The sequence below is a fragment of the Euleptes europaea genome, chromosome 1 (genome assembly GCF_029931775.1).
Source record: "Euleptes europaea isolate rEulEur1 chromosome 1, rEulEur1.hap1, whole genome shotgun sequence".
Taxonomy (NCBI): domain Eukaryota; kingdom Metazoa; phylum Chordata; class Lepidosauria; order Squamata; family Sphaerodactylidae; genus Euleptes; species Euleptes europaea.
In genome coordinates this window covers 159,499,185-159,787,542 of record NC_079312.1, presented here as the reverse complement: position 1 = coordinate 159,787,542, position 288,358 = coordinate 159,499,185, and the positions used below count along the sequence as shown (strand labels likewise).

Sequence of the window (288,358 nt, the reverse complement as noted above, 5' to 3'; positions counted from 1 at the left end):
GCATTGCTGACAGATGGCCATCCAACCTCTTCTTAAAAACTTCCAGGGAAGGAGAGCTTACCACCTCCCGAGGAAGCCTGTTCCATGGAGGAACCGCTCTAACAGTTAGGAAATCCTTCCTAATGTCTACATGGAAACTCTTTTGATTTAATTTCAACCCATTGGTTCTGGTCCGACCATCTGGGGCAACAGAAAACAACTCAGCACCTTCCTCTATATGACAGCCCTTCAAGTACTTGAAGATGGTTATCATATCCCCTCTCAGTCCTCTTCTCTTCAGGCTAAACACACCCACCCAGCTCCTTCAACATTTCCTCAAAGGACTTGGGTCTCCAGACCCTCGCCATCTTTGTTGCCCTCCTCTGGACACATTCCAGCTTGTCTACATCTTTCTTAAATTGTGGTGCCCAATGGAGGGTAAGGTATCCTGACATTGTTGGATTTGGTTTTGTAAATGAGCCTATTTTATGATAAGCATCTGAATCTGAATGGATGCAAGTGGTGACCGGAATCTAACAGCAATGGGAGCAATTGTGCTCCCAATGAACATGAGTTGTCTGCATATTAAATAGACTTTCAAAAGCAGCTGCGGAAAAAATTAGTTCAGCTGTAGTTGGGATGGCTGTAGTTTTAGACAAGGACACCCAACCATGCCTAGAGCACCAAAAGGATTGCCAGTTCCAGGTTGGGAAATACCTGGATATTTTGGGGGTGGAGTCTGAGGAGGGCATGATTAGGAGAGGGGAGGGACTTCAATGCCATAGAGTCCAATTGCCAAAACAGCCATTTTCTCCAAGGGAACTGATTTCTATTGCCTGGAGACCAGTTGTAATAGCAGGAGATCTCCAGCCACCACCTGGAGGTTAGCAAAATTAAACAGTACTGTGTTGTTCAGAGAATGAGCAAAAATAGAAAAGCAATGATGTAGACCACCACAATTATTACATGCATCAAAGTATGTAACAGATTAACCTATACATTCCACATAAACGGCATTTGAACGGTTACAAACAACCAAAAGTTTTTATTTCACTGAAATGTATTATAACGTGGCCACAAGCACGATTTAACACTTTTCCTCTTAAGGAAACTGAAAAACTTTACATCGACTTTACGGTGTCACAGACTTATGTTTACCCGGTGGGGGACGAGAACTGTCTTTCTTAATTAGAACGTTCTGTTTCAGTTTCCTTAAGACATCAGTTCCCCTGGAGAAAATGGCCGCTTTGGCAATTGGACTCTATGGCATTGAACTCCCTCCCCTTCCCAAACCCCGCCCTCCTCAGGCTCTGCCCCCAAAACCTCCCGCTGGAGGCAAAGAGGGACCTGGCAACCCTACTCATTCTTCTGTCCTGGGGCCTTCCTCTTGGCCTGCCTTTTTCTCTGTGGCTTGCATCCCTCCTTCCTCTGGATTTCTCTAGGCTACCCCTTGTAAGGAACAGCCTGTGAGGACCAGACTGAATCAGCCATGGAGGCTGCTTCTACCTCTCTATAGCCCTACAGCAGCTGATGAGCTAAAATGCTTCTGGCCACTGCCAAGGTGGTAAATTTCATCTGAGTCTTTTGGCCAACCAGGCACTAGGTATAGAGCAGGAGTGGGGAACCTTTTTTCCACCAAGGGCCATTTGGATATTTATAACATCATTCGCAGGCCATAAAAAATTATCAGCTTAAAAAATAGCTGACCAAGTCCCAAACAGGCAGCTGCCCCAGATGACACCCCCACACGGGCAAGCAGGCAGGCATCTAACCAGTGGCACACTTGCCCACCTGGTGGCACAGGTTGGTCTGTTGCACCAGCTGGGCATAGCCGTCCAGCCGCAAATCGGAGTTGCTCCTGCTCCGTATGGTCGGGGCCAGATTCTACAGCCGGCTCCTGCTACCTCTGCCTGCAGGGATGAAATGAGGACACACTGGCTAAGAACTCCCCCCACCCACCCCACAGCACATTCTGGCCTTGCCTCCTTGAATCCCTCCATTGTTGCCACTTCCGCCACCAGCCCTCATATAGTACAGAGGGAATATATTTCTCCATGGCCCAGGTGGGAAAGGGTTAACACAGTTTCTTGGGCGGTCCTAGCAGCTCCATAGCTAACGACTCTTCTGCAAGTGGGGGGAAAGGTTCATTTTCTCAACAAAACAAACTCACATCTGCCTTGAATAGAGGCTATTCCTGTCCGTGGGAGGGGGCAGATCACCAGTCTTAGATCCTTCTGAGCTAGAGATCTGCCAGGACCCACAAAGGGCCAGACCAAATGATTTTGTGGGCCTTAAATGGCCCCCGGGCCTGATGTTCCCCACACCTGGTATAGAGTAATCCCAAATGTTCCTGCACCACAGGAAGACAAGTGAAGAGCCAAACAACTGCATACATAAGGCATGTTTTGAAAAATACTTTAAATTTTCAATCTCAGTTAAATCCTCATTGTCAAACAGCATATGACTTTATTCTCTCTTCTCTCTTCCTTCCCCTTCAAACTCCTCAATATGACACAAACCAGGACACTCAAAAGTGTCAAGGAGGAAAAATACATCAAGTTCTTATGTCTTATGATTTTCCTTGGAGGGAAGGAAGGAAGATATCAAGTCCATGTCTTGGAGGGGTTGCTGGAATGTCTGTCATTGAAGTCCACTCTTCAAAATAAAGTTATCTTAATCAGGTTTAATGAGTCCATGCAATGTTCATCATTCTAGAGAAGAAGAAAATATTATAAGCAGTACTGGAACAGAAATTCTTACCCTTTATATATATAAATATATTGCCAAAAAATCAAGAGGGTGAGTTATTTACTTGACACAGAGGGATGCCTTAGTTTCCCAAGCAATTTAGCAGTACGGCATACAGGTCGTACTTCAAAGCTCTGGATTTTGTAACACAGCTGCTATTGATACTACGAGGTTCTTTTTTATTCCACCCAGAGCCTGAGCCCATTGAGCTGGATCCTGTACAACACCACAATAAAGTACTGGACAAGGCAGATCTTTTCCATCCTTTCCCTTACCACAGCAGGTTCCCTGTGAGTGCCAAAAAGGCAAGACTGGAAGTTGGGAACCCCATGGGCAGCTGTGGTGAGGAGCGGGAAGATGAAGAAATACCCTTCCTGTCTCTTCTTTCAGCAGCGCTTTCCCTGGTACAGGAAGCTAGGAAGGGCAGTTTTGTCCATTTCTCCCATTTTGCTACAGCTGCCTGCATCACATGGCTTTTTATTTAAGCGCCAAAACACTCAGCACCACTTTTTTCACACTCACAGGTAGGATTGCCAGGTCCCTCTTCACTACCGGTGGGAGGTTTTTAGGGTAGAGCCTGAGGAGGGTGGAGTTTAGGGATAGGAAGGACTTCAATGCCATGGAGTCCAATTGCCAAAGTGGCCAATATCTCCAGGTGAACTGATCTCTATCAGCTGGAGATCAGTTGTAATAGCAGGACATCTCCAGCTAATACCTGGAGGTTGGCAACCCTACTCAAAGGGGGCTGCTAAGGGAAGCAGAAGCTAGGAAATATTCACCTCTGCCACTACCTTCTGCTGTCAGCACACAGAAATTACCCCAGTGTTTTTAACTTTAACCATAATTTTTAAATATATCTTCATAGTCCATTTAAATCCTCTGTAATGTTCTTACCACCTTTTCACGTGACCTGAAAGACAATTATTGTGGCTTCATTAGTGTCACCTACCTAAAATGAAAGCTTCTATTTACAAAGGGTAAATAAAGCAGTCCTATTTAGTTCAGAATTGTACAACAGGGCCAGAATTCCCCATAATCTTATGAACAGTTGTGTTGCTTTTGGTAGGACGCTGTGAATTACTGTTTGGAGAGGCCACAATAAAAAGGCTGCAGTTCCTCGTACTGTATCTTGCCCATGTTTTCACTATTGAAAGAGGGAGAAGGATCACTGAAAAGGCTATGCTGGGAATTGTGGAACCCCTACGGACCAAAACCAGATGGCTCCAGGGAGGGGAGGCATCAGAAGAGATCAAAAAGAAGAGCTAGTAGGATCCCACCCTATGTTGTTGCATTTCTGAACACTCAGGCACCCTTACAAGATGCTGTACTTTTAAGATGGCCCAGGCCCACCCTGTCTTTGGACTCCATGGGCTACAAGCTGGAATAAACCTCTGCTCCAAGGGTACCCAAGGAGTTTTCATGCCAGAATGGAGACTCAAACCTGTGTCTGCCAGATCTTAATGTGATATTCTAACCACTATACCATGCTGCTTCATCATGTGGGGAGGAGGGGAGTTATATCCGCAATAGAATTGATAATCTAAAGAGAAATCTTGTGATTCTATAAAGTGTTCTCACCTGGTTTGGCTAAAGTTTGCACATAGAATCTTTCACAAACAAATAGAATTGTAAATGCTACGATCTATTCCACATGTCTGCACCTGGCTTGTAGCAGGGATGCCTAGAAGTGTTCAGCTTTGAACACTTCTAGACAGAGAACAACTTGAAAATACAGTTTTATGCATGAGATCTGAGGCTTGACTAGATGCAGGGGTGTTGGTGAAGCTTCAGCACAAAGCATTCACTACTTTTCTTCCTTTTTTTCCACCCCTTTTTGTTTTATCTGCTATGTATCTATTTGCATGCTGCCAAACCATTCTGTTCAACAGTATTCCCATTTTTAAGGAGAAGGTCTTTGGTTCACTGCTCAGAACAGAACAATCTATTACTGTCTAAGACCAGCAATTAGACATGCTAACAAGGTTCACTGCTCAGAATAAATAATTCAGAGTAATAGAACTTGGCTTGAAGTATTTTGGAGGATTTTCTTTTATCTTTTTTTTTTTTTTTGACAACATGCGTGCATGTTTTATTGCCAACGGAAAGCAATGTGACACTTACTTGCTTTAACACCAAGGATGGATCAGCAATGGAACTGCTACAGCTAATACAAGCAGCAGAAACTTTGAAAGTAGAAGAGGCACAATGAACACAACCAAATCGCTCCTCTGTTCTGCAGATAGAAGGGGTATATATTTACCAGCATTAAGCATAGCAGCATTTCCTATTCAATGCGGTGTTCTGGTATTTAAATGTTAAAAGAACAACATCTTCTAATCAGAGATGTTCTGTACCATCATAGCAGTGTTACATCCTCCCAAGCCCATTGAAGCCAAGGGGCTTAGAAGGGTATACATAACTCTTCTTAGGATAGTACTAGTAATCAGAAAAGGTTTCAATGTGTATGTAATTTTTCTGAGTCGATATTTTGTTTCAGATTTTTTTGAAGTTAACAGTTCCTTCTGGGCTCCGTTGCTTTTGATGAAATTGATTTCCAGTTCTCCACACTTAAAAATAAAAATAGATGGCAAACTTTAAATATAGCTGATCCAACCGTAATTGTGAACCCCTATGTCAGATGTAATAATTAGTGGCCCCAGATGCAGATGACCCCATTTGCATCAAAAGATCCATCCAGTCATTTCTATAGGGCTCAGATACGTATCATGATGCATGTAGGAATGTACCAGTCTTACCCACAAAAGAATGGTGGTTGTAATATTGTAATTGAGTAATAGAACACATGCTTTGGGTGCAGAAGTTCTGAGTTTAAGTACTGGTATCTGCAATCAGAACTATCACGGCGATATTCTTCCACAGCCCTGATGTGACAAGACTCACTACCAGAGTATACTGGGCTGGATAGACAAGCGGTCTCACTCAGTGAAAGGCAACATCATATATTTAAAATATTGCCTAGTCATATGGATTTCCTTTGCTAGATTAGGAATCTGCCTTTAAAGTGTAATATCCCACATCATAGATAGGTCCAAAGTCTTGCAAACCATTAGCACTTCACTTTTCAGGGTGTTGTGTCAGATGGCATAATCATAGGGTTCCCAGGTGCCTGCTAATGGTGGGCAAGCTCCAGCCAATTCATGCCGCTGCATGCTACCACTTACCTGATTGGCAGGCGGAAACAGATTGACCAAAGGGGGGGAGCAATCGGCATGTGCACGCAATGTCATCACTTCTGGCATGATGCAGAAGCGCTGGCATTGCACCAGGGGGGACTCTCTATTACTCTCCCCAAAACTCTATGGAAACTATAGAGTTTGGGGGGCATGTGCTAGAGCAGTGGTTCCCAAAGTTGGCAGTACCACCCCCTGGGGGTCAGTGGGATTACCTAGGGGGGCACTAAGAGGCAAGGGGGCAGCAGGGGGCGCTAGAGGTGGGCCCCTTCAACTGTGTTGTTCACTAATTTACAACAGATCAAGCTATGGCACCATGATAGCAAATTTGGTGGAAACTCAGAATTTTTTTCCAGACTTTGAAGATACCACTGGATCAATTCCATCAGTTTTGTTGAATAAATTTCAACTAAAAAGTTTTCATTTAATTTTGAATAAATGTGCAATTAATTGTCACTGTTATGAAATTTTATTGTTCTTATCTTCTTTAGTGCGTCATGCAAACCCCTATTTTGAATAATGGTTTTTATAGGATAGGGTAGGGGGGCGCTGGAGTTGAGTTTGTGGAACCAAGGGGGCAGTGGCTCAAAAAGTTTGGGAACCTCGGTGCTGGAGTGTCCCCCTGGTGTTATGCTGGAAGTGATGTCATTGTGTACACATGCTGATAGCAGCCCCCTGTACCCGCCCCCACAGATCTCCCCCTGGTAGCCAGGAGGGACCTGGCCACCCCACACAATCATTACTTTTCAAAGTCAGACTCTGTAAGAGCCTGCCCCATTGAGAAGCAATTCCTCCAAGGAGCAGGAGTCCAGCCTGGCCTGGCTGCCGGAACAGGCAGGACCTGCCATCATGAAACAAGTGACCCCATCCTGTTTTAATGGATCATGCAAAAACAACAGACATGACCAGATTTAGGGGAAGGAGAGGAAGGCAGCTGCCCTGGGTGGCAGAAAGAGGGGGGAGCCACTGCCACAGCCAAGTCTGAGCCAGCTGCGGGCGAGGCTGTCTGCCCAGCTGCTGCATGTGCTGTATAATAGCTACGGGTGGGGGGGGCATCCTCAAAGTAGTCACCTTCCACAGCAGGGGATGGAACTGAAGCAAGTGGCCCCATCCTATTTTAATGGATCATTCCAAGACAACAGAGGCCAAGCTTCAACCACTCAGGATTGATTACAAGGAACTGTGGAACTAACTGGCAACAAGCATATCTCAGCATTCTGATCTCTGACCAGAAACTGCCTTTGCGGGTCCTTACTGACCAGATACAGTCGAGTTGTAGCATCCTCTCTTGGTCAGGATAACTGCATATTCCAACCCATTTAACAAGGCGTTCAAGAGGGGTGTGAAGCCAACCTCTCTTCTCTCTAGCTGTTGACAAAAAGTCCTGTGGCTGTTTGTGTCTCTGTCCACTTGTGTGGCGGACCCCCAACAGCCATGCTGGCCTCTCTCCACTGGGGTTGGTTACACCCTAAAACTGGAAATCTCTCTTGTTCCTGGAAATGACACACTTACTTCTCAGTGTGAAATTGAAACGGGGACTGTATTTGACTTCAGCAAACTTGCTCTCAGCTTTGCATCGATACTCTCCCAGATCACTTTTGGTGTTGACCGTGAAGTGAAACTCAGCTTCCTCTCCCTTCTTGTTCTTCCTTACAGGAGGTAGCGCTCTGTCTTTTCCTTTAATTAACATATACTTAATTGGCAGAGAACCGGTCCTTGAGAAGCACTTCAGTGTCACAGTCTCACCCATGGTGACTTCTGATGAAGGACTGTAGATTCTGGGATGAGATATAGGGTCTGAGGTTAAAAAAAAAAAAGTGGCATTATCAACAAGAATCTGCTATTAACTTTCTAACACCTCCTCCCGATATGCTGACTGCAGTTAAAAGGAACACAGTACTCTCTAAGTTTTAGTGCTCAAAGCTTTCCTACCTAGAGTATTCAAGCATCATTAGTGGGGGTTTGGTGTGGGGCATGCTCTCAAGGAGGTCACTTGCACTTTTCAGGATGCTGGCTAAACACGAATGCCGAAAATGCCGGCAAAATGCGTGGAAATGTGAGGGGAGAGCAAGGCGACTTCTGACGGTCAGAAAATGCATGCATAATCAAGGCAAAGTCCTGAAGTAGTCAGCAGGGTTACCGCAAGGAAACACCCATGCATAAATGGCCTAGAAGTCAAGGGAGTATCCCAGGCTGTGGATCCAGACAAGCTGGCATCTCATACAGGCCAGATAACCAGAGATCACCTCAAGGTGATCACCTTCCATAGCATAGGATAGAACTGAAGCAAGTGGCCCCATCCTGTTTTAATGGATCGTTCAAAGACAACAGAGGCCAAGCTTCAACCACTCAGGATTGATTACAAGCAACTGTGGAACTAACTGGCAACAAGCATAACTCCTCCTTAGCAATCTGACCTATGACCAAAAACTGCATTTGCAGGTCCTTCCTGAATAGATACAGTCAAGTCGCAGCATCCTCTGTTGGTTAAGATAACTATCTATTCCAACATATCTAACAAGGTTCTCAAGAGGGTTGTGGAGTCAACCCTCTTCCCTCTGGCTGTTGACAGAAAGTCCTGTGGTTGTTCATGTCTCTGACCATTTCTGTGCCAGCCTCTCTCCACAGGGGTTGGTTACACTCTAAAACTGGAAATCTCTCTTGTTCCTGGAAACGGCACACTTACCTCTCAGTGTGAAATTGAAATGGGGACTGTATTTGACATTCACAAATCTATTGTCAGCTTTGCATTGATAATCTCCCAGTTCACTTTTGGTGTTGATTGTGAAGTGAAACTCAGCTTCTTCTCCCCTTTTAAAAGTCCTTACAGGAGGTACCACTATGTCTTTTCCTTTATATAATGTGTACTTAATTGGCAGATAACTGTTTCTTGAGAAGCACTTCAGTGTCACATTCTCACCTATGGCAACTTCTGGTGAAGGATTGTAGATTATGGGATGAGATATAGTGTCTGAGTAAAAAAAAAAAGGGGCATATCAGCAAGAATCTGCTATTAACTTTCCAACACCTTCTTCCAATATGCTGAATGCAATTAAAAGGAACACAGTACTCTCTAAGTATTAGTACTCAAAGCTTTCCCACCCAGAGCGTTCAAGCATCATTAGTGGGGGTTTGGGGTAGGGCATGCCCTCAAGGAGGTCACTTGCAGTAGCCTGCAGTGAAACAGAAGCAAACACCCTTAAGGAAGATGTGTAATGGACAACAATTAAACTAAATCCTATGGGGGAGCGAGACAAAGATCCCAAGCCTAGTATGATGCCTATAACTGGAGATATAAACACTAAAGATTTGCGAGGAGTCACACATATGTGAGGAAACATTAACTCACAGGTAAGTACAGAGACGAAACACTCAGGGCACATAAACCATGAATTCCAATGTCTACACACTAATGCACAGAGTATGGGAAACAAGCAGGAGGAACTTGAAATCCTAATACTGGAAGGGGACTATGACCTAATAGGCATTACTGAAACCTGGTGGGATGACACTCACAATTGGAATATTAGGATTGGGGGTACAACCTTTTTAAAAGGGATAGATAAATAAGGAAGTGGGGAGGAGTAGCATTATATGTCAAGGATGCACAGTTCTAAATTCCCTGCATCACACTTTTAATTCTACAGCACTCTAGGAATTTTGCCAAATTTTGGAGGTTTGAGTGCTAAAGCAGCTGTAGCGATGCAGTGCTTCCGGGGGTAAACCCGGGGCTCCAGAGCGGCTGGGTGGATTGGCAGGCAATTGGCCGCCAATTGGCAGGCAATTGCCCACCTGGTAACCCTACTTGTTTTACTCCCTGTGCTCCAGTGCCTTTCTCCCTGTCTCCCTTTGCAAATTTGCCTTTCTCCCTCTCTCCCTTTGCAAATTTCAATATGTTGGCCTTCTTAACCCTACAATTGGGAAGGCAGGTAGGTTTGGGGCAGTGGGAATGAGGGCCAAACTTGACATGGCACCACCACCATGGGGGCAACCCATTTTAAAGTCATTTAAAAATACTGCAAGGGCCTGATCTGGCCTTCAGCACAATGGGCTGAAGCACTCTTGTTCTTTCCCCCCAGCACCTTATCACATGCCAAAATGGCTGCCCACACAAAAACCCCACAGCAGTTTTGGCTTTTGAAAAGGTATGGGGGAACATATAAACTTTGGCCATGATTTGGAAGAGAAAAAATGTGAATGGAGACAGGGTTAAGCACACATCGATCACTGCTTTTCTGCTTCAAATTCCTCTTTCCTGAAGCTGTTTTTCTTGAAAACAAAAAGATATGCCAAAAACCTCATCAGGACACATTTCTGTATAACATGCAATTGTTCCCAAACTCAGTTCAACTCCTGCAACACAGTCAAGAGAGGAGAAGGGGGAGACAGAAATACAAAATGAAAATCGCAGTTTGCCCAGTTCCTTTATAAGGCCCTAAGCAATACTTTAATTTAAGTTTGAACAGATAGCTCTATTCTTTCTGCAGCAATATATTATGCTCGCTATTGTGTGTGCAAGGAAATACTCTCTGTCTTGATCTTGGAATGGCTAATATAGCTCAACTGACTAGGGGTTGGGAATATACCATAAAAATAAGCAGTATATGAACACATGAAGCTGCCTTATACTGAATCAGACCTTTGGTACATTAAAGTCCGTATTGTCTACTCAGACTGGCAGCCATTCTCTGGGGTTTCAGGCAGATCCTTTCACATCCCCTACTACCTGATCCTTGTACCTGGATATGTCAGGGATTGAACATGGGACCTTCTACATCTCAAGCAGGTCCCTTACCACTCAGCCACAACCCCTCGCCTGTAAATATACTTTCTGCACATACATGTATTCTGCATATACTTTTTGCACAGATATTGATGTTTACAACTTGCTTATAACAGAAAGTGCCATTACTACATTTGGCAATATTAAAACTTTTTTTTTTTTTAAAGTAAGCCTCCTTTCATATTTTTCAAGAAAAGAAACACGGACAATGGATCGTGCAATATACTCTTGTATAATATTTTGAATCTCACTGTTAAATATGCAGGGAGAAACTTACAGTCATGGTGATCAGCACCATCCCCTGATAGAAATGGCTGAACTGAAAAAAGACAAAATGCATACTGAGTAAGGTTAGTCAAATGGAAACATTTTAGAAAGAGGCACCATTCATATGAGAGATAGAGAGAGAGAGAGTTCTTACCATGAGTTATCAGGATACATCCAATAACTATTAACTTAAGCATTTTAAACATAACTTGAGAGGTGGTTTCAGTAAGTGGCATATCCACAGTTTTGAAAAAAAGTTTGTCTTGAGAAAAGATCTTGCAAGAAATTGAGGAAGTGGATTTAATGGGAAATTGTTTCTGTTTCCTGTGTGTGATGTTTGCCCTGCATCTAGGCTAAATCCAGATGGTCTGCCCTTAGCAACACAAGAACCAAGAACTTGGAACATGGGCGCTGTGGTTTTCGCAGTGCCTTTGGAAGTGTTAAAAGGTCAGAATAAACCTCTGAGTTAGCCCTGTTCTTCTCTAGCTCCTTGCACTTTCTGTCCCTAAGAGTACAATCCTAAGCAGAGTTACCTGCTTTTAAATTCATCGAATCAATGGACTTATAAGGAATGGACTTTGCTTGGGATTGCACTGTAAATCAGGCCTCTGGAAAGCTGGGGGGGAAACAGAGAAAATATTAGAATTCCAAAGGCTAACTTCCATTTCAGCTGGATTCTGCATAACGACAGCGTGAACAAATCATGGCAATTCCAGACTAGCATGAAACTACTGTCAACCAGCTATTTTGTATGTGTTCAGGAAAAAGGAAGCTGAGCTGCAGAGGCAAGCTTGTAGGCGTGAGCAGGGCTGTTTCAAGGCATTTGGCGTGTCAAGCAAGATACAGTTTTGCTTCCCTCCCCAGTTAGTTCTTGAATAACTCGTTATGGGTTCCGAACATAGAAGCTATAGTTTCCTGGTATATAAAGTAAATGTATATTGTCCCTACACAGCACATGTAGATACTGGCTGGCCATCATTATATCATTGTTGCATCGTTACATGCTTCTCTTGCTTTAAATGTCTCCCCGCACCCTTCTAGCTAGTGCAGATGATTCGGTCTCTCCTTGCCTTAAGGAGGAATTGGGTAAGAGAATCATGCCCAGCCTGTTATTAGCAACTAAGGAGATAGAGGATGCTGAAGGTAAAATCTGAAAAGAAAAACCCATTTCCAAATGGTAAACCGTATGGGAAAAAATGGTGGGTGGAAAGCTAAACATATAGATTCCAACAATTCCTAAAGAAGGCAAAAAAATGTGCAAAGGCTGGAATGCAATTGTAAATCCACCTTCAAACATGACTACCAATTGGGTCCCCACCTTGGCAATCCTGAATTGGGTAGAAAGATGGCTTCCAAACAAATTTAAATAAATAAAATTTAAAAGTGTGATAAAGGGACATTTAGATCTGCATTTCTATCATGCATATGCAAAAGCAGACAAAGTGTTGGGAATACAATGCGAGTTCCATTTCTGTCAAGACAGTTAAAGAGTTAATTTGTTTGTGTCAACAGTTAAGTTAGTCTCAAGAAGATGCTGTAATAACAAATGTCAGTATTCTATTGGTTGGCAAATCGCCATTGCAAATGAGCCTTAAGTCACAATGTGGCAATTGTGTTTTATTGCCCTGTTCCTTTGTTAAGACAGAAAAAGTTTACTCACTGATGCTTTTGAACCTCAAACCAGAAAGATGCTTGTCAGAGCTCTCCTGAGCTGGGACACAATGGATTTTAAGCCTGTAGATACCTGTTAGTGCAAACTAACAAGTTTTGTAGGGAACTAGTCATGTAGAAAGGATTTATTGTGTTTGAACCCCAGTACCCCACCCTGTTAGATAAGTAAAGGATTTGTTTGATTAAGACAAAAGTCTTTGTCTCTGTTTTGTTGTGTGCAGAGAGGCTCAGATGAGCATACAGACTTCTGAAGATAGAGCCGAAAGGCACTTATCACATTCTGGTGCGATGCACATACAGTCTTCCCTGTGGGATCAAACTCAAGAGAATCAGATGCCACACCCCACCCCAAAATGAAGACACCAGATAAAATGCCTAGGTTAAACTAGGGTTTATTATTTGCAATATGAACTGCTCATTATACTCCCCCTCCCCCATTGTGCAAGGAACCCACCCTTGATCCAAGCATGACCTGGCCACAATCCATGTGGAGAGATGTTGCCCACCAACTCCATCCCCCCATTCCATCAGAGTGCACGTGTATTGCCAAAAGGCAAACGGTTATTTCCCCTTAAATATTTCAGAGACAGTGATTGCAACACTGCGAGAATTTAAGCAGTTTTATTGCATACAAGCAATAAAAAACAAACAGAATGACAGACAAGAGAATACCCACATCCCTTGCTGTGCACGGACCCCAAAATACAGCTGTAGGTAGACTCCAACACACACAGCTCAGTCTGTACAGTTCAGTCTGGAATAGAAAGCAAGAAGCCAGGCAAGCAGGCGGGGGGGGGGGGGAAGAAAGTAGCCTCCCCCTTCTGTGTGTGTGTGTGTGTGTGTGTCCTAATGCCTAGCAACTGAGGGGGGGGGGGCTTTTCAAGACTGGGAGATAAGGCCGGTTTGGCATACCAATGCCAAGTGCAAAATTACTCCCCCTTACCCTCCCCAAAAGTGCAAGTTGCTGGGAAAGAAGATGGAATATGTCGGCCCCCTTAACCCCTTTGCTGTCATAGGATGATCTAATATGAAAGTGAAGAAGCACGTGGTTCACCACTAACTCCTCGTTTTGCAAAAGTCTTCCGGGAGTTTTCCACTACAGCAGGTTCAAGCACTGATGCACAGCACCAAGTAATTAATCCCCTTCAGGATCAGAGGAGCATGTCTATTATATTAAGTGCTGTGGCACACAGGCAGAATGGTGCTGCTGCAGTCGTCTTGTTTGTGGGCTTCCTAGAGGCACCTGGTTGGCCACTGTGTGAACAGACTGCTGGACTTGATGGGCCTTGGTCTGATCCAGCAGGGCTTTTCTTATCTTCTTTCCTCTGGGACCATACAGCTCTCAGCTGGTTTGGGTGCTCCTATCTGGGTGCCACTGTCTGGGCAGTAACGTGCTTCTCCTGCTTTGCTGGGGTGAAATCAACCTCAGACCTGCTTTGTACCATTTTATTGCTGCCTTCTGCTAGATGGCACCACAACGCCACGTAGAGGGATTAAAATCAGAGTTTTAGCGTAATGAAACAACATGGTGATGTCCTGTTATGATTTTAATAAGGATGTTAAATTCTTACATTCATCAGTTTGAGTAGAAATGTGTTTTTTCAAGTGGGCTTTAAAAAAAACCACAGGACGAGTCTTCAATTGTCAAACACATTAAAATAGACACCTGCTTTTTCACTTACTTTATATTTAAAATGAAATGTTTATCTGGGCATTTGTTTTCCTCTTTTTTGTTGTTTGTTTCCACTCTGATAGCTGTTACTCTTTTTTTAAAAAAAAAATTTACACTACATCCCCTTGTGGCATTTTTGGTGGTAAAAAAAGTGGCATACTTATGATGAAGATGCCCATGTTTTAGTTAGTTTGTTTTTTTTGCCATGGCGTCACAGCTGACTTATGGTGGCCTTGTAGGGTTTGCCATTGTCTGCCTCACGACCCTGGTATTTTTGGGACGCCTCCCATCCAAATACTAGCCAAGATCGAGGCTGAGAGTCTGTGACTGGCCCAAGGTCACCCAGCAAGCTTCCATGGCAGAGTGGGAATTTAAACCTGGGTTTCCAAGATCCCAGTTTGACACCTTAACCACTACACCACAGTGGCTCTCTGATATTCTACAACCCTCTTATCCCTCATGAATAATAATGGTGAGGATCCACTCCTTCCCATGTGAGCTTGCAGAAGAAGTGCTGTGTTGCATCTTGGTGGGAATGATCACCATCCCCCATGCCCAGCCCAAATATTAAATGTATGTGTAGTCAGTTAAGGGTCTCAGTGTTCTCTTTTTGCCATCCCTCCAGAATAGCTTTTTGTACAATGGTCATTCCAAGCTGCCTCATTAGAGCAGTTCTTATTGGGTCACCACATTCCCACACACGGGATATTGCTTTAGCCTATGTACCTTTCTATTTTTTAAGGAATCCATCTATTCTAAGGAATCCATTAAAAGTTGCAGTATGGCTGATGAGAAACAGAGAACTGATTGCCAGGTTCTCCAGGTTCATTTTTCCTAGGTTGCTTGCATAGGTGATGGGAACGTAAATTAAGAAGTGATGACAACTATTTTTTCTATGGCGTAAACTCACATCCAACACTTCTTAAGCTTCATGTTTTGTGTTTTATTCCCTTTCTCATTCTGTGTCTCAGCTCTTTCCAGCAACAACCCAAAGCATTTTTGTGAGCTGGGTATCTTATTCTGGGAAGCATAATTTAATAATTCCCTCAGTATCTTTGTATAACAGGAAAGAACATGCAGGGCTCTCAAGAACTATCAGTCACCTACACAACTATTCCTACACACACACAAACACACACAAGAATATAAGAAAAGCCCTGCTGGATCAGACCAAGGCCCATCAAGTCCAGCAGACTGTTCAAACAGTGTCCAACCAAGTGCCTCTAGAAAGCCCACAAACAAGGCGACTGCAGCAGCACCATCCTGCCAGTGTTCCACAGCACCTAATATAATGGTCATGCTCCTCTGATACAAGAGAGAATAAGTGTGCATTATGACTACTAATCATTTTGACTAGTAGCCATGGAAAGCCCTCTCCTCCCTGAACATGTCCACTCTCCTCTTAAAGCCTTCCAAGTTGGCAGCCATCACCACATCCTGGGACAGGGAGCCATGGAAAGCCCTCTCCTCCCTGAACATGTCCACTCTCCTCTTAAAGCCTTCCAAGTTGGCAGCCATCACCACATCCTGGGACAGGGAGCCATGGAAAGCCCTCTCCTCCATGAACATGTCCACTCTTCTCTTAAAGCCTTCCAAGTTGGCAGCCATCACCACATCCTGGGACAGGGAATTCCACAATTCAACTATGAGTTGTGTAAAGAAATACTTCCTTTTATCAGTTTTGAATCTCTCACCAGCTTCAGCAGATGACCTCGCATTCTAGTATTATGAGTGATCACCATCCATGCATAATTTTATAGACCTCTATCATGTCTTCCCTTCATCGCCTTCTTTCCAAGCAAACAGCCATAAGCATTTTAACCACTCCTCATAGGGATGTGGCTCTAGTCCCCTCATCATTTTGGTCGCTCTTTTCTGCACCTTCTCAACCTCTGCAATATCCTTTTTAGGTGTGGTAACCTGAACTGGACACCGTATTCCAACTGTGGTCTCACCATAGATTTGAACAAGGGTAGTATGATAGCAGCAGTTTTATTCTCTGTTCACATGCACATACCACTCAGACCCAACTCAAGCATTATATGAAAACAAATCACATGACTTGCTGAAATGCAAGAGTGAACAGGACCCCAGAATTTATCTTCATAGCCTCCCATCAAGATCCTGAGAAGCTGTTCCGGAAAGCTCTGCTTTGTCCCATTTTAGAGACCTTCCACTAGATGGTGATCTTCTGCAATGCAGCAACTTTAAAAAGCAATGAGTTGTAAATTTTATTCCAGAGAGCCTTTAGTGAAGGATAAAGTGTTCTGGTGGATTTCAGCTATGTTGTTTTTAATTGTGTGTTTTCCAATATGTAATCTGTATGTTTTTTAAAATCTTGATAATAGATTGTTATGTTTTGTGTCCTTACTTTGTGTCTCAGGAGACAAGGTCGTCTATGATTTTTAAAAAGCATATAAAATTAATTAGAATTAGACAGCTAAAGACAAAATCCTCTTGCTAGTTCCTCCACTGTTACCTGGCACCTTGTTTATGAATAGAGGCTCTGGACCTTTAATGGTGATATGACAATCAAACAGCAACTCACAAAGTGTATCCCATAAATCTATCTTCATCTTACTTAACGGTCCCCAGAAAAGGAGAAGTCCTTGATAATTGGTTCCAATGTAGAGCCTCTGTTACCATTAGAAAGGTTCTCATGATGCTCCACTCAAATTATTCCCTCCTGCAACGGAAGCCTGTTAGATCTAGTCCTGCCCTCCACATATGCACAGAACATGTCTGTGGTCTTTTATGCATGGCTGTTTCCCTCGCCATCACCCCTCTGACGACTTCAGGTCTTTGTTTTGATTATGCATTTTGTTTCCAACCATCAGAGGTTGCCTCGCTCTCCCCCTTCTTTTCCCCGCATCTTCAAATTCGAGAAAAAACAGGTCATTGAAGATGCAAGCAAATTGCGGGGAAATCACGGAGAAATGCAGGGGGAGAGCAAGGTGATCTCTTCCAATTGACAGCCCTTCAGGTATTTAAAGAGTGTGATTGTGTCTCCCTTCAGTCTTCTGTTCTCCAGCTGAACATGCAATTGTCCCTTTCAATGTTTTCTCCTAGGTCTTGTTTCCCTGAACCCTGACCATCTTTGCTGCCTTCTTCTGATCCTACTCCAGTTTTCATGGATCTGTCTTTAAGCATAGCGTCCAGAAGCAAACCTCCTCCGGAGTCAGGGTTTCCAAACTATAGGTGGGGCCTGGAGATCTCCCAGAATTACAACTGATCACCAGACAGCAGACATCATTTCCTCTTGAGGAAATGGCTTCTTTGGGGGGTAGGGGTAGGAACTATGACATCACTTCCTCGCTGAGGTCCCTCCCCTCCCTAAACCTTGCCCTCCCCAGATTCCACCCCAAAATCTCCAGGAATTTCCCTACCCACCTTGCATCATTACCTGGAGTACTGTAAACAACTATCACCAATACTAATTGGTTATGTCCTGTCCTTGTTACTGTCTTTTCCTTCTATAATAGGCCCACCCCTGTGAAATTATATGATAATAGCCATGGAGCTAGATTCTATGAACTGTAAAGGAACTGATCTCTCTCTTTCATTGCCAGGACTTCCAAGAGCCACCATAGATAGGTTGGGAAATACCTGGATATTTTGGGGGTGGAGCCTGAAGAGGGTGGGGTTTGGGGTGGGGAGGGACTTCAATGGGGTATAATGCCATAGCGCCTACCTTCCAAAGCTGCCTTTTTTTCCAGGTGAACTGATTGCTGTTGCCTGGAGATCAGTTGTAATCCCAGGAGATCTCCAATTACCACTTGGAGATTGGCAACCCTAGTTGAGGCTGTTTCAGCACTTGCAGAGGCGGTGGAAACAAAAGAACCTCAGCCTGCCACAATGTTGACCTAATAATTTTTAAATCTCTTTAAAATGGCAGCATCCATAGGTAGGGCTGCCAACCTCCAGGTGGTGGCTGGAGATCTCCTGCTATTACAACTGCTTTGCAGGTGACAGAGATCAGTTCACCTGGAGAAAATGGCCACTTAACAAGGTGGACTCTATGGCATTATTGTCAGCTAGGGCTTTCTGTCGACCCTGGATAAACAAGATGGTTCCTCACCAGAACAAAATGGAGTTTGAGTTCACTCCGTCCTTCCCCGTTTGCATTCTGTCCCCCGTCCGACATCTGCACCACAATGGAGACCCGCCCGGGATAATCGCTAGTATGATACCAGGTCCCGCAGAACAATGCCGGGGAGCCTTGGAGATCGTCTAGCTAATTCATGCGTTAATTCCTTGTATGCGTTTTCAATGAGTAGTTACCGGCAGCTACCTTCTGTATTGTTTCCTTGAATCTGAACTATCAAGACAGCTCTGCCGCACCTCGTCCTTTTGTGTTATACCCTGAACATAATCAATCCTATTGTATGTACCCTATAAATGTACTGGTGTTTCCCCACGTCTGTATTCTAGCCTTATGTTTCTGTGGACTTACTGAACTCGCTGGCTTTCTTAATAAAACTTTCAAACTCGCGACTACGTCTGGAGTGAAGTTCCTTATGAGAGAAACGCAACGAGGTACTGCAGTCTGACAATTATACCCAATTGAAGCCCCTCCCCTCCACAAACCCCGCCCTCCTCAGGCTCCACCCCCCCAAATCCCCAGGTATTTCCCAGCTCGGAGCTGGCAACCCTATCCACAGGTCAGAATCATGGATGCCATTACTAGTTTAGCCCAGGGTTTTGGCTGACAAATGGGTAGAAATTTTACAGGTGCAAATCGACATGCATTCTGAACAATTACATATATATTCCTTTTCAATTAAAGGCTATTCAAAATGCCTAGAACGCTGACCTTTTGCCATGCCGCTTGTTCTGCCCCAGGGTCTCAGTTTTCACCCTTTCTTCTGCTTGACTTGGGAGAAGTGGGTTGGCAGCAGGCCCAGTCTTTCAAAGCCGTGTAATAAGTACATTTAAAGAACATCAGGATAAAGAACATAAACATCATGCTAACAAGCCTGCAAGTTACTTCCTGGCCATTTATTACTATGGCTACTGTGTTATTTTTTCCCCTTTGTAAAAGGGTGACTAGGATCCACGCTGAAGCTTGTTCCCCAGAATGTTTCCTTCCTGCTTCCTGTTGCAAAATGCCATTGAAATGTATGTAATATACCTGAAGTTATATAGGCTTGGGAAGAACACTTCCCGCTGAGGTCAATGGAAACAAAAGAGACTTTATGTAAATAGAGAAAACTTTGAGAACAAAACCACTCTTATCAGACTTCCTTGATTTATACTGCCAAGGCTTGATGTACATTGCAGCTTTAAGTACATAGGTTTTTCAAGGGAACTTGAGCGTCACAAAACTGAGGGTGTCCCTAGATTCTTCTTTTTGTGTGTGCGCATTTGGTGTGGCATACTGGATTTTGTTCCCTCTTACCAGAACAAACATCACAGAATAGAAAACGTCTCTTAAGTGAGAACGCTGCTTCCCCAGAGAACTTTATAGAGCAAACTTGACTGTTCCCCTTGTTCTTCAGATTTTTATCTGACCCTCCTCTTATTTCTCTTCCGTTCTTTGTATTTCTGTCATTCTCTTCTTAGTTCTTCAAGGGAGGGAACATCATGGATCAGAAGAGGCTGATTTGAAATATGTTGTACCCAGTCCGTTTTTACAAACTGACTTGGAATAGACAGTAGACAGACCTTGTTAGCAGAGCCTGAGGAAAAAATGACTTCAGCTAAAGTAAACATGCCCTGATCTGTGCTGGGTGTGGGAGACAGCGGACAAAAGATACTAGGATTTCACTTGCTTAAAGTTTTCCAAACCCTGCTAATACAAAACAAAATGTTGGCCTTTTTTTCCCATTAATCGGAATCCATGCTAAAATAAAATATTCTATGAGAGCTTTTCAGGCAAGCACTAGCATAGATCAACATCAAGGACAGAGCTGTAGGATTCTGCTGTAGCAACTGGTTCTGCTTGCACAATCCTGCTTCTTAGGGTTGCCAACCTCCAGGTTGATAACTACCCTTCGTGGGAACTAACATGCATCCAGCATTTTGAAATTTAATCTTTAAGATGTGCAATATTAGAGGAATCTATATGAAGGACTGATGAAGAATTCTACCCATAAGAATTTGAAACGGCCGTATCCTCCATCAAGTTACTCCTCTAAAATTGGTATTTCTGCTAGAATTGCACACTTACCTGCATGGGACTTATAGAAGAATGCAGCACCTTGCCAAAGACCTTGCATTTTTGTGAATTTTGTTAGTGTCTGTGTCACCTTCCATGTGGACTTGTTTGGTTGTGCTTGTTATTTTTGTATGCTTGTACATAACACTGTATGTTTATATGTATAGTTGTATTTAGACACCATAGGATAAACATTGGTTGCACTTAACAGTAATTGTTATTGTACATTTTTGTCGCCCCTGTACTGATTTCCTAATCTCCTGATAGTAGTACAGTGGTGTCTTTTTCTCCTACTAACCTCCAGGTAGTAGCTGGAGATCTCCTGCTAGTACAACTGACCTCCAGTTGATAGAGATCAGTTCACCTGGAGAAAATGGCTGCTTTGGCAATTGGACTCTATGGCACTGAAGACCCTCCCCTCCCCAAACCCCGCTCTCCTTAGGCTCTGCCCCAAAAACCTCCCGCCGGTGGCAAAGAGGGACCTGGCAACCCTACTGTTTCTACATATAAGATCAGGGACCCCCAAGCCCCAACATAGTGCCTATGGGCACCATGATGCCCACTGAAACCTTTCCTAGTGCACACCAAGTGTTTTAACCATTAGGTGGGGCTTTTGCCCAGCAGGGCTTCTGATAAGCAGCGTGTATGCAAGAGAATATTTTAAAACAATATGTTCATTTTAAAAGTAATATGTTGCTTTTAAACAGAGCATCTGCTTGAAATGTCAAAGAGTTACTTTATGCAGGAGGGCACTCCCTGACATTTTGTTCATGGCTCCGCCTCCTGCAGCAGCCATTTTGTAGTTGCGGCCACCACCCTGTGTCAGAATTCTAAAGGGACCTGATGGCTAGAAAAGGTTGTGGACTAGGGTTGCCAGGTCCCTCTTGGCCACCAGCAGGAGGGTTTTGGGGTGGAGCCTGAGAAGGGTGGGGTTTGGGGAGGGGAGGGACTTCAATGCCAATCGCCAAAGCAGCCATTTTTTCCAGGTGAACTGATCTCTATTGGCTAGAGATCAGTTGTCATAGCGGGAGATCTCCAGCTACTACTACCTGGAGGTTGGCAACCCAATTGTGGACCCCTGTGTTAGCTCACCAATGCTCAACTGGAAACAGCTACCTGAGGAAAACAGTACAGCTCCTAAATTGGTCGAATCGTCTGTACAACTATGGATTTGGAATGATGTATCCAGTATTGGAACCCTACTACTCAAACTCCACATAGTTGTGTTTTTATCCTCATGAGAGATTGAAATGAATTTTGGATGTTCATATGTGCATATATTGAAAACCTCAATTGAATGGAACTGAAGAATAAAATAGAAACGATCTTCTTCCTATCAACTGCTACATGAAGAAATCTCTTTTGCCCTTATTCCACAGTACTTTTGTACTTTTGTACCTTATGGACTATAGAAATAGTATTTATGAACAAGTGTACCTTTTGGACTATTGAAATGGTTTTGTATATAGTAGTGTTAGTCCTTTTCGTTGTTTATGTGTGCACTTAATACACTTTGTCACAGTTCTAGTATTGTCAGTTGTTATTGCCAGATTTCCCTGCACTACCTGGAGGTTGGCAACCCAATTGTGGACCCCTGTGTTAGCTCACCAATGCTCAACTGGAAACAGCTACCTGAGGAAAACAGTACAGCTCTTAACTTTGCAATCCTGAACAGAATTCCACCCTTCTAAGTCCATTCAAGTCAATGGGTTTTGCATGGTATAACTCTGCTTAGGACTGCACTGTAAATGCGCTTAGGTCACTTTCACAAGGGATAGTTAAACTCATTGTTTTATTGACAGCATCAGCAAGTATGATGCTCCACCCAGAGGTTTCAATGCTAACATTTCATGAGCCCTCAGAAATAACATACCTGTCATTTATAGCATGCAAAAAGCCAGACAGCAAGAAGAGAGTTGTGGTGTCCCATGGTGGCCTTTCCCAAAACATTCCCAACAACTTATAATAATATACATCATTAATATTGTGTCTGTCAACAGGAAATATAAACATACTGTGTAATTCAAATAATGTAGCTACATTTCTACATATTCAAATTTAAAAAGGCGGCCTCTTGCCTATGTAGATATCCTGTTTAGTATGATTTTAAAATGTCAGAAAAAAAGGTCTTCTTATAGTGTAATCCTGAACAGAGTTACACTCACCTAAGCCCACAGCATGGTGAAGTGGTTAAGAGCTGCGGACTATGATCTGGAAAATCGGGTTTGATTCCCCACTCCTCCACATGAGCAGTGGAGGCTAATCTGGTGAACTGGATTTGTTTCCCCACTCCTATACATGAAGCCAGCTGGGTGACCTTGGGCTAGTCACACTCTTTCAGCCTCACCTAACTCACATGGTGTCTGTTGTAGGGAAGGGAAGGGAAGGTGATTGTAAGCTGGTTTGATTCCTCCTTAAGTGGTAGAGAAAGTCAGCATATAAAAAAACCAACCAAAACCCAACCAACCAGTGGCCTTATAAAGGTGTAACTTTGCTTAGGATTGCACTGTTAGAATCTTAGTGAAGTCTCCCCCAGTTTCCTGCAACACTCAAAACGCCATATAAACTACAGAGCAGCCATATGAATGACAGTGTGTTTTTCTTTTGGCAAGTCATAGCAATCAAAGAATGAACATCACTAGTTTTTAAAACTGTATGAAGGGTAACTTTTTAAAATAACGACCACAGCCACTGGAAAAAAATGTCACCGGTACTTCTTGTTTTTAATATGCCTTAAGAAATTGAACAAAGCAAATGCGTCCACTGACTCTCTCAGGAAAGGCCAGTCACTTCCTGAGCAGCAATCTGCCTGTTTGCAGCAGATAGATCTTCATTGTTTGCCACTTCCAGTTTCCAGTAATGGGAATGATTACTTGACCAATATCTAGGCGGCTTGTACTAGGGTCCTGGAAAAACACACCAGCTCTGTCTTCTACGGTTTCCATCATACACTGCGCCTAATTCATTTGGAAAAAGAAACTGACTGTTCTTCATGAACGAAGGTCCTTAAAGGAGGGGAAAACTGGGACTAATGAACATCTCTTTGTTCTGGAATTTCATATTTGTTCTCCAATGACGAGATGTATTGTGTATTTCTCTTGATCCTCTTACACTGTAAGTTCCAGAGTGAACATCTCCGGGGGTTTTTTTTTTTTTAAATTACTAACATTTGTCCTCATATCAGCACCTTTAACAATGTTCACTTTGCTTTTCTAGGTTGCAAACTGAAAGCTCAAGAAAATGGTGAGTGGGCAATTTTTTAAAATTACCTTTTTGAGATCTGAAAATTTCTAGAATAAGTGGGATTGAATAGAAGAACATTGGTCTCTCCTAGATTTGCATGCAGATAACCAAGAGGAGAATTTGGACCAGGTAGAACTGGAAACACCATATTTCTATAACAGATATAAAGTGTATTATTCTTTCTTCCCATTAGTAAATTATATCCAGTGATTTAGGTTCCATACTGCAGTCCTAAGTGGCCTGTGTGATAGTCAGCTTGAATAATAATTCACATAAACGAAGGTGACAATCCTAAAAAAACTTTCCTGAGAGTAAATCCCACTGAATAAAATGGGATCTACTTCTGCACAAACATGTTTAGGACTGCTTTTGGAAGTACTTAGATGTATACCGATAGCCTTGTTTTGCTTTCAGTCTGACTGAAGTGTATTAAACTTACAAACTCTTCATGTTAAATTAATTATAGATTGGGCTACTCAATTACTATAAACAAATAACAAAGTTCTTTAGCTTACTCTAAACCAGGATAGGAGTGGCAAACTATGTAAACTGTTGCCAGCAGACTTTGTATCATGGGCAGGTTACAGATTATAATAGCGTTTATTGTTTGTATACAGAAGCAGTACACAACTCAGATCCTTTGGAGGCCATTTTTCATATTGACTAATTCAGAAGGAGCGCAAGGGAAACCAAGAGAAAATGTTTTGGTTACAATTATAACTCAGTCTTTTTACTAACCCATTTTCCCCCCCTTCCAACTGGATCAAAGTGGCCTGAGTTGGCCTTTTTTCAACAGGAAAATGCCGTAGGAAGAAATGGTTAAAAAGCCCAATCTCCCCATCAGAACTGCATCCCCAGCAGCTGCATTTGGAAAAGATGCAAGTCTTTTAACATGTAGTTCTCATTCTAAATTAGGGTTGCCAGGTCAGTCTTCGCCATCAGCTGGAGATTTTTGGGGCAGAGCCTGAGGAGGGTGGGGTTTTGGGAGGGGAGGGACTTCAATGCCATAGAGTCCAATTGCCAAAGCGGCCATTTTCTCCAGGTGAACTGATCTCTTTTGGCTGGAGATCAATTGTAACAGCGGGAGATCTCCAGCTAGTAAGTGGAGGTTGGCAACCCTACTCTAAATCTTAAGAAATGAGGCTTGCCGGAGACCTGTTTGTTTAAAAATTGGGTTTGCCATAATTGCATGTTAAACATAGGGTTGCCAACCTTCAAGTAATAGCTGATCTCCAACCTATAGAGATCAGTTCCCCTGGAGAAAATGGCCGCTTTGGCAACTGGGCTCTATGGCATTAAGTCCCTCCCCTCCCCAAACCCCTCCCTCCTCAGATTCCGCCCCAAAATCCTCCCACCGGTGGCTAACTGGTGCAGAACACCACAGTCCAGTTAGAGTTGGGAACCAGGTGGAGCATTTATATCAGTCCCATTCTGCGGACACTCCATTGGTTACCAATGAGTTAACAAGTTCAGTTCAAGGTTCTGGTTATCATCAGCAAAGCCCTTAACGGCCTTGGACCCAGACACCTGAAGGATTGCCTCTCCCACTATGTCCCATTGCGACTGATTCACTGATCTGAGCAAAGCCTTCTAAAGGTGTTACCGTGCCCATAGGTAAGACCAGCAGCTGTTCATTCACATGCATTCCCAGTGGTGGTTCCTGCACTGTGGACAGCCTACCTGAGAAGGACAGGAAAGGGTCCCACACATGTCATTCTGCAAAATGTGCAAAACAGTAATGTTCAAGAGAGCATTTTTTAAAAAGAGCTGAGAAGTGTAGTAGAATGAACAGCCTAGGAGGGCATCTTTATAATGGAACAAGATTGTTGCCCACTGCAAAGATCATGGCATTGTTTTGTGCCCTGTAATCCACTTTCTATACCATTTATAGTATAACTTGCCATGGGTCATTTGTTGTTTGCGTCATTTTCTAATCCTAGGCTTAGTGTATTGTTTGTTGGTTGATTTATAGGTTTTGCGTTGGATTTGCCACTCTCTAGATGCATATTTTTCCCATCTGAATTCTCAAAACTCAAAAATAAGCCCCCATGCAGAGTTTTGAGAATGCAGACTGGGAAAATGTGCATCTAGAGAGTGGCAAATCCAAGGCAAAACCTCCCATGAATAAATGACGCTTGCTAGATAAACCCAAGATAACTCTGAAGGTTAACTATTTAATGTTTTATGCGCTGTATTTTGATAAGATCCAGATGGTTAGAGAAACAAACCCATAAAACTTCTAATTTGTTGCTAAAATGTAACTTTTATTAACGATTGTCATTCAGTTTTCTGGTGTTTTATTTTTTGTAATGGACGTTTGCCATATGCAATAAAAACTGAACTGAGCTGATTAATTTCCTGTAATCCACCTTGAGTCAGTGAGAAAGGCAGACTACCATAAAGTAGAAAGATAAATACAAATTTCTCCTCACACCTTCACCCCAGGAGGGAATACATCGTATTAGATGGAAGATTTCCCTACTGGAAAATGTGTTTGTTTTTTTTTAAATGATTTTTTAAAAAATCCCATGAAACTCCCCCATTGAGTTTCATGGGGCTACGCCACCTATTTTGCAGGCATAACTCTACGCTGCAAAATGGCATGATCCTGGGGCGAACGGGCTTTGGAAGCTGCCTAAAGGCAGCTCCGCCCCCGGGAATGCCTCTCTGGATGCTGGCGTGAGCATTCACGCCAGAAAAACACCACTGGGGAGCCAGGGCTGGCGCATGAGGTTCACACTGCTGCGTCACTCCCTGGAGCTGGCGTAAGTCACCCTCCGCTGGCGTCCGTGCCACTTTGCATGGTGCAAGTGGCACAGACACCAGCAGTGGGGTCATGCCAGCTCCTGAGCGGCTCTGTCCCCCCTTCAGGATTGCACGGTTAATCAATTAAAATATATTATGTTGAATATCTAAGATTTCTTTAATTGGCTGACACAGCCCAAGCAATGATATGAATAGTATAGCTTTTTGATAATAAGCAGCCATTGTTGTTCAACTTGCCTTTTCTTAGATTATACCTGAAAGCAAATATCACTAATATTTCTCCTTTTTTCCAGTGTTCACATTAAACAGACTTGTACTCAGTGCCAATCCATCTGACGAAGTACAGAATGGCGAGTTAGTCACTCTCCGCTGTTCAGTGGAAACGATCAAAAGTGGCAATTTCGTGCTGAATTATACATTTAAAATTCTCAAATATGACAATCTTCTGGTCAATATCACATCAGAGCAAGAATGGGTGGAGTATACAATCTTCCCAGCTAGATTTTCTCATTCTGGAGATTATCAGTGTGAGGTCAATGTTAAAGGAAAATCAAAGACCAGCAATTCTTTGCCTCTTCAAGTAAAAGGTAGGCATTTCTTCATTACTGATTATTTTCTAGCTAAGAAAATGTGTGGATCTTAAATTAATAGCCTTCCTTAGAGACAGTGGAGAAAGTAGTCCAGCACGGGCCAGTATATGCTACTTGTAAGAAAGAGACCAAAGTAGTAGCTCTCATCTTCTCCTTTCCCCTCCCCTGAAGGCAATACCAGTTAGGAATTTCAGTTCTTTTTGCCCCTGCTTGGAGATCTAAGATTGATCACTATATTTTCTGTATGTAGTTATAGAATCTGGGTCCCCCCACATACACACACACACACACACGACGTTTTCCTTCTGTGTTTCCACTGTTGATTGGTGTCCCTAGGCAAATCTGTCTCTGGTTCTCCACTCCTTTGGTATCTTCCACTTAGCTTCAGCATCTGTTCTTTGCACTATTACGTGTTGTATTCCATCTGTCCAAAGATGGCTTTTAAACATTCGCAGTTTGTCATAAATCGTTACAAAACAGTAGGGGTTGGATCCTATGAACCATGGATGGAATGAATTCACAGAACAGATCTCTACCCCCTTCTCCCTGTAACACCCCCAAGCTGCCCCTGCAGGTCAGGGGGGGCATGATAATAGAGAGATGGAGTTCAAGGCTGCAGCTCAAATGTGCAGAAATCAATCCTTCCCCCCTTTAAGGCGTGCATATTTGGGGAAGAGGGGGTTCCGCCTATGTCACTGTTCTTGTTGCAGCCCCCCTTGCTGAATTACGCTGTCATTGACAATCTCCCAACATTCAGAAAGGGGAAGAGAGCTGCAGAACAAAGGGGGAGAAATCCATTCTATGAACTTGTTCCATTCATATTTCATAGGATCCAATCCTAGCAGATGAAATTCCTTTGAGCTAAGCTATTAAGAGCTTCCTTGATTAATTATAACTGTAATCAAACAGTTTCAGCAAGGAATAGATAAAGGAGATTAACTAGATTATCCCAAGAATAATGTTGAAGATTAACTATCTAGGCTGGACAGGTGACATCTGCTTCTGTCAGTTATATTATGGAAGTTTTTGCCCATTTAATTGGTGCCCCTACTCAAAGACCTCACACATTGTTAAATGCCATTGAAAATTATCTGACTCTTGACCCTCTTGGCCAGCCAATTTTTTCTGCAGCAGGGACTTGTACATTGCCAACTTCCAGGTAGTAGCTGGAGATCTCCTGCTATTACAACTGATCTTCAGCCGATAGAGATCAGTTCCCCTGGAGAAAATGGCCACTTTGGCAATAGGACTCTATGACATTGAAGTCCCTCCCCAGACCCTGCCCTTCTCAGGCTCCACCCCAAAAACCTCCTGCCTGTGGCAAAGAGGGACCTGGCAATCCTACTTGTACAACAGGTATTTAAAAAAAAAATGCTGTCTGTGATTGTCAGCCGGGAACTTGGAGAAGAATCATTCCCAACCCAGAGCTGGCAACCCTAACCATCAGTCTCATGGCTGGAAAAGTGTTTTCTGAACTGCAGGAAACAAGTTCATGGTAAAAGAATGCCCTTGGTCAAATAACGATGGGACACACACACCCTTGTCATGAATCTAGGTCCCTGTTCTAAAACTCATACACTGCCTACCCTCTCCTAGGCCCAAAGCTGCTCGGTGGAGAGGTCTGCAGGCCTCCCTACAGCCTCCCACTTGTCTCCCACTTGGAGGCCTAGAGCCTTGCTGAGATTTTCCCTATGGGCCTTGATTTCCCAGATGCCCTCCAAGCCTGATATATAGGGTCGCCAACCTCCAGGTACTAGCTGGAGATCTCCTGCTATTACAACTGATCTCCAGCCAATAGAGATCAGTTCACCTGGAGAAAATGGCCGCTTTAGCAATTGGACTCTATGGCATTGAAGTCCCTCTCCTCCCCTCAACCCTCCCCCCAGGAGCTGAGTAGCAGAGAAGCTGCTACGAGCAGAAGAGGATCTCTCACCTAAGGAGGGTGGGTTGGACCCTGGAATGGCCAGGTAGAGCAGAGACCAGTGAGGCAGCTGCATTGAGACCAGTGTAGAGTAGAGGCCAGTGAGGCAGCTTTGTGGTTTTCTTGCCAGCTCCTTCACGTGTTAATCTTGCCCTGTTTGTTGAAAACGAACCCCCTGTTAAAGTTTTTGCTGGCAAGTTGTTGTTGTTTTTGCCCCACCTGTTTGGTGATTACGCACCCTGTTCAATAAAGCAGTTTGTTTAATTTGCCCGGGTCCTCACATCTCAAGCTTGACCATTCATCTGGCAACACCCTTACCAATAGATGGCGCTGTTTGGAAGGGAAGAGGGATACTCTGAGTCCACCCTAGTTTGAACCCCCAAACCAGAGTGGTGCATATGATGTGTTATTTATACGCCATATTCTTTTGAATTTTGGGGATCATAACAATTACGCGCAGCCATATCATTCAGGATAAGACTGTTAAGTTTATATGGTACTTTGTAGTTGTTACTCTAGATTTTTGGAATACACAACAATTAATTTGGATGATACATTGATAATTTTTGTGGACAGCATAGTTTTCAGTAAAAAGCTTGTTAAATTGGCAAGTTAATTAACTTACATGTGCTTCTTTATTACACGGTGATTGTGCATTGCTATCCCGTTATCTGACTCCTGGTCCTCTTGGCCAGCCGATTTTTTTCTGCAGCAGGGACTTGTACATAAGGTTGCCAACCTCCAGGTACTAGCTGGAGGTCTCCTGCTATTACAACTGATTTCCAGCTAACACAGATTAGTTCCCTTGGAGAATTGGACTTTATGGCATTGAAGTCCCTCCCCTCCCCAATCCCTGCCCTTCTCAGGCTCTGCCCCAAAAATCTTTGGGTATTTCCCAACCCGGAGATGGCAACCCTGTTGAGGCTGTAGTCGTGACACCTGCCTTGGAGCAAGCGCCACAGATTGTTAGTATGGGATTTCCTTCTGAGTAGACCTGCTTTCCTCAGTCTCCCATCTTTCTAAATTTCTATTAACATATAAGCAGTGGGAACTAAACATTTATTTATTTGGGATGACAGTGCTGAAGGGGAGGGTTTTAACCCTCCCTTCCTGTCACTTTCCCAATGTAAATCTCACTCCTGGACCTGCTGTTCGCCTCAATATTAAAAGCATAGCCATATGTTTTTCCTCCTAGAGTAAATAGCAAGTTCAGACTTTGGGTATTCAATATGGGAAATGATACAGGGGGAAAGGCAAACTCTTACCCTTCCCCAACCCTAAGTTCATTTCATAGGCCCCTATGCCTACTATGAATAAAATTTTAAATGAAGAAGAGATTTGATCTCAGGCATTCATCAGCTTATTTGATTTGGGCCTAGCATAGCCATGAAGACAAGCATGTTCTGATTAATGGTCGGTGGTTGTTTTCTCTTCAAAAGGAATAATGAAGCCAAAACTGACTGTCCAGAAAACACAAGTGACAGAAGGAGAAAATGTATTGTTACGTTGCGAAGTAATAGGAGAAAATCCTCCTTTTTATTTCACATTTTATAAAATCCGACCTTCTCCAAGTATTTCCTCAGTCAGTAAGACTAAGCCTGAACCAACGGAAAACTTTGCAGAGGTGGAATTCCCAGTCGATGAGGGGGACACCGTTTTGTTTTTTGAATGTACCGTCACAGTAACTTTAATAAAGGGGTCTGAGACATCAGAGCCCAGTAACAGAACAACTGTTGGTGTTGCTGGTAAGTTAGTCTGCTTTTAATTTGCTTTATATTGTCATTCCTATATTTTAAATTCACCTCATAGTTATTTGTTCTTGTACCCATTACCTCTGTTGACTCCAAATATCTTTTCACCCTTTAGTATATTGTCATCCATGATGATTGAGTGTTCATAAATTGCAGCCATATGTCCTCTGTCTTTTTTTCTAGGCATGGGTAGTAATGACAACTGGAACCCCCTAAAATCTGATGTGCACAATGTCTTCCCCCTTGATGCTGGTCATCTAATTTCTTCTCTTTGTGAGCCCAGCTCATCCTACATGAACTATACACTACTAAATGCAGCAAAGTACTTACATACCACATTTTTATCCTGCCCGTCTTTTAAGGAGCTCTGGGCAGTGGGCATCGGTCTCCTCCATTTTACTTTTACAACCCCTCTGTGAGGTTGGTTAGGCTGAGAGAGTGAAACTAAGGCTGTCGGGCTTCCTGCAAGCAGCCCTGTTGTGTGTGTGTGTAAAGTGCTGTCAAGTCGCAGCCAACTTATAGCGACCCTTTTGGGGTTTTCATGGCAAGAGACTAACAGAGGTGGTTTGCCAGTGCCTTCCTCTGCACAGCAACCCTGGACTTCTTTGGTGGTCTCCCATCCAAATACTAACCAGGGCTGACCCTGCTTAGCTTCTGACGAGATCAGGCTAGCCTGGGCCATCCAGGTCAGGGCAGCAGCCCTGTTAGCCCACCATCTTTCCAAGCAGTACTGAGAGAATTGTCATCTGTCCTGCTTCATCACTTCTGGGAAACCTGGAAGTGAAACAGGGTAGCTCTAGGAATCACTGGAAACTCTACGGTTTTACCACAGAGTGTCTGTCTATTTCTAGAGCTACCTTATGTCACATCCAGGTTTTCCTCCAAAGTGATGTAGTGGCACACAGGACATCACCCCCTCCATGTCCCCACCCCCAGTCCTCCTGCTGGGTGTCAGACAAATGTCTCCCAGATCCTAATCCAACACTGTAATTACTACACCCAGATTAGCAGTGACATAGGAAAGTTTTGAGTTGCAAGATGAGCTCCTTATTACAGCCCCCTGGGCTGACCATGTTTGAATGGGTTTCTGAGAGAAATCCTAATTTAACAGTGTAACCTTTTACAAGACACTGAATAGACAGTAATTCCAGCAGGTTGGTCATATTAATCTTTAGCAGCATAAAAACAGGAATCCAGTGGCACCTTAAAGGCTAACCATATTTATTTTAACATAAACTTTTGTGAATCAAAGCTCAATTCATCAAGTGTACAGAAGCATTAATCCATCAGGCCAATTTATATTCACCACAGAAAGGTGTATAGGAGCCCCATGGCGCAGAGTGGTAAGCTGTAGTACTGCAGTCCAAGCTCTGCTCACAACCTGAGTTCGATCCCAAAGGAAGTCGGTTTCAGGTAGTCGGCTCAAGGTTGACTCAGCCTTCCATCCTTCTGAGGTCGGTGAAATGAGTACCCAGCTTGCTGGGGGTAAAGGGAAGATGACTGGGGAAGGCACTGGCAAACCACCCCGTAAAACAAAAGTTTGCCTAGTAAACCCCATGGGTCAGGGGACCTTTACCTTTTACCTTGCACAGGGGACCTTTACCTTTTACCTTTACAGAAAGGTGTGGGGTGGGTGAGTTACAAAAAGAAGCTGGGTCAAAACAAGTTCCTATCCAAAGAGAAAAATCAGTTCACTCAGAATGAGTGTGAGACATTCCCAACTGTTGTTAGTTACTGATGCTATGACGTAACATTGTAGAATTGTTAGTTGTTTTCATTTATTGCTGTTCCACCCCAAGCATTACAGAATTGTACGTTCTGGAAACAACAAAAAAATATGAATAAGGTTTTTGGGGGTTTTAGATTGCATATGGGGCAGTATCAAGCAGAAGCTGCGCATAACTCCGTGTGAGGAATCTCAGTCAAATTCACATCTCATTGCTCTGAAGACAGGCTGCTTGCTCATAATACATCACACAGTATTAAACCTCCATCTCTAAGGACTAGTATTAAATGCATGGGGATACAGGTCCGTCACCTGCCTGCAATTCACATTCGGTTTATAGGAACTTCCAACTTTGCATGCAGATCTAAAACTTGGGTCTACTGTGATCAGGGGGTACACTATCATATGGTAAAATTATAAGAATTAATGGGCTGGGAAGATGTGTGGGGTGGTAAGCCATGAGTGTCGGGGGAGGGGGTTGCATTCCTCAACCCTGTTCCATTTTGCTCCTTAAACTGATACCACTCCCTGATGTGTGCAACGGCTTCTACACTGGGAAACTTTTGCTGGACTCACAGTGCAATCCTAAATGCATTCTGCATTCATTGTAACTTTTGTGTGCAGTAACGTATTTCAGTGGAGCCCATGCAAGTCAACTGGCATTCCTGGCTCCCAGTATATCCAATAGGCATTCCAGCATGAGCCTCACTGCTCGCTTTAAATCTGCATGGCAGGGAGCTCTGAAACAGAGTCCCATGGCACGAGCCCTACCTTGTGAGTTGTGTGGCATCCTAGCTGAGATTTTTGCAGGGCTGGAGGTGCCGCAATTGGATGCTGGGGAGGCACCTATGCCTCTGCTGCACCAATGGGCAGCTGCTGTGGGGCTGTAATGGTGCCTGAGAGCGACGGAGTGGCGCTGGAGGCCTGCTCCACCATAACTGGCTCTCAGAGATACGCCAGCATAAAGGTCAGTTGGCTCCCTGAGAGCATTCGCCCCCTCCCTTAGGATTGCACTGTCAGTCATTGTATTCCACAATCAGCTGCAAGCAGACACAGCACTAAATATTGCATAAAAGTCCAGTAATTCCCATCTCCAAATTCCTACTGCATGTTTACTCAGAAGTAAGTCCCATTCAGCAAAGGTCCTGCATTTCTCTTTTAGTAATTTTATTTTAAATCATAATTGATTTATTCTTCTCTTAAGAGGCAGCAACAGTATTCATGAATCATTTATTAATTACCAGATCTTGTGGGGTTTTTGAGAAGTGGGGTCAAATACTGCTTTTCACTTTACGCTCAAAGCCTTTAAATTTTTTTTATTATTGTAAGTTAATAATAGTACTATAAAACAGTAAGAGATTATTTGAAAGGCAGTACTGATTATTTTCCCCTCTCCCCAACAAGAATTGATAGTTAACAATTAATATATGAATATGTCAAGCAGCCAGGGAAGAGAACAGAAATAATTAAATAGAACAAACATTTCTTAATACTGTGACCTTGAGAAATCTCAGTAGTATTTAGATTGTCATTACAGGACAACCTAGCACTAAAATTTCATTTTGCATTTTTAAAAAATCACCACACATCAATTTTTTAAAAGATAGGAGGACAACATGGAAAGCATTGGAAAGCAATGGGTTGCTATTGACATTAAAATATCAAAAATGTTTCTACCATTAGTGCAGAAATACCCTAAGTCTGGATTCTCCAATAAAACTGAGTGAACAAATAATGGCAACAGCCTAAATGGCTAGTGTGGAAGCAACCTATCTGATTAAAGGCCATCCATGTTTTAAATAGGGATCTTCTGCCCTTATGCCTAGTTGATCCCTAAATCCCTTTCTGGATTTTCAAAAGTATGTGATGATAACATTCTTGGAGAAAAGTCACAGACAGTAAAACAGTGGGATTATCTTTGAAACTCTTGCTTTTAAAAAAATATAAATTTCAAACAAAATAAATTCTTTATACATTACTTCTGCGTGTGTACTAGAGTCTCCAGTCGAAAGCAGCTGTAGAAATTTAAAACTTCAGAAACAAATCCTTTTAACTATAGTATTTCTTCTGTCTTGACTTATTCTTTTGCAGAGCCGTTTTCTGTTCCCAATATAACCGTCTATCCACAGAACATTGTAGAGGGAGACAATATTTTGGTTCAGTGTACTACTATCCTAAGTCATCAGCATGAAATTGAAATGATCCTCCAGAAGGACAAAAATATCCTTAATAATTCTAAGGGTGGAGAGTCTGTGACATACTCTGCAGTAGCTACATTGGCGAGCAGTGGCAATTACACATGCAAAGTGGAACTTGGGAGAGTGTCCAAAACCGTCACAGTGAATGTTGTAGTGGCAGGTAAGATCTCAATTGTGCTAGCTCAGAAGGCAGACACCTCGCTGTGTATGGCCTTAGCATAAATAGTTATTGTTCTAAATCTGTAATCTGAAATGTTGGGGAGTTCAGATCAGAGTTCTGATTTACGAATTTCTGAAGCCACTAATCTCTGGTGTGGGATCAGCTTGAACTGTGTACGATTTGTGATACTTGTATATGATTTGTGACACACCACTACAACCGGTTGGGACAAGGTAGGCCACAGTTTTAATTACTACAACCGCAGGAGCACTGGCACAGCATGGAGATGGATCCAGCATCGGGCAACCCACCTGAGAAACCCATCCACTCAGCCCATCTGCTGGGGGGATACCACGGAGTGGCAAACCCCCAGCATCCCACATGATCAGCATTACCCTGGGGAAATAAACCAGCAACGCAACCCTAATGACCAAGACTCAAGGGCACGTGGGTGGGAGCACCAGAGCCAAGTGAGGGGAAGGGTCCCCGCTGCAGCCCAGCTAAGTTAGGGATGGGCAGGGCAGCCTGTGTAGAAGGAGCACTCCCATGCCCTTCCCAGGCTGCCTTCTGCCAACTACAGGGAGCACGCCACCACCGCTGATCCGGAGGCACCAGCCTCCTCCCCTCAGCACTCCTGGCCTTGGGTTGCAAACATGGCCCTCACCTGCATCTGGGACTATTGCTTCTGCTTTTTTCTTTTTTTTTAAGGAACCAGAACAAAGTTTCTGTGTAGGACTTAAGTCACAATCCGCTAGTTAGATGCAATTCTTTAAGATACTATGTATGATACCTTCAGTGGCAGTTCTCTGAAGTGGCTAACAAGTAGGAACTACTAACCACTGTTGTAAGACAATTAGCGGTGTAAAATTTCCAGAAGTTTTGAAGCCACAGGAAAAAAAAATCCCTTCCCCGCTTCCCCCCCAAAACAGAATGTTTGGGAAAATATGAAATATATGCAATATTTAGTTTCCTATCAAACCTGAACTTCTTTTATTGATCAAGCAACATAAAACACATCATTTAGCATATAAAATCGTACTATTTGACATATTTCAGGGTTTTAAAGGATAAATATCTTCATTTTATATGAGAAAAATTGCAAATATACCCAAGATTTGAGAAAGGGTTACAAATTGCTGCACCCTGTATTACCTTAGCACATTTTTTTTCATTTTTGTCTTCTAAGAGAAAAAAAATAAAAGTTGAGATAGAAAACAAAATCTGTGGTACACAAAAAGACACCTTGTTTTATTTTGACTGAAACTCCCTCACAGGGTCACAGTAGTTAGCGTGGCCATCATGTCTGGATATTAAGCTAAACATTATAAAATTGAAAATTTGAACTGTTTATCATTTAACAATTACAGCATATTGTTACCAAAAATATTTACATTAAAACAAATTCTTGAACCTGTTGTATGCAGTAGAGGGTTGTTGTTGTTTTTTCAGAACTCCCTCAAATTTTCCAAGTTTTCCTAATTCCCACAGTTTTGTGTTGTACATTTGGAATGAGTGAAATGCTTTGTAAGACAAGGCTTTTCTCACTTAAGAGAAAATATTTCAAAAGAGGATTTTTTTTTCAGTACTCCTGGGCTGAGGTATCATAATAATTAAACTTTAAAAATAGGGTTGTGCAAAAAAAAAAAAAAAAGCCATAAAATTACTGAAACAGCTAATTTTGGGTTTATTTTCAGTTCGGGATGTTGACACAGGAGTTATCCCATGTGTACCCACGACACTTCCTTAGTCATGTTTCACAAACAGGGTGGGGGAAGAAATTAATTTCCCCCGCAACAAGTGTTGCAGCTTAAATTGGGGGAAAATGTAAAATAAGAGTATTTCCAGCTCACCATGGGAAAGACTGTATGTTAATGGTCCAGCTTGCTCTCTCTGTATGAACTTGAAGAAAGCTTTTATTAAATACTGATATTTGGCTCCTAACCAATTCCATGATTCATGTTGGAGAGGTTCTGAATTAAAAGCAGACTTCTTTCACATATGGTGGCGTTCTCCTGCCATTTGTAAATATTGCAGGGCGGGGGAATCACATTTGCAACTGAGGTTGTTTATGCATGGGTACTTTTGCCCTCGGTCTATCTCAGTTGTTTCTTGGAGTTATGCATGAGTTTCCCATCCATTAGAGATGACATCGCTGCCAGCCCTCACAAATCCCGGGAGTTCCCGTTCCTCTGTTAACCCAATTGTTCCCTCTCCTCTAAGCTCAGCATGGGTGAAATCCCTATGCATAAGGCAAAGCGTGGGACACACAAGCTTGGTTTCTCTCACAGCCAATTCCTGCTTTCTGGGAGCTCATTCTGAGCAGAAGAAAGGCTTTTGAAAACCGAGGGTTGGATTTCTCCCTCCCCTTTCAGATTGCTCTGTTTTTTGTTGTTTGTTCTTAAAACGCTTTTTTATGCAGCAATTGGGTTGGGGGGGATTTTCTCTCACAGTAAGCTCTACAAAGTAAAACTATTACAAAGCAGCATTTGAAGGGGCGGGGACTTGATTTGAGCTTGTAGACTGCTCTTGCATAGATTCCCAACAGGAAAGTATTGGACCAGTGATCAATGAACTTAAGGTAAAACTCCCATGCATAAATGACCTGAGATAACAACAGATCAGAAGCTTATATTGGAAACTGCTCAATATACCTTTAGAGCCCATTGGTAACTGACCTGAGAGCTGACTGATTTAGAATCTGATGATGACTGCCAGAATTTTAGTAGCCAAGTATTGGGATCAGTCTTGTATACTTTCTGTCTAAGGAAAGTCAGTTACATTTTGGGGTCTAAGTAGGGTTGCCAGGTCTGCCCTGGATACCAGCAGGGGATGGGGGTAGTGTTGCCAGCTCCAAATTGGGAAACTCCTGGAGATTTGGGGATGGAGCCTGGGGAGGACAGGGTCCTCTGTGGGGTACAATGCCATAGAGTCCACCCTCTAAAGCATCCATTTTCTCCAGGGAAACTGATCTCTGTAGTCTGAGATGAGCTGTAATTCAAGGGGATCCCCAGGCCCCACCTGGAAGCTGGCATCCCTAGGTCTAACTGAAACAGTAGAACTTACTGATTTCCTGAGCCAAGTCCTTGTACTAGTTACCAAAGAACACAAACTCATGCTGCAACCATGGAAAGCTAAGCAAAAACACAGCACCTGTGACCAAATGTAAATAGGTATAAGATAGTAACAATCCATACATAAACAACAATAAAAGAACAACTCCACGAATCGTCACTATTGTGTTCCACAATTTAATGTCGGCCTTGTACTAGCCAACTTCATGAAAATGCATTATAATCTAGCTACTGATTCACTGCTGGCATTTTCCATTGTGTGACTATTATTCACTGTGTTTTTGTACTGTAGTTGTTTTCTATTTTAGCAAATTTAAAAACATTACAAAGGAAAAACATTACATTTCCACATCAGAAATGCCATATTCATGAAAGATGACTAGATGCCCTGATATCATTGAATAATAACTGCACATCCATTGTATTACCGTATACATTAGCAATGTGGAAAGGCTGTAAATGCATTACCTTTGTGTTCCATTTATCTTTTTTGCAGAGCTGTTTTCCAAACCAGAACTACATGTTTCTAAAAAACACCTGGATGAAGGCACTATGTTACAAATGTCATGTCTAGTTAATAGCTCATTGCTGTTAAATGTCTCACTCCTGAAGGACAATGCATTATTGGCACACTCTACTTCCTATGCCTTTAAGGCCTACGTACCTAACAGCGGAGTCTATGATTGCAGGGCAGAGATGAAAGGAATCGTCAAAAAGAGCGACCCTGTACAGATATCTGTTTATTGTGAGTTGATTTATAGACCTCTAAGAACTTCTTATTTGATCAACAACGAGGAACTATTAGTTGCAGATTGTCTCATCATAGGGTTTTCAAGGTAAGGGAAAAGACAATCATACTAGGAAAAGTTAACAGCAGCAGGAAAAGAGGAAGACCCAACAAGAGATGGATTGACTCTATAAAGAAAGCCACAGCCCTCAGTTTGCAAGACCTGAGCAAGGCTGTTAAAGATAGGACATTTTGGAGGACATTGATGCATAGGGTCGCCATGAGTCGGAAGTGACTTGACGGCACTTAACACACACATTAGTTGCAGAATGAAGACCTTGCACATGTTGGGTGTTGCACTGATAGCCGTTCTTCAGTGTGTCTGCATCCCAATTGGCCCAGGGAGATACATGAACACAATCCAGGATGATGTGACACTGCGAATGTCTTGATGCAGGCGGTTGGGGTTATATAAGCTTCTCCAGGGCTAAGTAAGGGGAAGGCATATGGGGGAATGTGCTTGAAAGACCTGGCCAATGGCAAGATGAAAGGTAATGCATTCCCATCTACTTGGAATCCACTAATGAAGAAATGTTTCTGGTGCTGCCTAGCAGAGAGGAGCAAGCAGGCATTTGGACAGAGGGTGTTAACCCTTCAGAGCACACCAATCCTCTATACTCTCATAGTGCAATCCTAAAAAGAGTTACTCTAGTCCAGTGATGGCGAACCTTTTAGAGACCAAGTGCCCAAACTGCAACCCAAAACCCACTTAATTATCGCAAAGTGCCAACACGGCAATTTAACCTGAATATTGAGGTTTTAGTTTAGAAAAATCAACTCATACATTAACATCTTTTGTCTTAAAAGAAAAACAAAATAACAGAGCTTTCAATGAATCTAACAACTTTTTATTGAAAGGTAAAAGTTTGCATTTGGCATGCTTTTGAACAATTTATGTGATTTTTGCTATTGTATGCATGCTGATAATTTGTCTAACCTTGGCGCATACTTTGTAAGTTTGAGAGCAACACATGCAGCACTCAGGTCATCTGTTAGTCTGTTTCTGGTGTCAGATTTGATATAATTCAAAGGTGAAAACAGCTGCTCACAAGCATAAGATGATCCAAACAAATTAAGGAAAGCAATCCCAAGTGCTTTCATTGACTTAAAATTATTTGGCAGAGAATTCCACACTTTAAGGATTTCATTTTCAGAACTAACTGTGCTGTCCTTTGTCATCTTTCTGTCTTCTCAAGTGTTTCACGCAGGTCATAGAATTTATTTTTCCAGATAGAGCTTTCTTGAAATTCTAATAGCTCAATTTCCAGATTTCCTAAATCTAACCAGTGAAAGCAGGAAAGATCAAGTTCTTCAAATTTGGCTTTATCTGGAGAAGTAAGAAAACACAGGGTTGTCTCCATCTTACAGAACTGTAAAAATCTGTTACTAAAATTTACCTTTGCAGCTGCTACAATGCTAGAAAATTCCTTGTAGATTTCCTGATGCAGATTCCTTGTAGATTTCCTGCCGCATGTGACAGGGGAGGAAGGAAGCGCTCCCATTGGGCTGCTGGGCAGAGGGGCAGGTGATGTGAGAAATGCCCTCAGGTGCGCGCGGAGAGAGGGAGGGGAGCAGCCCGGCCCAGCATCCCTCTGGCTTTCTAGTAACGAGCTCAGGCGAACTCTGTGCTGGGGCGACGGCACTCATGCCCACAGAGAGGGCTCTGAGTGCTCCCTCTGGCACACGTGCCATAGGTTCGCCACCACTGTTCTAGTCTAATCTCATTCATTTCAATGGGTTTAGACTGGAGCCCAGTGGCGCAGAGTGGTAAACTGCAGTACTGCAGTCCAAGCTCTGCTCACAACCTGAGTTCGATCCCGATGGAAGTCAGTTTCAGGTAGCCGGCTCAAGGTTGACTCAGCCTTCCATCCTTCCGAGGTCTGTAAAATGAGTACCCAGCTTGCTGGGGGTAAAGGGAAGATGACTGGGGAAGGCAATGGCAAACCACCCCGTAAACAAAGTCTGCCTAGGAAACGGTGGGATGTGATATCACCCCATGGGTCAGGAATGACCCGGTGCTTGCACAGGGGACCTTTACCTTTACCTTTTAACTCTGCATAGGATTACACTAAAATTATTAGTAGAGATGAATGTGAAATCATAAAGAGTCACTCCAGTCTAATCCCATTCATTTCAATGGGTTTACACTGGGGTAACTGCATAGGATTGCACTGCAAAAGAGTTACTCCAGTCTAATCCTATTCATTGCAACGGGCTTAGTCTGAGGCAACTCTGCATAGGACTGCACTGTTAGTTATTAGTAGAGGTGAATGTGATTGTGATCAACTTGCTCCATATCATTTGTCCCACCTCAATGCCTCGTTTTTGTTAGGGGCCCTTATTGTTTTTGCTCCTGGTTTTTACTATGAGATTGTTGGATCTGGTTTGATATTAGACTTTTTCTTCCTGCCTTTATGATATGAAAGCTTTAAAAAAATTCTGCTGCTCAGATTGTTTAATCTGCTCCCCACCTGTCTCCTTTATTATTTTTATCGATCCGTTCTATTCTTGGTTATTTTGTTTGGAGCCCTTTGGTGTGTTCATAACACAGAAAACAGGCTATAAATATTTTAAATTACAAATACCTATCAAAAAAGGAGGCCGTATCTTTTGTATCCTGTGCTGTAGGGGGAAGTTTTTCCCCTCATATTTGGTTAAAAGGGAGTGCTGCTGAGCATGGAAAGTGTGCTTTTCCCTTATCGCTGCATAGGAGGGCACTAAGGTGGGATGAATAAGGTTGGGGTGGGTGGATCTTCAAGTGCAAAGCGTGGAGCTTTTTCACAGGCTTGAGTTCCTGCAGAATTACCCCATTCTGTCCACTGAAGTCAATAGGAAGAGTGCAACCCCTTACAATTGTGCCATAAATGAAATACAAGTTGGGGTATTAATAAATTCACTCATTAATAGATTCACTTTCTTCTTTTTCAGCTCCAGTTTCGAAGCCACATCTTTACAGGGCCACCCACTTCCCTGAAGGGGCGGTGTTGGGGCGCCCTTTTCTTTTGCGCTGCTATTCTAATGGAACTCTACCTATAACGTATACTCTCTACAGAGGAAACGTAACCGTTGGCAAAACTGAAGTAAAAAAAGATATACCGGCAGAGTTTAAGGACAATGCAACTAAGGAGCACGTTCAAGGAGAATACAAATGTGAAGCTAAAAATGGCCATTCTAAGAAATTCCAAAGCAATGGGCTCAATATCACAGTGATAAGTAAGTGTTTCCAATACATACATAGGAGAACAGAGTTTTTAAAGCAGCAACTGCTCTGTAGTAAGGCAGTATAAAGCCCAAGGCTGGTTCTCAAAAGCTTTTCATCTGGCCATTAGTTTCATGCCTGATCCAAATGGCCTGCCCAAGGATTATGTACTTTAATCATTTTCTCCCAAATTGAAACATGCCAGTTTATACATTACAGAATACACAAGCTGGATCTGGGGTCCATGCCCTATATCAGCTGTCTCAGTCTGATATGACTTGCTGAGTCTCCATAATATTTGTGTGTGCAGTGACCAAGTTGGACAGAGCCATGGCTAGGGTTGCCAACCTCCAGGTGGTGGCTGGAGGTCTCCTGCTATTATACCTGTTCTCCAGGTGACAGATCAATTCACCTGGAGAAAATGGCCACTTTGGAAGGTGGACTCTCTGGCATTGCACCCCATTGAAGTCCCTCCCCTCCCCAAACCCCATCCTCTCCAGGCTCTACCCCAAAAATCTCCATGTATTTCCCAACCCAGACCTGGCAACCCTAATTGTACCCCACTGAGGTTCCTGTCCTTCCCAGGCTCCATCACCCCCATCCCCCGCCGGTGCACAGGGGGACTTGGCAGCCCAAATTGGTGATAAAACCAACATTTGGTAAGGCAAGGACTTAAATGATCACCTATGAGCTAAATCCTGGTTTATAGTTAAAATAAACAATGATTTCATTTCATGACTGAACTGAGTTTTTGAAATTCCAGGAAAACTTTTCACCCTGATTCGGTTTAGGTGGTTTATATGCCACCTTTTAGCTCCATCTGAGGCTGCCAAGCCAGCTAACAACAATCATGAAAAACATGAAATCATCATAAAACTGTCCATTGGATACAATAACACAATAACACAGAGAATGAGGTAATGAATACAGTCACAGATCAAAACCTTCAAACACAGAAATGTAGAGTTTTCTCTGTAAGGCCTATAGTGATAATGCTAGCCGGGGGTGTTTCTACAATGCCAGGGGCATAATTGTTCCTCCAGTGGAAGTGTAACTTTGGTTGTTTATGCATGGTTGGTTTGTCTCTCAATTCTCCCGTGATTGTTTCTGTATCCGCGAGGGTTATACATGACGTTCTCTTCCCTGAGGGCTCAGCTCACTTCCGTCCCACAACTCCCCTGGGTTTTCCAATCCCTGTTTTATCCCGAAAGTAAGTTTTATTCCAAGCTTAACTCAGTTACAGGAAGGTGCATAGCCAAGTCGCGGGTTGATCTTCCCACATGCCGATACGCCCCTGCCTTCCAACTCCTCCTCCAGCCAGCCTTCAGCCATCCCCTCTGCAATGCCCTGGGAAGCCATATCGGAGATGGAGGCAGCTATGTGGCCGCTTCCTTCTCTGGGCTCCATTTTTTCCCTGATAGTCTGATGGCATATTGATGTCGCATTAAATCATCTAAAACACTAATCAAAATCACAGAGAGAGGCAGTGGAAGCTAGGGTTGTTTATTTTCTCACACACACACCGGGTAACTCATGACCCAAATGCAGGGGAGAGGCCAGTGAGCATCCGATCCTAGCCTCTGCCACCTCTCTCTGCAATTTTGATTAATGTTTTAGATGATTTAATGCTAGATTGATATGGAATCAGACTAGCAGGGGAGGAAAGGCGACGGGGAAAGGCTCCCAGAGAAGAACTTCCCCCCATAGCATCTTCTCCCGTCTGTTTGAACAGTGTTGTGTTCACAGAATCACACATGAGTGAAGAATCTCCCTCCCCACTTTTCGTTTTCTGAGTAGAGCTGCATTTTCAAGGTGTGGGGACAGACGCTTATGGGTTTTGGCTGGTGATTCTACAATCCTCCATTTTAAGAAATGGGTTGTGAAGAGGCCACTCACGGGTGGGGAAGGGGAGGGGGCAGGGTGACATTATCACAGTAAGCACTACAGCCAATTACAAAGCAGCGTTTTCAAGGGGCAGAGACTCACACGCTTCCTGATTCCTGCAACAAGCCACACCATGCATAAGGTTTTCTGATATTGGGATATAAAAGAGTGAGACAAGAGCCATGCATAAAAGACCTTAGTGTACAACAGGTTATGCACCTATTCCCTTATTTCTAGCCCTCAGCTCTTAGGTTTTCTCTGCTTTAAGGTTGTTTATTTACCCTCATCCAGTCGCTGGCTGCTTCTAAACTATGGGACACGACATCTACACTGTATTTACATGGAAAGGTGGGGGACAGCTGCATGTCATCTGCATGGTGATGCTGTGCTCCAAATGATTTGGCCCAGCAGTTTCATGTAAATGTTAAGGAGCATGGGGGAATAAGCTGGAACTTTTGGACGGAGGTGCTGAACTGCCAGTGGCTGAAAAGAAGGCCCTGTTCCTGTCCATCTGCCAAACGTCTTCAGGTGGAGAAGCAACTTATTCTTACTTAATTTCATAAAGTACCTGCAGCATCTATCACTCACAAATATGCATATAATGGTAATCATATATACTATATTGACAGCAATTACTTACATACTCACACTGGTTAAAAATTAATTCTCTGTCTGACTGCCATTTTCATGTCCTCCTGCTAGCACAGAAATAATTTGCCAGACACCGAATGCTTCTACTACATTAGTTCATAATCCGGTCCTAAGTTGTTTCTTTGCATTTGATCTATAGCTCCGGTTTATAACATAAGCTTGGAAAACCCTTCACATGGAGATGTGGAAGATGGCCAAGATCTTATCCTTTTTTGCAGTGTCGCCTCAGGATCTTTCCCTATTGAGTTCAACTTTTTTAAGGAAAACGAAGCACAACTTTTGCGTAAGGTAACAGAAAATAAAATGCACACAGCGACCTGGCACAAAACAGGACTAACAAGCCAAGATGCAGGGAAGTACTTCTGTGCAGCTGAAAACTCTGCAAAATCACTGTTATGGAGCAAGCCAGTAATCATCAAGGGTGAGTTTTGCTCATAGATTCACTGTGCAGAGCCACAGAGAGAGGGGACTCTGTGTCTATCAGTATGTTAGAAGGGCTTGCCCTTTAGGGCAGACAGGATTCCTGCATCTTCCAAACCATATGTACACTGACCTATACTGATTTAATGGTCATTCCCTTTTATCAGCAAACCCTCTCCAAACTACAGTTCTTGGGATTCTTTGGGTGAACCCTTGACCGCTAAATTGATCTGTTGATACAAGTTTAAATTCTGTGAAAATTTCAGCAGGTGCAGTTTGTCATGCATAGAAGAGAAAAAGGATGTCTGATGATGTTTGCTTTTCTATACAATTCTTAAAGCTACAGGAGCCCTGAGTTTTATACCATTTAATCACCCAGTTATACAGAAAGTCATATGCAATGTATGTGGAGGAAATGAGAAAGAGATGCCTCTTACTTCCCTATGGAACCTACTGTGTTCTTGTAGCCCCTCTATTCATGTGTCTTTTATTCTGCTGATCTTTGACCATGATATATGATAGAGTTCCCTGTGGTGGCAGTAGCCCTGAACTTGCAAAAAGAGTGTTCTTATTGTGCAAGCACATTAGAGGGGAGTTTCCATTGCACCAAGATCACAGCTAGTTTGTTTGTTTTTTTAAAGAGGGTGTGTATGCTTAATGATGGAGATAGTTGGGGGGGTCATTAACCTTTGAGGTGGGGTAGATTACAACAGGTAAAATGATACCTTTGCTGGGGGGTTGTAAAGAAACTTGCTCAGGGCTAAAATGGAAAAGTGCTCAGCTTTTACTGACAAAAAAATCCCTATTTAAAAAAAAACTTTTAAAAAATCACATCATTTTGAGGATGGGGAAATTGTTATTAGTGATGGCATGGGCACTATCCTATAGGAGCCATACCAGTCATGCAAATACATGGGCATCTCTATCAAAACGAATCTTGGACAAGCAATTTCTCAGATGTTAGCCGACACCTCCTAAGGTGTTGTAAAACTTCTGAAAACCAGTTTGACACAGAGAAGTGCAAAAGGAAAAGAAGAAATGTGTACATTAGAAGGAAAAGTGCTTCCACATTTCAGTAAATTATTTCTGGGGCAACATCAGGCTCCTCTATGCCATGTTGGTTTGCCCTCCAGGACAATTAGTTGGCTGCTGTGTGATGGATCACTCCTCTGATGCAGCAGGGCTCTTTCTGTGTTTATTCCCTGCACAGCCCCTCAGAATATGTTTGCTTCATATCCAATAGGTGCTGTGATGAACTTTATTCCAAATGTAAGGAGTAATATAGAATATTGCAACCTCCAAATGTGGATGGTGGGTGTCCAAGATCCATTAGATCTACTCTTATGTTCTTTTGAAGGCCATACCAGACAAGATATACTAAAGGATCCAGGATCAAATCTCCTGTAATTTTTTTAAAATAAATAGCAGCTGCTGGGGAACCAATTTGGATTGGGGCAGGAGGAAAGGGGTTTAAATTTTTTCCCATGCCATTTTTCTAAGTTCAAATGGCCCTTCCAGAGCTAATATTTACACTGGGGGGAAGCATACAGGCATCCTGAGCCAACCAGAAATGCAGGGACAGTTCCTATGTTACAAGAGTGGCATAGCTGCCCCTCCTTCATGGCTCTGTTTCATGCTTCTCTGTTAATGTAAGAATAAAGAAGAATGTTTTTGGAGGGGCTGGCATCAGGGAGGCTGGCCACTCCAGTATTAGAAAGGCAATGCTGGTCTGCAGTGTTATCAGCTCCATCCACATGGTCTTCCTTGCGTTAGACTTATCAGCATAGCATGAAATGGAACAATTAAATTGTGACCTTTATTGTTTTATTGTGTTTTGAAAATAATTGTTTAATTTATATTGTAAGCCGCCTTGAGTTCCGCAAGGGAGAAAGGCAGCTAATAAATGTTTTAAATAAATACATACATAAATAAACCACTGGAGAGCCGCAACTGTGCTATCAAAGTACCATAAGAACAGGTTCCTGGTGGTAACGATCTGTTGGCTGCCAACGATCTGTTGGCTGTTCGTTCTCATCAGTATAGTTTGGTCTCCCTGATTCTCTGAACAGCACAGAACTTACAGGGAGTGATTGGTGTTGTGGTTATGAAGAGATGCTTATGAACCCTGACCTGTTTTTCTCCTGACTTCTAGTCATTCTGGCTTCATGGAAGAAATGGCTTATTGCATTATTTGTTCTGCTAGTCCTCCTCAGCATGGGTGGTACTTTCTGGTGGTACTTCAAAAAGAAGGCAAAAGGTAAAAATATTATATTTTGCTTTCAATTGTTCAGTGAATAGAGCAGAAATCCTTCTTGCTATTGGAAGTAACTTTGCATCAGCCCTCCTCACTGGGAGTGGCCCTCAAGCTTCCTGTGTCCATCCCCTTCCCTTTTTAAGCCTAAACAGTGTTAGATCTGTGGTTAGCTGCAAGCCAAGTTTGCAAACCCGTTTCTAACTATAGTTGCAAACTGCAGTGTGAAACTCACCAGGACTGGTGATAATGTCAGCAAAGACATAATACAGCACCAGGGTTAGCTGCAAAGATGACTGGAAGGGGAAAATTCATTCCCAAGGGAAGAAAAGGGACAAGGAAGGAGCATGCCAACCTTTTGAGTTCACACAGTACTCTCTAACTGTAGTTAGAACAGGCAGCATCATAGTTTGGATCCTGCCTAAAATTTACACAGCTGTAAGGGAGACAATTTTTGCTAATTTCTTCCCTGCCACAGTAGACCTCCAACTCTCCACCAAGCTGTTCCTTGGGGTCCCCTGTCTCCCAAGATCAGAATTTTGAAGGGCATTTTTTGGTTGCAGTGGGAGTGGGGAGGCAGGAAGGTCATGGATGGAACACTTTCCATCTGCAGAAATTTTAGGCAGAATCCAAGCCTATGTCTGTACTGGGTTAGAATATAATCTTATTCAAGCTGCTATTCCATTTACAAAAGCTTTTGATGGTCCAAACATTTCAGATAACCTCTTTGCCAGTCACAGCTTTGTAAAGGGAGGGACGTTTTGTAAAGGGGGGGAGGTCTTCTATTTGTACAGAAAATAATGGATTGGCTACTGCTCCTCTACTCAGCTGAGTGCAGAGCCTTCCTCCATAGTTAACTGGATGAATTGGTAGAATGAATCCAATCCAGTATTCCAGATTAATCTGTTTTCATTCAAAAAAAGTAGAAGAAGAGTTGGTTTCTGTAAGTTTCAAAGCAGCTTACAATCTCTTCTTCACCCAACAACAGGCACCTAGTGAGGTAGGTGGGGCTGAGACAGTTCTGAGAGAACTGTGACTGGCACAAGGTCACCCAGCAGGCTGCATGTGGAGGAGTGGGGAAACAAACCCGGCTCTCCAGGTTAGAGTCTGCCGCTCTTAACCACTACGCCACACTGGCTCCCGCAGTTTCAGAATGCAAGCAATTTTTTTTGATTGATTTAATCTACCAGTTGATATTGGCCTTAACAGTTTGAATAGTGCTATCCAGATAAAAACGTCAATATTTTGCTCAAAACGATGTAGTTCTGGACTTTTTGATTTCTTAAAGTATGGAAATTTCATAAAGTGAAGTCAGTGAGAAAGGTTTGTGCTTATGATAACCTTGAGATGATTTCAGAGGTTTCTTAGTTTCATTTTTGTATGTATATTTGTGATCATAATTAAAATGCAATGTCGCCTTGCAAGATTTTTCCAGGATGTGTCTGTTCACTATTATGCACATTCATGATGCATAAACTCAGTGGACTAATAACCACAGACTTATTGTTAACAATCACAATCCAGTTCAAGCCATTGCCAGATTGGGCTAGGAATAGTGTGCACAGCACCCAGTTACTCATCCAGCATATACTTCTTGACTGGATTGGGTCAACAGCATTTCTGACATACATTTATTTACACAATTGTCTTTCCACCTGTGTAGGATAGTTATAGTACCTAAGTTTAATTAGTTTTAATTTCCTAATTTTAATTTCCTTCCTACTTTCAGCTAAAGGCAATTCTATGGAATTGGATGGGTAAGCTGCATTTCTTATTATTAATGGTGAGATGTTTATGGTGGATATATATTCCAGACACTGCCCTATGTAAGGATCATTTATGTGCACTAGTATACCCAATAGGACCTTAAAATTGAAGGCTAGAAAGCTGTAGTTCAGTGGTAGAGCATCTGCTTGGCATGCAGAAGGTCCCAGGTTCAATCCCCGGCATCTCCAGTTAGGGGGACTAGGCAACTAGGTGATGTCTGCCTGAGACCCTGGAGAGCCGCTGCCAGTCTGAGTAGACAATACTGACTTTGATGGACCAAGGGTCTGATTCAGTATAAGACAGCTTCATGTGTTCAAAAATGTCCCAATAATCCCAGCAGATACAAAAATGTCATATTAAAAATAGTAAACGTGTCAAGCAAAAGGACATGATCCTGTCCCTATTAATGGAAACAGCAAAATTCCAAGAATGGCTTCACACATCTGTGAAATAGCATATGTTGTCTTTAGTCCTCCAGGTCGGTTACAACTTTATGTGAAATCACAGAAAGTCTCAGAGCAGCAAACAATTTAAACATAAAAGGACTTCTTTAAATTTCACAAATACACTTGATTACACTTAGCTAGCACATGAAGGAGAAGGCTAGGTTTGAACTCTTCACCCTGATAGCATTGTTTACTGCAAGGGAAAGAGTCAGTTGTGCAGTTCCTCCTCCACATGCCATGGTCAGGGGCAGTCTTAGCCAATGGACAACCAGGGCAGCTGCCCTGGTCCCCATGATGGAGGGGCCCTGACTCCCCCACAGTGGAGGGAGGGAGAGTAAGGATTCCACCGCTGCTTCTACCCGCCTTATTTGGAGATCAGGCTGCCCTCTCACAGTGACAGCTGCTCATACTTCCCCCATTTGGGGCTCAGACCAACCCTTGCTTGGCCCCAGATGCGGGGAGGCAGTGATTCTTGGGCCCCATTCTGGACTTTTGCCCAGAGCCCCATAATTGCTAAGACCTCCCCTGTCTATGGTGGTACAGTTCCTTCATGGGGCCCACATTGTTCTAATGGAAAAGCTCACCACATGGAAAAAATAACTATTGAGATTCTTATGTGTTGGAAATCAATCGAATACATGAATCATAAACGCATGAAGACCTAAGATATGACCCAGCATTGGGGTTTCTTTTCAGTTCAACAGCGCATCGTCCAAAAGCAGAGCAAGGAGTACCTTTTTTTTTTTTTTTGGTAGCATCTGTAAATCCTCAGTGATTTTTTCAGATTCTTTGTTCTCCGTGTCAAGCCATAACTGTTATCTATATGGTCACAGGCAAGGTCAGCCTTTAAAGGGATTCCTAGTGCTAAAATACCAATGCTTTTCTTAATCTGCTTTGTTTCTAGCTCCATGCCAGCAACCAATTCAATGGGTGAGAAGATGACATCAGGATTCAATAGTGAAGGGGAATTGTATTATGGTAATAAATTCTGTTTTAAATGACTATTTCAGATTTTTTTAAAAGCAAATCTAAGAAAACAGTGCACTTACAGTCTCAGTGCCTTCACTTTTCAGTCAGATCAATATCCTGGACAGACCTAATACTTTTATTAATATATCCAAAATGTGTTTTGTTTTGTTATTTTAATGAAATAGGTATAGCATCTAGGATTATGAGAAATATTGCAATGAGGAGGTCCTCATAAGCATATTTGTTTATTTTAGTTACAAAATTTATACCCTGCGTTTCTGCTACGATCAGGGCCACCAAGGTGGCTAATAGAATAAAAAAACAATAAGAAAAACATGTCTTAAAAACCATTAAAACTACACAAAGACACAACATTAAAACATTTGCCTGTTGCCACCAACTGGCCATATTAGGAATTACCTGCCGAGAGGGCCATTGCTCCCAGCTTCATTTACCATATTGCCATTCTAAGGCTCTGCCTAGTGTCTGGTTTCCCATTACCCAGAGACTGGTTACCATACGGATGGGTTACTGCAGTTGTGCACTCCCACGGAAACAGGGATTCATGAACTGACTGACTGCCTTCCACAGCACTAGGGTTGCCAACCTCCAGGTACTAGCGGGAGATCTCCTGCTATTACAACTGATCTCCAGCCAATAGAGAACGGTTCCCCTGGAGAAAATGGCTGCTTTGGCAATTGGCATTGAAGTCCTTCCCCTCCCCAAACCCTGCCCTCCTCAGGCTCCGCCCCCAAAATATCCCACCAGTGGCAACCCTACAAAGCACCCATTTTGAATAGTGGTACAGAGAGCTAACTGTGTGTGTGTGTGTGTGTGTAAAGTGCCGTGAAGTCGCAGCTGACTTATGGCGACCCCTTTGGGGGTTTTCATGGCAAGAGACGAACAGAGGTGGTTTGCCAGTGCCTTCCTCTGCACAGCAACCCTGGTATTCCTTTGTGGTCTCCCATCCAAATACTAACCAGGGCTGACCCTGCTTAGCTTCTGAGATCTGACGAGATCAGGCTAGCCTGGGCCATCCAGGTCAGGGCCAGAGAGTTAACTACCAGCATTCAAAATAGTAACTCATTTTTTAAAAGTAAAAAGGCCACACACATACACTCTGCACAGCAAGGGATTGAGCAAGGAATATAAAACAAAGGTGTAAACCCTCAATACCCCTGTCCCTCACTCTGTATATGTCTTTTTCTGAGGCAGGCTCTTTGGCTTAGAAGTTACAGAAGTCTTAAAGCTTCTCATTGCCTTGGAGTCTTTATCTAAGCGGGCAGCTCTTTGTGTGCTCCATGTGGCAATGGTGGCCATCAAGATGGAGCTCTAGTGTGAGAGTTTCTTCCGCCAGACGTAATCAGCCAAGATGGACCTCCAAAATGGATCCCTCTCCCTCCATGCCAAGGAATTTTATCTGTTTCCCCACCCACTAGTGCATTAAACAATCTTTTTCTGAAATCTCCAGGAAGATATAGTCTAGCCCGTTGGTCTCCCAAGTCTCTGTTGTCCCTCCTAGTTGTCTGATTTCATTGTCTCTTGCCAGAATGTCCAATAGCATTTCCAGAGCTTTGATGATTGGTACTTGGGCAATAATTGAATGCATTTGATTTCTCCCTTCCTGCCTATCTTCAGGTAGGAAAGAGAAAAACTTTTAAAACTCAATGTGGAGATTTTATCAAGTATAAACCTTCAAATAAATTGCATTTATGTACACTACCTCACAGGATTGTTGTGAGATAAAATGGGTGAGAGGAGAATGATGTAACCCTATTTCGGTACCTACTTGGAAGAAAGGCAAGGTATAAAAGAAGTAAATAAATGTATGGCTAAGATGGGAGTGCCAAGTGTGGCCCACAATCTTACAACAGTTTCAGAAGGCCTTTGTTTTTAAGATCCTCTCACAAAGTCCAAGATTATTCCAGCTCCGGTCCCCAGGCCCACAAAGCGCTGGGCATCCCATCTATCTCCTGTGCACCCATTGTATAGAATGCACACAATATGTATGTCACTTCCTTTTTTAAAAGTCTTATCCTGGTGATAAGATCAGGCATCTATGCCTTCAGGTCCCTGGCCCGGTTTGGGGTGGGCAAATTCTAGGTGATATTAAGCATCAGAGTAGACTAACCTTCTCATTGACATTTAAATAAGAAAACACAGGAGGGCAGGCAGACTATTCCATGTATTTTGTTCCCTAAGGCCTAGTTCAGGAGCCCATGGCGCAGAGTGGTAAGCTGCAGTACTGCAGTCGAAAGCTCTGCTCACGACCTGAGTTCGATCCCAACGGAAGTCAGTTTCAGGTAGCTGGCTCAAGGTTGACTCAGCCTTCCATCCTTCTGAGGTCGGTGAAATGAGTACCCAGCTTGCTGGGGGTAAAGGGAAGATGACTGGGGAAGGCATTGGCAAACCACCCCGTAAACAAAGTCTGCCTAGGAAATGTCGAAATGTGATGTCACCCCATGGGTCAGGAATGACCCGGTGTTTGCACAGGGGACCTTTACCTTAGGGCCTAGTTCAGACAACATACCATACAGTTTTCAAAGTCTGATGTGATTGGCAGTGTCCTGTATTCTCCTTTTCTCTCCCAAACTCTGTGAGCGTCCCCTTCCCTCCCTAGTTAGCTTTAACAATGACATCTGAGCCAGAATTATAATAGCTACCTCTAATCATAGTTTTGCTCTCAAACTGTCAAAGGCAGGATTATAAACTGATTTCAATTTCTGGACTGAGAGAAAAACCCAATGTCAGAACAAGGGGGTGAATAGGAGGTGTATAGTGGCTAGGCTGCTAATCTGTACTTGCTTTATATGCTCCTCAATTGGTGTTTGGGCCTTTTAAAGTGTCACGTTTACCAAATGTTAATATATTATTGTTAAGATATGTCTTGGGGTTTTTTTAGGGTCAGACTATAAAGAAGAAGGTGAAAATCACATGAAATCAAAAGAAGACAATAATAAAGGTACATTCAGTTTTATTTGCATTTCCAAGTACATTGCTAACATTTGCCACAGATGACTTGTTCTTTGGCGATTAGAAACATCTGTTTGGAGCAATTTTATTCTCTCCATGGGTATTTTCCTGGGTTGTGTTTCAAATCATAACAAATTGTTTGGATTTTCTATACCTGCAGCAGAATGAGGTGGTGAAAATCTGAGATGGCAAAATGGGCTGTACTGTGGAAAGGGGCATCATGTTTGCAATGCTTCTCCATGGAAAAGCCCCCTGCAATTTTTTTAAAAGCACATCAAGCAGAAAGGTCCAAGCTTAGCCCTTCACATGCTATACTGGTTTGCCATATTTAGGGAATTATTAATACAGGAAAACTTCAAAAAAAATGTAGTCCCTCACTCACAGTTGGAAGTGGTACAATCTCATTCCAGGGCCTGTGTACAGCAAGCCAAAGACATTGATTGCCCATATTCTCAGGGAAAGACCAGTGTGGTGTAGAGGTTAGAGTGTCAGACCCAGTCTGGGAGACCCAGGTTCAAATCCCCATTCTGCTATAAAAGCTCACTGGGTGACCTGGGGCCAGTCATACACTCTCAGCTTAACCTACCTCACAGGGTTGTTGAGACAATAAAATAACAGAGAGGAGACCCATGTAAGCCTCTTTGGGTTCCCACTGGGAAGAAAGGCGAGGTATAAATGCAGTAAATAAATAATTTGTCAGCAGCCCCCAAGTCCTTAAAATGCAGTAGTACCTGATTTACTCTGTCATCGTGTTTACCTCGTTTATTGTGTAGAAGCACCTCATTTACTCTGTTTCCTGCAAGAAAAAGGTAGATTTTGCCAGAATGAGGAGGTCCAGTTTTGTTACGTCTGTTAACGGTCAGCCTGGGATGGGGCTTCCTCCTCCTCCTCCTCCTCCTCTTCCCATGCATCAGTAAACTGCCTTCAGCCATCTGGGACAGGTGTCGTGATTGTTGGTGGGGAGTCAGAGGTTCCAAAACAAGCAGTGTGTGTGTAAAGTGCCACCAGGTCATAGCTGACTGATGGCAACCGTGTAGGGTTTTCAAGGCAAGAGGCTAAAAGATATAGTTTGCCATTGCCTTCCTCTGCATAGCAACCCTGGACTTTCTTGGTGGTCTCCCATCCAAATACTAACCAGAGCCAACTCTGCTTAGCTTCCAAGATTTGACAAGACTAGGATAACCTGGGCCAGGCAGAGGGTAGCTCCAATCCATGCATTTCAGAAAAAGAAAACATCTTCTTGCTATTTTGGGGACAGGCATTGACCTTGAGAACACTGAAGTGGAATATACTGAAGTAGAAGTGGCAGATCCTCACCCTTACAAAGGTAATTAAATGGCTTCCTCGTGTAATTGTATAAAAGGAATAGAGGGACCTAGGGTTGCCAACCTCCAGGCAATAGCAGAAGATCTCCTGCTATTACAACTGAACTCCAGCCAATAGAGATCAGTTCACCTGGAGAAAATAGCCACTTTGGCGATTGGCCTCTACGGCATTGAAGTCCCTCCACTCCTCAAACCCCGCCCTCCTCAGGCTCCTCCCCCAAAATCTCACACTGATGGCGAAGAGGGACCTGGCAACCCTAGCAGGACGGGGCAGCGGAGGTATGTCGTGTGTTGAGTGAGGTCAAAGGTAATTCTGCAGTTCATTTCCAAAAGAGCAAGATTTAAGCCTGCAAACAGGAAGAAACAAAATCTTTGTTTCAAAGACTTAATATGTTTCTTCTAAATCTTTTATCCCTAAATGTTTTTTCCACAATTGCAAGTTGTGATAGCCACAAGCTTACAGAATCAAAAATCTAGAAGGGAAATTGAGGCCTTTGAAAAACATGTCATCACTGCCCAAATATGGACATAAGGGGGTGTGTGTGCGCGCGCGCGCTTATAATAAAATAACCAAATAAGGCTAAATGAAAGTGGACTTAGTAAAACATGTTCTTATGTTCTTATGTGATCCTTGTGTGAACATTGCAGAAAAGACCTGAGAGGGTAGGTGTGCATTGGAATTCAGGCATTTATAATCCTGACTTCACCTTTATTCAAATAAAGCATTTTTAAAAACCTTTTTCTCTATTTCTGGAGTCCAGACAGTTGTATAATTTGGGAATACACACGCCAGGCCAAGAGCCTAGCCTATTTGGGCTACACCATCCTGTCCAGTTCGCAGGCCCCAGCTGTGTTCATTGGAGATTCACCCCCATCCTCTACAGAACAGAGAGCAAGAGTATAGAAGGTGTCTTGCACCACACAGACAGTAAGGCCATTTTTGCATGGTAATTAGCAGCGCGTTCCAGGCTGAATTGCCCCGCATATTTTTTTGAATTTTGCACACTGAAGCGTCATTCCGGAAGTGACTGCGAAGCTGACACATACCTGCTTTGCATTATTAAAGAGCCCATTTAATGCGACCTTTGGTGTTTGCTGCGAAGAATCCCCCTCAAGGAACAATGCAAAACAACAGAGGCACGTTAGCTATGCATATGCTAATAACTATGCCAACAGGAACAAAGGAGCAGGCAAGTGAGGGGAGTGGAACTTCTCCTTTAGCGTTGGGAAGATGAAAAGGCATTTTTAAAGTCGCATTTTTAAAAAGAGCTTTGAGCAAACATCAAAATTGACCATGCAAATATGGCCTAAGTGTTACTTCAGAGGGGGGGGGGGAAATGACTTGATAAATAAGCCAAGCCACATGCTACAGTCAAAGTCAAAATCCCCCACTTAACCAATGAACAACACATAATAGTTTTCTGAGTATTTCCACATACATGTAGAAGAAGCTTTGGGCTTGGATAACCATGTATCATGTATGCAGTGCAGTCCTTAGCAGAATTACGCCTTTCTAGGCTAGTTTGGGTCCTAGTTTGGGTCCTCTTCTGGCTCTGTGATTGTTCACAATTTTCCCCTCAGGAATACTTTTTCCTCACCTTTAGCCTCCCTTGCCTATTCTTAGTTTAGACTTTCATTTAAGTATTTCAAATAGGCAGACTTTTGTCCTAGTTTTCTTCTTTTGGGTGCAATACAGCAGTCTGCTGCAGAGCGTATCATTTGAGGCCTGATGGCAAAGCCACTCGGTCCAAATGGCGGACACAGCACTTTACATGCCTGCTTCTTCTGAGTACAGTCCTGTCCGGTCTGTTGAAATAAGATTTTCAGCACATGTACTAATTTCATCACCTACCTGTAACCCAGCTCTATCACTGCTGTATGTTGTGTACCTCAGTGCATTGTTCTCTGATCTTTTAATGCTGCTTTACTGTCTGTATTAGTGTGTTCCCTAATTTTATTGGTTCTATGTATAGTACTATTCTTACTGCATTGCTTTTAGTTGTAATCTGCCTTGAGACTCAGGGAGAAAGCTGGATTATTAATGAAGTAACTAAAGCGAATCCGGCACAGGATAGCACGGTGTGAGTTAGGTTGGTTTTCAGACAATACACAGAGAATAATTGTGTTCCCTAATTTTATTGGTTCTGTGTATAGTACTATTCTTACTGCATTGCTTTTAGTTGTAATCTGCCTTGAGACTCAGGGAGAAAGCTGGATTATTAATGAAGTAACTAAAGCGAATCCGGCACAGGATAGCACGGTGTGAGTTAGGTTGGTTTTCAGACAATACACAGAGAGAATAATTGTTTCCATACTGATCCATTTTCCAGCTCCTGTAACAAGGAGGAACGACACAGTTTATACTGAAATCAGAAAATCTATGAATGGTAAGTGAACTCATGAAAAAAGTCAAATCATGTAGCTAGGGTTGCCAACTCTGGGTGAGGAAATTCCAAGAGATTTGGGGATGGAGTCTGGAGGAGGGGGTTTGGGGAGGGAGAACCTCAGTGGGGTATGATGCCATTGAGTCCACCCTCCAAAGCAGCCATTTCCTCCAGGGGAACTGATCTCTGTAGTCTGGATATGAGCTGGAATTCTGGGAGATCGCCAGGCCTCACCTGGAGGCTGGTGGCCCTGTGTGCAGATGGAGTTTTGTATGTATTTACTTTGGAGAAGGAAAAATAAAGGTTCTTAATGGGAAAGTTACTGAAGAGTGGTTAGAGTGTCGGACAAGAATCTAGAGATCAGGGTATGAATCCCCACCCTGCCATGATAACTTGCTGGGTACCTTGGACCAGTCACACATTCTCACCCTAAACTACTTCGCAGGGCTGTTGTAAGGATAAAATGGAAAAGAGGATAATCATGCACACTCTTTGGGTCCCCACTAAGAGACGGGGTATAAATGAAGTAAACAACAACAACAATAATAAGTAAATGTATCTTAATAAAATAAACATTTATTCCATTAAAGCATCATGCAAATTAAACCTGTCAGTGCAGTCGTAGAGAGGCTATCCCATCCTTACAGGTGCACCACTGTTTCACCAGCCTTTTATAAACCACCTTCATGATCAACAGAGCGATACTAAGCAGAGTTCTCCCCTTCTCATTGAAATAATGGTCTTAGAAGGCTGCAGCTCTGTTTAGGGTGGCCCTGTGAATTGACCTACGGCCTGAACTGAATGATCCATTCCTGGCTTACAGCCATACGCAAAGGTGGTGAGCAAGATCATGCCCCATCTCCCTGCCTAATGGGTGCACCTTCCTTTCCTCTGACATAACTGGAATATAGGAATATATTATTATTAATGGACACATGAGGAAAGGAAGGTGGCATGGTATAGCCCGATCTCGGAAGCTAAGCAGAGTCGGTACTTGACAGGGAGACCACCAAGGAAGACACTGCAGAGGAAAGCAATGGCAAACCACCTCTGGTTCTCACTTGCCTTGAAAGCCCTTGCTGGGGTCGCCATAAGTCAGCTGTGACTTAACGGTACTTTACACACACACAATGGGCACATGTGTGTTATACACACGTTCTTTATTCCATTTATAGCCTTCCTTTCTCATTGAGACTCAAGGCAGATTACAATTTTTTTTAAAATCAAAAAGCAACAACCTCCAATAAACAGTGCAGTAGGGTTAGGATTACAGAATCAGAAAATAATGCAAACAATAAAACAAAAAGCAAACAAGAAAGCTTTCTAAGGCATGACAATCCCATAATGTAGAAAGTGGGCTTCATAGGTAGAAGACAATGCAGTAAAAGGAAGGGGATACAATAGGAATTTCAATAGACTACAGTCCTATTCCTTTATTTTAAAAAGACCTCCTGAGTGTTCCCTTATACTATAGTTCTAATCCCTTTATCAAAAAGCCCTCCCGAACCCTTCTGTTTTGTACATTCTGTGATATGATAGTAGTGTGGGGGCCTTTTTTGAGCTCCTTGGGCAGGCTGTTGTACAAGGTAGGAGCCACCACAGAGAATGCTCCTGAGTGGTCAGCTTCCGATCTTACAACCCCAAGTGGAGTCTGATGACAGTGGGGTTGGGCTAGGTATACTGGCTAGGTGGGAAGGGAAGATGTGTGGTCCCACATGTATTGCTCATTCATACATTGGGTTGGATCCAAACTAAATTGGCCATTTCCACTACTACCCCCTTCCGGCTGTAGACTCCACTATCCCTCAGGAGCAGTACTGCATGGAGATCAGTGGGCTACACAGAGAGGAGGGAGGCAGGAAAGTTCTATTCTGGCATTCAAAAATTTATTCTGGATCCAGCCCTTTGTGTCCAAGTGTCATAAGAACATAAGAAAAGCCATGCTGGATCAGACCAAGGCCCATCAAGTCCAGCAGTCTGCTCACAGTGGCCAACCAGGTGCCTCTAGGAAGCCCACAAACAAAACTGCAGCAGCATCCGGCCTGTGTTCCACAGCACCTAACATAATAGGCATGCTTCTCTGATACTGGAGAGAATATGTATACATCATGACTAGTATCCCTTTTGACTAGTAGCCATGGATAGCCCTATCCTCCATGAACATGTCCACTCCTTTCTTACATCCTTCCAAGTTAACAGCCATCACCACATCATGGGGCAGGGAGTTCCACATTTCTCTGATTTTGAAATCACTAAACCATTTAAGAAATTCATGACAAGTGGAGATAGTAACAGAACGCTGCTGCCTCTGAAGCCAGTTAGTGATCCTTGCTAATAGTCTTTGACAGATTTATCTTCCATTTCTTAAAAGCAGAGTGGGTTATCACTTTGGCACTGCCTATAATGTATATCACAAACCTCATCTCTCTACCTTGTCCAGCAAAACTGCCTCATTCTTGAGTATACCCTCTTTTTTGTTTCTCTTCTTACTTTTCTGTGTTCTTTCTATAACAGCATTATTCTATAGAAATGCTTTTCATTAAGATGGGTGAGAGGTAGGCTTGCCATTTTCCCACTGGTTGCTGGCAATCTCCCACCTGCACACACAATCCTTCACCCCTGATAATCTGGGGAACAGGAGAAAAATGGGGGGAAATGATATTGATGGTAATGCTCTGGGAAATTCCCGTAGTCTCTATGTTCTTTACCATAGACACTATGGGCGCTTATGCATGGGCTTTTTACCTGGGGTTCGATTCTCGCTCGACCAACACTTTTCTGTTGCGAATTCAAAAAACACTATGCTCTAGCAAATTTACCTGCCCAAATCCGGAAGCATGAGTCCCCGCCCCTTGTAAACGCTGATTTGTAGAGCTTGCTGTGAGAAAAACACCCAGTTTCACTCTCCCCCTGGCGGAAACCTAAGTGCCGTGTTAAAAACCACAAACGGAGCTCTTTAAAAAGAACAGAATGGTGGGGGGAGAACGGAGCCTTGTTTACTTACGTGAGGGCTCCTTCTGTTCTGGGATCGAAGGCATCTTGCAACTGTGGGTTTTACCATCACGTGCCCAGGGAGGCAGGACTAAAAACTTCACCCAGTACTGAGGCAAATGTCTGCTCAGAAAGAACTCTGGGTGGGAGAAAAAAATCAGGGAGCATTTGAGTCCCCACCCCTTGAAACGTTGCTTTGTAATTGGCTGTAGTGCTTACTGTGAGCAAAACATCCCCCCCCCCCGCTTCCCTGTTCCACGTTTTAGCTTATGGAGGTCTAGATCTTAAGAAATTAAACTTAAGTCTGTTTTGTACCTGGTTGGTTATGTAGGAGTGGCTAGACTTTTCATGATGGATCTCCTCATGGGAAACATAGAGAAACGTCTGTTATCTATCTAGTTTATCAACTCAAATGTGCTTGAAAATGGCATGCATTATACAAATTCCTTCCAAAGCTATACTTTGTTGTAGGACAGGAAGTCCAGTGCAATGAAATACGATTACAAGTGAGGGCGGGATTAGACTGACAATACGCAAGCACCCCTTAATCTTGCCTTCCACCTTCTCTCTCACATATAGCAGGCTGCAGTTTCAGTTATTTTTGGAAACATAATAACTGTGTATTGTTCTAATTGCGTCTGCTTTTCCTGACAGCTACACAGGAAAAAGTGTTTCAAACAGATAAGCAGGACATCTCGCAACAGCAACACCACTTTGGAGGTTTTATTGCATTGCTTCTCGAAACAGAAAAATCTTGACTTTGTGTAGGCAGAGCATCCTTGAGAGCATGTACACAAAAGCATACGCCTATACACAGGGTTGTGTCAGCATACCCTGAGGTAGGGCAAGCTGCCAGGGCCTAGGGCTCCTGATAGGGCTCTAGGGTTGCCAGGTACCCCTGGCAACTGTTGGGATATAGGAAGGAGGACTTCCTAGCTGCAAAGGGAGGCTGGAGCTGACGTGACAATGTCACTTCTGGAAGTGATGTCAACATGTCACCGACAATTGCAGGGCTGCTCTGGTATTTGGGCAAAAACTATATGGTGGAAAGTTTTGCCCAAATACCAGAGCATCCCTGCAATTGTCAAGTGATGTGATGAAGTCACTTCCAGAAGTGATGCTGGCGCCTGCGGCCCTCTGGCCTCCCTTTACAGTAGGGTTACCAACCTCCAGGAAGTAGCTGGAGATCTCCTGCTATTACAACTGATCTCCAGCTGATAGAGATCAGTTCCCATGGAGAAAATGGCCACTTTGGCCATTGGACTCTATGGCATTGAAGTCCCTCCCCTCCCCAAACCCCGCCCTCCTCAGGCTCCGCCCCAAAAACCTTCTGCCAGTGGTGAAGAGGGACCTGGCAACCCTACTTTGCAGCTAGTAAGTCCCCACCTACCAGCCAAACAGCACCAGGGCTGGGGGCTTGGAGGGGGCTTGGAGTGGGAAATCCCCCACCCCCAGTGGGGAAATAGCAACCCTATGGGGCTCACTGCTGTTGTCCCCCACCCATGCACCTCCCCTGTCTGCATGCTTTTCCCCATCTTATTTCTTGATGAGCTCTGCCACCCATTCTCACAGCTGCCTGGTGTCACTGAGAAAAGTAATAAAGTGCACAGAAGTAATGCTGCTGTTGGCCATGGTAGCAGTACTCCCAGCTCCCTGAACCGGCCATCGGGGCCGTAGCTGGGAGGGGGCAGCGCTGAGGAGGGCAGCTGCCACCCCTGTGGCATGCAGAGAAGGTGGCAGAACTGCCTCTCCTACAAAAGGAGCAGACTGGTTAGGAGAGGAAGTCCTGCCCCCTCTCTGCATGCCGTAGGGCCTGTGGCTGCCCTCCTTGCCCCACCCCACCCCCAGCTACGGCCCTGCCAGCCAGAGCAGTTGGGGAAAGGGTGGCCCAGGCTAGCCTGATCTCATCAGGTCTTGGAACCTAAGCAGAGTCGGCCCCAGTTAGTATTTGGATGGGGGACTACCAAGGAATTCCAGGTTTGCTATGCAGAGGCAGGCAATGGCAAACCACCTCTGTTTGTCTCTTGCCTTGAAAACCCTACAGGGTTGCCTGATCCTCTGGAGTCATAATGATTCCTATAATGTATAATTTTTGTTAATATGTCTGTTTGCCCAATTTGTAGACATTCAGATCATTTGAAAAATAATATAAATCACACTTCTCCAAAAACCTTTAAACAGGTATGCATGCGTGTCATATATGATAACAAAATCTTCATCTTACAGTTCACATTGCCAACAATATAAAAAAAGACCAAAAACCGATTGTACCTGGCCCGTGTCATATACTACCTATATAATAATTTGTATTAGGGGGGATATACAGGTATCATACAAGCTGTTTACATTAAGAAATGACAAGGAGAGAAGTGTTAAGCATCCCACCCATAATCCATTTCCGTATCCTACTAATTCAGGATATTCTGTCATGATTTAGCATGCCCAAGAAATAACGTTCAAGATGACAGATAGGAATAGACTTAATTCTTACAGAATCATCAAGGCCTGGGAACAGACTTAGCCCCCACCCCCAGTAGTGTTCTCTGCACATATACTACTTAATTTTTTATCTTATATTCTAATAGCGAAGTATCTTTTGGATACTTAAATCTGGTGACAGGAACTGTGAATGGGGCAAGACAGATTTTTCTACAAGCCTGAAAAGGGGTCCAGCTTTGCAGAAAAATCTGACATATAAATGGGAGTAAAACGCAGGGGAAAGGGGCAGAGCCCTTTCCAGGCCCATTTTGGCCTTTGAGGGAGGACTCACTGGGGACAGGCCTAGGGTTGCCAGATCCAGGTTGGGAAATTCCTGGAGATTTTGTGGAGAAGTCGGAAAATGGCAGGGTTTGGGGAAAGAAGAGGCCTCAGAAGGGTATAATGCCATAGATTCCACCTTCAAAAGCAGCCATTTTCTCCAGGGGGACAGATCTCTGTCATCTGGAGTTCAGCTGTAATTCCAGGACATCTCCAGGTCCCGCCTGGAGGTTGGCAACCATAGGCCTGACAGCAACCTCTGGGTGACTTGATACCACCTGACTTGCATGACTCAACTAGGTCTGGCTGCTTGCTATTCTTCAACAGCAGCCACCCTATGAAAGCCAGGAAGCTCACTGGGTGATTTTGGACCAGTCACATACTTTCAGCCTAACCTACCTCACAGGGCTGTTGTGTGGGTAAAAAGGAAGAGAGGAAGCTAATGTAAGCTGCATTGGTCCCCAAGGTGGAAAAAGACTGTACTTTTCCAAGGCGGAGGGTGCAGGGGGAAGCTAATGAAAAACTTAAGACAGGGCAGATAACAGTAGGTTGGCTGTTGGGTGGGAAGGAGATAGCGTTGCCAACTCCGGGTTGGGAAATTCCTGGAGATTTGAGAGGTGGGGCCTCACGAGTGTGGGCTTTGCAGAGGAGAAAGGACCTCAGGTCATTTATGCATGGAAGTTTCATCTGGGGTTCGTTGCTGGCTGGACCCACAATTTCCTGTTGGGAATCTCTGCACCAGCAGCCTCCAAGCTCAAATAAAGTCCCACCCCTTTAAATGCTGCTTTGTAATTGCAGTGCTCACTGTGAGAAAAGATTCCCCCCCAAACCCAATTGCTGCATAAAAAAGCATTTTAAGAACAATAAACAAAAAACGGAGCAATCTGAAAGAAAGGGGGGGGAGAAATCCAAATCTCTGTTTTAAAACGCCTTTCTTTTGCTCAGAAAGAGCTCCGAGGAAGCAGGGAGTATTTGAATCTCCACCTCCTTACACGCTGCTTTGTGATCGGCTGTGAGAGAAGCCAATCTTTTTGTGGCCCGGTTTTGCCATCTGCACGGAGTTTTCAGCGGGCTGAACTCAGGTTAGAGGGGAAAGTCAGATAAACAGAGGAATGGGAAGACCCGGACATTGCGAGGGCTGGCAGTGAAGTCATTTCTAATGGATGGAGAACTCGTGCAGAGCTCCAAGGAACAACCGAGTCAGACCAGGCTAAACGTGAGTCCAAGTGCCCATGCATAAATGACCTCAGAAGGGTATAATGTGATAGACTCCACTCTCCAAAGCAGCCATTTCCTCCATGGGAACTAGGATTGCCAACCTCAAGGTGTGGTCTAGAAATCCCCTGGAATTATAACTGATCTCCAGGTGACAGAGATCAGTTTCCCTGGAGAAAAGGGCTGCTTTGGAGGGTGGTGTCTATGGCATTATAGTCTGCCGAGGTTTCTTCCCTCCCCAAACTTCATCCTCCCAAGGCTCCACCCCCCAATCGCCAGGAATTTCCCAACCTGGAGTTGGCAGTTCTAAGGGGAACTGATCTGTGTAAAGGGCAATCTAATCAACAAGTTGCTCAGTTGGTGTTATGCGCGGGGGGGGGGGGGGGGGACTGGTCATTTGTTGGGAGGCATTCTCAGCATTTAGACAGGAAATGGTAAGGATCCAGTTGCTACTCACAATGTGCTGTGGAAAAACTAATTTTCCCAAGCAGAAAATGGCATGAGAAATCCTTTCTGCTTGGCGGTGTTTGGAATAAGTTGCCAGACGTTTTTTCTGTGCCTCAGGAAACTGCTTTGCCAGGTTTTTGTTTTAGCTTCCACATAGAAAACAGCAACAGAGCTACTGTTGAGACATTTTTGCTTAATTTGAGTATTTTGCACAAATATGGTAGAATGAAAAGTTTGTTTTTATTTTACTTCGTTTAAACCCTACTTTCCACCCCCACCCCCAATTGGGGACCCAAAGCAGCTTACATCATTCTGCTCTCCTCCATTTTATCCTTACAACAACCCTGACAGGTAGGTTTGGCTGAGAGTATGACTGGTCCAAGGTCATCCAGCATGCTTCCATGGCAGAATGAGGGTTCAAACCTGGGTCTCCTAGATCTTAGTCTGACACTTTAATCACTAGGGTTGCCATCTCCGGGAGGAGATTCAGGGTTTGGGGACGGGAGGGACTTCAATGCCACAGAGTCCAGTTGCCAAAATGGCCATTTTCTCCAGGTGAACTGATCTCTATCGGCTGGAGATCGTTTGTAATAGTGGGAGATCTCCTGTTACTACCTGGAGGCTGGTGACCCTACTAATCACTATAGTATGCTGTCCATAGGAATATAGGTTTTCTATAAAAGGGGGCTGTCAAAATCCAACCAACTCCAAAGATCTTTTTACGTCCAAATTTTGTAACTATTTCTTGATTATACTTGCAAAATAGCTGGGCCTCATCAGCTTTATTTGTACTGGAACTCTAAATGATGAGACTTCCAGAATATTGTTCTACATCCCTGTTTCACTTGTCTAGGCTTCTCCCATGAAGGGGAAGAAAGTACAATTACAATCGCATTAATTTATGGAATAAATTATTTGACTCAGAATTAGGGTTACCAACAAGCATTGGGAAATTCCTGGAGATTTTGGGGTGGGGCCTGGGAAGGCTATGGTATAGGGAGGGGAGGAACCTCAGCTTGGCATCATGCCACAGAGTCCACCCTCCAAATCAGCCACACACAGAGAGGAGAGGGTCATAGGGCAGCTCCCAGGTTAAGACAAAGATAGGGACATCCCATTCAAAGAGATAACACTTATACACACTTAGGGGCATTTTTCACGGTAGATTTTGCTTCTCTTTTGCCACGGACCAATAAAAAAACCCGATTTAAATGTTTTTTTCATGGCAGTGATTTATCCCCGTCAATTATCTGTAGTTTTGGTTTTTCATGGGAACAAAGCACGCTGTATTTGACAACGGTTTGGTCTGTCCCTTTTGCAGGAGGCTTCCAACAGGCTCTTTGTTTATGCCTGCCCCCAGCTCCGCCCCAACTCCGCCCAACAGATTACCTCGGGCGGTTCACCAGCCCCAGCGCAAAAAACAAGCACCAGTCCCTCTGGTCTCCTGCATTTTTCTTCCACCCTCGCTCTGTTCTGCTTTTGGAACAGTCAGATTCCAAATTGGGGGGGGGGGGGGAGGCAGCGCTTTCCTCAAAGCTTCCCTCTATTTTCTATAGGTGTGGAACCCATTGCCCTTTAATGAAAGGCAGGATTGGGGGGGGCAGGAATTGCATCCATGTGCCAAGAGGTGTGCCTTGGATCCAAGGTGTGCCTTGGATTTGCCGCTCTCTAGATGCACATTTTCCCAATCCTAATTCTCAAAACTCTTCTTGGGGGCTGATTGTTGGGTTTTGAGAATTTGGATGGGGAAAGGGTGCATTTAGAGAGCAGCAAATCCAAGGAAAAACCTCCCGTGCATAAATGGCCACTGTAAACCTCTTGCATTAAAGCCAGTGCATCGTGAGAGAAGGAGGGCTCCTGGCTTGTGCGCCGGCCCCAATCCAGCCAGTGTGCATAGCGGGGGGGGGGAGAGGAAAGAAGGCCCCTGGCTTGTGTGCCGGCCCTGATCCGGCCCCAGTGCATCGTGAGAGAGAGGAGGGCTCCTGGCTTGTGCTCCGACCCCTATCCAGCCAGTGTGCATGGCGGGGGGGGGGGGGAGAGGGAAGAAGGCTCCTGGCTTGTGCACCGGCCCCGATCCAGCCAGTGTGCATGGCGGTGGGGGGGGAGGGAAGGAAGCCCCTGGCTTGCACGCTGGCCATGATCCAGTCACAGTGCATCGTGAGAGAGAGGAGGGAGTTTTGCCTTGGGTTTTCCGCTCTCAGGATGCACATTTTTCCCATCCGATTTCTCAAAAATCCCCCCTCCCCGCTGGGGTAGAGGGGCCAACAGACCCTTCCCTTGAACATCCCCCCCACGGGTCCAGCTGCCCTAGACCGAGCTGCCACCACCACCACCCCCAGCGCGCGAGGCGCACATGGCGTGCCCCCGCCGGTCTCCCTCTGGAGCCATCCGTCCGACGTCCCCCTGGGCTTGGAGGTGTGGGCCCAGCTCCAAGGCCCATCCCGAGCAAGGGGCGGGGAAGGCGTGCCGCCTGCCCGCCCGCCAGCCTCCGAGCGTGAAACTCCCCCAGCCAATCACCGTTCTTGGGGAAGGAGAAAGAAGATGTCCCGGGGAGCGAAGCAAACATTTTTTCATGGGCATCTGAACAACAAAACACGTGTCCACAGTAAAGATCGTCTCAAAAGTGGTTTGGATTGCCTCTCTTTTAACCCGGCTTATTTTGCTCAGTGGGGGAAAACACAGATCTGCAATGAATAACCAAAATTTGACTCCGACGCAAATCAGCGTCGAAACAGCAGCAAATCTCCGTGAAAAATACCCCACAGAGTGATGTAGTGTCCCCCAATGTCCAGGCATGCTGAGTCACTCACTCCCAACAGTTAACACATCACATGCACTGGACACATTGAACCATGATGACTCTATAAAGTGTGTCTTTTTAAAGCTGGATGTTAAATATTAATTGGAATATATTAATGTCTGATAATATCTACACTAAAGGATACGTTGCAGATGAAAAATCAGATTAGACTTAGCCATAAAATGTCGCTGGCCACATAGTCTTTAGATTTACAGTGACAGAGACATAGGATATCCATGGATTCCCCCATCTCCTCCCCTTGCTGCCCCTCCATTGATTAATTAACAGACATACCTTCATTTTAAGCTTTAGAAAGCTACAAAATTTATAATTTCCCTTTCCTGGTACTACAATACCTAGCATACTACGTGTTCTTTAAGGATTTGTTACATATTTGACTGGTTTAGGTTGCACTTTAAATGCTGTTGAAGGGAATTACTGTCTGGCGTTCAGACTACTTCAATAAATACTTTATGTGTTTTATCTTTCTTTTTGATCGTGGCACTCTAGATAAAAAATATTGGGGCTGATTCTCAAGCTTTATATTTCTGCAAGCTTGAGTCCTGAGTAATGTGATTTTGTTCCATTTCCTCCACTAATGCAGAGGTTTACACATGCCAGCATCATGATGATTAGGGTTGCCAGGTCCCTCTTCACCACCAGCGGGAGGTTTTTGGGGTGCAGCCTGAGGAGGTCGGGGTTTGGGGAGGGGAGGGACTTCAATGCCATAGAGTCCAATTGCCAAAGCGGCCATTTTCTCCAGGGGAACTGATCTCTATCGGCTGGAGATCAGTTGTAATAGCAGGAGATCTCCAGCTACTACTTGGAAGTTGGCAACCCTAATGATGGTTGCTCTGCCAACATATGCTCCCCTTTCTGCATTGTGCATACTTAACTCTATGCTTTCAGTGTGGGTGAGACTGGGATGGATCCAGCACAAAATTTGCACTCGTACCAGAGCTCTTGATCAAGTGGAAATGTGGGAAAAAGACTGCAACAGCTGATTGTGCTAAGTTGAACTTGTTGTGTCCCAACTTCCATTTCTCCTTGCACAGGATCTTGTGTGACCAATTTCTGGGCACTAGAACATACAAGAGGAAAGCATTAGGAACATACAAGAGGAAAGCCCAAGCTCTTGCACAAGTGGAACTGTGCTAAGTCCATTTATTGGCTGCTTCCCTCGCTATCACCCCTCTGATGACTTCAGGTCTTTGTTTTGATTGTGCATGCCGTTTCCGACCATCAGAGGTCACCTCGCTCTGCCCCTGCGTTTCCATGTTTTTTGCCCGGGTTTTCAGGGACCTGTTTAATCATAAACCTGAAAACAAAGACCCAAAGTTGTTGGAGGGGGGACCGTGAGGGAAACAGCCATGCATAAAAAGGCCTCTGCCTCTGCTTTTGCACCACTGGATCCAAGCAACTGCTAGCAACAGCTGAGGGAGGAAGGGTTCTTGAGAAAATATGTGGTGCGTACGCGTTGTGGAGAGGGGAGAAGTGTGAGGGTGAGGATCACCCTTCTTTGCTTACCTGTGTGGAATGCATTGTCCTTGCATTTGCAGTTGGAGTAAAGGATCCAGGTTGGTTTTTGTGCCCTGGGGCAGAGTACCTGTAAGGGTTGTGAGCAGAATTCAGATTCTCTAATCATGATTGTACTCATCCTGGGTCTAGTTGTTCAAAGTGTTCTTACTTCAGAGTTTCCATCACTGAAGCTCCGTGTGTGTTGTGCAAAGTGCTCCCTTTTTGTGCAAAGTGTCCTTCCTCTACAGAATGCATACACATGCACCATAGCTGCGTGTGTGTATTCTACAACATCATGGCTAGATATATGTAGCTGCATGCCCTGTAGGGTTGCCAACCTCCAGGTGGGGGCTGGAGATCTCCCAGAATTACAACTGATCTCCAGGCTACATAAATTGCTTATTTATTAATTATTGTTTATTATTTATTTTAAAACATGTATTCTGCTTCCCCTAGAGACAATGGCTGCTTTGGAAGGTGGCAGGCATGGCATTACACCCTACCAAGGTCCCTCCCCTCCATAAACTCCACTCTCCCAGGTTCCAGCCTCAAATCTCCAGGTGTATCTAAACCTGGAATTGGTAACCTTAATGCCCTGTCACCTACAAAATGGACATCTTGGCTGGAGTCTATAGTTGTTAGGATAGTTATGACTGGCTTCAGACTTAGGATTCTGAACTACATGGTGGTTGTGTAAGCATGATATTGGAAGCTGGCAGGGGAATGTTACTCTTCCGATTGAGTTCATTGGCAGTGTTTATGGTTATGCCAGCATTTTTGCAAGTGTAACCTTATGCCAGTGCCAGGACATATTTAGGATACTAAATCCCACTCCTCCCCTCCTTAGTGCTGCCTATTTCTGGCCCTTATGTTAATAGAGCTGCGCTGGCCCTGACTTTATACCAGCATGGCATCAGAGGATGCTATGCTGGCATATCTCTCAAGTTATTTCTGACATTTCTGATATTTCCACATTATACCAACAGGAGGCTTGGTTGCTCTCTTAAACAGCTTTCAGATTGGCTTTGAGACTGTATTTAAAACCTATGCATATTTTCAAAAACTATTCATGTTCACTTCAAAGCATGTCCCACGTTGTTGAAAGAGTCACTTCCTCATAAGTGCACACACCATTGCCCCCGATGACACTGAAATTTTCCCCGAAGTTAGGATGAATACCAAAGTATTCCTTCAACTATATAATCAATCAAAAGAGCTCAGCATGGTATAGTGGTTAAGAATGGTGGACTCTAATCTGGAGAACCAGGTTTAATTCCCCACTCCTCCACATGAAGCCGGCTGGGTGATCTTGGGCTAGTCACAGTTCTGTCAGAACTCTCTCATTCATACCTACCTCACAAGGTGCATGTTGTGTGTGTGGGGGGGGATTGTCAGCCGCTTTGAGACTTCTTCTGGTAGAGAAAAGCGGGGTATAAAAACCAACTTTTCTTCTCACCAAACATGAATGTGTAATACTTATTTCTTGTGTAACTAACAGGAATGCCAAAGAATTGTCAAAAGGCACTTAAAATTTCCCACTGTTATCACTGCAGAAATTAACAGGAAGAACTTGTTTGAACTACGGATGAGGAAATATCACATTGATCTTTGAAATCAATATATTGCATATATAATTGTGTGTCCTGAAATCAGCTCACATAAGATGGCTCACAGAGTTAGCCGTTACTTGTACATTGGTATACATATTTGTATATTAATCTGAACATTTTTCCTAATCTGTATTTTGCAATTTTCAGATGCTGGGGAAAATAGAAATTCTGTAAGTATGCTTTTTTTTTTTTTTTTTTTTTAGTCACGCAATATGGGGAGAGGAGGGAAGGCAGCATGGTATAGCCTGATCTTGTCAGATCTCAGAAACAGGGTCAGTACTTGGAAGGGAGACCACCAAGGAAGACTCTGCAGAGGAAGGCAATGGCAAACCACCTCTGCTACTCACTTGTATTGAAAGCCACATGCTAGAGGCGCCATAAGTTAGCTGCGACTTGACTACACACACACATTTTGGAGAGATAAGTGGTAGTCATATTTTGCTAGACACAGCAGAAGCCAAGATTCCTCACTCTTGTTAATAAGTGTGTGCAGATTGCATTGTAATAGATATTCTTGCAATGTATATCTTTCTATGGTATCTGACAAGTGAACTTTGACTCACGAAAGCATATACCCTGGAAAAATTTGTTGTCCTTTTGTCACTACTGAATTCAAATCTTGTTCTACTACTATAGAATAACCCGGCTACCCACTTGAGACTATTTTGCTATGGTAAACTTAATTTCAGTTATAAATAACAAGCGTAGGAGAGTTAATACATTGTAATTCCTTAAGGGATTTATCAAATTGCACATCCACCAGTAACAATCAGCTGACCAACAGAAATGACTTTAGGGGTGGTCAAGAGGCAAGACTGGATGAAGCATGTGTATGACAGCAATCTTGGTCTAGCGAGGCATTCCAAATTTTGCTGCTTAAGTTAGATGGATCTGGTAGAAGGGAGATGCCAGTGCAGTAACTGGTCTCCCAGTTTGCTTTGCTACTGGCAGCGAGGTCATCTCTAATGGACAGAAAACTCATGCATAACTCCAAGACTTGGGGAAAATGTGAGTGAAAGTACCCATGCATAAATGATCTTATACTGCAATGGTCAGACATAGCCCAAGCCCAGTCACAGGATCTGTTTAGTTTAGCAACAGATGACTTGAATGCCTGTTAAGGTATGCACCAGGGGTTTTTCAGAACTGGATGCATGAAAACGGTGCTGATCAAAACAGATCAAAAGCCTTTAATATCAGCAAGAACCACTTATACGAACATTGTACAGTTGTTTTTTTTTAACACACATCATGTGTAGGATAGATTTGTGTGTCTTGTGTCTTAACTGTCTATTTGAACCATTGCCTGCCAAGCCGAGTGGCTGTGCAACAAGGATAAAAGGCCACAAGGCCACACAGGAACAGAACTCAACCAGGGTGTGTGAGAATATGCATGAGTGAAAAGCTGATGGTGGTGTACTGAACTGTTAGGAAGGAACATAATGAAGTCATCTGCTAAACAGCCACGAACGGGTTGAAAAACAGTCCGTCCAAAAATCGGCTCCCTGTTTGCAGCTGGCAAACAGGACATGAGTCAAACTAGTGGGTGTTCGAGCATCCCTAGTTTTAATTCTGCAGCTTGTTTTGAACAAAGAAGAACACATTTGTAAATAATGTTTATAAAAGTTGTACTCTTTGTATAAGCTAGTGACAAACATGTGCACATGTACAAAGAGAGCATTCTTGTTAATCAACACTCATGTTCTCATGGGATTAGCAAGAAACTTTTTGTGTTGTTTACATCCTGATATACAGATGACTAAATGTCCCTGTTAGAATAAACAGACCTGTATTAATGGATGAGCAACAGTTACATCATTGCTAGCTTCATTTTTTTTAAAAAAATATTTGTTCAGTTTTCTTGCCTTACTCTTAGAGGGGTGGATCCCCAAAAGCTAGCCAAAGTATAGTCATTTTACACTTTTATTAGTTTTATTATTACATTTTATTACATCTTGCTTGGGTTTGGGACACTGGTCAGTTTCCAAGTGGAGGGAGTTCCATGCCAATGGGAAAGCCACCAAGAATAGCACTGCAGATTTTCATAGGCCATTGGCCAAGGAGGCTCCCTTAATTATCTTGGGGAAGGTAGAGCAATGGCTGATGAGGGACAGAAGGCGTGTGTGTGGCACTTGTTTCTTTTCGTGTAGAAACCGGCTCTTTTGAAGGGTAGATTTCCTGCCTGCAGTCTGGTTGGGCCCTGCCTTGACTCTCTTGCACGATTGCAGAGGACTGTGGGGACACACTCTAATTAAGTGAAAGACCTGGCCTAGATTGCAAGCAATTTATGCTGCCTTCAACTTGGCTGGACCTAATGCAAAATGGAAAGCACTTGTACTAGGCCTTGGGGAGGTTTCTTAAGGGCCGGATCTCCTTTTTTTTTAAAAGGGGCAAGGGGACAAAATGGTGCCCCCATATATTATATGCATATTTTTATTTATATATACATATATAATCAATGCATATACTATACATATATAATCAACAACTCTTTTCAACAGTGGAATAAATTGTGTTGACCTATGAATTGTTAATGGAATAATTACACTTTTACATTATCTTATCTATCAATTATCTATTAATTCCTTCTAGAATTCCTTTTGTTGTCAAGAGTCAAGGGAATTCATAGCCAGATATGTATGTTGGATGTTAAGAAGACAGACTTTAATGAACTCAGAGTCATGATGAGAGTCATTCCATGGAAAAAATATTGGAAGGGAGAGAAGCTGGTGAAGTGTGGGCTCTCCTAGAACAAGAGCTCTTGCAAGCTCAAGCTGTCAGTTTTCCAGTAAGACAGATTTGCTAGAGAATTCAATATGATGTGGGAAATTTAAGCTCCAGTGAAGAATGCCCAGAATTTCTGGTTTTTATCTGGGGTGCCCAAGGCAGATATCAAGGTGCATGAATAAACCACACCTTACCCCTATCTAGGGTTGCCAGGTCCCTCTTAGCCACCGGTGGGAGATTTTTGGGGCGGAGCCTGAGGAGGTGGGGTTTGGGGAGGGACTTCAATGCCATAGAGTCCAATTGCTAAAGTGGCCATTTTCTCCAGGTGAACTGATCTCTATTGGCTGGAGATCAGTTGTAATAGCAGGAGATCCCCAGCTAGTACCTGGAGGATGGCAACCGTTCCCCTATCCCCCCTTCCTCACTCAGACTCCATGACAAATCTGTGATAAAATCTAGTAGGTGAGATCTTCAGATAAGTTTACTTCTGAAATACCCTCTTACTGGAAAAGACAATAATCTAGGAAAAGTGGAAGGCAGCAGTCTTGGGATCTTTGTTTGTACAGCCTAGGGTTGCCAGGTCCCTCTTCACCGTTGGTGGGAGGTTTTTGGGGTGGAGCCTGAGGAAGGCAGGGTTTGTCATAGAGTCCAATTGCCAAAGCGGCCATTTTCTCCAGGTGAACTGATCTCTGTCGGCTGGAGAGCAGGTGTAATAGCAGGAGATCTCCAGCTAGTACCTGGAGGTTCGCAGCCCTAGTATAGCCTGAGGTTTATCATAATATTCTCTCCCAGAATCGATAATGATTTATTTAATGATATATAAGGAGAAAATCTATAATGGCAGCAGGCCCAGTTTGGGAATATTTTAATGAAGTTCCTCTACCTATGGGTAAGGCAGGCAGGCATGCAAAATGCAACACTGCAACACTGCAACAAAGAAATGCGAGGCCTAGCGGCTCGAACAATAATTTCATAATAATCTATCTAAGTATTTCTAATAGTATAACCAAATCAGTAATTTTTGATGTAACTGTATAACTACTCTGAAAAGTTGTTATTCTAAAAATAAAACCTTAATCTGGTTGTAAATATTAAGATTATACCAGTAAGAATGAGTCTTCGTGTAGAAAATCATGATTTAAATCTACTCTTACGGACTAGTGATTTAAATTGATTTGAACCACATCCACTCTGCTGTCTTCCTAGGGTTGCCAAGTCCCTTTACTCCCCAAATCCTGCCTCTTCAGGGCCCACTCCCAAATCTCCAGGAATTTCCTAACATGGAATTGGCAATCCTATAATCACAGCACATAAGGCTGTTACTTTCTGCATGGTTTTCTCCGTATAACTATAAAACCTCATCACTTATTGCTAGGGTTGCCAGGTCCCTCTTTGCCACCGGTGGGAGGTTTTTGGGGCGGAGCCTGAGAAGGGCAGGGTTTGTGGAGGGGAGGGACTTCAATGCCATAGAGTCCAATTGCCAAAGTGGCCATTTTCTCCAGATGAACTGATCTCCATCGGCTAGAGATCAACTGTAATAGCAGGAGATCTCCAGATAGTACCTGGAGGTTGGCAACCCTATGTCTTCCCCCTCCAACTTTAAATTCAAGTAGTGTTCAAATGATACTTTAAATAAATGCAATAAGTAGGGCTGCCAACCTCCAGGTACTAGCTGGAGATCTCCTGCTATTACAACTGATCTCCAGCTGATAGAGATCAGTTCACCTGGGGAAAATGGCCACTTTGGCAATTGGACTCTATGGCACTGAAGTCCCTCCTCTCCCCAAACCCTGCCCTCCTCAGGCTCCGCCCCAAAAACCTCCCGCTGGTAACAAAGAGGGACCTGGCAACCCTAGCAAAAAGTGATGAGGTTTACAGTTATACACAAATCTTTATAAATTGTGTATTTATTTTGTAATCACAACCATAAGAATCTGTTACCATTTTAGTTAAAAATAGCGGTACTATTTTAAAACAAACCTGGGTCAGATTCTGGTGGGGGGAAAAAACAAGGGATAGGTAGATTGAATAATAAAAAGCATAGAGTGTGACTGAAACAAAATTGTAGACTTTAAAGGCTCTTTAGTTTCTGTGAGAAAGTTAAAGCACATGATTATCTTTCTTCCACGCCATTCAGTGGACTTACAAGTGGTTAGCTTTGGCTGCATTGTACAATTGTTTCTTCCAGAATCTTAAATGTTTACTTTGGCACATCCGCCTCTGAAATAAATCAGGATCATGAGCTTGATTAATTTAAGACACGTACGCATGGAAGAAGTTGAAGGGCTGCTTCGTGTTTTGTAGGTTTACCCTGCAACATGCAAGGGTGATACACATTCTTATTTTACTGCTCTGTGTTTGTTATTTAGTACATTTTTATGCCGCCCTTCATTTGGGGAACTCAGAGTAGCGTCCATTGTTCCCTCCCCTTCTGTTGTATCCTCACAACATCCCTGTAAGAAAGGTTAGGCTGAGAAAGAGTGACCAGGCCAAGGTCGTCCAACATGCTTCTGTGGCAATGTAGGGATTTGAACCTGGTCTGCCACTCTGACCGCTACACCACACTAGCTCTTTTAGAACCATTATTGAACCAATTTAGAACCATGGTTGCCTCAAGTTCCCCACACTATATTTTTGGGGAAGACCCGGAATTCAATAAATGTATCTCCCTACTGTTGAATGGTGGGGGTACAAGCGGGCTTCTATTAAATCTTTAATATCTGCTCAGATTACATCATTGGAAGAGAACTTAGTAGGGACTGAAATCACAAGACCGATCAACATAGCTTGCATTATAATAGTCCAAGCTGAACTTGCACTCCTTAAAGTAAAATAAAATGGTTTTAAATCTAAACGGAACATAAGTAGCAATTTGATTCAAACAGGATTCATGGACAAAGACGAGCAATTGTCTGAGCACCCCAGGTCTGAACATATTTGACTTTGTAGATCACCCTGCCCTGTGGATGTCCTGAGTATCATACAGTGCTCTTGTCGGCAAATCCTCCTGCCAGCTCTCTTGCCCCACTCTGAATTCTGCCTCATTAGCCTGGACAAATTTTCATGGACAAATTTTGAATTGCTCAGAAAGGAACTAGGAGGGGGTTTCCTTCCTGAAATCAGAGTTGGCCATCTTTATATTCAATTTAATGGCTGCCTTCAGTTTCTGAAAACATATTAAAGGAAATATCATAACAATGAGGTAACTACTTTGCCAAATACTAATTTGGTATTGTGTCTGATTTGCTTCAGCAGTACAGCCTGATTACAATCGCCACTTTTTTCAAGCCCTTCCCTGACCATCTTGACATAGTTGAATGCTTTTTTGCTTTACTTTGGACTGATACAAAGGAACTCATAAGAACAGCCCTATTTGCTTAGAGCAGTGGTGCACCTAAGTACAACATGCTGTTTCACACAGTGACCAACCAGTTCCCCTGGAGTGCCAACAAACAGAACACAGAGGCCCTGATCTGCCACCAAGCACTGGTATTCAGCAATCTGTCACCTCTAAATATGGAGGTTTTCTTTAGGTGTTATGGCTATTAACCGTTGATAGAACTATTCTCCATGAATCTAATTCCCTCTTGAAGCCATCTGTGTTCATGGCCATCACAACATATATTTGCATTATATTCCACAATTTAATTACTTGTTGAGTAAAGAAGTATTTCCTTTTGTCTTCCCTAAACCTATTGCCCATCAGCTTCATTGAGTCTCATCGATTTTGTCAGTACACCCTGTACTTAAGGGTAGGGTTGCCAATAGGGGTGTGCATATCAATATGCCGAATTTTTAAAAACCCTGAAAAATACTTTTGGTATTTTTCAGGGGGGTTTTACCAGCAAAAAAAATAGCGACAATAAATAGGAGCTGAAAAAGCAGACCCGAATAATGCCAAATTTATGTGGCATTATTCAGGCCGCTTTGGCCCACCACCATTTCCCCCCTCTCTTTCTCCCCTCTTCCTTCTCCCCTCTCCCCTCCCTCTTACTTACCTTCTGGCTGCCTCACATCCATGCCGCCCACCTTCTCCAAAGTCTGAGACACATCCATGCCGCCTAACAGCATGGATAGGAAGGCAAGGGCATTCTCTTTGTCTCTACAGGTGAGTCGCTGGAACCCTGCATTTAGACTTCTGATTCTATTTCTGTCACCTTTTACTTTTGCTTCTCATCTGTCTTTAGCAATCTTAAGAGTTTCATCAGACATCCATCAAGGTTTTTCTTTTCTTTTGGCTACAGGAGTAGTCTTTGGCATTCTTCCTTGATAATATCGTTGGTTTCAACCCATAGTTCTTCTGGTTCTCATTCACTTGAACTTAGTAATGCAAATCTGTTCTTTGTATGGTTTTTAAACTCTTTAGGAATGTTGTTTAGATTGTATTTTGGCACTATGACTATTTTGCAGGGATAAATATGTCAAATTAGTTCTTACAATGTTTTAATCTCATTGCTTGCAGAGAATAGAAGATTCTCCTGATGGGACTTAAAGAAGTAAACGAGAAACATTACTGGAAACAAGATGGAGGGTGCTGTACCAGTCCTAAACAGTCAACGGCATTTAGATGCTTTCAGGAGTCACGTTTTGCTTGGGCTGTTGGTAACCCCTGTGGGGTGAACGTGACATGTATACAGTATTACTGCTGTCCTGCCACTTCCACTAGTTAAATAGTGATGTTCAGCTCAGCCGCCAATTATATGTTCTGTGTTTATTCATTGCCATTCTAATCAATGAATGTATGTACATTTGATGAATGTTTGCCACCTTTCTTGTTTTAATTTTCCAAGCAATTATGGATAAAGCTGTCAAAATATGAGACCATGTCTGGTTACTTTTCTATGGTCTAAATGAAAAACATTCTGGTCTCAGCAATGGATTTTTGGGCAGAAATGTTGTTGGAAGCAAAACAATTGAGCTATTACTGTCAGATTGACAGGACTTACTTCACTCATGATGTTTTTCCACATAAGAAAAAAATAACATGCGAAATGGCATTAACATCATCTACAATTTGGTGTCGTTTTGCACTATCTATGCTGCTTGGAGAGAGGTGTAAAAATGTTCATATACTTGCCCATCTTCTGCCTCCTGGGTTCATTACAAGTGTACAATAATGATGTCCTTAAAGATTTTCTTTTTAAAAGATAGAATCTTTAAAAAAAAAGTTAATTATTCCAGCTAAAGTGGTTACATCCTTGTTCTTATTCTGCAATGTCATACTGAAGCCAAAAAATATTATTTGCTGTTTTTTACTATAAAACTTGGAGTAGCTTTGCAAGGATTATGACTTTTACAAAATGCAATTTCAGTGCAGTCATACAACCCATTCCTGGGGTGGGAGGACTGTAGTAGCCGGCTTCCCGGCTGCCGCAGAGTGGGGGGAAAAGCCTTTTTCGAAAATAAAAGGCTTTTCCTCCCCATAGGGGAAAGCATGCCTATGCCTAAAAAGGTGGCACAGGACAGCTGGCATCCCAGGAGGCTTTCCCATGGCGAAAGGGGTTTGGAAGCTGCCTACTGGCAGCTCTGCCCCCCAGTTTGTCCCAGGAACAGCTTCCAGGAAGCCGGTGTGGGGACTTGTGCCAGGAGAATGCTGGCGGGAGGCCGTGCCAGCAACCGAGGGCTGTGCTGCTGCTGCCGCCACGGTCCAGAGGGGCTGACGTAAGTGGCACTACACCAGCATCCATGCCAGTTTTCATGGCGCAAGTGGCACAGATGCTGGCGTAGGGGTCATGCCACCACCAAAGGAGTCCCCCTCCCAGGAATGGGTTGTTAAGCATTCACTGTTCTTTGTCAAACAACTGATTGCATCTGAAATGTTTCATGGGTTGTTGAGCTTGGTTGTCTCCTGAAGCAAAACAGAGATTACCGACACACACCATCCTTGGCAGCACAGAGTGGGTTTATAAGATCCTGGATTCACATTGGCATATGATCCACAGTTTTCTGCTTTTTTCCCTTCTCATAAGGATATTAAACTGAACCTTTGAACTGAATTTTGAAGAGCAGAAATCAGTCTAGATTGTGGGAACAATTAGCAGCCTAAATATGATCATCCTGGTTCAAACATGTACTAAAATCTTTTAATTCATCGGGACCACAAAACGCAGCATACAAACAAGGATAAAAGAACATGAAAGATATTGCAGACTTGGCCAACCTGTGAAATCAGCAGTGGCCGAACATGGACTGACACAAACAGGACACAGGGTCTTATTCCAAGACACTGAAAGACTGGACAATTCTACCTACTATTTGTCAGATTGCACAGAGAAGCCATTGAAATTCATAAACATCAGCACAACTTAAACAGAAAAGAAGAGAGTTTAAGAATGAATAAGGCTTGGCTTCCTGTCCTGAAAACCTCCAGACTAACAAAGACTACAGTCCACAATAGCCATGCGGATTAGCTTTGGATTTCACACATTAACAGATCACTTCAGGATACAATGGTTCCATATTAACATACCACACCCTCATTAGCACTATCTTGATACTTACAGGACAATGATTAGCACATTACTTTTGATACTTTTTGCAGGACAATGATTCAGCTCAAACCCAACCCCTTTCTGACTATATATTACTCTTCCTACACACTGGACACTGAGAGACACTGTCCTTCAGTGTTACTCCTCTGAAGATGCCTGCCACAGCTGCTGGCGAAACGTCAGGAAAGAAAATACCAAGACCACGGTCACACAGCCCAGATAACCTACAAGAACCAATGAACTCTGACCGTGAAAGCCTTCGACAATATCTTTTAATTCAGTTTGTCTCTTTTTTTATGGATGCCATAAAAAAGCCAAGAAGAACGAAGAATGATACAGAATATAAAATACAGCATTTAATATGCACTGAATGGATTCAATAGTTGGATTATGGTCCTGAGTCAAGAAGTATGAATGTTATTGATACATTTAGCCCTCAAATCGTCAAGGTATATAAAAATGACAAAAAATTAACCCACACAAAATGTGGCTTAACTGCAATATACCTCACATTAAAATGTATTTATAAACTGAACCAATCTCATGGGAAGTATCGCCTCTGCTTATATAACAGCACATCAAACTGAAGGATTGATAGTCATTTTAAAGCAAGGTTTGTTGTGACTCACATAAATGGTAAGCTGTTCTGATTCACACTGACAAAATATTTGTTTTTTTTTATTTATTTCCTCCCCCTTCCAACGATCGCTGTATTTTGTCTGTAAAGAGTTAACTTTTTAAAACTAAAAGTTGGCAGCCTCTGTGCCACACATCTCTCTTGGCAAATGTACATAGGAAAACCCTGAGTATGCAACCTTTACCAAATGCTGTAACTCTGAAATTGATGCAGTATTTTATTAAAGAAATAATTGGAAAACAATTTGCATCAGAATTATCTTCTTTTGTACTAATAAAATACCACATGGGTATGAGACTGTTTATCAAGCATTGGTTCAGAGAGAAGGCTATGTTGGAAGCCTGGCAACCAAGGAACCATGGCTAGTTGACATAGGCCTTTTATGCAGGGACGTTTCCCCACCGTCACCCCAGCCAACTGCTTCGGGTCTTCCTTTTGATTATGCGTGTCTATTCTGCCTGTCAGAGGTCGCCTCACTCACCTGGCGCGTTTGGCCCGTGTTTTCCAGATGCTGTTTTAGCCAGAATCTGGAAAATGCGGGCAAAATGCACGGGGGAGTAAGGCGACCTCTGATGGGTGGGAAAGGCATGCATAATCAAAAGGAAGCCCCAAAGCAGTTGGCGGGGGTGACTGCAAGGAAACATCCCTGCATAAAAGGCCATATTTGGTCTCAAGCTGTGAATGCATTCGTTGGGAGCAATCATTCTGAAATTAAAAATGATCTGGCCAGTGCCTGGAGTTAAGAATTCTGAGACCTTCAGCAGTGCAATCTTGAACAGAGTTATGCCTTTCTAAGCCCATTGACTTCAATGGGCTTAGAAAGGTGTCACTCTTTTTAGGATTCCATTGTAAGATTCAATGGGCTTAGAAAGGTGACACTCTTTTTAGGATTCCATTGTAAGATTCTCAGTCACCCTTGTAGGTCTACCATTCCCAGGGTTCCTTGGAGAAAGAAAATTGCTATCATGAAACTCGTTTAAATCTGTGATTTTCATATGTCCAAACAGTGTGGGAAACCCATAATTTTTGTTATTACCCATCCTAAATGGCCCGTTCTTAAGTAAAAAGTATTCACTGATGCTGATGTCAGAGCCCTTTCATTCAGATAAACTCCCCAAATGACGTATGCCCATCTGGAAGGTGAACATTTTGGAAAGACCTTTGTGTCTTCTTAATTGAAGCTGGGCTCGGTTTCAACAACACCCAAAACAATGAGCCATTAAAACTCCTGACTGTTTAGTTCATGTTTCTTCTGTGTCACCAAGGCTGGATCAACAGCCATAAAACATAATGTGTTGTTGACCTTTCTCTCTCAGCAGCTCTGCTACTGAAAAGTATTATTTGGAATATGTTGGACAGGACAGCTTGTATTACAGGAAATTAATATAAATTGTTTTTATCTTGTATATATTTTGCTTCTCCTTAGAAATGTCATAGATCTAAATGCACATATGCCCTGTACGTTTCGTGGCTTTTTGCCTTATTTTTTATAATTTTTTTCTGAATCTGTAAGTATGTCCATCTGATGAAGTGGATTCTAGACCATGAAAGTTTGTGCCACAAGACATGTTGCTGTATTTACTCTGTAGTGTTTTGAATGGGGCGATAATGGGTGAACCTGTTCACAGAAGGCAGGGTCCTCTTGCCTTGAATGATCTGAGCAAGGTGGTTGAACTTCACACATTACAAGAAACATGTACTTGATTCCTTTGGTTCACTCTGAAATTTGTGGACAGGAGCAGGGCTCGTCCTATCAGCATCCAGAAAGAAACCGGCAGAAAGATAAGAAAGGTATGACACAATAGGTTCAGTATAAGGTGATATCTCACTCTGGTAAGGATATTCAAAAAGGACCAGTTTAAGTGCTCAAATCATTCTACTCCCTGTGTAATTATTTTTATTTATTTGTTTGTTTACTGGATTTTTATCCCACCTTCATCCCAAACCTCTGCTGGGCTCAAGGCAGCTACAAACAAGTGTCAATAAAACCATCAAACACGAAATCCAATAAATATACATTCAACAATTCTAAAAACAAAAATAATTGAACAATAGTTAAAAATTCCAGACATAGCGCTTGTCACTAGAGTGTAGCCACCCTTGCATTATATGGCATAACAAGGCAGGCAGCCCTCACCCCATAACAAGTTGGTTACCAACATTAAAAAGAGGGGAGAGGATAGCGAGGCCAGCACAGGTGAAAACCATAGCCGTCCTTGAGTACTACGAACTATCATTAGAATTATTATCAGTCCTGATCCATGGCTTGTTTTATTTATTTTTTCTTTATTTCTTTATTAAAACATTTATATCCTGCCTTTCCTCCTGGTTCCAGGCAGCTGTCAGACCTCTGTACAATTATTGACAAAAAAACCATTTAGTTGCTGCCGAGATTGCATGGGTCAGATATTGCTGGAGGAGCGCGGGAGATACCTATGCCTTCCACAGTGAGAGAACAGCAACGTGAAGCTTTGGATCGGACAGCAATTGTAGGCTGTCAAATTTGCAGTACACCGTTTCTTGAGGTGCAGCTGATGCTTAGCAGAAGAGCTGTGGGTGCCGTAGAAAGCAACAAGACGGCAAAATCTCTTGCCTTGTACTAATCCACACTTCTGCATCAGCAAATTAATTTTTGTTTGCTGATTTTGCTCTATTACAGTGCAGTCTTTCCTGAAAATTTAAGTAGTATTGTGCTGTTTATTTAACAGAAAAGAAATAGGGGCATGCCTCGTACATAAAAGTGAAAAGTACCCTGCCCCCTTCTAGGGGCCTAACTCCTGCCTTCCTTTGCCTGGAACTTCCATCCCATGTGGAAAGAAATGACCCCCCTGGTCTGTGTGACCCAAAGAGGGCTCTGACAGTGAAGAAGAAGAGTTGGTTTTTATACCCTGCTTTTTCTCTACCTTTAGGAGTCTCAAACTGGTTTACAATCTCCTTGCCTTCCCCTCCCCACAACAGACACCTTGTGAGGTAGGTGAGAACGTTCTGAGAGAACTGTGACTAGCCCAAGGTCACCCAGCTGGCTTCATGTGGAGGAGTGGGGAATCAAACCCAGTTCTCCAGATTAGAGTCCACCGCTATTAACCACCAGGCTTGGCTCTGATGTGATCTCTCTATGAACTCATCTCATTGCCTCAGACCAATAGGAAATGGTTTTGAGTGAGGTCACTTGAGACCCTTAGAGATCACTTGGGGTCACACAGGGAGTCATTGGGTAGACGTTCCAGGGCAAAGGGAGGCAAGGCTTAGGCCCCTAGAAGGGGCAAAAATCTTCACCACCGGCAGGAGATTTTTTGGGTGGAGCCTGAGGAGGGTGGGGTTTGGGGAGGGGAGGGACTTCAATGCCATAGAGTCCAATTGCCAAAGCGGCCATTTTTCTCCAGGCGATCTGATCTCTATCGGCTGGAGATCAGTTGAATTAGCAGGAGATCTCCTGCTACTACATGGCAGTGAAGGAGAAAAAAGACACCTCTGTACTATTATCAGGAGGATGAGAAAACCAGTACAGGAGCAATGCTGCTAACAATGCCAATATATTATAGCTACATATACACTTTACAGTATGTGGTAATGAAACCACCAACAACACATACATTCGGTACAAAAGTGGATGTACAAAATTTCCACAGCTCATTTGAATTCCATCTGGTAAGTATCAAATAAGTCATTTGAAGTAATTATCTTAGTCTTTTCTCAAAACAGATGCTGCAAGATGAACAGTCAAGGAGAATACGATCGTTTCGGAGCACAAGGGCTCAGTTCTTCATCAGTTCTTCCTGTACAACAAAATAAATACAATTTTTCTATTCTGCAGTCTCTTTAAAATCCAATAAATATCTTTCAATAAATAACAATAATTAAGTTACAATAAATAGTTCAAATACTTACAAAAGATGCAATGCATGCAATCCTATATCAACATCCATGATATCCGGTTTCAAAGAATAACCTTTTCCAGAATAAAGTGCATAATACTTCCCCAGAGGGGTAAGATGCTGAGTTCCTTCCACTCCTGGTAAGGACTCAAGTGGCGTTATTCACATAGTATATTCAGTAAACTAAATACCCATCAGGTGTGTATTACATGAGCCAGCTGATGCACCAGTGCCTGAGAACGATTCTTAAAGTGATATTACGCATTATCATCTTACAAAAACCAGGAAAGATCATTCTCCAAGTTCAAGCCATGGGGTGCCATGGTGTTCAAAATATGTATGAAGTAAGATTCCTTGCGTCTTAAAAGTCTTTCATTATCACTTCTGTTAAATCTATTGGGTTGTAGACGCCAAATTACAAAAAAAAACTCAATTCTGAAGTCCAGAATTAGGGCGGGCATAACTTCAGCTCCAGTCGTTGAACACTTCCTTCAGTGTAAACATAATGAGAACGATTTGAGGTTTATTGGCATTAGTAGTACAAACACCAACATAATGCATTGCCTAGCAGTATCTGCAGTGAAAGACCCATGTACACCATCTCTGCCGTTACCATATCCTGTTCTGAGGCTATGGACCACAGTGCTTGCTTATGGAGTTTGCAGATACATTCAGCTTTTTTGCAGACTGTAGGAGGTTTTCTTTGTTTATTGGTTTCAGCTTCCGTTTGATGAAATAGGCTGTATTTGCAGACTTTGGGTTCTATTTTCATGACTCTTTTGAATCCTGTTGAATTGTTAAGTCTACTGGGTTCTGTTTTCTGTTTTTATTGTACAATGCAAGAAAAGGGGCATATAACTGCCTTACAGGCCTTGCTCATATGTTACACATACGTGCACGTGCAACCTGCATGTACATGTGTTTACCTGTTTGTAAAAAAGCCAGTGCGCATTCACTAGACTAGACCAATGAAACCAGTAATTGGATAAATGTGGGGTTTCAATTGCACATTCAGCAGTACATGCGCTGAACTTAAAAGAATTACTCAACGTGTGTATAAAGAACAAGTGTACACTGTACACATGTTAATTATGTTCACTGTAACTTGTGAACAGGGCTACAGAATACAATAACTCACTGTACTTCAGCAACCTCATTTTTTAAAACTCAGTAGGACAACCAACCAGAAACAAACAGTCATGGAAGAAAAACTTTAACTAGTGTTTACACATAAGAACAAAATGCCTTATTTCTGAAAGTCAGTTTCCTTGGAGAAAATGTTGAGAACCCGAGGCTAACAATCCAGTTGACACATAGCTCTTCTTCCCATGATTGACTAGAACCCTTAGGCTTTGTTGTTTTTGTTGTAGTTAGGGTTGCCAACCTCCAGGTACTAGCTGGAGATCTCCTGCTATTACAACTGATCTCCAGCCGATAGAGATCAGCTCACCTGGAGAAAATGGCTGCTTTGGCAATTGGACTCTATGGCGTTGAAGTCCCTCCCCTCCCCAAACCCCACCCTCCTCAGGCTTCGCCCCAAAAACCTCCTGCCAGTTGCGAAGAGGGACCCTGGCAACCCTAGTTGTATTTGTGTGTGTGTGTGTGTGTGTGTGTGTGTGTGTAAAGTGCCTTCAAGTTGCAGCTGATTTATGGCGACCCCTTTTGGGGTTTTCATGGCAAGAGATTAAGAGTAGGTAGTTGTTGTAGTTGTTGTTAATCCTATTTTTTTAACCTACCCTACCTCCAAAGAGTTCAAGTCAGCATGCGATCGCTCCCCCCCCATTAACATTTTATCCTCACAACAACCCTGTGGGAGGAATTTGTGGGAGGGAAAATAATTAAACATTTCGTGTGTACTTCTGATTTAAACAAAAGATGGATGGGAAATCTGTATGAAGAAAATAATGTTGGAAAGTGCTAGTTTGGAGGCTGTGGTTACAAAATGTGGACACATCAACTCACCACACTGGGGTTATTTCCGTCTACAACTAGATGCTAAAATCCATGTTTTGTTTTGTTTTGTTTTATATCCAGACCTGAAAGAGAATGTCTCCATTTTATAAGATAACTCCTCATAGGAGTGCTAAGTCACTTCTGACCCCTGGTGGCTGAGGTTTTACAGAACACTTGTGAAGAAACATTTGAATTGAAAAGCAGGTAATTTGGTAGGTTTCTTCATTAAGCTTTTTAAAACCAAATGCAGACATCAAAGGTCACCACACAGGTACTGAGAGATGAGGGCACTTTCCGATGCCCCTTTACCAGTGGTTGTCAACAACTATGTTACAGGCAAATTTGGAGTTTCTGTGGATCTTATCATGATTCCTTGGTGAAAAGATTAGCAATGACAGCCAAGCTTACCTCAGAGACAGACCTGCCTGTTGTGATAAGGCTGGGAAATTCCTGGAGATTTGGGAGGTGGGAGCCTGGGGAAGGGGAGTTAGGGAGTGGAGCGGCCTCAGTGGGGTATAATGCCATACAGTCCACCCTCCAAAGCAGCCATCTTCTCCATGGGAACTGATCTCAGTTTTCTGGAGAACAGTTGCAATTCCAGAAGATCTCCAAGGGGATGTGGCTCAGTGGTAGAGCATCTGCTCGGCGTGCAGAAGGCCCCAGGTTCAATCCCTGGCATCTCCAGTTAAAGGGACTCGGCAAGTAGGAGATGTGAAAGACCTCTGTTTGAGACCCTGGAGAGCCACTGCTGGTCTGAGTAGACAAGACTGATTTTGATGGTCCAAGGGTCTGATTCAGTATAAGGCAGCTTCGTGTGTTCATGTCTTCATGTGAACCACCTGGAGGTTGATGACATTATAAACCAGCTTCATATCCAGGCCTGAGGTACCCAAACTAGCCATAGTATAGTGGTAAGGGTTTGGATGATTAAAGAACAAAATGTAGCTATATCTGAAACAACTGTGTTTTTTCTCTGTAAGCAATAATACTCTGTAAACTTGGAAGCAGAAACACCACATTATTTGTGGAAAGCCATTCAGTGAATCTCTGGCATCTCATCTGTTATTACAATTAACAGGGGAAGAGAGTTATTTCTGTAGCTGTGTCACGTAATAATAAGGTTTTGCATATGTACCGTAGTTGGTGGTGTGTGGCTGACTTCCCCCTTCAGTGTTGGCGGTGAGCTGTTCAGGAATGAACATCAGAGCAAGACTGAAGGCGACTGCAAGAAATGGAAAATGAAAAGCATGAAGCAGAATCCCGTTTTAAAGAAATGGAGACAATTAAATAGGATGGATGTGATGGATGAGTGGAACAATTTATGCACTATTTAAAAGTTAGCAAGCTTATTGGTATGTTAAGGAATAGCTGCGTAGGATGAACAAAGCTGAGGGGGATGAACAAACCCTCCCATAACTGTTATTTGAAAAAATAATAATGTGCAGGCAGTCATGTCTAAATTGAAAGAGAATGAATGGAGACTGTCTTCTTTGAGTTGCTCACTCAAGAGCTCTGTTGTCAAGAGACACCCACTGAGTCTAGCAGTCCTTAAGTTATTCATAAACACTTATGAAAATATGGCATTTTTGGAGAGTGCAGCTTTCAGTATGGACCCTTCGTAAATACAAAGTACATGTTAAAAAAATATTTTGCCACAAAAATATTGAGACACTTCTTTTGACAGCAACATAAAAAAGCAGCTACAATGTACACACCTAGCTCTGCATTTCAGCTCTGCAAGCGAAGTTGCTAGAAAGCCAGGCACAGCTTCCAAAGTATAAAACAGTGATGCAGAAGAAGTGGAAGAGCAAAAATTGGTGCAAATGTGCGACTACTTGCTCTATGACAGGTGAGAATGGGACTGAAAATGGCCTCTTTCTCTTTTGATCTCTCCCTAGCTTATATATAGTGACCAGCAGATACGGATTACAAAATTAATTAGTGATAATATGGATTACAAAGTTAATTAGTGATAATATTCCTACACTGACAGGTTGCAAGTCCAGAGAAAGTAACCCTTGTATGATTGCAATTAGTTGTAAACCAGCAGGGGACCTGCAAGAACTTGCTGGGGGTGGGGGGAATCTCATTTTCCTCTGTGTTCACTTCCCCACTATTTATTCTTTTCCTTCCCTGGCAGCTCCATACCTCCACTCTCCCTGGCTCCACCTTCAAATCTCCAGGTATTTCCAAACCTGGAGCTGACAACTGTAACTACCACCCTGTCTTCTCTGTGCCTCCACGGTGCATATGCCACATTCTGCCACCCTCATCCCAGGCCCTGGCTGTAACAGAAAGCATAACCATATATTCATATATTCTCTTCCTTTGTAGGCCTCTTCCAAAAGGGCTTTCACCAAGACATTCACTTATCAGAGACTGAAGTAGGATTGCCAACCTCCAGGTAGTAGCTGGAGATCTCCTGCTATTACAACTGATCTCCAGTGTAGTGCCCAAATATATAAGGACGAGTATAAAACTATACTATATGCACACATATATACACATGTAGATGTTTGGGAATGTTAGCATCCACAAATGTAAGATGCCAACAGCTTACAGTTGCTTGCCTGGTACGGCCTCTCACACTAATAAGAGGGAGGGGCTTGATTTAGAGCATCTGCAGGATCCGTTATCTATCCTTAGGAATTTAGTTTTGGTTCCTGGTTAGAGATCAGACACTTTCCTGTGTTACGCCTTCGGACTACGCTAATAGGCTATGCTAATTAACGAGTAGTAGAGACCTAATGTGTATTGGTTCTTTTGTAATACGAAATATTTCCTTGTAAGGCAAGTGCCTTCCCCCGATCCTAAGGTATAAAGGATCAGTCCTTTGCTTTGTTCTCTTGTGGGTTACCCTGCATTTTGACTTGTGGGCAGCCCACTCTGCTTATTTGGCTAAATAAAAGATATGTTACTCTTAACCTCCTTGTTATCTTTTATTGAATGCTATAAGATAACGGGGTTCTTCACCAGCCTATAGAGACTAGTTCACCAGGAGAAGATGGCCACGTTGGCAATTGGACTGTATGGCATTGAAGTCCCTCCCCAAACCCCGCCCTCCTCAGGCTCCACCCCAAAAACCTCCCACCAGTGGCAATGAGGGACCTGGCAACCCTTAGGCAGAAGGCATTGTTGGTGGAAGTGCCCAAAGTGCTTGTGAGGTTTGCCCTTCTGGCTGGACCAGTCTTGCTCGTGATAGCTAGGCTGGTTGCATGAATGAGCCTTTAGAAGAGCTGCTTTTAAATGAAAGGGACAGAAGATCCAAACAAGAAGACATCATTAGGAATAAGCACAGGGTTTTGGAGTGTGAAATGTTCCAATATCTATACCTGTTTTCTGGCAAGGACAGATTGTTCTGGAAGTTGTTTAAAAACCCTTTACTAAAAATAAAAAAAAAACCAAGGGAACATTTTCCTGCTAAATATGCCTTTCCATGTTGTTGCTTACTCCTACTTCCCTGTTATCGGCTAATTCTTATAATCATGCACAGCTGTCTTTGGGGTTCAGCAAAAGCAGACTTGATTAAATGTCCCCTGGAAAAAGAAGGCTATAATTTATTTTTCTTAATTATACATTTCCTACATTATGGTATTTTTTCAACTGTGCATCATTAACGCATAATTCCAGTCTGAACGCAACTGCTGTCCTTTTGTGCAATACAATACACGTTTAGCCCACACATTCACATTTGATTCTTATTATGTATGACATACTAATTAGCAGCTTGGTAATACATGACAAAGGTCATAGTTATTCCCCTTCCCATCACATACATATATTGTCCCAACTCTGCAAAGACCCTGAAGCATTTGCAAACATGACACTTAAAATGATTTTTTTTTATTTTTGCTTTCTGAATGTTTGTAATGAAATGTAAACACACTATCAAAATGTAAAAAGATAAAGGTCCCCTGTGCAAGCACCGGGTCATTCCAGACCCATGGGGTGACGTCACATCCCGACATTTACTAGGCAGACTTTGTTTAGGGGGTGGTTTGCCAGTGTCTTCCCCAGTCATCTTTCCTTTACCCCCAGCAAGCTGGGTACTCATTTTACCAACCTCGGAAGGATCCCTGCAAGCAAAGGTAGCAGGAGCCAGCTGCAGAATCTGGCCCCAACCATGCGGAGCAGGAGCAACTCCGGCGTGTAGCTGGACAGCTACACCCAGCTGGTGCAACAGACCATTCTGTGCCAACAGGTGGGTGAGTGCGCCACTGGTTGGATGCCTGCCTGCTTGCCTGCGCTGGGGGGGAGTCATCTGGGGCAGCTGCCTGCTTGGGGCTTGGTCGGCTAATTTTTGAGTTGATAATTTGGTATGGCCCGTGAATGACGTTATAAATATCCAAAAGGCCCTTGGCGGAAAAAAGTTTCCCCACCCCTGACCTAGAAATTAGCATCCTCTAAAACCTCTGGTCAAGGAACAGGAGGATGCTTTTTCTCCAGGCTGTTTGCAACCCTATTTATTTGTCAGGAGAGCCAATCCTAAATAGAAATGAATGCATTTGTAATATGTGGACTCACTGCTGGTGTTCATTCCACATTTTTTTGTTTGTGATTAGTTGTTGCTGTTTGCTGTGAACTGTTTTGGGAGATTTGGCTGTGTGGTTTGTTTCTGGCCTGTGAGTTGTGTTATTTTGTAAATGGACTCTTTTATTCTGTGGCCTTGGGTGTTCTTGCGCTGTTAGCTGCCCTGAGTCCAAAAAATAAGGTAGGATATAAATATTTTTAATGAATAAAGATTTGGCCCTCACTTGGAACTGATAGTAATGACTGCAGGAAATGCAGAAATAGGACTCCTTCTGGGTACGTCCAGAGGAGTCCTGTTTTCTTGCTTTGAACAATTGCTTCCTAAAATAACACAGCTATATCAGCTTCCACATGCGCTCCAAATGAGAGAAAAGATCACATTCCTATGTCCGACAAATAAAACAGTTTGCTGAACTGAGAAGTAGCTGTAGGGTTCCACTGTGGATTCCACTGTCTGGATTCTCTACGGAGCAAACGTTTAATTTAATTTTCCCATAGAAAAGAGCTGAACTGGTGGCCTGGATCAGAGGGTTGCAGTCAACACCATTACCAGGTTTGTTCTCATGGGGGCAGGAAGGGAAATAGAAAAGCTAGATTGCTGTCCAGCGATGCTTAACGTATTAATAATAGTCATCGTAGCAATAATTAGTGATTATTCTCTAGACCAGTTCAATGTGTATACTGAAAAGTCAGTACATGGCAAAACCTGTTAGGTTAATCTGCTGTTCCTTTGTGCAAACTTTCAGTTCCACATCAGTTTTTCAGTTCATCACCTGGCTGGATGAAGGAGGGGGGAATCAGACTATTGCAATAGCATGTACCATTTTCTCAGCATAACAGCTAGCATAGCCTGGTGGTCTAAGGTTGGGGAGGCATTGCTATTTTCATAATACCCTCACTCTGACCAGGTATCTTGTTTATCAGTTACTGAATTTAGAGTGCTTATCTCTAGTGGTGGGTTCTTGAAATAGTATAGAGCAGTGGTGGCAAACCTAAGGCACGTGTGCCAGAGGCGGCACGCAGAGCCCTCTCTGTGGGCACGCGTGCCATCGCCCCAGCACATCTAGAGAGTTGCAAATCCAAGGCAAAACCTCCCGTGCGTTTTGGCCACTTGGTCCCTCCCCTCGCCCGCCGGCTGCGCTAAGACCCTGCAGGATCCGCCTGGCTCTGCCTCCCGCCTTCCTTTCCCCCCGCTTCCCGGAGCCTCCCGATGGGCCTCCAAGCGGCGGCAGTAGCAGGCGGCGGCAGCGGGGTGGACATGGAGTGGCGAAGCCGGGGGCTGCTGCTTCCGCTGCTGCTGGCCGCCCTGGCTGGTGCACAGTAGGAGAAGTATAGCTTCTGTGGCTTTCCGGCGGCCAAGCTGCCGCTGCTGCAGCACACCTACGCGCTGGAGCAGTACGAGGGCGAGGGCTGAAAGGAGAGCGTCTGTGTCCTGGAGGCCAGCCTGCACCTCCACCGCCTGCTGCGTGACAGCGAGGCGCACTGCCACCAGGAGTGTGGTGGCGGGGGCGAGGTGCTGGGAGAGCCCTGGCTCATGGAGCCGGCCTTTGGAGAGCCGGGCCCTTGCGCCACACCAGACGAGGGGATGGCTGAGCTGGAGCTCTTTGGGTGCGTCCTGTGGCGCGCCTCCTGCCTGCTGCCCTGCAAGCGCAGCCTGCCCGTCTTCCAGCTCCGCTACCCGCCAGCCAAGACCCTGCGTAACTTCCAGCGACACACCGCTTACCTGTACCTGTACTACGTGCTCTATAAGGTGAGAGGCATGCCCCCCGGAGACCATCCTGCAACGCGATTCTGTGCAGAGCAACTCCGCTAGCATGGGTTGAAGTGGGGATGTTAATGTATGAGTTATTTTTTCTACACTAAAACCTCAGTATTCAGGTTAAATTGCTGTGTTGGCACTTTGCAATAAATAAGTGGGTTTTGGGTTGCAGTTTGGGCACTCGGTCTCTAAAAGGTTCCCCATCACTGGTATAGAGGTTCTCTCAATGCCATCTGCAGAGTTACTTCCTTCTACGTCCATTGACTTCGGGTGTACAGCCTGTGTTGGCACTTTGTGATAAATAAGTGGGTTTTGGGTTGCAGTTTGGGCACTCGGTCTCTAAAAGGTTCCCCATCACTGGTATAGAGGTTCTCTCAATGCCATCTGCAGAGTTGCTTCCTTCTACGTCCGTTGACTTCAGTGTACAGCCTGTGTTGGCACTTTGTGATAAATAAGTGGGTTTTGGGCTGCAGTTTGGGCACTCGGTCTCTAAAAGGTTCCCCATCACTGGTATAGAGGTTCTCTCAATGCCATCTGCAGAGTTACTTCCTTCTACGTCCATTGACTTCGGGTGTACAGCCTACCCTGCTAACTGAGCTGTCTTCAACAGTAGTACTAGGAGTGTTTCAGTGGCTGCTGAAGTTGTGCTGTCAGGGGTGGCTCAGAATTTCATGCCTTTGTCTCAGTTAATATCAAGCTGACCAGATGTCATGTGGCTATTCTTGATTTTGAAGGTTTGGGTAGGACTGATGAATTGGGAATGGAGACATTTATTATTTATTTATTTTAATATATATCGAAGAGAGGGATACAGAGAAAAAGAGGGAAAGGATAGGGAACTGTCTGCTATTAAAATATATTCATAAAAAATAATGATAACGTTTTAACATAAAAAGGAAATGTATCATGATTACCACAATTGTTTCTCTGGTTGATTAGATAAAACAACTTATCCCACTAAAAGATATTCATTTTGCTATAATCAGTAGTTGTACCTTTGTTGTTGTTCTGCTAAAAAATTACTTCAGAGAGGTTTTTTGGGCAGAGCCTGAGGAGAGCGGGGTTTGGGGAGGGGAGGGAATTCAATGCAATAGAGTCCAATTGCCAAAGTGGCCATTTTCTCCAGGGGAACTGATCTCTATCAGCTGGAGATCAGTTGTAATAGCAGGAGATCCCCAGGTAGTACCTGGAGGTTGCTGTCTCCCTGATTTGCTAAGTTTTGACTTTATTGAGAGTTTTTACATGGGAAAGAATTAAGTATGTGAACTGCTGCCATAGTCTACGGGTAGGGCTGCCAACCTCCAGGTGGTGGCTGGAGATCTCCTGCTATTACAACTGCTCTCCAGGCAACGGAGATCTGTTCCCCTGGAGAAAATGGCCACTTTGGCAATTGAACTCTATGGCTTAGAAGTCCCTCCCCTCTCCAAACTCTGTCCTCCTCAAGCTGCGCCCCCAAAATCTCCATGTATTTCCCAACCCGGAACTGGCAACCCTATTACTGACCCGTGGGGTGATAGGGTTGCCAGTTCCGGGTTGGAAAATACATGGAGATTTTGGGGGCGCAGCTTGAGGAGGACAGAGTTTGGAGAGGGGAGGGACTTCTAAGCCATAGAGTCCAATTACCAAAGTGGCCATTACTGACCCGTGGGGTAATGTCACATGAAGCTGCCTTCTACTGAACCAGACCCTTGGTCCATCAAAGTCAGTATTGTCTACTTAGACCGGCAGCGGCTCTCCAGGGTCTCAGGCAGGGGTCTTTCACATCACCTACCTGCCTAGTCCCTTTAACTGGAGATGCCAGGGATTGAACCTGGGACCTTCTGCATGCCAAACAGATGCTCTACCACTGAGCCACAGCCCCTCCCCCCTTAAGAGTCAAATGTAGCTCAGTCTTGCACATCTATACCAGAAATTATGTTCTAATTAGTTCATTGGGATGTGCATAAGATTGGCTTGCAAACAGTATTCATAAGCAAAAAAAGGAGAATGCCGGGGGTGGGGGGAGGATCGAACAGCTACATCAGACCTAGATTAAGTTAAAATTGTGTGCACACCCAATTTTTTAAAAAAATACTTCATTTATGTACCACCTTAATCCCCAATGGGACCCAAAGTAGCTTGCAACATTCTCCATTCTTACAACACCCCTATGAGGTAGGTAAGGCTGAGAATGTGTGAGTGGCCCAAGGTCACCCAGCAAGCTTCCAGGATAGAGTGGGGATTCAAACCTGAGTGTCCCAAACCCTAGCACATCATGACATTTACTAGGCAGACTATGTTTACGGGGTGGTTTGCCACTGCCTTCCCCAGTCGTCTATACTTTACTCCCAGCAAGCTGGGTACTTAGTAGGGTTACCAACCTTCAGGTACTAGCTGAAGATCTCCTTCTATTACAACTGATCTCCAGCTGATAGAGATCAGTTCCCCTGGAGAAAATGGCCAGGGGAATTGGACTTTGGCAATTGGACTCTATGGCATTGAAGTCCCTACCCAAACCCTCTGAAAACCTCCCACCGGTGGCAAAGAGGGACCTGGCAACCCTAGTACTTAGCAGATTGACTGCTAAGAAAAGCGGGAATAAGTCATGTGTATAGAAAACCCCAGTCATGTGCTCTCATGTCAGTTTAGACTTGCAAGAGTTTGCAAGCTCCAGTAAGGCTTGTTTGAGAGGAATTTACTCCACACTTTAAAAGAGTTTTATATAATGAGCTAAGGATTGACCTGATTGTTACGCTACAGCATAAATTGGAATTATGGCCCCAGATGGTCTTAACTTTGTCTTCCTCCCTCTTTTCCAATTGCAAACACACCAAAACATAATTTTTCTCTCGTTTAATAAAAGCAGATTATACTATTGGGGGTTTACTTTTTAGTATGCAGAAAATTAAGGACATACTATTTAGTATGCAGAAAATTAAGGACATAGCTACCTATCTACTGTTCCACCCCCACTCACCCACCCACTGTTTTCCTGATTAAATGTGGGTGTGCCGGGGTGTTTGACCGGTTAGGAAATGTAAATTTTGTCCAGAGCATTCCAGCTGCTCCTGGAAAGGTTACAGATAATTACAGCTGAGAAACACACTTCCTGGCACTTATGTAAAGGTCATTTAAATAACAATCCTTTGACATGCATGTTTAGAGTTCTGCAACCCAGAAATAAGTGGCAGCTTGCAGGTAATTCTATTTGTGAGGGTTTTGTAATACATGTGCATAGTGTTTACCATTTTTTAAAAAGTCAGAATGGCCTTTATCTTTCATTACCTGTTTCCCTACATAGTCAGAACTCTTGAATTGATGCTGCATATAATAACTACATTCGACACAACTTACTAATAACAACCCAGGCCAATTATGAAAATAAGTGCCTAACTAAATGTTGTGTTTCCCAGGGATTAGCCTTGGGTTGGGAGGAGAGGCACGTTCTCTAGTTCCACACACTTGCCACACATGCATGGGCCTGATTCAGATTGGGACTGTGGCATGTAGAGTGAGGGGTTTAGACCTTCCCCTGTGCCATTTTATCAACCCCTGTTTGCCCTGTTGGGAGCTGGACATGAATTGATAAGTCTGCATATCGGTTTCCCCTACAAAGCAAATAGCTCCCCGCTAAAAATGCTGAAAGAGATTCTGATAACAGAACAATCCAATTAACAGCAATTGTTACCACAGGAGGTTCTTTTACATCCTGGAGAGGTTTTATTGGCTGCAGCTCCATTAAAGTAAATAGAAATTGCATCAGTGGTGCACTCAATCGATTACAACTCCTGTCTCCTTTGGCTATTTCCTGTGTGCTTTGTATTGGACTGCAAACAAAATTATGTCACCATTTATTTCCCCCCTCCCTTATTTATAGTCTGCCTTTGTCACTGAGAATCAAGTGTAAATCAGTGCACTCAATAGAATGAGACATCTAGTAAGGAATGTAATAGGATTAGCATTACAGAAATCTTTTTTTCTTCTCTATTTGCGTAATTTATTTATTTGCGTATTACAGAAATCTGAAACAAAACATAAGTATTAGACAAGGGACGTTAAACAATGCAGAAAATGGCTTTATATAAGTAGAAACCAATGCAGTCAGAGCAAGATAATACATACAGAAAACATATAATATATACTATATGTAGCAGTATACTCCACAGTTGTATTCCCTTTATTAAAGCATGCTCCTTAACTATTTCATTATAATATGGCCCTATCACCTGTATAAAAATGCCTCCTGAACAACTCTGTTTTACATAATTTGTAGAATGGCAGAAGTGTAGAAGCTTTCCTGACCTCCTTGGGCAAGCTATTGCACAAGGTGGGGGCTGGAGAATGGACATTTATGGGTAGTTGTTGGACTTGCCCATTTGCAGGGTGGCACCTGCAGAAGGCCCTGCTTAGATGAGCAAAGCTATCGTGGCAGAACATAGGAGAAGAGGCAGTCTTGCAGATATGAGGGTCCAAATGATGGACTATGTATGTGATAGCCAGCACCTTGAACTGAGCCATGGGTAGCCAATGGAGTGACTACAGAATGGGTGTAATATGGATGCTCTGTCTACCTCCTCATAATAACCGAGCTGTGGTGTCGTGTATCAGCTGGAGTCTCCAAGGTGACTTCAAGGGCAGTCCACATAGATTCCATAATACTAGTCCAGTCTCAATGTTACCAAAGCATCCAGGTGGCCAGATCGGCCAAGTCAAGATGGGGGGCCATCTTCTGGGCTAAACTACGTTGAAAGAAAGCAGAGGGGTTGTTTGTTTGTTTGCAGCTGCATTAACTTGCTTCTCCAGTAATGAAGCTGGATCCAGTATAACCCCAAGGCTTTTAACTGAGTAAGCAAGTGTCAGGCAAAACCCCATCACAAGTGGAAAGCACAATGTCCTTCAAGACATTATGCTTCCCAACCAGCATCACCCTGACAGTTTCAATTTATTCACTCTTAGAGCCAAACTAGACATTACAAGTGACACAATTCAGAACACAGGTGCCCACCCTGACTCGATGTCACACTTAACAATTCGTATAGAGCCAGCATGGTGTAGTGGTTAAGAGCGGAAGAGTCTGATCTGGAGAACCGGGTTTGATTCCCTACTCCTCCATATGAGCAGCAGACTGTAATCTGGTGAACCGGGTTGGTTTCCTCACTCCTACACATGAAGCCACCTGGGTGACCTTGGGCTAGTCACAGTTCTCTCTGAACTCTCTCAGCCCCACCTATCTCACAAGCTGTTGGTTGTGGGAAGAGGAAGGGAAGGAGATTGTAAGCTGGTTTGATTTTCCTTTTTAAAAAAGGTAGAGAAAGTCGGCATATAAAAACCAATTCTTCTTCCTCCTCCTCCTCCCTATGAGTAGCCCAAACAGTAATGGCAGACAAAGTTCCAGTGCAATAGCTACACTATTGGCCCAATAGCTGCACTATTTCATCCAAGAGGTGAACTCCAATGGCTTGGAACCAGTCTACCAGTCTGCGGGAACAAGGATTTCTGCCCACGAAGCACAATTTTCCTGTCTCCCCTTTGCTGCAGCAACCTATAAAGTCCCCTGAAATCTTGTTTCTGGATTTATGTGGGTATTTTAGACTGCTAGAGAAGTAAGAACGCCATGCTCCAGGGACACAAATTATTTCACCCACAGAAACCCAATTACTTAGGACAGGCCATTCATACGGATGGATCCAAGTCAGTATGCAGGGGAGGAAACTAGGTACAGGAACTTGAATAGCATCTAGGTGGTGCCATTCTATAAAATCCATAGCTCACTCTACGCATAGAGTGCTTGGCCCCATGTGTTATCTTCTGCACCAGTAGTGCCAGAGCAATGCCACCATGAATCAGCATGGGATGGTGGTGGTAGGGACAGAGCCACCTAAAAGCCTACCTGTCACTGAGCCTACAGAGCTCCAGATTACCATGACTATTAACAGGTTTAAATAAGTTCTCTTTATCAGCAGTACATTCGGCCATTTATTTTCTTTCGAACTACATGCATTCATTAGTTTAAAAGTTGTAAACCATTACATTACTCTTTTACTAAGAGGAAGATCTGAGCAATTGCTACAAAAAAACCCACTAGAATGCCACAAGCTGTTTTGTCGTTACTGTACCAATAGAAGGGTTTATCTATGCAGCCATTTTTACACATGCAGATGTAATACAGGATTATTTAATCCTCCAAAGTTATGTCCCAGCCTTTCTGTAAGGAGCTTAGGGTGGCTTACATAAGGTTTTCAATTTTCTTCTCATAATAACCCTACAAGGAGGGGGTAGGCTGGAAAGGAATCATAGAGTTGGAAGGGACCACCAGGGTCATCTAGTCCAACCCTCTGCACAATGCAGGAAATTCACAACTACCTCCCCACCACACACACACACACACAGTGACTCCTACTCCATGCCCAGAAGATGGCCAAGATGGCTTCCTCTGGGCTCCTCAGGGAGGCTTATTCCTGTGCGGGGACATAAACCTGGGTTTCCCACAAACAAATTAATGTCTTCCATACTACTTCAGAGTGACCCTTTGATTAGGGAAATGGGCTCTGTTGATGAGGATGAATGGGCCAAAAGGTTTCTGCTGGAAGACAGCTCACCAATCACCACCCAGGTTGCAAAATATTGTGCCGTAGCAATGAAGCTACATCGTTTCAATGTTCCCTAATCTGTGGAAGTGTAAAATTGGGTGATTCCTAATTTTGTTTTCCTTGGTTGTAAACATCTACTCTGTATGGTCAGTTTCTGTTTTATCTAGCATATTAGCCACAAATAAAATTTATTTATTATTTATTTACTACTTCAGAGGGCACTGTAGCTCTGAGAGGCAAATGAGCCTGGGTGAGGATCCACATTGCCAAGGGAGCAGTGCCTGCAGCGGGTTGCTCCTCACAGCAGTACTGGTGATTTACTCAAGGTAATAGCCCAGGCTATCCCGATCTCATCAGATCTCAGAAGCTAAGCAGGGTTGGCCCTGGTTAATATTTGAATGGGAGACCACCAAGGAATACCAGGGTCGCTAGGCAGAGGCAGGCAATGGCAGACCACCTCCAAACACCTCTTGCCTTGAAAACCCTACAGGATTGCCATGTAGCCTAACGGGTTGCCAATCTCCTGGACTGGTCATGGCAACCCCGGCAGATGTGTGCAGCAGCCTCTCCAGACCAAGTGGCAAGCCTGTGCCGCCATGGAAAGGGCTCCTCTTCATCCCTCGAAACCAGCAGTCAAAGAGCAGCAGCCAAAGTAGTCCCTCCAGCAAACCAGAGGGCAACCATGTTCCTGTGTATCCTGCTCTAGTGAAAGCCATATTGTAGGGAATATGTCCAGGCATGTAGCCTGCACCAGCCCCCCCCCCTCTTGCAACATCGGACTAGTTCAGCAAAGCCATTCAGCAGACATTAAGATAACAATGACTCGCTCTTCAGCAACGATCTGCAGACATTAGCAGCGATCGCACCTTTTGTTTCAAGCCATTAAGCCAATCAGTGAGACTCCTGACTTCTCCTGGGATTGCAGAAGTCATTGGGATGAGAATAGATTTCCAAATTCTCACTACCCCGCCCCGGCAGCCACAGATTAAGTCTGTTGTCACCTTTTTGCCACCTGGGAACCTAGGAGGGGTAAAACCCTTCTCCCCGCCCCCAGAAAAACAGTATAACTGGAGTGCTCCCAGCCCATTCTCTCTCTCTCTCCCTTGGGCCTTCCCCTCCATACTGCCTGGCACTCTGCCAGAGTGGGTGTTCATGCTTGGACACCTAGCCCCCCCCTCCCCTTTTTATCCCCCAAAGCTGCATGGAATTCAGGACGGACAACTACTCTGAAGAGAGGTGCAGTATATTTCCTCCTTTGCCTGCCACATGGCAAAAGTCTCTTTATTCCTCTCTTTATTTCCTAGATTCTCTGTATGTGTGTATGCATAATTGAATGCTTGAATATAGAAACACTATTTAATTTGGAATCCTTTGTGTCTGTCTTTATTCAAGGTCTCATTAAACGGATTCTGGTAGAGCTGAGTGCGAACCCGCTATATAAATACATAGTTACCAATTGCTCAGCTAATTTCCCCATATAAAGGAGCAATTCGGGTAACAGCCAAATGTCAGCTGCAGCTTGACAGCAAAAACTTGGCATCTGCGTCAGAGCAGAAAGGCTGTGAGAATTATAGATGCAGCATTAGACTTCCAGTGCAGGGCCATGTGCCTTTGGAACAAGAGCTGCCTGTTTTGGTTTGGTGTTTTAATCAGTCATTTCTCAAGGAAGCCGTCAGGTCCCAGAGTCCTCCCCTCACGTGGTACAGGATTTGTCATTACCTGGAACAGCAGTTAAAGGTGTTTATAAGCATAACTACAGCTGGAAAATAAGGGAGAGAAGTTAAGTTTGGCAGCCGGGGTTCCAGATGGATCCTCTCAAGTTGCTTTCAGAAGGAAAGTATTCAGATCTTTTCTTGGGGGTTATTTTTAGATTTTGCTGTACTTTTCTCTCCTCTGTTTATAGAAGGTCAGGAGCAAATTGTAGCAGCAACTTCTTTGACATCAAATGATAACTGGGGAAAACCAGTTTGGGGAGGATTGTGTTGAGCAAAAATGAAGCTGTGTGGGAAAGGATGAAGCAGCCTCTCCTCACATGCCACTCTTCTGCTCCCATCATCTGCTCCCCAAAGATTATTTCAATTAAAAAAAAACCTATCCAGAGATTACTCTTTGCTGTATAATGTTTCAGTTGTGCTGAGGGGTGGGGTTTGCGTCAAATTACATCTGTCTTATGGTGATTCCTGGTGGGGTTTTCATGGTAAGAGACATTTGGAGGTGGTTTGCCATTGACTGCCTCTGTGTCACGACCCTGGTATTCCTTGGAGGTCTCCCATCCAAATACTGTTGGAAGTGAAGGACTTTGTGCTGTCTCTTAACCTCAGACTCCAGAGGGGGACAAGACTAGTGAGTCAGAGAGATAGAGGGGACAAGACACTGAGCCATCCTTTCTCTACTGCTCTGAACGATCCCTTTGATGTGTAGATTGCTACTCTTAGGGAAACTTCCTTCCTTCCTGCTTTTTCTCACCTCCTCACACACCTTGGCATTCTTCTCCATTTTGCGAGGGAAGGACGCACATCCTGGATCTCCCTCAATCCTAGTTAGTTAGAATAGATAGGCAACTATATCTTTACTTTATCCTATTCAGAAATGGATTTCCTACAATAAATGAAGTATATTAGTTAAATGAACGAAAGGCTCCTAGCAATTTTGTTCCTGGCATACACAGAGGTTTGGATGAGCTTCTCTGCTCACAATAGCCTTTGTGCACTCTGCTAATTTAACAAGGATTTCGGCGTAATGAAGCCCTCATAATCCAACAAATACTTGCCAGGGTTGACCCTGCTTAGCTTCTGGCAATATCAGGCTAGCCTGGGCTATCGAGGTCAGGACTTTGTTGTTATACTTCCTCTGTAACTGGAGTGTAGGAACAGCCAAGGAACATCCTGACAAATGTGGTCAGTAGAGTTAAAGATGTGTACTTGGGGTTGCTAACCTGCAGGTACTAGCTGGAGATCTCCCGCTATTACAAGTGATCTCCAGCCGATAGAGATCAGTTCACCTGGAAAAAATGGCCGCTTTGGCAATTGAACTCTATGGTATTGAAGTCCCTCCCCTCTGCAAACCGTGCCCTCCTCAGGCCCTGCCCAAAAACCTCCCGCTGGTGGCGAAGAGGGACCTGGCTACCCTATGTGTACTAGACACTAACTTTCAAAAATTGCCTTGTAAGGATTTCTTTTGTTCATTCAGCTTTAAAGCTGAATAAATACTGTCCAGGCCAAAGAACACTTTCCAGGGAGTAAGCCCCATTGGCTAAAATAGGACTTGCTTTTGAATAGGCCTTGCTAAGGCACACTCCTATTTACTCATGAGTAATAGACTGAAATGCCTAGTGATTATTTTTAGATTTTGCAGGGCTTTTCATCTGTCTATTAATAGAAAACCAGTAGCAAATACTAGTAGCAAACTGTCTGTGACATCTAATGATATTGTCAAGGATTTCTGGCACAAACGTCTGTGGGAAGGAACTGAATTTATAGTTGGTGGTGTTGTCTCCTCCAGCACTACTGTATTTTCTCAAGGTTATACTGCAGTCCTGAAAAGGCTGTCCCTTCTCTGTGTTACCATTCCCATCTACTCTCACAAAGAGCGAGGGAATTGTCTTCATCGTGTGCCAATCCATTTTCAGCCATTTAGAACAGTCAGATGCATTAGTGATCCAGATACCTGCAGTGTGACCTTCCTGTGACTTTTAGTGGTATACACAGGTCTGTGCAGGGTAGCATAGAGGTTTCAAGAGACAAATGGGTATGATAAGGCAGGAAAGCATCAGCTTGGGGCAAAGGCTGATTCGATCCAATTAATGGATGCTTTGCAGAGGTTAAACCCAGCCAGGGCTCAGCCCCAGAACCCATTTTCCATACTATAACGTAGCTTTGCAGCATGTAAAGTTATAAGAGAGAGCCTCTGTGCCTTTTCAGCATCACAGAGTAATCACTGCCTGCCTGTACACTTCTGGAGCCTGCAGGGCTCTAGGGTCTGAGTATGTTACTCCACTGCGGGCTTTGAGGCCTGGTAAGTCATCTTTTGGAAATTTGCCACCAGTGCACTTGAGTCTACTCTGTTTGTGGCACAAAGAATCCCTATAGAGATTATCATTACGTAAGATGTCTCCTTAGGGTTGCCAGGTCCCTCTTCGCCACTGGTGGGAGCGGAGCCTAAGGAGGGTGGGGCTTGGAGAGGGAAGGGCCTTCAATGCTATAGAGTCCAATTGGCAAAGCAGCCATTTTCTCCAGGTGAACGAACTGATCTCTATCAAAGGTTGACAACCCTATGTCTCCTAGGGAGAGACAGTAAAAGTTTCACTGTCTTTGCATGCCTTTGGTCTTCAGAAACCTGATGCTGAAGAAACTTCGGAAGTGGGAAAATACATAATGTAGATTTGGTTGTAGGCCCCACAGAAGGTGGAGGTATAAAAACTCATAAGAAAGTAGAAACCATCTTCTTTCAGTGCCTAAACTCCGGGGTTACACTCCACACTGAACCTGCTTACAGGGAAGCCGATTTTCAGCTAGCCATTTCCCCTACACAGCCAGGGTTGCCAGATCCCCCCTAGCCTCCAGTGGAGGATGGGGGTAGGGTTGCCAGATCCAAGTTGGGAAACTCCTGGAGAATTTGAGGATAGAGCCTGGGGAGGACAGGAACCTCAGTGGGGTACAATGCCATAGAGTCCACCCTCCAAAGCATCCATTTTCTCCAAGGGAATTGATCTCTGTAGTCTGGAGATGAGCTGTAATTCCAGGGAATCCCCAGGTCCCATATGGAGGCTGGCATCCCTCCCTGACTGGGGGCACATTCCCCATTGGTCACCTACCATGAAACAAAATTAAATTGTCATCATGGCAAGGGGTCTGTTGAGGCTGGAGATGCTGCAGCTGTATCCTCTGCCGTGAAGCCTTTCAAAGAATAGGCACCGCTTCTGAGTGCTTATCGAGTCAGCAGACACGTAGAGACATATGTGCTGTCTTAAAATGCAAACAAAGAGCCTTTCCCGTACAATTTACCCCAGGGGTATCAAACGTAAGGCCCGCGGGCCAGATCGGACCCCTTGAGAGCTCTTATCAGGCCCGAGAGCCAGCCAAGGCAGCCACCCCCTCCAGTCCCTATCTGGGCTGGCGAGGCATGGCTGGGCCTGACCAAGTGGCATTTATGTCATATCTGACACTCCTAACAATTGAGTTCGACACCCCTGATTTACCCCTTCATACCACTTGCTACTACTGTTATTGATAAGAAGTGAATGTTTATGTCAGCGGTACCATAAAGACAGAGGGTAGTTGAGTGGATGGGCAAATGCTCACCTCTGTACGCCTTCTTCTTGATCCTTTACTTCCAGTCCTGTTACATATGGCAGGCTTTACCCTGTTTCCTGGGGGTGTTGGTTGATAAGCATGCAAATAAGAGATCAGGGTGGGGATCGATATAGCGGCTGTTGATGTCATGGAAGCACAGATAAAGGATGCTCAAACACATCCAGTTGGCTCACCATCTGTTTGCCAGCCACAAACAGGGAGACGATGGCCAGTCAGTCTGCTGTTTGTGAGCAGTTCAAGGTTGTTTGTTGGGCTCACTTTTAAAGTATTCAAACAGGACACTCCAGAGCAATTAGTAATATTTCACACATGCACATTTTCACGGAGCCCAATGGCAGTCCTACTTTCCACTTCCCGCACAGGTCTGTTGTCACTGCAAGCTGCTCAGCAGCCAATGGTATAAATAAATAGTGAGCAAATCAGTCAGTCAACCAGTCATAGAAAGTACACACTTTTAAAAATCTTGCCATTTGGTATTAGTTTAAGTCCGTGTTATCCATGTTCTATTGTGCATGTGCATTTTTGCATTGCCTTATGGGAGGCACTGTTCCTCTGTCATCTCATTGAACAGTCTCACCCAACCACCCAGGACCCCAGGAAGCGTCAATCTGACCTACTTCACAGATGTACAAGCCCCTGCAAGGCAAGGGCGTGAAACTTCACCTCTGCAAGGAGATGAAGAACCACCACCAGATCTATTGAACAGCTGCAAAGCTGTTTAACAGCCATGCAGATAGGATGCTTGGCTCACAGGTAATTGCAGTTGTCGAAGATGGTATGTTTTACTGTTGGACATGTTCATCACAAAATTCATGGTATCTCTTGCACAGATGGCCCCTTAAAACAAGAAAAAGCAGCGGTTTTCCTCTGTGCTTGTCACACTCCAAGGCAAAAGGACTGCTTTGTTATATTAATTTCCTCCCTCCCTCTCAGGGAGCTCAAGGTTCTTAAGTGGCCTCCCATCCCAACACAGATCAGACCCAAGTCCTATTAGCTTCAACAAGGTTAAAGTATGCAGTTTCAGACCATGTAGGTTAGAGCTTCACTGGACACAATTTATGACCTTCTCTGGCATTTATCTGACAAAGCCTTTCTTATCTAAGCAGGAAAACTATTCAGGAAGACAATATGGACACTCATTAAAGTCGAAGAGGATAGGCTGAGAAAGGAACCCTCCTATAACGAAACAGCGGCACACTGATGAGCTTCTAGGTAGCACATGGACAGATAGTGGTGCTGAGAGCTGATGGGGATCTGATCCAGGTGGATAAACACGCCCAATGGGACTCTTTTAGCAAGGAGCGGCAGAGGACAAACAGGACAAAGATTCAGTGGCACAGAGAGAGACTCTTTCTTTCTAGTACAGCTTGTTAGAACACGGATTGTACACACAGCTCTCTTGTATTGTTATCTTTCTCTTTACATAAAGTATGATAAAGTCTTGCAGTCAAAGCAACTCACACGTGTTTCCCCTTTTTACCTTGAAAAGCAATTCAGCGTTTTAACAAGCTGCATTATAATTAATAGGTTTAACTCCTCAGCTACATGTACAATAACTTTCAACATATAATTGCAGTAACATTCTATGAGAGTTCCTTACTAAATCTAATATACCATATTTGTTCCCAAGTTTAATTAATCGTGAATGCTCACCACTCTATGGGTAATTACACTTGAACATGCACCAATTCAGCTAACATCCTGTTTGCCACTTACAAGCATGGAGTTAATCATAGAATCAAAGGTAGAATCACAGAGTTGGAAGGGACCACCAGGGTTATCTAGTCCAACCCACTGCACAATGCAGGAAATTCACAACTACCTCCCCTCCCACACCTCCAATGACTCCTACTCAACATCCAGAAGATGGCAAAAAAAAAAAAAAAAAAAGACCCCTCCAGGATCTCTGGCCAATCTGGCTTGAAGGAAAATTGCTTCCTGAGCCTAAAGTGGTGATCAGCACTACCCTGGGCATGCAAGAAAGGGCCCCGAGAGCCAAACCCTGATACAAACCTCCCTGCCCTCCCTCTCATGATCTGCCTAAGGTAATAAAATCAGCATTGCTGACATATGGCCATCTAGCCTCTGCTTAAAAACCTTCAGTGAAAGAGAGCCCATCACCTCCCGAGGAAGCATGTTCGGGAAGCTGTTTCGACACATCCCAGTAAATTCAAATGCATCCATTTTGCACATTGATACTATTTCTTGTACAATAAGATGGCATTCTTGCAGCCACTGCTACCTGTCAGCTGTCTGCTACCACCACCTCCAATTTTAAAAGGTTAATAGTAACAACAAAAAAATCAGGTTTTTGAGTTGACACTTACTACTTAGGTGTCTCTGTGCCTTTGGAGTCTGCCCATGAACTGATGTGATCTTGCATTCATTTCTCAAACAATTCCCACTGACTGTGCAGGCTAAAAAGCAGGCAATACAATCTAGTTGATACAGTTCGTTTAAAGGACACATCCGATTGTGCACATGCAGAGGGAATACAATTCCAGACCTTATACAAGTTGATCAATTTAATGACCTGTGGTCCCTGGGGATAATGCTTCTTCTTTAGTAAATGAGAAGATTTCATTCTTGGAATGGGTAAGAGGAGACTCAAGTTGCAATGACCAAGTGGCTACTATGCAGTTCCAAAGCTACACCACAAGAGCTACACTCAAGACAAACTTTGACAGGGAAGATTGTGGTGATCTGGAGTTCACCTTACATGTAAAGAAGGGAATAGAAAGAAGGTATATTCTCTTGGCAAGCATGTTCACCTTGAAGTTCTCAGCAGGCAATACAGAACAGCAGCCAATACAGACAATCAAACTTTGAAGTGCCAAGGTTGGATAGTTGTAGGTTGCTCTTTCTTTTCTTGATCTTCTTTTCATATAGAACGAGATTCAACAAATCAGATCTTTATATCAGATCCTGACATTTTGACTTTCACTCTGAACTGAGCAAAGACTTTCATTGTCCATATTCTTAGAATACCTTGTTTATATGGTTGCCAACCTCCAATTTTTCTTGCAGACTAAAGGCGTAGCAATGGGCGCTGCAGGTGCCCCTGCTATCGCGAATCTCTTTATGATTGATTTCGAATTGGCTCACATTATTAATAATAACCCCTTTGCATCACATTTATTTATTTACAAACGTTATGTTGATGATTTATTTTTTCTTTTTGACTGCTCTGAAACATTTGATAAATTTGCCACGTGGTTAAATACCATCAATGAACATCTGACTTTTACCGGCCAATGCAACCCTGTAAGTATACCTTTTTTGGATTTGGAAGTTTTTGTTAGATCTGACAGAAGGTTAGCTGTAAGACCGTACAAAAAAAGTATGTCTAAAGACTCTGGGTTGCATTATACGTCTAATCACCCAATTCATCTTAAAAATAATCTCCCCTTTAGTAACTTCCTTAGATTAAAGAGAAATGCAACTTGTACTGACGATTTCAAGAAAGCCTCTGAAAAAATGTCTGTCTCTTTAACAAAAAGAGGTTACCCACCGCATGTTGTCTCTCAAGCCTGGAAAAGAGCCAACGAAAGAGAACGTCAATCTCTGTTCTCAAAAAAAGTACCAACCCCAAAACAAAATGTGTACTGTTCTCTAACTTATAGTAAACATTCCTTTGCCATAAAACAAGCCATCAGAAGACATTGGCATATTATCCAGGACATTCCTGGATGCAACTTTCCACCAATTTTTGGAATGCGCAAGACCCAAGCTCTTAGGGACCGTCTAGTACATTCTGACTTCCTTAAGAAATCTGCTTCACACGTTTCGGCCGTCGGCCATTTTAAATGTGGAAAATGCTCTGTGTGTCCACTGAGTCTTCCTGTTAAGGAATTTCGCTCAGCAACTTCAGACTTCAGATTCCAACTAAGACACTTTTCAAATTGTGCCACAAGCCGCGTAATTTACGCGGTTACATGTAAATGTTCTAAATTATACATTGGCAGCACCATGCGCCCAGTTCGGCTGCGCATAGGAGAACACAGATCGAGGTTGCGCTCTTTGAACTTCGAGGCTCCACTAACGAGCCACTTTGTGAAGCATAAACATTCTGAGACTGATATGCGTTTTTTTGTATTATGGGTTTACCGTGATCATCCACATGATCATAGGGATGTACAAAAAGTGCTCCTTCAAAATGAAATGCGCTTTATACATTTATTTAACACCTTGGCCCCCAACGGGTTAAATAATGAATTTGATTTGTCCTGCTTTCTATGAGTTGAGCTCCGTTTTTGACACCGTGCCTTTAATGAATCCAGTAACAACAGCAGCACGTGACCCATTAGCTCTATATCTGCGTATGCAGTATCTTTACAATCTAACTTGGAACCGGAAGGTTTGGCAGCCCTTCTTTTTGGGAGCATAAAAAATATTAATAAAAAATTGCAAAAATAACATATTATATAAAACTAATACGTTTGGATAATAAAAAGAAGAAAAAATTGAACTATATGGATTAAATTTCTCCCAGTGAGTTTGTTTTCTAACACACTAAGAGGTAAGCTTTTTATATGATTATTGTTGTCTATCCTTGTATTTATCATTGATTAACTATTTATTTATTTATTTAAAAAATGAAAAAATGTAAAAATGTTATGAAAAATGTTATGAAAATTATTATATAAATTTTATAGGCTGATGAAGCTGTGCTTTTGTGAAAGCGCTAAAGATATCCGGAATAGCGTTTCCTCTCTTCGTTGTCTTGTCACTACCTTTGGACCTTTGTGGACCTTATTTCTACGGTTGCATCAGAAGATGATGGAATAGGATAAGACCTTTGGACTTTGGATTTTTTTCCATTTGTTCCTGGTATTTTTGTATATAGTGTTTATATTGTTTTGTATTACACACTTTTGGTGGTTTTCATTTTCAGCACCTTAATGAATTGTTGAAATTTCCTATTGAGTCGTGCTAGTTTGTTTGTTGCTACTTGTGGTTTCTAGTATTGTGAGTATTTTTTGCATAACTTGAATTCTCACTATGACTCATAAAATACCAATGTTTACTTTCTCCAATGTGGAGCGTGAAAGACTGTTGAAAGCAATGCCTTCTTTGTGTGACTTTGAAAATGTTGATTGTTTTGATAATGAGAAGTTGATGAGCTTACTTAAAAAGAAAGCTCGTATAGAGCTTCATGGGTCATCTTTAACTGACTATGCTAAGGCTAACATTATTCCTAGAGGTTTGCGCATACAGAAGGGACCAGCCCTCTTTAGTGATAATAGTGCCTTTAAGGAAAAATGGGCAGCGGTTTTGAACCGCTGTTCCATGGACTTGATGCTACTGATAATTGAACAAGCTATGTCCGAAATTGACGTGGTAACTAAAGACATAGATACTATTAAAAGTAATTTGAAAAAAGACCTGTCGGATCAGGATTTCAAGACACAAATTGCCAACATGGAAAAGGATTCAGCGGCATATGTGTCTAATATAAAGACATATAAGTTGCGGAAATATAATCGAGATAAGGACGACTATGCAAAAAATAGAATCTATAATTGGGAATTCAAGGAAAATACTACTTTTAATAAAAATAGAAATAGGAGACCTTTCCATCAAGACTCTGACCAAATGGGATCTGACCACGACAGCATTAGTTCCTTTAGTTCTCATGGTTCCAATTCCTCCGCAAAAACTTACCAACTTAGGTCACAAGGGCATAATAGAAATTTTTCCCATGGAGCCCAACCGCACGAATTTCAACGGAAGAAACGATAGTTGTTAACCTATCATCCCGAACCTTGAGTGATAAGGAAATATCTGTACTTAATCTTGGTTTAGGTTTCGTTCCAAGTGCTCCCTATTCGTCCTTCCAAACACAAATCGAATTGTTTAAATTATTCCGTACTATCAAATTAAAAGATTTTTTTCGAGATAAACCACAACATCCTGGTGCCGCTCAATTTCGAGGCAAGTCTTCATTCATTCCCAACAGCTCTAACCCGTTGATTAGTACCTTTCAACATCTGGTTACACGGGATGTAACAAAGATTGAAAATCATAAATGGCAATCTCCCCCTAATCTTACTCGTGAGCAAACCCATATTCTCGCCAATTTGGCTGAAGACGAGTCCATTGTGATCCGTCCTGCGGACAAAGGAGGAGCCGTTGTCCTCCAAGATGCTGAAGCGTATCAAATTGAAATTATGAGACAATTAAATGACAACAATTTTTATAAAAAAATTTCAGGTAACATTTCTAATAAATTATCCAAATTGATTCATGTGGTTATTACTGAAGGTTTGAGCCTTGGATACATAAACCAGCAGGTGGCAGATTTTCTTACTGTTTCGTTCCCTAAAGTTCCGACTTTTTACACCCTCCCTAAAATTCACAAAGACACCCGACCTGCTTTGGGAAGACCTATTGTGTCATCATGCGGATCTTTACTTGAGCCTATATCTAAATTCCTTGATTATTATTTACAACCATTTGTCACCTTAACCCCATCCTATGTGTTAGACTCTAGAGACTTCATACAATATGTTGAAGATTATTTTTTGCCTGTTGGGGGAGTAATGGCCACACTTGACGTTAGTGCGTTATACACTAACGTTCCCCTGGAAGATGCCAGAAACATCATTGCAGACAGATTAGATTCAAGATCCGATCCTTCCCCCCCCACACACAATTCCTGTTACAACTTGTTGATCTCATGTTCGAAAATAACTTTTTTAGATTTGGCTCCCAATTTTTCTTGCAGACTAAAGGCGTAGCAATGGGCGCTGCATGTGCCCCTGCTATCGCGAATCTCTTTATGATTGATTTCGAATTGGCTCACATTATTAATAATAACCCCTTTGCATCACATTTATTTATTTACAAACGTTATGTTGATGATTTATTTTTTCTTTTTGACTGCTCTGAAACATTTGATAAATTTGCCACGTGGTTAAATACCATCAATGAACATCTGACTTTTACCGGCCAATGCAACCCTGTAAGTATACCTTTTTTGGATTTGGAAGTTTTTGTTAGATCTGACAGAAGGTTAGCTGTAAGACCGTACAAAAAAAGTATGTCTAAAGACTCTGGGTTGCATTATACGTCTAATCACCCAATTCATCTTAAAAATAATCTCCCCTTTAGTAACTTCCTTAGATTAAAGAGAAATGCAACTTGTACTGACGATTTCAAGAAAGCCTCTGAAAAAATGTCTGTCTCTTTAACAAAAAGAGGTTACCCACCGCATGTTGTCTCTCAAGCCTGGAAAAGAGCCAACGAAAGAGAACGTCAATCTCTGTTCTCAAAAAAAGTACCAACCCCAAAACAAAATGTGTACTGTTCTCTAACTTATAGTAAACATTCCTTTGCCATAAAACAAGCCATCAGAAGACATTGGCATATTATCCAGGACATTCCTGGATGCAACTTTCCACCAATTTTTGGAATGCGCAAGACCCAAGCTCTTAGGGACCGTCTAGTACATTCTGACTTCCTTAAGAAATCTGCTTCACACGTTTCGGCCGTCGGCCATTTTAAATGTGGAAAATGCTCTGTGTGTCCACTGAGTCTTCCTGTTAAGGAATTTCGCTCAGCAACTTCAGACTTCAGATTCCAACTAAGACACTTTTCAAATTGTGCCACAAGCCGCGTAATTTACGCGGTTACATGTAAATGTTCTAAATTATACATTGGCAGCACCATGCGCCCAGTTCGGCTGCGCATAGGAGAACACAGATCGAGGTTGCGCTCTTTGAACTTCGAGGCTCCACTAACGAGCCACTTTGTGAAGCATAAACATTCTGAGACTGATATGCGTTTTTTTGTATTATGGGTTTACCGTGATCATCCACATGATCATAGGGATGTACAAAAAGTGCTCCTTCAAAATGAAATGCGCTTTATACATTTATTTAACACCTTGGCCCCCAACGGGTTAAATAATGAATTTGATTTGTCCTGCTTTCTATGAGTTGAGCTCCGTTTTTGACACCGTGCCTTTAATGAATCCAGTAACAACAGCAGCACGTGACCCATTAGCTCTATATCTGCGTATGCAGTATCTTTACAAACTAACTTGGAACCGGAAGGTTTGGCAGCCCTTCTTTTTGGGAGCATAAAAAATATTAATAAAAAATTGCAAAAATAATATATTATATAAAACTAATACGTTTGGATAATAAAAAGAAGAAAAAATTGAACTATATGGATTAAATTTCTCCCAGTGAGTTTGTTTTCTAACACACTAAGAGGTAAGCTTTTTATATGATTATTGTTGTCTATCCTTGTATTTATCATTGATTAACTATTTGTTTATTTATTTATTTAAAAAATGAAAAAATGTAAAAATGTTATGAAAAATGTTATGAAAATTATTATATAAATTTTATAGGCTGATGAAGCTGTGCTTTTGTGAAAGCGCTAAAGATATCCGGAATAGCGTTTCCTCTCTTCGTTGTCTTGTCACTACCTTTGGACCTTTGTGGACCTTATTTCTACGGTTGCATCAGAAGATGATGGAATAGGATAAGACCTTTGGACTTTGGATTTTTTTCCATTTGTTCCTGGTATTTTTGTATATAGTGTTTATATTGTTTTGTATTACACACTTTTGGTGGTTTTCATTTTCAGCATCTTAATGAATTGTTGAAATTTCCTATTGAGTCGTGCTAGTTTGTTTGTTGCAACCTCCAGGTGGTGGCTGGAGATCTCCTGCTATTACAACTGATCTCCAGGTGATAGAGATCAGTTCCCCTGGAGAAAATGGCCATTTTGGACATTGGACCCTATGGCACTCTCCTCTCCAAACCCCACCCACCTCAGGCTCCACCCCCAAAATCTCCCAGTAATTCTCAACCCGGAGCTGGCAACCCTACTTATTTACTTCCTTTAGCTGAGCCAATTATCCTTAATTTATTGCAAGGTTTTAATCAGAAATGTTTTTGGATCTAGAATGAAGGTGAAGCAATATAATTGTGTCCTGGACACTGCTGTAGGAATCACACTGTTGTAATGCCAATTCCATTGCAGCTATTCTCCAATCCAAGCCAAACCAAGAATAGGAAAGGCCAAGGCCACTAAAGAAGGTGGGACTCGGGGACAATTTTGACAGCCCATGGAGTCATGTGATTTGTTTTCAGACAATGTTTGGGTTAGATCTAGGTGGGGTGAAGGGGCCAACAAGGAATTGTAGTCTGGAGGTCCATGGTAACTCTTATGTGAGACCTGCAAATACATTTACAATAAATAAATTTATTTTTCAGAGGCCTGTTGGCAACCCACTCTGATACTTTTAGTTGTGAAATGAGAAAAACAGCCAGGAAGCAATTAGAAGGCAGAAATAAAACCAGCTCCTGAAATTAGGTTCTGCAGAAATGTTTCTTGCATCACGGCCAAGGGAGGGAGTGAACTCACATGTGGTAAGTGGAAAGAGGGAAGTTACGAAGTCTTATATTCAGGTTCATAGTATGTCTTTCTTGCTTGATGGTGTTGCCACAATTCTAAGTGGAAATAAAAAAAAAGAACAGAAAAGGACTGATTCATGTATCCTGTGTGCCTATCTGTTTTTGTGTTTATAACTTCTTTCACACATGCAGAATGTCAGAAACGTATGTTAAATGTAACCTTTTGTTTTCCAAGAATACAGATGCTTTTGCCAGCTTATAGCTTCCTTAAAAAAAAAAAAAAGACCCCTTGCTCACTTTTTGCACCTTGCCATGTTTATGGCCGTAATAAGAAAAGGGTTTTTTTATGTTTCAGGACGAAAAAACACTGTAAGGGTGATACTGATCTTCATAAATCCACTCTAAGCCAGGAGGAATCTTGCAGTCAAAGCAGGGCGCTGTTGTGGGCAGATCATGGAGCGCTACAACCACATGTTTTCCTATTCTAAAAACAAGTTCCCATCCTTTAATTAAAGCTTTCATGTCACAAATTAAAATCCCATTTAAAATACTTTAGCAAATCAGTCCCTCAGTTGTGAATCCACTGGCTTCACCCTGGCCTATGAGTGGGTGGGAGAGATGCCAGCAAAAATTGAGGTGGTGGCAGCAGAGGTGCTGTCATTTACACATGGAAGGAGATAAAAACAGTGTCAGTAAAGTCTGAGAAGACTGGGCTAGTGAGACACACAAAAAAAGTATGTAGCTGTGTTGGCCCATGTCAACACAGCGTCAAAACACACACATGTACACATGTAGCTGCCTTATACTGTATCGGACCCTTGGTCCATCAAAGTCAGTATTCTCTACTCAAACCAGCAGCAGCTCTCCAGGGTCTCAGGCAGAGGTCTTTCACATCGCCTACTTGCCTAGTCCCTTTAACTGGAGATGCCGGAGATTGAACATGGGACCTTCTGCATGCCAAGCAAATGCTCTACCACTGAGCCACGGCCCCTCCCCTTGGACTAGGATCTGGGAGACTTGAGTAGAAATCCCCTCTCTGCCATGGAAACTCGCTGAGTGACTTTAGGCCACTTACACTCTCAGCCTAATCTATCTAATAGGGTAGTGGTTGTGAAAAAGAAGAGAAGAGTTGGTTTTTATACCCTGATTTTCTCTACCTTTTAAGGGGAATCAGACTGGCTTACAATCACCTTCCCTTCCTCTCCCCACAACAGACACCTAGTGAGCTAGGTGGGGCTGAGAGAGTTTGGAGAGAACTGTGACTAGCCTAAAGTCCCCCAGCAGGCTTCATGTGTAGGAGTGGGGAAAGCAACCCGGTTCCCCAGATGAGAGTCTGCCGCTCATGTGGAGGAGTGGGGAATCAAACCCAGTTCTCCAGATTAGAGTCTGTTGCTCTTAATCACTACACCATGTTGGAAGGAAGGAAGCATGGTGTTGTATGCTGCTTTGGATCTCGCTGGGGTAAAAAGCTGGCTATAAATAAATACAAATATATCACCCACAATAAAATCCAAAACCAAAAGCCACATCATGCATTTTATTATGACCAACCAAAATAATACAACACATTGCACATGCTTTCAAGTTCTCCAGTACTCTTCATGAGGCTGGATATCCCCTCTCCTTTTTTTTTTTTTTAACATCCCGCCTGATATAAAGTTCTGGAGTACTTGAAAGCTTGTGTTATTTCAGCTGCTCTTAATAAGCAGCATTATGTGGCTTTTGGTTTTGGATCAGGATAGTGAGAGTGAAGGATGTTGCTAACAGAAATGGAATGAGACTGAAATGGACCGAGTGGCAGCACAAGAATTGGGTAAAGTAGGTATAATAAGATACCTTGCAAACCAGAAAAGCTGTAGAGGGCAGATTGGTAAATATGTGGGAGGGAAAGCAGCTCCGTTGCAGAGATGATAGCAGGGTCGTTATGAATGATAGGGCCAAGGAGACAGAGAGGAACCATCATGTGTTTGTGCTTCACAAATGGAGCACTTTTGTCTCTGAATCATTTAAGTGGCAGGTGAAAGTGAGGCATAGGCAAACACTCAAAGGCAAGAGGCAGTAATTCAGTAAACACCCACACTCTCTTGCAGCTGCTGGTTAATGGGGGGGGGGTGCGTGCAGAAGCTTGTCAGTGTTGTGGGGTTGACCCAAGCAAACCAAATACACAAATCTTTAAAATGCTGGGGCCCCTTTAATTTCCTGTAGCACACTTTTTAAAAATGAAAAGGCCCAGCCTCAGAAGAGACTGCAGACCTGCATGCATGTAGCAGTAGACACACAAACATCTGTGTGCACATCCAATAAACATGGAAGATTCTCAGTAGTTTCCAGAACACAACTAATGGTGGTTTCCAGGGGAACACAATTCTCTGTGCTTTAAAAGGAAAACTTGAATAAATAACAGGATTGGAGAAATGTGAAGGTGTCAGTATTGACTGGAACACAAGCAAGATTTGCCTTTTTCTTTACAACATATTCTCAAGCTGAATCTATTTCTGAGTTACAGATACAAGTTGCAAAGGGTCTCATCCAAAAACCACAGTCCACATAATACTTTTTATTGGGACAAGCTAAAGTGACACAAAAGTGTATGACCATTTATGCATGGTCAGTTTTGATGCTCGCTCAAAGCTCTTTTTTAAATGCGACTTTAAAAATGCCTATTCACGGTCCTGACTCATGCTGGGAAAAGTTGAAGGCAGCAGGAAAAGAGGAAGACCCAACAAGAGATGGATTGAGTCTATAAAGGAAGCCACGAACCTCAATTTGCAAGATCTGAGCAAGGCTTTTAAGGACAGGACATTTTGGAGGTCATTGATTCATAGGGTCGCCATGAGTTGGAAGCGACTTGATGGTGCTTAACACACACGCACACACACACGCACAAGAGTCAATGACTACAGAAACTACAAGGCTGGGAAGAATTAAATCTAAATGCCTCAGTGTAAGAAATGTAGTTGTTATATTAAAAGAAAACAGCTAAAGCAGTAAACAGAAATGCAAATTTCTACCACATATATTTCCATTAACCTCCATTTGCCTAGATAGTCCAAGACACAGGCAAAGGATTTGAACAATAATCTGCTTTTTGCATTAACACATTTGTTCTGCTTATGTATAAGGGACCCTCCTCTTGGTGTGACAATAGAGAGAAATATAATTATTATCCTTGAGGTTCAGCACAGTCAAATGACAAAATCACATAGAATTACCCAGTGTTCTTTTAGACAATAGCAGCTGCATCCAGATGTCATGCAAAGCCTCAATTAAACTCCAATACTAAAACTGAGATGGAGAATAGCTAATAGAATCAATCCGCTGGTTCCTTCTGAATTACTATAGAAATTTATTGAGTATCCAAATACTATTAGAAATCAATAAGAGAAGGTGATAGGTTGCTTACAAGGTGAGCTTCAGAAACAGTCTCAAAAAGACAGGCCAAAATATTTTGACAGGCCGTACTGCTTTTTCCCAACATTAATAACAATTCTAGATGGATCATACGTACACATAACAGTCACTGTTACATAATTTTAAAATTAGAATAATTAAGGCCATATTTTCTTTCTTATTAAATTATTGGTTTTCAAATGACATTAGCATTTGCTTCTTTTCTAGCAGTGTTGAAAATTTCTAGGGGAAAAGACTTGTGAAAAATTCACAAATCTATTTGCTTATGTCCTGGATTGTTGATGCTGGAAGATGGAATGCAGAGTTCTCCAAAATCACTCAAAGAGGATTAGGCAAGTGGCTGCCTTCTACTGATTTTGACAGGAGTAAAGTGTGGTTTGGAACATAAGAACTTAATCTTCATGCTATGGGGCATTGGGAGGGAAGGTGGCATGGTATAGCCCCATCTAATCAGATCTCAGAAGTGAAACAGGGTTGGTATTTGGCTAGAACACCAAAGAAGACTCTGCAGGGCAAGACAATGGCAAACCACATCTGCTTCTCACTTGCCTTGAAAGCCCTTTGCTGGTGTTGCCATAAGTCGGCTGCAACTTGACAACACTTACATATGTATGGAGCATCACCTCCTCCCCCGGGTTGGATGCCATATCAATTCAGGCTTCTATAATTAAAGTATTCAGCATTTCCCAATGCTTTTTATATTCCACATAACCCACATAAAGGAATCTTATTAGGAAGCGTTAGGATGGAAGATAGGATGGAAGATAGAGTTATATGTCCAATACTCTCCAATACTTCCTTGCAATGTTCTTGCAAGGAATGCCAAGTCCAATCTCATCTCTGGGTATTAAACATGTATTTAACAACTCCTTGTTAAAAAAACTGCATAATTATTTCCCCTCAAACTGGTTGAAATGGTGAACTATTTCATTTTTAAAAATGGCCTCCTGTTTTTGCATTATCAAATATTCTTCAGAAATATAATTCTATTTAATTTTAAACTTTTGAACTCTTATCTCTGTTCTCTGGATCTTCTTGCATTAATAAACCATATGCAAACTGGCATGGACGCTGGCGTAGTGCCACTTGTAAGGCCCCCCAGGACTGGTTCGGCTTCCCGCCTAGGGTTGCCATCCTCCAGGTACTAGCTGAATAGTTGGGAAACACCTGGGTTGGGAAATACCTGGAGATCTTGGGGGCGGAGCTTGAGGAGGGTGGGGTTTGGGAAAGGAGCCTGAGGGTGGGGCTTGGGGAAGGTAGGGCTTCAGCCCCACCCTCAGGCTCCATACTATATGAGTGGCGGACTCTAATCTGGTGAGCCGGGTTTGTTTCCCCACTCCTCCACATGAAGCCTGCTGGGTGACCTTGGGCTAGTCACAGTTCTCTTAGAACTCTCTCAGCCTCACCTACCTCACAAGGTGTCTGTTATGGGGAGAGGAAGGGAAGGAGATTGTAAGCCAGTTTGATACTCCTTAAAAGGTAGAGAAAACAGGCGTATAAAAACCAACTCTTCTTCTTCTTTACCAACAGGAAATGGGAGATCTCCCCAGAGACTCTGGGGCACTTGCTCATTTCCTGATGCATGAAGCACCTCATTTGCACCCAAGGATGACTCTTCTATGCCCCCTGGACCATGAGTCGTGATCAGTTGCTTCCTCCAGCCCTCAGGTGGCAGGAAATGGGATGTTGCCACAGCGAGCCAATTAGGAGGAGTGCTTGGAGAAGGCAACTGAGTCCTCCACTTCTAGCAACCACTCCTGTCATTGTTAAATGGGAGATTGACCCAAGTGCCTTCATTTAGAAGTGGGCCCAGTGCTGAGCCCAGGGTCTTGGCAGGTATCCAGCCTCTGACACTAACTCCAGGGAGGTTTAATCCTTTCCCCAATGTACTGTGGGCCTGCTGTTTGCCTTGATAAACACACAGAAAATACACATTCATTTTACCCAGGTACATAGCACCTCTGTCAGCCAATTTGCATAAGGAAAAGGGTACAAGTGCAGTCCTTTCTCATAAGGAGGCATAAGTATGGCCCTGAGCCTTAGGAAACGTTTGCAATATTCAACGTATTGTCTAGTTTGGCTCTAAGATAGAAGGGGATGGAAGAAAGGAATGATCTTAAGGCAACCGAGAACTCAAAGACAACTTGTTTTTGAAGATCTGTGATTGGATCCCACAACTCTTTAAACTTCTACAAATAGCAGTCATGGGGGCTACCCAGTTTAAATCAGTGCAAGAGAGTTACCGTCTTCCAGGTGACAGAAAGTTGTAATGCCTATAATCTTCATTGTTATTGGAAATGTATGCTTTTATACTCAGTCCGCATACTCACACTTATAAAGATGCTAAGCCCGGGGCATAAGGGTTAGCATCTAGCACAATACCATATTCTGCACACACATATAATGGCAATACCCCATGTATAAGGGGTCAAGTATTATTCTTTGGTTCCTATTCACTCCTGTGTGATCACTGAGTCAGCATCAACTGGCATCCACTACGGATCAGGTGCCAGTGAGCTCATCCTTGCAGGCCTGGTACAGCTAGCCGCCCTAATGAGGCCCAAGGCAATGATTTAGGGGTGTCAGATGAGAATGTTAAGTTTTGTTTCTCCATTACAGATCATGTAGCCACCTAAACCCACGCCTCAAAACCACACTGATAGGATCTGCTAATCCAAATGTATCCATTATTGGGTCTTTGTGTCTCTACGCACTACACTACGCATTTGTAACACCCCTGACCAGAAGTTATAAACGTTGCAATCCTTTGTTCTGGTGTGTGAATTGTCCTGTGCGTTTGGGGCAGTTCTCACCCGGTATGTATATTGGGCCTAATAAACAAACTGCTTTGAACTCTCAACCTCCTACTGTGTTATTGTCATTGGGAATTAATACAATAATACAGAGGCATATCAAAGTGAGAGCCAGTATAGTGTAGTGGCTGAAACAGACTAGGATCTGGGAGACTCCCTGGGTAACTTGGGCCAGTCACACGATCTCAGCCTAATCTACCGGTTTGCTGTGGCAATAAAATAAGGAAGAGGAAATTATGTATGTCACCCTGAACTGCTTAGAGGAAGTGTGAGATAAAAAAATGCACAAAGACAGACTAATGGAGTTCTGGGATCTAGGGTTGCTAGCCTTCAGATGGGGCCTGGACATCTCCTGATTTTACAACTGATCTCTAAACTACATAGATCAATTCCCCTGGAGAAAATCGCTGCTTTGGAGGGTAGACTGTATGGCATTGTACCATGCTGAGGTCCCTCCCCTCGGCAAATCCCACCCTCTCCAGGCGCCACACCCAAAATCTCCAGCTATTTCCCAGTCCACAGCTGGCAACCCTAGGGGTGCCACGGGGGCCTCTGATGTAGTCTGGAAGGAACATTGGAGGAAGTGGAGCATAACTTGCTCATGCTCCAAGCAGCCAGACGCTGTAAAAAACTGCATGAAAGTGATGCTGTCCTATTATCTCCCATACTTGTCTCACAAGGAAATGAGAGATCATCCCAGAAGTGGTGTCACAGGAGCTCTCGTGTGATCTGGGAGTACAGCTGGACGGAGCTGAGCATAGCTTGCTCATGCTGCATATAGCTGGAGGGTCTCTGTCAAGTGGCACGCACTGCATAAAGAGAAACAACCGCCCCAAAAAATCAAAATCAGATAATCAATTAAAACCTACAAGCTTAAACTGTAAAGCTAAATGCCAGAAAAAGTTCAAATAGGCAAAACCAGTTTCAACATATCCCCCCTTATGATCAATCGAAAACGAATTAACTGAGCAGCAGTTTTTTTAAAATAACAGTTAATTATTTTAATTACTATATTTAGAGAAATGACAGTTGGTGGTAGCCCTCTTAGGCGAAGAATGCCTCCTTTAAGATGGCATGTGAATGTTGTTTTTTGCTGTCAAGTCACGTCTGACTTATGGCGACCCCTGGTGGGGTTTTCCTCAGAGGTGGTTTGCCATTGTCTGTCTCTGCATCACACCCCAGGTATTTCTTGGAGGTCTCCTATCCAAATACTTGCCAGGGTCGACCCTGCTTAGCTTCTAAGATTTGACCAGATCGGGCTAGCCTGGGCTCTCCAGGTCAGGGCATATACCATCTAAAAATAAGTAAATATTTTTTTCTTTATAACTACTGTGTAATGCATAGAAAGCACATTCCATTTTAATTTATTAACTAGTAACCCCCATACATTAAAAGACTTATTATTTAAGCATTTAGGCATTTGTTCATCACTTTTCAGCCCCATCTTGGGCTCCCAAGGTGGCAGATAACAACAATAACAAAAAAGCAATATTCAACATTTATTTATTTATTTATTGCAATTATAGCCCGCTCTCATTCCTGGCAAGCAGGGCTCAGAGCGGGTAACAACATGATAAAACATTGATTAAAACATAGTAAAAACAAATTAAAACATATTAAAACATACTATAAAATTATATATCATTATATTACAGTAAAAAATGTAATTCCCTTTATTTGCCGCCACTAAACAGGCCTGGTGAATAGTGGACCCCCAATCTAGTTGGGGGGGCGATGGGACATTAAACCCCAAAAAAGAAAATATCATCATAAAACTATCCATAGGATGCAATGAAGGAGGAAGACACTATCCAATACTAGTTAATATTAAATGTCTAGGATTTCAAAATTCAGAATTAAAAGGCTGTGAAATCCAGTAGTCAAATAATTACTCTGTTAGAAGTAGGGCTACCATCTTTTTGTTCTCCCAAGCAGGCCTCTGAGTATTTAACACTTTAATGTCAGGCAGAAATTCAACAGGTGAAGCTTTTCCCCTACTACTGCACTCTGCGTCAAGAAGAACTTGCATTGGTTGAATTTTTGTGTTAAAGGCCCAGGAGCCCTACTGGGGGAAAGGGAATGTACTAATACAAATTACAGGATTGCCTATTGAGAATAATGGAAAATTCTGGCATGCCCATTGCATATAATGGGAGCCAGGAATGCCAATTGACTTGCATTGGCAGTTGAAATATATTACAGCGCACAAAAGTTGCAATGAAGCTGTGGAATGGATTTTGGATGAAGGTATCTGGTCAGAAATAGACTGCTCTGGGACTGGAATGATAGCCCTGCTGGGAGTAGCCGAAATATCCCCCTGGAATAGAATCAGTACTCTGTTCCTAGGAACTTTCACTCTGGAGGCTGCCATTCCATTACAGAACACTTCTGCTACTTCCAGAGGCCTTCATTCGACTTTGAGAAGGCTGTCATTCCAGTGCCGGAGTCTTCTATTTGGGCCCAGACACCTTCATCCAGAATCCATTCCACATTTTCATTGCAACTTTTTTCTGCTGTAATGCCAGTGAAAATTGGGGAGAGGAACATTAACAATTTGAGATATGCTGATGATACTACATTTCTGGCAGAAAATAGTGAAGACTTGACACGACTACGGCACTGCTGAAAGTTAAAAGAGAAAGTGCCAAAACAGGACTGCAGCTGAACATCAGGAAGACAAAAGTAATGACTACAGGAGAATTACACAACTTTAAGTCTGACAATGAGGAAATTGAAATTGTTGAAGACTTTCTATTCCTTGGTTCCATCATCAACGAAAAGGGAGACTGCAGCCAAGAAATCAGAAGGAGATTGAGACTGGGAAGGGCAGCCATGAAGGAGCTAGAAAAGATTTTGAAGTGTAAGGATGTGTCACTGGCAACCAAGATCAGGTTAATCCATGCCATTGTATTCCCTATTACTATGTATGGGTGTGAGGGCTGGACAATGAAGAAAGCTGATAGGAAGAAAGTTGATTCTTTTGAAATGTGGTGTTGGAGGAGAGTGTTACGGATACCCTGGACCACCAAAAAAACAAATCAGTGGGTTATAGATCAAATCAAGCCTGAACTGACCCTAGAAGCTAAAATGACTAAACTGAGGCTGTCGTACTTTGGACATATTATGAGAAGACAAGAATCATTGGAAAAGACAATCGTGCTAGGAAAAGTTGAAGGCAGCAGGAAAAGAGGAAGACCCAACAAGAGATGGATTGACTCTATAAAAGAAGCCACGGCCCTCAGTTTATCTGAGCAAGGCTGATAAGGATAGGACACTTTGGAGGACATTGAATAATAAGGTCGCCATGAGTCGGAAACGACTTGACGGCACTTCACACACACACACGCACGCACGCACGCAAGTCAATTGGAATTCCTGTCTCCCATTATATCCAATAGGCCTTCAAGCCTCTCTCGTTGTTCCCAACAGGCAATCTCATCCTTTATTTTAGTATGGGGGCGGGGGGGGGGGGGGCGGGGGCGTAGCAACCAGAATAGGCCCCATTTACAAGAAAATCCCAATGTTAGTTGCGGATTGAGTATGTATCAGGAACTACTTTTGAAGTGACTAAACAGAGGGCATGAACTTGTTCCACTTTTTCTTACTGGATTTTCCTTGGACATCCAACACACTTGTATTTTGCGTCTTTTAACAAAGACCATCATTTAACAAAGGCAACAATCAAAGACAGTCTCCAGACTGTACACATGTCAGGGATGCTCTAGGCCAGGGCTTCTTAAACTTTTCCCACTCGAGACCCCTTTTCGCCCAAGATATTTTTACGCGACCCTGGGTCTATACGTATATAAAATAGGTATGCAAATCAAACATTTACTGATAATAAATCATAAAGAAACCTTTTACTGTTGCCAAATTTTTCACAACCCTCACATTCAGTTATGCGACCCCATATGGGGTCGCGACCCACAGTTTAAGAAGCTTTGCTCTAGGCTGATCCTGCATTGAGCAAGGGGTTGGATTAGATGGCCTACTTGGCCCCTTCCAAGTCTATGATTCTATGACAGTCCACAGTTTCTGAAGCACAGTGGCACTCAATCAGTGGCTCTGGAGCCACACTTTGCTCTTTGACATGCCACCTGTGGCTCTTCTGAGCACCCTCCTCCAGTCTGGCCCGTCTCATGTTTTCAGGGAAGTGCAGGGTCTGGCTTCTGGTTAGTAGGTGGTTTGCCGAAGAAACAAGTTAAGCTTCAAGTCTCCTTGAGGTCCAGGCCTCATGCCAGGCATGGAAGTAAATGTGGCTCTTGTGGTTAATGGCAATTGCAAATCTGGCTCTCTGTGAACTGCGGAGTGAGTATCAGCATGGCAGTCGTCTCTTAGTGGTGCATAGAAGGAAGAAAATGTTTGAGAAGATTGCAAAATATCCCAGGACTATAGAGATCCATTTGAAAGCTCTGCCCTCTAATCCCAACTGTATTTGGGAGGAACAATTTCTTAATAAGAGCACTCTGCACATGCTTAGAAGCGCCTTTTGCCTCTTTTAAAAACCATTTTTCAAGGAGAGGTCCCTAGCATAATTCTGTTTTTTAATTAATTTATTAATTTCCCAACATATTATAAAACATAGCAACATAAAGCAAAAGGCATACATACCACACGACATAATAATTCTGCCTATCAGTACACCTCTAGGACAAGTTACTGTTTGTGAATAACTGGAATGGGTTTATAATCCTTCTAATCCAAACTGTCATAGAACTATTAAATGCTTACACAATATAATATTGGTTTGTTGAAACTGCATTGACCTACTATATATTTGCTGATATCAAAAGTTAGTTTATATGGAATTTAAAAAGCAGATTTAAAGATGATAAAATGCATTCATACATCACAACCTTATATAGTTGTTATCCTTGCCACAATTCTTAATAGATTCTGGGGTTCAGCCCTGGAGAGGGAAAGCGATTTACTTTGTGTATCCTGATGAGGAACTAGCAAGCCATCCTGGTGTAAGAAGATTGTTGTTGTTATCATTACACTGGAAATTTGTAAGATGGAAAACGTATATTGAAAAATGATTTGAAGTGGGCCTGAAGAAGACTTTGAAACGGCTGTATCCCCTTCTACCTTCAGTGCGGGACTTTTCCCGGTGGGACCTGTATGTGGACCATGGTGAAGACTGAAATTTAAAAATTCACACAAGACCTATGAGGATATTTTGTATATACATAGGATTGGATGATTTTTGTATCTACACTTTGTTTGTATGTTTGACGGTCTTTCCATAGATTTTGCATTTCACTATTTATGCCTATTTCTGTACTGATTTCCAAACCCTCCAGGTAGCAGTACAAAGTCGTCCTTTCCTTCTTTGTTGTAACCTCCAGGTACTAGCTGGAGATCTCCTGCTCTCACAACTGATCTCCAGTCGATAGAGATCAGTTCCCCTGGGGAAAGTAGAAAAGGGCAAGAGTCCAGTGGCACCTTAAAGACTAACAAAAATATTTTCTGGTAGGGTATGAGCTTTCGTGAGCCTGTGGCTCACGAAAGCTCATACCCTGCCAGAAAATATTTTTGTTAGTCTTTAAGGTGCTCTTGGACTCTTGCCCTTTTCTACTACTGCAGATCTGAAGAAGTGAGCTGTGGCTCACGAAAGCTCACACCCTGCCAGAAAATATTTTTGTTGGTCTTTAAAGTGCTCCTGGACTCTTGACCTTTTCTACTACTGCAGATCTGAAGAAGTGAGCTGTGGCTCACGAAAGCTCATACCCTGCCAGAAAATATTTTTGTTAGTCTTTAAGGTGCTCTTGGACTCTTGCCCTTTTCTACTACTGCAGATCTGAAGAAGTGAGCTGTGGCTCACGAAAGCTCACACCCTGCCAGAAAATATTTTTGTTGGTCTTTAAAGTGCTCCTGGACTCTTGACCTTTTCTACTACTGCAGATCTGAAGAAGTGAGCTGTGGCTCAAGAAAGCTCACACCCTGCCAGAAAATATTTTTGTTAGTCTTTAAGGTGCTCCTGGACTCTTGCCATTTTCTACTACTGCAGATCTGAAGAAGTGAGCTGTGGCTCACGAAAGCTCACACCCTACCAGAAAATATTCTTGTTAGTCTTTAAGGTGCTCATGGACTCTTGCCCTTTTCTACTACTGCAGATCTGAAGAAGTGAGCTGTGGCTCACGAAAGCTCACACCCTACCAGAAAATATTCTTGTTAGTCTTTAAGGTGCTCCTGGACTCTTGCCCTTTTCTACTACTGCAGATCTGAAGAAGTGAGCTGTGGCTCACGAAAGCTCACACCCTGCCAGAAAATATTTTTGTTAGTCTTTAAGGTGCTCCTGGACTCTTGCCATTTTCTACTACTGCAGATCTGAAGAAGTGAGCTGTGGCTCACGAAAGCTCACACCCTGCCAGAAAATATTTTTGTTGGTCTTTAAAGTGCTCCTGGACTCTTGCCCTTTTCTACTACTGCAGATCTGAAGAAGTGAGCTGTGGCTCACGAAAGCTCACACCCTGCCAGAAAATATTTTTGTTAGTCTTTAAGGTGCTCCTGGACTCTTGCCATTTTCTACTACTGCAGATCTGAAGAAGTGAGCTGTGGCTCACGAAAGCTCACACCCTACCAGAAAATATTCTTGTTAGTCTTTAAGGTGCTCCTGGACTCTTGCCCTTTTCTACTACTGCAGATCTGAAGAAGTGAGCTGTGGCTCACGAAAGCTCACACCCTACCAGAAAATATTCTTGTTAGTCTTTAAGGTGCTCATGGACTCTTGCCCTTTTCTACTACTGCAGATCTGAAGAAGTGAGCTGTGGCTCACGAAAGCTCACACCCTGCCAGAAAATATTTTTGTTAGTCTTTAAGGTGCTCCTGACTCTTGCCATTTTCTACTACTGCAGATCTGAAGAAGTGAGCTGTGGCTCACGAAAGCTCACACCCTGCCAGAAAATATTTTTTTTGGTCTTTAAAGTGCTCCTGGACTCTTGCCCTTTTCTACTACTGCAGATCTGAAGAAGTGAGCTGTGGCTCACGAAAGCTCACACCCTGCCAGAAAATATTTTTGTTAGTCTTTAAGGTGCTCCTGGACTCTTGCCATTTTCTACTACTGCAGATCTGAAGAAGTGAGCTGTGGCTCACGAAAGCTCACATCCTACCAGAAAATATTCTTGTTAGTCTTTAAGGTGCTCCTGGACTCTTGCCCTTTTCTACTACTGCAGATCTGAAGAAGTGAGCTGTGGCTCACGAAAGCTCACACCCTACCAGAAAATATTCTTGTTAGTCTTTAAGGTGCTCCTGGACTCTTGCCCTTTTCTACTACTGCAGACAGACTAACACGGCGACCCACTGTGAATTGTCTTTTCCAGTGACTCTTGTCTTCTCACAATGTGACCAAAATACGACAGCCTCAGTTTAGTCATTTTAGCTTCTAGGGTCATTTTAGCTTCTAGGGTCATTACATGTCCCATTACAAGCCCAATTTAAAAAGGCCTTCCCGTGCCTCAAAATCATTTGAAAGAGGGTGCCTCTTGTACATACTCCGGGAGCCCATTCCACAAGGTAGCAGGCACTCTAATGAAAATATCAGTTCTTGAAGGAACCAGGGCCTTTCATGCAGGGACATTTCCCCGTGGTCACCCCCACTGACTGCTTTGGGGCTTCCATTTGATTATTCATGCCTTTTCCTCCCATCAGAGGTTGCCTCGCTCTTCCCGTGCACGTTGCCCGTGTTTTCCAGATGCTGTTTTAGCCAGAATCTGGAAAATGTCACAACAATATACTACTTGGACCACAGTATAGGAAGTTAGTCAAGAAGAAGTAGTCACTATGGCTAAATCTATACATCTCTTAAAGAAAACCAACAACAAGAAATATTCTTAACACAAATGTGTAATAATTAATATTTGGTTATGTTACTTCACATGAACCATTTCATTTTTTAACATTGCTCCTTTTTTTTTTTTTTTTTTGCAGGAATAATCAAACTCATACAATCATTCTATATACAACCAAGACAGGAACCCGGTAAGTATCCTGTTTCAGAGTCCGTTTCTTCAGTTGGTGTATATCACTGGTTCCCAACCAGGGGTCCATGGACCCCCAGGGGTCCGCGAGAACTAAATTAAGGTCCGCAAAACAAAGTTCTAAACCCATAATAAATTAATATTTTCAATTAAAAGTTCTCTATTATAAAAATATATATATTCAAATATTATTCTGAGTTTAATGTTTAACTAACAGTTATGATTAAAGTTTATTTTCAAATTCTCGGAATTTTTATTTTGAACCTTGGGGTCCCTGCACCGAACAAAAAAGTCCTAGTGGTCCCTGGTCAAAAAAAGGTTGGGAGCCACTGGTGCATATTAATAGAATGTTATGATAATGTCCCGGGAGTTATAGAAACATTTAATCCTTTTCTTCTTTTGCAGGTTATTGTCCCCACGTTGCAAATACTTCCTGCTGTACTGTAATATTGCTTGAAGTTCCTTGGCAATCTCTGATGGGCGGGAAAGGCATGAATAATCCAAAGGAGGCAGTCAGCAGGGGGGACTGAGGGGGGACGTCCCTGCATGAAAGGCCCAGACGAACGCGACGACCCGCTGCGAATTATCTTCCTGGGGAAAGGGACCGCTTTGGCAACTCGACTCTATCACAATTGAAGCCCCTCCCCTCTCCACCCCACCCCACCCCAAACCCCGCCCTCCTCAGGCTCCGCCCCCAACCCCTCCCGCCGTTGGCGAAGAGGGACCCGGCAACCCTAGCTGGGCCGTCCTCCGCGCTTTCCCGCTTCCTGCTCCTGTCTCTTTGACGAGGAAGGCGGCCTCCTCCGCAGACCCCGCCCATCGCGGGGCGGGGCGGGGCGTGGCGGCGTGGCGCGGGCCGCCTTCTGTCAGTTGCCGCCGCTTCTCCTCCCCCTGTGGCCGCCCGGCTCGGACTGGGAGCGGCCGACGGAGCCCGGGCGCCGGGCAGGAGGGGAAGGGAGCCGCCCCGTCCGCCCGCCCGCCAGCCAGACGACCTCGGGGAGCGCCGTGCCATGCGAGGCCATGAGCTGCCGCAGATGAGGTAAACGGGGCGAGCCGCCCTTCCCGTCCCCGCGCGGACGGGCCGGCCGCAGGCGAGGCAGCTCGCCGACCCTGCTTGCGCGCCTCATTCCTTCCTCCTGGGGCCGGTGGGAGGAGGAGGCGGCCGGCCTTGGAGGTAGCACGAGCCCGCCTGGGCCTAGGGCCGGCTGCCTGGGTAACGGGGCGCGAGGCTCCTGTGGGAGCCCACATGGCGGTTGAGGGGGAGGGAGGCGGGCCGGGGAGCGGGAGGGGGGCTCGGGCTCCCTCGTCCCGGGAAAGGGGGAAAGGAGACAGGGAAGGATCAGGCTGGAGCCCCCGGGGAGGGGGGGTGCGGCGAACTTCCTCGGGGGCCCTCTCCGGCACGCAGGGGAAACGAGCCACTGAGCGTGTGCAGAGCGCAGTTCGTGTTGTGTATGGATACAGTTGGGGAGTAATCAAGGGGGACTCAGGAGCTTGAGTTCTGCACGGAGGGTCCTAAGCCCTGCTCACCCTGTTGGTCAAACAAACGGATCCTACTGGCCCTAAGCCAGCATGTCCCATTGGTCACCGATAGGGTATTCCCCCCTATCACGGAAACTACTAGCCCTAAGCCAGCATGTCCCATTGGTCACCGAGAGGGTATTCGCCCCCCCCCCCCATCACGGATCCTACTGGCCCTAAACCAGCATGTCTCATTGGTCACCGAGAGGGTATTCCCCCCCATCACGGATCCTACTGGCCCTAAGCCAGCATGTCCCATTGGTCACCGAGAAGGTATTCCCCCCCCATCACGGATCCCAATGTCCCTAAGCCAGCATGTCCCATTGGTCACCGAGAGGGTATTCCCCCCCTATCACGGATCCTACTGGCCCTAAGCCAGCATGTCCCATTGGTCACCAAGAGGGTATTCGTGATCCGTGATAGGGGGGGAATACCCTCTCAGTGACCAATGGGACATGCTGGCTTAGGGCCAGTAGGAACCACTTGCTTGACCAATAGGGTGAGCAGGGTTTAGGATTCTTCGTGCAGAACTCAAGCTCCTGAGTCCCCCTTGATTACTCCCCAACTATATACATACACAACAGTTCTCTCACTGCCTGGCTGCAGTGCTCTGGCCCTGCCTTAGAGGATGTGGCTCCGAGCAGGATGGAGCCCCGGAACCTTTCTCTCCCCCCCCCCCCAACTTAATCACTTGAGGCCTATTTGGGTTCGGTATTTGTTGCATGCTCCTACCATGGCACAGCTGCCTTTCCATGAGGTGCCTGTATGGGGCAGGTGTGCGTCTTGCGGCGGGGTGTGAGGGTCAGGCGGGTGGGATGGCGGCACTGATTCCAGAGAGCTGGGTGTGAAGCCAGGGTTTACACGGAGAGGAGGGGTCACCCCTGGAACATCAGCACTTTCACACAGCCCAAATAATGCACTTTCAATCCAGTTTCACTACACCTTAACGATCGTTTGCCAGTGCACACAGTAAAATCCACCTTCGAAGTGCATTGAAAGGGGATTGAAAGTGCATTATTAGGCCTATGTGAAAGTGCCCTTAAAAAAAAATCAGGTGCCGGTTCGAGAATATCTGAAGTTTCAACAGAGAAGACGTGGCTTCTATAGAACAAAGTGTTCTCTCTTCCCCCCCCCCTTCTTTTTTGTTGAGCAGTGATGACAGCCGATGCATACACTGGGGACTAAGGGAATACAAGGTTAAAGGGTGCAGCTCTCAAGGAAAGTTGATCTGTCATGTCTTTCTCCTTAGAGACGAAGGACTGCAGAGAGCTTTTTTGGTACCTGTGTTTTAACTAGGAGTGCATGATGCCTTGGACAGAAAGAACTATGTAACATAAAAAAAAATGGGGGAGCATGGAAGAGGGTAGGAGGTTCTAGAGAGGTTTGCTCTTGGAAGGTGACTTTTGGGGGTTGAGTGTACACAAGGAATAAGTTAGTTGTGAGGTGAAGGAAAAGGGGTAGATTCTGACTGGGAGTGAGGGAGACTTTCTCTAAATGTGTAGATTCTTGATTTCAAAAAGTCACAATTTATAGGATGTATGCTTGCTGGTGGGTGACTTGAATTCTTGCTATATTGTTAGGCGTAAGATAGGTGTTAGCAGTTAAGTCTTGTGGTGGGAGGGTTTTGTTTGATTGTTTGGCTCTGTGGCCAAAGCTTACCTGTAAATAGATTACTAGGTTCAACCACGGGGAAGAAGCTGTAATTTGGGTGGGGGGGAGCCTGTTTTCACTGGCCATTTATTCATGGGAGGTTTTGCCTTGGATTTGCCGCTCTCTACATGCACGTTTTCCCAATCCGGATTCCCAAAACTCTGCATGGGGGCTTATTTTTTAGTTTTGGAAATTCAGATGGGGAAAATGTGAATCTAGAGAGCGGCAAATCCAAGGCAGAACCTCCCATGCATAAATGGTCACCATGTTTTCAGATTAGTCTCTGTTGTCAATAAGTGGTGGTTTTTGCTGTGTCTGTGAAGCACAGCTGAGTTGAGACAGTAAAACAATATCTGAGCATTACTACATGAGGGGGAGGTTTGGGGGATGGCCCTAGGTTGATCACAGATATGGACATGGCTGTGTTCAGTTTTTACAGCTGGATTACATACTGATCTGTTCTGATTGTACAACTGGTGGAATTATTTCCGACTTGTACTCATGTAATAAGATCAAAGTTCATAGTTCTAAAGATTTAAAATTACTGAGGTTGGAACAACATGGTTGAAACCAACCATCCCTCCCCCATCCTTGTCTTTGTTACTTCACAGCACTTCAACTTGGTAAGAGCAATCCTTTAAAAAAATTAAAAAAATATCTTTGGAGGACTCTTAATAATTCATTCTGGTAAAATAACAAAGTGTGTTTTCTGGCTTCAGCGCAGATCTTTAACCAAATTGCTGTTTTTCTTGCAGAAATTAGTGTCTTGGGCTGTACATTAATTGTTAACTTTTCACACAAAATGCCACATAAAACTACTGAATTTAGATTTAGGTGGGGTACAAATGAAGTAAATATAGCTAAAGATGGGAGGCAGATAAAAGGTGGGTTGGTGAATGGCTGAGAAGGAGAGAATGAGGCAGGGAAAGGGGAGAGGCTATGGGAGTCGCCAGAACGGCAGAAAGAGGGAACAGTGTGGGAAGGGGGATACAGGGGAAAGTGAGGTACCACCCCACAAGTGCTTGAGGGTTCCTTACCATGCAACTGGGTCTGGTCCAGTGACTGGCACCACATAACTGGGCCACAGCTTCCTAAGTAGAGGTTGCCAGGATGTGGTGGGGGGGGGGAGAAGGAAAGCTTAAGACAAAGGGACAGATAAAGGTGGGTTGGCTGTTGTGTGGGAAGGAGAGGATTGCCAACTCCATGTTAGGAAATTCCTAGAGATTTGGGAGGTGTAGCCTGGGGAGGGTGGGGTTTGAGGAAGAAAGGGATCTTAGAGGGGTATAATGCCTTTGACTCCACCCTCCAAAGCAGCCATTTCGTCCATGGGATTTAGGGTTGCCAACCTCCAGGTGAAAGCTGGAAATTACTGGAATTGCAACTGCTTTCCTGGTGACAGTTCAGTTCCCCTGGAGAAAATGGCTGCTTTGGAGGATGGACTCTATGGCATAATACACTGCTGAGGTTGCTTCCTTCCCCAGACCTCGCCCTCCCAAGGCTGCACCCCCAAATCTGATCTGTTATGATTTCAGGAGATCTCCAGGCCCCACCTGTAGGTTGGCAACCCTAGAAAGAGAGAAGGAAGCAGGAAAAGGAGAGGCTATGGGGACTTTCAGGAAAGGAAAAGAAGAAATAGTGGGGGAGGGGAAAATGAGATTCCTCTGGTAAGTCTTTGCCGGTTTCCACTTGTATGCCAACTAATTCCTTGTCTCATTCTTCCTGTAACTCAGAGGTCAACAAAATAAAACTGTAGTGTATATGCTAAACAACATTTCCTTAAAATTCTACTATTGTATTTTCATTTAACCTCAAAGGCTTCTTAGTACAAGAGATGGTTACATTTGCTCAGAGGTTTCTCCATTGTTATGGCAAGCTGTATTTTAGCACTTTTACAAGCAGGTGTTTCTAATCTGATCGAGTACACAAGTGTGCAGTTGGATTGGGCTATCAATTGCCACATGCTCTATGTTCTAGTGGCAGGAACCTGGAGGGCTATCTGGATGCTGTTTTTCAGAGGGCAATTGGCCTCTAGTAACACACCTATTTATGATCAGGCTAATGTTTAATCAAAGGGTAGGTAACCACCAGCATGTGTTCCAGCAGAGGTACATCAGACCACTTGGCTTGGCACCCATAGCCACATCTCTGCCCAAGCAATCAAAGCACTGGCAACACTGCTGGAACAAGGCAACAGTAATGGCATATGCCCATCACTGCCTCTCATTCCTGCGCAACTCCAGCTGAATCCAAGGCAAATCCCTGAGGAGCCGGCAGCGCTGTTGGGGCTTGGCATGCTCCAAGCATCTCTCTCCAAGTAGGCCACTCAGCTTAACCTCCCCATTTTGTTTGCCACCCCACGGACATCTTGATAGGTAGAGAGCATTTTGGGGGGCACTTGGGCCCCAAGAAAGGTTGTCTACCTCTGATTTAAGGGAAAAATCACTTAAATATGGTGTCTAGGGATTATCACTTTAATTAAAATGGCTGTTGTAGTGTTTTACTTGCCATGGAAACTGTACAAACAAGCTTTTTTAAATGGTGGTTTTGATTATGAAAGTGGTCCAAAAGGTGCTTTGCCCGGAAGCATTTCCTTCTCCCAATGAAAAGGATGGGGAGAGGGTGTTCGTACATTGCCTCCTGGAACAGACATAAAAGGATGGCGGAGCAAACAGCCAAGCTGGATAAAATCTGCAGAGGGTGCAAGAGAAACTCTGCAAGTATGAGTTTGCATTGTAGATTGTTGTGTTTGTGGGGAGGCGAAAACAAATGCTGTGAGCTTCTCTCAGTAGATTAAATCTTCAGCCACTGATTAAAATTTGCCCCTGATTTGGTGGGGATGAGAAAAACCGAAAGCACAGGATTCCCAGAAGGCAAATTATAAGGCAAGTTAAACATACACAGCGGGCCTTTCCTTCCTAAGTCATACATGATGAATTTGCCTTTCAGAGTGAAACTACTATAACTCTCCTTTTTATTAATGGGTAAATGGAGCCCCGTGGCACAGAGTGGTAAGCTGCAGTACTACAGTCCATGCTCTGCTCACAACCTGAGTTTGATCCCGACAGAAGTCGGTTTCAGCTAACCGGCTCAAGGTTGACTCAGCCTCCCATCCTTCCGAGGTCGGTAAAATAAGTACCCAGCTTGCTGGGGGTAAAGGGAAGATGACTGGGGAAGGCACTGGCAAACCACCCCGTAAACAAAGTCTGCCTAGGAAACGTCGGGATGTGACGTCACCCCCATGGGTGAGGAATGATCTGGTGCTTGCACAGGGGACCTTTACTTTTTACCTAAATGGAGTTTAATGCAAAATAAAAATTAGTTGTCTTTTAAACCTGACTTCTAACATGCGGTTGAGCCTTGATTAGTCTACTCTGAGATCATTTTGGCCTTGTAGTGTCCTTACAATGGTACAGAATTAAAGAATGTTGTATATTTCCAAAATGTATGAACAAGAAAAGATTTAAAGGTATCTTTTCCTTCAAATAATGAGGAATAGTTTTGGTAGTAAGTTACATTTATAAGGAAGTGTTCCTCTTATTCAGAATTAGGCACCTTCATTGAGGTTCTCCCTCTGAGGAGGAGGGCATCTTGGAACTTGGGTGATTCCCACCTGCTGCTCAGGCAGGCAGGACTAATTTCTTCATTTCCTGTCTCCCGCGCGAGAATCTCGTTTGCTCCAGTTTGCTTCCTGACTCGATCGGGGAAGGCGGCAGAGAGGCTGATCTCTGCAGCTGCAACCTCTTAGAGCTAGCAAACCTTCCTTCCAAACTAAAACTACCTCTAAATTTCTTAACTATTCTAAGCCTCTCCATTCTTGTTCTTTGCTGTTTTTCCTTCTCAATTCCTCCCCTCACCCACCCCGCTTTCGTGGACGACCGAGATGAGGCTACCGGAGACGAATGCCTGTTGGAGAAATACCCAGATCCCGGGATACTTTCCGCATGTAGAAACAAAGGTTACGGGGTTCCCAGATTAATCGTGACGAAGGAAATGAGAGAGGAAGAGCGGTTGCAGCCTTGCTGCCAAAACACAAGTGACCATTTGTGCCTGAGAAAAAAGGCATGAAAAAAGGATCCTACTGCCACAAGATCTCCTTTGGCTAACAATTTGGCCCATAGCAGCACTGATGGCATGCCCAGCCCTCCAGATGAGATCGCCAGTCGAACCGGAGAAGACATTGAGGGGTAATATATCAAACCCCCCTCTTATGAGGCAGCGGGAGGGGCCCCCCCACCCCGGGTCCTGCAGAGATCATAGAATTTGTTAAAAGTGTCCCCAGGGAGTAACTACAGCCTCCAGCTGTCCTCTCTCCCTCCCTTCTTCAGGGGATCACAGGGTTCTGTCCCAAGCTCCCCTATGCATGCTGCCATGACCAGTCATGGACCAGAGGAAAGTCCCTCCACATCCCAGGGAGAGGTTTGCACGTCATGGCCCACAAAGCAGCCAGGAAAGCCGCCTTGCCAGGCACCAACCCTTGCCTTTTCTCAGGTGACAACCATCCTACACATCAAATAGTGGTAAGGAGGAAGGTGGGTTCTCCTCAGACGAGGAAGAATTCCAGGATTGTTGTGCGGGGAGGGCAATAACAAACCGCCTCTGTTGGTCTCCTTCCTCAAAAATCCCATGGGGTTGACACAGGTCGGATGTAACTAAGCTATTATGGCCCTGGACGTCTGAGGAACCTGATCAAAGAAATATGCTCCAGGCCTAAGGAAATTCTTTCCTAGGTTTCAACCCACAGACAGGTCTGTTCTATTCCCTGAGTATTTTGAAAGCCTGGTGAGAGCAGAGTGGGACAAAACATTGGCAAATAAGCAATTTTTGGCTGCTACCAATTTTTTTTTTACAATTGGCAAGTCCCACTGGTAGACATCCTTGTTGCCTGTGTTCAATGAAGACCCAGTGGTTCCTGTGACCTCATTGGTGCATTTGTGAGATAGTGACAACATAACCATATCAACCCGTTGGAACCAGGTTTGGGTCAGATCTTGGCCTTTTTGTAAGACGGAGTCCATCAGAAGCTCAAAGTGACTTCCCTGCACAGTCAAGTGGCGGCTATTGCCACCATAGTTCCTCGGATAACAGGACTCCCTAAATCAAAACATCCTCACACCCTTTCTTTCCTTAGAGGGGTGACACAGTCAAGCCCTCCTACCGTTCATCACCTTCCGACTGGGAGGCTTCACATGGTGCAGTTGGTCTTCACCATGACTGCGTTCAAGCCATTAAGGGAAGTACCTCTCAAGTGGCTACACATGAAGACTCTCTTCTTGACAACAATTAATAGCAAATCTATTTTGTATTTGTTTTTATTCTATGCTATTTAACTATGCAAATTTGTCTTATTTGATGGTCTATGACTGCAAATAAGTTGTTGTTGTTGTTGACAACAATTACTTCAGAACATAGAGTATCTGAATTGGGAGCCCTATCACCTAGATGTGCTTTCCACAAGGACAAGTGGTTCTCCAACCAGATCCTACCTTTGTTCCCAAGGTAATCTCCCTTTTCCCCCCCACAGGAGACAAGAAATTCATCTACCTTCTTTTTGCCTAAACTCAAAGCATGATAAGGAAAAGGCATGGCACACCCTGGACTTACTCAGAGCACCCAGTATTTCCATCAGGCGCAAGGAGGACAAACTCCTTGCTCATTTCTCTGAGGGCCCCTAACAAGGAGAATAAATTCTAAGTCCACAATAAGCTATAGCATTATGCATTGCATCTGTCAAGCTTACAAGGCCAGCAATAGTCTAGTACCTGCGGGCATTACCCAGCCTGCAGTCTGGAGTGCAGCTACATTCGGTCACTGAGCTTCAGTGGAAGAAACCTGCAGAGTGCGTACATGGTCCTCCATTACCACACTCATTAGACACTACAAAATACATTCGTTTTCTTCAGCTGATGCAGTTTTTGGGAGAAGAGTGTTTACAGAGTGTGGTGGAAGAAAACCAAGTTCACACCCCAATTCTGGGATACAGCTTTTGTAAGTCCCAAGTTTCAAGATGCCCTCCTTCTCAGAGTGATAGTGGAACCTTGGATACGTACCATGAAGGTTCTGAGGTAAGGAGGGCATCTTGCCCAACCAAAGAGAGTTAAAAAAGATAGTGCACACAAAACCTCTTCCATCAAGGCAACCTCCTCGCAGTGCAAGACAAGAATGACAAAGCAACTTGTGTAGCTGAACAACAATGCACAGAAAAGATGGGACCGTCTTCCCCCACCCCCACAAAAAGATGTTGAGTGAAGAAAGAAAAGGGAAGTTGCCCTATTCACCTTCCCTTTCTTGAGCGTTCTGTCATTCTGCCATTCTGTGTCATTTTCCATATCTCATTGTTCAACAGCTTTCACCTGCACTATGTTGTAGTTATATGTTGCTGTTACAGAGTTCCTCCCTGTTTTTGTCCTATCTTGGAAAGAATCAAACTGGAGCTGAGGAGATTCCTGCATGGGAGTGAATACATTAGTCCTGCCTCCCTGAGCAGCTGGTGGGAATCACTCAAGTTCCAAGATGCCCTCCTTACCTCAGAGCAGAAGGAACCATTACGGTAAGTGTACAAGGTTCCATTTTGTGCTATGTATATTAAAAATGAGATGAGCAGAAGACTAAAACTTTTAAAATCAGGTAACACTTAATAGGAATTAAAAGGATGAAAGAGAGGTGTTGCCTTTGTTCTTCAGTGGATAATACTGGGGGAAAGTGTGATTGGGCAGTAGGTCGTGAAAATGTTTACATAGAGTTATAGCATGTCATATTTGCAGATCATTGGAACTTTACATGTGTACTTATTGAGGTCCATCAATATCAAGCTGTACAAAGCCAGCTAGACCACAGCTGTCCTATTTTCTGCTTCAGTCCAACCCTACAATAAATGTGGCTTGCAACACAGGGAATAGCAGCCATCCATTTTGGAATTGTGTCATACTTACTTGGCACAGAGTTCATTTCTAATGCTATTCTAAACATGTTTACTTGAAAATACATCTCAGCTGTTGGTAGGGGCTGAGGCTGTAGTAGAACTTAATAGAGGAAGCAAAGGTGTCCCCATGCGTAATTGTGCAGAACTCTGGAAATGACGATGGGTTTTGGTGTGGATAGATTAATGTAAAATACGCAGATTATTATTGTGGCATAGTCTATGTATCCTAGTAAATAAAATTACAAAAGCTACTAGCCCATGCCGTTTTTTACTAGCATGCCTTCAGTTTACTAATGTAAGTCTTTGTGCATGAACCTTTTAAGAGGGTGATTTTACACTCAAAGGTGTCTTCCTTTCTGGTAAATACTGGTAAAATAGATAGCAGCCATTTAAAAACTTACATGCAAAATGGACAGATCTATTTTTTTAAAAAAGTCCTCTGGAATAAAGAAGCTAATGCTGGAATATTCATCATGTGGGAACCTTCCACAGCACCTGGAGGATGGGGTTACCAAGACAGCCCTCATGCTGGTTCCCCCAACTGGATTTCTCTAACAGGATTTCTGCAGTAAGGCTTCCTGGACCTACCTCAGAGTATGACCTGGTAGTGGTCCACCAGGTACATTGAACTCAAGCTCTTTCTGGCTTAACACCAGTACTTTATATTGTGCCTGGAAAAAACCCTGTGTCATGCCCTAGGTCAGGGGTCTCCAGTGTAGTGCCTATGGGCACTATGGCACCTGCTAACACCTTCTCTGGAGCCCCCAAGTGTTTTTAGGAAGTGAGCGGGGCCAGGTACCACTTTTGCTCAGCAAGGCTTCTGATTGACTATTGAAGATTTGATTGACTGTGCTGATGTTTATAAATGTTGCTTTGGCAGCAGATGCCACTACACCACAAGGATCTACACTGTGTTACTGAAGTTAAGCTGTGGCAATCATTTTGTGGCTGGCTCCGCCTCCTCCGGCAGCCATTTTATGGCAGCCATTTTGTTGCTGCGCCCAACATTCCAAATGTTCCCGCAGGCTCAAAAAGGTTGAGGATCCTTAGCCTAGGTGAAAGCCCATTTGAAAGGAGGTAAGACATGATTTGCAGAGAGCATTGAGTGAAGGATAGAATAGACTCAAAGGTACTGAAATTAAGCTCAAAATTCATACTATGTTATGTGCAGCTTACAGTTGCTTTTGTCTTGCAGCTGATACAGATATATGGTGCCTGTTACATTCCAGTTCTATATTAGTTGAATAACATAGTACATCTGAAAATCTGGATTCCCTGTAAGCAACAATGTGGAGTGTCTATTATATTTTAGTTCTGCCCTTCCTCTAAAAAGCTTAAGATATGGTTCTCTCTGCCTTCATTTTATCATAATAGCACAGTGAAATATGTTAGACTGAGAAGCGGTGACTGACCCAAGGACTGTCACCTCACCAGTAAGCTTCATGGCTGGGTCTGAATATGAACGCCATTCTTTCCAGTTCTAGTCAGGCAGCCTATCTAATGTACCATACTGGTTACGGGGCTGCGGATTACAAGGCAATCGGCTGATGCATAAGCGGTAGGGTAGCAATTGAGGATTAAACTAGACAAGATGCTGTGATTGAATTTTCCCAGCAGTTTTTAAAGTTCAATTGCTGCCACATGCAGCCTTGATTAGGATCAGGGTCGCACAGGGAGGGGAGGGTGGACTTAATCCTTCCACCCCTTGATGATTTCCTTCTATTTGATTATAATGTTTCCTAGCTTGCTTGCTTCAGTAGGTTTGCATGCTGTCCCCTCTGCCTGCAAATACAGATGTATAATTCTACTGCCTTCAGGCTAGATTGATGGGGAAATCTTTTTTTGCACATTGACTCCTCTATGAAGAAAGAAAAAAGTGCTATAGATTTATTTCTAACTGAATTTATCTTAGCAAAACAATCTCATGTGGCTATTATGATCACTTTGCACAGTAATTGGGGAATTTCATAGCTATGTGATTTATAATAAGTTGTTGTCTAAGCAGGGTACTAATTCCTCCTATCCTCAATCTGCTCCTTTAACAATGACATTAAAGTGACAAGAAGAATCTGAGTAGCTTCAGAAATGCCAGCTTTCAATCTGTTGGCACTGATTTGATGCATTTCTGAAAATGCTACTGTTCTAGCATTTGAGACATCGAGCACCATCTCTGGAAGCAGCAATTAGAAACATCAGGCAACATCAGGGGAAGGCCTTGGCCTCTGTTCCCTGTTGTTAGACCTCCAGAGGAACTGGTTGGCCACTATGTGAGACAGGAGGCTGGACTACATGAACCACTGGTCTGATCCAGCAGAGCTGCTCTGATCTCTGTGCTTTAGGTGGCAGCTAGATTTGGCTCTCCTGACATGAAAGTGGCTTTTTTGGCTGTAGCTGGTATGTGAGAGGATCATAATTTTGTACACTTAAACTTGTGAGATATTTCTTGATATAAAACTTGCCCCTGAACTGAATAAATGACTTGCTGGCCTAGTCTTGCAACAGCCATCCTATCTTGTAGCTAATGTAGGTGGGGGTGGGCATTCAACCAGCGTGGTGTACTGGTTAAGAGCGGTGATTTGGAACGGTAGACTCTGATCTGGAGAACCGGGTTTGATTCCCCACTCCTCCACATGAGCGGCGGAGGCTAATCTGGTGAACTGGATTTGTTTCCCCACTCCTCCACATGAAGCCAGTTGGGTGACCTTGGGCTAGTCACTCTCACTCAGCCCCACCTACCTCACAGGGTATCTGTTGTGGGGAGGGGAAGGGAAGGTGATTGTAAGCCGGTTTGATTCTTCCTTAAGTGGTAGAGAAAGTCGTCATATAAAAACCAACTCTTCTTCCTGATAGTGTGGCATGGGCTTGAAAGGGCACATCTTCTGGTATCCCCCTCTCCTGTATAATTCTTGCTAATATTAAGGCTCCTGATTGCCCATCTGTGACGAACTAAGCATTAATATCTGTCCGTGACTGTAAGTGGGTGGAGCTTAAGGGAAGAGACTCTGAGAGAGAAGAAGCTTTTTCTCTGGGTTCCGGTGTGAGAGGTTGTGCCTAGTGTGACTGGGGCAAAAGCCTGAAGGGTGACGAAAGAGAGAGTTTGGGGAGAAAGGTCCCTACTGTAGTCACTGAGGGGGGGGAATAGTCTCTGGGGAAGGAGGTATTCCTGTACCAAGTGTTGTGTGAAAATTACTTGAAGTGCTGTGAAGTAATTCCACAGATAAAGGAAAGGAGAAGGGAGAATCTCCACATTTCCTAGTTTGAGACACCAGAGTATACACATGAACCTCTGTGCAGGTTATGGGACAAAGCTACCTTAAAGTGTTGGAAACCTAACTAAGATAAAATATCATCTGTGCTGTATGTGTTGAGCAACTCATTATATGTATAGAAAATTTTTACCTTTCCTTAATACTAGTTTCCCCTCCCATACCTTTATCTGTAAAATACAATAAAATTCTGTTGTTTTATTGTTGAGCTGAGTAAAGGCTCTGGTGTCTCAATTGTCTGAGGTAAAGCGAAGTAGGTGACATGGGAGAGATCCCCCCTTTGTCACACCATCCTTGGTCAAGAACAACTCCTTTATGTTACTATTGAAGTGAGCCACCGTCACAGCTGCGTTGAGCAAAGTCTCTGGCATTTAGAAGTGGAGTGACCTTTTGCTTGTAACGCACACAGGTTGCAACCAGCCCTCCTCTTCAGTGCTGACTGTGTCGAATTGGTTAGTCTGTCTAGATGAGTGGCTCACAGCAATAGTACAAAAAAACTTCCAGCGATGTCTCTCGGCATTTAAAGCTATTGCTGACACGTGGCGGTGGTTTCCACACCAAGATGATCTTATGTGGTTTCCCTGTTGCTGTTGCAAATATATAGTACAGCAGTAACAGGGCTTCCACATTACAGGTTTCTCCCACATTTTTCCTGTCCTGGTCCCCCAGCAGTAACTGTCATGCCCATGTGGCACTGGGGGCTTTTCCAGATTTTGTTTAGAATAGGCAAGTGACATGATAACAGTCTGTCTTTCAGATTCTCTGAATTCCCAGCTTTCGTTATAAAACAAAAGTAAGTTTCCAACCCCTTTTTGTGGAGTATAAGATGAAAGGCATATCTCTGTTCCAAAGGGGCCAGAGCCTTAAAAAAAGAGTTAGGACTTGAGAGAGGCTGAAAAACTAGAAAGCCCCCCAGTGGTAGTGGGAGGAATGGCTGCTGCAGGGGACTGTGGTGGGGAAAATGAAGCTGGTGGGACCAGGAAGCCCAGAACTTTCTCTTCCACATGGGTGTCAGACTGGCTCTGCTGTCATCATTCCTGAAACATGATATGGAAGGTTTGGGAAAGATTGCAGGAGAGATGGGGAAAACCTGAAAGGTTCATGGGAGCGTGATGATGCTGTGGGGAAGTGGGGGGGGGGCACCTGCTTCCCACTAGCATTCAAGCTGGGTCAACCAACCCGTGTGAAGGTGACTGGTGAGGATTAAAACCTATCAAAGGGTTTTGGCCTTCTAAGGCTGCTACTTTGGGTAGTGAAGGGGAGAACTGAAAATGCCAAGTCAGCTGACTTTCTGGAGCAAATTGATACTTAAGAGTTTCTAGGCATTAACCCAAATACCTCTCCACCCTGGAATGGAGAGAAACTGAAGTGCCCAAAGTTTATTCTTCAACAATTTACACTTTCCCCACTTGAAAGGAAAAACAACACCAATCCTAAAGGGTGGCTTGCCCAAGTAAAACAGGCATTCGGATAGTTTGTAAATGGCTGAAACCAAATAACCAATACATCTTTAACTATTTATATAGAATTTGGTCTTAACTGAATACCTCTTCTGCTCTGTGTTTGGGCTACTAAGCATGTAACAAAAACTACTTGTATCAAAAGAGCAGATGGCTGGGCAAAAAGCACAGGTAGTTTTAGCTCTCCAATTCCCTGGTTTCCACGGAAGACAACATTCTCAGCAGCACATGTGCACATTTCAGACATTTCTTGTTGTCTGTAAGTCAGTACAGCCCTGCAGCTGTATGGCAGCTGCAGGAAATGTCTTGCTCATATTAGCTTCCAGTTGCTCTGCGTTGTGATACTTTGTGCCCCTGCCTGCATGCTGCTGCAAATCACTCTAGTTCCAGGGTTGGATCCAGGGAGTGTTTCTGTAGCTCCATGCCTGTGGAGCATGACTTCTTTACCTCCTGCTCCCAGAACATCATTTCAGGGAGAGGGTTTGGTGCTTGTGGTGGGGGGAGGCAAGAAAGTTGCAATCTGTGTACAACCTTAAAGTGTGCCACCACTAATGCCTGTGCATTAGTGGTGGCACACCAGAAGCTCAGACCTGTGCATGTGAGTAGATGTATGCAAGTTCATAATATTGCAGTTGAGAATAAGCACAGATTAAATCTCTTGCATAACTTCCACCTCCAGAATCTGGTTGAAGAGCATCATACTAGGCAGTTTAAGTATATGAGCCTTTTGTTGCCAGAATTTTTGGAAATGTGGAGTTCTTATGTTTGCTGTCAAAGAGAAGCAACTATTGTTCTTTGATAGAGAACCATTTCAATAATTTGATAGAGATAATTCTCACAAGCAGATCTTGAGATATGGTAAACCCTGGTATTTCTGCTTTATATCTGGAAGGCATAATGTTATGAACCGTCTTACCAGCTTAACTCCTCATCATGTCCCAACATCTGTGTGGGTTGGACATATTCTTATTCAATGGCAAACCCCAGAAAACTATCTGAAAGATTCTATAAAATGATTTGTTTCCTGGAAATGGCTCAGTGTATGTTCAATTTCACTGTTCTCTTTCCAAGAGTATCTTCCTTTTCCAGTGGTTTCAAGAGAGCAGCTTCTTTCACTGTCCTGTAAATTAATAATAATAATAAAATAACAGCCAAGCTCACCCCTGTATTGTGTTTGTAGGAGCTGGTACTCATTAACTATCTTAACAATCAGATATAAGACTGTCTGAAGTTTTGAGTGGGATAATTGATGCTGAAATGTAAGGTTCCCCTATCCCACATACCAACTGTGCAGACTTCTTTGTTTTCTGTTTTCAAATCTATGCAGAATCTCTGTAGAAAAATTAGACGAGGGCCCAAACAGGCACTGAACCCCACTGAATGGATGGGAATGCTCTTCCCTAATACGTTTACCTGTCACTTGGCTTGCTGACCTTCTGGCACCAGCTAAAGACACTTTTATTTGGCTAGGCCTTTGGTTATTTGGCCAGGCCTTTGATTTTATTGGTTGTGGTTGGGGTTTTATCTTCCCCCACTTGTAGTTGTCTCTTGGGATGGGCATGTCTTTGTTGCTTTATTTGTGTGGTATGCTGAGTTTATTGGTTGTTTGTTTTAGGTATGCTTTTATTATTTTGTTGTAGTTGTCTCTTCTTTGCTCAGTTTTAATTGTATTGCATTTTCTGGAACTGTTATAAATTTCCTTGAAAAGGTGTTTTGGAGAAACAGGTGTCCTCCCTATTCCAACCATTGAGTGGGTAGAATAGGTAGACACATGGTGCCTGGCAGCAGCAAAGTTTCTGCCCTTTTTTGTAAAACTTAGATGAGTTGTTACAGTAATTCTCTCGTGAGTGGTGATTGTGTCCTCCTATTCCAGTTGTGCCTTGACCTTGATAACCCTGGCTAGCTTTATCTTGTTAGGTCTCAGAAGCTAACCAGGGTTGGCTCTGGCTGGTGTTTGGATGGGAGACTTCCAAGGAATACCAGGGGCGTAATGCAGAGGCAGGCAATACCTCTGAATGTCTCTTGCCTTGAAAACCCTACAGGGGTTGCCCTAAGTCAGCTGCGACTTGACGGTAAAAAAAAATCCAGTTGTGTGTGCATTTTGGTGTGGCTTGAACATCTAAACAGAAACTTGACTGAATTCACTTTGTCACCGAATTTTGAATTTCAGTGCTGTGCTTGTAATCTGAGGCTTGTAATTCTGAGGCTATTCGAGATGGTGTTAGTTCATGCTTGAGTGGGACTTTATTTCAGCTTTCAAACCACCAAACTGGCAGAGCAGCTTCCTAGTACAAAATAATTGTTATTGCCAAAATTAAGCTTGACACAGAGATGGAAGATATCTTGGCTCAGTTTTAGATTTTAGGCTAATAACTTGTAGTCTTTGTAGGGGCTTTCTTTTGAACATCTTGGCTGGGATACAAGGAACTACTTAAATATGTCCAAGGGCTTGGGCACAGTGAATTGTCCAACTTCTTCACTTTATACAGCTGACACTTATGTCATGTTAAAAAACTGCTTTTATTTTCAATGGGTACTTACCTAGCTGCAATCCACCTCTTTTGGGTGCATAAAATTAGTTGTACACTTTCTTGGAATCCTCATCTAAATTTTTTATGAAAAAATAACAATGGGAGGGAGACAATCTTAAATAAGCTGCCAAGAAGAAGGACCTGTGGTCTAAGGTGGCTCTACACTAATGCACAGAACATGGGAAATAAGCAAGATGAACTAGAACTTTTAATAGCAAAAAGCAAATATGATATGATAGGCATTACAGAAACCTGGTGGGACGAGTCTCATGATTGGAATGTATTAATTGAAGGCTATTTCAGAGAAAAAAAGACCAAATCGGAAGCGGGGAGGGGTAGCATTATACGTTAGGGATGATTACACCTGCGAGGAGATCCAGGACTTAAACGCTGGAACCCAGCTTGAAACCATCTGGGTAAAAATTAAGGGGGAGAAAAATAGTGATGTCATTGTGGGGGTATATTATAGACCCCCAAGCCAAACTGAAGAGTTAGATTATGCTTTCCTGGAACAGATGTCCAAACATTCAAAAAAGAAAGGTGTAGTAGTAATGGAATATTTCAATTATCCTGACATCTGTTGGAAGGCTAACTCTGCCAAAACAACTAGGTCTGACAAATTCCTCACTTCCCTTGCAGACAACTTCATAGTCCAAAAAATGGAAGAAGCGACAAGGGGAACAGCCATTTTGGATCTGATCTTAACCAATTATGATGACTTGGTTTATGGGGTAGAAGGAGTGGGATCTTTAGGTGGGAGTGACCATGTTCTCCTGGAGTTTGTTATACAGCAGAAAGGAGAAGCAAGAAATAGTCAAACATGTACTCTAGACTTTAAGAAAGCTGATTTCAATAAATTTAGGGAACTACTGGGTGTGATCCTGTGGGTGAGAATATTGAATGAGAAGGGAGTACATGAAGGATGGGAAATTCTTAAAAGGGAGATATTGAAGGCGCAATTTGAATCAATTCCCACGAGGAGAAAAAAAGGTATAGAGGTTTGAAGAAACCAGGGTTGAGATAGGATTTAAGAAGGGCATGAACAAGAAATGGAAAAAGGGAGAAATCAACAAAGAGGAATTCAAACAAGTAGCCAGCACATGTAGGGAGAAAGTCAGGGAGGCTAAAGCGCAGAATGAGCTCCGGCTAGCCAGGGAAGTTAAAAACAACAAAAAAGGATTTTTTGGTTATCTCCATAACAAAAGGAAGATCAAGGTAACGATCGGGTCATTGCATGGAGAGGATGGTGAGTTATTAACAGGGGAGGCAGAAAAGGCAGAATTACTTAACTCCTTTTTTTATCAGTCTTCTCCCAAAAGGGGAATAGTGCTCAGCCTGGGAATAATGGAGCAGAGGATGCAATAGGGGAATTACAGCATAGTATAGACACTGAGATAGTACAGGAATACCTGGCTACTCTTAATGAATTCAAGTCTCCAGGGCCAGACGAACTGCATCCAAGGGTGTTAAAAGAACTGGCTGAAGTGATTTCAGAACCACTGGCAATAATCTTTGAGAATTCATGGAGAACAGGAGAAGTTCCAGCAGACTGGAGGAGGGCAAATGTGGTCCCCATCTTTAAAAAGGGGGGGGGGAAGAAATCCCAAACAATTATCGCCCAGTCAGCCTGACATCAATACCAGGTAAAATACTAGAGCAGATGATTAAACAGACGGTCTGTAAACACTTAGAAAGAAATGCCGTGCTCACTGACAATCAACATGGGTTTCTCAAAAACAGGTCATGCCAAACTAATCTCATATCTTTTTTTTGAAAGAGTGACAAGTATGGTAGATGAAGGGAATGCTGTAGGTGTAGTGTACCTTGATTTCAGTAAAGCCTTTGATAAAGTCCCCCATGATCTTCTTGAAACAAAGCTAGTAAAATGTGGGCTGGACACTGCTACTGTTAGATGGATTGGTAATTGGTGGACCAACCGAACCCAAAGGGTGCTCATTAATGGCACAACTTCATCCTGGAGAGGAGTGACCAGTGGGGTACCACGGGTCTGTCCTGGGACCGGTACTATTTAATATTTTTATAAATGACTTGGATGATGGGATAGAGAGCATGCTAATCAAATTTGCAGATGACACCAAGTTAGGAGGGGTAGTTAATACCCCGGAGGGTAGGGTCAGAGTTCAGAATGACCTCGATAGACTGGAGAGCTGGGCCATAAGCAATAAAATGGATTTCAATAGGGAGAAGTGTAAAGTACTTCACCTAGGCAGAAACAACATAAGGCACAGGTACAGGATGGGAGAGAGTTGGCTTGACAACAGTACATGTGAAAGAGATCTGGGAGTCTTAGTGGACCACAAACTGAACATGAGTCAACAGTGTGAGATGGCGGCTAAGAAGGCCAATGCAATTCTGGGCTGCATCAATAGGAGTATTGTGTCTAGATCAAGGGAAGTAATACTACCACTGTATTCTGCATTGGTCAGACCTCACTTGGAATACTGTGTCCAGTTTTGGGCTCCACAATTTAAGAAGGACAAGTTGGAGAATGTCCAGAGGAGGGTGACCAGAATGGTCAAAGGTCTGGAATCCATGCCCTATGAGAAGGGAGTTGGGTTTGTTTAGTTTGGAGAAGAGAAGGTTGAGGGGAGACATGACATCCCTTCAGATATTTAAACATGGCTATCATGTTGATGAGGGAACTAGCTTGTTCTCTGTTGCTCCAGAGACTAGGACATGGAGTAATGGATTTAAACTAATAGAAAAGCAATTCCACCTAAACATTAGGAAGAACTTCATTACGGTGAGGGCTGTTCGACGGTGGAATGTGCTGCCTCGGAGGGTGGAGGAGTCCCAATCTTTGGAGGTCTTTAAGCAGAGGCTAGATGGCCATCTGTCGGGAGTGCTTTGATTGTGGGATCCTGCATGGTGGGGGGACGGTTGGGGTCACTGGGGATGTGGGGGGGAGGTTGTTAATTTCCTGTATTGTGCAGGGGGTTGGACTAGATGACCCTGGTGGTCCCTTCCAACTCGATGATTCTATGATTCATAATGAATAGGTAATCTATTATGTATCTAAACCATGGTCTAGGTAGAAAACAGGCAGTATTTCTGTACAGTCAGAAGTTTCTAAGCAGGCTAAGTGGAAGCAATGTACTTCTAGGGAAGCATTGCTATGTTCTTGTTAAACACTGCCAGTTTAAGCAGCTTATATGTAATGAGTAATCCTAAAATGAAAACTTCCGCAATCTCTACCATCTTGCTGCACACAATTGCCCTTAAGTCCACAACTTATTGAATAAAAGATATGTGAGATAATAACCATCTTATGACTTAACCTTACGAGCTAAAAAAAATGAGGACTTGATGCCTGTGAATCATTAACACTCCTCTGCTGACTTATAAAACATTTGTCTCTTGGACCCGTTCAAGTTGGGCAGTTGTGCCTCCTTAAGTCCTTCCTTCTGTACTTTGTTTTCAGTGATATAGTTGATCTATGCAGGAGGATGAAACCAATGCTGTACAGCAGGAAGTAAATGCATTTTAGTAAGGAATGGAGAAACCAAGATTTAAATTCCTTTTCTCCCCACATGTCATGTGAGAGCTCCTGAGGCCTGGTTTACATGTACAGACTCCTGTGGTTATAGAATAGATTGTATGTCACTTAAGACGATTGGTGGGGGTACCATTTCCAAACACTCATTCGTGAATTTTAAAAAACTGCCTACATGGAAAAGCTAGTGCATCAAAGGGAGAGCTTCTGATTTGCTTTTCTCCATGCTGTACTGGTCTTCTACTTACAGGATTTGTTTGTTTTTAATGTGATTCCACACCTGCTGTCAGAAATGGTACAGTCCATTCCACTTCAGAAATCTGCTGCATGTATAGACCAGGCCTGGCTAGTTAAAGGGAACGTCTACATGAAGGGTTTGACAAATTATAACATTGCATCGAATGCACTTCTGAATCCTGCTCTACCTGTGTACTCGAACATTGCTACTGCACTGGTACCTTCTTGCTCTGAGGCAGGAGGGCGTCTTCAGCTTGGTTATTTTCCTTTCCTTGCTAGGGAGGCAGGAGCACTAAAAACACTAGACCTTCCTGTCCCGCGGGGGAAATGACCCCCTCCTTTCTCAAAGCCTCAGTTTCGTTTCCTGCCTTCATTAGGGAAGCAGCATTGGCAGTGTCTGCTGCCACTAGTAATTAGATTTATCAGTATTTAGCATAGTTTTAGCAGTTACGGTAAGTTCTTCAGTGTTAGTAGTATTGTCTACCCCCACCTTGTTCCCCCCCTGTTTGTCGAGCTCCCGGGTCTTAGAGTTTTAGAAATTTTACCGTTTTTTCCCGCCTTAAAACAAATGGTGGCGAATACCAACGACAACTACATTTCGTCGTTGGATTTCGACCCGGGACTGCTTGTTGCCGCGGATCGGGCACAAGGAGACCCTCCAACCGGCTCTTTGGCCGTTGTCCCAGCACACTCCCCAGAAAAGGGGAAACGTAAGCCGTCATCCTCCAAAAAGAACAAGGGGGCGGAAAAGTCTAATAAGGGGGCGAAGAAGCCCAAGACCGGCGCGGCTCCTAGCCGGGTGCTGGCAGTCGCCACTGTCACTTCGGTGGCCGAGAGAGTTAAGCTCAGCACGACTTCTAGCTGGTTGCCAAAAGTCAGCGGCGCTCCCGTGCATGACAATGCAGCCATGAGTGGCGGCGGCGTGGAGAGCAGTTCCAAGGGAAGCCCCAGAGCCGCAAATACAGGTGTGGCTGCTAGCCGGACACCCGAATTTGGAGGCGAGGCCCTGGGCTCGCTTACACCACCGCTACAGACGGCCTCAGTTTTAGAGGTTCAGCCTCCTCCTCCTGCACTCCAGACGGCCTCATCGAGCAGTAATGTACAGCCGCACGCTTGTCCCCAGCCGAAGGGGGGCTTGCCGCTTTAAGGGCAGAGCTTACTGACCTAATTCGCAGCGTCTTTGTGGAGGGCTTACTGGCAATTCAAGCCTCTCCTGCCACATCAGTGCACAATGTGTCCACCTTTCAAGATCCCTTGGCGGGATCAAGCCAGGACCATAGAGCAAAAGATCCAGAGTCCATTAGCGCTTCTAAGAGGGCTACTTCATCAGGGCATTTTGAGCCTGGCTCTTCTCCTGACTCCTCAAATGAAGAGTCGGGAGGATGGAGAACTTTCCCCTGAGGAAGATTTTCCCCCTGTAGAGGAGAAGCAGCTACACTTGTTTCCACAGGAGGAATTTCCAACCCTCCTCTCCAGGGCACTAGCGGCTTTAGACCTAACTGAGCCCCAGGATGCTCAGTCTGCTGAAAAATTGAAGGGCTCCAAGGAGTTCTTTCATAGACACTCCGTTCTCCCCAGGACTGTCCCAGTTCCTGATTATTTTACCTCCTTAATCACTTCTGAATGGGAGAAACCCTTGGCTAATAAACAGCTACCAGCGATTGCCAAAAAATACTATACGCTAGCTAGTGCCTCTACCAAACTGCTTCAGATTCCTGTAGTAGAAGCTCCAGTCACAGCCTTACATTCCTTTGATTTGGTGGCTAGAGACGGCATGGGCTCCATTAGGAACCCACTCGACAGAAAGGCGGAGCTCGCCCTTAAGAGGACTCATGAGGCTTCATCTCTAGCAGTCAGCGCTTCTGTAACCTCAGTGCTTATGTCTAGGGCAGCCATAGTGTGGATAAGTATGTTTCACCAGCTTATACTGGAAAGTAACAAAAAAGCCTTAGAGGGAGCATCTAGAGCATTAAAAGCGGTCACCTTCCTAGCGGACTCATCCCTAGACATGCTCTCCTTCTCAGCTCGCGCCATAGCCACCCAGTTGGCAGCCCGACTGGCGCTATGGTTGCGTCCATGGCAAGCAGACCCACATTCCAAGACAGAGCTAATGGGGTTTGCCTGCCAGGGCAGCAAGCTCTTCGGTGAGGAATTAGATTCCATCCTGATTGAGACACGGGTCAAGAAAAAAGCCCTCCCCAAAACCTACCGCAGGGACCACAAATCTTCCTCCCATCGCGTTCGTTCCTCCCACCCTCTCCATAGATTTCAGGGTGATCATATAAGGTGATCGTGGAACTCCTACAGGGGCTCCTTTCAAAGGGGAGGTCGCTACTCCAGAACCTCTCAGTTTACCCAATCTAACGTTGACAAGTCAGGCAGTAGTGCCTGCCAAACCAAGCCGTGATGCCAGGGCCCCTTTGGTGGGGGGCCACCTGACTCTGTTCGCGGAGCAGTGGACAACCTCCCATGCAAATCACCGGGTATCCTTCATAATCAACCGGGGGTACCTAATCGAGTTCCGCCTCTTCCCACCAGACAGGATCGTCTCCTGGCCGCGCCCAAGCAAGGGAGACAAACTTCTTCGGACGGAAGCAGCAGTCCAGCACCTGCTGGACATTGAAGCCATCGAGTAGAGCCCTCAGAGCATTTTTCAGGGGTTTACTCCGTATTCTTCACAGTTCCCAAGAGAAATGGGGACTGGAGGGTGATCCTGGACCTGAAGTTCCTGAACAAATTCGTCCAGTACAAGTGCTTCAGGATGGAGACGCTAAAATCAATTACAGAATTCCTACGGCCGGGCGCATTCCTAATATCAGTGGATCTCACCGAGGCCTGTCTGCACGTACCAATCTACCCCAGTCATCGCAAGTTCCTGTGATTCATATGCCAGAACAGGCATTACCAATTCAGGGCCCTCCCCTTCGGACTTACGTCTGCCCCCAGGGTCTTTACCAAGATTCTGATAACCCTGATGGTCGAGGCCCGGAAGAAGGGAGTCCAGGTACGACATACTCATATGCGCACCCTTGAGGGAACTCAGCCTAGAACTGGTCATACATTTTCTCCAAAGGCACGGTTTTCTAATCAACTGGGACAAAAGTCATCTTTCTCCATCCCAAAGGCTTGCTCACCTGGGTGTAATCATCGACACTCTCTCCAGTTCCCTCATTTTCCCCCCGGACAAGGTATCTGCCATCTCCTCCATGGCCAGGAAAACAGCAACCTCCATCTCCTGCCGACTCATGTCCTTAGCCAAACTCCAGGGACACATGGTTGCGTGCATCCCTTCTCTCCCCTGGTCCCGGTTCCATGCGAGACCTCTCCAATGATTTCTCCGAGTTCACCAACAGGGCATCATTTGGAAAAGGAACAGGGCCCTGATTATCTCGGAATCAGCACGACAAAGCCTGAGGTGGTGGTCCAATCCCAACCACCTATCAAAAGGCCTAAATTATCTTCACAACATCCCCCCCCATACAGCTATTCACCTATGACAGTTTGACGGGGTGGGGAGCCACCTTCAAAAATCAACCAGCTCAGGGGTCCTGGGGACCAGAGGAGAAGGGGAAGAGCATCAACTTCCTGGAAATCACGGCCATCCTGAAGGCTCTTCTGCACTTCAGTCACCAGCTAGAAGGGGAACATCTGCTCATCAGGACGGACAACGTGTCGGCCAAGGCCCACGTCAACAAGCAGGGCGGCTCCAGGTTGTCCAGTCTTCACAAGCAGGTCTCCTTGATCCTCACCTGGGCGGAGAAACACCTGGCCTCAATATCAGCCGAGCATATCCGTGGATCCCTAAACGTTCAAGCGGACTGGCTAAGCCGTCAACACCTCAACGAAGCAGAATGGTCCCTGAATCCGAAGATCTTCAATCAGATTTGCCTCAGGTTCGGCTACCCTCTGGTGGACCTGTTTGCAACACCTTCCAATGCCCATCTACAGAGATTCTACTCCAGATGCAGGCAACCAGGAACAGAGGAAACGGATGCCCTCCTGTCTCCCTACGCCTTTCCTCCCCTTCTACTAATCTCGAGGGTCCTCGGACGCATTCGCCAACTAAAGGCCACGGTCCTCTTCGTGGCTCCAGATTGGCCAAGAAGACCATGGTACCCGGCACTCAGGCAAATGTCCACGCTCCCTCCTTAGCATCTCCCGACCAGACACGACTTACTCCTACAAGGGCCTGTCTGGTGTGGTACCATCTGACAGCATGGCTGTTGAGAGGCGAAGGCTATTAGATCTGGGGTACAATGCCGAGATAGTCGATACCATCTTGGCTTCTAGGAGACCACCCACTCTACGCATCTACGCAACCACTTGGAAAGCCTTCGTATCATGGTGCGACCGAAATGATGCTAACCCTCTCAAGCCCAAAGTCGTCAATATTTTGTCCTTCCTTCAAGAAGGAAGAAAAATGGGTCTAAAAGCCTCCCCCATGCAGTGTCAGTTGGCGATCGCGACCCTGGTTCCTTGCGTAGCAGGCTACTCCCTGAGCAAACACCCACATGTCAAGGCATTCACTAGAGGGGTCTCTACCCCTTACCCACCGGTAGTACACCGCTTTCCCACCTGGAACCCACGCACCGTCTTATGAGCCCTCACCAAAACTCCATTCGAACCACTGCGCACGATAGATCTTAAGTGGCTTCGTATGAAAGCCCTGTTCCTGACAGCCATAACCTCAGCTAGAAGGGTGTCAGAGCTCGGAGCTCTATCCATCAGGCCAAATCTGTGCATCTTTCACAAAGACAGGGTGGTCCTACGAACAGACACCACCTTCGTTCCAAAGATCAGTACCCGCTTTCACCGAGAACAGGAAGTAGTCCTACCTACCTTTATTCCTAAACCTTCAAACCAAAAGGAGGAGTGGCACTCCCTGGACGTCAAAAGAGCCTTAGAGATTTATATCAGGCGCAATCAGCACATCAGGTCCTCGGATGCTCTTTTTATCACCTTGACGGCTCCCAACAAGGGCAAGGCTATGTCCCGAGCGGCCATCAGCAGCACCATCAAACGTTGCATCTCTCACGCCTGTAAGGCCTCCGGCCTCCAGGAGCCGCTCAATATCACTGTTCATTCCATCAGGAGCACGGCTACCACTGCCGCTTTCAATCACAGAGTCTTGGTGGAGCAAATTTGCAACACAGCAAAATTGTCGTCTATTTCTACATTCACCAAGCACTATACGGTAGATCTCTATGCCCACAAAGCAACCACCTTCGGCCGAAGGGTGCTGCAAGCGGTGCAGGGTAACTAATCATTCCCACCCTATCTTCAGGTAGCTCTGGTACATCCCGAACTGAAGACGCTCTCCTGCCTCAGAGCGAGAAAGAGCCTTGAATTACTTACTGTGAAGGTTCCTTCTGCTCTGAGGTACGGAGGGCATCTTCCCCTCCCGATGGTACCTGCAAAAACACACAAGCACGTGCGCGCATGCACACACACACACAAACAAATAAGGGAGATTTTTTTCAGGGGAGATCTCTGTCTACCTTATGTTGTTCGAAGTTACAGTTACGTTCCTTGTTTTAAGGACTTGTTCACGTTATCTAGGTTCTTTGTGTCCACGTGTTAATTTGTCTAGCTTTTCAGCTTCTGAGGCTTTGAGAAAGGAGGGGGTCATTTCCCCCGGGGGACAGGAAGACCTAGTGTTTTTAGTGTTCCTGCCTCCCTAGCAAGGAAAGGAAAATAACCGAGCTGAAGACGCCCTCCATACCTGAGAGCAGAAGGAGCCTTCATGGTAAGTAATTCAAGGCTCTTTTTCTGCTCCTTGAAGTTCTTTATTCTTGGCTATCAGCATAGGCTGTACTCTTTTCGGGACTGACTTTCTGATTTGAAGGGGGGGAAGCTATTGGGAAGGGTGTCTTGTGACTTCCGGTAGAGACGCTGACCCAGCACCATGTCCCCTGAGTTTGCTTGGAGGAACCAAGAGGCGTTTTGAATTGGGGCGCCATCAAAAATCCCCGTCTCCGATCCTAAATAGTGGATTGGAATGCAGGCAACCCCCTGCTGCCGTAGAAGAGCGGTCTGACTCCCAACCCCCTCCCGTGAGACCTCTCGCTGAGGAGGAGGGTTGGTCGAAGTCCCGCCGGCTGAGGAGGACGTCCACCACCGCGAATGCCTCGAGGATAGAAGCTGTGATCTCCTCTACCTTACACCAAACATCGAATAAGTAAATAACAGAGAACCCCGTCTTCCAATCTCCATGTAAGTTACATGAACTCCCTTTTCTTATCAAATCTGATTTTGGACGACTGGAACTTTTAAAAATACGATTAAGACTCTGCACCCCATTACCCAGGACTTTAAATGATCTTCCGACTAAAAAGACTGTTCAATTAGCAAAAATTGAATTAGCAGGCAAATAAAAACAACCTGAAAGACTTGAGTGGCATCGATAGCTTCCAATTGGCGGCCGCGGTGTGAAGGGGAGGAGGAGTATTTCTTTGCTTTCGATTTCCCTGTTTGGCTATCTTGGAAGAGTCCTCCAGGCACGTACTCAGGAAGTGACCTTTCTAGGACTTGGAAATCAAAGAGGAGGGTTGAGCTGGAAGTGCCTCACTCAGTGCAGCAACAAAACAGATCCTACCTTCTTTAATTAAAGTGAGAGTCACGGAAGGCTCACAACCTCGTATCTTCCTGTTCTGCCTAGCAACAACACCAAAGCCAATAGACTCTCTTCATAACTCAGTAGCTTTCTAACACTGGATTGCCTGCTTACATTTATTTTTAGTCGGGGAAAAGGAGAAAAAGCCACAGAGAATCATGGAAATTAATTATCAAAAGATACAGGAAATGTTGGCTAAGCAAAATGAATTAATAAATGAACTAGTAAAGAAGAAGTTTGAACAGGTCTCCAAACAACAAGAACAATCAGCCACACAAATGACTTTAATTATTACCCAGAAATTTGCTGGCATCATAAATGAGATCAAGGAAATAAAAGACCAAATTATACAAATGAAAGATAGCATGAACAAGATGGAATTTTCAATTAAAAATAATACGGGATTTGAAAGGACTTAAAAAAGACATGAAATCCCAAGCACAACAGATTGAAGCAATACAACTCCAGGAACAAAAAATGAAAGATCAATTAGCCATTTTGGATTTACAACAAAGAGAATTTAATTTACACATATGCAATTTACCGGAAAGACTTGGGGGCACCAGAGAAGATATCATCAGATCACTGGCTGAAATATTTCATTTAAATGTACAAGAATTGAATGATGCAATAAACAAGATATATAGAATTCCTTTGTCAACACGGGTACAGAAAACAAAAGCCAGAGAGATCTTGATCTCCTTCTTTGACATCAGGATGAAAAATATTATCATGAAATTCCAACTGGAGAATCAACTGAGTGTTGATAATACACCGCTGATAATTCTCAAAGACATCCCATGTCACCTGATTGAAAAGAGAGCCATATATAAAGACTTTGCTGAATTGCTAAGAAATAAAGGAATAAAATACAGCTGGCTGTTACCACAAGGCCTTACCTTTACTTACAAACAAATTAAACAAGCTATCAACTCACTGGAAGATGTTGAAATTTTTTTGACAAGAAATAGTGAGCTGTCAACTCAAACTGGTAGAATACAAGAAGAAGATTCAACAGCCCACGGAGCTCAGGGTATTGACTGTTCCAGACAGGAGACCACCTCAAAAAAGCAAGTGAATGGGGATAGAAATTCCCGACAGAAGAAAAAGTATAAGAAGAAAGGCTGAGAAAGTTGGAAGAACACCAATTTGACTTTTAATATGGGAAAGGTGGGGGGGTGGAGGAAAAATATTATCAATATGATTTTTTATTTGGGATATATAAGGTTTTTTATTTTTATTTTTAAGATCTGTACAAATTATCTAGAGATGAACAACTGGAGGGAATTATGTTAAATGAGATTTGTATCTATTTTTTAAATGTTTTTATTTCTCTTTCCTTCTTATTAACATTATATGACTATTGTTTACTGAAAGTCACCAGATAAGGGGAAAGTATAATATGAATATGATTTATAATGAATTAGAATGTAAGAATGCAAAGGAGATTTTAGATATTTTAGAGAGGGAGGAAGACGGAGGGGAAGTCAACTATTATTAATCGAATATAAATATTGAAGACATACACCTAATAATTTTTAAATTTTTTATTTATTGATACAGAAGATGTATGGTCAAATGATATGTAAGCTATTATTGAAAAATTCTATCGATCTATCGATCGTCTTGTGTGAGGCTTTGAATTGTGATAGCAGGGTTATGCTGATCTATTGTGATGGTAGAATGAACAAATACAATGCATATTTGCTCTATTCCACTGGCATGTCAGTACTTCGTGTAAAAAAAAAAATCCTTGGGAGGGTGCTGGTTCCTTAATTAGTGGGTCACTGATCATCCCAGAAAGAAAATACAGTTGATATGTTAATGACTGTTTCCTACTCCCGCCATATGTTCTTACTAAGGACTAGTGCACAGTAAATGACCACCAAATAGAGACTACTTTAAACTATTCTCGGTGGTAGCTGTTTGTTTTTCTGGCATATCACTGCAGACTTCTTTCTTGGACATTGGTGGTGTGGAGAAGAGCTCCTCTCCTTCATGTTCCCAGGTCCTGTACTAACCCATGTGATAAGCTTGCCATGGGGAATTTTATGTGGTATCTGCAGTGGCCATATTTTGTGTTTGCATCCTAAATAAATATGCAAAGAGAGAAATCACTAGATTATACAAAAATTGGAATTTTAAAGAACTGTTGGCTTCAGGGGGAGCCTTGTATGAACCTGGTCCGCCACATTGTAGCTATCAAAATATACAGAGAACTTAATACATCCTAAATCAGGGGTGTCAAACATAAGGCCTGCTGGCCAGATCCAGACCCATGAGAGCTTTTATCCGGCCCACAAGCCAGCTGAGGCAGCCACCCCTTCCAGTCCCAATCTGGGCTGGCGAGGCATGGCCCAGCCCAACCAAATGACATTTATGTCATATCTGGCCCTCGTAACAAATGATTTCGACACCCCTGTTCTAAATTCTCTGACTTCTTCAGTTTGATCATATGAGTTTCTGCTTGTGGCACTCTTTGAAATAACTGCAGTTGCACAACATTGCCCAGTGGAGGCTGCTAATGAAACCACCAAGATGATACTTGGCTATTTTATTAAAATGTTTATTGAATATATGCCTCATTGGGCACCTTCTGGCTAATCTTTTTACTCGCCTAGTAACTTATATGTTGGTCTCGCTTGGTGTAGAAATGTCACTTGGGACAAATCCTAGCAGGAATTCAAGTCTGTTTGGCTGCAGAACAGGCCTAGGACAGGTCTAGGTTAAACAGTGGTATTTAATAGTTATTCTTAGTGCAAAATGCCCATATAAAGTTTGTTGTATTTCTGTGTATGGGTCATATGGACACAAGGCTAGCACGAGTCCAGGAACTCTTGCTGTGACACCAGCTGCTGTGACACCAAACCATGGGGCCCAGATGGGAGGACCATAAGTGAATCCAGTCGGGCCCTATGTGAGTTAGCTGATCATAGCCAGCTGGGCTAAAGGGTTAGCCAGGACCCACTTCTAGGCAAACTAGGGAAAGAAATCACTCACCACCCCTCCCAGTTATTTCTGAGGTCACCTATGCTGGCTTCAATGCTTTCCTCTTAACTTGGCCTAAACTTGGCTGTTTAGGACGACAAGAGGAACTATTGCCATATTGTGAGAAGGAAAGAAGATGCAAAAGGATATCCATAGATGTCTAGTTATTTAGGTTTGCCCATGCCAAGTCTGGGCCACAGGTTCTAGTATCTGTTCCAAACTACCTTAAATAGATTTACAATGTATATATTTGATTAACGTATATCCCCCTTTCACCTAAAAAGATCAAGGTCAGAGCCCTGCTGAGAGACATTCTCCTTCAACTTGCTTCAGCCACTGGTTTAGCCCCTTTCTAATGTTTGATACCGGGATTATCTTGAGATAGCATTGGTGGGAAAAGTATTAAAGCCCTTATAGGATTTCACTTCATCAAGAAAAAATGGGTGACTGGTTGCACAGTAGCGGTCAAAGCTGTGTCTCAGCAAATGGTAATGTGTGTATGTTAAATGCCGTCAAGTTGCTTCCAGCCTATGCCGACATTATGAATTAATGACTTCTGTAACAGCCTCTTTCAGGTGTTACGAACTGAGAGTCATGGCTTCCATTATAGAGTCAGTCCATCTCATGTTTGGTTTTCCTGCTGCCTCCCACTTTCCTTACATATTACTAAGTCCTAGTGTTGCCTTTGTCTTGGCATTTTGGGGGTCACTAACTAGTTGAAGAGCCCCGTGGTGTAGAGTGGTAAGCTGCAGTACTGCAGTCCAAGCTCTGCTCATGACCTGAGTTTGATCCCGATGGAAGTTGGTTTCAGGTAGCCGGCTCAAGGTTGGCTCAGCCTTCCATCCTTCCGAGGTCGGTAAAATGAGTACCCAGCTTGCTGGGGGTAAAGGAAAGATAACTGGGGAAGGCACTGGCAAACCACCCTGTAAACAAAGTCTGCCTAGTAAACGTCGGGATGTGACATCACCCCATGGGTCAGGAATGACCCGGTGCTTGCACAGGGGACCTTTACCTTTACCTTAACTAGTTGCTTTAGCTATCGTGCTGTTGTTCATAGTAGTCCTGGCCAGTGTGGTGAGCTGTTCTTTTTGGTGGTGGTTCATACATATTGCTCTCTACCTACATTATGGCCTTTCGTTTGGAATAGGCCTTGTGCCTTGTATGCAGGGCCAGTGTGAAACCGAACCAGTTCCAATGAACTGGTGGGAGTTGCTTTGTGCTTCTAGGCAGCCGCTCCTCCTTAACCTCCCAGCCTTGTCTTAATTAAGTTCCTCCCTTCAATATTACAGTAAAAATTACCATACTCCTTGAATACTGGGGTACTTAGGTTTTACTGCACATTTAATTAGGAACTGGTGGACTGCTACAGAACTTCAGGTTGAAACTTTATGGCTGGCTGCCCACACATATAGTAGGGTGAGAATCTAGGACAGCTGTCTGGAATTAATCTGTAGATTTGTTTGAAAGGTAAGAGCACACGTTGAAATTAAGCCGTTCTTTCTTGTGGTACTATTTGCTCTTACAGCACTGCTTGTATGTGGGGAATTTGATAGCGAGCCTGTTAAAAGTCATCTGCTCCTTTAACTGGCTTCAGCCTGGGTTTGTTGGGTCTTCAGCAGGAAAGTCTGGATCAACAAGTTTAGGGCTCATGGTTCCAGCATTCTGTCTGCAACAGTGGCTAGCCAGGTGCCTCTGGGATCTGAAGTCTATAGTCTGGCTGCAGCATGGTGCCTCACAACACAGCGTCGCTCCCTTTTCCTAAGCTATCATCGCTAATAGCTGTCTGATGGATTTTTTCCTCCATGAGTTTGATCGGTCTTCTTTTAAGGCAATTGAATCTACTGGCTGTCAGACTTCTGGTGAGGCTAAGTTTTTTTGAGATTATTAGTATGTTTCAGAAGTTTTTGACAGACATTGGAAGAGGAAATTAAATAAAAATGGTGTTTGAGCCTATCATACTGCTTGCTTCTTTCTTTTCCTGCCAGGTGAAAAACTCTTCCCCTCCCCCAACAGAGAGAGAAGATAGCAAATTTGGAAAAGTTTTTGTTAGGGGTGTGTGTGCAAAAGCTTCCAAGAATTGTAGTAAAAAGCTAAGGGCAAAAACAGATGATGGTGGTTATCAATAATCTGTAAAAAGTAAATTGCAAGTTTGCAGCCTCTGTTTGAATTGGAGCTGTCGGGGGAGAAGACCCTTGCTTGGTTCCAGTAATTGAAACCTGCCTGTTTCACTATTAGCATTTTAAAGGGTGGGAAGACACACTTTCAGTTTCGTTTAAAGTGCTCATAACAGGTGGTATAAGGGCAGTTTAGACCGGTGAAACCATGTAGGGGTTGAAGGGGAGGGGCTGTGGCTCAGTGGTAGAGCATCTGTTTGACATGCAGAAGGTCCCAGGTTCAGTCCCCGGCATCTCCAGTTAAAAGGGACTAGGCAAGTAGGTGATGTGAAAGACCTCTGCCTGAGACCCTGGAAAGCCACTGCCAGTCTGAGTAGACAATACTGACTTGGATGGACCAAGGGTCTTATTCATCATAAGGCAGCTTCATGTGTTCATATGTTCAAGAAACGAACCCTGTCCCCCTTATTGCTGTAGCTCCAAGTTAGAGCCACAATCATTTGCAGTTTCCCTCTTACAGACAAGTGGAGATCAGTAATCTTTGTCATCAATGTTTTGTAAGAATTGCTGTTCTCATTCTACACCCACTATCATAGGTTTAGAAGCATACGCTATTGTAATGCAGAAAATGGCCCAGAAGTTACTATTTAAAGAGTTCAGGCTTTGGTCAGGTGATGGATTTACAGATCTGAATGCCTGAAAAGCAAACAAATTCAGAAAACAAGTGTGTGTTGCTTTTTTTCTTAGGATTTTTCCCATCATTGTAGTATTCCAAACCTTCATATTAACATTAGCTTTCAGGGAGATGGGGATCTCTTCCACACTGCTGCCATGCATAATTTTCTGGGGGTTAATAAAAGGTATTTTATAGCTTACCTTCTGAAAATGTTCATATTTTGGGAAGCATCTCTAACCAACAAATGAATAAAATCTTGATGTAATGAAGGCTTTGGACAAATGATGATAAAGCTACTAGGTAGTTAATCTTCAGTATAATTTAATGTTAAGTGAAATGTGTTACAATATCTAACACAAACTACTCTAACCAAAGATCATTCAGAGAAACGTTAGTCATTTGTAGTAGGAAGCGTTGCGACTCCAAACTAATCCTTCAAAATTTGGAATATTGTATATTAGATTAAAGGTGCCTTAATTCTTTCCAGTTCTTTCCTTGGGGAGAGTGTTTATTGCTATTTTGTGCTATCTCTTCTTTATTCCTTCTGCAAAGGAAAACTTCAGTTTTAAGTTGTACTTGCATTTATGAGTTTACATTGTTGGTACTAGAGAAAAGCCACAGGTAGCCCTCAATTTAGAAAATTGTCACTCATGAATTATTTGAGAGTGCGAACAATCCTCTGAGACTTTTGTGCAATATATAGCTATTGATCCTTTGTCTGATTCCCCCCCACACACACCCTGTTCAAATGCCTTCCAAATGGTAATCCCTTTGTCCATTCTCCATATGCATCCTCATCCTTTTGGCCCTTAAGCTGCAAATCAACAAACCTAATCCTCATATTCTATTTTGCATGTAGATGCTGCTGATATTTGATATTGAATGCCTTGTTAGTTCTTGCTCCTCTTACCTGATGTGGTAAACTAATTGTTGCCATGAAGATAGTCTCAGAGGGTAGCTGCGTTGGTCTTCCGTAGAACAGTTAGATTCGACACCAGTAGCACCTCAGAGACTACAGCAAGGGTTTCAAGATATAAGCTTTCAAGAGTCAAAGCTCCCTTTGGGCATAAATTTATATTCTGAAACTCTTGTTGGTCTCTAAGATTCTACTGGATTCAAATCTAATTGTTGCCATGTTTAAAAGATGCATTCACCATGGGTAAAGGGAAAGCTCCATGTGCAGACTGCCATTAAGTAGGCTTTTTCATGCACACAAGTCCAAAGCGTGAAAACTGTCATAAACTAATCACAGTTTGACATCATCCTAATACACCTACATAGTGATGAGTAGCTGCATTAAGTTCTACTGGAGATGGTCAGCATCTGTACCGTCAGAAACCTAATTGCATGTTGTAGGGTTGTTGCTCAGTTAAAAGAAAGCTTAATAAATTAATTGGCTAACATCAGTGGTGTGAAAAAAGTTTACTTTTATAACTGCTTTTTGGATTGTGGACCTGGGTGTTGCGGCAGACTCTTAGGGGAGGAGTTCTTTCACAAAGAAGGGGAAGCCTTTAAGAAGTTACTTTCCATCTGCAGTTTTTACATGTGGTTTTTTTAAACTTGATTGTACAATAGTTTGGCTCCTTATACTGCCTGTGTTGCCCTCCTTATAATACCCTCCAAACAGCAAGGAAATCATAATGGTGCAGCATGTTTGTTTAGGCATGTCCGTGGCATTAGGCAAAGCCCCAAATGATTTTGAGTCTCCAATGAAGTGTGATATATATTTAACGCTGATGATGGGTTTCTTTTCCTTCCTAGAGAAGCTAAGACTTCATATCTTCAAATTTAGTAAGCTTACTCTAGATAAAATTATATGGGGAAGAATTCTTTCCACCCTCAACTGATATTTGGGAAGAAGCAACCCTTCTGTCAAGTGGCAATTGCTCTGATTTTTTTTATGCAGCAGTCATTGTACATGCTGGGTGGTTAGTAGTGGTATCTTCTTTTGTTCAGCAAATAGCTTTACCTGATTGTGCCATTAATATTTCATACCCTCCTTTGTGTGGTGCTGGAATTGTTTTCTAGCTCATTGCAGATAATGTAATTTTCACCCGTTATTAATTAAACTAATTACAGCTTTATTTTTCCTTAGCTGTTTACTGAACATGTGAACACATTCTTTTTTTTAAAAAAAAAAGAAGGAAAGGTGAACCTAAAATGATGTAAAAATGTCACAGCAATTATAAGCTCAACTGTGTAAGCATTTGTTAGACACTTGATATGTATCTCATTTAAAAGTAATGGCCTGTAGTGTAAGGTTAACAGAAGATGTTAACTACAGTATACTATTTCCTGAATGTGATAGTCAAAGAGTTCTAAATAGGCCTGTTAACCAGTTAATTAAATTTTAAGTTTAATTAAATCATACAACTGATCATTACATTTTCAAATGAATAAAAATAGTTTTGAAGCAAAACAATGAGTTTCCTTTAAAAAAAGTGTACTTCTGTGTTGCAGCAGATATAATTGTAAAAGAGGTATTTCTTCCTAAGAAAGAAATAATACCTTTATAAGGTGCTTGTCGTCACCTGCAGTTTTGATAAGTACTTGTAGAAATTAAAAATCTGCCCAATTAAGCAGGCCATGTTTTTATTCAATACGTTTTAACCAGTTGGATTTATTTTTGATTTAAAGTTGGTGCTCTAGTACTTGGTTTCAGATGTTGAAGGAATTATGCCAAGATCAACTTTTCTAAAATTAAATGTTGATCTTCTTGCAATTGTTTGTTACCAGCCTAGTTTCAAGATGGACTTGCCAGAAATTCCAGTGATTTCCAAAATCACTATTAACATGTCATTATCATTTAGGACAAGTAAATATATGTTTTAAAATAGTTCCAGCCCCTCTCCCAGGGGTGACGATGTTCTGCTTATCAAAGATAAAGCATATCACCACCTCTGCTCTAATGCACAGCAGAAATGCTATTTCTCATTCAGAAATCCAGGCTGCTATAGATAGTCGTGGCCTCCTGCAGTTTAACCATGGGTTTACCATTGTTTATGGGTGAGTCAAGTACTAAGTAAATGGTTTAGAGAGACCCACTGCTGTGTATGTTACGTAATTGGTGCATGAGGAGTTGGAAGCACGTTGGACTCCCTGTTGGCTTCCTGGAATCTCAGCTAACCCTGTGTATTTATACTGAAGTTGACTAGACTTTGCCTCATCCCACCCCTCTGTGATCTATGGAACATCAAGAGCCTTGCTGGATCAGGCAGAAGATCCATCTGGTCCATCATCCTGTTCCCCACAATGGCCACCCAGACATCTCCAGGAAATCCACAGGCAGGATTTGAAGTTTCTTCTGCTGTTATTCCCCAGGTGCTAGCATTTATTGCCTCTAAACAATAATAAACAAGAATAAAACAGTCCTCCATGGATTTGTCTAGTTCCCTTTTAAAGCCATTTAAACTAGTGGTCATTCCACATCCTGTGGCAGTGAATCACATAAACTAACTATGCATTATTTATTTAAAACATTTTGATGCCACCTTTCCGCCCAATCAGAGCCCACAAGGCAGCGAACATAAGAAACGTTAAAGCATTTAAACAATTAAAACTACAGTTAAAATGATAAAATTCAATTTAAAACACTAGAACACCATTATGTGAAGAGGTACTTCCTTCTGTCCTGAGCCTGCTGCCCTTCAGTATTTTTCCATGGCCCTAAATTTCCATTGTTACAGAAGAGGGAGAAAAAGTTCTCTACACCCTTTCCCGAGAGCACACACAATTTTATAAACCTCTGTCATATTCTTTCCCTCCATCCCTATCTTTTTAAAAAATAAAACCATGCTACATATTTAGCTTTCCTTGTAGGGAAGGTGCCATAACTCCCTGAGCGATTGCTTTTTTCTCTACGTTTTTGAGCGCTGTAATACCTGTTTTGAGACAAATGGATTTAGAACAAACTAATGTTTGCTCAACATTGTCATTTTATGGATGTGGAGCAAATGTTGGAAGAGTAGAAAGATATCCATGGATTTACTCACTGGCCTAGAGCAAGGATAGCTTTGGACTGACACTTCCTGGTCTATATTATGGCTTATACTCATATTTCCTCTCTCTATCTCATTTTTATCCCATTAACCTAATGATTAGAAGATGATGATGGGGGCATATGAAAACCTCCCAAAATCTAATGGCATCAGTGATGTCCTTTTATTGAAAGGAAAGATGTAAATAAATCATGTTGTCATGCCATCCTCATGAGCCCTGTAATGTCCTGTTCTATTTTTTTTTTTTGCCAATTTAGGAGTTCGGGTCAGGCTGAATTGTAATGCTGTCTATTGCTTATTTGTATTACATATGAGAACAACTGAACAGTGAAATGAAATTGCCCTATGGAGCTGTGTATCTGCTGTTGTAAATCTACACCATCTGAAAGTAGTCCGTTGATACGGCTTAATAATAGATTATGGGGAGCTGGTATTGGAATTTTAAAGTCTTCTGAACTTATTAGTATTTAAGAAGAAATTAGCTTTGAATAGGACAATTAAGGTGAGTGAGAAGATACTGTGTTTAGCTCATGCAAGTGCTGCTTCTGAAAATGGGCAGTAGTTTGACAACATCGACATTCTAGCCCAGCCCTTTATTACTAAGCTCATGGACACAGTGTACCTTATGTATTAATGCTAGACTTGCAGAACTACTTTTTTGATTGTAAACACACACTAGTACTGCCAGTCAAAAGGCTTAATGCTAATTAACTGAAAGCTTTTAGTTTACTACAAGAGGACAGCGGTGGCAGAGGGGAAGGTAAGGTGATTATAACCCAGTTTGATTCTTCCTTAAGTGGTAGAGAAAGTTGGCATATAAAAACCAACTCTTCTCACTCTTGGTAAGAAGGGCGTCTTCAATCTGGGTTATTTTCCTTCATTTGCTAGGGAAGGCAGGATTCAACAAAAATGTAGGCCTTCTGGTTCCCCGGGGGAAATGACCCCCTCCCTTCGGAAAGCCTCAGTTTTTGTTTCCTGCCTTTGTCAGGGAAGCAGGTTTGTGGCGGTGCTGCGCCATTTTTTCGATTATATTTCTTGCAAGACTTAGAGTAGTTAGTTATAGTTCCCATTTTTCCCCACCCGGTTGCCTTTCCCGGTTACCCCTTTACCTCCTGTATCGTCTGTTCCCTTGTTGGTCCCTTGTTGTGTCTGTGTTGGGGCCCAGAGGGTTGGGGTTCCTTTCCCGCCTAAAAAAGATGGCGGAATCCAACCAGGACGATTTTATCTCACCCGTGGATTTAGACCCGGGTCTCCTGGTAGCGGCTGCGCCAAGCCGCGGGGATTCCTCTAACCCCTCCAAAGGGGACAATCCCAAAAGAAAGAGGAAACTGGACCCCAAAGAAGGGGTAAAAAGGAAAATTCGTCCCTCCGGGATGAAGAAGGACGGCGCAGGCGCGGCTGCTAGCCGGACGCCGTCTACACCCGCTGCTACGTCTGTGGCGGAGCGGGTGAAGCTTGGAGCTTCCGGACGGACGCTGGGCGCGGCTCCTAGCCGGACGCCAAAGGACTCAGAGGCTGTCGCGGCCGCGGGCCGGGTGGCGGGCGCGGCTGCTAGCCGGACGCCAGAAGATTTGGAGGCTGCAGAATTCTCCGCGGGTACTTTGGAGGCGGCTGGACCCCTTGCGGCTGCTGAGGCTCCTAGCCATGTTCCAGCACCTGGTACTGTACCATCGCTCGCGGGGGGCTTTGGATAGCGGGGGGCTGGCCGCTTTAAGAGCGGAGCTTACTGAGCTCATTAGGAGCGTTTTCGTGAATGGCCTGCAGGCGGCTCAAGCGTCCCCTACTCCCTCCATTAGAGGCTCAGAGGATTATCAGGATCCTTTAGAGGGCCCCAGTACACTCCATAGACCCAAGAGGCCTGGAAGTGAAAAGACTACTGTTGGCCAGTCCTCTGATCAATCCAGACGGCCAGTTGTTATGCAGCCCCAATCCTCCCCAGGTTCCTCTGAAGACGAAGGGGAAGAGGAAGAGGAGGTCTCCTCCACGGAGGAGGACCCTCCAAAACCAGAGGATAAGCAGCTTAGACTGTTTCCTCAGGAGGATTTCCCTTCCCTCCTGGCTAAGACCCTAGAGGCTTTGGACTTGTCTGAGCCACAGGACCCCCAAGCCTCTGTCAATCTTAAGGGTTCAAAGGAATTTTTCCACAGACATACTAACCCTTCTCGAGCCATCCCAGTCCCAGACTATTTCACTTCTCTGATTACGGCAGAGTGGGACAAACCATTGGCAGGTAGGCAGGTACCGGCTATAGCTAAAAAATTCTATGACCTAGCTCCTACTTCGGCTCAGTTGCTTCAGCCCCCAGTGGTGGAAGCTCCTGTCTGTGCATTACATTCCAATGATGTGGTAGCCAGGGATGGCATGGGGTCTATTAGAGATCCTCTTGACAGGAAAGTGGAAGTCTCCCTCAAACGGGCCCATGAAGCTTCTGCCTTAGCTATTAGCGCCTCAGTTACATCGGCTTTGGTGTCCAGGGCAGCTATAGTCTGGGCACGCAAGTTGCGTCAACTTATTCCTGAACGAAGTAAGAAAGCCCAGGAGGGGGTGTCGAGGATTTTAAGGGCGGTCATCTTTTTGGCCGACTCTTCCTTGGATACCCTTTCCTTTTCAGCCAGAGCCATTGCCACTCAACTAGTTTCGAGGAGAGCTCTGTGGATTAGACCTTGGCAAGTGGACCACCATTCTAAGGCAGATCTAATGGGATTTCCATACCAGGGAAGGAGACTCTTTGGAGATCAGCTTGACCCTATCTTAGTTGAGACTAGGGACAAGAAAAAGGCACTTCCAAAGAGCTACAAGCGGGATCAAAAAACCTACTCCCGCTCCTTTCGCTCTTCCCACACTCTCCAAAGATTTCGTGGTGACCAGCGAAGAGGCTCTTGGAACTCATTTAAGGGTTCCTTTCGAAGAGGAGGCCGCTATGCAAGACCCCCACGTTCCACCCAGCCCTCAGACAGAGCTGGCTACGGATCTCAGCAGTCTAAACAATGACTCCTCCGTCGGCCCGGTGGGGGGCCGTCTCACCCGCTTTGCGGAAGCATGGCAGTTATCCCACACGGATCACTGGGTGTCCTCCATCATCAATCACGGATACTTGATAGAGTTTCGAAAAACCCCACCTTCGAGATTCATCTCCAAAACTCAGCCTCTAGGCCAAGAAAAGTTGCTCCGCACTCAAGAGGCTATACGTCATCTGTTAGACATACAAGCCATAGAGCCCGTCGAGTTCTCAGAGCGATGCTTGGGAGTGTATTCCGTGTTTTTCACGGTTCCAAAGAAAAACGGGGACTGGAGAGCCATCCTGAACCTCAAGTGGGTGAACAAGTTCGTCATCTACAAAAGGTTCAGGATGGAAACCCTGAAGTCCATCTCAGAGTCCTTAACACCTCAAGCCTACCTGACCTCGGTGGACCTCACCGAGGCATATCTCCATGTCCCCATCCACCAGAGTCACAGGAGATTCCTGCGCTTTACCTGTCGGAACGAGCATTATCAGTTCCGGGCCCTGCCATTCGGCTTAACATCTGCGCCGAGGGTCTTCACCAAGATTCTGGTGACCCTCATGGTAGAGGCCCGCAAGCGAGGGGTCCAGGTACACCCGTACCTGGACGACATACTCATATGTTCTCCCTCGCAGGAGCTCAGTCGGGTTCACACCAACATTGTACTCAAGATCTTACAGGATCATGGCTTCATGATCAATTGGAGCAAAAGTCAACTGACACCTTCACAGAGACTGACTCATCTGGGTGTAGTCATCGACACCACGACCAACTCCTTCATTCTCACGGACGAGAAAGTGAAGTCCATTTCCTCTCTGGCCAATCAGGCAGCATCCGCCCCAACTTTTCAACTTATGGCACTGGCCAAGCTACAGGGCCACATGATCTCGTGCATCCCGTCGGTACCATGGGCTCGTTTTCGGGCAAGACCATTGCAATGGTTCCTTTGCCCGTTCCAGAAGGACATTGCCAAGAAACGACACAAACTACTCAGCCTCTCGGTCTCTGCCAGATCGAGCCTATCCTGGTGGGCGGTTCACGAGAATCTAGCTCGGGGACTGCAGTACATTCACGAGGCACCTGTCTAATTATTCACGGACGCCAGCCTGGAGGGATGGGGTGCGACCCTACTCGATCAACCAGCCCAGGGTCTCTGGGAACCCGAACATCTCAAGAAAAGCATCAACTTCCTAGAGATTACTGCTATATGGAAGGCCCTCCTGTATTTTGCCCCTCAGTTAGAGGGGATGCACCTTCTCATCAGGACGGACAACATCTCCGCGAAGGCGCATATAAACAAGCAGGCGGGCTCCAAGTCGTCCTCACTACACAAGCAGGCCTCCAAGATATTGGAGTGGGCGGAAGTACATCTAGCGTCAATATCTGCCGAACACATCCAGGGAGTTCAAAACACTCAGGCCGACTGGCTCAGCAGACAACACCTCGACGAGGCCGAGTGGTCCCTACACCCTGAGGTCTTCCATCAGATCACCATCAGATTCGGGAACCCACAGGTGGATTTGTTTGCCACTCCAGCCAACTCCCAGCTCAAGAGGTTCTACTCCAGGTATCACCAAATAGGGGCGGAAAGAACAGATGCCCTCTTATCCCCATGGCCGACCGGCCTATTATACGCATTTCCTCCTCTTCCTCTTATTCCTAGGGTGATCAGATGAATACGAGCTCTCCAGGCCACGGTACTATTAGTAACTCCAGACTGGCCAAGACGGCCATGGTATCCGGCCTTACAACAGATGTCCATCCAACCTCCCTGGCGTCTTCCTCCCAGACAAGACCTCTTAATCCAAGGATCGATTTGCCACCCGGACCCCGGGTGGTATCGACTAACCGTATGGCTCTTGAGAGGAGAAACCTATTAGATCGGGGTTACAATTCTGACATTGTCAATACTATCTTAGCCTCTAGAAAACCGGCCACTCAACGTATATACGGAGCCACTTGGAAGGTTTTTGCCACGTGGTGCCACCGTAACTCCAAAAATCCCCTGAAACCCAGAGTGAGGGACATTTTAGCCTTTCTCCAAGAGGGAAGAAAGCTTGGCCTTAAAGTTTCCACCATGAGACATCAATTGGCTGCTATAGCCACCTTGGTACCTCGAGTAGCCAAGTACCCTTTGTCCAAACACCCTCACATCAGGGCATTTCTGAGAGGGGTTAAACTGTCCTCGCCGGCAGTAGTTCATAGATTCCCCTCCTGGAATTTGCGCACTGTATTGCTAGCCTTAACCAAGTCACCGTTTGAGCCCCTCAGAACGGTTGACCTCAAGTGGGTCCGCATGAAGGCTCTTTTCCTTACCGCAGTGACCTCAGCCAGGAGGGTGTCAGAGCTAGGGGCTCTTTCAGTTAGACCGGAGCTTTGAGTTTTTCATAAAAACAGAGTGGTTCTTCGGACAGATCCCTCTTTCATCCCAAAGATCCACACACGTTTTCACCTCGAACAAGAGATTGTTCTCCCCACCTTTTCCCCACACCCTTCTAACCAAAGGGAAAGGGATTGGCACTCGCTCGATGTTAAACGAGCACTACGCATTTACATCAGAAGAACTCAACAGATTAGGAAGTCAGAGCGCCTTTTTATTTCCTTGACAGCACCTAACAAGGGTGGGGCTATGTCACGGGCTGCTATTAGCTGTACCATAAAGGCCTGCATTTCCCTAGCCTATAAAAATTCTGGTATAGGGATCCCGTCAAGTATTACGGCGCATTCTGTGAGGAGTGCAGCCACCACTGCAGCCTTTAAACATAGGGTGTCGCTGGAGCAAATATGCAATGCTGCTACTTGGTCTTCCTTGTCGACTAGACATTATAAGATGGATACTTTCTCCAGAGATTCCTCTGCTTTTGGCCTGGGTGTGCTTCAGGCAGTGCACGAGGACTAGCTCCCCACCCTATTTCTTTAGCAGCTCTGGTAAGTCCCAGATTGAAGACGCCCTTCTTACCTAGAGCGAGAAAGAGCCTTGGTTCACTTACCGTGAAGGCTTCTTCTGCTCGTAGGTAAGAAGGGCGTCTTCCCCTCCCTACTTCCTGCCAGAAGCACACACACAAAAAAAACAAAAAAACAAAACGGGGAGGGTGTCTTGAGTTAAATTGTTCATGTTATCTTCAAGGTGTTTACACTACCACCTGTTTGTTCCTTTTGTTACGTTGTCTATCGGGGAAAAATGTTGTTTACAAAGTTAAATTATAAGAGTTTTGGTATCTAAGCTTTTCAACTACTGAGGCTTTCCAAAGGGAGGGGGTCATTTCCCCCGGGGAACCGGAAGGCCTACATTTTTGTTGAATCCTGCCTTCCCTAGCAAATGAAGGAAAATAACCCAGATTGAAGACGCCCTTCTTACCTACGAGCAGAAGAAGCCTTCACGGTAAGTGAACCAAGGCTCTTTCTCCTCCTCCTCCTCGTCCTCCTCCTCCAGAAAGTTGCATTTCATCTACTGTTTAATCACATGTGAGTGTAAGAGGGTGCTTCAGTACAGTAATGTGACCAGGCGAGAAGGCAAATCTGGCTTACATGTGGGAAGCCATCCCAGATAACCTAGAGAACAGTGGAACACAATGGGGAGTACTTATAGTATGTCTTTGACATTTGGATGGGTCTTCAGAATGCTGGGATTGCAGTCAACCTGTGTCTGTTCGCCGTCTAAAATTTGTCAATATGAGCTGTTAAGGGCATGTTTCAGAGCAGAGTTCCTTGACTTGGTTGGAAATCAGTATTGACATATATTGAAGTAGACTTTTGCATCTCGGATGACTCTTGGTAGGACGAAAGGAGGCCTGTTAATAATTACTTGATGCAGGTATGCTGGATTTTACTAAGTCTAGACTGTGGAGCTAGAATTGTCCATTTGGTGCTGGATATTTTGGCCTGTTCCATGCTCTTAAATGATACTTTTTCAGAGCAGCTAAATGTTACAAGGCTCAGCAATGTGAACAGAAGACACCCACCAATGGCTATTTCTTTATCTCCTGGATGAACTTTAATGTAAAGGTTCAGCAAATAGTCTGGAAGCAGGAGGGGCAGAGAGATGGCATATTGGTTAGTCCTGGGATAAATACAAATTGCTGATGAACTAGCCCTTTAATTCTGGGTGGAAGAGAAATCAGGCCTTGGGGTGGGAACAGTTTCATTTTGAATGTGCATTACCATATGCCAATAGGGCAGTGAAACTGGTTGTCTTATTTTCCAATGCACAGCTTTTGTCGAAGTTTGCCATAAGGAATTATCATGTGAGCTCTTGTATTAGGTCTGTTTGTTCTGGCCCTGGGACTAGTTTCTAGTCCTTGTCAGATGTAGCAGCAACTGGCGTGTCGGAGGTTTCATCATGTTAGGGAGAGGCAAAAAAGTGTAGTTTCTGAAAGGTGAGCCAAAATGGCTGTGCTTTTCTTGCATTGATGTCTTTCAGCAATAAGGGGATAGGGGTTTGTGATAGTACATAAAGCAAGTGAAACAGAGTTGGATCCCACCATGAGGGTCATATAGATATATGAAGATGAGCCATTACCACTTTGGGGACTCATGCACAGTTTTCTTCCTGTATTGAGCTCAGGAGAATCCTGTTTGTCCTGGCTGCAGCAGAAGCCAGATTCTTACACTGCTGATTGGCTGGCCCTTTAGTCAGATGTGAAGCTGTCACCTCTCATCCTCCTCCCTGAATCAGGGCTATGTTCAGTGATGATTGGCTAGTTTTTGTGTTAATCATGAAGCTAACACGTTGGAGCAGAATAAACAACTATGTAAAAGGTGTTGACTTTTTTAAAAGTGCTGACAATGTTTGGTCAGTTTACTGTGCCAAGAAGCTCCAGAGGGGGGAAATTGGACTGTCTGTCTGCAACATGGGAAGGAAGGGTAAAGAGGAAGAAGTAATTTTGAAGTTGTACTTTTGCAGCCTTTGAGGAGCCAAGGGGGGACCAGATCACATGATCTGGAGGCAGGTAATTCTGGTATACTGCCTAAGATCAGGTGAGGCGGGTCATCAGTTTGGAAGCTCTGCATTCAGCACATCAATTGATGTCTGTCAGTTAAGGTGTAGAGAACACTTAATACAGCAATGTCCTTTCGGTTGAATATGCATGCTTAACTTTTGCAACATTGGTTTTCTCATTGATGAAATGCTGCTTTGATGCTGGGCTCTGTTTCTTAAAAATATAGTGGCTAATTACAAGAGCATTGGTTTGTGCCTCAATACCTGGAGAGCCAGTGTGGTGTAGTGGTTAAGAGTGGCAGACTGTAATCTGGAGAACCAGGTTTGATTCCCCACTCCTCCACATGAAGACTGCTTGATGACCTCAGCTTAGTCACAGTTCTCTCAGAACTCTCTCAGCCCCATCTACCCACAAGGTGCCGGGTGGGGGGAGGCAATTGTAAGCCACCTTAAGACTCCTTAGGGTTGACAAAAGCGGGGTTTAAAAACCAATTCTTCTGCTGTATTTATCTCAATATAAAATCTCTTTGTATAAAATAGGGTCTTGCTTGCACTTAGTGCTTTATAAAAGCAGCAAAGAAACCGCTCCAAGTTGGCTGTATGTCAAGCCTTATACCCTGGAGTTTCTGATAGGGTATAAGATTTAGACCCATCTACTATAAATTATTTTGCAATAGAAAAAAAGCATGCAGTTTAACCACTTTTTTTTCTGTGTCAAACAAACGAACATTTATTTTCTTCAGGGTGTTCATGTCCACTCCAAATATCTTTTCTCATATCCTGTGTTGAGCTATAAGAATACATTGATGCTAATAATCAGGTAACACTGTATTCCCACTCTGTGGGTAAGGGCATCTTGCAGCTCGGGTTATTCACGCCCACTGCTCGGGGAGGCAGGACTAAAACTTTAACTTCCTGTCTCCTATGGCGGGAATAGCCCCAGCTTCCAGTTTCCCTCCTGCCTTGCCGGGGAGACAAGCTTATAGCAGAACTCCTGCTAAATTTAGGATAGTGTAGAGGACTACTGTCTCTGTCTATTTTACCTTTGCCTATTCTTATTATATTCTACCTATTTCTATACCATTTAAAAAAAAAAATCCCCTCTTCACTCCGACTGTGGGTCCTCTCCGCTTTTGGTCTCCTCCGCTATTCCTGCTACTTGCTGAGAATTCCGGAGGTTATGGCTACCGCCGCCGCCTCTAATGCCCGAGAGGAGGATAGTACCTCTCAGAGGCAGATCGCAATGGCACTCTGCGCTCCCAACAATGCTTGGTCACGCTGGAACAGCCCGCAATCAGAGCAACCATCAAGTTTTAAAAGTGAAAGAGCCTGCCGATTGCCGCTCTGGCGGACATTCAGAGAGGCGGGAGGCGTACGATCTGGCCCTGGAGCATGCCGAGACTCAGCCTGCTTCCAAGAAAGCCACTCAGAAGAGGCACCATAGCAGCTGTAGTAGAAAGAGCGGGAAGAAGCCGCGGGCCCTGACGGCTGCTGCTGGTGCTGCAGCCGCAGATGCGCCTAGCAACAGAAGCCTGCAGAGGGAGCCGCAAACGGGAACCTCGCACGAACTGAAAGCGTCAGAGGGTAATATAATTCCCCCCGCGGGGGGGGGGGGGGGAGAGCCATGTCTATAGATGATGTGGCGGCAATGATACAAGCTTGGGACACCCAGAGTCAGCCCCCGGGCTATCAGCCATCTCAAACCATTATCAGCCCTCCCTCCACTTCGGGCAGTTCTCCTATCCACAGCAACTGCTGTAATCACTTAGAAGGGCACAGTTCATGGCCAACTAAGGCAGCCAGGAAGGCTGTTTACCCCTACTCACAAGAAAACCAAGGGGAAAAGGAATCTATTTACTCTTCTGAGGGAAGCATCAGGGAAGAGGGAGAATGTGTTTCTGATGCAGAGGAATGCATACTAGACGAGGAGAGTCAGCCTAGACCAGTGATGGCGAACCTTTTAGAGACCGAGTGCCCAAACTGCAACCCAAAACCCACTTATTTATCGCAAAGTGCCAACACGGCAATTTAACTTGAATACTGAGGTTTTAGTTTAGTGGCCCACATCTATAATAAGGAGGTAGCACATACCCATCAGGGTTAGTAACCCATGATGGACTTTTCCTCCAGAAATTTGTCCAATCCCCTCTTAAAGTCATCTAGGCTGGATGCCATCACCACATCCTGTGGCAAGGAGTTCCACAGGTTAATTACATGCTGGGTAAGTGGGTGTTCTTCTGTTAGTAGGGGATTTCACTGAAAGGTGGGAGGCGCCACAAAGCCCGTGCTGTGGCCCGAGCGCTCTGCTCCCCTACAGCTATGCCACGCTGTGAGCTATGCTCCCCTCCAACCTAGCTCCTCTCCAACCCCACCACGGGAATCACCTTTGCCACAGACTCAACAGGCTGCCGTCCGCGCCGCACCCTCACGACGCATGTGAGCCGCTCAGCATGTGAGCCGCCCTGCCGCATGTGACAGGGGAGGGAGGAAGTGCTCCCATTGGGCTGCTGGGCAGAAGGGCAGGTGATGTGAGAAATGCCCTCAGGCGCACGTGGAAAAGGGGAGGGGAGCAGCCCAGCCCCATGTCCCTCTGGCTTTCTAGTAACGAATTCAGGCGAACTCTGTGCTGGGGCGACGCCGTGCGTGCCCACAGAGAGGGCTCTGAGTGCCCCCTTTGGCACGTGTGCCATAGGTTAGCCACCACTGGCCTAGACTATTCTCCACAGATGATTACCAATCATTACTCTCTAAAGCACTCATAGCCTTGGAACTCACAGAGGAGGCTGGAATAATAAAGGAAATTAAACCTCAAACCTGGCCTAAGGGGGCAAAAGGCTATTTCCCTAGAGTGGGGGAAAAGAACAAAAAGGTTCCTTTACCTGACTATTTCAAAAGATTAATCAGCTTAGAGTGGGATAAACCCACAATAAACAGACAGTTTCCTTCAGCCATTAGGAAGCTCTATGACATGTCATCTCCTGCTATGGAATTGTTTCAGCTGCGTGTTGTGGATGCACCAATAGCAGCACTTCAATCCACAGAGATTTTCTCTGAGAATGGAGTGGGGGGTCTATTAGAGACCAATTAGATCGGAAAATGGAATTTCTGTCTAGAAAAATTCATGAATTATCCACCCTATTCCTACAGGCTACTACTACAGCAGCTATTATAGCCAGAGTGTCCATTGCCTGGGCAAAGAAACTATCCAAGCTCCTGGCAGGGACTGATATCAAGATCACAGAGGGAGTAGATAGAGTACTCAAAGCATCCTCATTTCTAGCAGATGCCTCCTTGGACGCACTCTTTTTCTCAGCCAGATCAGTAGCTGCTAACACAGCAATCCGCAGGGGACTCTGGCTTAGGGCCTGGCAAGGTGGTTTTAAATCTAAATCCCTCCTTCTGGCTCATCCACTACAGCCGGGTAAGCTCTTTGGAGACTGGCTGGATAAATTTCTCACTGACTCAAAATAAAAGATTTGTATGCCAAAACCATACAAGAAAGAGTAACACGTTTCAACAACCATTTAGATCTAACCACACATTATCGCGTTATAGACAAGATCAAAGGCGGTCCTCCTGGGGAGGCAACCGTCAGTCCTTTTGTCGCACAGGAAAGTATTCATCCATTGTGGAGTCACTACAACACAATGCATACATGACCTCCGTAGATCTGCAGGAAGCATACCTACACATACCAATGCATCACACACATCGAAGGTTCCTAAGATTTGCAATTCACCTACAATTCAGTGCCCTCCCCTTTGGATTAGGGTCAGCCCCCAGGGTCTTCTCAGATGTGCTAGTAACCCTAGTAGCTGTACTGCGGAGACAAGGGATTCAACTGCACCCTTATCTAGACGACCTGCTCATATGTGCCCCTTCCAAACAGACATCCATAGCACATACAACCAGGATCACACAGCTTCTGAAAGAGCACGGCTATCTTATAAACAAGGGGAAAAGCCAGCTCAACCCTTCCTGTCGTTTAGTTCATTTAGTGGTCATCATAGACACCACTGTAGACACGCTATTTCTTCCAGAAGAAAAAGTTCAAAAGATAGCCACCATGGCAAAACCTGTTGCCAAGGCCCAGTGAGCCCGTCTTATGTCACTGGCATGCCTACAGGGCCACATAATAGCCTACATCCCAGCGGTGCCATGGGCACGTTTTCATGCCAGGCCACACCAGTGGCTACTCGGCCATATCAAAAACACATCGCCTCAAAAAACAACAAACTGTGTGTTTGGAAAAAGCGGGAAGGCTTTTTCTGTCTCTGGCCATTCATGCATGGGAGGTTTTACCTTGGATTTGCCGCTCTCCAGATGCACATTTTCCCCATCTGAATTCTCAAAACTCATCAATAAGTCCCCATGCAGAATTTTGAGAATTTGGAGTGGGGGGGGGGGGAAATGTGCATCTGGAGAGCGGCAACTCCAAGGCAAAACCTCCCGTGCATGAATGGCCAGAGACAGAAAAAGCCTTCCCGCTTTTTCCAAACACACACACATGGCCCCCATCTCCTTCCCCCTCAGCAGAGAAGTGGGGGGGGGGCCGCGCGCAGAACAGCCCACAGCGCACGGGGCACCGGGAGACCCTTCCCTTCCCGTGGAGGCTCGGCGTCCTGCCCCACTGACAGCTGCCCTCTCCCAGCCTCTTTCTGTCTCCCTCCGTCCTTTTCCTACTTTTCTTTCTTTTTCTCCCTTGCTCCATTTCTCCCTCTCCCTCTCCCTCCCCCTCCCCCTCCCCTCTTTCCGGTGGCTTCTCCAGCACCCTCGGGTGGAGGGGCGTGCAGTCCTATTCCACCTTTGAACTGCCCACAAGCCACCCTCTAAACACCTTTCCATTTTCTTGATATGTAGAGAGAAAACAGGAACTAGGGTTGCCAATCTCCAGGTACTAGCTGGAGATCTGCTATTACAAGTGATCTCCAGCCAATAGAGATCAGTTCCCCTGGATAAAATGGCCACTTTAGCAATTGGACTCTATGGCACTGAAGTCCCTCCCCAAACCTCGTCCTCCTCAGGCGCCACCCAAAAAACCTCCCACTCATGGCGAAGAGGAACTCTGCAACCCTAGCCTCCCCCACCCCCCCGCCCCCCGCGGGGAGATCAATGTCCGGTATGGCCCCCGATTGATGTTATAAATATGCAAATGGCCCTTGGCAGGAAAAAGGTTCTCCACCCCTGCTATAAGACCATGCCACACTGCTTATTAATGCATTCCGCATAGAGCGGAGCTGTAACTCTTAACGGAGTGAAAGGCTTACAGTAAGTTATATCCTCATTCTGGAATTACAACTTTTATCTCATTTGTCCATGAGAATGTCACTCGGTAGACCCTCAATTTTTATGCCCCTGTGCTCGTAGTCTCCTTGCCTAGACTCTCTGCTTGACTATCTGTTTCCGTGATGGTTGAACTTTTAACGAGCGGGGATCGGGAACCTCTTTCCCAGAAGAAAAGCCACCAGAAGCCAGCCTTTCTCAGAAGGAAAGCCTGTAACTTCTCTGAAACCTCTGACTGTGGAACAAAATGAAAATCTGTCACTTTGTAAAACACGTTCACTCGATCAAGTGCCTGTTTCTCTGAGTTGTGCAAATTGCAACTCTCTCACCCTCTCTCTTTCTGTTACCGGACAAACATGGTAGGGATATAAAGCTGTTCTGTCCCTCACTGTTCTTTCTGCCGCTTACTAAATTGTGCTTGGCGGTGTGAACAGAGCAATTTCCTGAATTGTATAAGGCTTTCCGTTTTTTATCTGTTCCATTTTTCAAGGTTTACATGGCCTTTTCAGAAGGCAACTGTAATATTCAGTAAGGCTTCTTAGATTTCCTTTTTTGACCACAGTGCTTCTTTACACTGGCTGTAGTCAGTTAAGATTGTGTTCAGCAAAGCAGATTTTTCTCCTTCAGAGATTAAGGCCAAACAATGTTGCTTTCTGTGTGATTCTCACGGCATTCTGCAGGAAAAAAACATTGATCAGGACTGTAAAACACAAATATATTTCAATATGGTTACCTCCCACCTGGACTGTTCAGGATCATTAGTCAGAGTTGTGTGATTGAGGCGTATGTTGATATGAATAAGACCAGAATTCTGTGGAGGGAATGGATCTGGAGTCCAGCTCATTAGTCTCATAAAAGGCTTACTAAACTAGAGTGTATAACACATCTCTTACAGTGTTACAAGAATTGAGTCTGCTGGTTCTGCTATTACTATAAGGGTGATTGCACCGGCTTTCACTACCTTCAAACCTGAATGGTGTAGAGTACTGGCAAATTAAGTTTCATCTACCTTGAGCCTTTATCTCAGGTTTAATGCCATACATAGAATGGGGGAAAGTGCTGTTCCAGGGTAGCTGACACAAGTCCTAACCTGAAATTGTTTTAAATTAGCTGAGCATTCTTCACTATAAACTCATGGAGCCTTCAACTAGCTCAGTATCCCTGGTTAACTTTGACCCTAGAGAAAACAAGACCTTTAGGGATAACTTCCCAGCATTCAGCACTCACAGGGAGAGAAAAGAGATGGAAACGAAGGCTAGCTAGTTCTGTAAAAATCTGAGTAAGAGATGAGCACACGCCAATACTGAAGAACAGGAGTACATTTGGATTTATTTTGTGGAAGTGAACAGACTTCTCATAGTGTAAGGCAGGGGTCCCTAACCTTTTTGAGCCAGCACCTTTGGAGTTCTGACACAGGGTAGTGGGCACAACCACAAAATGGCTGCTGCAGCCAACCACAAAATGTCAGGGAGTGCGGTTATGTATAACTCTAATTGTAACACTTCAGTATTTCAGGCAGAAGCTCTATTTAACAGGATGCCTTTTAAAATGAACATATTGTTCTTGCTCTGAGGAAGGGGCATCTTGAGGACTGCATGCTAAGGGAGGCAGGATCAAATTTCTACCTCCCGTCTCCTGGGTGGGAATCGCCTGGTCAGCTCAGTTTCCTTCCTGCCTTGCTGGGGAGCCAGCATGATGTAGTGGTTAGGAGCGGTGGACTCTAATCTGGAGAACCGGGTTTGATTCCCCATTCCTCCACATGAGCGATGGACTCTAATCTGGTAACCAGGTTTGTTTCCCTGCTCTTCTCCTCTGAGGCAAGGCCATCTTGAGCTGTGGGTGGTTGTCCACGCCCTATCCAGGGAGGCAGGACCAATTTTGATTTCCTGTCGCCCTTGGCGGGAAACCAGCTTGCAGGAACTCAGTCTTTAGTCCTGCCTAGAGGGGAGAGCAGTGATATTCACAGCTCTGTGTATTTGTAGGCTTAGATTAGGGATCCGTTTGTCTTTTCCGCATCGTTTTCTCCCTAAGTCTTCCTCCTCCCATACCCACCGTCCCGCCTGCCCAACTCTCCCTGTTTCTATTTTCCCCTTGTGTTCCCCACCGGGATTGGGGGGTTGGGGTTGGGAAGATGGCGGATGCCATTTTGAGCAGGGAAGATGATCTCCTCTCGGAAGAGGATTACAGGGTTGGGCTGGTCCAATTCGCCCAAAAGGACGACGGTCCATCCAACGACCGCGAAAGCGGACCCTTGGTGGCGGAGGAGAGGAGCAGAGAACAGCAGGGCACCCAAGAAGCCACCGCACAGCTCAAATTAAAAGGGCACGAAAAGCTGCACCGAGCCACTTTGGTCCGAAATGGAGGAAGCGGGGCAACAAGTTCGGTGGCGGAGCGGAAGCTAGCTGGAAGGTCCCTGCTGCCTATTTGCGAGTCCAGCTCACCTCTACAGCCTCGCCTGCGGCTCTGGCTCTCACGGCAACCGTGGCGATCCTGACGGGAGGTGGTAATTCCCCCCCTCGTTAGAAGCGGCGGCGGGACAGTTCGCGCCCAACTCCCCCCCCCCACTAGATTCAGCAGCGGGGCAGTTTTCGGCCATGGAACAGGCGGTGACAGGGCAATTCGTTCCTAACCCCTTCCCTGCACCAGATACGACAGTGGGGCGTTTTTTGTCCATGGAGCAGGCGGACGGCCTAGTTAATCTGGCCCTCCAGAGGCAATGGCAAGCTTTTCAGGCATTTCAAATGTGCCTGCCTCCCTTTCCCTGGGCTGCTCCCGGCGGGTCCCCCCTCCTCTCAAGCCCACACCGTAGGAGAGGACGCGAGTTCTGCAGACTCCCCGGAACCCTCTGCCCCAGGTCCATGGCCCACTAAGGCAACCATGAAGACTCAGGCCACACAGCCCGCCCCCCTCCACCCAGACCGACTCTCATTCCTCCGATCAAGATTCTGGAGACGATGGCCGTGAGGAAGGGGAATTTGATTCCGGGGACGAGGCTCCCCACTCGGAGGAACAGCAGCCCAGGCTGTTCTCCGGGGAGGATTTCCAAGGCCTGCTGGCAAAAAATATGTTGGCCCTAGACCTAAACGAGGAACAGGAAGCCTCTGAAGAACCCAAAACCAAATTTAAGCAGGGAGTTAAAGAGTGCTTTCCTAGGAAAAAGGCCCAGAGTAATCGGTTCCCTTTCCCGAGTTCTTTATCAGGTCCCCAAGAACAACTCCCAGTGACGCCATCCCACTGGGAGTAGGGGGGAGACTACAGGCCTTCAGCCCCAGATGGGCCATGTCCAATCCGGACTCGTGGGTCTCCCAAATAATTTCACAGGGGTACCTCCTGGAGTTCTCCTCTTGACCTCGAGACCGTTTTCTTTCCTCCTTCAGAAAGGAGAAACGGGCCCGAACCACCAAGGCCATTCAGCATTTGTTGCAGATCAGAGCCATAGAAAAGGTTCCTGTTCCAGAGAGAGAGTTGGGGGTATACTCAATCTTCTTCACCGTCCCCAAGAAGAACGGGGACTGGAGGGCCATCCTCGATTTAAAGTACATAAACAGGAGGATGCAAAGCAAGCATTTCCGGATGGAAACTCTGCACTCAGTTGTCGAGTCCCTCCAACCAGGCACCTTCATGATGGCAGTGGATCTCACGGAGGCCTACCTCCATGTGCTTATTCACCCCACTCACAGGAGGTTCCTTCAGTTCACCTATGGCCACTGCCACTATCAGTTCAGGGCCCTCCCATTCGGATTAGCTTCCTCCCCCCGGCTGTTCACGAAGACCTTGGTAACAGTGATAGCCCTCCTCAGACAGGAATCCATCTAGGTGCACCCGTACCTAGACGATATTCTGATCTGTGCCCAGTCCAGAGAACAATCCAGGGCTCATACCTCCAAAGTGGTTCAGGCACTCCAAGACCATGGTTATCTCATGAACTTCGAGAAAAGTTCACTGTCTCTCCCAGGTCATGGTGCATTTAGGGGTTCGCATAGATTCGTGGACCAACCCATTGTCCCAGGAGCGGGTAGAGAAGATTCTGCTACTTGCCTCATCCGCCGCCAAATCCAAGCTAGCCCAGTTGATGTTCCTAGCCAAACTGCTAGGACACATGATTTCGTGTTTAGCAGTGGTACCCTGGGCCAGGTTCCATTGCAATGGCTTCTCCGTCCTCACCAAAAGGACATCGGCCAAAAGAGGGACAAAGCCATTTCACTACCCCTCAGGGTCCGCCAGAGCCTTCGATGGTGGTCGACTCCTGCCAATCTGCACAAGTCTACTCAGTACTTAAATGAGGAGCCGATCCAACTTTTTACAGACGCCAGTCTAGAGGGATGGGGAGCCACCCTCAATGGACAAATCGCCCAGGGACGCTGGTCCACACAGGAGACGACTCTGCATATCAACCTCCTGGAGTTAAGGGCGGTGAAACTGGCGCTCCTCCAATTCTCAGCAGACCTTCGGAATCGACACGTTCTGGTGAGGACGAACAACACAACAACCAAGGCCCACCTGAACTAACAGGGGGGCACAAGGCCGACAGTACTACACCGAGAATCAGTCCAGATCTTCAAATGGGCCCAGGTCAAAATCCAATCTCTACGGGCAGAACACATAAAGGGAACCCTCAATGTGGAAGCGGATTGGTTGAGCCGACAGCGCATAGACGAAGGGGAGTAGTCCTTAGATCAAGACTCCTTTCATCTCATCACTCAGATTTGATCTACCAAGGGTGGATTTATTCGCCTCGTCCGACAATTACAGACTTCTAAGATACTTCTCGAGATACTTCCATCCAGGGGCGGAGAGTGTGGACGCCCTCCTAAGCCCTTGGCCCAGGGAACTACTATATGCCTTCCCGCCTCTTCCAATTCTGCCCAAAGTTCTCTACAAGATTCGGACGGAAAGGGCCAATGTTCTCCTGGTGGCTTCCTTTTGGCCCCGCAGACCATGGTTCACCACGTTGTGTCCGATGTCAGTCCAAGATCCATGGCGGATCCCAACCTCGTGGGGGTTCCTACAACAGGGTCCCCTAATCCATCCAGACCCCCAGTGGTTCTGTTTGACCATCTGGCACTTGAACGGATGAGCCTTCTCGAACTGGGATACTCAAAAGAGGTGGCAGCCACCATCCTGGAGGCACGCAGACTGGCTACCCGACTCCTATACAACGCATCCTGGAAGGCGTTCGTAAGATGGGCGCACAGGAAGAAATTCAAACCTCTGAAACCAGAAGTCAGTAATATCCTAGAGTTTCTGCAAGAGGGAGTTCATTTAAATCTTTCAGTCTCCACTCTGCGGCGACAGGTGGCGACCCTTACCACGATCATCCCTATGCTGGAGGGAGTGACAACTTCAAAACATCATCACATTGTCTCCTTCCTGAAGGGAGTAGCCCAGACCCGGCCTCCGGTGGTGCACCGGTTCCCCACCTGAAGCCTCAATCTAATACTCAAGGCTCTCACTAAGGCCCCATTTGAGCCTTTTAGGTCAGTTCCCATGAAATTTCTTAGGATAAAAGTTCTCTTCCTGGTGGCCATAGCTTCAGTGCGGTGTTTGTCAGAATTAAGAGCCCTTTCTATCCGTCAGGGGCTTTGTATTTTTCATAAAGACAAGGTGGTCCTAAGACCAGATCCCACCTTTCTACCTAAGGTGAACTTTCCATTTCGTCGTTCCCAGGAGATATCTCTACCTTCCTTTTGTCCAAGACCTTCTTGTCCTAAAGAGCGAGACTGGTATTCTTTGGACTTACACAGGGCCATTCACATTTTCATCAATAGAACAGCAGACCTCAGAAAATCGGACTATATGTTCGTCAACATCTCTAACGCCAATAAGGGGCTCAGAATGTCGGCTGCAGCTATCAGCTTCACCCTGAAACATACCATAGCAGAGGCATACAAGGCAGCCAACTTTCCTGTCCCACAGGGCATCACTGCGCATTCTCTCCGTAGCGTCTCCACAACTGCAGCTTTCGACAAACAAGCCCCAGTCGATGAGATTTGCTGGGCGGCTACGTGGTCCACAGTTTCAACTTTTGTTAAACATTACAGGATCAGTACATGGTCATTGGCTCAAGTGGCATTCGGCCGCAGAGTCTTACAGCATGTCATGGGGAAGGATAATTAACCCACCCTGATGGGAGCTCTTATAGGTCCCACAGCTCAAGATGCCCTTGCCTCAGAGGAGAACGGAGCCTTGATTACTTACCATGAGGGCTCCTTCTCTTCTGAGGCGAAGGGCATCTTGCCCACCCAGGCGAAGATAACAACATGCTGCCAACCTCTTTGTGCCAGAGTACAGTCAGTTCCGACCTTGGTTCTGGTCTCAATACTTGTCTGTCAGTTCCTGTTTGATTGTTAATGTTACAGTTTGTTTGATCATACCTTGTTCATTCCTGTCTATTAGCTAGGCAAGCCTGTAACTGAGTTCCTGCAGGCTGGTTTCCCGCCAAGGGCAACAGGAAATCAAAATTGGTCATGCCTCCCCGGATAGGGCGTGGACAACCACCCACAGCTCAAGATGCCCTTTGCCTCAGAAGAGAAGGAGCCCTCACGGTAAGTAATCAAGGCTCCATTCCACATGAAGCCTGCTGGGTGACCTGGGGCCAGTCACAGTTCTCTCAGAACTCTCTCAGCCCCACCTACTTCACAAATGTGCCTGTTGTGGGGAGAGGAAGAGAAGGCGATTGTATGCCAGTTTGAGATTCCTTAAAGGTAGAGAAAATTGGGGTGAAAAAACCAACTCTTCTTCTTAAACAGGCTTTAGAACATTTTACTCATCTTCCCGGAAGACAGAAATAGTGAATTCCCCAGGTCACACCCAGTCCAAAGTTGAATAGGAATATGACTTTAGATAGCCCAGAGAGCTCTGATACACTGGACTCCAGTGATGAAACTGTTGGCATTTCAGACTGCTCATAGCAAGCAAGTAGATTGCTGTAATCTGAGTGACAGCCAGATGACAGCTGGTGTCACATGACTTCTTATGACTTAGCAGAAAAGCTGGACTGAACTGGTTTAAGCAGGGTGAGATCTGACCACTGGGCAGCTAACTGTTGATTGGCTGCTGGACAGGGCCAGAAATGTATATATGTTGTACAGAGCTTGTATATACTGTGGATTGTGGATGCCAAACGGAGCACTCTGTCACTGTGAATAAAAAGCACTTATTTATACGTGCTGAGTCTGCTGTGTTCATTCAACTATTGAGCTGTATAGCGCTTCTAACAACGCCAATGGTTGTCTTTTATGACACAAGCAGACACAGTGTAATGGTGTTGTTCTCAGAGACAGTAGTGATGTAAGGTAGCTGGTTGATCTGAATATATAATTTGGGTGGAGAAACATTTAAGTGGTTAAGAGCAGTGGTTTGGAGCGGTGAATTCTGATCTGGAGAACTGGGTTTGATTCCCCACTCCTCCACATGAGTGGCAGAGGCTAATCTGGTGAACTGGATTTGTTTCCCCACTCCTACACATGAAGCCAACTGGGTGGCCTTGGGCCAGTCACATTCTCTCAGCCTCACTCACCTCACAGGGTGTCTGTTGTGGGGAGGGGAAGGGAAGGTGATTGCAAGCCGGTTTGAGTCTCCCTTGAGTGGTAGAGAAAGTCAGCATATAAAAACCAACTCTTCTTCTTTGTAGCTGGTTGATCTAAATATATAATGTGGGTGGAGAAACAAAATGATTTTTTTTTTAATTGGAACTATTGCCTGTATTTCACTCATGTTGTTCTCTTGTGGATTTCTTTTCCGTGTGTGTGTGTGTGTGTGTGTGTGTGTGTATGTGCAGTCAATTAATAAATGTTTGTTTTGTAACAGTAGGTCTGAAGGATATTGGAATGGTACTTTCATCAGATAATCCTTTGTGGCTCATGCCAAGAATGAAACTTTAAATAAACCTTCGAGATTAAAGAGAAACACCACCCTCTTCTTCTTTGGATTAATGGTTCTCTTCTAAACTGGGAGATGTACATTCTTCCCAGGGCTGATTGATTTTCACTTGCCATGAGGAAAAGATTGATTTTAATCATGTTTCCTTTTGGTGTTTCAAAACACTTCCCAGGTAAAAGTACATATAAATTGGATGGTACAACTCTTCTTAAACACTGAATAGCGTAGTTCATTGCATTCTGGGACGTGTTCTCATGTTAATTTCATTATGTGAGAACTGCTGCAGCACAGACTTCCCAGGCCATGAAGGGAACATGAAAAACCCTATATCACATGGGGCCTATGCTGCAGTTGCTCCCCTCCCCTCCACACGCACACCCCAGTTCATGGAAGAACAAAAATTAATGTAGATAGCATAGTACAAACACAAAGGCATGAAGTAAGGCAGTTTACTTGAAGACTGTAAGGTTGTGGTATACAGTTACCCCAAATCACAGAACTCAGAAAGCTGGACATAAAATAGGGAGTTCAGGATCAGCCTTGTAAATACAGTTTATGATGGCTTCTCCTGGATTCAGAGGCTATTATTATGGTGACATGCCAGTTTATGTCCAAAGAATGTTTTGTAGACAGAGTTAAGCAAATGAGTCCGTCCAGAGCACCTGCACATTTTTGTAGACTGAAATCTAGGAGGCCTTGCTTCTGACCCTCCTTAGAAAGCTCCATGCTTTTCTGCAAAAGTAAACCAATTGTAAGAGCAGCCTCCAGTGCCCCAGTTAAAGGGAGGATGAAATTGGGACGCCCTATGTAGAAATTAGTCAAATATATAAGGATTGTGGCTTTAAGACTGGAAATAATGGTGTCCTGGACTTCACAATAAGCAAGCAATACAAGGTGGTTAGAAGATCTTACTATTCTTCCAATTTATGATTGGGTTTCCTTTGGTAAAGAACATCCTCACTTTTTAATCCTCCCCCCTGGCATTTAATTGGCACATTTGTTTCAATGAGTCTGTTGGTGTTCAAGTGAGAAATATGCATCTATCCAACTTCTACCTTAGCACAAAATGAAATATGGCTTCAAAACTGAGAGCTTGATTCGCTGCTGCATCACCTGCTGCCGCCACTTTGGAACATGGGCTTGGGTAAGGTGAGACGTAACCCAGTGCTCCACTTAAATTTGTGTTAATGGCCTCTTTGCTTTTGCTTTAGAGAACTTGGAAAACCTTCCTAGTGCATGGAAAAAATATGGCTTGGCTGTAGGTTTGGATGCTAACTGATTTCTAGCTTTCACTGTTCAAGCAACACTGTGTTCGTCTGTGTATGGGAAGTTCAGATCTGTTGACTCTTTCTGGTACAAATAGAGAATTCCATATTGTGCCATCTTTTGTTGGGATAGCTGTCATTTTAAAAATTGCACTTCCTTGTTACCAAGTGCCTAGGGCAATGTACAAAAAAATAATAATGGTACAACTGTCATTTCAGAGAAACTCTGAAAGTAGGAAGAATTGTGTGGGGGAGAAAACCATCTTAAGGTATGCAATTAGATACAAGGCCAGCCCATAGGCAAAATCATCCCGCTCAGCTAGGCACATCACAGCCCGTCTCTTGTTGTACTCCCCGTTCCTAGTCACAATCTGTCCACCTGCTCAGTCACACACACTTTATATCACATAGAAGAAGAGTTGGTTTTTACATGCTGACTTTCTCTACCACTTAAGGGAGACTCAAACCGGCTTACAATCACCTTCCCTCCCCCTCCCCACAACAGACACCCTGTGAGGTAGGTGGGGCCGAGAGAGCTCTAACAAAGCTGTAACTTGCCCAACGTCACCCAGCTGGCTTCCTGTAAAGGAGTGGGGAAGCCAACTCAGTTCACCAGATTAGCCTCCACCGCTCATGTGGAGGAGTGGGGAATCATACCAGGCTCTCCAGATCAGTGTCCACCGCTCCAAACCACAGCTCTTAACCACTACACCACGCTGGCTTTCAACATAGGGAAGCTGTTGATGTGTAGTCATGCTTCCAGGGCTTTAATGCAAAATATTCATCATTGTTGCTCTCCCCTTGTGGTATTTGAGAACTTATTTGTGCCCTCGCTGCAGTGGGTGTATTGACGACAACAGCAACAGACTATGTGTAGGCATCGGTTCCAAAGCTGGAAAAGTGCACTGTGTGCAAATAGCAGAAAAACAGAATTTTCCCGAAACACGTTAGAAAAAAACAGTAAACCAGCTCCTGGTACTTCTCTGACAGAGGGCTTGGCTGCAGCTGTCTGCTTTGTTAATCGGCAGAGCGTGTGCTGTTCTTATGGTTCTTGGTCATGATTAACATCAAGCGGCGGCCTCCTACCAGGAAAAAAGTAAACAGAGCTTCAAAACAAACCCATCCACTGCCTCTCGTGGAGGGCAACAATAGCCTGGCTGTTGGCTAGTCCAAGTCTGAAGGGGGAACTCACCCTTGCTTGCCCAGCATATCTGAAGGCCTCTTCAGGCAGTGATTTTGCTGCATGGCTGTACTTGGGTTTAAGGGAGGAAAAACTTGCCTACACATGAGTGGTAATTTGGCGAGGGTGTCTGACACAAGGCCGGTGTCAGCATACCCTGAACTGGGTTGCTGGGGCCCAGGGCTCCTGGTGGAGTTCACTGTTGCTGATGTTCACCCATCAGGGTTGCCAGATGAGGGGTTTCGGCGGGCAGTTGCCCACCAATCGACCCGGCTGCTCTGGAGGGGGGATTGCATGTGATGCAATTACATCACTTTTGGGTTTACCCTTGGAAGTCCCACATCGCCGTGGCCACTTTAGCATTCTGGTGGTTTGAGTGCTAATGTGGCCATGGCGATGCGGCGCTTCTGGGGGTAAACCCAGAAGTGACATAATTGCGTCATGGCAGCTATGCACATCTGTGGTCGCCCCAGCCCCGCCCCCTAAAACCTCCCACTAATGGAGAGGGGGGAACTGGCAACCCTGCCACCCATCCACCCCCTCTGCCCTTCTCCATCTGTTTGCTTGAACTGCTCTGCCACCCATGCTCCCAGTTGCCCAGTGTTATTGGGGAAAGGCACAGTGATTTAAATCGCATGATTTGAATCGCTGGTTGGTAAGACTAGATGTACATCATGATTTTCTGCATGAAGACTCATTCTTGCTGGTATAATCTTAACATTTAAAACCAGATGAAGGTTTTATTTTTAGAATAATAAGTTTTTATTGGTTCTTGTAGGTTATCCGGGCTGTGTAACCGTGGTCTTGGTATTTTCTTTCCTGACGTTTCGCCAGCAGCTGTGGCAGGCATCTTCAGAGGAGTAACACAACTTTTTAGATTAGTTTTACAGTTATATATAAAAATGACTGATTTGGTTATTTATTTTATTAAACTTATATCTTGCCCTCCCCAGCAGAAAGCCGGGCTCAGGGCAGCTATACAGTGTTATATTATTAGAAAAACATAGATAGTTCACCTCAAAATTATTTCATAGTTATCTATCTCCAGTTTCATTTAGGCCACCAGGCCTTGCATTTCTTTGTTGCAGTGTTTACATTTTGCATGCATGCATGCCTTTCCCATAGGTAGAGGTACTTGATTAAAGTATTTCCAAACTGGGTCTCTTTTATGGCCTGCTGCTATTATAAGTTTTGTCCTCCAAGGAGATAATATTATGGTAAACCTCAGGCTATACACACAAAGATCCCAAGACTTGGAGTATTCTGCTCAAAAGGTTTCACTTTCATCTTCATTGCTTGCCTCTCCCTCCTCACCCTTAGCTCCTTCTGAAAATCCGTTCCACTCCAAACAATCTTTTATTCATTGAACTTCTTGAAACTTAGCACTTAAGAGGGAAGGGGATGATTCTGTGTACATAGATTTGCAAAGGGAACAATGGGATTAAGGTATTTTTCTCACCTTTGTATGTTTATTTTTCTGAGAAGAAGGCATGTTATCTCTGCAGACACAAATTCATCATTTTGAGAACTACAAAACCAAGCATCTGTGATAATATCTTCCAGATAGAAACACTGCCCAAAATAATCTTACAGAAACCTCTGGAAGAGCATGACATTTTGAATGGATTAATAGAATTCATTTAACCAAAAAATGTAAATATTGCACCAATATATAGCCTCATGCTACATAATTAAAAACTAATCCTTATTTCATGATGAAAAAGATTTGGACTATAATCTATCTTTAGATATTGTCGAAGGCTTTCAAGAACCAATATCTTTAGATAGGTTTTTCCTCAAAAAGCATTTAATTTAAAAAATCTGATTTAAATTTTTTAAAATCTTATTTTTAATTCCCCCCCCCAAAAAAAGCATTGATTTTTATCCACCCTAGTTTACTCAAATGCAAAGCTAGATTTTTCAGACGTATGCCATCAAAAGAGGGGGCTGTCTTAGTGTATACCAGTTACAGTTATGTCCAAAAATTGTGGGTGTGTGTAACATTTTTAAGGCGGTTGTCTTCCTTTCAAGTAAATAAGGTACGTGCTAAAATTCAGAACAGGCTTACAAAGAGAAACAGCTGGTATAGCAGCATTTTTTCCTGATTAATTTTCCAGTGAGAAATGCTGCCCCCTTCATTCATATAGTATATGCTATCCAGAGGCTACTGTCAGATTCTTCACAGAAAGTACAAGTACACGTTGAATATACTCAAAATTAAGGTAAAAGTGATGCATTTAAAGGGGTGGGAGGAAAGCTGTCACATGTAATTTAGGAATGTGGGTGGAAGGGAAAAGGCTAGAGTTGTACTGATATGTAAGAATCTAAGCCCCAAGTAAGAATGGAGATATCATAATAGAAGATTGAAATTGATAGATTTAGGTATGGCTTAGAATTTCCATGCGCTATGAAAAATGCTCTATTAAAATGAAGCATTAATAGCCTGAACTGTCATCACAGAAGTGTTCCAGTTGCCTGCCTTACCTACCTTTTAACATTATTGGTGAGAATGGTATGAGAAATCCTTAATGCTATTTCCACGTTTGAGAGGTTGACAGCTGAAGCATTGATTTCTTTGTTGCATTGGTCTCCTTAAGCTGTAGTATGATGGATCTTGACCCATGAATCTGTAGCATGGTTTCCTCCTTCCTTTCCTTTATTTCTATTCTTTATGCTCGTGGGCCCAGGTCATGAGCAAGCATGGTTTCCTCTTTTAATAACTGAGACAATAAACCTAAAGCCTAGCTTGTCTTATTCTTGGCTAATCATTTCAAACAATATGGTATGTTAGTGCTAGATTGTCATCAGATCTTGTTAAATTCTTTGTGTGTCACAAATAAATCCATTGCCTTTCAGTTGAACAATAGAAGTGTGTGTGTGTGTGATTCTGATCTCAGTGGAGCTGCTTTGGGCTTCTGCATATGTTTTAAGACTAGCATTTGGCTCTGTGTGTACATGTGCCATATTCCAATTAAATATCCAGGATGTACTCATGCTGTGTTCCAGGGTATCGCCTTGCTTTGGTTGATGTTAACTTGGTCTTATTACATCCTCTCTTTTAACATGATGGGAAGGCAATAGTGTGATATATGCATGCTGTAGTTTCTGAAGGCCTTTTTTCAAAAAGCAGATCTTACAAAACCAGTATTTAAAATAGTAACTTCCAACTCCTTTAGCACTGTAACAAATTTTCCAGAGCCAGAGTATCTGCTTGGATGACTTAACCAAATCTAATTTCTCCCATTATGTATGAAATAGAAGGCTTGGTGGTGAGACATTAAAACTTGCTGTGTTCCAAACTGATTTTAAAAAGGCTTTTCTTTTCTGCCTAGTTCTTAATGTTGTCAGATAAAAGGGAGAGAATAAAAATTGTGTTCCCAGTGCTGCATGGACAATGATCAGAAGCTAGCAACAAAATGGAGATGAAAAGTTGCCTTTCCTTTCCTTTTGCAAAGGTGCTTTTCAGATTAGTACTGCTTTTAAGGACTTCTGATAAATTCTACTAGACAGCTTGATTATGGCACCTTTTGCAGCTCTGGAAAATAATTTAGTTACTAAGGTGATAAACTTGTTGTCTTGACAATTATGATAATCTGTTCTCCCCCACCCCCAAGGCAACACCTCTCTGGCTATTTTCTAGGATGCCCTAAATTCTCAAAACTGTATTAACATTCTCAGTGTGATGTTATAATTCTGATCTCTTTTATCAGTCCTCTGGATGTGTGGACTGATTAAATAGTGAGCACTTTCCATGTGTTAGCTTTTGTGTGTGTGTGTAAATTGCCGTCAAGTCGCAGCCGACTTATGGCGACCCCTTTTGGGGGTTTTCATGGCAAGAGACTAACAGAGGTTGTTTGCCAGTGCCTTCCTCTGCACGGCAACCCTGGTCTCCCATTCAAATACTAACCAGGGCTGACCCTGCTTAGCTTCTGAGATCTGACGAGATCAGGCTAGCCTGGGCCATCCAGGTCAGGGATGTTAGCTTTTAGCCTGTGGTAAACCTGCTTGTTATCATGCACAGTTTTGGCTTACGGCATACTACTATACTCGAATGTAGCTTTTAAAGCATTTGTGTTGGTGGCGATGGAAAGTGCTGTCGCAGCTGGCTTATGGCGACCCCGTAGGGTTTTCAAGGCAAGAGATGTTCAGAGGTGGTTTGCCGTTGCCTGCCTCTGCATTGCAACCCGGGACTTCCTTGGTGGTCCCCATCCAAATGCTTACCAGGTCTGACCCATCTTATATCTGAGTTCTGACTAGATCAGCCTAGCCTGGGCCCTCCTGGTCTGGTGTTTCATCCTTAATCCATTTGATTCAATTTCCAGTCTTACTCTCTTCTCATCCTAAATCCTATTCCCAATCGTAGGTACATGCAGCTGGCTTACTACAGGCTTTTTCTGTGGCCCCACCTGTCATGTGAGTAGATCCTTGGTGTGCTTAGGATGTGCTATTGAGTTGTTCCTTTGAAAAATCTTATGTTCTTGTCTGTGTATATTGAAGAGCGCCTATACTTTGTAGTGGTGGTTTCTTGTAAATACCTCACAGGGTGTCTGTTGTGGGGAGGGGAAGGGAAGGTGATTATAAGCCGGTTTGATTCTTCCTTAAGTGGTAGAGATAGTTGGCATATAAAAACCAACTCTTCTCCTTCTGCTTCTCCTCGTCCTTCTCCTCTGCTACCTCATTTTTAGCTACTCCCATGGTACTTGCCCTGTGGGTCACAGACAGCCACATTTGCAGTTACTATCATCCAGAAGAGCTGCACTTACTTCCACCCCGAGCATGATGCCTGCACCTCCAGGGGGCTCACAGTATACCATTTCCTCTGGCAGCAGATGTTTCAAGGTGGGGACCCAACTGCCAAGCCCCACTGGGCAAGGGCATTGTGCACTTTCCTATAATACAAGGGTAGTTGCCACATTGAGAATGGTGCTCAGAAGAGCCACAGGTGGCATGACATAGAGCAGGGGTCCCCAACCTTTTTGAGCCTGCAGGCACCTTTGGAATTCTGACATGGCATGGTGGGCACAGCTGCAAAATGCCTGCTGCAAAACAGCTGCTGCAGGAGGTGGAGCCAGTCACAAAGTGATTGCCACAGCTTTACTGCACTCACACAGTGAAGATTCTTGTGCTGCGGTGGCAGTTTCTGGCGAAGCAACTTTTAAAATCTGCATAGCCAATCAGATCTCCAGTTGCCATTCAGAACCATTGCTGGGCAAAAGCCCTGCATGGCCCCACCCTCTTCCAAAAATACCCTTGCTGGGTGCCAGAAAAGTTGTCAGTGGGCACCACCTTTGGGGACCCTTGACATAGAGTCGCATCTGGCTCCTGAGCCAATGAGTGAGTATCACAGTCTGACATATTGCCAATGGGAAGAAGGTGAGGGGGAGGAAATCATAGAATCCATTTACAAAGAAAGGATAAATCAACACTGGGCCCACTTTATTGCAATATCTGCATGTGGTCTTGAGTAGTTAGAAATTTTGGGCCACATGTTTTAGTTCAAAGAATAAAACTATGTTCTCTCTAGACAGTATCAGTTCTAGCTCAGTGGCTTCCTTTCTTGCTCTGTTAGGGGGCTGTTTTTGTATTTGAACTGGAAAGGAGACTTTCAGTATCATTAGGGGAGGGGCTGTGGCTCAGTGGTAGAGCAACTGCTTGGCATGCAGAAGGTCCGGGGTTCAATCCCCGGCATCTCCAGTTAATGGGACTAGGCAAGTAGGTAATGTGAAAGACCTCTGCCTGAGATCCTGGAGAGCCGCTGCCGGTCTGAGCAGACGATACTGACTTTGATGGACCAAGGGTCTGAGTCAGTATAAGGCAGCTTCATGTGTTCAATTAATGCATAGAAGGTATATAACCATTTGTTTACGGAAGAGCATTCAGTTCTGTACCATAATCTGAGGCTCATTTTGTCAGACAGTAAGCTGCTGCATTATTTTGGAATGCAAAGCAAACAGTTCTTCGCAAGGTACTTGGCTTTGACAGGACTAGCATAGGTTTATGGTAATTACGTTGCACAGTGATCTTAATTGTGTGTGTGTACGTATATAAAATATATATGATGAATAAACACTTCTAAAGCATCGTTATGTTAGAGATTAATGTTCAGAAGGGCCAAGTGACTTTGATTTATGAAATCCTATTCCTGCCCATTAATAACCATCATTGCTTGCTGCTGTCATCACTGGGGTGCATGTCACTAGAACAGTTTTCTGTTGGCTTCAGAGTAAGTGATGACAGCGACTTGTATTTTCTTCTAGCTATCCCTTACAAATAAGCAGATATTTATGTATGGTACTGAAAAGCTTTTGAACTAATTTAAGTGGTCTTTCTGCCTCATTCTAATTGTGTTTGGGCTCTTCTTCACAGACCCTGGTGCATCTCTGGGACCTGCAATGACAAGTCTTAACAGTAGCCATGCAGAGAAAACCGGTGAAATGTCTTCAAAGCAGCCAGCGCCAAAAGTGCAGGTCCAGCGATCTGTCTCCCGAGAAACCATCACCATTCATTTCTCGGCATTTGGGAAGGAGGAAGAGGAGGAGGAGGAGGAAGAGTTTAAGGAGTCTCCCACTGTGGCACTGGATGACCAAAGCATTGTAACAGCACTTGAAGCTAAGGAAGACCTATGCTTTGATCATGGTGACCATGACTCTTCTGGCCCCACTACCTCGCTTAACATGGCTGCGCTCCCACTCATCTTCTCTCCCACCGCCATGCCAACTGCAAAGCCGTTGGAGTCTTCAGCATCCCAAGTATTCAGCACAGTGCCATTAGCCCTTTCGCCCTCTTCACAGTTGTGTCATTCCACTAGCCCATCTGGCGCGGCGTTGCCTTCAGAACTGAGAACCAGCTTATCGTCTTCTCCGTTGTCTTCTCCTTCCAAGTCACTTGTTTTTTCTAGTGCACCATCCACTGTTACTAGCTCTAAGCCTTTCATGAGTTTAGTGAAGTCTCTTTCAACAGATGTAGAACCAAAAGAGCCCACTCCGCCCACGAGACATAGACACTTAATGAAAACTATTGTGAAGTCTCTGTCTACAGACACTTCTAAACAGGAGTCTGAAAGTGTGCCCAGCAGACCACCTGACTCTAAGCTGAACTTGCACTTGTTCAAGCAGTTCACCCAACCACGGAGTACTGGCGGCGATTCCAAAACCGCTCCCTCATCCCCCTTAACATCTCCTTCAGATGCGCGATCCTTTTTTAAAGTACCTGAAATGGAGGCCAAAATTGAGGACACTAAAAGACGTCTTTCAGAAGTAATTTATGAGCCTTTTCAGCTCCTCAGTAAAATAATGGGCGATGAGAGTAGTAGCCACAGGCCCAAAGCCTTATCTTCAAGTGCTTCAGAACTGTCTAATCTTTCCAGCTTGAATGGCCATTTGGAAAGCAATAACAACTATAGCATTAAGGAGGAGGAATTCGACTCAGAAGGGGACTTCTATGGAAGTGATTCTCACGTAAATAAGAGTAGCAAGCAGCCCCAAGCAGCTGAAGAGCATGGAAAAGAGACTGAAATGAAAAGTTCTCCATTGTTAAGCACAAGGGACTTCAGTTCAAAGGGGTCACTGGTACTGGAAAGATGTTCTCTGTCGGCCTTGGCGAGCAAAGACGATGAAGAGTTCTGTGAACTGTACTCGGAGGACTTCTGTGTGATAGAGGAGGAGGGCAACGCTGACAAACAGTTGGAAAGTTCACTGAAGATGGAATTGCCCGAAGAAAGCTCTATGTCTTTCAGTGGTGAAGGTGTAATTGAAGTACACATGCAACAGGTTGACCTTCCAATGAAGACATTGTACTTTCTCACAATGTTGATCTATGCTTACCTTATACTCCCTCTCCCTAGTTACTTCAGTGGACTCTTCCTGGGAGTTGCCATTGGATTTATGATTGCTGTCTTTGTTGTTTGGCTTTTTACACCAAGTGCTAGGTATTACAGGCTACACAGATATGGGACTAGGCAGCTGTACGCAGAACCTCTGGACATCAGAGAGCCTGAGATATTGAAGGTGAGTTCCTGGTTTCTTTGATTTTCATAGCTGCGTTTACTTGCTTTGTGTAATAATGCCCCACAGATTGTTATGCCTGAGTGCAGTGTAGCGGGTTGTGGATGGAAAAGAATTGTTTCAGAAGATGCACAATGAAGTAGTAGGCCAGTTGCTTCATTGTTTGTTTAAGTTGCCAGCTGGGCTCCAGAGGGTTGAATTTATTGTACTTTCTAAGGCATTATTATTAAGAGGTCATGGTGGGCAGGCAGCTTCCCTGGGAAATTTATCCGGTAGTCAAACGACTGCTTCAGCATGTGTATTTTGCAACTCAGATGAGCTCATATGAATCCTAACCAAAAAGGATGATGAATGCTCTGAGCCGCATCTAGTGTGTGTGTGTGTGTTTTGGGAGGGGGCAAGGTGGGCAAGGTTCATACAGGAAAGTAAAAAATTGCTTAAGTGTTTTAGTGGTGGTTGTGTGTATGGCCAAACTGTGGAACTAACGCACCGACTATTCTCTTTGCAACCTGTGAAGCTCCTAACTTCATATATCACCTACATCAGTGGTTCCCAAAGTGGGCAGTACCACCCCCTGGGGGGGCAGTGGGATTATCTAGGAGGGCACTAAGAGGCAAGAGGGTCAGGGGGGCACTAGAGGTGGGCCCCTTCAACTGTGTTGGTCACTAATTTACAATAGATCAAGCTATGACACCACACTGGCAAATTTGGTGGAAACTATTAGAATTTTTTTCCAGAATTTGAAGAGCTGGTACCACTGGATCAAGTTCATCAGTTTTTTTGAATAAATTTCAACTAAAAAGTTTTAATTTGATTTTGAATAGGTGTGCAATCAATTGTTACTGTTTTGAAATTTTATTGTTATCTTCTTTAGTGAGTCATACAAACCCCTATTTTGAATAATGCTTTTTATAGGCTAGGGGGCTCTGGGGTTGAGTTTGTGGAACCAAGGGGGCAGTGGCCCAAAAGGTTTGGGAACCACTGACCTACATGTTACAATGCAACTCCCGCCGAACTCTCATGTCATACTAAATGATTTAGAGAGGAACCACGTGTTATATTTGGTTCTTCGACTTTTAAAAAGATGTTTTTTGTTTCTTACAAAATACAGCTGCTGGTGCCGTAAGTTTAAAGTGGGAGTCAAGTGAGGTGGAGATAGGAGCTTCTTCTCGTGACATTTTCCTCATATAAAATTATCAACTGTACCCATAAGCTGTCCATAACCTGGGTGTATATGTGCGTGCCTGTGGTGCACAATAACAAGGCACAAGCATTGAGCTGGGAGTTGCAATTCTGTAAGAGACAAAAATATCCTTAAAAGTATAGTGCAGAAGTACAAGCTGAAGGGAGTTGCTTGGATTCTTCCTGCACTCATGCTGGTACTGCTGAATTCTTCTTCCACAGCCTTTGTTCTTGTGGCAGAGGCTGGTTTGGGAGCTGGAGCCTTAGCTAGAGAAGAAAAATTAGAGGGGGGGGGCAACTTAGCACCTTTTGCCCACCACTTATGTGTCTTAATTTGCCTCCCGCCCCACCTTGGGAATCAGGTTGCAGCCTGTGTTTAACACAAGCAGTTGTTACTGTGAAATATAACTAGCCCTGAGTTTCATAGTGAGGCTCACCTGCTTGCTTCAATAGGATACAGATTTTTTAAAAAAAGAATATCTTGCATTATTTTGCATCTTTTTTTTCCTCTTTTTTTCCCTCTTGTGTATATTATTACTAGGTTCTGGTAGTTTATGGTTATTTAGTAGTAAATAGAATTTGTGGCTTGAAGGCGGTCAGAAGTCCACAACAAGGGTCCTCAATGTGGTGCTCGTGGGTGCCATAGTGCCCGCCAACACTTTTTCTGGTGCTCACCAGGTGTTTTTAGGAAGTGGGTGGGTCCAGGTAGGGTTTTTGCGCAGCAAGGCTTCTGATTGGCTGTGCAGATTTTTGAAAATGTTGCTTTGGCAGCAGCTGCCAGCACAACATAAGGAGCTCCGCTATTGAAAGTTAAGCTGTAGCAATCATTTTGTGGCTGGCTCTGCCTCCTGCAGCAGCCATTTTGTGGCAGCCATTTTGTTGCTGTGCTCACCATGGCGTGCCAGAATTCCAGATGTCCCTGCAGGCTCAAAAAGATTGGGGACCCCTGCCATGTTCACTTTTTAGAATCCGGACAGCACTGAGGGTATGCCTTTGGAACAGCTAGCTTCAAATGGGGAAGGGCCATAGCTCAGTGCTAGAGCCTCTGCTTGGCATGCACAAGGTCCCAGGTTCAATCCCCAGCATCTCCAGTTAAAGGGACCAGGCAAGTAAGTGATGTGAAAGACTTCAGCCTGAGACCCTGGAGAGCCGCTGCCAGTCTGAGTAGACAATACTGACTTTTATGGACCAAGGGTCTGATTCAGTAGAAGGCAGCTTCATGTGTTCATGTGTTCTCCCACTGAGCTCAGAGGACATCTTCAGCAGTGGGTGTTTACCTTCCTATGCTCAGGGAGAGGCAGGATCTAAAACTTTACTTCCTGTCTCCTGGGCTAGGACCACTCTCTGATCTCCAGTTCTCCTCCTGCCTCCGTGGGAGAAGCAGGTTTAGGAATTAGTTCCATAGCTACTTCTCTTGTTCCCTTTTAACTTTCACTTTTCCTTGTTTCATTCTTTGTGAATTCTAATCTATTACTGTGCCTTTTGTGGTGCCCTACCCCTTTCTTTGTACTCTACAAGTCTCCCCTGTCGCCCGCGTCCTGTTATTGGCCCCCCCTCCCCCTGTCTGTCCAGAGGGAACATGTCTGAAGGAGAGAGAGCTTCTGAAGAGCTCCTTTCAGGGGACGAGGAGGGAGTGGACTATCTTCTGTCCTCCCGACAAATAATGCAGGCGGCACAGCGAAGCCGCCAAGGGGAGAAACAGCCCAAGCAGCAGGATTCAGAAGCCCACAAGCGATCTGGATGGTGCGAAAAGAGCCCGCCAAAACAAAATGGCCGCCACAACCCCCCATTCGGCCCTCAGGGGTTACGAGGGTGAATCGGACTCCTGTAATGTTGGCCTCAGTGGGGATCAGGCTACAGGAGCGTCGTTTGGTAATGTTGAATCGGACTCCTGTAATGTTGGCCCCAGTGAGGATCAGGCTACAGGAAAGTCGTTTGGTAATGTTGAAGCCTCTTCTCTACCTTTTACTGCAGGGGAGGCAGGCAATCGGAGCATGATTGAGTTGATGAGACAGGCTCTCAGAGAAGAATTTGCCCAGTTTGGCGGCCCTTCCTGCGGGAGTGTTATGGGTTGCAGAGCTGTGCCCCAATTACCATGGCTTCTGTACAATTGGGATCTGAAGCCGGAGAGTGCTCCAGGGGCTCCAGCCATGCCTGGCCCACCAAGGCGGCTAAAAAGGCCACGTTACCACCTACTGGCAGAGCTCGCTCCCTATCCCCATCTGCTGGCAACAGTGAGAGGGAAAAGGGGAATTCTCTTCAGGAGAAGACTCCACAGGGGGGTATGTAGGGGGTCAAGATTAACAGACCCGTTCTCGGGGGAAGAATATCTCTCCCTGATTACTGAGGTTTTGGCAGCTTTAGATCTCCACAAAGATGAGGAGACAGAGACAGCTAAGAGTAAGGCAACGCTTAGAGGCACCAAGGAGTTCTTCGCCAGGCTGAAGTCTCAGCCAAGCTCAGTGCCATTCCCTGAGTATTTTGCAGACCTCTTAGGGCAGAGCGGGATAAACCCTTCACTAACAAACAGTTGCCTGCGGCTGTTAGAAATATGTACACCTTGGAACCAGGGCAATGAACATCCTTCAGGTATGAGCACTTGTCCCAAGACAATCCCATAAACAACATCCATAGACAAGTAGTCCACAAGAAAGTTGATTTATTGGAAGATCCATAGGTTTACAGCAGCTAGAAGCAAGATGGCACTAATGAGAACTAAAAGCACGGAGCAAGGCATATATTGAAAGCATAGAACAACTCAGGATGCCATGGCAACCCTCCCCCAGTGGGGTAAGATTCCCACAGAGTCCAGAGTCAAAATACACAGTTGGCAGTTGTTAGCGCTGACCTTGAGGCAGCACCTGGAGAAAGCAAAACATCCTCTGTCAGACCATGCCTGGCATTCCCTGCACACTGTACACGCAGGGCCTGACATTCTGCCCCCCCAAAGCCCCCCCCCCTCAGTTTCCGGGCGCTGGTTTGTGCGGGTAGGCATCATGGAACTCACGGACGAGGCGAGCTCACCCACTCATCTTGAGCAGAACTGAAGTGCTTCCAACGAACCAGATAATGGAGGGAACCATGATGGATACGCGAATCTAAGATTTTAGCAACTTCAAAATGCTCCTTCCCCCCCCCCCCAGTACAGGCACCTCAGGCAGTGGTTCAGGATGCCACTCCGGGGAGAAAACATGCGGCTTCAATAAACTGACATGAAACACAGGATGGATCCGTCTTAGTGACTTTGGGAGTGAGAGTTCTACAGTGACCGGGTTGATGATGCGGGAAATTGGGAACGGACCCACAAACTTGGCACTGAGTTTGCCGCAAGGGCGGGTTGACCGGAGGTTCTTGGTGGACAAATATACTGTGTCCCCCACCCCGTACTCCACACCCGGCGATCGGTGTTTGTCAGCTTGAGCCTTATGCTTGCGCTTGGCTCGTTCCAGATTCTTTATCAACCATGGCCAGGTTGTTTGAACTGTGTTCACCCAGGCAGCAACATCTCCACCTCCCTCCTCCCCTGACATATCAACATGGCTGATGGGGCCGAAGTCCTGTCCATACACAGCTTGAAAAGGGCTAAAACCAGTGGACTGGTGCACAGCGTTATTGTAAGCATATTCAGCAAAGGGCAACAGTTCTACCCAATCATCTTGGTGGTAATTAACATAACAGCGTAAGTAGCATTCCAGTACAGCATTCACTTGTTCTGTTTGGCCGTCTGTTTGGGGATGGAAGGCAATTGATAGTCCTTGTTCTATCCCAACCAATTTGAGGAAGGCTTTCCAGAATTTAGCCACATATGTACTTCCGCGGTCGCTGACCACCTTGCGCGGAAATCCGTGCAATCAGAAAACATGTGACACGAAGAGACGGGCCAGTTTTGGGGCGGAAGGGATACCTGCGCAAGGCACAAGATGCACCTGTTTTGAGAACAGGTCTGTGATTACCCAAAGCACGGTTTTTCCCTCGCTGAGGGGAAGATCAGTCATAAAATCCATTGCGATCACTTCCCAGGGTCTAGTGGGGGCTTCCAAAGGTTGTAACAGTCCGGGTGGTTTGCCCTGGAGTCTCTTTGCAGCAGCACACACAGGGCAATTGCGTATGAACGAATCCACGTCAGATCGCATGCCCACCCACCAGAATTGTCTCCTCAGTAGATGCAAAGTCTTAAGAAATGCAAAGTGTCCTGTGGTTTTGGCCCAATGAACCAGCTGCAGAACCTCCCTCCGCAGTACCTTAGGTACATACAATCTAGAGTCCTTATACCAATAACCCCCGCGTTCAATCAGAAAAGGTGGGAGGGTTTTTGCAGAGTGTTCAGCACGGCAACTGCAACAAAGAGATTCCCTAAAGGAATCGGTTAGTCCCTCCATATCCGGCGTTGTGGGCACCACGCTAGCAGGTTTCGTTGCAGGAGAAGATGTCAGCACCATCGGGGGGGTTTGGGTGTCTGGACTGCCTGGGCGGACGGGCCTTTGCTCCCCAGGACTGGCTGCTCGAGGTTGCAAGAGGGGTGGAACCCGAGCTGGCAAAGGAGGTGTGGGGAGCGGGGTGGAAGGTCCGACTGACGTGGTCGGGCTTTGGGCTCTCCCCCCCCCCCCCGTGAAGGCAGCGTTGGGAGTCGGGTCTGCGACCAGGTTTGCACTGCCAAGGTGGGCAGTAAACCCCTCTGAGCAGGAGTGAAGAGGGACTCTGTGGGGCGTTCAATCTTGGTTGGGTATTGGGGCAGTCTAGACAAAGCATCAGCCAGCAAGTTTTGCTTCCCTGGCACATATTTCAACACAAAGCGGAATTGGGCAAAGAAGTCCGCCCATCGTACCTGTTTTGTGGATAGTTTGTGAGTCCCTGTTAACGCTTCTAGGTTCCTGTGATCGCTCCACACTTCAAAAGGGACTTTAGAACCTTCCAAAAACTGTCTCCATACCGTGAGGGCATGTTTGACCGCGGCTGCCTCCTTTTCCCAGATCGGCCAATTGAGCTGAGATTGCATGAACTTCTTAGAGAAGTAAGCACACGGATGCAGTTGACTGTCCCTCCCTCACTGTAGTAATGCACCCCCCATTGCAACGTCTGAAGCATCTACCTGGACTATAAACATTTGTTCTGGATCAGGATGCTTCAATACCAGTTCGGAGGTGAACAGTTGTTTGAGACTGTCAAAAGCGGTTTGGCACTGGGGAGTCCAATTCACTTTGGCCAAAGGCAGGGTGGCTGTGCTCCCTTTCCCTTTAGTCTTAAGAAGTTCTGTGATGGGCAGTGCAATGTGAGCAAAGTTGGGGAGGAACCCCCTGTAGAAGTTTGCGAACCTGAGAAATCTTTGCACCTGTTTACGAGTTGAGCGTGGTTCCCAATTGGTGACGGCTTGCACCTTCTCCGGGTCCATTGTAAGTCCTTGGTGTGAAATAATATAACCCAGGAAAGTTAGCTGTTTTGGGTGAAATTCACACTTGGACACCTTAGCATAGAGTTGATTGTTTCTCAGACGTTGTAACACTTCCCTAACCAGGGCGACATGTTCATCCATGGTTTTCGAGTAAATAAGAATGTCATCTAAATAAACCACCACTCCTTTATACAACAAGTCATGTAGTATCTTGTTAATGAGTTGCATGAAGACCCCCAGAGCCCCCTTCAATCCAAAAGGCATCACCAAAAATTCAAACATGCCAAAGCAACTGGAAAAGGCTGTTAGGGGCTCATTCCCTTCACGAATTCTGATTCTATAATAGGCTTCGACCAGGTCTAATTTGGTGAAAATGCGTCCCTCCTTTAACTGCCCCAAAATATCTGAGATCAAAGGAATGGGGTAGGCATTGGTTTGGGTGACCGCATTGAGTTTCCGAAAGTCAATGCACAATCGCAGGTCACCGGTCTTCTTGCGCGCGAAGAAAGCGGGGGCTGAATACGGGGCGGTAGAGGGTTGGATAAAACCCCGAGCCAGATTCTTGTCTAAGAACTCACGAAGCACTGTTCTTTCAGAAACGCTCATGGGATAAATCTTGCTTTTTGGCAGTTTCCCCTCCCCCACCACCTCAATAGCACAGTCTGATCTGCGGTGGGGGGGGGGTAGAGCATCACATTCTTGTACATTGAAGACATCCGCAAAGTCTAGGTATTCCGCAGGTAGTTGAGATGACCCAGGGGCGTCTGAAGCCAAGGCAGGGGTTGTCGGGAATACGGTTTTAACAGCTACTTTGTACTTATGTCGTTCGCAACTTGGGCTGGCAAACGTCAAAGTCTCAGCCCCCCAGTGAATGGAGGGGCTGTGTCCCTTCAGCCAGTTTATTCCCAACACCACAGCATATCGTATATTGGGAGCTATAGTGAAGTCGATTTGCTCCCAATGGTGGCCTATGCCCATCGCCACCCCCCAGGTGCGACGGTCAACCGGCCCACCTTTAAAGTCACTGCCATCCATCTGGGCGAACTGAACAGGGGTCGGTAGGGGTACTGATTTTACCTTGAGTGTCTTGAAAGTGGCTTCATTGATCAAAGAGCAGGCACACCCCGAGTCTATGACGGTTTTAACTTGTAACTGGGGTCCCTTTCTATAATGTTGCAATACTACTTCCACATATACAGTCTCTTCCACTTCACTCACCATTACAGGAGCCTTGAGTTTGGCAGAAACGTCTGTGGGGCCGCTCCACTCACCGCAGACCTTGTCCGTTTTTTGACTAATCCAGGGGAGACTCTAGGTTTAAGGCAGAATCCCAGTGGCGTTCCTCATCCGACGAAGCAGAACCATCCCCTGTTGGGGCAATTATAATCCGGGACCCCGACGGGTCCACTGGCGAAGGCTCGTGTGCCGGCTCCTCAACGTAGAGGGCTGGAGGCGCTTTCCGCCTTGGTGCGGCACTGCGATCCATCGCAGCACTTCGCCCCCGAGCGCGTCCTCTTCCGCGAGGTATCCCCTCCGGGCGGGGAACGGGAGATGGCTGTTCCAAACGAAACGGGCAGGCCGCAGCAAAATGACCCATGGCACCGCAAACGAGGCAGGCTCCCCTTTGAAAGCGTGACGCACGGTCTTGTGCGGGTTGAGCCGGTCTCCGCGGGGCAGGTGCGGCGCCCTGTGGAGGGGGTTTCTGGCTTCACCCCTCCTTAGCCCGACGTCGGGCCAGGGTTATAAACTGGCGGCGGCTTTCTGCTTCCGCCAGTAGGATCCATTTCTCCAGGGTGGCTGGATCCCGTTGCATGTAAGCCCAGTTCAGTATTTCGGGGTATAAGGCTTCTCGGAAATAATCTACCTGGGTAGCCTCAGTCCAATCCACAATTTTACTTGCAAGTCTCTGAAACTCATCAGCAAAGTCTCTGACTGAAGAGGACCCTTGCCGGAGCTGTAGAAGGGCAGCTTTGGCCTTCTCCCCTTGGAACGGGTCTTCAAACCTTCGTCTTAATGCTCACATAAACTTGTTAAGCGAGCGGCTGGAGCGGGCCTGGGTGTCAAACTGAAGGACCATCCAATCCGTGGCTTTTCCTACCAACAGAGAGGAAACGAACCGTACTCTGCTATTTTCTGTAGGAAAGTTATGCCCCTGTTCTCTCATATAGCTGTCCACTTGGTGTAGAAAACAGGGCAACATATCCACAGCACCATCATAAGTCACCCGCAGACGGGGTTGATTCCACTGCACGACTGGGGCCGGCGGAAGTGGTGCCGGCAGTTGTCCCGGGAGTGGCTGGGCCGGTAGCGCCGGAGGCTGGGCCAGTAGTGCTGGTGGCTGGGCCGGTAGCGCCGGAGGCTGGGCTGGTAGCACCGGAGACTAAGCCGGTAGCGCCGGAGGCGCCTGAGTCCTCTTGAGACGGCCGTAGTCCCGCATCAGTACATCCATTTGATCCTGCACACGGGCTAAACGGTCCACCAGGTCCCGGTTTTGGAACCGTAGGACATGGATCTCCTCTTCGGATCCTCCCGTGCGTCGGGGTTGGCTGACTCGGAGATGGGTATTCTATTCCTCTCCTACGTGTAAGTCCCTGTATAAGTCCTCATCATCCGAGTACTCCATTACGTTGGAACTAAAAGCGAGTCGTCGTCTGCGCGGGGCCTGGGTTGGCAGAGCTTGGAGCCTGGATTGGCAGAGCTCAGGGCCAGGCCGGGACTCTCATGGCCGGGCCTGCGCGCCCGGGGTTCAAACGGCCGGGCCGGCCCCTTTCTGCTGGGATGGCTCTGCCCGGGGGCGGGCGCTGCTCACGGCAGACCCTCCTGGCAGAGGCGCGGCACTGCCGCCCCCTCCTCCTCCGGCAGCTGAGCACGGGGAAGGGGCTTCGCGAGGGCCGGGCCCCCACCCTGTTCCCGCTGGGGGCTGGACAGCAGCCCGGTCTCGCGGGAGGAGCGGGCGCTGCTCGCGTGTTGCGGCACTGTGGCCGCGTGTGTGGCGGCCGCCTCCTGGCTCCTCCTGCCTGGGGCGCTCGGGAGCCCGGCGCCTCTGCCTGGCTGGGCGCGGGGATGCGGAGGAGCCGCACTCAAGGGGCCAAAGAGCTGCATGCGGCTCAAGAGCCGCGGTTTGCCGACCAGTGTGCTAGGATGACACAACAGAGCAACCATAAATTTCAGGATAAATCCTCCTTTTATTAAACAGTTATATCCAGTGTTTTTTTTTTTAAATGGATGGAAAGGATGCAATAACTTATTGGTGCAAGGTTTGCAGAACTTTCCTGTTTTCCCATCTAGTCTTGGGAAAATAGATCCATGGGGCCTGTATTGATGCAATGTGGCCCTTTCTGCTTATGGAAAGTGAGGATAGGTCACCTTTATTCCTTTACTGCTCTCAGGTTCAGTCCTCTGACCCTGATGTCTCCTACAACCCAGTTTGGGGTTGCTGATGATGTGTGGGGAGAGACCTTGTGCCCACAGCTCATTAGGGTTATTTAAGGAAAAGGCCAACTAATGATAACAAGTACAGGGTCAGAGGGGAAAAACCTGACCTGTAACACATCTATATTAAGCGAGTATTGCAAGTCAGTTTATATATATAATTTGCTCAATATGCTTGTGACTGAAGTGTTCAAAAGTGATTTCACTTCTGAAGAACAGGTTCTTAGCACAATGCCTTGGTCATGAATAAAGGTGAGAATGTGTTATGAGACATTTTTTCGCTTCAAACCGATATTGTGTGCTACCCTTTTTAAATCTGTGACTAACGCCTACAGCTTAATAATTGTTTTTTGTTTAAACAGGTAAAGAATAAACTGGTTTATGTAGACTTACAAAAGTAATATTTCATGTTAAATACCCATGTTTCCTGATGTTAATCCAGTGTAGCTATTTAATGTACTTTTAGTTCCACTCTGGTCCTTCCAATAACCTTTTCAGTACGAAGGCTTATTGACAGTACACCTCCTGACTTCTGGATTATAAAGCTTCTTCCTGCCCTTAAATGACTTTTGCTCTCTAATGACCGTGCTAGAACTCATGCATTTTGACAGTGGTCCTGCCTGCATTGAGCCCTGTCTGTTCTTGAGACAAGATGGTAAAGATACATTCTCACCCCCATACTAAATTCATCCCTACTGGTTAAGTATGTGTGTGTGTGTGGGGGGGGGTCCTTCCCTTTTTTTTTTTTTTTTGGCTATCAAGTCACATCTAAGTACGGCAACCCCTGGTGGGATTTTCAAAGCGAGAGGCATTCAGAGGTGGTTTGCCATTGGCTGCCTCCACATCACGACCCTGTATTCCTTGGAGGTCTCCCACCTAAATACTTGCCAGGGTTGACCCTGCTTAGCTTCTGAAAATTGACGAGATCAGGCTAGCCTGGTCTTCCCTTACTCACTAGCAACCTTCTGTTAGTTTTCTTTTGTCCTTCCCTCATCCCATTCTGTAAATCTTAAACAAAACTGTGGGCTGTATTTGAAGCCTCATGCTTGACTGTTTCACCTAAAGCTGGTTCAGTTTGCAGCCAGTTAGAACACAAACAACTGCCTTGTGACATTTGTTTAGTTTCTGTGACGAGCAGCAGAGTCTGTATCCTAGCTGTGTCCTTTTCGCATATTGCATTTAAAATTTAATGCCGCCACCAACCCAGGGATTGTTGGCCAGTTTCCCCTTCTGGGTTGTGTCTCAGTACATGTTAGATTTCTTACTGCGCTTGTGTTGTATTCATACTGGGTAGTAGCATTATAGCCCAAAAGATGTATGTATGATGTATGCCTGTATTGTAAAGCTGTATGTGTTCCTTGTGTGAACAGGTACCCAGATTTTTATTCAGTTTGTCAGGAAGCAGGAAAACTGTGGATTGTGGCCATGCTGTTATGTACTTTAACCTACATGGTTGTTGAATTTCCTGTAAGAACTGTACTTGTTAGAAACTTCCTTATTATAAATACCTGTTCTTCAATGCCAAAGAACTTTGCAAGCAGAGGAATGAGCTTAACTTTGTGCACTGAAGTAAAATGCTGGGTTCTTAACTTATGAAGAGGCTTAGCTTCCTTCCCCACCCTCCTGAGGAATTTTCCACTGCTGCCTATGATTGATTCTTAAGAGGGTTTTTGCCATGGTGTGTGTGGCAACCACACAATGCAATGTATTGTTTAGTGTTCCATATGTTTGTGTAATGAGGGCTTTCTGTATCAAGGCAAAAAGTGTTCTTCAAACACTGTTAAGAAGCTGTGTTGGAGAAGCTTAGCTTCAAAAACAGTATTGTCCTATTGATGGATCTGATGTTTTATTGATCTTAGAGTACCAAAAGAATCTTTGGGGTAATAATTTGATCAACATCTCCATGTTCCAAGGAGGGAAAGTTCATTCCTATTTAATGTACATGGGTTGCTATTGTTTTTGGTAAAGCACCCTGCATATGCAAAATTATTGTGTAATGTACTTCTGTGTTCTACTGTCTCTAGTCATTTTTACTGCGTTTTCATGCCTCTAGTGTCTCAGTGGATTCAAATCTAAATTTATATTCTTGATTCACTGGTTAAATTTTATGTGTCCAGTTAGTGTCCACTAAGGCTGCAGTCTTGAGGGGGGGCACCGAATCCCATAGGAGCCAGCGTGACCCCACACTGGCATAGGTGCCACTTAATCACAGGATAAAGTGGCAAACACACCGGTGTCTGGGAGCTATGGCCCCCGCCACCAGTGCAGCTAGTCCAGGAACTAAATCTTGGAAGAGAATGGGCGCGCCTGTGTGGGGGAGCCTTTCCCCAGGGCTGAGCTGCCTTTGGGCAGCTTCCTAACCCCGTTTGCCCCGGGAACACCCACTTGAGTGGGGGCGGGCTGTGCCACCTTTTTTGGTGGTGCAGCCGCTCTGTTTTCAGTGGGGAATTTCCCCTTGTTTTTCCTTTTTAAAATTTTTAACTACTCTTTTTTTCACTCTGCGGTGGCTAGGAAGCCTCACTTTAGGAATGGGCTGTAAGTGTCTGAAAGCTAGGACATGCATCAAAATGGACACCAACTATTGCTTTAAAATGTCCTGCTTATTCATATAAAGCATGGCTATGCGAGAGAGAGATGGAGATCTTTTAACATGTGGAGAACTTGTCTCTTTCCAGGTTTTATTGACCGAGGCACTTTGCTCCCAGGCAGGTTGGCTTCTGGTATTGGAATGAATGAAACCAAAGTCCAGTGGCACCATAAAGATTAACATCATTTATTCAGTATGAACTTTCATGAGTCACAACTCACCCCTCCAGTCTTGAAGAAAATGTCTCTGAAACAACTAAGTGGGGAAGATTCATGCATCAGTGAGGCAGACACATGAAGAAACAAACACGATCTGCTTCCATCATGTCTGGTTTGGCCATGGGTTAGAGCACAGGTCACAATCCTTTCTAGAAATTCTTTGAGACCGATGTGACACTTTTTGTTGACTGGATTTGCATAGCACTCTCAATGTCTCCTTGAGCAGGTTTTTCAGGGAGATCTGCATCATTTTGTATGATTCATGCGTTCATGCACCATGGGGAGGCAACCACCCACACCAGCAGAGTATACTTATTTCTAGGCATTACACAACACCGCCTTAAGCCTTAGTGCAGTGATAGAAAAACCTGAGATGGTATAATAGCACTACATGATCAATATAACCAGTTAAACCACAGTGCAGTCCAGAATGAAATTCAATATTCTGTTTCTGACTCCGCATGGTACCTGCAGATTGCTTCAGTACAAATCTGATGGATGTTCAGCCTCTTCAAAAGAAATGTTAGCGTGTTTTTAATAGGTTTCTAATTTGAATCTAAAATAATGCAGAGGTATAATAGTGAGTGTCTGCTGAAAATAACAGATGTACCTCTGAATTCTGTACTGATTTATTTGACAAAGCTAGCTGAGGCAGCAGTGGCATGCTCTGTAAACTGCTGCCTTTATTCAAACTGTACCTCTACGAACCACCAGGATCCAGAGCACTATGAAATTATGAGTTCTACAAATACAAGGAGATTTTAGACTGGTTCTCAAACAGTTCATCCCCAGTGTAACATAGAATACTGCAATTTGAAACTGAGGAGCATTTCAAAAACAGTTTACACTCGGGCCTAGGGAACATTTGTTCCAAGGAAATAATGTTGTGGACTCAGACAAACCTGCTACATGTGTTGAAGTAGTTATTTGGGGTTCTTCAGAAGTGCATCAGTGAACAAATCTATTATTTGTTTATTTTTGGGTTTATATGCCGCTCTATACCAGCCAGAGCGGCTTGTATCATTAAAATATTATAATGGACAAGTTTTGCTAGGAGGCTGATTTGTGACTCTTTTCCTCTGCAGTGTATACTGGTAGTCACTACTGGGTACTTCTTAGAATGCTTTCTCAGCTTTGTGAAATGTACTGGGGGAGGTGCAGCAGGCCTGGGGTACTTCCATGATCCTCCCCAGTGTTCTAGGGCTTGGAGCAAACACTAGGGGGTTCCCCAATAGACTTTTGTGGAACGGGTTATACTGGTGCATAGGTAGTTTGTCTCCTTAAGTTGTTTCAACATGTTGGAACATAAAGGAAAATAGACTTCAGTGACTTCTTGCTACTTAGAAATGCTGGACAAATTAAATTTCCTTGTATCTAAAAAGTCTGCTTCAAATTAAGAGTACTTTACCTCTTACCCAGGCCAGTCTTCATGCACATGATGGATGTGTCATGCCGGAGTGTCCCCTTAAACATGTAGTTAGAGCACAAAGCACTGGGGCCAAACTTGGAATCTCCTGACTGCCAGATTCATGCAGTAAATGTTTGTGTCTTGTTAATCGAATTTTATATTTGAACTATATTTTAATTTAATGTTTTTATGTTTGCCTCCTTGTGGACCTTGATCGGGTGGAAAGGCAGCTTTAAAATCTTTTAAATAAATAAATCTCTTCAGACAAGAAAAGATTGGGAGACAAAGTTCTCAACCAGCAAGTAACTTTATTACCCTAACAAGATACAGATTAGAAACGAGATCAGAGGGAGAATCATGGTGATGAACAATATAACAAGATCAATCCTAGTGTGTTATCTGTGTTACTTTCAGATTTTTTTTTTTAAATAACCAATTAAAGTTACAATAGATTGTGTTCTCACTTTGACTAGTCCAGGGCAGTCCAGCCCAGAGAAAGGTGATGGGTTGGCCAAGATGTGACCAAAAGGTGCAGTGAGGAAAATGGGCTGGAACTTTGGTAAGAAAGGACGGATTCCCTGACCAAGGGGTTATGGGGAGAGACCTGTTGGCTGGAGGGCAGACTGATCCTAAGCTAGGGGAAGGAGCAGCTAAGAAAAGGGTGTCCGGGGTAAAAAGACAATAGGTTAAAATAGGGAAGGGAGCAAAATGGGACAGAATAAATCGTACTTTGCTTTTCCTGAAGATGCAAGGATCTGGGGTTGTAGTGGTATTAGATGGCTGGATGAAATCCTATATGACGTTTGAAGGGCACGGTATGCTCTTCTTATAGACCTGAGTTTACCTTAGTTTCAGAGGTGAAGCCTGGCCAGACTGGGCACAAAATTAGTCATTGTGATCCTGTTGGACCAAGGGTGTAAAATTGGAGTGGCCATTGGTGGGTTCAGGCCTACGCTCGGTTTGGTGCAAGTGAGAACCTGATACCCTATTGGTGTAGGGGTCTGGATCCAGTCTGTGAGTGGCTAACTGGGCTGACCTATGACAGAAGGAGTACCTGAATATTTATGAGATGACCACCTGGGCCTGGTGTTAAGTTTTAGCTTAGTAGCTTCATGGTACCCAGGAGATGGGCAGATGGCCATTTTGGGTAGATAACTGCTCTGTTGGAATGGCCTTTGCAAGTGAGATACAGAAGGGGTTTGATTATTTTATATTGTGATCCTGCAAAACTAAGTCATTCTATATGAGTCAGAAGGTATGAGAAGTTCAGGGGGGCTAGCAAAAGAACCTGTGCTGATGTCTTCCTGCTGCCCTTGAGGTGTCAACGGCCTATCAAAAGATGTCAACAGCCTAGCCTGCCAAAGATCCTGTTTTCTACTTGGTGCTTGTGATCTTTGGGTTGTAAAAGAAAAGAACGTTTTTTCTTCTCCTCTGGTATCCATTGACCAGAGATTTGATGGAGTCTTGTATCCTCCCTTTCTGCATTCCTGCATTTATGGCATCTGTTCAGGTCAATAGTTTCTGAGTTGTGATGCTCCCGGAGTTTGAAGGAATCAACTTTCCTGGGGTTGGAAGGGGGTGTGGTGTGGTGATGGTGGGAACATAGGAAAGATCTGCAATTATCAGCACTTTCTGAAGACAGATTGCTGAAACCATCACACTCTGTGGAATTTGCTGCCACACGATGGGGGTGACTGCTGCTAGTTTTGATCTGAGTTCAGTGAATATTTTGATTGTGCTGCTGTGGCACTTCCAGTTATCTTTGGAAGTGTCCGCACTGTTGTGGAAAGACTGCTTTGAGCTGTAAACCGGCGTGAGATGTTTGATGGATACACTTTGAGTAAAGCATTAGACGGAATGTGCTTAGAAATGCTCCATGTGATATCATTATACAAGACTATATTTATAGACACAGTTATGCAAGTGAGGCTGTTTTAACAAAACTGAGTTGGAATGACAGCTAAATTGAGATCCATAGTCTGCAGGCACAATAGTACCCTTGCTAAAGCTAAGCAGGTCTGGGTTTGGTTAGTGCCCAACTGGGTTTCCATGTGGTCCCTCTTGAGTCTAAGGAAGGATCCATAGTTGAGCTCAAGATGAATGAAGTTCAAATAGCCAAGACTGTTTAGTCTGTGAAGAGCTACTATCTCAGAGAGCATGCTTCTCTGATCATGCCTTCTCAATATGCCAGTTTTATAGTGATGATTATAAGGTGGGGTGTGGTTAAACTTGCAAAGAAGATAATGGTGCCACATATTTCTGAATACGGAGATTGGGTCTAAGTAATGATGCCAGCCATTTTGTATGTAAATGTTGTTCATTATGTTCAAACTTCATTCCTCTTGAGCTCTCCTATGATTCCTTTCTTGACTGCCTTCAAAAAAGTGTGGTAGACAATATTGGGTCAGAAATGTTGGATTGGAGTTACATTTTCACATAAAGGTTTTATATTGTTATCTCCTTTATAAAAGCATTAAAAAAACGGGGAAGACGTTTTCATAAACTGTCCAGCCATTGTGTTAGGACAGTTCTAGAGAAAATGTGGGGGAAACTTCCATTTATGTAATTGATTAGGATCCAGCCAACCTTTTTTGCTCAATCCCTCCCAGTTCCCTTCCCTATTACTGCTCCTATAACACATGGCATTTCTCTATGCACGTCCCATGATCCTCAGCATTGCCTTTCTGTGTTCACGCTTTCCTTTGTCATCCGTAGAAAAACGGGCTGCATCCAACCCATCGTTATCTGTATGTTGAGACAGCTGGAATGAAATAGCTAGAGACCTGGGGGGAATTCTTTGCTTGAGGTCTGATTTTTCTAAGTACTAACCAACATGTATTTTTAATGCGCCAAAGAAATGAAGGTGCTACTTTTTTGTTTGAGAAACAAATGAGATGAAATTCTACTGTGGTTAGATGGATCTGGCAGAGTTTAATCCACTTGATTTATTGTACCCGTTGCATCACATTTTTGGTGTAAATAATATAGAGCAGCATGTGGTGGTTCTGTCATCCATTAAATAAATGCAAGAGTATGGAATAGATCAGGGGTCTCCAACGTGTTGGCCATGGGCACCTTTCCTGGCACCTGCCAAATATTTTTAGAAAGTGGGCAGGGCCAGGTGGGCTTTTGCCCAGCAAGTCTTCTAATTGGCCATTGGAGATTTGGTTGGCTGTGCAGATTTTTAAAAAGGTTGCTTTGGCAGCAGCAGCTATCACAGCACAAGGACCCTCACTGTGTGACTGAAAGTAAGTTGCAGCAGCCATTTTGTGGCCACACCTACCACGCTGTGTCAGAATTCCTGTATGCTTGCTAGTGAGCTGACCATAGGTTGTCTATAATATTTGAAGGTGCAGCTAGGGGAAGCAAGTACACAAGGTGATTGTCCAAGGCAGTTGGTTGGTTGGAAACAGTTAAAGGGCCCTCCTGTCTGTATTATGGTAGAAGGAACTATGTTAACAGGAACTGTGTCCCCCGGGGAAGGGTTTTAAGGGAAAAGTGTCTCTGCCTACACTTGGCAGTTCAATAAAACCTTTGTTATGAGCACAACTGCTGTTGATATCCTTTCATTATCATAACACTGTTCCCTCCCACTCATTTGCCAGTTGACTTGTCTGCATTGCTAGCAAGCTAGTTGCTTAGTTACTTTGCAGCGCCTTTTTTATTTCCCCCCAAGTATGAGTGGTAGGCTCATCTCCTTATCTGTTTCCTCTTCCTTAATGGTGCACTTTGTAAGACCAGTGTCATTCTGTTCTGATCCTTTTCCAGTCTTCCTCAGTTCTATAAGTGTTTCTACTCTCAGACATTACAGAAAAGATGTGGCTGGCATGCCATGGAAACATAGGGCCTGCTCACTGCTATAATAACTGAGGAGTAATTTCCATGAAAACCCCAAAAGGGGTCGCCATAAGTCCTCTGTGACTTGACGGCACTTTATACACACACAATCTTTGTGAAGGCAGTGCCCCTTGGGTTTTGGAGCTGGGTCAACCTAGGGGTGCCTCGTCGGCTCCAGACCAGTTGGAGAAGGAGACAGAACTGTCCTCCCCCTCAGTGGCTGCCAGCTTGACCTTCCTGTGATTCACAGGCCAACCAAGAGCCAAATCCTCCTTGGCCTCGGCTAGCCCCAGTTTATATGCTGCGGGGCTATTCTGGACCCTCCCTAGCTCCTCCCAAGTCCTCACCCTGGCCCTGCCTCCAAGAGCCTATACAGGGCCCTGACCCTCTGCCAGCTCTTCTGGCTTCCCTCTCTCAGGGATGCCTCCCAGGCTGGGCCATGCGGCGCACCACAACCCATCCTCACCCTGCACCAGTCAGCTGTTTGGCGGCGAGGTACAGGGCGGTGCGGCGAGCCTCAGAGCGTCCTGCCCTGACTTCTTCCGGCTCTTCTGGGGCCAGGTGGGCAGTGGTGATACCCCTGGCCTCCTGAGGGGGTGCGAGGCCCACCCCATTGTCCTGCCTGGCGATCTGTGCCTGTCATTGGCGTCGCCGCCCACAGTCTCACACTGCCCCCGTAATATCTTCCCAGGCCCTGGGCTTTTTCAGCCAGTGTGGCACGTCCCGCCGCCGGCACCTACGGGCCCCTGGTGAGTTGGGGGTTGCTGGGGAGGCCCAGATCAGGCTGTGAGGGAGGTGACCCGGGACACACATCATTCTGAATCTTATTCTTGGAGTAGAAGGTATCTTGAACTTCTTCTGCTATAGGCTTATATAGACTTTTCGATTACTCTGGTTACTACTTGGATATATTATGAACTAAGCATCATGTGTAATAATGCTGTGTGTGTTTTTCTCACTAGGGCTGGATGAATGAGATCTCCAACTACGATCCAGAAACCTACCATGCTACTTTGACTCACTCTGTCTTTGTGAGACTTGAGGGAAGCACCTTAAGACTTTCAAAACCCAACAAAAATATTTCCAGAAGGGCAATCTATAATGAAGCAAAGCCTGAAGTTGTCTATATTAGCCAGAAAATTTATGATCTTACAGACAGCAAGGTGAGCGTGGGTGAAATTTTATCTCACATGATTGATTATTGGTCAACCATATTGTTGCTTCTGATGGTAGAACTAGCTGTTAAATGACATGAATTGCTTGCAAAAATGGCACTACTGTGTCTTGTTCACACACACCTTTCTGCCAGTAATATCTAGGGACCCTCAAAGTGTGGTGTGATATTGCACTGTTTCCCTGTCTCCACAAGTTCCATGCCATTAAAGCAACCCAGAGGAAGGGAAACTTGGCAGCATGGTTATGCATGCTGAGTGTCCCTAGATGTTATGCGAGAGATGGGAACCTAGAGCTTCTGTATAAAGCAGCAGCCTTGTGTTTGCTGTAACATCTGGCTCTAACTGATTTTTAAATCATACCTGCTTTTTGCAGGGCTGCTTTCCCCCATATAAAATAGGCTAAAATTATCCTGCCTTGTTTGTTTCATTTATTTCTCTCTTCTCCCACTTACTTTTTTTCCAAATATAGGAGCTATTCGTCTTTCTTAAGAGTATAGAAATTGATTAAAAATCAAGGCCAGAAATAAACAGTGGAGCAGTGTTGAGTATGAAGTTAGGAGTAATGGCTATTCTGGATAATTAATATAGTACAACAATATAATCTTGTATATATGGCATCAGGGTTCTTTCCCCAGGTGGAAATAATTATTGGATTTTAGAGTTAAAATTGAACAGCTTTTGCATTATGCGAGCTGTGCTTGTAAAATGTAGGACCTTTATAAAGAATGGAATAGACCAAACGTAACAGTTGTCCGATAGTAAGTTTGAAATATGCATTGTATTAGTACAGAGCAAGGTGAGTAGGCTCTCTGACCTAATCCCCTGTTTATTTAGTAGCACCCTTTTCCTCCAAATTACTCAGGGTGCTGTACATTAATCTCCCCTCCTCTTGTTTATCCTGACAATATCCCTGAGGGGATTGTTAGGCTAAGAATAGTTGACCCAAGGCCACCCAGCAAGCTTCATTTGAACATGTGTCTCCCAGGTCCTAGTCCAGCACATCATTCATCATGGCTAGATGCCAAAATTATTTGGAAAATATCAAGGATCTTGTATGCAGTAACTATTTGCATTTAACATCGGATGGAAATGCATTTACCCTGTGTGGCCATTTTGGAATGGGGATTGTGTTATTGGAAAAATCTATGTCAATTACAAGCTACCAAAAAAAAAAAAAAAAACACCTCCGAAGTTTGGTTATTGGCCTACTCTGGCACCAGTTGTCTCTAGCATTTCCTGCTGCTGAGGTCCACTTTTATCCTCTTCCTTTAGACTTACCTAGCAATAGAAGGGATGCCAGCCTCCAGGTGGGACTTGGGGATCCTCCAGAATTACAGCTCATCTCCAGACTACAGAGACCAGTTCCCCTGGAGAAAATGGATTCTTTGGAGGATGGACTCTATGGCATTGTACCCCACTAAGGTCCCTGTCCTCCCCAGGCTCCACCCCCAAATCTCCATGAGTTTCCCACCCTGGATCTGGCCACCCTACCCCCCCCCCATCCCTCCAGTGACCAGAGGGACCTCACAATCCTAGATGGCAGTGGGGCCATCTTTAATTTCCCAGTGCAATTTCCAAGTAAATTTCCAAGTAAAATCTTTAATTTCCCAGTGATGTAAGATAAGCCTTCCCTATCCCCATCCTTCTTTGCTTTTCGCCTCCCCTCCCATGGCAAGATAAATTTCAGAAAGCTCACTTGTTATCTGGGAATGTTTTAAGAAGCCCATGAAATACCAGCACTTTTCCTCATCTCTATTTGCAACTGATTATGTGTTAAGCAATGCATAGAGTATTGTATTCCCTAGTGAGGATGACTTTGAAACTCTTACGACTTGTTTTCTAGATTCATCTGGTCCCCAAAAGTTTGGCTCGCAAACGAATCTGGAATAAAAAGTATCCTATTTGCATTGAGCTTGGGCAGCAAGATGATTTCATGGCTAAAGCCCAGACTGATAAAGAGACTTTGGAAGAGAAGCCATCCACAGAAAAAGCAGAGCTCAGTAGTGAAGAATCCAAGAAACAGTCTCAGGATGGAGCAAAGTCGACTACTCAGAAGGATCAAGTGCTTTATCTCTTTGGAAGGACTGGTAGGGAGAAGGAAGAGTGGTTTAGGAGATTCCTTCTGGCTTCCAAATTAAAATCTGAAGGAAAAAAGCCAGTTGTATGTGGAAACAAGCCAGGTAGGAATTATGTTCAAAGTTGATATTGGTATTAGAGGAGGATTTCTTCTCTGTCTGTCTGTCTCTCTTTCTCCTAGTAAGATATTCAAAATATCAGTTTATAAACATTGCATATTCCAGGAGAATTATGTATTCTGTGTGTTTAACAAGAAAATAGCTGGTCAGTAGTCTGAGAACAGTTTTAAATCTTCTCATTTTATAATATAAACCATTTTTAGCGATCCATGTTTTTATATCGCATATTTAACAATTAGAATATTGAGTAGAAATAAGACTTAGGGTGAAGTTCTTTGACTATCTTTCCATTTCTATAGCAGTGGAAAGCTATGCCTAAACTATACTATAGTACCTGATGTTCAGATGTGTGCATGTGCTTGCAGTACTTAATAACATTTTAGTCTAAAAAGTTAGCCCTCAAAATTGCTTCTTTTTTGCCCATTAATTAAATTAGATTTTTTTAATACCACCTGTCCAGGGAATCTGCCTATGGTGGCTTACAAAATGAAACATCATAAAAACAAAATATTAAAAGTTATTACTAAAAATCCAATCCCAGTGTACTGGGATTTATATCCCGCCCTCTTCCATCACAGCAGATCTCAGGGCGAGTAACAACAGGTCAAATATATATTTTAAAACAGAAAGAATTAAAATAGATTGAAATGGTGCCCTAAGCTCCCAGCAGAGCTGGCTCCCGAGAATAACAGACCCTCCGCAAAGTAAGTGGGGAGGGGGACCGAGGAGAGCATATACAAAGGAGGTCTCTGTCCTGTGACCGGTGGATGTAATAGAGCAGCTGAAAGTCCTCAACGATGCGCCTGGTGGAACATCTCTGTCTTGTAGGCCCTAAGGTCCAGATATTGCAGGGCCCTTGTCTCCTCAGGCAGAGAATTCCACCAGGCGGGCCACAGTTGAAAAGGCCCTGGTTGAGGACAATCAGACTACTCTCGGGCCAGGGACTTCCAGTAAATTTTGAGAAGTAGAGCGAAGCATCCTTGGGTGGACATAGAAGGAGAGGCAGGCCCTCAAGGATGAGGGCCCCAGACTGTTAAGGGCTTTAAATGTTAAAACCAGTAACTTGAATCTGATCCAGAAGCATATCGGCAAAAACTTAGGTAAATACTTAGGTTGTTCAAGGTCCTGGATCTATGGCAATCTGGCGAATGGTTCATTCTGGGAGGCCTGCTTGAACATATGAACACATGAAGCTGCATTCTACTGAATCAGACCCTTGGTCCATCAAAGTCAGTATTGTCTACTCAGACTGGCAGCAGCTCTCCAGGGTCTCAGGCGGAAGTCTTTCACATCACCTACTTGCCTAGTCCCTTTAACTGGAGATGCCAGGGATTGAACCTGGGACCTTCTGCATGCCAAGCAGATGCTCTACCAGTGAGCCATAGTCCCTCCCCAACCAATGCAGCTGGCAACCAATGCAGCTGGTGGATGATAGAAACTCTCCAAGGGTTCCTTGTTAGGACCCTTGCAGCTGCATTCTGTACCAATTGAAGCTTCCGGAGGAGTCTCAGGGGCAGCCCTACATAGAGCTAGTTACAGTAATCCAGCCTGGATGTGACCGTTGCATGGATCACTGTGGCCAAATCAGAGCAAGATGGGTAGGGGGCTACTTGCCGAACATGGTAAAGATAATAAAAAGCTATCCTGGTAACAGTTGAGACCTGCTGCTCCATGGTCAGCGACACATCCAGGACAGCACTCAGACTCCTGATGGATGGTGTTGTCTCTAATTGTGTCCCGTTAAGAGCTGGTAACTGTAGCCCCTGTCCTAGTCCAGTCTGGCTCAACCACAGGACCTCCACCTTAAATGGATTAAGTTTCAGCCGGCTCGGTCTCAAATCACTTTACCACATCCTCCAGGCAACTAGTAAGGTCCATTGCTGCCGATCTCAACTGGTCGTCTATCAACAGGTAGAGCTGGTAATCATCCGCATATTGGTGACAGCCCATCTCAAAACTCCTGACTAACTGGGTAAGAAGGTGCATGTAAACATTGAAAAGCGTTGGGGAGAGGACCGACCCTTGTGGCCCCCCACACACCAGGGAGTGACAGGGTAATACCTTCCCCCAGCGCCACCCTTGTCCCCGACCCTGGAGAAAGGGGGAAAATAATAGCTTTCAGTCTAAAAGCACACTACAATGTTGTTAAAAGACTAACCCCTTAATTAAAAGCCTGGATTATCTTCTTATAATCTGCTAATAAAATAACTTCTGATATCTGCCTTTAAAATGCTAAAGTGTGACCAGATGTCGTTGGAGAAATGTTTAAGAAAAACAGAGAACTCCAGCTGAAGGAGTGCTTATGACTACAACTGACATGAATCTAAAGTGTTCTAAAGTTACTCCGGCAGGGAACATCCGACATACTGGCTAAGATCTGTGATTTGAATAAGTAATGTGGGTAGCCTTTAATTTTTAATAAGCCCTTTTATCTTTCCTCTTGCTTTAGGAGAGTGTCTTCTTCCCTTCCATTCCCTCCCAAAAAACATTTGTGGAACAAAATGTTTTGGGAGGTTTGTGGCCTTCAAGGTAGATTACTTTAAGACAGTTCAGTAATCTAGAGTAGCAATTGGGCTTTAATTGAGCCATATAGCATGTAATACTGCCCAAACAAACACACACACAAAAAGATGTTGAGGCAGATTCTGCAAAGTAGTTCGAAACTAGAGAGATATCCAGTAGAAACTGAATTGCTGCACTAAACTTGGGTCTCTGTCTTCCCCTTACTTTACATGACCATATGAACTTACCCATCTGCTTTGGTCATCTTTGGTAGGGTGTTGAATTAAAAAAAATTCGGTATAGTTCGGATTCGGCTGAATTCGGCCCATTTAGATTCGGCATATGCCGAAGTCCGAACTCCCCCACTTCGGGTCCGTGCAATTCGGCGGGAATTCAAAGTTCTGGAAAAAAATTCGGCCGAATAAAGCCATTAAAAACACAACCGCGCCTTTCCGCGGCTCTGGGGGGGCATTTTTTGGGTTAGAGGTCCCAAACTTTCAGCGGAGCTTCAAAGGACCCTTCTTGCCAGACCCCCCAAGTTTTGTAAAGATTGGGTCAGGGGGGCTGAGATATGGGCCCCGAAAGGGGTCCCCCACCCTTAATGTGCATCTCTGAGCCGAGCTTGCCGCCCACGCACAAAGCTCCCAGCCCCGACAAACAGCTGAGAAGTTTGCAAAGCAACCCAGCTGTAAAGCAACACAAACAAGTAAAGCAACACCTTTGCAACTGTGCAAAGCATGGAAAGGGACAGAGGCAGCTAGCTATGCATAAGGAGCAGGAGGGGGTGGAATTTCCCCTTTTGCATCGGACTGGGACCAGGCAAATGCATTCTTTAAGTCATCGTTTGAAAATCAGTTTTGAGCAAGGATCAGAATAGACCTAACCAATCTTATGAATGAGGATACACAACTGAACCCCCCCTCAAACCAGGGAGAGAGAGACTCGAGGGGGCACACACACACCCAGGCAGAACGGGGGAAAGCCCCCTTTGGCTTCCCCCCCCACCCACAGAAACTGCTCCCTCCCCACACACACAGACTCTGCTTTCCCCCCACACACACACACAGGAGAAAAAGTATAGATTAAAGCCCCCAAAAGGGGCTTACTGTGGCTGTCTTCTGTTCCATTAGGAGGGGCTGGGAGGAGGACTGGGTAATCCAAGACGATTCCATTTAAGCATGGGATGTTTTGCTCTGGAGATGCATACAGGGTGATCCATTCATCCCAATAGGGGAAAGAAGAAAGCCCAAAACTTCGGGGGCCCTGACCCAATGTTTACAAAACTTGGGGGGTCTCTTAAGAAGGCTTGTCTAAAGCTCTGCTGAAAGTTTGGGGTCTGTACCCCAAAACCAGCCTCGGAAAGGAGTGAATGTGCACAAGCACCCCCCCACACACACACACGAGGATTTCTCTCTCTCTCTCTCTCTCTCTCTCTCTCTCTCTCTCTCTCTCCCCGGCCCGGCCGCACATCAGCTGATTCCTCCAGTATTCAATCCTGACTGATTGGCCAGAAGAAGACCCAGCTTGGCCGCCGATTGGCCAGGGGAGGAGAATGCTGCTTACTGACGGTTATGCTGCTTACTGACGGCCCGAATTGGCCGGATTTATTCGCGACCTCCCGAACTCGCTGAATTCGGGGGGGCCTTTTCCTGCCATTTTTGAGTTTGATTCTTCCCGAACTAAAAACCGCCGAATCAGGGGAAATTCGGCTGTTTTTCAGTTTGGGCCGAACTGAATCGACAGCCCTAATCTTTGGAGGTTTTGTGTTGTGTGCCCCTGCTAGGGCTAAATGGGGGGCAGCCCAAGAAAGGACCTTCGCAGTCATGGCAGCAAAACCTTGGAATACCCTCCCCAGGGAGATTTGATGTCTCCCTCTATTGTTGTCTTCTTCCAGCGTGTGAAGACTTTTTTGTTTTGCTTGGCATTCCATATTCTTATTGGCTCTCCTCCCTGTGAGTGTATTTATGTGTTATTGAGAGCCAGCGTGGTGTAGTGGTTAAGAGCAGTGATTTGAAGTGGTGGACTCTAATCTAGAGATCCGGGTTTGATTCTCCACTCCTCCACATGAGCAGCGGAGGCTAATCTGGTGAACTGGGTTTGTTTCCCCCCTCCTACACATGAAGCCAGCTGGGTGAGCTTGGGCTAGCCACAGCTCTCTTAGAGCTCTCTCAGCCCCACCTACCTCACAGGTATATATACCTCACATGAGTGTGTTAAGTGCTGTCAAGTCGCTTCCAACTCTTGGCGACCCTATGAATCAATGTCCTCCAAAATGTCCTATCTTTGACCGCCTTGCTCAGATCTTGCAAATTGAGGGTTGTGGCATCCTTTATTGAGTCAATCCATCTCTTGTTAGGTCTTCCTCTTTTCCTGCTACCCTCACATATATCTTGCTAATTATGTACTTTAATTCCTGAAAGGAGTTTTTTTTCACATATATCTTGCTAATTATGCACTTTAATTCCTGAAAGGAGTTTTTTGTTTGTTTCCCTAGCGTTAGTACTGTTGGCCACAGCTGTTTTAAAATTAAAAATTTGATAGTAAAAAGAACTTCATAATACATCCTGGGACAACTTGATATTGACTAAAATAAGATCAATCGGAGTCTCTCTTGATTACTTGGTTCCATTTACAGAGGCGCACATTTTTAAAATAATCAGACATCGTCTTTTAGATATAGAGTTACAATGGTTGCATCCTACTCAACCTTTTGTCTGCTCCTCAGCAATGTTGTGCCTTTTGAATAAAACAGACAGTATTCCCCATTATTTTTATAATTTGGATATACCTACTCTCCGTAGAGCTTTCTCTCTTGCCAGGGTCAATGCCTTCCCATCTAGGATACTGTATGGAAGGTTCCATCAAATCCCAATTCATGAACGGACTTGCCCCTGTAATTCAAATTCCTTGGATACAATTGAACATATTTTATGTGATTGCCTTCTATACGAAACACCTCGTAGAAAATGGTTAAAAAACTGGTTACATCCCAAGTTTTACCTGTCTAATAAAATTAAATGTCAATTTTTAATGAATGATTCAGTTCCAGAGGTTACTGTGGATGTCGCCAATTTTTTAGTAGAAGTGTTAAATGTCCAAAAACGTATAACCTCTGATATCTGATGTTACTGGCTATGATTTTATCTTATCGGTTTTAAGATTTATGACCATTGTTCGTATCAATTGTAACAATTTATATGCCATTAAAGGTTTATGAATGAATGAATGAGTACTGTTGGCCACAGCTGTTTTAAAATTAAATATTTGATAGTAAAATGTGTGCATGACAGAGAATTTGCTAAACAAGACAATGATATCGTCAGTTAGATTCTAATACGCAGTGATTTGGGGTGTATGTCCCCTTAATTTATTTTATTTACCTACCCTCTATGAAAACTGCCATGTGCTAATCTTTCTATTCTAACAACCTTGTAATCACTGCATCTTAAACTTCAGACTTTCATAGCCATCCAGCTTTGTGTTTGATCATTTATTAATGATAGTGGGTTCCCCCCCCTTAGGATTTTTGCCAGCACACAGTCGATCCGATAGCCAGACTGGAATTCTTACGCACAGTCGAAGCAGCAGTAAAGGAAGCATAGAAGAAATCCTCTCTCAGCCAAAGCAGAAGGAACTGGCAGCCATCGTGAGACAAAAAATGTTTTTGGATTACAGTGTGTATATGGCAAAATGTATTCCACAAGAACACAGAAGCCCCACCGCAAGCCCTGTTCACAGTGCCGACAGTAGCCCTACTGCTGTGAAGAAGGTGAAGTTTAGATTAAGTTCTGTGCATTGTTCTCAGTCTTCCATTGTGCACAATGGGTTTCTTCTTACCGATGTTTTAGTGTTGGGAAAGAGAACGGCTTTGCTCCTTTTTGGCTTTGCTCCTTTTTGCTGTCTGCATTTTCCGTCTAAATTGATGTCTTGTTGACCTTTACTGACTTCCATAATGTAAAGAGTAGTGGGGATTCCAGAGCTGGTGTAACTCTTGTTGTCATGTTGACATGCTTACTGTTCCAGAGGTTGGATATGGTAAGAGGAGCTGAATGTTGCTAACCTTCTCTCAGAGAATCCCCCTGTATAGTATTATTGAATCTGTGACTTAGAACAGCCTTGAACACATGAAGCTGCCTTATACTGAATCAGACCCTTGGTCCATCAAAGTCAGTATTGTCTACTCAGACAGGTAGCTGCTCTCCAAGGTCTCAGGCAGGGGTTTTTCCCAGCACCTACCTGCCTAGTCCCTTTAACTGGAGATGCCAGGGATTGAACCTCAGACCTTCTGCTTGCCAAGCAGATGCTCTACCACTGAGCAACAGCCCCTCCCCTTGGATATCACCTGGGAAGTACAAGTTCTCCATTTGTGATTCCTTTCTCTCCCAACTTATGCATAACATTTCAAGTTGTTACCGAGCTGCTAGGTATCCTTGGGAGCTCTTATTGACCTTGCCTGAATTCCTTCTACCAGCTTTCCTCAGGCATGGATGAAGCCTCCACCCTTTCTGGCCCTCTTGTCCATATGGGATATTCTCCTGATGTTGAGGAAGGGCAGCGTGCAGCAACTGGGTGGACAGCTGTGTCTGCAGCCTCTGGCTGCTGTGGGGGTGGGGTCAGCTGACCCGGTCGGTGGTCAGCTGCCCTGGTGCCCACCTAGATCTGGCCCTGCCTACTGCATGTGTTATGTAGTTTCCTAGTAGATAGTAACCAACCAACATAGATATATAAGTACCTTCAATGTAATTCAGTTGTATGAATTGCTATAAGTGGACAAACCATTCTCCTTTCCTATTGGTAGTTGCCAGATGTCCATAGTGAAGAAGAAGAGCAGGAAGCATGGGTGAATGCTTTGCTGGGAAGAATATTTTGGGATTTTTTGGGAGAAAAGTATTGGTCTGACCTCGTGTCTAAGAAGATACAAATGAAACTTAGCAAAATAAAGGTATGAATACTTCTCAAGATTCTCTTCTCCTTATTCTTGAATATGAATCTAACTACGGTTTGCATGTGTTGATGATGCATTCTGGTTAAATGCATAAGAAGTCTTTGTGTTGATGATAACTTCACTTTGGTGATCTCATTGACAAATGAGAATGATTTGAAGAACAATTTTTTCCATCTTTTGCTTGCTTCCTGCTGAAATAAATAGCTGAATACAGTCAGTTGCCTAAGTACTGCCCTTTCTAGACTTGCCAACCATGAACTGACAGCTGAGATGGAGAGATCTTTTGGCGAGTTCGCCTGTCTTGGACTTTGATTGGATGAGCCGCTTTTTGCTTTGTTTTCAACAGAAGTCGTGACCTCCCTTTTTTCTCATCATGTTAAAGATGTTGTCACTTTTTGCAGGTAGTTCACAACCTGCTATTATCCAAGTTAATTCGTAAGCTTGATATTTCTTAGCACTGGAAATGCTAATCGCCACGTTGTGGTCAGGAAGTAGTTTTCCTCCAAGGCAGATTGGCCAGGGATCCTGGAGGGGGTTTTTTGTTGGCCAACTCACAGGCATGGAGGTCACTGGGGATGTGGGGAGGGGAGGTAGTTGTAGATTTCCTGCATTGTGCAGGGGATTGCACGAGATGACCCTGGTAGTCCCTTCCAACACTATGATTCTATGATTTTATAAGATATACAATATTAGGAGAAAAACCAGAAATACATGTAGTTTAAAAAGTGGCATTTTTGGAGCCCGTGAATTCCCTTTCCTTTTTTTCCCCTTTACCGTGCCAGTGATTTTTAACTTTGACACATTATAAACAGTGCAATATACAAGCTGGTATTAAGGTGGTATAGGTCAGTGGTGGTGAACCTATGGCACGCGTGCCAAAGGGGCACTCAGAGCCCTCTCTGTGGGCACGTGCGCCGTCGCCCCAGCACAGAGCTCGCCTGAATTCCTTACCAGAGGGACATGGGGCTGGGCTGCTCCCCTCCCCTTTTCGACGTGCGCCTGAGGGCATTTCTCACATCACCTGCCCTTCTGCCCAGCAGCCCAATGGGAGCACTTCCTCCCTCCCCTGTCACATGCGGCAGGGCGGCTCACATGCCGAGCGGCTCACATGTGTTGTGAGGGTGCGGCGCGGACGGCAGCCTGTTGAGTCTGTGGCAAAGGTGATTCCCGTGGTGGGGTTGGAGAGGAGCTAGGTTGGAGGGGAGCATAGCTCTCAGCATGGCATAGCTGGAGGGGAGCAGAGCGCTCGGGCCACAGCACGGGCTTTGTGGCGCCTCCCACCTTTCAGTGACATCCCCTACTAACAGAAGAACACCCACTTACCCAGCATGTAATTAACCTGTGGAACTCCTTGCCACAGGATGTGGTGATGGCATCTAGCCTAGATGACTTTAAGAAGGGATTGGACAAATTTCTGGAGGAAAATTCCATCACGGGTTACTAACCCTGATGGGTATGTGCTACCTCCTTATTATAGATGTGGGCCACTAAACTAAAACCTCAGTATTCAAGTTAAATTGCTGTGTTGGCACTTTGCGATAAATAAGTGGGTTTTGGGTTGCAGTTTGGCCACTTGGTCTCTAAAAGGTTCGCCATCACTGGTATAGGTGGACTATGCAATCAGATATCCATTTGGAAAAAAATGTACCAATGTTCAATATAAAGTTTTATATTCTGCAGTTTTGCTTTAAAACTATTTACTGATGCACTTTGGTTCCCATTCGTGCATTAAGTGCTACACCCTGACCTACTGAAATATCAGAGGTTCCCAATTCTTGGCAGAGCTTTGGAGGGGAAGCAGTGAAACTTTGGCAATAGATGCAAATGAGAGACTAGCTGTAAGGATTTATTCCTGGATGCTAATCAGATGATGGTGGTGATCTACATGGAAATGAGTGATAGTCTTCCAGGTGAAGTTCCCTTCACATGAATGTTGTAGCCAAAACAAAGGACCAGGGGAATGTCCAGTGGGTTAATTCTGTGCGTCACCACTAAGCTCTGGCCAAAGGAAAGAACTCTGAGATATCCTTACCTTTCTAGGAGCCAGTGTAGTGTAGTGGTTAAGAGCGGTAGACTCTAACCTGGAGAACCGAGTTTGATTCCCCACTCCTCCACATGAGCGGCAGACTCTAATCTGGTGAACCGGGTTGGTTTCCCCACTCCTACACATGAAGCCAGTTGGCTGGCCTTGGGCTAGTCACAGTTCTCTCCAAACTCTCAGTCCCACCTACTTCACAGGGTGTCTGTTGTGGGGAGGGGAAGCCAGTAAGCCAGTTTGATTCTTCCTTAAATGGTAGAGAAAGTTGGCATATACAAACCAACTCCTCTGGGTGGTTAATCAAGGCGTCTGGGCAGCAGTTAGAACATGGTGCTGAGCACAAGGATTCCACCAAAATGACATCTTATTTGAGTATCCCTTATGTTTAGTAATGCTTTTATTGCGTGTTGTGACAGCCATTTATTCCATGTTGTGACATTTCCTGCTTCTGCCAGCAACAGCCACTGTTGTAGAGGGGGAAGATACATGGCTTGTGGTGATGATACAAAATGGGACAAATAATGCTAGAAGTTACCGGGGAAAGGGGAAGAACTGGAAGTAGTCTATTCCATTAAAACCATAAGAACACTCTGCTACTCTCTTTCCTTCCCTTGCAGACAGTAATAATCTTGGCCTAATAATGTTTTTACTTAGAATGGAAAAACTAATTTCCCTCTTTCTTTCTTTTTTGAGCATCCTATTGTTAAAGCTTTATTCCTTAATCAAGTTGGCTAAATTGCATCTTTTAAAGTAGAAAGTTCTCTAAGTTCCTTCAGAAACCACAACAGGAGTGGTGTTCTGGATAATGTATTTGTCAGTTGGAAACCTGTAATTCCGTTTAGGGCACCAATCCAAGCACAGCATCAGCTCTTCTTACACTCTCCATTTATCACCACTGAATGCATCTTTGGCAAACACATGTGAAGTAATGGTCTCCTAGTATGCAGCACTAAGCAGGTCAACTTAATTAGCTCTTTCTTGCACAACCATTTGCTTGTCTATGCTGCTGTCCTGGTAATTCTTGCTATACTAGCGGAAAGCTGCTTTACCAGTTATCAGTCTATAAATACAAAGATGGAAACCACAGCCAGTGCACCGTGAGGAGTTAGGGGGAAAAGATGCTAGAACCAAATCTCACATTGCATCTCCTGCCATACATTCTCTTGCAAGAGCACAGTCAAGGAAGAAAGGCAGGCAGGGCAATAAGTAGAAGCAGGACCCAACTACCCAGATGCACGCAGACTAGATTAGAAAGGACACTACCTCAGGCAATCTCTTGTTGCAAACTGGGATCAAAACAATATGTCTCAAGGAGGTCCCTGATTTCCCTTTTTAAAAAATCTGGGCAGATCTGAGCAGAGGAATGTGAGGTTGTGTAACCCTTACACTCCTGGTTGTTCTCAAGCTCAAAATTGCCCTCCTCCAAGTTACTTTTACCTGTGTTCCTCTGTGGGTAGAAAAAGTAGCTTGAAGAGGGCAATTTTTTTTTTTTTTTTAGATATTTTTATTGATTTTTAGAATTATCTGGGGATACAGGAAAGGAAAAAGGGTAAGGGAGGTGTAAAGAAAATACGTTTGTTAACCCCTAACATAGTTTGCTTAGTCATCCTTTTTTAACATATTGTATTTAATCACCAAAATCATTTTCATAACATTTAAAAGAATCTATTACTGTTTTCTAATCTTAATAAATTCCTTAAAAAAAGAAAGAAAGAAAAAAGATTGATTGTTTATCTTTATTCAAGTTTTGGATATGTGGTTGAAGTACTTCTGTTAGATATTCTCGTTTTTTTGATAGGTTATATATAATCATAAGCTTTATTTTCATAATAAAGGATTTTTTTATTATTTTTTAGTTTTAATATATTCATAGAAAATTTGCCATTTGTCTTTGTTTGATTTTTGAGTGTCTGACTGTAGTAGCTCTGTTAGATGTGCCATTGTTATAAATTCATATGCTTTGTCGATCCAAAGTTTGATTTTCGGTATTTTTTCTGTTTTCCACATTGATGCTAGAACTATTCTTGCCGCCGTTGTTAGATATTTTAATATAATCTGATGATCTTTGCTGTATTTGTCTGGTACTTTGCTTAAAAGAAAAAATTTAGGATCATATACAATAGGTTGACCGATTATAGTTTCTATATCCTTATGAATCTTTTTCCAATATTTTTGAATTAATGTGCACGTCTACCAACAGTGATAGAAAGTGCCTTATGATTTCCCGCATTTCCAGCACAAACCGGATGCTGAACTGTTCATATTTTGAATATCACTCAGTGTAATGTATCATCTATGTAGCATTTTGAGCCAGTTTTCTTGAATTCCTTGGCTGAGAGTAAATTTGAGATTTCCCCGGAATAGCTGTTCCCATTCATCCGTAGTTATAATCTCATCAAGGTTTTCCATCCACTTAATTTGGCATGATTTTATTTGTTCGTCTTCTGTATCATATATCAGCAGTAAGCGATAAATTTTGCCTAATAAGTGATCTGTCGACTTACTTATCAGCTGTTCAAAGTCTGTTTTACCTTGCAAGATTCCTTGGGTCCAGCAATCCTCTTTAAATCTTGAGGTTAGTTGGTAGTATACCAGCCAAGACATCCGCGGGTAATCAGTTTGTAGTTCAGTTATTGTCTTAACAGATCCATCTGTTTTTATCAAGTCCTGGTATTGTAATGTCCCGTATGTTTTCCTCTCAGTTATTGACCCATAAGCATTAAATGGTGCCATCAGCAGTGATTTTTCAAAACTTAATCTGGGTTTTAGTTTTCGCCACACCTCCACCATATTTTCTACAATGGGATGGCTTTTCATTTCTTTTAGTCTCTTCTTCCAGTCCTTTCCCCATAGTAATTGATGTACTCCACCCTGTAAGCTTGCTAATTCTAATTTGGTGGTTCTTTCGTTATTTTGCAAAATCCAATCTTTAACCCACACCAAAGTTGCCGCTTGATGGTAAATCTTTAGATTTGGAAGAGACAAACCTCCTCTTTTCTTTGCGTCCGTCATAATTTTAAATTTTATTCGAGGACGTTTTTTATCCCAGACAAATCTATTAATTTGTCGTTGCCATGATTTTAGTGCCTTTTCAGAAATCTTTATGGGGATGGTTTGAAATAGAAAGTTAAATCTCGGGAGTATATTCATTTTAATTAGGGATATTCTGCCCAGCCAGGAAATTTTTAATTTAATCCAACTTTGGAGATCACATTCAATCTTATTCCAACTCGTTTGATAATTATAATTATATAGGTCTTGAGATTTTTTTGGAAAATTTATTCCCAGATACTTTATTGGTTTAGTAGAGTTTGTGAATCCTGAGATATTTGTTATTTCCAATTCTTCTTCTTTAGATAAATGCTCTAAGAAAATTTTTGTTTTAGCCTTGTTGATTTTATAGCCTGCCAGTTGTCCATAGACATGGATATCCTTCATAAGTTCTTTGATGCTAGGTTTTGGTTGTGAAATTGTTAGTTGAACATCATCCGCATATGCTCTGATTTTAAATTCTTCGCCTTGAACATTTAGACCGGATATTCTTTGATTCGTTCTGATTTTGTTTGCCAGTACTTCTAGCGTTAAGTTAAAGAGTAAAGGTGATAAGGGACAGCCTTGCCTAGTTCCTTTTTCAATATTGAAGTCTTTAGTCAGGGTACCATTAATTATTAATTTCGCCTGTTGATCCGTATAAATGCTAGATATCCAATTGAATAAATTACCTTCATTACCTATAGTGTAGACCACCTGTCTCATAAAGCTCCATGAAATATTATCGAAAGCTTTTTCCGCGTCCACAAAGATGAAGGCCATTTTCTCTTTTCTGTGTTTTACAAGTTCTCGCGCATTAATCAAAAATCTAATATTGTCCGCCATATGTCGTTTAGGTATAAAGCCAGTCTGGTCTGGATGTATCAACTTGTCTGCATAAGCTAACAATCTTTGTGCCAGTATTGTAGTGAGTATTTTATAATCTGTGTTGAGCAACGATATTGGCCTATATGAGGAGGGTAACATCCGATCCGTTCCTTCTTTAGGGATGAGTGTTATAAATGCTTCTTTCCAAGAATCCGGCACCTTCTTGTTCTTTTGTATTTCATTCATAACTCTCACTAACGTTGGGGCTACTTCATCCCTAAGTGATTTATAATATAAGGCCGTAAAACCATCAGGCCCTGGCGTCTTTCCACTCTTTAATTTCTTGATCGCCTGTGTTACTTCTTCTAAGGCGATTTCTTGGTTTAAACCAATTATGTCCTCTTTGGAAAGATGGTTTAAATAATTCTGCTGAATATAGGTTTTTATTACTTCCGTTTGTTCATTTTGCTCCTTCTCTTTATATAACTCCTCGAAGTAGTCCAGAAAGCATTGTGCGATTTCGTCATCTTTATATGTTGTCTGCCCTTTCAATTTTGCCGCCTGTATTATTCTTTTTTGTTTTTCTGTTTTGAGCATGGCTGCTAAATGTTTGCCCGGTTTATTTGCATGAGCGAAGTGTTTTTGCTTTATAAATTTTAGTTTTTTTGCTATCTCGTCTGTATAGAGTATATCAATTTCGTGTCTGGTCTTTTTCAGCTCTTTTAGTGTTTTTTTGCTATTTGTTCGCTGATAAGTCTGTTCTAATCGAGCAAGGTTAGCTTGAAGATCCGTCAAGTGTTTTTCCCGCTCCTTTTTATTTTTTGAGCCTAATGAGATATAAATGCCTCTCATATATGCCTTTGAACAGTTCCAGATCGTTGCATAGCTCATTCCTTGCGTTTCATTTCTCAATAGGAATTCCTTAAGTTCTTCACGGCCCTTGTTGAGATCCCTCTCTTTGATCAACAATGCATCATTCAGTCTCCATCTGAATGTTTTCTTCTTTTGATGGTGCCATTTTATTAGTATTGGGTTATGGTCAGATAAGATCCGAGGTAGTATTTTAATAGAGTCTAAATTTTTCAATAAATTGGTCGATGCCCAACACATATCAATTCTTGAAAATGTTCTGTGTTGGTCCGAATAGAATGTATAATCTTTGGCCTTAGGATTTTTAACTCTCCAAATATCCACCAGGTTAAGACGCTTCATGTCTGATTTTACCTTTTTTGGCAGCTTGCCACTTTTTTGATTTTTTGATCTATCCAGTTTGGTATCCAGAACTCCGTTCATGTCCCCTATAATGATGATCTCATACTCCAATTGTTCTTCCAGTGACGAAAAAAGTTCTGTAAAAAAATTTTCTTTTGACGTCAACGGCGCATATATAGAAGTTATTATTTTTACTTCACCTGTGGGAAATTGCAATTTCAATGTTAGCTGCCTACCTTTGGTGTCTTTTATAGTTTCCAATACTTTAATAGTGGGATCTCTAATATATATGGCAATGCCCCTTTTCTTTTCTGACGCCGATGATGTGTACACTGTACCAAGTCGTTTGTTGTTTAGTAAGTAATTATACCTTTTTTGTATGTGTGTTTCTTGCAGGCATATTATGTTCGCTTTGTATTTAGAGAGCGCATGAAAAGTTTTGTTTCTTTTTTGAGGTGTATTTAAACCATTTATATTGATGGATATTATTTCTAGGCCACTTGCCATAGTGTTTTCTATTTAAAGGCTGCCACCTCATCCATCAGCTCTTCTTGACTTGTTGCGGAATTCTTCTTTTTATTCCGTGGTGAGCTGGATCCATCAGTTCTATAACCTTTTCCTTTAGCCTTTGTTTTAATTTCTTCTTCTAAATCGTGTGCTTCTTCTATTGTTAAGACTCTACCAGTAGATAATTGAACGCTTAGGAAATACGGGCCCACCCATCTGTATCTTATCTCCCGTTCACATAATAGCTTACGCAGGGATTCCAGTTCACGTCTTTTTTTCCTTACTAAAAAGGGTTGGTCCGGAAAGATCTGTATCTCTCTTCCTTTGTATATTAGAGGGTCATCTCTTTGTTTGTTCAATATATCTTCTTTTATCCGTTTATCTGCAAATTTTATTAGGATTTCCCTTGGCAATTTTTTGGATGTTGCGTATTTAGAGTTGACTCTATAGATTTCCCTGATATCAACCGCTTCTTCGTCGATCTCTAGGTAGGTAGTGAGCAGTTGGGTCATACTTTCTTCCAAATTCTCTTGAGGCATATCTTCTGATACATGTTGGAAACGCAAGTTGTTCTCTCTTACTTGCATTTCCGTCGTAGCTAGTCTGTGTTCTGTTTCCTCTGTCCACACTTTATGCTCTTGTTGCATTCTCTCTGTCTTTGTTTGTTTTATTTTAAGTTTCTTGATGTCTTCTCTGTTATCCAGGATATCCTTGGCATTCTCCTCTATTTTTTGCTTAATGTCCTGGAGACCGGTCGCCAACTCCTGTTTAACTGTCTGAACTTCAGACTGTACTGTTCGCACATCCGTTTTGACCAAATTACATTCTTTGGTCAGCCTTTCTAAATCTTTGTTTACTTTGTCCATTTTACTATTTATTTGGTCCACTTTTGCTTCTAGTTTTTGTTCAGTTCTTGTTAGTTGAGATGTTAGCGCTGTCAGTTGACCTGCCAATTTATCCAGTGCCTTCTCCATATTGTTTTGTGACCTGCTAGACTTTTCCTGTTGAGGGTGGTAGCTTATTGATTCTTCTGCACTATCAATCTCTTCTTCCTTTTCCTCTTCTTCTAGATTTTTTCTTGAAGTCAGATTTTCAGCTTTATCTGTTTTTCTATTTTTTTCCCATTAGATTGTATCTATATATCTTTCTTCTAGTTTGTAACTGTGTATAGTTACCAGACATGCACAGCTATAGAGTAATAAGATTAAGGATTTTTATATGCTTAAGTATTTAGTTAGATATTGATCAATCTTATTTAGGATATTCAAGTCAAGCCGCCCACACATCAGTCAATTCAGTACAAGCACATCAATTGCAATACAAAGCACATCAACTGCAACACCGGAATATGAATATTTTAACTTTTTTACAAAGATTAGACTTATTTAACCTTATTTTTTTTTCAAAGCTTCTAGTTATTTATAGCACCCCCTGTGCAGTTAATGTTATATTAAATATCTTCACAAAGTTTCCATAGGTGGGAAGCAAATGCTTTTATCCCCCCAGTTTAGGTCTAGTAAGGCACACAACTATGAATTCTGGGAATTGTAGTCCTGAGTAGTACCGGTTGACGTCACCGGAAATTACCGAGCTGCAGGCTTGCCTTGGCTGCAAAGTTCTGCCTCCTTGCGAGTAACCTGTCTGGTTGGCTGTCGGAGCCCCCCTTCTATGTCAAGGGTCCCCCTTCAGGCCAGCCGTCCCTCGCTGCTTGCTCTGCCCTTCGGCTGGCTTCCTTCTCTCGCCGCCGTCTGTGCCGTTGAAATGCCGTCCTCCGCTGGTCCCGCTGCCTTGCCTTTGCTGCCGCAGGCACTGGTCTTGCCGCCTCGCCGCCGCTGCCTCCGGTCTCCGCTCAAGCTCAAGCTCCGGTACCTTCCTCCTCCACCAGGGAGCTGCACCGCCGCTCTTAATACGCAGAGTAGTTGTACCGCTTTGTCAAGAGGTATCCGGCAGAAAGGACAGAGAAAAAAAAGAGAAGTTAGTAAGCTCTTACCGTTTAATAGTCTGACTGTATTATTATTAACATTTATACAGCAAATTAGGGGGTAGTAAATTAATATGGACGGAGAAAAGGGGGGAAGGGTTTGGGGGGGGTAGTCGGTTGGGAGGTCAGAGCTGTATAGGACTCGCCTGAATTTCGCCTGCTGGAACGTCCAGAACCCCTTTGTTTGGAGTAGCGACGATCCTCCTCTCGTTGAGAGTTGAGATTCAGAAAAAAAAATTCTGACTCAGGGCTAAAAGTATTTAGTTTTTAGCCACAGCAACGGTGAATTTCTCTCCCGCTCCTAAAGGTGCGGCCGCTCCGCCATCTTGCCCAACCGGATGTTTTTCGAAGAGGGCAAATTTTGAGCTGAAAAACAATTGGAGAAGAAGAAGCCTCTTCCTCCAAATTATGCAACTTGTGGCCTGGCTTTTATCTTGATTCTTAACAAGGAACATTTTACAATAGTGCCCTCTTTCATGAACACAGTAAAGAGCAAGGGAAATTAAAAGAGGTTACGTCTGTTGGGCATGGTTGTTAAAAGATTCTCCGTGTACAGTGGTAGGATTCCATTGAATTTCAGGTGCTGGGAACAAACAGGTTCTGCTTGTTCTGCTTGGGAGAGTCCCAAGGCCTTTGGAGACCCGAATGCTGGACAAGATGGATCTTGGTGTGATCCAGCCAGGCCATTCCTATATTCTCCTATTCCTGTTAAAAAACATAAAGTTTTCCCATTTAAATGTATGGGTTTTTGTTTTTTTTAAAGACTTCACCACTAATTGCAGATTCTACTTTGAACTGTTCCTTTTAACCAGCCTAGGCTAGCCTGTTCTTTGAAGCTAAGCAGGGTAAGTCCTGGTTAGTACTTGGATGAGGGACCACCAAGGACGTCCAGGGTTGCTATGCAGAGGCAGGCAATGGCAAACCCACCTTGGTTCATCTCTTGCCTTGAAAACCCTACGGGATTGCCATAAGTCCCTACGGGATTGCACTTTCTACCACTGTTGATAAGGAGTTGTTTGGTGGGGTGGTGGGGTTTGTATTACTAACCCTGTATGGTAGAAGAAAGCATTAGTGGGAATTGGTCCTGGTCAAGTTTTGAATGCTTATAGTTTATGCTTTTAAGTTATTTCATGCCAGTCTTTTAACAGTTGGATCAGAATTACTTGAAAGTTTATTTTTTGCAAGAAATACGAAGTACATCTCTGATTTTTAAAAATCGGGTTTTTTTTTGCAAACTTAGCTCTGAATATTGCATCTTTAATGTACATTTCCTAAACTCCTAAGTTATAGGTGGGCTCTTTTTTAATTACCTTAATTTTACAAATTAGAAGTGCGTCCTCAGGATCTCTTAATGGTTAAAGAATACCTAGTTAAGTGGTCGAGAGTATGTCCTGTTAAGAACACGGACCTTGCCGGACATCGCCAGTGTCCACACTAAACTAGTGCTTTGCAAGAACCCCGTCAATCACCCAATCTAAGGGGACCCACCAGAAATGGGTCAGTGGGCTGCCTCCTGCCCATCTCTGATTAAAGAAGCCCTTTTATTATATGAATTTTAATGTCTTAGTATCTTCTCTGTCTACCTTGATGCTGCTAAAGGGTGTTTGTTTGTTTGTTTGTTTGTTTTCCAAGTTGCCATACTTCATGAATGAGCTAACGCTAACTGAACTAGACATGGGAGTTGCAATGCCGAAAATCCTTCAAGCCTACAAACCCACTATTGATTACAAAGGTAATACATAAAAGTTGTTGGGTGTTTTAAGAATAAAAGGTGTCCTGTAGTTAGCAACTTCTTATGGTTTGATATTTATTTATTTATCCTGATCAGGTGGAAAGATAGCATTAAAATGTTTAAATAAATAAGTACACTATCCACAGTCCATGTAATACAATCTGCTGTAATGTGACAAGGAAAAAAATCAGCTGTCCTTAGAAAATGAACCGTGTCAAGCATGGCAACCCTGCACCCTCCCAACCACTGGAGTTCATAACCACTCTGGCTCAGGTGAGGGGGCCACAAATATGATGGATCCTGAGTATAAACAAAACGGATCCATAAAGCTTCTGAAGAAAGTGCTAGGGCATCTCTATGACATGATCCAATTATGATGTTATGAAACAGCCTGCAGGATCCCTTAGGCTGCATGCTTCCCCACCCCCATCCACATCCAACCGAGTTGCTAAAGGTTTTCTTGACAAGCCATCGCTAGTCATTACATCCATATTGCAAACTGTGCTTTGCAGTCTTCCTTCTAAAATCAGGATTCCCAACACTGGTTGGGAATCCTGGTTTGTAGGAAAGAACATGAACCATAGTTTGTGGTATGGCTGTACTGTAGTTTGCTGTGAAAGAGGTCTTAAACTATTGACAAGCGCTCCCCTCCATGATATTGTTCCTCGTTTGAATCATGCCTGTGCAGTGTAAACTGCACCTCTTTCACAGCAAACTGTAAGTACAGCCATACCACAAACTATGGTTCATGTTCTTTCCTACAAACCAGGATTCCCAACACTAAAATTCCCAACACTGGTTGGGAATCCTGGTTTGTAGGAAAGAACATGAACCATAGTTTGTGGTATGGCTGTACTTACAGTTTGCTGTGAAAGAGGTCTTAAATTATTGACAAGCGCTCCCCTCCATCATATTGTTCCTGGTTTGAATCATGCCTGTGCAGTGTAAACTGTGGCTGAGCACTGGTGACAAAGATGCAGGTTGTGTGATGTAGACAGACATCTGTCATGTGCACACATTTATTTTGTCTCCCTCTCTGGTCAACACGTTTTGTGAAGCTCTACAGAAACTTGCAAATCCTGTTTAGTAGAGCCAGTAGGCTGTGCTCAGACATCATGATAATCTGTAATTTGTTTAAACCAAAATATATTGCACAAATTCTGGTTAGCCTGCTAGACATGCATAATAGGCCACCGTTTGTTCGTAAATCCTTACCTAGCCTGCTGCTTGCCTCCTTTTGCACTTCTCAGTAGAATCCCCAGAGGCTATCCCAAGGGCATCATAGCCAGGTTGGTTGCTTACTCCATTCTGGCTTATACAAGGGAGCTTGAAGGGAGAGCCTTTTGTAAGGAAAGTCTCTCCGTTAAGTAAGTCATGAACTGTTTCTAAGTGTTAACTGTGTTTGTATGAAACAGTTTCTATAGTGCATGTTGGCCAAGTGATTAGAAGCATATAGCTAATAGACATTTTGTCTTGCTGCTTGTACCATCAGAAGAGGCTGGAGTTCTCCTGTCTCGCTTTGTTAGGTAATACTGGTAGGAGAAGCAAGAAGAGGAGGCTGAGCTGTCCTGAGACAGCTGAATGCAGCTGGAGCAGTTAGATTTTTCTTCTGCTTCATTTTACTGTCTCTATGCAGGAGGCTCAGTAGATGATTCTACTGAGCAGATTGGGATTTCTGCCTCTGGACTTCATGACAAATCAAAGTTAATACTAATCACAATTCACAAGCCAGGGAGAAACTGTGGTCTTAGAATCACAGTTTAGTGCCCAACAGCAATTCGAAGTTAGCGGAATCTGCTTTCATATGTCACACTGAACTGGAAGTTTAAGCTATGGTTTATAAACTGTTTTTTATTGTGATGTCTGCTTTTTATTCCCTAAAGCTTTTCCAATATAGAACAATTTAGAGTTGTACAGATAGGAAGAAAATGTCTTCTTTTAGTAATCCAATTAAGTTGTTTCATCCTCCTAATTCATTACATTGTTTAAAAGAATGTTGGTATTTGGAGCATGCTGATTCACTGATTACATACCGTATTTTTCGCTCCATAACACACACTTTTTTCCTCCTCAAAAGTGAGGGGAAATGTCTGTGCGTGTTATGGAGCGAATGTGCGCACAGAGCCGGCTGGGCACGCTGGAACGACGCGAGCTGGCTCTGTGTGTCCCGCCTGCCTCCCAGCTGGGAGGTAGGCAGGGACGAGGCGGCTCGCGTTATTCCAACACGCCCAGCCAGCTCTGTGCGCCCCGGGACGCATAAAGCCGGCTGGGCGTGCTGGAACAGCGAGCCGGCTTTCCCCGCCCGCCTCCCAGCTGGGAGGTGGGTGGGGCGCACAGAGCCGCACAGAGCGGGGCGCACAGAGCCGGCTCGCGTCGTTCCAGCACGAGCTGGCTTTCCCCGCCCCGACGGCCAGCTGGGGGGGGCGTGTTATGGTCAGGTGCGTGCTATGGAGCGAAAAATACGGTAAGCAGAATCTACTCTGCAACCATGTGGACTCTGTCTGCTTTGGGTGCCCTCTCATTTTCCCCAGATAAAACCAAAGTAATTTTGGTAATTTTGATCTGTGAGTCGAGTTCATTGCAATGGAGTTTACTCAAATGAGCATTGATCATTCTTTAATATTCCTGTAGGAGTGTACTTTTTGATAAGTAATCAGCAAGTTTGACTAAAACCACACAGTGTTTTGAGGTTTTTCTTATTAAAATACTAAGTTCCTGGCATCTGAAATGCAGATGCCAAATGACTAATACCTTTGGAAATGCAGGTCATAGCCTTTAATGGGTTCTTATTGCTCTTGTACCTTTTAATCATCATTTTTCTCTTGGGGATTTTTTTTTTTTTGGGTAGAAATGCCTCCCCCTTTATTTTTTGGTAAAATATTGTGTTATGATTCAGGGCATTCATTGAGGTGATCAAACTGGTGTTTACATCATGAATGAACAGCTCTGTATTTTGCAGAGGAATTTCCCACTTCATTGTGAATTGGTTAGGCTCATTACCTAGGTTTTGTGGAATAGGCAATAAATTACTATTGTCAATACGTGAGTGCTTACAAATAAATGTCAAAATGTCTTTTATAAGGAACTGGTCAGTGATTTATTGCTGGAAGAATATTTTCACCTGTTCTCCTTAAATATTCAAGGACACCTGTGGTTATGACTATTCAGAGAGGACATGTTCTAGCTAATGAAATGCATGGGGCTTTTTCCTAGCCAGTCTTGCAAAACTGTATAGTGTGGTGGGGAGCAAAGAGGATCTCAGTCTCACCCAAGAAATACTTTAAAAAAACAACTTGGTTATAAAATGTGTAGGATATTAACATTAGGGTTGCTGCAGGAATTAAGCAGGTTCAACTTCGAACATGGATTTTATAGCCCTGCTGGGGTGAAAATGTACCTTGAATTCCCTCTGTCCAATTTTTTAAAATTTACTTTGTGGGGGGAATCCACAGTAGTTAAACATGCAAAGTTCTGTGCGAACTACTTGGGGTTTTAAACTAGGAAAATGCATCCTGATGCACATCTAAACATGCCTCCCACCAGAACTGAGCATCGGCATGTTTGGGTCTTAATATGTCCAATGCATATTAAATTATGACCACAATTCCTAAAAGCAACCATCTTGAACAAGCATTTCAGTGTTTCCATGGGGGTAGAAAAAGGGGAGACCACACAAAAATAAAAAAGGATGTAGCCAAATGTACTTTGTAAATGTCAAATACATTCCAGAAGCCGTCATGCTGTAACCTTGTTTGCTCAAACTGGGTGAACCAGCTGAATACATTTTGACCCTTGGTCGTCATCAGCAGCTTGTGTATGCCAAAGCAGTTTCTGCATAAAGAGCATACTTCTCCAGATTCATAGTAAATATTATGTTGCAGAAGCTTTGAAATACTGCTTCTCCATTTCCTGCTGTCATTAGCAGAGTTCTAAATCTGTTAAGTGGTGCTTTATGTCTTTGTCAATCACAGATGTTCTCAAACTTCCTGCATTGTAATCGCTGAATGGTACACAGAAGAATAGAGCATTGCGATAGCAGGGAGTTCTGTTTTTGTCTAGAGGACGTACCCGTTGCAGGTAGATCTGAATAAACGGATGTTGTGGTTTCACTGCCCAATTAAAATGAATGGCGATTAAGCCACTGAAGAGGCCTCAACATTATAACTGAACCCTAACACCAAAGTGAGGAAGATCATCAAATTCAGTAGGCTTTTTGAGCTCCCAGCTTCCAACCTCAGTGTTCTTCTTCCTCCCTCATGCACTGCCTCACAAGCTGCTTCGGAAATTTGGAGAATCCAGTACTGCCTAAGAAGCTGCAGTTGAGGACAACAGAAGTAGCCTAGACATGGGTCCTGGCCAATAACTAAGTTCGTTTATTGATTTTATAGAGCAGGTTTTATTCATTGTCTTAATACATTTCATCAGGTTTTATTGTATATCTATGTTACTTGGTGAGCTGCCCTGAGCCTGGCTTTTGCCAGGGAAGGTGGGCTATAAGACTAATAAAATAAATAAATATATAAATAAAAAAATATTCAGTTCGTGTATGTGATGCTAAAATATTCCCAAATGTCAATTCTAGGGCTTTGGGTTGACTTGGAAATATCTTACAATGGATCTTTTTTAATGACCCTTGAGACCAAAATGAATTTGACCAAACTCGGTAAAGAGCCTCTGAGTGAAGCCCTGAAGGTTGGAGAGATTGGCAAAGAAGGGTAAGCAAGTTATTACTCTTTTGGTTGTTTTTTTTAATATACAGAAAGAGCAGAAGACAATTCTAATGGACCAATACAGCTGTGAAAGAGCTGATGAATCAGAAATTATTATAGGGATGATTGTCTTAATCACGGGACGGCTGTTGTACTGCCTTGATACTGGTATCTCTAAGGGTATGCTTGATGAGCAATTTGTGTGTATTTTGGATGTTTGGACTTTGAACTCATTGTTACATCTATTAGCTGGCCCTCCAAAGTTACCATTGGTGTCGTTAAGACTTACCCAAGCTAAGTGCTAGTAACAGTTCTTTGATCAGTAATGATTATATTCAGAAAGAAAACGTCTTTTCTGTCACTTCTAACCTGCCCATCTAAAGAAGGGGAAACAATAAAGGTTTTGTAAATCTTTATCTTTCCCCCCTCCCCTAGGTGGTTATGTGTTGCCCCCATTCTGCATCCCCAGCACTTGAATACGCATCTAACAATTTAAATTTGTGAAAGATTGCAAAAAGCAGCAAGGTAGCGTTGTTCCTTCCTTAGCCCTCTCCTCAAACATTTGGCCTCTTTTAGGCTTGGGAGTTTATTTTTGATGATGATGGTTGTTATACTCCCCTATGCTCAGGAATATACATATGCACACTACACAAGATCAGGCAGCCAGCTGTAAAGCTACCTCCCCCATTGATTATGCAGAGACAGCAGAATGTGCTATTGGCAGCAGATCACAGCTTGTAGAGAGTATTGTGCTGGGATAAAATACGGCTGGGGCACCCAGGGCATGCATTATATATGCAAAAATCATCAATGGGCATATTTTTATCATGGCTTACTGAGGGCTAAAACAGAGCAATCTTATCTATAACTGTGGTAGAACTGGGACTGAAGCTCCAGTTTTCGACTACCTTTTCATTTCCCATTTATTCTAGTGTTGCAACTGTGTCTGGCTAGCATCTCCTGTCTGCTTTAATATGAGAGATAGCTGGTGTGTAAGTTCAGTGATTCTCCCCTCTCTCTTATTCTTATATAAATCCCCTTATTTCTAGTACTTTAGAATTATTATTTAATGGTTCTTGTAGGTTATCCGGGCTGTGTAACCGTGATCTTGGAATTTTCTTTCCTGACGTTTCGCCAGCAACTGTAGCAGGCATCTTCAGAGTAGTAACACTGAAGGACAGTGTCTCTCAGTGTCAAGGGTGTAGGAAGAGTAATATATAGTCAGAAAGGGGTTGGGTTTGAGCTGAGTATTGTCCTGCAAAAGTAATGTGCTAATCATTGTCCTGTAAGTAAAAAGATAATGTGCTAATGAGGGTATGGTATGTTAATATGGAACCATTGTATCCTGAAGTGATCTGTTAATGTGTGTAATCCAAAACTAATCTGCATGGCTATTGTTGAATGTTGTCTTTGTTAGTCTGGAGGTTTTCAGAACAGGAAGCCAAGCCTTAAGAATGAATAAGGCTTGGCTTCCTGTTCTGAAAACCTCCAGACTAACAAAGACAACATTCAACAATAGCCATGCAGATTAGTTTTGGATTACACACATTAACAGATCACTTCAGGATACAATGGTTCCATATTAACATACCATACCCTCATTAGCACATTATCTTGATACTTACAGGACAATGATTAGCACATTACTTTTGCAGGACAATACTCAGCTCAAACCCAACCCCTTTCTGACTATATATTACTCTTCCTACACCCTTAACACTGAGAGACACTGTCCTTCAGTGTTACTACTCTGAAGATGCCTGCCACAGTTGCTGGCGAAACGTCAGGAAAGAAAATTCCAAGACCACGGTTACACAGCCCGGATAACCTACAAGAACCAATGAACTCTGACTGTGAAAGCCTTCGACAATATTATTATTTAATGTTTTAGCTCATATGCATTTGACCTACATCAGTGTATCTGATACGCTGTTCCAACTATTTAAACATTACTCAACCTGAGAATATACTTTTAAAAAACATAAGAATAACTTTCCTGAAATATCAAAGTTCTGTTCCCCTCCTATTGGCCAAATCAAGGTCCTCCTAGTTAAAAGTACGTAGAAATCTTTCACAATGCTCATCTTCTCTAACTTGTATTTGTGTGTGTTCTTTTCTCCTTCATTTTTTTCCCTTTAATAATATTTGGATTCGTCAATCTGTGGATTTGTATCTATCTGGTGAGTGGTATTCGTTGCATCATCTCATTCCTTGTGGAGTGTTGATTCTGTTAGTGCTGAAACCATTCAGAGAGTTTTCTTTTGCTTTGTACTGGGAACAAAAGAAATTTATGTTCTCATTCAAATCTCTAGAAGTGATCTCTTGACTCAAGGTTAGCGCGTATAATCTGGCTGTGAAGGTGGCACTTCTTAGAAGGTGGCACTTCTTAGAACCTACTCCTGCAGTAGTTATGCTTTTAATTCATTTTAGCTATCCTCTTGAATATATATGATCAAGGCCATCAAGAGGGACCGCAAAATGGATTCTTTCAGTTTGCTGATGTGTTCTGGTTACGGATTCTAGCTGGATTCACTATAATGACTCCTTACATTCTGAACCGAAGGGATGGAGAGCAAGGGAATAAAGTTCTCTTCCCACATTTTCTTGGGTTGTTTTGAAGTTCAGCTTGTGCATCTCTCTGTGGGGAGAAAGATGCATGGTGTGTTTTCTGCATTTGGACTTGTGCATGTCTCTTCCAGAAGTAACACTACTTTTCCTTAGTATCTGGAAAGTATGGACAGTCCCTAAAGTATGGATCCCCAACATGAAGCCTGTGGGTACCATGGCGCCCGCCAACACCTTTCCTGGCACCCACCAAGTGCTTTTAGAAAGTGGATGTGGCTAGGTGGGACTTGTTCCCAGCAGGGCTTCTGATTGGCTGTGCAGATTAAAATGTATCCTGTTAAACAGAGCCTCTGCCTGAAATGTTGAAGAGTTATTATTAGAGTGGTATATAACCTCAATCCCGGCAGCCATTTTGTGATTGTGCTCAGTACCCTTTGTTAGGATTCCAAAGGTGCTCACAGGCACAAAGATATTTTTTGCTGATGACCATTAGTCATAGAGTATTTACTACTAGAAGAACACAGGATTAGAGATGTAAAATTTCCAGAAACTTTGAAACCATATATTTACTTTATTCAGGTTTAACAGCCCAAAAGCCATACACCAAGAAAATATTTAAGAATGAAGCCATATATTATTAAATATAGTATGGCATATTAATTTTTACAAAATATATTCACACTTGAACAATAAAAATATCCTTGAAAATGTCTACGATATACCTGGGAATTATTATCTAATGCATTTTCATTACAATCTTCCTGAAACTACACATTTTGAGCGAGTAAAAAGTATTTCACCCATTCCAAAAGAGAAAACGTTTCATGGGAGTATCCCTCCCCCCACAATTCGAGACCTAGGCAGGGGAATACTCAATGTTCTCCAAATGTTTCCATTTTCTTCTCTGGGCCTTCACATCTCTAAGTAAATATTCAGCCTTTTGCCTTACATAAGATGCAACAAGTTTTTTGTTGAGGTCAGTTTTGAAAGAGGGGGCATGCTGTCAGTCAGTAGATTCTTGCTGAAAGTTGCTGGAACCTGTCCTGCCTAGCCTCCTACCAAAATGTGGGAAGGAGGTCAATGGAGCATGTCCCTAAGGATCATAAAGCTTGGCAGCATGTCTAGATTATTTACTTCCCACATTGATACAGATAATGCACTTCAGTTCGGGAAGGTCCTGGCTTAGGGTATGGGGTGGAACAAATCTGTGATTGTACTAGTCCATCTACATAAATACAGTGGTACGTTTACCTCTTGGGGCCAAACTAGATGTTATGGCAGTCACAAGAGCGCCTGGTGCCCCCTGTTCTTTGGGCCAAATCAGGATCTGGCCCTTCTGGCATTTTTTAAATGGTCAATTCTTCCCCGAAATGGTGGCGGCAGCCATAGGTTGAACCCGTGGCCACCGTTAACATCTAGCTTGGCCCTTATTAAACAGTGATCTGTAGTTTGATTTTCTGTGGTATCCGATGGCTTAAAAAGAAGCAGGTCCTTTTTAAAAAAAATGGGTGTGGTTGTCTGCAGTGAAATGTTCTGTTACATTTTTCCACAGCAATTTTTCTGCTCCACATATGCAAATATAAGTCTCTGTCCATAGTTATCAGAGCTGTCGTGCTAACAATCAATCATGTTAGATGGGATAAATGTGGGGTATGAAGGATGGACAAACCCCACTGTTTCTACCTGCTCCAGGCATGTACATACCAACTTAGAGTTGGTATGTGCCTTCTTTTTCTAACATATTTAAATTATTTAAATTTCAACTGGAAGATTTCCAATCAAATTTTCCCAGAGAACCTCTGTTATGGGTTGTCTGCTTATAGTCATATATCATCTAGACATGAAATTCCAGATTATTATACTATTTACAGGATATGGTAAGTTAGAGCTTTTTTAAATTGAGGTTGTCTTTCTTGTAGTGTTGAGTTTGTATAGCATTTCTGGGGTTATTGACAACCCAAGATCGTAACCTGGAGTTTCTCCCCAAACTGGGATGCCCAACCAGTTTCAGTAGCACACCACACACTTTTCCACAATTATGGGAACACAACGTCTGCTAGCCTAAGACATAGAGATTCCTAACAAAAGACTTAGCAACAGTTATAAGAATCTTCAGTTTGTTACCATGGCAGAAGCTGGTTTCGGATATGGACTGCTGTAGACCTTACACATTGAATGTATAGGTGCAAACCTTGCTCTTTGAGAAGTGGAGGCAAACTGGCCCATTTAAACATATACTAACAATTGCATACCAAGCCCCGTGGCACAGAGTGGTAAGCTGCAGTACTGCAGTCCAAGCTCTGCTCACAACCTGAGTTCAATCCCAACGGAAGTTGGTTTCAGGTAGCCGGCTCAAAGTTGACTCAGCCATCCTTCCGAGGTCGGTCAAATGAGTATCCAGCTTGCTGGGGGTAAAGGGAAGATGACTGGGGAAGTCACTGGCAAACCACCCCGTAAACAAAGTCTGCCTCGTAAACATCAGGATGTGACGTCATCCCATGGGTCAGGAATGACTGGGTGCTTGCACAGGGGACCTTTACCTTTTTTTAACAATAGCATGCAGCAACTATGACACAGGGATCCTTGAAGGGGGGGTGGAGGGGGGTGCTCAAAGTGGTCAGCACATGATGAATGTTGCCTGTTTTAGGTGCATTTTTATAAGTGATCACATGCCGTATAGGCCTTGCTGAGTTCATCCCAAAGAGATGAAAGATCCAAGAAAAAGGAACACGCATCACACTGATTGTTCTTAGAAAAAGAATAAAGAGCAGGAAAATAGAGTATTGTGTTACATAGATCACTGTTTTCCAAAATGCAGCATTAATCTTTAGATTAAGGGCAAGGGGAGGGAGCAACCAGTGTCTATATTTGTTCGATGCTCTCCCCACCCCCTATGCTATTATACCTCTTGTAATATTTTTGTTAAGGGAGCCATGGTGGAAAGGTACTTGTGTACTAAACTCTGGATCTTTTTTCCATTTAGTTAAATGCTGCTTTAAAGGAAATTAGAGCTGTGAAATTTCTGGAAATTTTGAAGCCATGTGGGGGAAAGGGGTTAGGGGGAACCAGACATTTTGGAGGAAATTTTAATATACGCAATTCTTACTGTCCTATCAAATCTAAACTGATTTTAAACTCTCTGTGTGTGTGTGTGTGTGTGTGTCTGTGTCTGTGTCTGTGTCTGTGTGTCTGTAAATGGCTGATTTATGGCAACCCGGTAGAGTTTCAAGGCAAGAGTCTAACAGAGGTGGTTTGCCATTGCCCTCCTCTACATAGCAACCCTGGTATTCCTTGGTGATTTCCCATCCAAGTACAAACCAGGGATGACCCTGCTTAGCTTCTGAGATCTGATGAGATCAAGCTAGTCTGGGCCATCCGGGTCAGGGGCCTTAACATAAAATGCATCATTTATAACTTACTTAGGATATAAAATTGTAATATTTGAAATATTTATGGAATTTAGAGTTTATAAATGCCTTAATTTTCCACAAGCAAAATCTAAAGAGAACTCCGATTAGCTATGAGATCCCAACAGATCTAGAAAGAACCTTGGCTTATAGGTTATCCGGGCTGTGTAACCGTGGTCTTGGAATTTTCTTTCCTGACGTTTCGCCAGCAACTGTGGCAGGCATCTTCAGAGTAGTAACACTGAAGGACAGTGTCTCTCAGTGTCAAGGGTGTAAAAAGAGTAATATATAGTCAGAAAGGGGTTGGGTTTGAGCTGAGTATTGTCCTGCAAAAGTATTGTCCTGTAAGTATCAAGATAATGTGCTAATGAGGGTATGGTATGTTAATATGGAACCATTGTATCCTGAAGTGATCTGTTAATGTGTGTAATCCAAAACTAATCTGTATGGCTATTGTTGAATGTTGTCTTTGTCTGGAGGTTTTTCAGGGCAGGAAGCCAAGCCTTATTCATTCTTAAACTCTCCTCTTTTCTGTTAAAGTTGTGCTGATGTTTGTGAATTTCAATGGCTTCTCTGTGCAATCTGACAAAATAGTTGGTACAGATTGAAATTCACAAACATCAGCACAACTTTAACAGAAAAGAGGAGAGTTTAAGAATGAATAAGGCTTGGCTTCCTGCCCTGAAAAACCTCCAGACAAAGACAACATTCAACAATAGCCATACAGATTAGTTTTGGATTACACACATTAACAGATCACTTCAGGATACAATGGTTCCATATTAACATACCATACCCTCATTAGCACATTATCTTGATACTTACAGGACAATACTTTTGCAGGACAATACTCAGCTCAAACCCAACCCCTTTCTGACTATATATTACTCTTTCTACACCCTTGACACTGAGAGACACTGTCCTTCAGTGTTACTACTCTGAAGATGCCTGCCACAGTTGCTGGCGAAACGTCAGGAAAGAAAATTCCAAGACCACGGTTACACAGCCCGGATAACCTACAAGAACCAATGAACTCTGACCGTGAAAGCCTTCGACAAAACCTTGGCTTATGTTCAAGCTTTTAAGTACATAAATTTTACTGTGACCTTAACTGCCATTACATCTGCTTATCAGATACATTGTTTAAAACTTCTTTAATTAAGGTTTCACACACACAAAGAGGAACAACAACCAGATCCAGACAAGTTTTGGAAAACCTGAATGAAAGCTTCATTAACTGTGGAAGGATAGTGTTTTATCTTTACGTTTTCTGAAACCAAAGTAGGTTAAAGAGCCTGTATAAAAAGGACCTAACTCTACTGCTAGCAACCAGTTACTTCGATGGGTGGATATGTGCAGAGGCAAATAAGAGGTATAGATGTGAAAATTCTTCTGGAAGTGTACAGCACTTGCAAAATCAATCCTGAGTCTAACAGAGAAACACATTGGACCTCCTAAGCATGCGCCATGAGGTCAAAAGTCATGCTTGATTAAAGTTCCTTATCCATTGTATTTTGGTGGTATAACTGTCTGCACTGCATTCAATTTGCTGAAAAATCACTTACAAGATGGAAACAGTTCGAAACCTCTTAAAACCATTTCATATTCCACATGACTGCATGCAGGACATTCCATTGTTCCGCACTCACACAAGTGTTTCTTTTTATGCTTAAGCGCAGCTCCGTCCAGCTGTGTGGAAGAGGAAAGTATTGCAGAAACATATGCTACTTTGATCTTCCATATCCGTTTCGAAGCAGATACTGAAGGAAGGATGTGTAAAGTGGCCAAGTCACCTAATCACACAAGGCACCCAAAACTGTCCCAGCCCATGTAGTTAATGAAGCTTCATTTAGGTATTACAACTGAGTGTCCCTCGTTTCAGTTTCAGACCAAGGGCGTATTGCCTCGCAGACAGTGACGAGGAGTCGTCTAGTGCTGGCTCCTCAGAGGAAGATGACGCTCCAGAGGCAACAGGGAGCGAGAAGCCTTTAGTGCCAGGAGCCGAAGGGTGAGTCCATCTGTCTTTGCCACTTGATGAATTTTGATTTGTTCGACGCTGGCAGTATTATCACTAGCACTGTTACCTGTAATGTCTGATTACTATTTAGTGGTCTCTGTGTGTCACACTGCAGGCCAAAGCCATGATTTGGAAACTTCTAGAGTTAGCTTTTAGGTGTAAAAAAATCCTCTTCCCTCAGATATGTGTCTTGGCCTGTGCATGCCAAAGACGTAGGAGTTGCATCTTCCTACTCAATGCTGCTGCTGCTTCCTCTTCTTCTTCCTCTCTTCTTCTTCTTGTCTGCTGAAGTCACTTGGGGGATCTTCCTCATGAGTTTTTCTTCTTCTCAGAGCTAGTCATTTACAAATGACAATTAAACTACAAGCCAAGTGGTTCTTCAGGGGCCTTGTGCAGCTTCATCCTCCACTTAAGCCACTCGCACCAGTGTGGGAACTACAGCTTGTCCTGACTCTGCTGATGGATAAGCCGTTTGAACCCTTCCGATATGGAATCTGCAGTTCCTTACCTTAAAAGTCTTATTCAGTCTGTTCAGCAAGGAGGAACAGAGGGATGCTGAAGTTTGAGCTCAGACCCTCATTACCATAAGGGACAGATAGGAAGTTTCTTCATCTCAACGAGGGTCTGGTTCTCCCTGTCATCTTTCCGACTCCAGCTTCAGAAGCAGAGAAGGCATTATGTTCTCTGAATGTTAGCGTTCTCTTTCTGTTTGGACAGGACTGCCTCCTTCAGATGACATACTAAGCTTTTCTCGTATGCTGAAAAGCGAGTCCTGACAAGTACAACTGGCTTAAAGCTTTCAGTGTGACAGGGAGAGAATTACTATTCATTCCAGTTTGTGATAATCCGGGGCTCGTAATTTAACATCCACAAGAGCCCGCCTTCCATTCTTTGGTGACTTTTAATGCATTTAGCCCTTAGTGTGTGAAGATAAGGTAAAGGCAAGTGAAAAACCCTGTGTTAACTTGGAGAGCAATCATTAATCTAAATCTAGCTCCAAACTCCAAGTAATTGGTAGCTTCGATTCTGATTGAAATGATGAGAAAGTAGATTGGTTGACAGCTGGTGTGCTGAAATGAGAGGGAAGAATGGTGGAGAGTCGCAGAATTTATGTCACTGATAGCATCAAGCTTTGTTATGAATTGGCCCATAAGCCTTTTCCTGGGGCACAAAGGGCCCATGCCACCAGAGCCGAAACCACACCTTCAACAGAGTGATCCTTCTTTCTGAGCTCTGCAGCACCAACCACGTGGGTGCCGCCTTCCACCTTTCTGAAGTGGTTCCTGCTATATCAGACCCACAGCTGATGTGTCCATAGGCAGGGCTGTGCTTTTCCTGAAAGTATCTGTACCCTTTTCCAAGCAGAATCATAGAGTTGGAAGAGACCACCAAGGATCTTCTAGTCCAACCCCCTACACAATGCAAGACATTCACAACTACCTCCCCACCACATCCCCAGTGACCCCTACTCCATGCCCAGAAGATGGTCAAGGTGCCCTCCCTCTCATAAACTGCCTAAGGTCATAGAATCAGCAGTAGAGTCAGCTTGCTACTCTACACCCACCAGTGTGATGCACAGAGAACACAAAGAAGTAAAAACAGGTGGCTTACCTGTAACTCTTGTCCAAGAAGTCACCTGTACACAAGTCACTCCCTCCCACAAGAAGTGCCTTGAACTTGTTAAGGGGGTACTCTTTCAGTTCGGAAGAAGCAGAGCAGGAAGATGCACCCCTTGGGCTTACACAGTCCAAACTGCATCTCTGAGGAAATGGTATTTTTCATGCCTAAAAAGCCAGCTCTAGTAGAAGTTTCCAAATCATGGCTCTGTGCAGGTGCAAAACCAATCAGTGTGTTCGCACAGACAATCGCTCAAAGAGCAACAGGTGCAGGTAAGTAAGCTATTTTTGTGAATGCCAGACTGCATGCAATAAGCAGTTAAGTCTCATTTGAAAAGTTCCGAAGCCACTCTACCGACTTGTGCGCCTGAGGTCATTTGAAAGTTCATGGGCAGATCACTGCTGCATGTGCTACATTAGAAGAGTCAAGAAGAACAAGCATAAATCATGTGCATCGCCCGGCATGACTGCTGAGCAACTGAAGCAGCTTTAAACTGAGTGAGACTGAGTTCAGGGAATCCACAGATTTCCTTTGGCAATGTAGTACATTCTTCACTTCACCAACAGAAGCAGTGGTCTAGAAAGAGAACAACAAGCTATCAAAGGAGGCAGGACGCCACATTTCTCTGCAAGCAAAAGCATCAGTCAGCTCTCCAAGAGAGACTGTTTTGATGTAGAGACCCAGTGTGGAAGCAGCCTGTTGGGAGTACAGTCCGCAAAACCCGTTAAGTTGTATCCGGCCCTCCAGGAAGGATCTTTTCCCAAAGCCAGAGTGCCCTGCAGACAGTCCAGATGAGTGCCTCTCATCAGCAATTTATTGGTCGTCCTATGGTGGAAATTGATTTTTACTGGCAGAGATCCTCAGCTGGTGTGAATAAATCATGTACATCGGCACATAATGATTCTGAGCCCCATAGATGAATTCTGCATGCATATCATAGGTGCGGTGGCATCAGGCTGTTGCCAGTCTCTTAAGAGCCTGCGCTACTGTAAACCACAAACGCGCACAGCCAAGGAAATATACACAAAGTACCTAATATTCCTAAAATGTATTGTTACTGGCACTGAGTTGGAATAAGATTGCTAATTGCTTTTAATAGCACCATCTTGCTACTTGGTGCTATTATTCCTTCAGTGTATCTGAATAGCAATAAGTGCCTTCATTTAGGAACATATGAAACTGTTGTACACAGAAAAAGAGTTGGTTTTTATATCCCACTTTTCTGTAGCTTAAGGAGTCTAAGAGCGGCTCAAAATCACCATCCCTTCCTCTCCCCACAAGAGGCCACCTTTGAGGTAGGTGAGACTGAGAGAGTTCTGAGAGAACTGTGACTAGCCCAAGGTCACCCAGCAGGCTGCATGTGGAGGAGTGGGGAATCATGCCCGGTTCTCCGGATTAGAGTCGGCTGCTCTAAACCACTGCTCCACCAGAATCAAGCCATTGGTCCTGCTATGCCAGGACATGGATACAGTAGATGGGAGAGGTGATATCTGCACGCTTGGGAAATAACTCTATGCTTGAGTGTGTTTCCAGACAAGTCTTTTAACATCTAATGAATAAATCACCATCTATCATGCCAATTTACGTTATGACAAATGTATTTTAGTGGTTAAAAATAGTAAACTGTCACAGTTCCAGTGCCAGCTGGAAAGGAAAAGCATTTGGGCTGAATGAAAAGAACATTGCAAAACATTTGTAAACAGGAAGGTGTTTCTGCTGGCTTCCCCCCCCCCCCCCATTAAAGCAACAGTCTAACTGTGTGTTTCTATCAAGACATTTTTATTGACTGAATGTGGATCGATACCATGTCTCAGGGAAAGATATAAGTAATGTAACAAATTCAGCTGATGACAGGAATTTCTAAAACTGCTGCCTGTGTTGCTATAATGCACAAGTCTTCAGTAGTTATAGGCATTAGGCAAGGGGGGGTAACTCAAAGAGGAATGGCTTATCTCTGCCCCCTTGTGACAGTACATTCTTGGGTAAGGATCAGCCAAGTGACCACCTCCAAGATCGTCCAGAATTGTTTCTCAATTCAGTGGCTTTACTATTCTCCAAGCATTGGGCTTTACTTTTTCATTTCACTCATCTTAAAAAAAAAGTGTTAATGTTATTTCGAAGACTGATCTTTAGCAGCTTTGAGCCCCAGTTGGTTAGAAACTGGGAGTACCAAACTCTATACTAAAACTGTAATGTAGAAATTTGAACAGTAAACCTTGCAAATTGCCAAAGAAGCATTCTCAGTCCCCCCCCACCAAGTGCCCCCTTTTTTTTCTTCGTTCCCCTCTGGGACCCCTAAACTGTTCTTGAGTTCCAAAAGTATGGGGGATTTTGAAAACAAACTTGTGAAGGGGGAAATAATATGCTTGTGCTTTGGCAGTTTTCTTTAAATCGTTTTCTTGCTTCTGGCCTGTGTAAGCACCATCTGAGGCCAGAATGCCCAGGAAAGAAATGGCTTCAGGTATACTCCATCCAGTATCATCAGATAGCTGAAAGTAACTGGTTGATAATCATGTGTGGCCCATGAAGCCCAAAGTTCATGGGAGCATCTGCATCCCTCTTGGCCTCTGTTTGATTTTTGGCCTCTCCTGGTTTACAGTACAGGTAGGCTTACCTTCTCATGGCTTGGTATGTCACATGTCCCTGCTTGCCCCCCTTCTATCTCTGTTGTTAGCAGCTAGTGTTCTGTTTACATCTGCTGAATAGTATAAGAACCCTTCTTTTGAACACATGAAGCAGCCTTATACTGAATCACACCCTTGGTCCATCAGGCTCAGTATTGTCTACTCAGGCTGGTAGCGGCTCTCCAGGATCTCAGGCTGAGGTCTTTCACATCGCCTACTGCCCGATCCTTTTAGCTGGAGACGCCGGGAATTGAACCTGGGACCTTCTGCATACCAAGCAGATGCTCTAACACTGAGCCACAGCCTCTCCCCTGTGTACTACCTGGCTGCTGTAAGATTCATTTGGATGCCTTGTTCGTACTCCCTCTCTTTTATAGTTACATGGTAGGACACCGAACAAGTAAAATCATGAGATTTGTGGATAAAATCACCAAGTCGAAATACTTCCAAAAAGCGACGGAGACAGAGTTCATCAAAAAGAAAATTGAAGAGGTCTCCAATACCCCACTGTTGCTAACTGTTGAGGTGCAAGAATGCAAAGGGACGTTGGCTGTTAACATTCCACCGCCACCTACTGATAGAATATGGTAAGTGCAGTAAGGGAGACTGGGATTTGTTAGTAGGAGTTGTCATCTTCAAGATCGGTATTGCTTGTCATCTGGTTCTGTGTAACTGGCATAGTTTGGTTTATTATTTCTGTGTGCTTTGAAATGCTTCTCTAAAACCACCTTCCTTCCTCTGGTGTCTTGGACTCTGCATTTTCTTTTTTTAACTTAACTACATGAAAGGCATGTAATAGAATGATGTATTTATAAACTGAAGTGCAGTATAGGATGCAGTAAGAGTAGCTGGTCTTACTGCGCTGACAAGCAATTCACCCAATTTCTGGCAAAGATCTATTTTTTAAAAGCAGTTGTGAAAACAATGGGTGTGAGTCACAGCTCATACCAACTGTTATTTCTGAGGCCTAGCTCTTGTTGAGGTGATAAAGCTGTGACCTACTTCACATGGGGTCCACATGATTGAATGGTCATCCATTCCAATAATATATTATCTCCCTCCCTGCACATGGAAAATAAGCATGTCAAGTAATCGGCTAGCCCCTTTTAACATACCCATTTTCTTGGTGTGGGGAGTTTATTTTTTATATCAGCGAATACAGTCAAACTGTTATTGGGAAACAACCTTGTCTTTGTTTTGTTTTGAGTTTTGATTTGTTGCACAAGCCAGTGGTTTGGGCTTCTTAATGCTACAGGTTTAGAGATCCCTGTTTTGGTTTGAGGTTCAAATAATGGTTCTGCTGCTCACTGCATTGTTGAAAGTCTTGCTATATTAAAAAAAAAACTCCCTACAAATAGAAAATCAACACAGAAAAGCAAGGAGTTCTAATTAGAACCTTTTTCCATACTGCATTCTGTTCTCAGGGACTTGTTTTCATAAAGAATCTTTCAAAAACAAAGCCCATTACCTGCAACCTAAATTGGAGGAGCCCTGACTCTGGTGCCCTATGCTAGCTCAATCTTGTCAGATTTTGGAAGCTAAGCAGGGTCAGCCCTGGTTAGTATTTGGATGGAAGACCTCCAAGGAATATCAGGATCATTACGAGGAGGCAGGTAATGGCAAACCACCTCTGTTAAGCTCTTGCCTTGAAAGCCCTATGGGATCACCCTAAGTTGGCTGTGACTTGATGGCACTTTACACACACACACACACATACATACATACAACATGGTAGAATGGACTGTACCATCTGTGTACTTTGCCATTGAATTCTCCTGAATGTGTCGACTAGTCCTTGTAGATAACTGTTGAACCGGGTGAGAAATGGCCAAAGAGGTGGGAGATTGGGGGTGGGGGCAGAGAGGGGGAGGTTCCTTCCAGTCATGGAATGATGAACTTTCCATCCATTTCAGCGGGGAAAGGTAGATTTCGCCTCCCAGTGTTCAGCTATATGGGGAAGCCCTTCTTTCCCATCCCCAATCTAGGGGAAGATTTAGTAGTAGTAATCTTATCCTCCACTGAATCTGTAACTGGACACTGCATTCCATTGTTGATTAAGGGCTGAACTAACAGCCTGGGATTTGTAAATTTGTGATTGAGGAGCATGTAGTGGCATTCTCTTAAAAAAATAATTTATGGTGGCTCAGAAAACTGAAAATAGTGGTGGAATTATACTAAAAAGTTGAAATAAGAACCAAGAATATGAAGAGAAGGATGTTGTTGTTGTTGTTTTGCTATTTTTATTATTTTATTTATATAATTGGAGGGTACAGGAAGAGAAAAAGGGGAAGGGGTAAACGTTATCATTATAAAAACAATACAGTATTGTAAAATGATTTCTGAATAGAACATAATTACAGAATATCTTTAGTTTGTTATACTAGAGAGAAGGATGTTTTGAGTCCTCAAAGCAGCTTATAACATTTTAAAATATTGTCTTTAGGCCAGGGGCTGGGAAGACACTGAAGGTGTCATCTACCCAATCACCTGATTGACTTTTTACTCCTATTTTATTCTTTGAAACCATCTGATCTTTACAATTGGCTCAATATTCCAATTGTAAATCTTTATAACTCAGACAGATAACATGGACACTTTACCTTCCATCTCATGAAGAACAGTGATCCGACCCAGTAACCACCACTTCTGGTTTAGACTTATTTTTTCATTAAGTTAAATGGGGCAGGGCCAGAGGAGTTGTTGGACAAAATAAAAGTAAAATGCTAAAACTTAAAAGAGTGTTGGAAAGAAGGAACGCTTTCTAGTGCTGATTGCAGCCAACATGTGCCATGGCTGCAAGCCATCAAAGAGAGCCTAGCTAAAATAATGAACATTAAGTTACTTTTAAAAAAAATGCCATCATTTTCTAAAATAGTAATGTGTCCTCTGACCTTATATAAGGGTCCTGTTCAATTTTAAAAATTGATTGTTATGGTACAGCAGCCAATCAACATTTATTCAACCCATCTTATGTGGTGGTGGTAATCTAATGCATTGATAACATAGCAGAACCATCTGGATGCAGATATCCTACTCAACTTCTGTTAGTCAAGCCTCTTATTAGCACCTAATGCTTTCTTGCCAGTAGCTTGGTACAGGGACAATGGCAGCTGCTAACGAGCAGCTGATTAGAGTATGAGGCACTGCAGAAATGAACAAAGGAAATGCACAGAAGAGAGCTATGCCCACCCTCAGGGGAAAAGGGCCTTTTATTTTATATTGGAATATGTGGTCATATAAAGGTGGAAATGCAAGTTTCTGTAACTGGCTTGATTTAAATAAAATAATTTTTAAAACAACAGAAGGTGCACATTTTACAGACGGATCCTAAACAAAATCGTTCCAGTCTAAGCCTTGATTTCACTGGGCTTAGACTGCAGTAACTCTGCATAGGGTTCCTCTGTTAGTCATAGATTCATAGAATCATAAGAGTTAGAAGGGGCAACCAGGGTCATCTAGTCCAACCCCCTGCACAATGCAAGAAATTCACAACTACCTTCCCCACACACACACACACACACACACACACACACCCCTAGTGACCCGGCAAAAAAACTCATCCAGTATCCCTGGCAAATCTGGCCTGGAGGAAAATTGCTTCCTCTCCCCAAAGTGGTGATCGGCATTACCCTGGGCATGTAAGAAAGGGCCATGAGAGCCAAGCACTGACTTATCCCTTCCTGCCCTCCCTCTTATGATCTACCTAAGTTCACAGAGTTAGCATTGCTGTCACGTTGCTCTGCAGATGTGATATAATGGATGGGTTGTTGGACTTGGATCAGGGAAGTCTGAGTTCATAGTCCCACACGGTCTCAGAGCGTATGTTATCCTTGGACAGCCTCCTGTACCTCACAGGGCAGTGGCTGAAGATAAAGAATGTGTGCTTCCCTGATAGAGGAAGGGTGGGTTATAGATCTGATCTGTAAATAAGAAAACTTGATTGCTTTATCTTTAGGTACGGTTTCCGAAGGCCACCCTATCTGGAGCTAAAAGCTCGGCCAAAGCTTGGTGAGAGAGAAGTGACTTTGGCTCATGTGACTGAGTGGATAGAGAGAAAATTGGAACAAGAATTCCAGGTATGTATCTTCAAAGATCTTTTAATTTTGACTAGTGTTAATGTGTTTTGTTGCGTTTCAGTGTTGTACATACATAATGTTACTGAGCAACAGGCATCATGCGGAGGCAAATACAGGTTTCATGTCAGGTCTCCCAGAATGTCTTCTCCCAATTGACCCTGTTCCGTTGCCTCCTCCTTATTATTTTTTGGTCCCAACTGAGAGCCACTGCTTTCAATTAAGTTGTATCGTAGCCAGCATTAATAGCCAGAAGTCTGAAGTGGTGGTAAATCTTCCCAGAAATACAACAGGGTTGTTGGGTACTATGTGTAAATGGATTCTTTAGGGAATAACTTGAGAGCTGGTGTGGTGGACTGAATGTTGGACTGGGATTCTGGGAGACCCGGGTTTGAATCCCTGTGCCACCATGGAAGCTCGCTGGATGACCTTGGACCAGTCACATTCTCTCAGTTTAACCTACCTCACAGGCTTGTGAGAAAATTGGGGAGGGGAGAATGATATTCTAAGCTGCTTTGGATCCCCATTGGGGAGGAAAGTGGGATAGAAATAAAGCTGCACATGCATTCAAAACTAAATGGGAAAGAATATTGCAGACTGATTTTGATACAGTTCTATCAAACTTCCACTAAGGGCCCAGCTCTTTCCTCTTGTGTGAATCTAAGGCTGCACTCAGACTTCACTCTGAGCAAAACATTAAGCTTGAATATGGGCAGATCCGGCTTGTTACCAAGCTTTCGTGTGTGCCTTCCTCTTCGCTGAGAACTCTGATTAGAAACTAACTGATTCCCCCAGGATGTAAAGTGGTGGCAATTAGGTGTTGGAGGTATCTTCAAGATGACATGAGGTTATATGTGATTTCTGTTGCGAAGCTTGTTTTTTAAAAGGTGTTTAGGAGGTTAGTCCTTCATTTAAATGCATTGCTGCATCATCTTGATAGACAGATTCTAAAAGGAGTAAAGGGCAGGGACTTGGGAAATATGAATCACAATGAAAATCTTGATCGCCTCCGAATAGTGACAGCCTGTTGTTCCTTCATTTAAAAAATTGGTTAGCAAGGAGTTGGAAGGTTTCTGAAATGGCTAAGCTCTTTCAGTTTTAAGACAAGAGGATACAGACTTCGTTTGATTACATTTCTGAACAGGGCTCAGGGTGGTTTGCAACATAAAATAATAGAATACAATTATATATGTAGCATATAATAGATTTGTATAATGAGAATTTATTTTTTAAAATAACCTTGATACACATCTTAATTTTAATATAGGTATTCATATTCATTGTTGTAGTATATAGAAATTATATGTATGTATACACCCACACATATTGCATTATGATTGTCATCTAGGGTTGCCAGGTCCCTCTTTGCTACCGGCGGGAGGTTTGGGGGGCAGAGCCTGAGGAGGGCGGGGTGGGACTTCAATGTCATAGAGTCCAATGGCCAGAGCAGCCATTTTCTCCAGGTGAGCTGATTCTATCGGCTGGAAATCAGTTGTAATATCAGGAGATCTCCAGCTAGTACCTGGAGATTATGCTAAGACGTGTGCTGTTATTAAACTGAGCAAACCGAAAAAATAATATAACAGACACACAAGCCACAAACAAGTAATTTAAACATAAGCCTAGACTCTTTCACTATTATGGCATGTATTATAACTCATACATAAAGAATATCAAGCAAAGTCATTCAGTATTATAACAGTCAAGCAAAGTCATTCAGTATTATAACAGTCAATATATCACATGCATAAAGAATAGCAAGCATGGAAAATCGTACACAAGGATCTTAAAATGCCTCCACAAATCAATGCTGAAACGATCCTCCAAAGCAGGATCAAATGGTACTTGTCCCATACAATGCTGCACCGAGCGTGTGCAGAGGTGATATCCAGAAGACGAGGAGTAAGCCGATCTCACATAGCAATAAAAAGCTCCAAAGTCCTAATAGACTCTCACATATCCAAAGTGTAATCAGAAACGTCTGATGTGAATAGGTGGGAGGAAATATGCTGAGGGAATCTTGCAGAGACAGCTCAAGGTCGGGAGACATGCTGAGCTGCGAACGGCTCTCAAAGGATCGGGAGCCTGAGCTTGTGTGTCTGTTATATTATTTTTTCGGTTTGCTCAGTACCTGGAGGTTGGCAACCCTATTGTCATCCCTACTCTTGAAATGGTTCTAGAGCATAAGAGCTGTTGACAGGCCCAGCTCTGCATTTCATAATTAACATTTTTATGGGCACTTATTGGCTTGGATCCAGTGATGCATAATAGGAAAAACCTAAGCAGACTTATCACAGTTCCGCTTGCTCAAGATCTCGTGCAACACATAGCACCTATGTCCCTATATATCCATAGTGCCCAGCAGATGGCTACATAGGACCTTAAGTGGGGATATAATAAGTTTGATTTTGTGTAAGTAGCTACCACAGTCTTTTTCTTGTATTGCTGCTTGTGCAAGTTGAGATTCTGTGCTGGATCCATTCCATTGGCTGCAATAATCCCTGTAGCTTCCAAGTCCAAAATTGTGAGGATGAAAGGTATCGACTAAATATCTTTCTGGTACCTTCCCATTCAGGGGTTGGGCCCAGCTGTTAGGGATATGGTGCATCTGACTATATATAATCTAAGTTGTGTTCTAATCAGCGTTTCCATTTTACAGAAAATCTTTGTCATGCCAAACATGGACGACGTTTATATTCCTCTAATGCACTCGGCCATGGATCCTCGTTCATTGGTTTGTTCTCTGAAAGATCCCATCACAGAGACTGCTGATCAACTATGAAATCTGCAGTTTACAGTATTAACAAGATTTTTTTTAAAAAAAATGAAAGTAAACTAGGTTTCTGTTGTGTTCTTTTTCCTTACTGAAGATGAATGCTTTATGCCAATGGTTGCCCAGTTTCCAGGCACTGCTCCTATCTACTTAAGTTATGCAAGCATTAGTTCAATTTCTAATGTCGTTTATATCTCGTTTGCAGCAGCTGATGCTGAGGTTTCAGCATAGCGGCTAATGTGCACTTTTCTGCAGTGAATTAAGAAAAGGAAAAAAAACATCAATTGCTATTGATCAAGAGCTTTGCGGCACTGGTAATGCACATGGCACATTGATGGGTTTTGACTCTCTTGCAGCCCATTGAAATCTTCACCGCCATACGGAACAAATCTGTATAACTGGAAGGTTGGGTTCTTTTCCCCTGTCTCGTGTACGTCCTTTCTCTCTTTCTCTCTCAGGCAGTTGGAGGTGTAAAATGAACTGGAATGTTCTTTCACTTCTGCAGTCGATAGCTTGTGTCAAGCAAATTTTGAAATAAATGTTTTCTGGGGTTAAGAATGTAAATTGGATGTATAGGTAATATTGTGAATCACTTCATGTGGATTATACATAGTAACTTATTTTTTCATACAAAATTGCAATTCTTTTGGAAACGAGTAGCCATATAAGACATGCAAACGTGCTGAATTGGCTAGTGTGGGATCTAGTGCTCTTTTTTTTTTAAGTGAAAGGAACATTTGGTTAAAGCTATGAGACCAAACCATTGTAAGCCTTCTTCGAAAACAAAACAAAAAAATTGAGGTACAATTGCCATGGCTTGTGATTTAAGGAATGCTAGGCACACAGGGAAGTGTCTAACAGTGGCCATGTGAGCATACGTCACAGATGATCACAGTTGTCCTGTACGGAGGTGTTCAACTTGACTGACCGAACTTGCATTGTGCTTCTGTTCCTGTGAGTTTTCTCGTTGCACTGGTGTTCAGACACTCTTGCAGATCCACATTCTTAAAACTGTTTGAAGAGTTGTAAATCCTACTTGCAACTTGCTCCATCAAGGACTGCCTTATTAGCTATTGCTGAGGGCACCTTTAGGCCATCTTGGTGTGTGAACATAGGAAAAACTTAACAGGAGCCGCATATGACTCCGAAAGCACCGACTACTGATGACCAACATCTTAAGACAAACTGCCTCATCTGTTTCCTTGTATCAACATTTAAGACTAAACATGTGCATTATTGAAATCAGTAACTTCTGAACACTACATAATGATCAACACCAATAATTAGTTTTTTTCCTGATATTGCCAACTTATGTCACAAGAATGTTAATTTAGTTTACAAAGGAGGCGAGCTCTTGAGGCCACCTTTTAATAGTGTACTATGTTTTAAGTGGTTTTAAAAACTTTTGTACATTGTGTTTAGTTACTGTGTGTAAAACTTTACATGATTTGCCATCTTTAAATGAAGGGGCCCCAAACGAAGGGTGTTTTTTTTTCCTTTTAAAAAGCACCTTGCCTGAAGAAGTTAGCATTTAATATGTTTTAAGTATTCATATTATTTGGACCCCATTTTTTTTGTTACCTACGTTCTTCTGACCATTCCAGTTTGTGTACTGTTCCAGCTCTTGTTCTCACGATGGAAACATGACTTGCCTCTCTTCTTCAAGTATGCATGTCTTGTTCACAGCTCCTTTCCCCCCCCCCCATGTGCAATAACAATCCAAGTCTAAAGACTAGATGCACTAATATATAAAGAGATTCAGATTTGACACAAGTGACTTTCATTGCACTTCATAATCAGACTATGTGGGTTATTACAATGGGCTTGCTTTGTTTTTCGGAAATAAATTTATCCCATGTCAAAGATGTATAGCTTGGATGTTATTTCTGATTTGGTTTTTTTCTGAGGGGGGCAGTGGCAGCAAAAGGAAAGTTGTGCGGAAGGTGCTTACATGGATGTAGCGCTTCAGGACTGCCATAGTCACCTGATTCAGCCCTAGATCTCAGATCACTGGAGCCAATGTGGTGTAGTGGTTCAAGTGTTGGATTATGGTCTGGAAGATACATGTTCAGATTTCCCATTCTGCCATGGAAGCTTGTTAGGTGACATAAGAAGAAGAGTTAGTTTTTATATGCCAATTTTCTTCACCACTTAAGGAAGAATCAAACCGACTTACAATTGCCTTCCCTTCCTCTCCCCACAACAGACACCCTATTAGGTAAATGGGGCTGAGAGAGCTCTAAGAGAACTGTTGATTAGCCCAAGGTCACCCAGCAGGCTTCATGTGGAGGAATGGGGAAATAAACCTGGTTCTCCAGATTCAGATAGTTTATTTGCGGCCCTTGGCCAGATAAAACAAGATACATGGACTAAAATGGTCTTACAGTCTGGTTCTCCAGATTAGAGTCTGCCACTCTTAACCACTACACCATGCTGGCTCTTCCTATTTTTTTAGCTAATTCTGAAGCCTTCCTCCATTCCATAGACTTCCGCAGATGGGAGCTCAAAAGAGCCTCCTGTGTTGAAATAATACCCCTTGGGCTGGAGGAAAGCCTCAAATTTGGCTGAGCAGAATTGGAGGATAAAAACCATTGAGATGGTATTTCATGAGCAGCAGCATCCTATAAATGTTTACTCAGCAAGGACCAAGAGCATGCAGCAGATTTCAAGGGTCTTAGCTTGGACATGCAACTCTTTCACAGGCTTCGACCTTTGGGTCAGGAGTCACAGGTTAGAAACTGCTGGATGGCAGGATCTTTCACTTCCTGACATCACCAGTTACACAGTCGGTGTGAACCATTTCGGGAGGCTATTTTTGTCTGCAAATGTGTGTGTGTGTTTATATATACACATACACATATTGATGTTGAAGCTCAATTTCAAGAGCTGCACCTGCTTCCTTCATTTCTCCTAAACTGTTGCATACAAGTATAGGAAGCATTGTTGTCTGCCTTTGGCAGCCTATGAGTAATGCAGCTATTCTACAACCCAAGGTCATAATCTAGAATTCCAAGGACATCATAACTACCTTCCCAGACAAGAATTTCTGTCAACTTTGCTTCCTTATGGCATCTATTTGAGACTAAAACAAAAGAGCAGGTTGGTGGTATGAAGGGGCAACAGCATCTTTATATCAGGGGTCCCCAACATGCTGCCCCTGGGCACCTGTGAAAGTGGGTGGGGCCAGATGGGGGTTTACCCAGGTCTTGATTAGCCAACAGATAGGCGTGCAGATTTTTTAAGTTTGGCAGCACCTGCACCGACAGCACAAGGATTTCACTGTGTTGTTGAAGGTAAGCTGTGTGCATGCAATCAATTTTAGTGGAGTGCTTTTTAAAACTAATATTGTTTAAGAGTTTCTGCCTGAAATGTTGAAGTTATTACTATGCATATTACCCTCGATATTGTGGGTTTGCTTTGCCTTTTGTGGTTGTCCACACTACTGTGTCAGAATTCCAAAGACACGCTTATCACAAAACTTTTTTGAGTTGACCATTTGCATTAGAGTGATCTTCAGCCAATATAACAGGAGTAGGCGACTCCTGACTCACATACCAAATGGTGATACTGCAGACCATTTCACTCAGCACACGGAGCTGGTTTTCCACCCAAGAACTGATGTGAGCCCCTAAGGCAATGGCCACTTCACTGGGCCAGCCGTGTGGGAGGCGCTAAGACACGGCTGACTTTCATTCCCAGTCATGCGTAACCCCCAGGTGGGTCAGAAGCAAGCCCGAGATCCTGGTAGTGCTGCTGGGAGCTTGGCTTACTTTACCATTAAAAAACCCTTGTTTGCCAGTTCACCATCTTCAGGACAAGTGTTTTCCAGCTCACACCAGAAAGGCTGCAAGTGCGCTATCTAATACTGTGCAGCAGAACACCAAACTGAATTAACAAGTAATTTTTTTCTTAAAGTGGAGAGGGCTGTGCATCCTTTGTTGGAAGCAACAAAAGTTTTCCTCCTAAAGAGAATGTGTTTGCCCATACACTGCCAGGACAACACTCTATAAGCCAGTAACAATCCTTTTAATTTACTGCTGGATCTGATTGCTTAACTCCTGTAGCTCTGCTAAATAAGCTTTGCAACAGCTTAGGTTCTGATAGGTACAGCTTTTTAAAGCTTCCTTATCCTGTGCAGAGGCTTCATCATGAACAGTTTTCTCAGTGCTTCTGTTACTACTAGTATGTGTTACATCTACGTTTGTATACAGCTTGGTAGTTAAGTATTCATTGGCCAGAGATACAGAACACTTTTGTAAATATCTTATTTCCGTTCTATTCATTTTTCCCTAGTGTGGTGTAGTGGTTAAGAATGATGGACTCTAATCTGGAGAACCAGGTTTGATTCCCCACTCCTCCTCATTAAGCCAGCTGGGTGATCTTGTCAGTTCTTAGAGCTCTCTCAGCCTCACAAGGTGTTTGTTTTGGGGAGCGTAAGGGAAGGAGATTGTAAGTCGGTTTGATTCTTCTTAAAGGATAGAGAAAATCAGCATATAAAAACCAACTCTTCAAAGTAAATTTTCTACCTCCAGCTTGTAATGAATTATCTGAATTGACATTTACAAGCAAATAGTTGTTTCAGAGGGCAGCCAGTCAGATTTGAGTCCAGCAGCACCTTACAGAGGAGGAATATTCATAGGGTAGAAGCTTTCAAGTGTCAAAGCCCCCTCTATTGTATAGGAAGCGTTGATTCTCAAGATTATACCCTAAAATCTTGCTGGTCTCAACAGTACTACTGGACTCAAATCAAATAAAGGGTAGAACACAAGCCTAAAATCCAGTGTAGAGATGGGAAGGCCTGGAAAAAACGGAAAAATTGGGGGGGAAACAGGTTATTTTCTGTTAAAAACCGCCTTTGGAAAAAAAAACTTTTTTCCCCAGGCCTTCCCATCTCTAGTACAGTGGCATGAGCTTCCATGTCATAGGTCCAGAGGTGTAGCAGTGTTAGCCTGGTAACACATTTTATTATGCACCTTGGGTCCCGGGTTTTTTTTGAGGGGAAGAGGAAGATTTATAGATTTTTTACATAAATAATTTTGGGAGTTGCATATTTAGAGCAAGTGTGGGGTTGTGGTCAGTGTTTTACTTGGATCTGGAGACATTGATAGGCCAGTCACAGGCTCTCACCCTAGCCCACCTCACAGGGTTGTTATAACTATATAATAAATTATTCTTTTAAGGTGCTACTAGACTCCTGTTAATTCAGATCACTCTAATGTGAAGCATCAATGAAGCAAAGCCAAATTGAAATCTGAAGTCCTGTACTACAACATCTCCCAATGGGTCTGTAGTCTCATCAATTACTACAGGAAAACATACCAGAAGTATCAAAGGATTACATGTAACTTGCCTTTAAAAGAACCACTCAGGTTTCCGCCGAGCAGGACCAGTTATGAGCAAGCGCTTGCTTTTGCACTGCAGCGTAGCCAGAGAGGCCGTGAATGGGGCCATACCCTGGTTCAAAGGCAGTGCTTCCAAGTCAATGAACATTTACACAAAAGGAATGGTTTTAGTCAACTTTTATTTACAGAAAACATCATCTCAGCCTTGATTATGTCTGTGGTTCCAGTTCCATTCTCACTCCTGACCGTCTTCTTACCTGCAAGGAAGAGAAACAGAAATTAGATGTAGGGCTCCTGCCAACTCAGCTTATGTAGTATATGTAGTACATTCTCCAAGGACACAAACATGGGCACCTATTAAGTTTCTTGGGCACAGGATCAAGACCTTGTACAAGTCCTGAACAGATTTAAATATTTAAAACATAAGACAACCCATAGGCTAGTGCAATACTCTTTCATTGGGAATGATTTTCACAGCACTGGAATTTTTTTTTTAAGCCAACAGTTTGCCATTCCGCTAGCCTGGAATAGCTTTTGCTCATGCAAACATACAGCCACTGAACCCTTCCTCATCCCAATTAATGACTGCATCTCGGGACAGATACAACACACAGATAATTGGAGCGACATATACTTTGCCTTAGGCACCTGATGCTGAAGGCTCAGATTCAAGGTCTCTTCATCTGCATCAGCAGTCTAACACGCGAAAAGAATCATCACAGCAGCCAGCAATGTGCCAAGACAGAAGCAATCTGTTCTTCACCCAGTGAATATTCCCCAATAACTCCACTGGGGATCTATTTCCCCACCTAGCAGCTTCACTTCCTAGTTAACACCAGTCTCAAGCCTCTTCCTACAACATGCTAGAAGCATGTAGAACAAGAGCAAAAAAACCACTAGCCAGATTCAAGAATGGAGCATGGCAGAGCTGCCCACAAATCATCCTGATTAGGGCCAGCCAAGTTCCTAAAGCACATCTCTTGGCCCTGCTATATAATGAAATGTGGGGAGACATACTTTTACACCATCTCTTTAACTACTAGGGCAAAGGTTAAAGGTCTGATTAACATTGGCAAGATCATACCTGTAAAGGTTTCATAGGGTAACTTTGGTGGTCTGCAGTGGAACAGCTAGATTTGAGTCCAGCAGCATCTTAAGAGACCAAAAAGATTTTGGGGGTATACGCTTTTGAGTCTAAGGGCGCTTTCACACATGCCGAATAATGCACTTTCAATCTACTTTCAATGCGTTTTGCAGCTGGATTTTACTGTGTGAAAATACACTTGCAAACAATCATTAAAGTGCATTATTCAGGAACTGTGACAGTGCCCCAAGCTTGCTTCGTCAGACACAACAGGAAGGTAGCGTTGACTCTCAAAGGTTTATATCCTGAAAATCTTGGTGTATACAGTGCCACTGGACTTGAATCCATTTTATTTACCAAATTTCTACCCGTGTTATTAATGTAAACAAACATAAAAGCCTCCCCTTTTGTCAATAACTATGCAATCCGAGACATGCATCAAGACAAGAGATACAAATATCTTGATGTCCGAGGGTAGCCCGTGTTGGTCTGTAGTGGACCGTTATCTTTAATTTTAAATAGCCCTAAGGGTCAAATCCCCATGTTGCGTTCAAAATCATGCTTTTACTGGTTTATAAAGACAGACTTTCAGTACAGGGCTACTTGCACTTTAAGCTTCAAAGACCCAAAGCTGTGACCGTTCCAGATACAGGGCGAAAACGCATGGGGGGGGGGGCTGCCTTGGATTTGCTGCTCTCTAGATGCACCTTTCCCCCATCTGAATTCTCAAAACTCTGCATGGGGGCTTATTGTTGAGTTTTGAGAATTTGGTTGGGGAAAATGTGCCTTTGGGCAGCAGCAAATCTAAGGCAAAACCTCCCGTGCCTTTTCGCCCAATGCATTTTCTGCTTTTCCCGCGGCACTAGGGTTACCAAGTCCCTCTTCACCACCGGCGGGGAGATTTTTGGGGCGGAGCCTGAGGAGAGCGGGGTTTGGAGAGGGGAGGGACTTCAATCCCATAGAGTCCAATTGCCAAAGCGGCCATTTTTCTCCAGGTGATGATCTGATCTCTACCGGCTGGAGATCAGTTGAATGAGCAGATCTGCTACTACCTGGCAGTTGCGTAAATAAAGGTTAGCCTGCTATACAGTTAGTTCGCAAATACAAAATAGCAGAAGAACAAGCATTCGATAAATGCAAAGTATGTCTTTGTTCAATTTAGGCATATAGTTAACATACAATTACATAATCATTGTCTGTGCAATATTATGCAGGATAAATCAGGAACAACTTGTAATTACAAATGTCTGAATCCCATTCAAAGAGTCTTTGTGCGAATATCTCGCCAAACTTGCACCAAGGAGACGTGCTACTACCTGGCAACCCTACGTACGTGGCCTTACCAAGCTCGGGTTCCCTCTAGCCTAGGCACTAAAGCAGCTCCCACAGGGGCAGCAGCATGTGTGGATGAGTCCCCCTCCCCCGACCGTACCCTGGGCACAAATGCACCCAGGGGGCACCCTTGCTGGTGGGGCGCGCAGAGGAACTTCAACCCAGGCCTGCAGAGCGCCTTCTCGCCCCCGGCTTCAGCTTAGCGCGCCCCTGCGCAGCACATTGCCCAGGCGCGCCCCTTCCGCAAAGCCAGCCGCGTGAGAGTCGCGCGCACAGCTCCCCGGCCGCGGGGAAGCCAGGTTCCCACCCCAGCTCGCCACGCACGCAAGTTACGTACCCGCGCACAGCCAGCCTCGCCCTCGCAGGGAAAAGGCCCAACAGGCCCCCGCCTTGGGTCTTTATAGAGCTTCCCGCGCGCCGCCCCTTCTCCGTCAGAAGCCAATTGAGTTACTATGACAGCATCACGTGCAGATGGGACGCAAGCTGAAGTTACGCCAGTAACGCCCAGAGCGCTCTCCGCCTCCGGGTTGATGCGTTGGACGCCGGAAGGATCATGTGCTCGATGGGAGGTGTCGCGTCCAAATTCGGCGGAGGGAGGAAGCTGGGTGGGGAGTGACCCTTACGAGACATGATGTACGACGAGACCTTATTTCCTCCAGTTGTTTAACATTCTGCATGACTTTCGTCATGCGTTTTTTTTTTTTTTTAAGCCACACTTATTTTCTGCATTTCTAACACGTTTTATTTTATTACACACCTTGGGTCTTATTTCCTCCAGGTTTTTTTTTTTAATTCTACATAACTTTCTTCATGAGGATTTGTTTTTAAAGACACGCTTGGGGGTTACCGCACTTGTATTCCCAGTGATGTATTAAGAGTTTGAAAATGTTATAAAAAATACTGTTCGCACTTTGGCCCCTTTAGCTGTGAAGACGTCTTCCGACCATTTATAAGCCATGGTATCCAAAAACCCTTTTAAAGCGGTGTTTTTATAATTTTCAAACTCCTAATTCATTGCTGGGAATACAAAGTGCGGTAACCCCCACTTGTTTTCTGTATTTCTAACACGTTTTATTTTGTTACGCAGCTTGGGTCCCATTTGGGGGGGTGGGCATGAGGAGATTTATAGATCTTTTACATGAATAATTTTGGGAGTTGCATATTTAAAGCAAGTGTGGGGTTGTGGTCAGAGTGTTGTACTTGGATCTGGAGACATTGATAGATCAGTCACAGGCTCTCACCCTAGCCCACCTCACAGGGTTGTTATAACTATAAAATGCAGGACAAGAGAACGATATAAACCATTTTGGGTACCCGCTGGGAAGAAATGTAGGTTATGAATAAAGCAAATACATAATAATTACGGTTTTAGAATCTAGATTACTGTACTTTGAATGCCCGCGGGATAAATCCCTCCAACTCCTATAGGGCATCTGCTGAGTACTGTTTGAAAAGGAGCTGCTGCTTTTTTGTTTTGGCTCCAAGAACCAAAGTTTGCATGCCTTTAAAAATGTTCCACTGCTGGTAGTCATGTTCACTGACTGGAAAAAAGCCAAAAGTAACATAGCGTCTTAATGAAGATCAAGTAAAAGGAAGTTAAGTAGTGAGCATGTCACGGTCTCTGACATAATTATGGTATTTTGTTTACATGTGCAGAATTAATTCCATGTAGAGCTTGAACACAACATACAAACTGAACCACAAACTGCAGAGGTTTGTGTAATGAAAAGCCTGGCAACAGCTTGCAAAATGCAAATGTCCTTAGAACAGGCTAACTGAATTCTCTCAAGGTCTGAATTCTTTCAAGAGCTAACTAACTTACCCTGGTCTTGTCCTTGAAGGGAGAAGAACAGAGTCATTCTTCACTATCTGCCAGAAAGGTGTATCTGAAATTACCCTTCCTGATTCAGCTGCTCATATCTCAAGAGCAGAAAAGCCCTACTATCCTCAAACCTTGAGAAGGTCTACTCAAAGACCTCAAGGCTATAAGTGAAGTAAGCTTCTTGCTTTCTATAACCTTGCTGAAGGCTATGTTTCCTACTGACCAGATGGTTACATGTTACAATGTGAGCAATAACTGTGTTTTATGATTTATATAGTTATATATTGTATTGTAGGTTTCTAAATAGTCTCATTTAATGCATATTGTACTGAAGAAGAGAATGGTATGAAAATTGAGTATATGGAGTGATCATGTAGCTCAGAAATGATTGTTTATACTTTAAGCAAAATAGACTGAAAGGAAAGAAAGCCCATATTTGGTCATGGGGAGAAGCTACTGGTAATAACCTGAACAGCTGCAACTGTACATTATTGCACTGCTCATGTTATCTGAAAGTGGGGAGGAAGATATCCCTCCTGATGGTAAAATCAACACTCTTATTGAGTCTGAAACAGTATAAATACAGCCACAGTAAGCCCAGAGAATCAGAACCTTCCAAAGGCTCTCAAGAAAAGGCTGACTGGTATGTATGGCTTAAATACATTGCTCTAGACTTTATGAATTAGATGCTTTGAACTGAATCAGAATAATTTGACTGTTATATTTTAGAAGTTGGATTTTGAAACTGAATAGTATGTAAGGCTTGCTTTTACTTCATACATTGTAAATACATACATTGTACTTTGACAAGAGTTTTTATAGAAGTGTTAGACTTGATAATCTGCATTTACACATATTTTACTAGAAGTATATCAATAAAAAGACTTGCTTTTTAAAAGTAGGTAAGATTGTTGAGTCCTGCTTACTCGATGACTGGCTGAATAAGATAACGTCACTTCTCAGTAAGTGATACATTCTAAGAGCCTGTCATCTGAACAGCACGACCCACTTCAAGCAAACATTAAGCATTTCCCAGAATTTTTCTTTAGGCTGGATGTTAAGCAAAGAAACAAAATAGCCTTTGACATAGTGAAAGGGAGCACAGTGACAATGCTATCCTAAGCAAAATTACACCCTACTTCATTGGGCTTAGAAGAGTGTATCACTACTTAAGATTTCACTGCAAATTAGGTTAACTATGGTGACTGCAAAAAAGTCTCCGTTCATCTTAAATTGCTGAGGCAAAGTTGCAATGGCTGCTCTCCATAAATGCCAGCTGTTACTTGAATCCGTCTCGAACAGTAATGATAACACACCACTCTGTTTTGTGGTTCAGAGTAGAAGTGAAGAAAAACATGCCAGCTTTGTTAGTGTAGCTAAAGGATTATTGTAGATGGTGTTCTAGGTCAACTGTAGAAACCAGACTGGGTAGTGTTGTTTGGTTGGAGCATGTCTTTTCCCCACAAGAAAACTCCCCATCATTAGCTGCTGTCTCCAACAGATGCCTCCAGTTGTATGATATTCTTCCTGAATGACTAAATTTGGTATTCTCCAAAGCAGAAAAAACTTGCAAATAGCTGTGTTGGTCCATTAAATACATACATACATACATACATACATACATACATACATACATACATACATACATACATACAGCAGTAGGGTAAAACAACCGATTAAAACATCACAAATCAGTAAGCAAACTTCCAGATTCTTCAGAACTGTTTTGGCTCCATGTTAAGAAAAAGCAGGGCGCATCTGATGTTTTTGCCCCCTAGGGGGCACTGATTGCTCATGTAAAGGCCAGATAAGGCATAGAGTTATATTTTGCAGGAGTTAAGCTTCCATAGATATGTATTTTAATAATATAGCCAAAGAGAAGAATTACATCAACACTAAAAAAAAGTGTTTACTATTTATTGCAATATGTTAATGCTACTGTATCCTGTTGGGAAGATGGTAACATAAGAACATAAGGAAGGCCATGCTGGATCAGACCAAGGTCCATCAAGTCCAGCAGTCTGCTCACACAGTGGCCAACCAGGTGCCTCTAGGAAACCCACAAACAAGATGACTGCAGCAGCATTGTCCTGCCTGTGTTCCACAGCACCTAATATAATAGGCATGCTCCTCTGATACTGGAGAGAACTATTATTTCATTGATGTACAAAGGCCTTTATAAAGCTGAATAAAACACCTACTTGCTAAATGTTTATAATGTAAAAATTAAAGGGAAAGTAATGGCAAGAAAAATAATTTTAAATAGTAGTAGCATCTCCACATTGGATGCCCCCCCCCCCCCGAAGTATAGTTTTATTTTTTCTGGTACTGTTGAAATTGGTGTCCTTGAACTCAATTCTGAACATGTTTTGCATAACAGAGTAGCTCACCATATTCCAGGGAGATTTCTTGAACAAAGTGGCTTGAATTGCTTCTACACTAGCAGTTTTCTCCAGAACTGACATAATTTGTTTTTACAGAGAATCCATGTTGGTGTTGCTGCCAAACCACTGCATTCCAGTGTTTTCCCTGTTGGCCTCCAATCTTTTTAAATACCTACGGTAGTTTGTTAAAGGGTTGTTGTTGTTGTTTACTTTGAACATCATCCTTTCATTTATAGATTGTTGTACCATCCTTTCATTTATAGACTGGAAAGCACTATGGAGTCACCTGGCGGAGAAATGACTCATAAGGACCTTGGCAATGTAGTAGGCAAAGCTCTGTCTTTCTGCACTGATTGTCTTGTAATTCCTAGAGATCTCGCCCACTATTCCCCAACAAAGAGCTGCTTGACAAAATTTTAACCTGCACTGGATACTGGCAATTCTGCCCTATCCATCCAGCAAAATGGTCCCTTTTCTCCATTACTTTCAGCAACTTTGATTTCTCCTTTCCTTGATTTACAAATTTCATTTTAGTATATATTAGAGTAGTACATTAACAGAAACAGAAACATTTCCCCATTTATAAAAATAAAAATAGATCATGAGAAAACATTCAGATTTGTTTTTTGTTTGTGATTACTATGGCTGGTGCAGTTAATACATTATCCAGTTTTGCCTTTATTTTATTTATTTATGTGTTTTTAATGATATATCTATATCTATACACACGCCCTGACCTGGATGGCCCAGGCTAGCCTGATCTTATCAGATCTCAGAAGCTAAGCAGGGTCGGCCCTGGTTAGCATTTGGATGGGAGACCACCAAGGAAGTCCAGGGTTGCTGCGCAGAGGCAGGCACTGGCAAACCACCTGTTTGTCACTTGCCATGAAAACCCCGAAAAGGGGTTGCCATAAGTCGGCTGCGACTTGCTGGCAGTTTAAACAGACACACATATCAATACACACACACTGTGTTATGTTGAACTCTGTAGTTTGCACCTGACTGCAGAAGAGCATTGCCTCAGCAGAGCTAAAGCCCTCTGGAGAGCAATCCTAAGCAGGTCTACTCAGAATCCTACTCAGGTCTGTTCAATGGGGCTTTCTCCCAGGAAAGGGTTCTTGGGATTGCCTGCTAGCATGAAAGAGACTTGCATTCTTGCAGTCTATCTGCTAACAGTGGGTCTTGTGGCATAGGTCTCCTTGAAATAAAGTCTTCCTAGAGCTTCCTCCTGAGTAAGTGTGCATAGGATTGCAATCCTCGGCTGTAATCATATGAATGAGACTTGAATGTTTATTAGGAAGACGTGCTTAATGTGTTCAAGGGCTTTACTCCCTAGTAAGTGTGCATAGGGCAGGAGGGATGGTGGCATGGTATAGCCTGCTCTCATCAGAACTTGGAAGCTAATCAGGGTTGGTACTTAGACAGGAGAACACTCTGGTAGTCTCTGCAAAGGAAGGCAATGGCAAACCACCTCTGCTTCTCTCTTGCTTTGAAAGCACCTTGCTGGGGTTGCCATAAGTTGATTGCAACTAGACAGCACATACATAAGTGTGCATAATATTGCTACTTATTCCAAAACAAAGTCCACAAATGGGGACTTACTTCTGAGTAAACTTACATAACTAGATGCAAAATGGCATTCAGTGACCTGGATCCAGAGGTGCTGAAGCAGGAGGCTATTCTTTGTCTTTTAAATTGTGCTTACAGCTGTGGTCACTCACTGAGAAGGAGGAGATCCTAACTTTAGTGTCTGCTGCCCTGCTTCAGACTCCTAGCTACGCTGCCAAGACATGAAAGCACTCAACTTTTGCCCAGGGTGCAGGAGCAGCATGTGTGAATCCTTTACCCCGCACGCCCATGCTGCAGAAAGCAGTGTTGTTCATTTAAGCTTTTATGTTTATAATTGGATATCCTCACCCAGACAGCCAACCTTTTCTTCAAAGGAGACAAAGTTGATATAGGTACACAATGCATAATAGGAGTACACCTAGAACAGAACACGGTTTGCCTGGCAGTTCCTATTATCGATAACAGCAGCAAATAATATCTAACAAGGGCAAATGAGTAGGTTGTGGCCTTAGGAAAATCATTTGCTAAGCAGCGTTTGTTCGCTCACCCTGTCGAGTGTCTCCTTCAGTTGCCATTATATTTGTTCAAGGACTTTTGGAACTGAGGAATAATTGGAAATGCATGGTTTCTCCTTTTATTATATCTGAAATTCACCTAGGCCCATGCAGGTCACAGTGACTTTTTCTCCCTAAAATCCCCTGCCAATGTGTAAAGCAAACATATTGCTCACTCGGCTAACCGGGTCTGCAAGTTAAAATTGCCAGGATTTTTTTGTTTGTTTTTTAACGTGTTTGTCATTTTATAAATGCTCTTTCAGGACTGACCTTTGGACTGACCTCCAGGCTAGCCTGATCTCATCAGATCTCAGAAGCTAAGCAGGGTCAGCCTTGGTTAGTATTTGGGTGGGAGACCACCAAGGAAGTCCAGGGTTGCTATACAGAGGAAGGCACTGGCAAACCACCTCTGTTAGTCTCTTGCCTTGAAAACCCCATAAGGGGTCACCATAAATCGGCTGCGACTTGACTGCACTTTATACACACACACACACAATACTCCAAAAGCATGAAATCAGGCTCCATTTTGTCAAACATAGTTCATCCTGTTGGAAAAAGAATTTTGTGCAGATCATAACCTTGCTACTCTACCATGCTTTAATGTTAACATATTGCCTCTGTTACTTCCCCTTCTTCAGAAGGGAATGAATGAACCATATGGTGTGTGTGTGTGTAAAGTGCCATCAAGTCGCAGCTGACTTATGGCGACCTCTTTTTTGGGGTTTTCATGGCAAGTGACTAACAGGTGGTTTGCCAGTGCCTGCCTCTGCACAGCAACCCTGGACTTCGTTGGTGGTCTCCCATCCAAATACTAACCAGGGCTGACCCTGCTTAGCTTCTGAGATCTGACGAGATCAGGCTAGCCTGGCCCATCCAGGTCAGACATACTTGGTCGCCATGGCTTGGATGAGTAGGCAGAAGACCAACACAGGCAAGTTGTGAGGCCTGAAGAGTAGTGCCACGAGCAGCACCAGCCCGCTGTAGATTTCCCACAAGCCCACAAACTTGACCTTATCGCTTACATCATAATTCTCAAAATGAGTACATGGTGAACAGACATAGAAATCAAGAAACACAACACATGAATGCTATACATATTCCCAAAATACTCTACAAAGCTAACCTTCTACCTATGTAAATCTTATTGCAAGCAAGAGGATCAATGCCTTTTATATGTCTTTGTAGGCTGCCCCAACCCTACACAGTATTTCTTTTTAAATTCTGAATCCTCAAAATAACTTATTTAATTTAGATAATTAATACCCTACTTTTCTCCCCAATGGGGACCCAACATTGCTTACAACATCATTCTCTCCTTCTCCATATTATCATCATAAAAACCCTATAAAGCAGATTTTGCTGAGAGTGTGTGACTGGCCAAAGGTAACCCTCCAAGTTTCCATGGTAGAGTGGGAATTCAAATCGGGGTCCCACAGATCCTAATCCAACACTCTAGTCACTACACCATGCTGACTGTATTAGATAAAGCCCTACTGGTCCCATTTTACAGATACCAAAATGCAATAGATCTATGTTTTGCAGGTACTAAATTGATTTACCATGCTTTGAGCACATTCCTTGGGGGGGGGGGCTGAAAGTTGTCTGCAGGCGGCGTGACCCCATGCCAATGTAAGTGCCCACTTATCACAGTATAAGGGAAACTTACGCTGGCACGGGGGACCTTCCCATTAGTGCCTGGGTGCTGCAGAGCTGCACAGGGCTCCCCCACTGGCACAGCCTCTCCAGGAACTAAATCTCAGAACAGAACGGCACCGCTGGCATGGGGGGCGGGCTGTCAGTCCCGGGGCAGAGCTGACTTTAGTCAGCTTCCTAACCCCTTCCAGCCCCGGAAAGGTGTGACTACCACACCTTTTTTGGTGTCGCAGCCCTTCTGTTTTCAATGGAGGCATTTTCCCCATTTTCGCCTTTTTCATTTTTAAAAAGGCTTTTTTATTTTCTGAGGAGGAGGTGTGGCTGTGCCGCTCCCAGCCGCTGTGGATCTACCCCCCACCCCAGAATGGGCTGTTTGTGTTTGAACAAGAGACATATGTGAGACAGGGTATGTGACTGTGTCTAACCAACCAGCCAGGATAGCATTCAAACTCCCTAATGTCAGGGGTGATGCTAGAATAACCAATCAGAGTTCCAAGCACAATAGGATAGTTGCGCTGCCTTCATCCCAACAAGGGGAAAACAGCCTGGCCCCAGCTGGAGTGCCTGTTACCAACTGAGACATTTGCTCTGACATTCTCAGACTGATCTCACCTTTCCCCTCCGTTCCCCTTCCCTTGAGTGTCCTGGGGTTTTTTGAGACTGCAAACTGAAGGCAGGGTTCAAGTCTTGTTTTGATTTATTAATTGGGTACTCTGGAAATAAATAGTAACTCAGTAAACCAGGGATGAAGACCATTGTGCGTGCGTTAAGTGCCGTCAAGTCGCAGCCAACTTATGGCGCCCCCTTTTTTTGGGGGGGGGGTTTCATGGCAAGAGACTAACAGAGATGGTTTGCCAGTGCCTTCCTCTGCCCAGCAACCCTGGTCTTCCTTGGTGGTCTCCCATCCAAATACTAACCAGGGCTGACCCTGCTTAGCTTCCGAGATCTGACGAGATCAGGCTAGCCTGGGCCACCCAGGTCAGGGCTGAAGACCATTTCTGTAATAAAAATAAAGGTTTCTCCACAGATTTTGTTTGGGAATGGAACAGTCAATCACTCTCTTAACAAAGCTTAAATCCTGTTGGTTCTTGTAGGTTATCCGGGCTGTGTAAACGTGGTCTTGGTATTTTCTTTCCTGACGTTTCGCCAGCAGCTGTGGCTGAAGATGCCTGCCACAGCTGCTGGCGAAATGTCAGGAAAGAAAATACCAAGACCACGGTTACACAGCCCGGATAACCTACAAGAACCAATGAACTCTGACCGTGAAAGCCTTCGACAATATCTTAAATCCTGTGTTTGTGGAATACCGTGAAACATATTCCTACTCATTTATATACACGTTTATATTTGTAAAGTGCTTTCTAATCTTTACTGTGTCTTCTAAACATTACAGCGCTTTGGGGCTGGCCTCTGTTGTTGCAGTTTTAAAATGAAAAGGTCTGAGAGGCATTTTGCTTATGATATTTTATGTCATTTTTCAAGCCTCCATTCACAGCCATGAGCACTGCGAAAATGACACCAAGATAGGCTGTCACGAGATTTTCACACATGATGGTGCGCATGCATCCCCTCCCTCAGGTTATTTACGTAAACAACAATGTAAGGTATGAAATAGCTCTGAGTCACTTGCCACAGTGTGTCTGAGGAAGAAGCAGAATGTGGATGCAGGCCTTGCAGACTGAATATAGAAAATAAGCATGTACTAACTTACAACTGTGGTAGCACAACCCATACACACCTTAATGAGAATCTGGGTATAAAGTCTCATGACTGCAAATCACTTCAATCCTATGCATATTCACTCAAAAATAAGACCCCCTTGCCCTGACCTGGATGGCCCAAGCTAGCCCAATCACAGAAGCTATGTAGGGTCGGCCCTGGTTAGTATTTGGATGGGAGACCACCAAGGAAGTCCAGGGTTGCTACGCAGATGCAGGTAATGGCAAACCACCTCTGAGCATCACTTGCCTTGAAAACCCTACAGGGTCCCCATAAACTGGCTGCAACTTGACGGCGCTTTCCTCCACCACCAAGTCCCACTTTATTTAATGGCACTTATTCCCAGGTAAGTGCCTAGAAAAGTGCATTACAGGTGTTAACTAGCTTAGTAAAACTCAGAACATGAGATGAGCCCTGCTGGATCACACCTGTGCTCCATCTAGTCCAGCATCCTTTTTCACACAGTTGCCCATCAGTTGCTTTCAATGATCCATGGTGCTGCGGTTGTTTTTTTCTTGATTCAATTTGATTTTTTTTCGTACTGATTTATTTAGTTATTTACTGATTTCCATGGAAGCATGACTAGACTGTGTGTATGTGTGTGTAATTGTTTAATTTTTTTAATTAAAAATTAGATTTTTTTAATAGCATTTTATGCTGTGTTTCATGCACCCCTTGACACTTTTGTTAATTTATTTTTAATATCTCACACAAAAAAAGATCTGCCAGCCAATCACTGCATCTGAAGAAGTGGACTCTAGTCCACGAAAGCTTGTGCGTTAAGTCTTTTATACAGTGCAGACTGTAGAGTTCCAACCTGTCTAAATCCATTGAAGTTGATGGGCTTAGAACAGGGTAAACTCTATAATTGCTTTAAGTGCCACTTGACTCCTGTTCATTTTAGTCTAGGAAGTGTTTGCAGTGAGGGTGTGGGCCAGAGGATCAAAAGCTTGCACAAACCTAAGTATGGGGTCTGCTGCTTCCAGAGGTGGGAGATCTACATAGGGTTGCTAACTACAGGTTAGGAAATTCTGGTGATTTGGGGGTAGAGCCTGGAGGAGCGTGGGATTTGGGGAGGGGAAGGAGCTCAGCAGGGGTGTGATGCGAGTCCACCCTGGAAAAGCTGCCATTTTCTTCAGGCAGATCACGATGGATAGCTGTGTTTGTCAATAGCTTTGTCTGAAGAAGTGAGCTGTGGCTCACGAAAGCTCATACCCTGCCGGATATTTTGTTAGTCTTTAAGGTGCTACTGGACTCTTGGGGCAAAAAAGCATGGGAGGTTTTGCCTTGGATTTGCCACTCTCTAAATGCACATTTTCCCCAGCCAAATTCTCAGAACTCAAAAATAAGCCCCCATGCAGAGTTCTGAGAATTCAGATATGGAAAAAGTGCATCTAGAGAGCAGCAAATCCAAGGCAAAACCTCCCGTGCATTTTGCTCTTTTCTACTGCTGTTTTCTCCAGGGGAAAGTGATATCTGTAGTCTGGAGATTCTGGAGTCTGGAGTTGTGATTGTTTTTATTTCCTTTATTCCATTCTTTATGCTTGTGGACCAACTGGTCATAAGAAAAACAAATTCAGTATATTCCATAATACATACATAACCATACATACAAAAATAAAATATCTAAACAGTACAGTTAAAAAGAGGTATCATTAAAAGCCATAGATAAAAATTTTGTCACAGCGAGGGGCACATTTGGGTATCAGCCAATAGGCTAGGATTGCTAGCTCTGGGTTGGGAAATACCTGGAGATTTTTGGGGCGGAGCCTGAGGAAAGTGGGATTTGGGGAGGGGGTTCAATGCCATAGAGTCCAATTGCCAGAGCGGCCATTTTCTCCAGGTGAACTGATCTCTATCGGCAGGAGATCAGTTGTAATAGCGGGAGATCTCCAGCTAGTACCTGGAGGTTGGCAACCCTACTTTAGGGCAGGTCCCCACCTCTGAATGTATAGTCTGATTCATTTGTCTCTGGCAAGATCATGCTTTTTACAATCTACAAAAAAAAAAAAAGCCAAATTGCGTCCACACTCGACCCACAATTGCAAAGTCGCTCGGAAAAGGAGACCCCTGAAAATCTGCCTGGGAGGGGCTGTGACTCAGTGGTAGAGCATCTGCTTGGCATGCAGAAGGTCCCAGGTTCAGTCCCCAGCATCTCCAGTTAAAGGGACTAGGCAAGTAGGCGATGTGAAAGACCTCCGCCTGAGACCCTGGAGAGCTGCTGCCGGTCTGTGCAGACAATACTGATTTTGATGGACCAAGGGTCTGAGTCAGTATAAGGCAGCTTCATATCTTCATGTGATCCGTTTTGGGGGAGGGGCCGTGGCCCAGTGGTAGAGCACTGGCATGCAGAAGGTCCCAGGTTCCATCCCTGGCATCTCCAGTTGGAAGGGACTAGGCAAGTAGGTGATGTGAAAGACCTCTGCCGGAGACCCTGGAGAGCCGCTGCCGGTCTGTAGACAATACTGACTTGGATGGACCAAGGGTCTGAGTCAGCATAAGGCAGCTTCATGTGATCTTTTTTTGGGAGAGGGGCCATGGCTCAGTGGTAGAGCATCTGCTTGGCATGCAGAAGGCCCCAGGTTCAATCCCCAGCATCTCCAGTTAAAGGGACTAGGCAAGTAGGTGAGGTGAAAGACCCCTGCTTGAGACCCTGGAGAGCCACTGCTGGTCTGAGAAGACAATGCTGATTCTGATGGACCAAGGGTCTGATTCAGTATAAGGCAGCTTCATGTGATCCGTTTTGGGGGAAGGGCCGTGGCCCAGTGGTAGAGCATCGGCATGCAGAAGGTCCCAGGTTCCATCCCTGGCATCTCCAGTTGGAAGGGACTAGGCAAGTAGGTGATGGGAAAGACCTCTGCCGGAGACCCTGGAGAGCCGCTGCCGGTCTGTAGACAATACTGACTTGGATGGACCAAGGGTCTGAGTCAGCATAAGGCAGCTTCATGTGATCTTTTTTTGGGAGAGGGGCCATGGCTCAGTGGTAGAGCATCTGCTTGGCATGCAGAAGGCCCCAGGTTCAATCCCCAGCATCTCCAGTTAAAGGGACTAGGCAAGTAGGTGAGGTGAAAGACCCCTGCTTGAGACCCTGGAGAGCCACTGCTGGTCTGAGAAGACAATACTGATTCTGATGGACCAAGGGTCTGATTCAGTATAAGGCAGCTTCATGTGATCCGTTTTGGGGGAAGGGCCGTGGCCCAGTGGTAGAGCATCGGCATGCAGAAGGTCCCAGGTTCAGTCCCCGGCATCTCCAGTTAAAGGGACTAGGCAAGTAGGTAATGTCAAAGCCCCCGCCTGAGACCCTGGAGAGCCGCTGCCGGTCTGAGTAGACAATACTGACTTGGATGGGCCGAGGGTCTGAGTCAGCACAAGGCGACTTCATGTGTTCCTGTGCCTGCCAACTCCCCCAACAATGGCAGTTGTGATGCCGAGAGCCCTCAAGGCCCCACCTGGATGTTGGCAGCCCAGAGGCCCTTCTCGTTTATACGCCACGAAGGCGTATAAACGAAGCAAATCAACCTGCCCGGCCTTTGGGGCGGAAGGGCGGAGAGAGCTCCGGCGGCGCGCCTTTCCTCACCCTCGCAGCCGAGCGCGGCCTGCGTCGCGCTGCTCCCCGGCCCCGGCCCCAGGGGCGGCCTCTGCCGCTCCCCTCCCGCGGCGTGGCTGACGCGAGGGCCCGGCTCCGCCTCCGGAGGAGGAGGAAGGGCCCGGACGCAGCGAGCTTGCCGACGGCAGGCAAGAGCCAGCCATGGCGCGGGGCGGCCGCGTCGCCCGGCAGCCGCCGGCCTCGAGTCGACGGCTCCTCGGGCTGGGCGCGCTGCTGTGGCTGCTGTGGCTGGCGGGCCCGGTAAGGAGGCGCCGCGGTGGGCTGGGCAGGGCCGGGCCGGGCTGGGCAGAGACGGGGCGCTGCCACTCTGCCCCCAGGAGGGCAAGGCAAAGCAAGGCGTGCTGGGCGGGGGGCTTGGAATGACAGTTGGGCAGGGGCAGCGGGGGGGCGCGTGTCAGGAAATCAGTTAACCCCCCCCCTTTCCAAGAGAAAAGAAAGCGGCGGGGGGGGGGGGAATAGCGAAAGCCGACGGTGCCCTCCAGCGAGATGGGTCAATCGCTTGGAGGGAGGATTATTCCCAGTGGGTCGCCGTGTTAGTCTGTCTGCAGTAGTCGAAAAGAGCAAGAGTCCAGGAGCGCCTTCAAGACTAACCTAGAAAAGAGCAAGAGTCCAGTAGCAGTTTAAAGACTAACAAGAATATTTTCTGGCAGGGTGTGAGCTTTCGTGAGCCACAGCTCTGTGTTAGTCTGTCTGCAGTGGTAGAAAAGGGCAAGAGTCCAGTAGCACCTTAAAGACTAACAAGAATATTTTCTGGCAGGGGATGAGCTTTCGTGAGCCACAGCTCTGTGTTACTCTGTCTGCAGTAGTAGGAAAGACCAAGAGTCCAGTAACGCCTTAAAGACTAGCAAGAATATTTTCTGGCAGGGAATGAGCTTTCATGAGCTGCAGCTCTGTGTTACTCTGTCTGCAGTAGTAGAAAAGAGCAAGAGTCCAGTAGCACCTTAAAGACGAACCAAAATATTTTCTGGCAGGGGATGAGCTTTCGTGAGCTGTGGCTCACGAAAGCTCATCCCCTGCCAGAAAATATTTTGGTTCGTCTTTAAGGCGCTACTGGACTCTTGCCCTTTCCTACTATTGGAGGGAGGATTGTTTGTTCAGCCTGTCTGGGTGTCATCCTGCCCTTTTCCTCTTTGGCTTGTAACGTTAAATGGTGGGACTCCCTGCCCCAGGAGGTGGGGATGGCTGCCCACTTGGAAGGCTTGAAGAGGGGAGTGGACATGTTCATGGAGGACAGGGCTATTCACGCCTACTAGTTGAAATGTCTACTAGTCGTGATGCATGCCTGTTCTCTCCAGGATCAGAGGAGCGTGCCTGTTATCTTGGGTGCTGTGGGACACAGGCAGGACAATGCTGCTGCAGTGGTCTTGTTTGTGGGTTTCCTAGAGGCCCCTGGTTGGCCACTATGTGAACAGACTGCTGGACTTGATGGGCCTTGGTCTGATCCAGCAGTGCCTTTCTTATGTTCTTAGACATGATAGAGGTCTATAAAATTACTCATGGTATGGAGCTTTTCTCCCTCATAATACTATAAGTGGGATCATCTACTGAAGCTGGAGGGTGAGAGATTCAAAACAGATAAAAGGAAGTATTTCTTCACACAATGCATAGTTAAATTGTGGAACTCCCTGCCCCAGTATGTGGTGATGGCTGCCAACTTGGAAGGCTTGAAGAGGGGAGTGGACATGTTCATGGAGGACAGGGCTATTCACGCCTACTAGTTGAAATGTCTACTAGTCATGATGCATATCTATTCTCTCCAGGATCAGAGGAGCATGCCTATTGTATTAGGTGCTTTGGAACACAGGATAATACTGCTGCAGTCGTCTTGTTTGTGGGCTTCCTAGGGGCCCCTGGTTGGCCACTGTATGAACAGACCGCTGGACTTGATGGACCTCGGTCTGATCCAGCAGGGCCTTTCTTATGTAGAACTGCTGTCATTTAGGGTCGGCCGCCTTTGATCTGCCTCTGTAGGACTGTTGAAAGCCAAACGGCGGCCTGAGTTGTTTACCAACAAGACAGTATGGGGGCAACCTTTCTCTTCCCCCCACCCTTACTTACACTGTGTCTCTGGGGATATCTGTGTGGTATGTGGGGCCATTCCGCACCCGCCGTGTATTCTGCCCCTCTCCTTGACCTGGGGAGCAAGGCAACTGTCCCTCATATCCTGCAGCCTCCTTGATGGAGATAGTGCTCGAAGCCGTTGCCCGTTTGGAGGATGGCGTTATGTGATGTGCAGGACAGTAGTGTGGAGCAATGGCCTCCTTCATTTTAATTTTAATTGATATAATTTTATTTGTATTTTTGCAAAGATTGTTTTATCATGTAATGGGTCTTATCAACAAGGTTTGTATCTTTTCTGGCTAATGCCGTAATAATAAATCTCTCTCTCTAGCCTCCTTATCATAGGTTTATATCCAGCCTCTTCAGATCATCTCCCAGCATAGCAAGCTGACTTGATGCATGCTAACCACTGAGTGTCATGTAGCCAGTGGGTTGCCCACATCCAAATTGAACTAATATGAGAAGGGAGTATTGTCCACTTGGGGAAGCTTAAGCTACCTCAGGTTACCCTGGACTGTGAGGGAAAGAGATACTGAGGAAAAACATTATTGCACCCAGTTGTTTTGCCCCCATGGTTTCTAGGGTCCACACTCTCTTTGTAAGGGTTCTCATGGAGGCTTTGGGCCTGTGAAGTTGTTTGCCCCTATTTAATGAATTGAGATCATCTGCACCATAAACAGCTAAATAAATTCAGGGTAGGAATTGAGTTGCTTGGCAAACTTGTAGTCCTACTGTCTTGTGCCTATTTAGCCCTATGACTCCGGCCGAGTTTACACAGACTTCTCAAGCATGAGTGACTGGTGCTGCTCTTGTGGTTGTTTTGTCAGTTCTAGAAATGTTTGAACTACCTCTCATGCAATTCTCATTGGTTTTAGATGCATCCTTGTTTTGTGTATCTTCAGAGCGAAGGCTGTTTGCTCAATTGAATGCCCTTGAATAACTGCCATTTTCCAGTGTTTGCTTCTTAACTTTGTCTACACACACTTTTTTTCTGTATGCTATTTTCAGTCTTAAGAGTTACTTTTACACCTCCCTGCTGTAGTTAACTGTATAATAATACCACTGATACATTTATCTATTTACTAAAATATTTATATTTCACCTTTCCTCTGGGTTTAAGGCTGTTCAAGGTATCTACTTTATAGATGCTTAATGATCGTGTTAAGTGCCATCAAGTCGCTTCCGACTCACGGCGACCCTATGAATCATTGTTCTCCAAAACATCCTATTGTTAAAAGACTTGCTCAGATCTTGCAAACTGAGGGCCATGGCTTCCTTTATAGTCAATCCGTTTAGGATATATACATTTTAAAAAAATCTGTAATAATACAGTCGCAGAAAAAAGGACTTGGAATGATCAAAGATGCATCAGAAAAGTTGGCTGTAGTGTAAACCAGCCACTCCACTTGCCTTTCAATCATTTTGAACACAACAGTTTATTTCATTTATTTGTACTTACTTTGTACTATCCTAAAAATGGGATTACAGCATTTCTTTCCTTTTGTGGTAGTCAAAAAAGGCAAGAGTCCAGTAGCACCTTAAAGACTAACAAAAATATTTTCTGGTAGGGTATGAGCTTTCGTGAGCCACAGCTCACTTCTTCAGATACAGCTTTTGTGATTCAACTTCTTTCTAACTCAGAGTCAGAAATTAGTTGGATCACAGCAGCAAGGATATGTACTGTTCCAGGCAAAGATAAAGTTAACACTACAGACTGTTTTTAAAGTATCTTCCCTTGAGGCTTCATGTGCATATGTGTTTTCTGCCATTATGGGAGTCATAATTTAAATAAGTGAGGTCACTTGATTAACTCTTAGGCAGTAGAATAGGGGATATCTCTCAGACCCTTTTGCATGTACCCCATCTGTAGAAGTTCCTCCTAGCAGAGGTTAGCATGGTGCATAGCGTTATTGAATTTAGGCTCTAAGCTAAAACATTCCTTTTTGCTTTTATGTGACAGTTTTTTACTTACATGGTTTTAAGAAATATTTATTTTTAGTCTTTTAGCTGTATTTATGAAAATGCTTTATGATTGTGAGCTGCTTCATGAATCCGTTAGTATTGAGAGTATGGGCTGTAAACATTTTAAACCAATAAAGCAAGTTGAAGAACTTTTTTCACATCTATTCTCCCTTTTAAAAATGAAGCATGTTTCACAGTAAAGCTGCAAGAATTCAATTGGCATGAGAAATTACCCAAGTCTTCGTAGTTTTTACTATTGTAGATTTCTAATGTAAGAACTGGAAGGAAAGGCAGCATGGTGTAGCCCAATCTTGTCAGATCTCGGAAGCTAAGCAAGGTCAGTGCTGGGAAGGGAGACCTCCAAGGAAGACTAGAGGAAGGCAATGGCAAACCACTTCTGTTTTTCACTTGCCTTAAAAGCCCTTTCTGGGGTTGCCATAAGTCAGCTGTGACTTGACGGCACAATCCTCCACATGAAGCCTGCTGGGTGACCTTGGGCTAGTCACAGTTCTCTTTGAACTGTGGAATGGGTACAAGCCATGGTGGACTAAGCTTTCACCTAGGGACTCCATCTTGGCCATGAGGCAGGGGACAATGAAGATAAGTCCCAACCTGAAGATCTCAGGTAATGATGAACTCTAACTTACTGCAACTGTACTAGAGAAATACTTGAGCTTTATCTTTTCTCTTTACTAAGTGCTTATATTTAATTGAGTAGCAATTCCAATGTTAATGCTTTTTTAAAATAGCTTTGTTTTATCATATAGGCATTAACACTTGCTTATGTATTTGTTTTGAATGTTAGAAATTCAATCAACTATCTCCAGATACCTTTTCCTTTGTGTAAAAGGTTTAAATGCTGTTGTCTAAAAATTCTACTTTTTCATTAAAAGAAATTCTACCCTTTGGATCTGAAAAGATACTTTTTCTAGAGGAAAAACACATTACCTGAAAGTGTGATTTAATATACAAAATATTAAAGCTCTCATAACTCCATTTACAATCATTTTTCTGCATGTGTAATTGTGTTGCGTATTTTTATGTGGAGATCTAACCATATGTAAAAAAATGTTTCTGGGGAAAAATACTTGTTGAGTAACATATTTTACCAATATTCAAATATTACCTTGAGCATCCCGTCTTATTACTCCACTACTGTTCCATACAACACAGTTATTTCGCGTATAGTTAATCAAGCAGTTCACTTGACGCTAGTAAACATCAAAGGACTAAAAATATGCCCTGCTGAAACAAAAATGTGAACATTGGCATTTTTCACAATCTGCAGACAGTCTCGAAAGGTTCTGGACCCTTCCTTGCAGAGCAGACTTATTGTTAGTTTCAGTATGATTAGTGACTGTGTATAGTTAAGTGAGCATATCGGGAGTACTCCTTGGACACGAGCAGCAACTGCTCTGTGGCGCAGGTAGTTTTACAGTGTACCTGCAGTAGCAGAAAAAGCAGCATGTGCCTCATGTACGGACCACAGCTGTGATAGTCTAGAACTGGTCTGGTTGCCTTTATGTTTAACTTAGCCCGTACAAATGCTGTTGTTTTGGTGTGCTCATGAGAAATGATAAATTCTAAAAGCAGGGTACAGTCTCCTGCTGCATTTTCTCCTCCCCTTCCCACCCACACTGCTTTGCATGCTGTAGTCCCCTGCCACTGTTTTCTTTTCCTCCTAGGTGCAAGACACTGTGCTTGTTAAGACAGCTGCTCATACCAGGAGTGTGTATTGGAGAGGAGATGGATCAGGCCATTAATTATAATCAATTAAAAGCAGCTGCCTCTTCTGATATTTAGGGAGCAATCCTAAGCAGGTCTACTCAGAAGTAAGGCCTGTTTTATTCACTGGGGCTTGCTCCCAGGAAAGTGCTGTTAACCTACAACATACATTTTTGCCTGTTCAGATTATGTAAGAAACTTGAAAATAGGGACCATCATTGTGGTTAATGAAGAAAGAAGGTTCCTCAGAGGCAGTTGTGTTAGTCTTTTGCAACAAAAATAACCAGGCTTTGTGGCACCTTAAATACTTCATGCAATATGCTAATTTGGCTTAGAAAACATGTATAGACCTCTTCATGCAAATATAGATGGCATGGATTCTAAGGTGCTGCTGTTACTGCAACAAATGTCTTCTCCATCTGCAAAGGAGGAGAGGTAATTTTTTTGTTTTGCCAGTTCCTCCTTCCTGGTTCAGACTTCCATGTTGCCACCCACACTGTTCCTGGAGTGCCCTTACTCAAAGGAGAACATTGGGGGAGGGGCAGAGAAGATGCCTCTCAGCACTGCTCAGGACCCAAGCTGCTGAAACTGCCGTTTCTGGGGGGAAAGCTCCAAAATACATACCCCACTAATATAAGTAACATATATTGTCAAAGGCTTTCACGGTCAGAGTTCATTGGTTCTTGTAGGTTATCCGGGCTGTGTAACCGTGGTCTTGGAATTTTCTTTCCTGACGTTTCGCCAGCAGCTGTGGCAGGCATCTTCAGAGGAGTAACACTGAAGTAACATAATTTCACAGGTCATTCTGA

The 288,358-nt window shown here is 43.9% G+C and overlaps 2 protein-coding genes, 3 non-coding genes and 1 pseudogene across 5 annotated transcripts; 3 read left to right on the top strand and 3 right to left on the bottom strand.

The window, feature by feature from the left end:
- Positions 1-4,844: 4,844 nt before the first annotated feature.
- Positions 4,845-11,517, bottom strand: LOC130477142 (allergin-1-like; annotated as a pseudogene).
- Positions 11,518-23,466: 11,949 nt separating this feature from the next.
- PECAM1 (platelet and endothelial cell adhesion molecule 1) lies at positions 23,467-56,989 on the top strand. Its single transcript, XM_056861991.1, has 14 exons — positions 23,467-23,582; positions 23,685-23,711; positions 26,771-27,064; positions 30,428-30,733; positions 34,557-34,823; positions 38,391-38,639; positions 41,610-41,894; positions 44,555-44,836; positions 46,988-47,092; positions 48,816-48,843; positions 50,204-50,277; positions 53,171-53,230; positions 54,500-54,568; positions 56,897-56,989. The coding sequence occupies exons 1-14, from the start codon at positions 23,549-23,551 to the stop codon at positions 56,959-56,961; spliced, it is 2,145 nt and encodes a 714-aa protein (XP_056717969.1). The 5' UTR covers positions 23,467-23,548; the 3' UTR covers positions 56,962-56,989.
- A 29,594-nt stretch (positions 56,990-86,583) lies between these two features.
- Positions 86,584-86,655, top strand: TRNAA-GGC (transfer RNA alanine (anticodon GGC)). The gene has a single exon. It is a non-coding gene; the product is annotated as a tRNA-Ala (tRNA).
- A 42,042-nt stretch (positions 86,656-128,697) lies between these two features.
- Positions 128,698-260,750, top strand: TEX2 (testis expressed 2). The gene is made up of 12 exons (XM_056857476.1): positions 128,698-128,754; positions 195,116-196,755; positions 215,768-215,968; positions 217,824-218,160; positions 224,199-224,446; positions 225,476-225,619; positions 236,851-236,950; positions 241,533-241,665; positions 249,514-249,639; positions 254,267-254,476; positions 257,845-257,965; positions 260,622-260,750. Exons 2-12 carry the CDS (start codon positions 195,142-195,144, stop codon positions 260,742-260,744), a joined length of 3,357 nt encoding a protein of 1,118 aa, XP_056713454.1. The 5' UTR covers positions 128,698-128,754; positions 195,116-195,141; the 3' UTR covers positions 260,745-260,750.
- A 5,322-nt stretch (positions 260,751-266,072) lies between these two features.
- Positions 266,073-266,207, bottom strand: LOC130493658 (small nucleolar RNA SNORA76). Its single transcript, XR_008934020.1, has one exon. It is a non-coding gene; the product is annotated as a small nucleolar RNA SNORA76 (small nucleolar RNA).
- A 530-nt stretch (positions 266,208-266,737) lies between these two features.
- On the bottom strand, positions 266,738-266,800 carry LOC130493644 (small nucleolar RNA SNORD104). The gene has a single exon (XR_008934007.1). It is a non-coding gene; the product is annotated as a small nucleolar RNA SNORD104 (small nucleolar RNA).
- Positions 266,801-288,358: the final 21,558 nt, after the last annotated feature.

What these genes read in the sequence shown, in the direction of transcription:
- PECAM1 (XM_056861991.1), top strand. Translation starts at nt 23,549, where the DNA reads ATGTATTGTGTATTTCTCTTGATCCTCTTACACT. An exon ending in ACTGAAAGCTCAAGAAAATG is followed by an intron (nt 23,712 to 26,770) that starts GTGAGTGGGCAA and finishes CCTTTTTTCCAG; the next exon opens with TGTTCACATTAAACAGACTT. An exon ending in AGATCCTCACCCTTACAAAG is followed by an intron (nt 54,569 to 56,896) that starts GTAATTAAATGG and finishes TCCATTTTCCAG; the next exon opens with CTCCTGTAACAAGGAGGAAC.
- TEX2 (XM_056857476.1), top strand. Translation starts at nt 195,142, where the DNA reads ATGACAAGTCTTAACAGTAGCCATGCAGAGAAAACCGGTGAAATGTCT. An exon ending in TGAAACTTAGCAAAATAAAG is followed by an intron (nt 225,620 to 236,850) that starts GTATGAATACTT and finishes TTGTTTTCCAAG; the next exon opens with TTGCCATACTTCATGAATGA. An exon ending in ACCCACTATTGATTACAAAG is followed by an intron (nt 236,951 to 241,532) that starts GTAATACATAAA and finishes TGTCAATTCTAG; the next exon opens with GGCTTTGGGTTGACTTGGAA.